This window comes from Anomaloglossus baeobatrachus, chromosome 7, assembly GCF_048569485.1.
Source record: "Anomaloglossus baeobatrachus isolate aAnoBae1 chromosome 7, aAnoBae1.hap1, whole genome shotgun sequence".
NCBI classification, from domain to species: domain Eukaryota; kingdom Metazoa; phylum Chordata; class Amphibia; order Anura; family Aromobatidae; genus Anomaloglossus; species Anomaloglossus baeobatrachus.
Genome location: NC_134359.1, coordinates 74,535,285 through 74,748,107, shown reverse-complemented (window position 1 = coordinate 74,748,107; position 212,823 = coordinate 74,535,285). Strand labels below are relative to the sequence as shown.

General features: G+C 48.0%; 1 protein-coding gene across 1 annotated transcript; it reads right to left on the bottom strand.

Annotated features, from left to right (window-relative positions):
- Nucleotides 1-70,590: 70,590 nt before the first annotated feature.
- Nucleotides 70,591-206,657, bottom strand: DNAJC10 (DnaJ heat shock protein family (Hsp40) member C10). Its single transcript, XM_075317416.1, has 23 exons — nt 206,571-206,657; nt 194,132-194,424; nt 181,583-181,745; nt 173,700-173,750; nt 173,502-173,584; nt 173,276-173,407; nt 171,821-171,914; nt 162,664-162,741; nt 141,200-141,243; nt 138,468-138,605; nt 138,297-138,386; nt 135,840-135,953; nt 134,697-134,811; nt 106,780-106,907; nt 105,943-106,059; nt 105,702-105,803; nt 86,125-86,280; nt 79,666-79,799; nt 79,519-79,572; nt 76,547-76,691; nt 75,470-75,592; nt 75,169-75,276; nt 70,591-73,059 (listed from the first exon to the last, which is right to left on the bottom strand). The coding sequence occupies exons 2-23, from the start codon at nt 194,324-194,326 to the stop codon at nt 73,048-73,050; spliced, it is 2,376 nt and encodes a 791-aa protein (XP_075173531.1). The 5' UTR covers nt 194,327-194,424; nt 206,571-206,657; the 3' UTR covers nt 70,591-73,047.
- Nucleotides 206,658-212,823: the final 6,166 nt, after the last annotated feature.

Genomic DNA, 212,823 nt, shown 5'->3' with positions numbered 1-212,823 from the left:
CTTGGTCCCAGCAGGAAATGTGTAAATCATCACTAAAACCGTACAAATCTGGCAGGTAAAACATTAAAGACAGACACAAGACAGTCATAGGTAGTCAGATATGTGCATGTTTATCCAGGATCGGACTGTCCCACTGGGGGGCAGGAGAATCTCCCAGTGGGCCCCTGTTCATGATAATCCATTTAACCCACTATGTGAGCAGTGCCAGGCACAATACATTTGATTCACTATGTACAAAGGCAGGATCCAATCATTAATTTAACAAACTACCCAGTGTATTATTATATAGAAATACAGGTACATTTGTGGAAGAGGGTAATGTAAAATGTAGACGTAGCTCAACAACGGGTCCCCAGAAGTCAATGTTACTGATGGGTAACTTGAGCTTCTTATAAGGATATAAAAGTTGAGGCTTTTTCACCTTTTTTCAGGCCACAATTGAAGACTTGTGTGACATGGATTGCACAGTGCTTGCACGGATGTCTGTGATACCACTATTATGAAAAATACTACTTGCCTCCTGTGCTTGTGTTTGTCGCACCAGAACTGTAAGACCTTGTGATGAGCCGACTTGTTGACTCTGATATTTTGCCTGGACGTCCACCTCTTGGCTTTTAAATGGACGAATGGATTTAATTTTGTATTCTTCCAACTGTCATGGCCTCACATGATGAAATTTGGCAATTTTCTTGGCCAAGAGACCCCCATCGATGAGCTAGATTATGCCGTTTCTTCTTCTTCATGGCTGCTCCTCTATCTGAACCAGTGACCTTTCACTTGGGAATCAACCTAATAAGACACTGAGCTATTAGGGAATTTGAGAACAGATTGTAATTTGTAATATAGAGGAAGAAAAAGATCTTTCCACCACTGGAAGCAAAACAGTAACAATGCAGTAACATGACAAGAAACTGCATAACTAATCATATGCAAAATAGCTGCAAGTCAAATTTATGTATGAGATATCCAAGATGATTGTCTATAAAATGCAGGTAGTCTCACATTTGAAACTTGTTGTGGATGGTGAGATACGGAGCCTGAAATTTAAAAGTTCAAAACATTGTTACCCTTTTGCTCTCCAGGGTGTATTGTTTTGCCATCAATGAACATTTGTTATTTTTTAAAGCTCTTATATTATCTATTATTTAAGTTAAGGTTTTTTTTTATTTTAGCTTTTGCCAAAATTAAATTCTTAAACTATTTGGCAAAAACTATAACCCAACAAAAAAACAAACCCATATTTCCAGTCTTTGCCATTTAAGTGAGTGTACAAACATGGATTAACGTGTAGCCTAAATAATTTATTGCACTAACATCCTGTATTTTATATTAATTTTAAAAGCACCCAGCTTCAGCTATAATAGCTGCTTTTTAGAAAAGTGCAAATAATTGTGCTTAAACTACTCGCAGACACACAGTGGAACTTTTAATAAGTTAAGGTCAGTAAGTCATTTATCAATGGGGAGACTTTCGGAAAATCTAAATCCTTGCACTCAGATGGTAAATCAAATGTAACCCAACTGCCCCCTGTGTCATGTCTCTGTCTCTGTTTTCTGTCAAAGAAAAAGAAAAAAAAAACAGCCTTGTATTAACAGCCCTCTAAGAAGCTCTCCAACTATGTCTCCCCATGAAAAATGCTATGTATTTACATGTGTTTCCAGTTCTGCAGCGAGAGGCATATAAATTACTCTATGGCTACAGTGATTACTATCTGTGTCAGAACTGTATCATACTAGGTGCTTGAGAAAGTTTGTGGAGTAATACTATAATTTGTTTCACATGTTGTTATTTCACATGTTTACCATAATATTGAGCAAATCTAAAACATGTTTAACAACAGCTCCAGTTTTATGCAATTGCAAGAAAAAGTAACTACTTGAATTTCTGCATTATTGAAGCACTCCCATGAAATATTCAATTAAATCTATGTATATATGCATGTAGTGCAGTGGCGTACCGTCAATAGAGGCAGGCCACGCCACTGCTATGGGGCCCGTGACCTGAGGGGGTCCCCGTGATGGATGCCTGCTGTGTCTGCGACTTCACTTTCCTCATTCCCAGCATGGGCTGCCCCGGGACGGTCACCAAGCAGCTGATTAAGGCCGCAGGGGACCCGCACTGTTTGTACAGCTGCAGTTGGCCGCAACACAAAAGAGCAGACACGCCCACACTGCACACAAGACAGCCTCTGCTGACGAGGAGGGAGTGGCCAGGCAGCATCTTCTTCCAATCAAAGAGGTGTGAGAGATGCCAGGAGGAGAACAGCCAATCAGGAGAGGGCGGCAGAGTTTGTTCATTACAGCGCTGGAGAAAAGAAAATATGGAAAGCTAAACAGGGCAGAAGGAGCAGAGACCTGAGCATTGCAAGCAGAGAAAAGAGGGAGAAGGAGAAGAGGCCTGAGCATTGCAAGCAGAGAAAAGAGGGAGAAGGAGCAGAGGCCTGAGCATTGCAAGCAGAGAAAAGAGGGAGGAGCAGAGAAAACGAGGAGAAGCGAGAACAGAAGGAATAGAAAGAAAAAGCAAAGGACAGGATCTGAGCACAGCCAGGTCGACTGACAGTAAGTGCATGCAACAGGAAGGCCGGAGGCTGCCAATAACATGATTTCTCACAGCACAGGAGCAGGTGAGTATTATAATGTACAAATATCTGCCTGTAACACTACAGAAGGAAAGTGTCCTTTCCTGTCACATCCCTGTGTGCAAAATCCCTATACTGTAACACACATTACTGTGTGTTATCTCTGTACTGTGAGCTCACTGTGTGTATTATCCCTGTACTGTGACATCGCCGTGTGTATTATCCCTGTGCTGTGACATCACTGTGTGTGTTATCCCTGTATTGTGACATCACTGTGTATTATACCTGTACTGTGACATAACTGTGTGTATTATCCCTGTACTGTGACATCACTTTGTGTATTATCCCTGTACTGTGACATCACTGTGTTATCCCTGTACTGTGACATCACTGTGTGTTATCCCTGTACTGTGACATCACTGTGTTATCCCTGTACTGTGACATCACTGTGTTATCCCTGTACTGTGACATCACTGTGTGTATTATCCCTGTACTGTGACATCTCTGTGTGTATTATCCCTGTACTGTGACATCACTGTGTGTGTTATCCCTGTACTGTGACATCACTGTGTGTATTATCCCTGTACTGTGACATCACTGTGTGTATTATCCCTGTACTGTGACATCACTGTGTGTGTTATCCCTGTACTGTGACATCACTGTGTGTGTTATCCCTGTACTGTGACATCACTGTGTGTATTATCCCTGTACTGTGACATCACTGTGTGTGTTATCCCTGTACTGTGACATCACTGAGTGTATTATCCCTGTACTGTGACATCACTGTGTTATCCCTGTACTGTGACATCACTGTGTGTTATCCCTGTACTGTGACATCACTGTGTTATCCCTGTACTGTGACATCACTGTGTTATCCCTGTACTGTGACATCACTGTGTGTATTATCCCTGTACTGTGACATCTCTGTGTGTATTATCCCTGTACTGTGACATCACTGTGTGTGTTATCCCTGTACTGTGACATCACTGTGTGTGTTATCCCTGTACTGTGACATCACTGTGTGTATTATCCCTGTACTGTGACATCACTGTGTGTATTATCCCTGTACTGTGACATCACTGTGTGTATTATCCCTGTACTGTGACATCACTGTGTGTGTTATCCCTGTACTGTGACATCACTGTGTGTATTATCCCTGTACTGTGACATCACTGTGTGTGTTATCCCTGTACTGTGACATCACTGAGTGTATTATCCCTGTACTGTGACATCACTGTGTGTATTATCCCTGTACTGTGACATCACTGTGTGTATTATCCCTGTACTGTGACATCACTGTGTTATCCCTGTACTGTGACATCACTGTGTGTGTTATCCCTGTACTGTGACATCACTGTGTGTATTATCCCTGTACTGTGACATCGCTGTGTGTATTATCCCTGTACTGTGACATCGCTGTGTGTATTATCCCTGTACTGTGACATCACTGTGTGTATTATCCCTGTACTGTGACATCTCTGTGTGTATTATCCCTGTACTGTGACATCACTGTGTGTGTTATCCCTGTACTGTGACATCACTGTGTGTATTATCCCTGTACTGTGACATCACTGTGTGTATTATCCCTGTACTGTGACATCTGTGTGTATTATCCCTGTACTGTGACATCTCTGTGTGTATTATCCCTGTACTGTGACATCACTGTGTGTATTATCCCTGTACTGTGACATCACTGTGTGTATTATCCCTGTACTGTGACATCATTATCTCTGTGCAGTGACATCTCTGTGTGTATTATCCCTGTACTGTGACATCTCTGTGTGTATTATCCCTGTACTGTGACATCACTGTGTGTATTATCCCTGTACTGTGACATCACTGTGTTATCCCTGTACTGTGACATCACTGTGTGTGTTATCCCTGTACTGTGACATCACTGTGTGTATTATCCCTGTACTATGACATCTCTGTGTGTATTATCCCTGTACTGTGACATCACTGTGTTATCCCTGTACTGTGACATCACTGTGTGTTATCCCTGTACTGTGACATCACTGTGTGTTATCCCTGTACTGAGACATCACTGTGTGTATTATCCCTGTACTGTGACATCACTGTGTGTGTTATCCCTGTACTGTGACATCACTGTGTGTATTATCCCTGTACTGTGACATCGCTGTGTGTATTATCCCTGTACTGTGACATCACTGTGTGTATTATCCCTGTACTGTGACATCACTGTGTGTATTACCCCTGTACTGTGACATCTCTGTGTGTATTATCCCTGTACTGTGACATCACTGTGTGTGTTATCCCTGTACTGTGACATCACTGTGTGTATTATCCCTGTACTGTGACATCACTGTGTGTATTACCCCTGTACTGTGACATCACTGTGTGTATTATCCCTGTACTGTGACATCACTGTGTGTATTATCCCTGTACTGTGACATCACTGTGTGTATTATCCCTGTACTGTGACATCACTGTGTGTGTTATCTCTGTACTGTGACATCACTGTGTGTGTTATCCCTGTACTGTGACATCACTGTGTGTATTATCCCTGTACTGTGACATCACTGTGTGTATTATCCCTGTACTGTGACATCGCTGTGTGTATTATCCCTGTACTGTGACATCGCTGTGTGTATTATCCCTGTACTGTGACATCACTGTGTGTATTATCCCTGTACTGTGACATCACTGTGTGTATTATCCCTGTACTGTGACATCACTGTGTGTATTATCCCTGTACTGTGACATCTCTGTGTGTATTATCCCTGTACTGTGACATCACTGTGTATTATCCCTGTACTGTGACATCACTGTGTATTATCCCTGTACTGTGACATCACTGTGTGTATTATCCCTGTACTGTGACATCTCTGTGTGTATTATCCCTGTACTGTGACCTCACTGTGTGTATTATCCCTGTACTGTGACATCACTGTGTGTATTATCCCTGTACTGTGACATCACTGTGTGTATTATCCCTGTACTGTGACATCTCTGTGTGTATTATCCCTGTACTGTGACATCACTGTGTATTATCCCTGTACTGTGACATCACTGTGTGTATTATCCCTGTACTGTGACATCACTGTAGAAAAAACAAAAAAGCAGCACCAAATGTGCACTACAGCACTAAACATTCCAAACTGTACTTATTTTAAAAATTTTGAGATTTTTGGCAAAAAATTGCAATTTCTTGAGCTGCTTCGCCACGTCACGGCAAATCTCATTTGAAGCAGTCCTACACTAAAATATTTTTATAAAATGTGCCATACGGCCTCACATATGAATAGTAGAACTGCTCTTAGCAGCACTCACCTGGTCTATTTCAATCCCGTACCCATGACTGAGTCATGGCTGTGGGCGGGACAGGTCCAAGCAAATGCTGCATGAAGTAAATAGCCTGTGGACAAAGCCTGATGACTTAATGTGAACAGTCACCAACCGCCAAAATCTAGACAGATGGAATACATCCCAAATTGGGGTGCAAAGCAAGGTGGAGGTCAACCACCGACCAATTCAATGAAGAAAAAACAAAAAAGCAGCACCAAATGTGCACTACAGCACTAAACATTCCAAACTGTACTTATTTTAAAAATTTTGAGATTTTTGGCAAAAAATTGCAATTTCTTGAGCTGCTTCGCCACGTCACGGCAAATCTCATTTGAAGCAGTCCTACACTAAAATATTTTTATAAAATGTGCCATACGGCCTCACATATGAATAGTAGAACTGCTCTTAGCAGCACTCACCTGGTCTATTTCAATCCCGTACCCATGACTGAGTCATGGCTGTGGGCGGGACAGGTCCAAGCAAATGCTGCATGAAGTAAATAGCCTGTGGACAAAGCCTGATGACTTAATGTGAACAGTCACCAACCGCCAAAATCTAGACAGATGGAATACATCCCAAATTGGGGTGCAAAGCAAGGTGGAGGTCAACCACCGACCAATTCAATGAAGAAAAAACAAAAAAGCAGCACCAAATGTGCACTACAGCACTAAACATTCCAAACTGTACTTATTTTAAAAATTTTGAGATTTTTGGCAAAAAATTGCAATTTCTTGAGCTGCTTCGCCACGTCACGGCAAATCTCATTTGAAGCAGTCCTACACTAAAATATTTTTATAAAATGTGCCATACGGCCTCACATATGAATAGTAGAACTGCTCTTAGCAGCACTCACCTGGTCTATTTCAATCCCGTACCCATGACTGAGTCATGGCTGTGGGCGGGACAGGTCCAAGCAAATGCTGCATGAAGTAAATAGCCTGTGGACAAAGCCTGATGACTTAATGTGAACAGTCACCAACCGCCAAAATCTAGACAGATGGAATACATCCCAAATTGGGGTGCAAAGCAAGGTGGAGGTCAACCACCGACCAATTCAATGAAGAAAAAACAAAAAAGCAGCACCAAATGTGCACTACAGCACTAAACATTCCAAACTGTACTTATTTTAAAAATTTTGAGATTTTTGGCAAAAAATTGCAATTTCTTGAGCTGCTTCGCCACGTCACGGCAAATCTCATTTGAAGCAGTCCTACACTAAAATATTTTTATAAAATGTGCCATACGGCCTCACATATGAATAGTAGAACTGCTCTTAGCAGCACTCACCTGGTCTATTTCAATCCCGTACCCATGACTGAGTCATGGCTGTGGGCGGGACAGGTCCAAGCAAATGCTGCATGAAGTAAATAGCCTGTGGACAAAGCCTGATGACTTAATGTGAACAGTCACCAACCGCCAAAATCTAGACAGATGGAATACATCCCAAATTGGGGTGCAAAGCAAGGTGGAGGTCAACCACCGACCAATTCAATGAAGAAAAAACAAAAAAGCAGCACCAAATGTGCACTACAGCACTAAACATTCCAAACTGTACTTATTTTAAAAATTTTGAGATTTTTGGCAAAAAATTGCAATTTCTTGAGCTGCTTCGCCACGTCACGGCAAATCTCATTTGAAGCAGTCCTACACTAAAATATTTTTATAAAATGTGCCATACGGCCTCACATATGAATAGTAGAACTGCTCTTAGCAGCACTCACCTGGTCTATTTCAATCCCGTACCCATGACTGAGTCATGGCTGTGGGCGGGACAGGTCCAAGCAAATGCTGCATGAAGTAAATAGCCTGTGGACAAAGCCTGATGACTTAATGTGAACAGTCACCAACCGCCAAAATCTAGACAGATGGAATACATCCCAAATTGGGGTGCAAAGCAAGGTGGAGGTCAACCACCGACCAATTCAATGAAGAAAAAACAAAAAAGCAGCACCAAATGTGCACTACAGCACTAAACATTCCAAACTGTACTTATTTTAAAAATTTTGAGATTTTTGGCAAAAAATTGCAATTTCTTGAGCTGCTTCGCCACGTCACGGCAAATCTCATTTGAAGCAGTCCTACACTAAAATATTTTTATAAAATGTGCCATACGGCCTCACATATGAATAGTAGAACTGCTCTTAGCAGCACTCACCTGGTCTATTTCAATCCCGTACCCATGACTGAGTCATGGCTGTGGGCGGGACAGGTCCAAGCAAATGCTGCATGAAGTAAATAGCCTGTGGACAAAGCCTGATGACTTAATGTGAACAGTCACCAACCGCCAAAATCTAGACAGATGGAATACATCCCAAATTGGGGTGCAAAGCAAGGTGGAGGTCAACCACCGACCAATTCAATGAAGAAAAAACAAAAAAGCAGCACCAAATGTGCACTACAGCACTAAACATTCCAAACTGTACTTATTTTAAAAATTTTGAGATTTTTGGCAAAAAATTGCAATTTCTTGAGCTGCTTCGCCACGTCACGGCAAATCTCATTTGAAGCAGTCCTACACTAAAATATTTTTATAAAATGTGCCATACGGCCTCACATATGAATAGTAGAACTGCTCTTAGCAGCACTCACCTGGTCTATTTCAATCCCGTACCCATGACTGAGTCATGGCTGTGGGCGGGACAGGTCCAAGCAAATGCTGCATGAAGTAAATAGCCTGTGGACAAAGCCTGATGACTTAATGTGAACAGTCACCAACCGCCAAAATCTAGACAGATGGAATACATCCCAAATTGGGGTGCAAAGCAAGTCATGGGTACGGGATTGAAATAGACCAGGTGAGTGCTGCTAAGAGCAGTTCTACTATTCATATGTGAGGCCGTATGGCACATTTTATAAAAATATTTTAGTGTAGGACTGCTTCAAATGAGATTTGCCGTGACGTGGCGAAGCAGCTCAAGAAATTGCAATTTTTTGCCAAAAATCTCAAAATTTTTAAAATAAGTACAGTTTGGAATGTTTAGTGCTGTAGTGCACATTTGGTGCTGGCTTTTTGTTTTTTCTTCATTGAATTGGTCGGTGGTTGACCTCCACCTTGCTTTGCACCCCAATTTGGGATGTATTCCATCTGTCTAGATTTTGGCGGTTGGTGACTGTTCACATTAAGTCATCAGGCTTTGTCCACAGGCTATTTACTTCATGCAGCATTTGCTTGGACCTGTCCCGCCCACAGCCATGACTCAGTCATGGGTACGGGATTGAAATAGACCAGGTGAGTGCTGCTAAGAGCAGTTCTACTATTCATATGTGAGGCCGTATGGCACATTTTATAAAAATATTTTAGTGTAGGACTGCTTCAAATGAGATTTGCCGTGACGTGGCGAAGCAGCTCAAGAAATTGCAATTTTTTGCCAAAAATCTCAAAATTTTTAAAATAAGTACAGTTTGGAATGTTTAGTGCTGTAGTGCACATTTGGTGCTGGCTTTTTGTTTTTTCTTCATTGAATTGGTCGGTGGTTGACCTCCACCTTGCTTTGCACCCCAATTTGGGATGTATTCCATCTGTCTAGATTTTGGCGGTTGGTGACTGTTCACATTAAGTCATCAGGCTTTGTCCACAGGCTATTTACTTCATGCAGCATTTGCTTGGACCTGTCCCGCCCACAGCCATGACTCAGTCATGGGTACGGGATTGAAATAGACCAGGTGAGTGCTGCTAAGAGCAGTTCTACTATTCATATGTGAGGCCGTATGGCACATTTTATAAAAATATTTTAGTGTAGGACTGCTTCAAATGAGATTTGCCGTGACGTGGCGAAGCAGCTCAAGAAATTGCAATTTTTTGCCAAAAATCTCAAAATTTTTAAAATAAGTACAGTTTGGAATGTTTAGTGCTGTAGTGCACATTTGGTGCTGGCTTTTTGTTTTTTCTTCTGTGACATCACTGTCTGTATTATCCATGTACTGTGACATCACTGTGTGTATTATCCCTGTACTGTGACATCATTATCTCTGTGCAGTGATTTATTATGGTCCTTAAGGCTATAAAGGTCATAATCGTTACTATTATATGGGAGAGACATGTGAAAATTTATATTGTGTGTGTGGTGAGAGGCACGAAAGAGGACATCGCTACTTTAGGCCAAGTTCACGTACTGCAGATTTTTTGGGGATTTCCGGTGTGAACCCACTGGTCTTTGTGCAGTGGATTTTGCTCAGTAACAAGACGGTGGTTATATTCAGACTCCATGTGGTGATAATATTTGGTCATGGTGTAGCGTTATTATTTTGCAATGTGTAGTAGTATTATAGGTCTTGGTATGGTGGGTGCTGTTTAGTAACACTATATAGTATGTGTTATTTGGTAATTGTATGACTATTTTGTAGCAGCATTACTCAGCAACCGTCAGGCATTTCACTGCTCAGCGTATCGCACACAGTCACAAGACAGGAGCACAGGCGCACAGCACTGCCTAGACTGGTGCTCTGCAGACGAAGCTGCGCCCGGTAATAGTCTACTTACTGGACTGGTAGATGTATAGCCTGGCTAGGATAAAGATTAATTCATAATGATTATATGCATCCCCAGTCAGTAACTTTTATGCCCCCCCCCTCGTGCTGGTTTTATGTTAATATTTTATTGTATTTTTTTTTTTATTCGGGAGGGGGGGTGGGGCATTCAGACTTTTGCTATGGGGCCCCATGATTTCTATGTACGTCCTTGATGTAGTGTAGGTGTAGATTATTAACCTCACTTACCGTCTGCCTTCACTGGGATCCAACATTGTTCTGCTCCTCTTCTCAGTGACATCATAGCTCTTCAGATCTCCTGGTTATGCTGTGCTCTGTGTTACCCAGAAGTGACTTTTATAATGTTAAGCTGGGTTTACACACTGCAACATCGCAAACGACATCGCTGTAACGTCACCGGTTTTGTGACGCAATAGCGATGTTGTTTGCGATGTTGCAGTGTGTGAATCCTATCAGCGACCTGGCCCCTGCTGTGAAGTTGCTGGAAGTTGCTGATCACTACAAGTCGTTCAGGACCATTCCTAGGTCCTTTGTTTCCCGCTGTGCAGCATGAAGTTTCAGTGTGTGAATCCTTTTCAGCGACTTTGTTAGCAACTTCCCTTTCAAAAGGCTGCTTATCAACGTCCCCAACAACCAGCCAGGTCGCTCTGCAGGTCCGGATCGCTGGTAAGTTGTTGGCCAGGTTTGCCGGGTTGAACGCTCACCAGAGACTTAGCAGCGACTTATGGAGATCGCTATTGCGTCACCAAACCGGTGACGTTACAGCGATGTCCTTTGCGATGTTGCAGCGTGTAAACCCAGCTTTAGTCTATGGTTCAGAACGAGGCTCTATAGACTTTAATTGTAATAGGGACTTCTGGCTCACGCATACATAGAGCATACTGTGATCCTACTACTACCCTACTTTCCCATGAACTGAACGGATCTCCCCTTTTGTCTGCTATGTGTGCTAATACCTGGTAAATTAAATCATCTACCCTACTTTCCCAATATATCTGACATGTTCTCTCTTTGCTTCAATATCTCCCTGGCATGCTCCAGCATCTCACTGTGACCTCTACCCCCCTGTTCCCCACCTTCCTTTTATGACCTTTGTTTACTCTGCCTATGTGATGCTGCATCTGGCTTCTTTTATTGAATGATCAAGGGGGTCCTTGTTGCACCCCACCCCTTCACAGCTGATTGCACTTGTATATGTATATATTGGGGCAACTAAAAGTCTGCACAAAAAGACTTTTCGTCTGCACCATATAAGTATGATGCATTGAATTAGGCCAGAATTGTGCCAGAATTGGACCGGAAGGTAAATGGATACATAGTCACTGTAAACAATGTTTGTGTTTATCTTCGCTTTCACCCCTATAATACTTCACTTTCTACTGCCCCCTCTGATCCCTAAACCCAGTAATGAACTTTTCATCTCTCCCTCCATCCTCCCCACCCATCTCACCTTCCCCTCACATATTTTCTACCACATTTCACCTAGTGTCTCCAGACACACACGGCCACCTCATGGCCTCTCCTGCTCCCACCTACTAACACTCTCTCTGCTTCTCCTCACTGCTGGAGATATCTCTCCAAATCCTGGTCCTCCTCACCAAATCCCTATTGTCACTTCAAACCCCCATCCACAATCTATCACAAATTTCTGCAACCTCTCAAACCTCATACCCATCCACCCAGCCCCCGCTCCCCCAGTTCCACTAACAGGAGCTCTATGGAACGCTTGCTCCGTCTGCAACAAACTATCCTACATTCATAATCTTTTCATCACTAATAAACTCTCTTTCCTCGCCATCACTGAAACCTGGCTCACTCCCTCTGACACAGCCTCTCCTGCTGCACTTTCTTATGGCGGTCTCCAACTCTCTCACACCCCCCGCCTCAGTAACAAGCATGGTGGAGGAGTTGGTTAGCTCCTGTCCGACCAATGCTCCTTTACACCAATTCCACTACCACCCTCTGTTACTCTCCCATCTTTTGAGGTGCACTCTGTACGCATCTACGCCCCCTCCAACCTTCAACTGGCTGTCATTTACTGCCCTCCAGGGCCAGACACTGCCTTTTTTGATCATTTCACCACCTGGCTACTACACTTCCTTTCCACCGACATCCCCACCATCATCATGGGTGATTTCAACATCCACATTGACACTTCCCACTCATCTGTCTCCAAACTTCTAACACTCACTTCCTCCTTCGGCCTCACCCAATGGTCTTCTGTAGCTACTCACAAAGATGGCCACACGCTGGACCTCATCTTCACTCGTCTCTGTTCCCTATCTAACCTCTCTAACTCACCTCTCCCCCTGTCTGACCACAACCTACTCGCATTCTCTTCCCTCTCTTTTCCAAGTACGCAACACCACTCCCCAAACTTTCACACCCTCGCAGAAATATCAAACACCTTGATTTACACGCCCTTTCTCAGTCCCTTCTCCCTCTCACAGACATTGCATTTCTACATGATGCAGATGCTGCTGCAACTTTATACAACACTACAATCTCTGCAGCTCTCGAATCAATTGCCCCCCTCACACACACCAAAACCCGCACAATCAACAGGCAACCCTGGCACACGAGTTAGACTAAAGAACTGAGACGGGCTTCCAGAATTGCTGAGCGCAGATGGAAGAAGTCTCATTCCACTGAGCACTTCATTGCATATAAAGATTCCCTCACCACCTTCCAGTCCACACTCACTGCTGCAAAACAAACCTACTTCTCCTCCCTCATATCCTCTCTCTCTCACAACCCTAAACAGCTTTTCAACACTTTCAATTCTCTCCTCCGTCCTCCAGCACCACCTCCCTCTCATCTCATCTTAGCTGAAGACTTTGCCTCTTTCTTCAAGCAGAAGATTGATAAAATCAGAGCAAGCTTTGGCCCACAATCACCACGGCCCCTCATCATAGCTACTCAGCCCTCTTCCTCCAAATCCAGCTTCTCCACCATGACAGAAGACAATCTTTTCACTCTACTCTCAAGATCACATCTAACCACCTCTGCACTTGACCCGCTCCCATCGCACCCCATCCCCAACATCACCGCAGTCCTCATCCCAGCCCTAACCCATCTCTTCAACCTATCACTAACAAGTGGTGTATTCCCCTCATGCTTTAAACATGCCTCCATTACACACATCCTCAAAAAGCCCTCCCTTGACCCATCCTGTGTGTCAAACTATCGCCCCATATCCCTTCTCCCCTATGCCTCAAAACTACTGGAACAGCATGTCCATCTTGAATTGTCCTCATACCTCTCCTCCTGCTCCCTCTTTGACCGGCTACAATCTTGCTTCCGACCACATCACTCTACTGAAACTGCCCTAACCAAAGTCACTAATGATCTACTAACCGCCAAAGCCAAGCGACACTACTCTATCCTCCTCCTCCTGGACCTGTCCTCTGCCTTCGACACAGTAGACCATTCCCTCCTACTACAGATTCTCTCATCTCTGGGCAGCACAGACTTGGTCCTATCTTGGATCCCCTCATACCTAACTGACCGAACTTCCAGAGTCTCCCATTCTCACACCACTTCCTCATCTCGCCCCCTATCTGTCTGTGTCCCCCAAGGCTCAGTTCTTGGACCCCTGCTGTTCTCCATCTACACCTTCAGCCTGGGACAGCTCATAGAGTCCCACAGCTTTCAGTATCATCTCTATGCCGATGACACACAGATTTACCTCTCTGGACCTGACATTAACTCTCAACTAACCAAAATTCCACAATGTCTGTCTGCTATTTCATCCTTCTTCTCTGCACGATTCCTAAAGCGTAACATAGACAAAACAGAGTTCATTGTCTTTCCTCCTCCTCACTCATCTCCTCCAACAAGCCTTTCCATCAAACTTGATGGTTGCTCACTCTCCCCAGTCTCACAAGCTCGTCACCTTGGAGTAACCCTCGACTCTGCTCTATCCTTCAAGCCACACATCCAAGCCCTCTTCACCTCATGCAGACTACAACTCAAAAATATCTCCCGGATCCGTGCTTTCCTTAAACAAGAATCAGCAAAAACATTAGTGCATGCCCTCATCATCTCCCGCCTCGACTACTGCAACCTCCTGCTCTCTGGCCTCCCTTCCAACACTCTTGCACCCCTCCAATATATCCTAAACTCTGAGGCCCGCTTAATCCATCTCTCCCCTCGCTATTCCCCAGCCTCACCACTCTGCCAATTCCTTCACTGGCTTCCCATCGCCCAACGACTCCAGTTCAAAACATTAACCATGACATACAAAGCCATCCACAACCTGTCTCCTCCTTACATCTGTGACCTAATCTCCCGGTACCTACCTGCACGCAACCTCAGATCCTCACAAGATCTCCTTCTCTACTCCTCTCTTATCTCCTCTTCCCACAATCGCGTACAAGATTTCTCCCGTGCCTCCCCCATACTCTGGAACGCTATACCTCAGCATATCAGACTCTCCCCTACCGTGGAAAGCTTCAAGAGGAACCTCAAGACTCCTCTCTTCCAACAAGCCTACAACCTACAATAACCCTCAGTCCAGTACACCACTACGCAACCAGCTCTGTCCTCACCTATTGCACCCTCACCCATTCCCTGTAGACTGTGAGCCCTCGCGGGCAGGGTCCTCTCTCCTCCTATACCAGTCTGTTTTGTACTGTTAATGATTGTTGTACTTATACCCTCTTTCACTTGTAAAGCTCCATGGAATAAATGGTGCTATAATAATAATAATAATAATAATAATAATAATCCGGAGAGTCTGAATAAAAGTGATGTCCCTCACTCAGTGACATCATCACTCTTCAGAACATGGCTCTTAACGAGGCTCTATAGACTTTTATTGTAATAGAGACTTCTGGCTCAAGCATAGAGAGATCACAGTGTGATCCGGAGAGTTTGAATAGCAGTGATGTCACTAATAAAACGAGCTGAACGGTTCTGAACACCAGGAAAAGTGTCCGGTTGATGAGTATATTAATACATACACACTACACTACAAGCACAAGCACATATATAGAGATTTAGTGAAGAAAATAAAATCTTCATGGGAGGACTTCTTTAATTACTAAAGAAATGTGGTCAGATCATAATTTAATCTACAGTTGTGGACAAATACAATCTAAACTTAGAACACAGAAATAGATGTGCGATCCTTACTTTTTCTTTCTACACTGTGGTTTACTCAAAATACATATGAACTTCAGTGTACAGACATGAACTGTGGAATTAATAATCAGACAACATAGTATTACTAGAATTACATAGGTAGAAAAAAGACCTAGGTCCATCTAGTTCAACCTTCCTCCACCAATACATACATTGGAGATCAAAATGAGAGAACAACACAAAATTTCCTAAATGTTGTGGTCATTGCGTCGTTCTATGTGATTATATCCTAATATGAGTAAACTTGTAGTATTTTAAGCTTATTTCATAAATAGAATTTATTCAAAAGCACGATAAAAATGTAAATGAGATAAATGAAAAAGAGCACTGATCAAAATTAGAGAACGCTTTCTGATACCTGCAAGTTATTGGTGTTAATCTGACACCTGGTGATAATTTCCTTAATTATCTGACAAACCCTATTTAACTGGCAGCCTAACTTTCCAGTTTGCAGTGATTTTGCAAAAATGGTGTGCTGTTCCAAAGGGACTGAAACCCTCCGTCAGCAGGTTGTCCAGATGAAAGCCAAAGGGGTGACCCTATCAGCCACAGCAAGAAAAGTTGGTTGTTACAAGTCTGTGATTTCGAGAATATTGCACCTTTACAACATCACAAACACTTTCAAGTCCCCCAAGAAGGCTGGTTGCTCTAAAAAAAACAATGCAATAGAGGACAGGATAATGAAGAGAATCTCCATGGGTAATCATTTCAACACTGCAGCTGGAATTGCTCGCCAGTTCAGCACTGAACAGGGTAAGGATCTGTCTCATCATACAGTGTCATGACGTTTAAGAGCATTTGGACTGAAAGCCCACTCTGCAGTGACCAAAGCTCTCATTAGCAGAAAAAATGAAAAGGAGCATGTTGTGTAGACAGAAGAGAAGTGGTCTACAGTTCATTTTTGTGATGAAAGCAAGTTTTATTTATTTTGGACTGATGGGAAACATTATGTTCGTCGACAAACTGGGGAAAGACTGAACCTGAAGTTTGTTAAGAAGTCAGTGAAAGGGGGTGGAGGAAGAGTCATGGCTTGGGGAATGTTTTCAGCAGCAGGAGATGGACCTCTCATACAGCTACATGGCAGAGTGAATGCAAATGTGTATGTGTATCAGAAACTTCAACAACACGTGGTTCCTTACTTAAGTTCATCACTCAATCAGCCAGCAATTTTCATGCAGGACAATGCCCCTGGTATACAACAAAATGGGTAAAGCAGTTCCTTGAAACAGAAAACATTGAAACTATGAAATGGCCAGCCCAGAGTCCTGATCTAAACCCAATAGAAAACCTCTGGAAAATCCTTGCTGACAAAGTTATGGTCAAGAAAGCCACAACAGTCAAAGAACTGTGGAAGAGATGGAAAAAGAGTGGACCAAAATCACACCAGAGCAGTGTGAGAAACTAGTGATGTCCTGTGGCTACAAATGTGCTGAAGTCATTCAAAGCAAAGGCCTGTACACATCCTACTGATTGTGACTGTTGTTACCTTCAGAAAATTTACTTATAATATTTCTCTGTGCTACAGTCATTGCTGTTCTCCAATTATGATCATCATGTTTTGGACAAAATAAAGGTTTTATGTTGATACATTTTGGATCTATTGTAAAACCCTGTTCTAGTTGCATGGTGCACTCATTACAAAAAAACTTCAAATGTTGATCAATGTAGATTACATTATTTCTGAAAAAAGTGATCATACATTGTTCTCTAATTTTGATCTCCAGTGTATATATAATAGTTGAGCGAAAAGATTCACTATCCTACTATCCTTGTCAGCGCTATTTTTGTCCTGAAGAAGGGGGCTGTGACCCCAAAAACGCATTGACCTGTATAAAGCGTTCTTAATAAAGACTTGGATGTATTAATTTCCATCTCTGGAGTGGTGACAAGCGCGGCGAGAAAAAAAGGGTTTTCCCTTGATGTTCCTATCTGCCTGATTCTCCGGTGTTGCAGCTATCTCCACTATTAGATGTTCTTCCAGGTGTTGTGACCTTTCACAACCCCTCCAGGTGAACACATTTCTTCACCTCCTATCCTCTCATATACCGGGTAAGACCTTATTTCGTGTCTTCGTCCACAGGTTCTGTTTTATTTGGCCCAGTGCAGTAGTCTGCCACCAGTTCCTCGTTAAATATAAGCCTGGTCTGTAGCTGTACTATATTGGGCCAGAAACTAGTACTATTAAACCAAGCTCATGGACATGGGGTTTGGGCATCAAGATAAAAGAAACAGCCCAAGATTAAATTATTTATTTAATCGCCTTAATGGCACACTAGATAATACACTATATACAAGATGGGATTTACAGATATTATGTCAGAAATACAGTTAGAGATAAGTTATGGTTGCAAACAGATGCACAGATTGATCAGTTACCTGGTTCCTTATGGTTAGGCCTAATGCTGGCTGGTACAGGGGAGGCACTGTGGAGCCACAGGTTCCCTTGGGACTTTCCCACACTTGACATGACGTGATCTCCCAGAGAAAAGACACACAAAATGTCCGCTTTCATTTTTATGAACCTACGTACCTCCCATGTACTGCATCCTTTGTGACCTAAGACTGGGCCAAACATGGGTTGTGCTTTCAGTTTTTAGAAAGTTATGAATTGGCAGTTTTCAACATATCTCTGCCTCTGAGTGACCCACATGGAAGATATGACCATCATACTTCCCATCACGATTTTATCTATCCATAGATAGGAAACACAGACTCATTAAGTATGCACTATTTTGATCCTCAATATTGAAGCAGAATAGGAAATGCTCTGAGTCTCACAAATCTCATTAATGGATTTGTGATTTTTATGGATGTGTGAATGGATCTATAATTCTCTATGTTTGTGTGCCATCCGATTAAAAAAATCTGACGGCAAACGGACAGTTCACACAAATATGTGAATGTAGTCTAAAGGAGGTTGTTTTACAAACAGTAGTATTAGTGGCATTATCTCTCCGAAAGTCATACTGTATAGATACAGAATAATAATCAAGTGACCGCTGATGCCTTGTATGATAGAATCGTTTTGTTTTTTCTACTGCATCTGGTCGGATGTTCATGTCTACATCTTCTAGCCATGACTCATTTTGCCCCCTGTTTACCTTAGCCCTGAAAATAACAAGATCACATATATTGTGTATGTATATACATTTCCCTCCTGAATAAAATAAGAACCTAAATGCAAATATGTACCACACCATTAACAAATAATTAGTCCCACAACATTTAAGATACAAATTGATAAGCCAACACTGTACCTCCAGTTAAGTCCAAAGTGACACTGGTGTATGGCATCCCATTCGAGAGACATGGATGTGATATGCTAATGACACTCAGCTCAAACACTTGTGCGAGTGTGAGTGAGTCTTATTATACTGTGATACGATTCTCTTGCATGCAATCATATCTCAGGTGCAGAGAAGAGAATAATTTCTCCATCTTCTCCATTGCCTGTCACTATGTACATCGGACTGCACTTGGATGACATCTAAAGTGTCCCAAAAGCCATTTTTCAACAAAACGCCAGGTCAAATGTTACTTATGTTACTAAGACCTAAATGTGCTACCATAGCTTGCGGAATTTCTCGCTTATCTCTCATTGATATATCTATCATATCTGGTATGTCATTGGTCGACAATTGTAAAAGGAGCTGCCAGCAGCGGATCTTGATGATCTACCCAAGTACATTCAGCACTGCAGAACATTCCTCAGGCGACCTGTAATAACCTCATTGATAGCAGCCAAGGCATGTAACTATATGGATATCTGTGTGTGGCGCTCATATTCGAAACGAAATAAATAAACATATTCTGAAAATGTTGTTTTCATTTAGTCTTAACTTGTTTATCATTAACATATCTTATGATCCCATGATTTCCAGTATTTCACAAGTTTTCCTTCTTATTGCTGAAATTTCAATGTTGAGAAGTGTATATTAATCTCTAAGCAAAAAGTGAAACTTCGACCCTCTATTCCAATAAGTAGAGGTGATTCCAGATCACAGAACCGAATGTAATCAGGTATAAAATATTCAAATCCACCAACATTATTGGTTTTGTTTGAAAATTATGAAGATTCTTATTCTAGAAAAAGATATTTCACTTTCCAGAAGATAATAGTTGTCTTTGGGGGATCGTTTTATCTCAGGAAAGTACCTTTATCTTATTTTTAAGACAATAATCCTAGGATAAGATTAGCACTTAACATTAAGGAATTTTCCACAAACCTAACCACAGCACAGCTATATATCCCTACTGGCACGTCCCTAGGGCACTAAAGGAATATCCTATGTGGTCAAAGGCTCTTCTACCACATTTTCTCATCTGCATCCAATAACATCCCACCTATTTATTTGCACATTCTTATTGTATCTAAAGTTCATTTCAAAGGAGACCCCCTGTGGGTATCTTAGTGGTCCCTCCATGGGTTGTAACCACACATAATAAAGAGTTTACCAACGTCTCCTCACTGTCTTAAGGGGTGCTTCACACACAGCGAGCTCGCTGCCGAGATCGCTGCTGAGTCACGCTTTTTGTGACGCAGCAGTGACCTCATTAGCGATCTCGCTGTGTGTGACAATGAGCAGCGATCTGGCCCCTGCTGCGAGATCGCTGCTCGTTACACACAGCCCTGGTTCGTTTTCTTCAAAGCCGCTCTCCTGCTGTGACACACAGATCGCTGTGTGTGACAGCAAGAGAGCGACAAATGAAGCGAGCAGGGAGCAGGAGCCGGCGTCTGACAGCTGAGGTAAGCTGTATCCAAGATAAACATCGGGTAACCAAGGTGGTTACCCGATATTTACCTTAGTTACCAGCCTCTGCAGCTCTCACGCTCCCAGTGCCGGCTCCGGCTCTCTGCACATGTAGCTGCTGTACACATCGGGTTAATTAACCCGATGTGTACAGCAGCTAGGAGAGCAAGGAGCCAGCGCTAAGCAGTGTGCGCGGCTCCCTGCTCTCTGCACATGTAGCTGCATTACACATCGGGTTAATTAACCCGATGTGTACTGTAGCTAGGAGAGCAAGGAGCCAGCGCTCAGTGTGCGCGGCTCCCTGCTCCCTGCTCACACTGGTAACTAATGTAAACATCGGGTAACCATACCCGATGTTTACCTTAGTTACCAGTCTCCGCAGCTTCCAGACGGCGGCTCCGTGCAAGCGCAGCGTCGCTTGCACGTCGCTGCTGGCTGGGGGCTGTTCACTGGTCGCTGGTGAGATCTGCCTGTTTGACAGCTCACCAGCGACCATGTAGCGATGCAGCAGCGATCCTGACCAGGTCAGATCGCTGGTCGGATCGCTGCTGCATCGCTAAGTGTGAAGGTACCCTAAGACATAAATGAGGTTTTAACCAGATAGATGTCCATTCTTGTTTGTCTTGCTATTTATAGATGAATGCTCTTGGGGGATCTTCATGGTCTGATATCTTCAGCTTTGACCAAAAAGAAGTTACTTCATGACAGACATTGATAGCGTATCTCAAGGATATGTCAATAATGCTCAACTGAGGTGTAGCTGACAAACGTGATCACTGTCGGTTACCACGATATAGGAATCCTCTAGTGAAATAACGTCTTTGAGAGAAACTGGACAGATATCTGTACACAATTCCAAGAGCCTAGAAGCCTCATATATGAAAACTAGGGCACACAAGTACTACGTATGATGGCCACAACTACCAGTCTGATTGCTGTTTTTAGTTTCAGACCAACTAAAAGGGTTTTTTTTTTTTACATTTCATAGCTGAGATGTGAATAACTCCATCCAGGATCCAATAAAGGGTGAGCTACAGAAACAGCTGAGAGAAGCTGAGCTGTTCCATATCTCCTTTAGAAATGAATTGGGGCTACAGAAACAGTCTAGCACGACATGACACCGCATTTGGTAACGGTTGTCCACTCCTAGTGGCCGGTGTTTGGACAGAGTACTTCTTGTCCCAGCCACAAAAGTTTCAATGTGGAATAACCCAATAATTTCATGTCTTTGGGTAGCATCTACAATTCTTCTCAGTTTTCATACACATGTTCCCGTTTTCATATTTTTTGGGCTTATTAGTTATATGATCAGCAATTTTTTTCATTCATTTGTAGCTGACTTGTTCTTATGTGATCTTCGGAGCAAAACTGTTTCTCAAAGGAGCTGTGTCTTATAGCATGTCCAAAGTTTGACAGCTTCAAGTGGAAGAAGAGTCTTGAATTAGACAAGGATCTTCTTGCCGAGTTTTCACCTAGTCCTTGCCATATATTTTATTTGAAATATCCTTTCCATGGAGCGCTAGACTGCATGAGGATTGTTGACTGCTGGACACTTTGTTGTGAATACTAAATCTAAAAAAGTAATATCTTCTAACTACAATCCTAAAGGAGTTTTCAGGGACTCAAAGACTGAAAGCCTATTCTATAAAGTGAGACTAAGCTGCAGTACCAAGCACAGCCATAAAGTTTAAGCAACTGGCTTTTTTTAATGAAGGTGCTAAAGGGGTATTCCCACCTCAGTTTCTGATGACGCATTAGTAGGATATGCCACATACACTGTGTTCAGAATTATTAGGCAAATGAGTATTTTGATCACATGATAATTTTCATACATGTTGTCCTACTCCAAGCTGTATAGGCTGAGAGCCAACTACCAATTAAGTAAATTAGGTGATGTGCATCTCTGTAATGAGGAGGGGTGTGGTGTAATGACATCATACCCTATATAAGGTGTGCTTAAATATTAGGCAACTTCCTTTCCTTTGGCAAAATGGGTCAGAAGAGAGATTTGACAGGCTCTGAAAAGTCCAAAATTGTGAGATGTCTTGCAGAGGGATGCAGCAGTCTTGAAATTGCCAAACATTTGAAGCGAAATCACCGAACAATCAAGCATTTCATGGCAAATAGCCAACAAGGTCGCAAGAAGCGTGTTGGGCAAAAAAGACGCAAAATAACTGCCCATGAATTGAGGAAAATCAAGCGTGAAGCTACCAAGATGCCATTTGCCACCAGTTTGGCCATATTTCAGAGCTGTGTTACTGGAGTTTCAAAAAGCACAAGGTGTGTCATACCCAGGGACATGGACAAGGTAAGGAAGGCTGAAAAACGGCCACCTTTGAACAAGAAACATAAGATAAAACATCAAGACTGGGCCAAGAAATATCTTAACCTTATGTAACCTTGAGATTGTTGATATTTTTGAACAATTTTGGTTTCAAGTCCTCAGAAATTTCTCTTCTCTTTCTATTCTCCATACTTAGTGTGGCACACACAGACACACAAGGAAAGATTAAGTCAACTTCTCCCATTTTTATCTGCTTTCAGGTGTGATTTTCATATTGCCCACTACTGTCACTTGCCTCACTTGAGTTTGAACCCCAAAGTTGTTTACTCACAATTTTGGAAAAGTGCCAACAATTTTATCCTCCCCTTTTTTTGGGGTTCTGTGTGAAAATATGTCCAATCTGCCTATTTTTCATTTTCTTTATGCCTTGTTCCAGTACATTCAAAGGAAATATACATGCTTATAACAAAACATGTGTTACAATAATTTTCTGGAACAATTTGAAAGGTACCAACTCTTTCGATCATGACTTGAAAAATGACATGAAAAATGTGCCTGGTCGGGAATATAAGTCATATATTGTTTGTTCCCTGTATTGCAGAGTAGGAAGCTGATCCTATAATGGACAGATATTTACACATCCTAGGCGCGGCCTTCTCTCAAAGACATATCTTCTTCTGCACAAAAATTTGTCTGTTGGCCTGGGTAGTCAAAAGCCATGTGTTATACTGGCATGTATCCCTAATCCAAAAGATGCATCCAATAGTTGTATCTAAGCATGTGTACTCGGGAGGTCTACACATGGGTTTTATTAAAGGTTTCAATATAAATCCCACAGTATTGGAGAAGGCGTATTAAGCTTCTGAGCTTGGTATATAATAACTCTCCCGAATGTATATGCGAATGGTACCGTTATGATGATCAGCGCTGTATGATTTACATACGAAAAGTTTCAAGAAAATATTTAGACAATTTGACATTTAAACTACGTCTTAAAATATATCTCCAAGGTGTAAGGAACCAAACAAAAGGAATGACCTTTGCTAAGTTCTTTTCATTGCCAGCAATTTCTCTTTGAAATAGTGGAGAGGTTGTTCTGGGAATAGCAGGGTATGTACTGATGTGATCACAGCGTGGGGTATAAAGAAAACTCCGGATTGTTCCGCGCTGTCCATTTAAAATTAAGTTTGTCTAAGATAAACATTTATCACACAGACACATTTTCCAGGAGATGGATAGAACAGTTTTATAAATTCATTATCTCGACACGAGAAGCGATGAATTAGGTGAGAATAGTTTACTTTTTTTTTTTAGTTTATTTTTTTGTTTTTATTTACATAAGTATTATTTTTTTATTTAATACACTGAGTCCCCTATAAGGTCATAAAACACCTTTAGAGGGACAGTGAAACATTTAAATACATACATTTTTTTATATTTGATTTCCCTTCTAAGGCCCTGTGCGCACACTGCGTTTTTACCTGCTGTTTTACCCGCAGTTTTGCTGCAGAAATTTCTTGAGAAATGTTTGTAATCTTTCTGCAGACATTTCCCAGGAAAACCTATAGGAAAAAAAAATAGCTGTGTGCACACTGTGTTTTTTTCTCAAGAGAATTCTTTCTGCAGAATTTCTTGAGAAAATTTCTTGAGAAAATGTGCATGTCACTTCTTTTCCGCAGGTACCTGCGGTATTTCACTCCATTCACTGTAATGTAATCGCGAAATACCGCGGGTATACAGAAGGTAGCAAATGATGTGCGGTTTACCCTCAGTATAGCCGCGGTTTACCTACGGTAATGTTCATCACTGCCTACGGTTTGCAGGGAAGGGATGTCATTATGACAGGAAGAGGAAGCGGAGCAGAGTAAACACACACACATCACACTCCCTGGACGCCGCACGGAAGCACTTCCGTATGAGCTCCGTCGGGTGCCAGTGCAGTCTGTGTCCCGCTCCAGCCCCGCGGCTGCCCACACTGCAGTGTCAGTGTCTGCCCGCACTGCAGTATCAGCAGCTTCTCACACTGCAGTGCAGGCAGCCGCGGGGATGACGAGCGCTGCTGTCAGGAGGTTAGATGAGATCATTACCTGCTGTGACGATCTCCTGCTCTCCTGATGTCAGCGATGTCACTGCCTTCTATGCCCGTCTCGCAGGCGGCCAGAGACTGTCAGTAGCGGTGACGTCACGGGCTCAAGCGATACTGCTGAGAACGCGGCGGGCACAGAAGTCAGTGACAGCGCTGACGTCAGGAGTGCAGGAGATCGTCACAGCAGATAATGATCTCATCTAACCTCCTGACAGCAGCGTTCGTCAACCCCTGCAGTGACCTGGGCTGACCTATTGATGTTAGCTCAGGTCACTGCATTACTCCCCCAGCCAAATGGGGAAGATTCTGTTTTTCATTGACTGGGACAGTGACTATGGTAAGGATCGTCGTGGGACCACCTTATGGGATTACCCCGGACCTGGAATTGATTGTTCTTTTCAATAAATTGGTGAAAGAGGGAATGTTTGGGGAGTGTTTTTTCAAATAAAACTTTTTTTGTTGTCTATTTTTTATTTCTTACTGACTGGGTTTGTGATGTCAGGTATCTGATAGACGCTTGACATCACTAACCCCAGGGCCTGATACCAGGTGACATTACACATCTGGCATCAACACCATATATTACCCCGTTTGCTACTGCACCAGGGCAATGGGATGAGTTGGGGCAAAGCGCCAGGATTGGCACGTCTAATGGATGCACCACTTCTGGGGCGGCTGTGGCCTGCTATTTTTAGGCTGGGGAGTGTCCAATAACGGTGGACCTCCCCAGTCTGAGAATACCAGACCCCAGCTGTCCGCTTTACCTTGGCTGGTGATCCAATTTGGGGGGGACCCCACATTTTTTGTTTTGAATTATTTATTTAATGTAAAATAACAGCGTGGGGTGACCTCTGTTTTGGATTACCAGCCAAGGTAAAGCTGCCAGCTGTGGTCTGCAGGCTAAAGCCATCTGCTTTACATTAGCTGGCTACAAAAGATATGGGGGACCTCACGTCGTTTTTTTTTAATTATTTTTTTTTTGGCTAAATACAAGGCTAAGCACCCTTCAGTGCCACATGAAAGTCACTAAAGTGTGCCAGCTTAGAATATGCAGGGAGGGGGGACATTATATAGGTCTTTCTCATCTATTATCTATCTATCTATTCATCTATCCATCTTTCCCTCTATCCATTATCTGTCTGTCTATCGATTATCAATTATCTATATTATTTATTGCAGTTACAGCATAAAAAACCGCAGGGACCAACCTGCGGAAAAACCGTGGCAAAACCATGGGAAAAACGCATGCGTTTTTCCTGCAGTTTTGGTGCGTTTTTTTTACCGCAGGTGCGGTAATCTTCAACTCCCAGATGTTTCTCAAGAAATGTTCTTGAGAAAAATCCCTTTTCTGGTGCGCACATAGCCTAAGGCCTCATTTTCATGTCCAATGTTTTAGTGTACGAGAAAAACGGATTGATCATTCTAATCAAACTCTGATCAAAGTTAGATCAGAATGTGGTACAAATGTTATCTGATCCTGCTCTGATCCTGCAGCCTCAGTCTTCTACATTATTAGTTCCACAAAGTTATTTAAAAATTTGTTTCTTTAATCATTTTGATATATAATGCAAAGGTTTAAAGAGGTAGTCCACTACAAAGCATAGTGGCCACATCGGTTTAAAGTTGCGACAGAAGGCTTTTTCTAAAAACCTTCTGTTGCCAATTTTGCCTGTGAGCGGCGCTATCATAATCCGCTCATCCCCATCACGTCACCCCCAGCTGCAGTGATCTCTGCTATCCAGTGATGACACGTCAACTTCCATAATTGGAAGGTGACCCGGCATCCCCGAGGTGGGACCCAGTCTCCCTGAGTGACAGGGCTGTGGGTGGAGCTTCATCAGTCATCACAGCCTGCATCGCTCCTGCTTGTGGTGCTCTGTGGTGAAGGAGAGATAGTGTGACATGGTGGGTTGTGACATGGGATGAAACTCCTCCCACAGCTCAGTCACTCAAGGTGACTGGGTCCCACCTCGATGATGCTGGGTCAACTTCCAATCCGGAAGTTGACATGATATCACCGGACATCAGAGGTCACTACATCCCGGGTCACGTGATGAGGATCAGCGGACAGTGATAGCGCCGCTCAGAGGCAGAATTGACAACAGAAGGTATTTAGAAAAAGCCTTCCGTCTCAGCTTTACACCGATGTGGCCACTTTGCTTTGTAGTGGATCACCTCTTTAATGTGCTTATCAGTATTATTCTACTGGAGGTCCTCTAGCAAGATGTAATAGGCTTCAATGCATGGCTTGGAGGCCATTGTTAAAGCACCACTCCAGCGTGGGTTTTTCATCACTGGACTGGTAGTTTAAATCTATGTCCCCTGCCCCCTGTATTATACTCACACTCCGGCATTTTCATGCTTTTTCAGCGTTGCTTTGGTTTCGAATCTCCATCTTTTGACAGTAACTTCTGACTGGCTCTCAATGGAAGTGTATGAGGACCAGAACAAGGCCAGAACAATGCTCTCATAGACTTTATATTGAGTTGTGACCTATGGCACACTCCACAAAACACCAGATAGGCCAGATAGAAGTGGCGGAGATAACACAAGAAGATGGTGGCAGGTGAGTATAAGACAGGGGCAGGGGACTTAGTTTTAAAGCACTACTCAAGTGGTGCAATAAAAAAAACAAACGCTGGAGTTGTGCTTTAAGCATCTGTGTGTTCTAGTAACCCATGGGCAGAACCCTCTCTCTTTATTGGCCTCCTGAGATGCTTACAGCTCGTTTACACTATGGATAGCACAGGTACAACACCCAGTGTCAGTGCAAAAAATTTGGAGCACTCGTATGTCACACAGGAGCTACCGGGAAAGATGTCTGCTCACTGTCATTCCTGCTGGAGAATGCCCTGAAATTGTAAACTGTGTGTGTGACTCCTAACGTCCCATGGTGGCCACTCCTCCCCCTACCCAGGTCCTAAGCTAGTGGATTGTGGTCCCTGTTGTGAGGCATCCTGTAAATGCCACACTGTTAGAAACCCCTTTTATATCCGACCCTAGCCCAGTCTTCAGTGGGGAAGGGGCAACCCATGTGTGTATGTGGTTGTGGATGATGAAACCGGTACTGACCTCTTTTTGGATCCATGATCAGCACCACACCCTGAGTGGGGTGGAGTACCCTGTGGCGACCCGAGCCTCAGTGGCGCCACAGTAGCTGACCATAAGAACTTACACTCTAGAAGTGAGAGAGAGGACCCCACTGACCATAATAGCTTACAGTCTACAGAAGAGAGAGAGAGGGACCTGCTGACCATAGCAGCTTACACTCTACAGAAGTGAGAAGGACAAGACATAGCTGATCATAAGAGCTTAAACTCTACAGAACAAGGAGACGTACCCAATGATTTTGGAGATGGAAAATTACTCTTCAATACAAACTGTGCTCCACTGGGAACTGCTGATCAGTGATGGCCCCGGTACTGACCATCACTGTACAAGGTATGATAAATCACTAGATGTCTTAGCTGCAGAGCATTATGGAAAAGCCTTCGCACCAAAGCAAAATTACATTCATTAGCTCTCTAATGCTTCAGCAATGTGGGGAATGGTGTCGGCTAAAATGTTCAAATTCACATGAAACTGAAAATTTCAGTTAATTCAACTCAAAATTGATCCTCCACTAATTGATTCGCAGATCATCAATATGTGCTATAAAAGTTATGAAAAAGCTGAAATACATCATACTTTCATCTGCACTAATTCCCAATATGTTTCATGATGACCTTGTACAAAAATGTGATTAAAGGAGTACGTGACAAATCTTAATGCATTTCACATGAGTAATTTATGGAAGAAATCAAAGCAGTTGTGAAATATCTGAAAAGTTTGTCCTGTTCTTGCCAATAACATGGAAATGTGCTTAAAAAAATCCCTACAAACAAATCTTATGCTAGTAATCTTGTGTTATCAGAGCATGGAAAACAATAACTTCAGCAGATGATTTGGAAAAACAATCATATTCCTTAAATGTGATGGAAGAGATGGACATTGAGGTCACCAGCTAAGTTTAGCGATATGTAAAGACCACTTGCATCTATTAAATTGAATGCTCTGAAGAAAATGAAGAACTGTCTGACAAGAAAATAGAGGGGTATTACATTCCTCGTGTCATCGGGATTTTTTACTCTGCCTCACACGAGAAGAATGGTACATAATAATAGGTTACAACTGGTGGGTTTACATAGAGCATGCGTACAGGCCAACGGGAATTATTTATAATGAATATATGAATATTTCATAATCTGTATTATATTATCTATACAAATTAAAAATGCATATAATCTCAAATGTATAAAATTATTACTTATGTAAACCATATACATGACTAGTGATGAGTGAACCCATGGATATTCGGGTCCGCCAAACCAGCACAGGAGGAAAAAAATATCTGGATTGGTCAAAGAACATGATGTTGAACTTAACCCTGAACAACGAACCCCATACAGGTCAATGGGGACGAGACGTTCGGAGCTGTAAAATTGCTGTAGTAAGCGCTAGGGGACTGTAGTGGAAGTTATATGGTAGTAAGAGCAGGATAGTTATACATACTATGTTTCCAGGAGGATTACACTGCAGTCAGACTCTTCTGGGCCTGCTAATTAAGGTTCATGAATATTCACTGCTTCCCCTGCCCACCCTCTGCACCAGTGTCGGTGATTGGTTGCAGACTGCTATACATGCCCCTTGTCCTATATCCTCGTCTGTGGTTGGTAGCAGTCAGTTTGCTGCATATTAGTATAAAAATAAATCATTTAAAAAAAAAATGTCGTAGGTTCCTGCTATATTTTGGTAGCCAGCGTGAGTAAAACTACAGCGGCAGGCTGTAGCCCTCACCTGTGAGGTTTACTGTGGCTGAATATCAAAACAGGGGTTAAAAGAAAGATGTGGGGTCTTCCCCATGTTTGATATCCAGCAACGGTAAAACAGACAGTTAAAGGCTAGTATTACCAGGATGGGGGCTCCATGGATATTGGCTCCCCAGCCAAAAAATATCAGCCCTCAACTGCCCATCCAGATTGCCCGGATGCAGTGGCAAATGAGTTAATATAAGGGGTTAATGACAGCTGTGATTTGTTAGGAAGGAAGAAAATCCAGCATCAGGTTCTTTCTTAAAAGTAATATCCAAATTTATTTAGAAAATCATACATGCAAAAAATTTAAAAACATACGTCCCATGATACGGGTCAACGCAGGGCCCACGCCTTACACGTTTTGGATTGCTCCTTAGTCATAGGCATGTGATTTGTTAGCTGCCATCAAGCCCTAGATTAGTAATGGGAAGTGTCTATGACACTCCCCCCAATTACTAATCCTGTACGTGAAAAGAAGTAAAACACAAACACCGAAAATCCTTTACTTCAAATGAAATACACATATCATATTTCACCCCTTTATTAACCCCCCAAATACCCTTGAAGATCTAATGTAATTCATATGAAGTCCCACCATGATCCTGGCAGTACTACATCCGGAGCCTGGAGAAAGGGGAAACATATCCACTCTCTTCAGGCTCTGGGAATTACTGACAGTAGCAGGGGGAGCTCGGCTGTGAGCAGTGACATAACTCAGTTCACCAGAGGTCATAGCCGGGTTCCTGCTTACCTGACTGCTGGACAGCCCGCCAGCACTTTCACTTTTACTTTGAAGCCCTGCTGGACTGTTGGATTGCGAGTCATCTCCTGGCAGAAAACTGCATTTTTTTGTGTGAGGAGATGCAGATTTGGTGCTGAAATTTACATACCACATTCCTGAACCAAATCGGCATATCATGGCGAAAAAATGCATTCAAACTGTATTGCGTTTAGATGCATTTTTTTGAAAGAAGATACAAATTTGGTGCAGGAATTTAGCGTAGAAATTTAAGCACCAAATCTGCATCTCTTGGGAAAAAAAAGCACAAAAACGTTTTTGACGCCGTTTCAGTGCGGTTTTCTGCCAGGAGATGCAAATTTCATGCAAAAATCTGGTGCAGACATTTCAGCACCAAACTTGCATCTCCTGGCAGAAAACTGCACCAAAACGGCGTTAAAACTTCTTTTGTGCATTTTTTTACCAAGAGATGCAGATTTGGTGCTGGAATTTATACACCAAATTCCTGCACCAAATCGGTTTCATCTGGCAAAACAAATTGCATCAATACTGCATCGCGTTTTGATGGGGTTTTTTTGCCAGAAGATGCAGATTTGGTGCAGGAATATGGTGTATAAATTTCAGCACTAAATTTAAATCTCTTAACCAAAAAAAACCCACAGTGTTCTGCCAGGAGATGCAGGTCTGAATGAACTCCGTTCACCTGAGGTGAGGTCCCTGAGTTCAATCAATTCACCTGAAATGAATTTACCTGGGGTCACAGGTGGGTGTACTGTGGGAACCTCCAGCTATGATTGTGCATAAACTCAGTGATGTCACTGCTCACTGCAGTGGCTCAGTCCGTCTCTGCCTCCAACTGTGGAGGGCGGACATGTTCTGTGATTGCGAGCTGCAACTTCAGGATGTAGCAGGGTTGGGATCATTGTGGGACCTTATGTGGGTGATGTTGGACCTGGGTGTTTGTGGGATTAATAAATTAGAGAAAGAGGGTGGTTTTTGTATTTTATTTAAAATAAAGGATTTTTTCAGTGTCTGTTTATTTCTTTTCACTTACAGGATTAGTAATGGGGGGGGTCTAATAGACTCTTATCCATTGCTAACCTAGGGCTTTGTGACAGCTGTGAGCTGTCATTAACCCCTTATATGACTCCGATTGTGACTGCACCACGGCAATTGGGATGAGCCGGATAAAGTGCCGGGATTGTCGCATCTAATGGATGCGACAATTCTGGGTGGCTTCAGGTTGCAGCCACTATCAGAAGGTGGGGAAGCTTCAAGTCGCGGCCACTATCAGAAGATGGGGCAGCTCCAGAACTAAGCATTTCTGTCCACCTGCTTCTGCCGACACCAAGGATAGCAGATCGGCGGGAGTGCCGTTTGTGCCGGACGATCAGACATTGATTACCTATCCTAATGATAGACCATCAATGTAAAAGTAGTCGACAACCCCTTGAATATTTCAAGTTTATTTTATTTTTTAGTCAGCAGTATATCATGCTTATAAACAGCCCACAGTTCTTCATATAATATAATGCACCCTCATAGTCCTCCATATAATATAATGCACCCTCCATAAACCTCCATTTATTATAATACACCTCCATAGTCCTCCATATAGTATAATACACCCTATAGTCCTCCATATAATATAATTCACAGCCCATAGTATTCCATATAATATAATGAATATAATGAGCAGTCCATAGTCCTCCATATAGTATAATGCACCCCCATAGTCCTCCATATAGTATAATGCACCCCATAGTCAGCCCTCCATATAGTATAGTGCACCCCATAATCCTCGATATAGTATAATGCACTCCATAGTCCTCCATTTAATATAATGCATAGCTCATAGTCCTCCATATATAATAATGATCAGTTCATAGTCCTCCATATAGTATAATGCACAGCCCATAGTCCTCCATATAATATAATGCATTCCCCCATAGACCTCCATATAGTATATTGCACAGTGCATAGTCCTTCATATACTGTAGTATAATGCACATACCATAGTTCTTCATATACGTAGTATAATGCACAGCCCATAGTCCTCCATATAATATAATGCATCCCCCATAGTCCTCCATATAATATAATGCACAGCCCATAGTCCTCCATATAATATAATGCATCCCCCATAGTCCTCCATATAGTATACTGCACATCCCATAATCCTTCATATACCGTAGTATAATGCACATCCCATAGTTATTCATATAATATAATGCACATCCCATAGTGATCTAGTTAGTATTATGGCCTCCTGATTTAATGGAAAAAATGATGCTTAAAAGAGCAAAAAATATGACACATGACAGCTAAGGCTGGGTTCACATATCCTATAATGATCCGTTTGTAACGAATCTGATGAAGGTCTAATGACGGATCAGTTAACGGATTGTACAAAGGAATGCAATCAAGCAGATTTGATTACAGTACATGTGAACATAGCCTTATGCTGTACAGTCAGGTGAAATGACAGGTAGGCTTTAAATTTAACCTGAATCTTCAGAAAATTATATCCTGCTGTGAATATTTCAAGTTTCTTTATTTTTTTGTCAGCAATGTGCCATGCCTATAAACAGCATGTCTTACGTTAGTGATGTGTAGCTTGGGAAGCTAGACAACCCAACATCTGGGAATACGCGATCACACATTTGTAAGTAATATTTTGTTGGCTAATAAATCATTAATGTTTGCCCTCACAAAGTCCTTCTTTATTAAACCCTCGTTGCGAACAGGCAAAGACGTTTCACTGGGCATCTGTAAAAATTTCTGCTCTAACTAGATTCAAGGTAAAAAAAAAAAAAAAAAAAAAATGAGAATGTTCCCATTCTATTTATAATGAGCTGTATTTTCAGCAGAAAGCAACAAGCTAGGAGCTAACAAGTGAGATCTATTTACTGGCCTTGTCCTTGCCATCTGGTTGGAAGCCGTCCAGCAAGGTCTAACACACTGACATATGTTGTACTAAACTGTACGTGAAAACATTGACTGTGGTCAACTGAATGAATGGACTGACCTAGAGTAATTAGTCAGTAATTTTAGCGCCTTATCTTAATGCACCTTACCGTACAATTTTCAGCCTTAAGTTAAACTGTGCATTGGCTCATTAGGCTGGTGGAAAAATAAGGTCCCATTCATCAAAAGTTTTTATACCAGAATAAAAAACTTTGAAAAGTTTGTGCACAACTTGAACCTGTGCTAAAATCTTGCAATGCTTGGTGTTCCAACATCGGTCACCATTTTTGCCCAACTTTGCTAAGGCTAGTTTCACACTTGCGTTGAACGGGATCTGTAGCATTGCGTTGTGTGACGCATGCAACGGATGCGTTGCATATAGTGGCACAACGCATGCTACAGATCGTACAAAATAACGCAGTCCGTTGTAGTTTTTTTTCCTTGACTTTACACATGAGCATGCGCAGTTGTGTAAAGTCAGCTGCGTTAACGGAATCCGTCAAATGACGCATTCTAACGGAATCCGCCACCATAGGCGTCCATTATAAAAACAACGGACGCCTAACGGATTCCTGCAGATTGCATTTTTTTGACGCTCCGCCAAGCACAGAAAAACGTTACATGCTGCGTTCAATCCGCTAGACGCAGCGTCAAAATAACGCCGCTGCGTCGTCTAGCGGATGCAACGCAGACACTTGCGTTACAGTGCGTCGTCCATACAACTCTATGGAGAATAGCGCGGTCCGTTAACGGACTGCGCTATTCTCCATAGTGACGGAATGCGCTGAACGCAAGTGTGAAACTAGCCTAAACCCCAATTCTTTTCCCATCTGGAGTAAGGAGTACTTTACATGCTGCAACATCGCTAGCGATGTCGAGCGTGATAGCACCCGCCCCCGTCGCTCGTGCGACATTTGGTGCTCGCTGCCGCAGCGAACATTATCGCTACGGCAGCATCACACCCACATACCTGGTCAGCGATGTCGCTGTGATCGCCGAACAATCCCTCCCTCAAGAGGGAGGTGCGTTCGGCGTCATAGCGATGTCACAGCGGCGTCACTAAGCGGCCGGCCAATAGAAGCAGAGGGGCAGAGATGAGTGGGACGTAACATGCCGCCCACCTCCTTCCTTCCGCATTGCCGGTGGACGCAGATAAGGAAATGTTCGTCACTCCCGCGGTGTCACACACAGCGATGTGTGATGCCGCAGAAACGACGAACAACATCATACTGGTGGCAGCAGTGATATTAAGGAATTGAACGATGTGTCAACAATCATCATTTTGGAACGATTTTGTGATCGTTGATCGTCGCGCATTAGTGTTACACGCTGCGATGTCGCTACCAGCACCGGATGTGCATCACTAACGACGTGACCCCTATGATATATCGGCAGCGATGTCGCAGCATATAAAGTACTCCTAAGATTAATGGTCAGGCACTCACGGAGCTGCACGCCTATTTCTTTATCGATCCCAATTCACGAAAAAGTGCCTCTTCATGAATCAGGAGCATCTGTCTGCAGCTCGTGTCCGGATAAGACCATAGTGAACACCACCAGTCTGATGAATCGGGGCCATAGTATCTAAGACTGCCCTTAAAACGTATTGAGTAGCATGGCTAGATACAGACATTGTCAAGTTTCTATTTTGTTGTTTGTAGATGCCAATTTTTGCAAACATCTTAGTTGCTAGTTTCTCAATAAGTGAAGGTAATGGATTTTGTCTGCAGGTTCTATCAATAACAAAGTGATAGTGCTACCATAATTTTCTTAGGTCCAATGAGAACTCCATTGGTTTAACCACTCTGACTTACTTTAAATATCAACTTGAATTGCTAAAAGTCTTTGGAAGGAAATTCCAAATGCTGTAGATGCTGCTATGTGGTTAGTGCTGAGTTTCGTAAAAAAAAAAAATCATTGTTATCCTACAAGTTAATGGCACCAATGATAAATATATGGCTTACAAAGAAAAGTAGCCCTCGTAAATAGAGATGAGTGAATCCAAGGTTTGGCATTCGGTATTCCTACCAAACACAGACTTTACATAATAAAGCCCAACAGATTTTGAATGCTTTACGTATGCAAATGACTGGCGCGTGCATCTCTGTGTTAGTTCCCTTGGCTAGATGGCCCCCTTAGCATGTAAGCACATGTGCTAACATGCTAATGAATGTGCAACATTCATGGTCGCTCGCCTCTTCCGACGCTGGATTTCGGCTCAGTGCGCATGATGCTCATGCTTCCGGTCATACGCGCTGTGAACCCGGGTTTACGTGTCAAGGCTTCAAACTGCTGTAGTGTGCATGACCGAAAGTCAAGGAATCATGCACACTGAGGTGAAATCCACACAGTGGTAGCAAAGAGGTGAGCGTGACCATCCTCTAATGCTGCGCATTTATTAGCGGGGTCGGCAGCGGACACACCGACCACTTGGATTACACAGACCTGCATACCGAGGTTTATTCCCTACTAAATTCACCTAGTGATTTGCCTGCCATTACCAGCAGACATTCCTCACTGTGATTTGCGGCTATTCTATTTTCTTTTAGTCATACATTTTTCTCGCAGTTTTGCTACTATGCATGATACTTTGGCTTAGTATACTATCCCTTTTACCTTGGCCAGCAACATATTTTTGTTATGCGATATTTGCACAGCACTTTCTTGCACTTTTATTATATGTTTATGTTTTATGGCAATATTTAAGGTTCTGTATATGCACTGTCACTTTGGATTTGTTCCGCTGCTAGCATCTGGAAATCTCCCTGCCTTTTAATCAATATTGTGTATTGTTGTTATATGTTTTTTAACAAATGAATTTAATAAGATAATTTTACATTTTATATTTCGTCTCTTTCGGTCACGTCTTCTCTCCACGGGTCATATGCCTACACTCGGTGGAGGGATTATAAGGTCTTGCATTTATTAGCATGTTAGCACGCCCAGAGGGGTGTGCTTATATGTTAAGGGGGCCGACTAGCAAAAGGAAATAATGCCCTTGCGACTAGTCCCTGCGCTCATTAGCATACCATCAAGGATCTTTAGAAATACTTTTTCTTAAAGATCCCTTTATCTATGCTACTAGATACAGGGACGGTTAGACAGAGTGGGTTAGACTGCTCGTGGATCTGGATGCATATTACACCTGACAGGTTCCCTTTAAAAATTAAATTAAAATTGCAGGTGCTTTAGTCACCACACATCCCTTAAAAAAATACAATAAATATCAATTAGAAAACAATATGGATATCAAATGTTACAAATAAATCTATTTATATTTATAATCTATTTATTTATTTATCTATATATTTTCTATTTCAAAAATTGAATGTTAATTTAACTTTAGATTGTAATTTGACTAATTGTTGTTAAGTTTTACTGTGTGAACAATTTGTTTTGTTTGAACCAAAATTTTAAAATAAAAAATATGTAAGCAAATAAATCTATAAGATGGTATGCAAAAAACAAACCCCAAAACACTAAAAAACACAAAGTTCCATCCACAGAATAACATTAGATGATCCAGAAAATGGTAACACAAACCAAATATTTTTTTCTTTTTCAGATAATAAATAACCAAAACAAATTGGTTATCTACGTAATCGGCAAATCCTTTTACCAGGTCATTTTTACTGTACAATGAAAGCCGAAAAACAAAACCATAAAAACCATTGGTGGATTTACATTTTCTTTTACCATCTCACATCAGTTGTATTTTTTTGTACGCTTTTCAGTAAATTATATGATAAAATGAATGGTGTCATTCAAAAGTACGATTCGTCCTGTAAAAAAAAAAAAAAAAAAAAGGTAGAGGTCTTAGAAGAAGGTAAGGAAAAAAAAATAAAGGCAGAAGAAATTAAAACACAGTCACCTGGGAAAGTGGAGACTCAAAATTAAGTGGAGACTTAAAATCAAGCAAAAAGTTCCCCTTAACTACTTAACTTGCACAAGGGTAGGGTCTCAGCCGATGTCCTATTCCAAGGGAGCATTTTACAGTTTACTTTAGGCTGTTTTTTTTGCTTCCTATCCCGAGGATGTATAAAAAGTGCTAGAAGGAAGATGGCTGTAAAATAAATCATACGCAGTCATAACCAGAATTATTACTCCCACTTCTAGGATTACTGCTTAAAAAAATGTTTGCGGTAACAGATGGCCAGCCATAAAATGTAAGATACATACCCATGTCTATGGCAATCAACATCGCTCTGTTGGGGCAGCATTCACAGAAATGCAGTCATTTCAACATACATATTTGTAAATGAATGTGCACATTCAAATTAAGGAAAATACATGGAAATGAATACTTGCACTCTGTCATAACTGGCAATATTCCATGCTCGAATGTTTTCAGTGTACCACTTCATTATATAAAATGCACCTTGGCACCGCGAGGTGTGCAGTCAACATAACAACTTTTGACTTGATGATTTGCTACAGCTTGCTCCATTATTCCTGCTATACATGGAGTCATCATTTAAACATTGTTGCTAATCAGATCCATGAAGAGTGTTCTTTCATAAGAATGATGAATGGAGCATATTAACTATTGTCATGGAAATATTAGTGCCAAAATATACATAAAAACAAGCAGATAAGACTAGATTACTAAATTGTCTTTATTATACAGTTAGGTCCAGAAATATTTGGACAGTGACACAAGTTTTGTTATTTTAGCTGTTTACAAAAACATGTTCAGAAATACAATTATATATATAATATGGGCTGAAAGTGCACACTCCCAGCTGCAATATGAGAGTTTTCACATCCAAATCGGAGAAAGGGTTTAGGAATCATAGCTCTGTAATGCATAGCCTCCTCTTTTTCAAGGGACCAAAAGTAATTGGACAAGGGACTCTAAGGGCTGCAATTAACTCTGAAGGCGTCTCCCTCGTTAACCTGTAATCAATGAAGTAGTTAAAAGGTCTGGGGTTGATTACAGGTGTGTGGTTTTGCATTTGGAAGCTGCTGCTGTGACCAGACAACATGCGGTCTAAGGAACTCTCAATTGAGGTGAAGCAGAACGTCCTGAGGCTGAAAAAAAAGAAAAAATCCATCAGAGAGATAGCAGACATGCTTGAAGTAGCAAAATCAACAGTCGGGTACATTCTGAGAAAAAAGGAATTGACTGGTGAGCTTGGGAACTCAAAAAGGCCTGGGCGTCCACGGATGACAACAGTGGTGGATGATCGCCGCATACTTTCTTTGGTGAAGAAGAACCCGTTCACAACATCAACTGAAGTCCAGAACACTCTCAGTGAAGTAGGTGTATCTGTCTCTAAGTCAACTGTAAAGAGAAGACTCCATGAAAGTAAATACAAAGGGTTCACATCTAGGTGCAAACCATTCATCAATTCCAAAAAAAGACAGGCCAGAGTTACATTTGCTGAAAAACACCTCATGAAGCCAGCTCAGTTCTGGAAAAGTATTCTATGGACAGATGAGACAAAGATCAACCTGTACCAGAATGATGGGAAGAAAAAAGTTTGGAGAAGAAAGGGAACGGCACATGATCCAAGGCACACCACATCCACTGTAAAACATGGTGGAGGCAACGTGATGGCATGGGCATGCATGGCTTTCAATGGCACTGGGTCACTTGTGTTTATTGATGACATAACAGCAGACAAGAGTAGCCGGATGCATTCTGAAGTGTACCGGGATATACTTTCAGCCCAGATTCAGCCAAATGCCGCAAAGTTGATCAGACGGCGCTTCATAGTACAGATGGACAATGACCCCAAGCATACAGCCAAAGCTACCCAGGAGTTCATGAGTGCAAAAAAGTGGAACATTCTGCAATGGCCAAGTCAATCACCAGATCTTAACCCAATTGAGCATGCATTTCACTTGCTCAAATCCAGACTTAAGACGGAAAGACCCACAAACAAGCAAGACCTGAAGGCTGCGGCTGTAAAGGCCTGGCAAAGCATTAAGAAGGAGGAAACCCAGCGTTTGGTGATGTCCATGGGTTCCAGACTTAAGGCAGTGATTGCCTCCAAAGGATTCGCAACAAAATATTGAAAATAAAAATATTTTGTTTGGGTTTGGTTTATTTGTCCAATTACTTTTGACCTCCTAAAATGTGGAGTGTTTGTAAAGAAATGTGTACAATTCCTACAATTTCTATCAGATATTTTTGTTCAAACCTTCAAATTAAACGTTACAATCTGCACTTGAATTCTGTTGTAGAGGTTTCATTTCAAATCCAATGTGGTGGCATGCAGAGCCCAACTCGCGAAAATTGTGTCACTGTCCAAATATTTCTGGACCTAACTGTAGATGAGAAAATACTTAAAGGGGATCTCCGGAAAAAAATATATTATCACCCGTCCATAGGAGAGGTGATAAGATAACTTATTGATTGTTGTCAGACCAATGGGATACACACTGATTGGAAGAATGGGACAATTTTATTCACTGGTGGACACAGACAGAAAAGGGCCCTTGTGCAAAAAGAATATATGGGCCCTTTGCAGCCCAAGAACTCAAAAATGCAAAATTGCACATGCTTTGGAGGTATAAATGGGCCCCATTACCTCTTGGGTCCCTGTGCAGCTGCACAAGTTGCACCAATGATTTGTCCGCCTCTGATTTTATCCCCGTCTGAATGGAGCTGCAGGGCACTCATTTGACTGATGCTCCATTCATGAAAAGGGTGGTCCACTACTCAGCATAGTGGCCACACATTGATGTAAACCTCATAAAGAAGAGTTTTGTCAAACATCTTGTTTACGTCAATTGTTCCTCTGAGCGGCGCTATTGTGCTCCGCTCATCCCCATCATGTGACCCCTAGGTTCCTTGACGTCTGAGATCCGGCGATGTCACGTCAACTTCCAGTTGACCCAACATCACTGCGGCCGGCCCCAGTCTCCCTGAGTGACTGGGCTGTGGGCAGAGTTTCACCGCTCATCACAGCCCAGCATCACTCTTGCTTGTGGCACTCTGCAGTGAAGGAAAGAGAGCGCGAGATGCTGGCCTGTGATGAATAGTAAAACTGCCCACAGTCCAGTCACTCAGGGAGACTGGGGTCGGCCTTGGGGATGTCATGTCAACTTCCAGTTGACTCATCACCAGATCTCAGAGGTCATGGAGCCCGGGTGTGACATGATGGGGATGAGCGGACTGCGATAGTGCCAATCAGAGGCACTATTGACTAAACAACTTATTTTAAAAAAGCCTTTTTGATGAGGCTTACATCAATGCATGGCCACTATGCTGAGTAGTGAACCACCTCTAACTATGGGGCTACCAAGTACTGCGCAAGGCTTTTTCCATCAACGACATAGAAATAAGCGGAGAGGCGGTCGGACATGAGAACTGCAGCTCTATTGTAAGGCTATGTGTCCACGGTAGAATGTACCTGCGGATTTTTCTGCATGAAAATCCGCGACTTTCGCGGCAAATCCGCACCTTATTTTTGCCGCGGATTTGCCGCGGATTTACCGCGAATTTGCCGCGGATTTTGATGCGTTTTTTCTTCCCCCATTCTATACCCAAAATCCGCACCAAAATCCGCAACAATAATTGACATGCTGCAGATTTTTCCGGATCAAATTCCGCAAAATCCGCAGCATGGACACAGCATTTCCAAAATGCCATTGAAATGGCTTGGAAGTGCCGCTGCTGCAGATTTTCGGTAAATCCGCGGCAAATCCAGGCAAAATCTGCGGTAAATCCGCAGCGTGGGCACATAGCCTAACAGGGCTAAAAGTGACCCATTATGGATAACCTCTGCGGGGTGCTTAGAAACCCTGCAATGATAGTAATGAGGTGTTCTTTTATTCACAATGTGTTTCAATACCATACCGGCACCTTTATCAAGTAAAAAAACACAAATGTGCAAAAGCATGAAAACAGGTTTTTAAAGGATGCCAATTAATTATGGGAACACCCACATGGATGGACCATCTTAGATGGACCAATAGGAAAATAAGGAAGGGGAGGGAAGTTCAAACTGGCAATTGAGGAATGAATAAAGTTTAAAACAAGGGAGGAAACTATGTAAATAGATGATTAAATGTGACTATATAAATGTGTGATGAGTGGAAAGGAGTAGAGGAGAAATGGGATTAGGATCAGAAAGGACCCATGAATAGAAGTGAGAAATAGAACATTTAACAGAGGAAAGAAAGGCAACAAAGAAAAGAACGAAAATATAGATAAAAATGATAACCTATAAATAGAGGAAGGAGGGACAAAGCTGAAGAGAAAGGACTTAAATGATAGGAGTGCAAGAGAAATGGGATAAGAACTCAGGATGGGCCTGTGAATAGGAGCCAGAAAGAGAACATTAAACGGAAGAGACACCCAAGGAGATGAGCTAAAGGTAATAAAGAAAAAAAAGGGAAAACCATAATATAAATAGGAAAATATAAATAGATGAATGAAGGACACAATGTTGAAGAGAAAGGAGTGGAATGAATGGAGTACAGGAGAAATGGGATAAGAACCCAGAATGGGCCCATGAATAGGAGCCTGAAAGAGAACATTAAATAGAGGAGACCCCTAGGGAGAGGAGCGAAAAACAACACAGAGGAGGGAAAAAACTATACAAATAAAGAATAAAATATGAACAGCTGAATAAAGGACAAAAAGTTGAAAAGAAAGGAGTGGAATGATTGAAGTGCAAGAGAAATGAGATTAGCACTTAGGATGGAGCTGTAAATAGGTGCCAGAAAGAGAACAATTACCATTGGGGGGGATGAAAATTGGGAAATACGTAATAGATGGAAAGTTAGAAGTAAAACAGGTGTGAGAAAGACTCAAGAGAAGATATTTGGGACTTGGATAGATGTGCAGGGAGGCGAGCTTGAACTTGAAATGAGTGCCATAAATATTAGCAAGAGATACAATGAATGGTGCTGTAAAAAGAGGTAAAAAAAAGGTTTAAATATTTTGATAGAAAGTCATTACAATAAATGAAGATTATTTCTGGTGAAAAAAAATGTGTGGTATATAAACTATAAGAGTGGAAAGTTAAAAGAGTGAAAAAATATACTGAGTGGTTAAGTTGGTGTATTCTTTTGACAAGAGATAGGAGTGCTATATGAGGAAAAAAATGAGCTTCTACACTTTGAATGCATGGTAAGGTAAAGCAAAACTGAGAATGGGAAAAAACTAAAAAAAAAAAAAAAAAAAAAAAGAGTAAAGAAATTCTCCGAGAAAATATTTGCCAGTGGGTAAGAAATAATAGGAAGGAATGGTCTATTTTGCACAGGTATATACTGTACATTTTAAATTGTTAGGACTCGGGAGGGGGGACAAAACAAATGGGGCTAAAAACTTTATAAATACTAAATCATGGACATGAATAATAAAACAATAATAATCAATAAACGGGAAAAAAACAAAAATAAAAGGTAAAAGAGGTACTATCAAGAATAGATAAGTAGGATGCCAGATCATGTACGGTATATTTCGATTACATAGGGTAAAACATATAGAGATATATAAAGTTAAAAAACAGGGCTATTAATACAAACGTGTATTAAAATACCAATCAAAAGGGTAAAAAAAGGGAACATTTGCCCTATGTTGTTCATACAACATAGGGCAAATATATGTGTATATATAAATAAAATTAAATTAAAATCTCATTAATTTCACTGAGCCCATAGGTTTAAGGGTACTGATCCTGTATTTCCAACATATTTTTTTTTCCTCTTCAAGATTTCCATAGGGTTTGGGAATTCAAGGGAAATTAATTTAATTGGTATGATGGAAAAACCTGCGGTATTCTTACCATGCACGAACGAGCAATACCGGGATAAACCATGCTTCACAAAACCTTGTACAATATTGAATATATGTGAATTTGACCTTCGATGTACTGTCTGGAAGATCCTGCCCACGTATTGTAGGCCACATTGGCATTTTTTAAGGTAGATAATGAAGCGAGACTAACAACTGACAGTTTAGGATGGGATGTTTAGGATGTTTCTCAATGTAGGGGCTTGCCTGAAGGTAACTTTAGGCCGAACAGAGGATTGGATCTTTTTGAAGAATATACAGCGAGTTACAAATTAACCCCTTTATGACCAAGGACACCCCGGTACGTCCCTTGGTCATGTCGGGGTAATCACCACTGGCTGCTGCGGAGAGCCGGCAGTGATCCCTGCACATGTCTGCTGATTTGAGCAGCAGACATGTGTGGCTTACAGGCGCAGGTAGAAAATATCCCCAAAACAATCGTGCAATTGCACTTTTTTTTTCAATGTCACCGCTCTAGTAATTTTTTTTTTCCCATTTTCCAGTACACTATATGGTAAAACTAATGATTTCTTTCAAAAGAAAGTTATGGCTCTCGGATGAAGGGGAGGAAAAAATGAAAAATGGAAAATCACCCGGGAGTGGAGGGGTTAACAGTAGTAATGAAATTACAAGTATAATATTCACCTGCATTAACCTGTGGGGCAGTTTTGGGCTGGATGCATTGCTTTTGTGATAAATTCTTTGATTTCTCATAAGCGCACGTTATAAACCCTTTGGGGTAACTATATATGAAAACACTAGGTCTTTAGTAATATTAATAACTTTTTATTAATTTAGCACCAACTTATTCGACAGCACTTTAAAATTCAGGGGGGCATGTACAGACTTTAAAAAAAAGTTTTGGTAGTTACACATTGCCCCTGATGGTAATATCGAAAACATTAATAAAATCTTTTCCTTTTGTGGTAGTACTTTTCAATAAAAGAAATCCCCCAATAATTGGAATTTAGTTCAGATGATAACCATGAAATGGATCCAGACAGGTCCCTCATACCCTCCCGTCCACCGGCATTTATCTGGCACAAAAAAAGTATCAAAACACGATGCGATTTTTTTTCCAGGAGGTGTAGATTGGGTGCAGGAATATGTATAAATTTCAGCACCAAATCTGCATCTCTTGGCAATAAAAACTAACAAAAACAGTTTTGATGCTATTTCGGTGCAGTTTTCTGCTAAGAGATGCAAATTTGGTGCTGAAATGTCTGCATCAATTTTCTGCACCAAATTTGCATATCCTGGCAGAAAACCATACCGAAGCGGCGTCAAAGCTGTTTTTGTGCATTTTTTTGCAAAGAGATGCAGATTTGGTGCTAAAATTTATGCACCATATTTCAGCCCCATATCTGCATCTCCTGGTAAAAAAAAATTGCATCCATACTGCATCAAAACCACATTGTGTTTTGATTGCCAGAAGATGCAGATTTGGTGCAGGAGTATAATATATAAATTTCAGCACAAAATCGGTATCTCTTGGCCAAAAATAGAGCGGTTTTATGCCAGAAGATGCAGATACCGTGGGAACTTCCAGTTCTGTAGTTCCATTCCAGACCGTAAATAAAATGAGTGATGTCACTGCTCACAGATACAACTCAGTCAGTCTCTGCCTGAAGCCACAACAGAGACACGTGTTCTGTGCCCTCACACAGTGACTTCAGTGTGTAGCAGAGCCGGAATTGTCATGGGACCTTGTGTGGATTACATTGGACCTGGGTGTTTGGGGTTAATAAATTGGTGAAAGAGGGTGCTTTTTTGTATTTTATTTCAAATAATGGATTTTATTGGGTGTTTATGTTTATTTCTTTTCACTTAAAGATTAGTAATGGAGGGGTCTCATAGATGCCTTCCATGACTAATCTAAGACTTAGTGACAACTGTAAACTATCATTAATCCCTGATATTACCCCTATTGGCACAGCACCAGGGCAATCAAGAAGAGTTGGGTAAAGTGTTGTGATTGTCGCATCTAATTTATGCGACAATTCTGGGCGGCTGAAGGTTGCTATTTTTAGGTTTAGGGTCTCCCCAGCCTGAGAATACCAGCCCCCAGCTGTCAGTTTTACTATGGCTAGGTATAAATATTGGGGGGGGACCGCATGTCATTTTTTAAAAATATTTATTTAAATTATTATTAAACAAAAGCCACCTGTGGTCCCTCTTATTTTGATACACAGCCAAGGTAAGCACACGGCTGGGGGCTGCAGCCTGTAGGCATATTCTTTATCTGTGCTGGGTATCATAATATGGGGGGTCCCTATGCTCATTTTTATATTTATTATTTTTACATAACTATAGAGATGCAAACAGCATATGTGATTACAAGCAATCAGACACACTGTCACACAGGGTGAGGGCACGGTCTGACTGCAACCAGAGACACCGGGACTGCCAGTGGGCGGGGGATGTGAATATGCATGAAAGTAATGAGCCGGCCTGGCAGACTCGATAAGTTTTAATACTCCTGCTTTATTCCCTATTTTCTTATTTTATTTTTCGTTTTTAATTATCCGGGTACCCAAAGTCGGATAGTTACATGGAGATCCCTGAGAAACTGAGGAACCCCTAAGTATCCGTTATGGAACCCGAACGTTATAATCCGGGTTCGCCCATCACTACTAATGAGTCACATGACACTAGGGAGAGAAAATGACTAACTGGGCACAATTTGGCCATTTTCCCTTGGGGTGTACTCACGTTTGTTGCCAGCGGTTTAGACATTAATGACTGTGTGTTGAGTTATTTAGAGGGCACCAAATTTACACTGTTATACAAGCTGCACACTGACTACTGTACACTGTATCACAGGGTCAGATCTTCAGAGTTGTCCCATAAAAGATATAATAAAATATTTACAAAAATGTGAGGGGTGTACTAACTTTTGTGACTTACTGTATATGTACATATAGTATTTGAAGAGTTTTTTTGCAGCGAGTCAACCCAAAAACAAACAAAACAACCAACTCTTGAAAGCTATAGTAATAATCATTTTGCATTGTAAAACCACTTCGATGTCCATATGGTCACTGTTTTCAGCATTTTTTTTTCCTGCTTCAGGTTTGGAAAAACGCCTGGTGGAAGAAAAGAATCTACATGTGACTAATTAGAAGTAGCCCTTGATCAAATCCACATCAACCTAGGTACTATCCATATAAATTATATTACTTGAGTTTCAATTTTTACTTTACCCCAGAGCTGTATTTAGAATTCTGTCCTCTTTGAAGATAACATGTTCTAATAATCCTTGCCAGTTTAAGGAAAGTACAGAGCTGGTGATCTGCTTTCTAGGAAGAGCCCCCTTTAAATCACACAGTGTAGTGTAATCTGAGGTGGAAATAACTAATTATGTAGTGTTAAATGACCACTAATTAGTAAACATTTAACGATCGGCAGTTAAACATTTTAGACAGGTAGATGCACTTCAGATGTGCACAGAACGATTAGTGGTAGATCCAGGGCTGCCACTAGGAATTTCAGGGCCCCATACTGACAAAAGTTCGGGGCCCCCTTGAGGCTCCACCCAGCTCCGCCTCCACCCCAGCTCCGCCTCCACTGTCCCACCGCCACTCTTGGAAAAACTTCACTTCTGCACTGCAACCTCACCAATCACACATTAACCCTTTACATTGAACACCGTATCACACACACAGCCATCAGATTTTGTTTTGGCCAAAAGATTTTTTTAAGCCCGTCACCATGACAAGGTAGACTCTTTTGGCAGGGCCCTACTCTACGCTAACTTTTTTTTTTAAATCCAACTTCTTTGGTATATATTTATTTTTGGTATATCTATTTTTTTTCTTTAAGGGAATGTGCCACATACAGGTTTTAAAGTAATTGAAACCAAATTGTGATAATGCTGAATTGTTGGTTTGGACCTGACAACCCCTTCAAAGGGAATCTATCACCAGGTTTTTAACACCTAATCTGAGCGCAGCATAACATAGGGGAAGAGATCCTGATTCCAGCGATTGTCACTTACTGGGCTGCTTAGTGTAGTTTTGATAACATCACTGGTTAATCAGCAGGAGATTATCATTACAGGACTACTTGGTGTGCTGCAGGTAGTCCAGCATATTCATGAGCTCTGTATAATTGCTAGATCTGCAGCAGAGAAAACATTGATTTTATCACAATGAAAGCAAACAGCCCAGTAAGTGACACATCGCTGGAATCAGGGTATCTGTCTCTACATTATGCTGCTCTCAGATGGGGGAGCAAAAACCTGGTGACAGATTCCCTTTAAGGCTCTTTCAGCAGATAGATAGATAGATGATAGATAGAATCATAGATAGATGGCTAGATAGATAGATGGATAGAATCATAGATAGATAGATTGATATGTGGTGCCCCTGAGGCTTTAGTCACCATAGGGTACTGCACCTCACTTAAGGTACAGTACTCATCCTGGATCCAGAGGAGGTTGGTACCAGTTCCACAACACAAACTCATACACACAACCAGGTTGCCCTCCTCATTGGGAACCGGGCTAGGGTCGGGTCTTAAGGTAGTCACCAAACATGGGGGGCAGCCACCCACTAGTGACAGGGAACCGGGGGAGGAGCAGCCACCAGGGGGAGTTAGGAGCTTACACAACTGTTAGTGTGTTCTCCAGCAGGAGAGAACAGGAGCGGGACCGGTGCGGTTCAGGGTGCAGAGCCTTAGGGTGGAACAGACTTCACGTTGTATCCCCAGAATCTGCAGGAAAGGGGGGTTGCATGTCCCTCTGACCACCACGAAATCCCAGAGCACAGTGCCACATAGGGTCCGGAGTCATGATTACAGTCAAGCCCCACAGCAGCCCCGCGTCACCTACACAGGGGACAGGAGCTAACACTACACAAACCAGGGTCCCTAAGCAGCTTAAGGCCATGGGGATCCATCTTTAAAGGTGCAAGAAGGAAGGGCCCATCGACCACCATTCCGGTTCTAACCTCCAACGGATCCGGGATCAGCTGGGGCCCACCATGGCTGGAACCACAGCAGCTGATTCAGCCTTTTGATTGCCGTCGCCCGGCGCTTTGGCGCCAACGGCCACTACTCTCCTCGTCATCCTCCCCGGGGCCTCGCTCCACCTGCAGGAAGCAGAACCATCCTTGCTGCAACACTATCCGCCCCGGAGGACAGCGACAGCAGCGGTGGCTAATCCCTGGCCACGTACCACAGGAGACGTCACAAGACTATCATCCTCATCATTCCCCCACCATCATCCAAATCCCCATTTATTGTACACTTCGGGGCCACGAAGCCGGGCAGGGCCACCTGTGACATCCCCCTGACCCGACATCACTGGCCCGAAGAGTACCATTTAACCCCTGCCCTGTGGGTGCAACAGATAGGAGATAAATAGACAGATAGAATCATAGATAGATAGAGGAATAGAGAGATAGAGAGTGGAATGGTTAGATAGATAGATAGATAGAAGAAAAATAGACAGAATAATAGATAGAGGAATAGAGAGAGATAGATAGACAGGTAGATAGATAGATAGAGAGAGAGAGATAGATAGATAATCGATAGATAAATAGACAGATAAATGGATAATGGATAGATAGATGAATAGATTGATGGATAGATAATCGATAAATAGACAGATAGATAATAGATAGATAGCGGGATAGATATATAGAAAGATAATCGATAGATAATCAATAGATGGATAGATAGATATAGAGAGATAGATAGATAGTGGGGGCTCACAGCAGGTGGGGAGGCTCACAGAAGGTGGGGGACTCACAGCAGGTGGGGAGATCACAGCAGGTGGGGGAGATCACAGCAGGTGGGGGAGATCACAGCAGGTGGGGGAGATCACAGCAGGTGGGGGAGATCACAGCAGGTGGGGGAAATCACAGCAGGTGGGGGAGATCACAGCAGGTGGGGGAGGTCACAGCAGGTGGGGGAGGTCACAGCAGGTGGGGGGATCACAGCAGGTGGGGAGAACACAGCAGGTGGGGAGATCACAGCAGGGTGGGGGGAACACAGCAGGTGGGGAGATCACAGCAGGTGGGGAGATCACAGCAGGTGGGGAGATCACAGCAGGTGGGGCGATCACAGCAGGTGGGGAGATCACAGCAGGTGGGGAGATCACAGCAGGTGGGGAGATCACAGCAGGTGGGGAGATCACAGCAGGTGGGGGAAGGTGAGAAGTGGGGAAGGAGCCAGCAGAGGGAGGGGGCATCGGCTGATGGGGGAGAGCAGTGGCAGATGGAGGGGAGGCAGCAGATAGGTTCAGTGGCGGTGGATCAGGGGCAGTGACTGCTGCAACCGGTGGCTGAAGGGTGGGGGCTGGGGCAATGGCGGCGGCTGCAAGGAGATTTACCGGTCGCTCTCCTCCGCTTTCACAGACAGAATGAAGCTGAGGGGAGTGGTCACCAGCCCCAGATCCACACTGATTGGAGAGATCGGTCACGTCACAAGGCCGGTCTCTCCAATCACAGCTGGGGGCGGGTGAAACTGAGGTCACCCAGCTGCAGCCAATGATCGGTGCTATAGCTGCACTGATCAGGGCTGGATATCAATGTTTCAGCCATTTTCAATGGTTGAAACATTACAGTGGCTGTGATTGGCTGACGAACGCCGCTCAGCCAATCACAGCCTCCTTAGGTCCGGGGAGGAGACACCACTCCTCCTGAGGTTAGGCAGAGGGCCCCTCCTCCCCGAATCTAAGGTATTTGCAATTTTGCAAAGCGATCGCAGCCACTGAGGCTCCGGGGCCGTGATCTCGCCATGACGTACTGGGTACGTCATGGGTCCTTAAGTACCAGGGAGCTATGACGTACCCAGTACATCATAGGTCGCTAAGGGGTTAACACGTTTTCAGGCTCTAGGGGCCCGCTCCCGCTTAGGGCCCCTGTGCGACTGCAGGTGCTGCACCGCGATATGTCTGCCAGTGCAACGTCCCCGCCCCCTGCCCCTGGGGCCCGATGAGCAGAGGAATGAAAGGGGAAGGGCCCGGGCTGTCAGAGTGTCCGGGCCCCCCCTCCTGCCTGCTGCTTGCCGGGCTTAGTACAGGAGTCACACTAGTAATGCCCTGATGGCGTCCCTGGGTAGATCGATCAGTGTGCACAGGCTGCTTTTGTTCTGGGCTGTGCAGGCTCTGATGACACAGGATGATTTGATGCTGAGAACAACAATTTTTATGTTACGCAAAAGTTTATATTCACCTGATGAACAAGCATTTGGCTCATTCGTTGGGTGATTGTCAGCTTGTTTAGCCTACACAAACATTAACAAATAAGCATTCCTACGAACACTCCTTCATGACCATTTTGGAATGTAAATAAACCTTAACAACCGAAAATTATGCTGGGGGGGCAGTGGCTCTGCCAATGGAGAAATGTCATTTACGCTAAGATTATTGTGAAGATTATCGTGAAGGATTGTTTCTAGGAACACTTTTTGTAGTGCCAGCTTTCTCACTGCCCCGGCTGGGTCCTGTTCTCGTCCGCACTCCCACATGCTCTCCGGCCTTCCTCCCCTCCAGGGTCCTGTACATGCCAAAGTGTTCCCAGGAGTGCACATTAGATGTGTGAACGCACACTGGCCCTCCTCTTAATGTGCTGGTGCGCTATTTCCAGGAAATGCCTCTCAGCCTAAGGTTGAGAGGCACTATGTATTTAAAGCACCCTCCCATTTGGGGAGGTGCCTGTGCAAAACTTTGAGTCAGTATCCTGTCTGTTTATCTAGTTGTCAGGTCTCTTTATCACTGTGTCTTTGTCCCTGTACTTGCCTTCCCATACTTGTCTGCCCCTGCCATGCCCACCATACCTATCCATACCCACCTGTCTGCCCCTGTCTGAGTCTGTGTCCATGCCTAAATCTGTCATGTATCCTGGGGTCAGCCGCCACAGTCCCGGTCACTGCCCTGGGAGTGGTACCGGGCATCATCCTCAAGGTGGGCACTTAGTTAAGCCCCTCCTACTAAGGGGTCAGCCCGGGTTCCAGCTGTAGTCCAGTGAGTTCACTAATCCCGCTTGCTGCCTCTATACCGGCTGTGACATTACAATAATTGTGTTGTCTACCAGACTGCCGATCACCCAAAGAAAAAGCAAAGCATTGGTTTGTTGGGTGAAATGGTTTGCACAAAAGATCAATTTTTTCTCCAGCACATCATTCTGTATAAACAAGACCTGCGCTGCCGAGCACAATGGTTACCTATACACCAAGGACTCTCTACTACAGAGTATTCAATGTGCATCTAAGGCTAAGTTCACATTTCCGTTGATTTGTATCAGTCACATGCGTCGCTTGACGCATGTGACTGATGCGCTGTTCAACGCTGTACAACGGATGACAAAGAACAGAATTCTTTGTCGGATTCCGTTGTGTGCGGGGGGCGGAGTTCGTGGGCAGAGCCGAGCGGGGGGCGGGGCCAGGCGCTGAGGATGTCAGTGGAAGTGCTGCGGTCTGCATGGCTGGGGACAGGTGAGTGTATCTGTGAGTGAGTGAGTGTGTGTATGTGCATGTATGTATGTATTTATGTATGTATGTATGTATGTGTGTGCACATGCAAAGTGCGGGAGGGGGCGGAGCCGAGCGGGGGGCGGGGCCAGGCGCTGAGGATGTCAGTAGAAGTGCTGCGGTCTGCATGGCTGGGGACAGGTGAGTGTATGTGTGAGTGAGTGTGTGTATGTTCATGTATGTATGTATGTATGTGTGTGTGTGCACATGCAAAGTGCGGGAGGGGGCGGAGCCGAGCAGGGGGCGGGGCCAGACGAGGGTGTCAGTGGCAGTGCTTGTCTGCATGGCTGGGGACAGGTGTGTGTGTGTGTGTGTGTGTGTGTGTACATACATGTGCGGAGTGCGGGAGGGGGCGGGGCCGAGCGGGGAAGTGTCGGCCTCCCTGCACACGTAACCAGCCTAAATATCGGGTAACAGCAAAGCACCCGATGTTTACCTTGGTTACCCGATATTTACCTTGGTTACGGGCCTACACCGCTTAGCGCTGGCTCCTTGAACTGTAATCAGGGTAAATATCGGGTAACCAACCAAAGCTGGTGACGTGTGAAGGGAGCCAGAGAGCATGCGCAGCGAAATCCGACGGATCTCGCTGCTCAAAAAACGTTACATGCTGCGTTCCCCCCGCCCGGCGGTCAGTCGTTCCACGACTGATCAGTCGGGCGGAGGGTGCAACGCAGCATCATCAGTCACAATCCGCTGCTCATACAAGTCTATGGGAGCAGCGGAATCCGCTAAACGGATTCCGCTGTTTACAAGAGCAGCGGATTGTGACTGATAGATTTTAGCGGAAATGTGAACTTAGCCTAAAGCATGGTCATCCTCTGTAAATGGGATACTAAATTACTGCCGCCAGCAAAAAAGTAGCTGATCAGCAATTGCTTAGTGCTGCCGGTCAGGTAATGTAATTGAACGTTAATTGGACGATTCATCAAAGCAATTTCGACAGAATTTTGGCACCAAATGGTTTAAAAAGTTGCATTTGGAGTTGTTCAAAAAATGTTGCAACTTTTCGGCATTTTCACGCTCTGCCAAAATGAACAGAGCTGGGGCAGGACAGGGGTGTGACAGGGGTGTGACACCACTAGTCATTTAACCCTAGAACGCGCAACCATAGAAATCTACAATAGAAAACAAGTAACCTAGCAGGCCTGCGAGGCCCAAGGTATGCGTTCTAGGGTTAATGCATGATGAGCAGCGGCATCCTTTACGCCAAATATCTAAATCCAGTTAGGGATCAGAGTAATGTTTCTGGAAAGACTCATGGGGGTGCACATCACTTATGATTCATTAAAAGACATCCTCCTCTTAATGGATTGGGAGCGTCTGATGCCTACAACACCCTCATCAAGAACGGGGATAAAAATCACCAGTCTTGATGAGTCGGGGCCTATGTCTTGCTAACTGATGTGGGTTCAAATACATAAGACTTTGTGGGTGACTCAAAGGATTTTTTTTTCAGAATACTGGCATAAAACACTTTGAAAAGTCAAATTTTTTTGCAGAATTTGGCGTTGCACAAAAAAAAATTATGAATTTTAGCATTTTCATGCCGAATTGAAGCAGCTTCACCAAAATGTTCAAAGCTGGGAAGAGCCTGGGGCTCGGCATGTTCTGCAAAAGTGCTAGTGTTTCTTGGGCCAGAAATGCTACTCTAATCCCTGCCTGAAGTAGCTGTTGAAGTTTGGGTTATGCATGTTTAGCAACTCCAGTTGGAAGACACTGATTGGGCAGTCCGACTCTTTACCCACATACAAGCAGCCATAAACAGAGCACTTCTGAGGAAGAGATGGCGGGGTCTTTTGACTTTTTTTTGTTTGGTGCACACTACATCTGATAATGCTAATTTTACCCCCAGTGTGAGCCGTTCAAAGACTAAAAGTGGCTCGCACTGGGCCAAGCACCGAGCACAGTGATGCTGGCTCAAGTGGTCAGCATACGTAATGCACCTGACCTCCGAACTCGAACATTGAGTTTTTGGAAAAGTCTATGTTCAGTACGATCACCGAACTTTACTGTTAAGGTCCTCTCATCTCTACTAGTGAGACACACGGAGGTGCACACCACTGAGATGAGCCGAATTCAATAAATGGTGCACGTCTCAATCAATTCAGTGCAATGTACTGCAGCGAGCCCTTTACTAAGGGCAGCGTCACACGCTACGATATATCGGGCGATATGTCATCGGGGTCACGGTATTTGTGACGCACATCCGGCATCGTTAGAGATATCGTAGCGTGTGACACCTACGAACGACTGTGAACGAGCAAAAATACTCACCTTATCGTTGCTCGTTGACACGTCATTCATTAACATAAAGTCGTTCCTCCTTCTGCTTGCCAATTGTTGGTCGTTCTCGAGGCAGCACACATTGCTCCATGTGACACCATGGGAACGACGAACACAGCTTACCTGCGTCCCGCCGGCAATGCGGAAGAAGGAGGTGGGCGGGATGTTACGTCCGCTCATCTCCGCCCCTCCGCTTCTATTGGGCAGCCGCTGTGTGACGTCGGTGTGACGTCGAATGTCCCTCCCCCTTCAGTAAGAGGATGTTCGCCGCCCACAGCGACGTCGTTAGGGAGGCAAGTACGTTTGACGGGGGTTTAACAACTTTGTGCGACACGGGCAATGAATTGCCCGTGACGCACAAACGATGCGGGCGGGTGTGATCACTCATGCGATCGCACGATAAATTGGTGAGTGTAAAACCACCCTAAGACTGATGTGCTCAACGCCAGTCTTAAAGGGAATCTGTCACCAGATTTTTGCTACTTCACCTGAGATCAGCATGTTGTAGGCAAAGAGATTCTGAAACTAACTATGTTCATCTTAGATTACTGGGGGCAGCCATTGTGACTTTATCTCAGAATTGAGTGTAGCAGAGCTGAGTGAGCTTTCCCACACACACAAGGCTTTCAATAGAGATTGTGCATGGACTGAGGTGTGTCAATCACAGCAGAGGGTGTGGCAGACTGGTCTGCTTGAGATACAGAGTCACACCAATGTTAATCACAGAGCAATAAACCCTTTAATACAGGTAAACAATAGCTCAGATGCAAGTAAGAGAAGCACAGATGTCTTTACTATTTTAACCCTCGCAGCATGATGTCCTCAGCTTACATAGCAAAATCCTGGTGAAGAGATTTCCTTTAATGAATCAACCGCTTTAATTTTTGAGTAAATTATATACACATTACCATTGTATTTAAACAAAAAAAATGTTGGAACTTTAGTAAGTTTCCTAGAAAAGGCGGTGATGGCGCAGTTTATGGCACTGGAGTTTATCTAAAGTTCAGCATCAGCTCCCAACATCACAAGAAGAAATAAAACACATGAAAAGCTCATTAGAGTCACAAGAACACAAGAATAGTACAGAAAAAGCCGGTTATCAAGCAAAGACACAATACACAAGAGCGCTTTACTGTTGTGTTCAATGATGAATTATCTCCGAAGCGTTACAGCTGCAGGACGGCGCACAATAAAATGCCAGTGGCAGCTGCAGTCAATTACTAGGTGTCCCAGTGGTGGCTTAAAGTAATAATCACAGTAATTTGGTAAAACACATTCAGTCTGACATGATTAGATTTTACTGACTGCAATAACATTTAGGGATCGAGTTTACATTACGCAGACACCAGTGATTAACTCGTTTCGGCCTTTCTCGGCGTTCTATTTGGAGAGCATATTTTCACACATCTAATTTGTGACCACTTGAAATTTGTAAGTCTAATTATATCCTGCAGTGTGAATTATAGGCATTTTTACAACATTCCCAGAAGGTTAGAAAGGAAAGAAACGACTGGTCAGGTCTCACAGGAAACTGAGACTAAGCATTGTATACATTCCGGCTAGCGGCTAATTAGGTTTTTCTTAATGGGTTATGCAAATGACAAAAACACTCAAAAAGGGTACAGTATCCTAACAAGAGCTTACTGTACTTACTGCCATATCCTTGGCATCTCCATATTAAAAGTAAACACGCACAGACGCTACATTGCTTGCTGGATATTACTTTACAGCATTATGCAGATTAGGTAAATACCTATATTATATACATATATAGGATATATAGTATATCATGTGAATGGCATGCACACATACAGATGCAGCACAGATGAATTTGGCAATGGAACAATTTAGCTTCCACTAGGACATGTTTGTTAAAGAGGTTGACCAGTTATTTAATATTGATAGCCTATCCTTATCAGATCAGTAGGTGAGCAACATGAGGAATCCTCGATGACCAGCCAGATGTGATCCGTTGTGGGGAACAGCACATGAGGAATCCTTGATGACCAGCCAGATGTGATCTGTTGTGGAGAACAGCACATGAGGAATCCTTGATGACCAGCCAGATGTGATCCGTTGTGGGGAACAGCACATGAGGAATCCTCGATGACCAGCCAGATGTGATCCGTTGTGGAGAACAGCACATGAGGAATCCTCGATGACCAGCCAGATGTGATCCGTTGTGGAGAACAGCACATGAGGAATCCTCGATGACCAGCCAGATGTGATCCGTTGTGGAAAACAGCACATGAGGAATCCTCGATGACCAGCCAGATGTGATCCATTGTGGGGAACAGCACATGAGGAATCCTCAATGACCAGCCACATGTGATCCGTTGTGGGGAACAGCACATGAGGAATCCTTGATGACCAGCCAGATGTGATCTGTTGTGGAGAACAGCACATGAGGAATCCTCGATGACCAGCCAGATGTGATCCCTTGTGGGGAACAGCACATGAGGAATCCTCAATGACCAGCCAGATGTGATCCGTTGTGGAGAACAGCACATGAGGAATCCTCGATGACCAGCCAGATGTGATCCGTTGTGGAGAACAGCACATGAGGAATCCTCGATGACCAGCCAGATGTGATCCCTTGTGGGGAACAGCACATGAGGAATCCTCAATGACCAGCCAGATGTGATCCGTTGTGGAGAACAGCACATGAGGAATCCTCGATGACCAGCCAGATGTGATCCGTTGTGGGGAACAGCACATGAGGAATCCTCGATGACCAGCCAGATGTGATCCGTTGTGGGGAACAGCACATGAGGAATCCTCGATGACCAGCCAGATGTGATCTGTTGTGGGGAACAGCACATGAGGAATCCTCGATGACCAGCCAGATGTGATCCGTTGTGGAGAACAGCACATGAGGAATCCTCGATGACCAGCCAGATGTGATCCGTTGTGGAGAACAGCACATTTCCATCATCAACTGTATAGTGGCCTCAGCGAGGTAATGCAGATCCACCCCTATACAGTTGACAAAATTGTGGCATGTAAAAGGTTGGGTCATAATTACTTTTTTTGTGAACAGTTGAGCATGTTAAAGATGAAATTATCTCTAAAAGGCATAAAGTTAAAGATGACACATTTCCTTTCTAGTTTAGGCAAAAAAAGTAATAATATATATATATATATATATATATTATTCATCTTTTACACTTGTAAAATTACAAAAAGAAAACTGGGCCGAAGCAAAAGTTGGGCACCCTTGGAGATTTGTGTGCTCAAATAACTTTGACTAAGGTTTCAGAACTAAATTAGCCTATTAAGGTTATGACGTGTTCACAATCATTGTTAGGAAAGGCCAGGTGATGCAAAATTTCATAAAAGCCCAGCCTCCTCTAACCTTGTAGCAAAAAACCCAGCAGCCATGGGTTCTTCTAAGTAGCTGCCCAGCACTCTGAAAATGAAAATGGAGGAGGCCCACAAAGCAGGAGAAAGCTATAAGAGAATAGCAAAGTGTTTTCAAGTTGCCTTAATTCTCAGTTCGAAATGTAATTAAGAAATGGCAGTTAACAAGAACAGTGGAGGTCCAGGTAAGGTCTGGAAGACCAAGCAAAATTTCTGACAGAGATGCTCATAGGATTGCTATAGAGGCAAATCACAATGGGTGACAGATAGCCCTGTGGTATCTGGCTATAGAAGGTCACAGGGTTTGGCTGCGCAAATGGCTCCCTGACTTTCTATTATTCCTGCTTGTTGTATTTGGTATCCTATGTATCGCGACTGCTTGGTTTTCATCCATTCCCTTTAGGACCCTGCGAAGTTCCTTACCCTTCCAGCTGTTTTTCATCATCACTTCCCTTGATGTCTTTATATACCCTTATTTCCTCTTACTCTGTGCTAGTGATAGGTCTAATACCCTTAACAAGTCTTCAGTGCATGCAGTCGGCTTGTATTCATCTGGACAAATGTTTCTGCAGTTCCTCTCCCTGAGTCATCTGGAGGTAAGTTATTCATTTACAAGTGCATCTCAATGAATTAGAATATCAACAAAAAGTTAATTTAATTCAGTAATTCAATGCAAAAAGGGAAACATATCTAACATACAGTCATTACACACAGAGTGATCTATTTCAAGTGTTTATTTCTATTAATGTTGCAAAGGCTTCCTAATTGTTTAAAATGATCCTTTAGTCTGGTTCTGTAGGCTACACAATCATTGGTAAGACTACTGACTTGACAGATGTCCAGAAAGCAGTCATTGACACACTCCAAAAGGAGGTTAAGCCACAAAAGGTCATTGCTGAAGATGCTGGCTGTTCACAGAGTGCTGTATCCAAGCATATTAACGGACAGTTGAGTGGAAGGAAAAAGTGTGGTAGAAAAAGGTGCACAAGCAACCGGAATAACCGTAGACTTGATAAGATTGTTAAGAAAAGGCCATTCAAAAATTTGGGGGAGATTCACAAGGAGTGGACTGCTGCTGGAGTCAATGCTTCAAGAGCCACCACACACAGACGCATCCAGGACATGGGCTACAAGTGTCACATTCCTTGTATCAAGCCACTCATAACCAATAGACACTGCCAGAAGCGTCTTACCTGAGCCAAGGAGAAAAAGAACTGAACTTTGCTCAGTGGTCCAAGGTGTTGTTTTCAGAGGAAAGTAAATTTTGCATTTCATTTGGATATCGAGGTCCCAGAGTCTGGAGGAAGAGTGGAGAGGCCACAATCCAAGCTGCTTGAGGTCTAGCGTGAAGTTTCCACAATCAGTGATGGTTTGCAGAGCCATGTCATCTGCTGGTATAGCTCCACTGTGTTTTATCAAGACCAAAGTCAGCGCAGCCATCTACCAGGAAATGTTAGAGGACTTCATGCTTCACTCTGCAGACAAGCATTTAGGAGATGGAAATGTCATTTTCCAGCAGGACTTGTCACCTGTCCATACTGCCAAAAGGAGCCCCGACCAAGTATTGAATACATTTACTGTACAGACATTTCAGTAGGCGCCAACATTTCTGAGTTTAAAATCATTTTTTCAGTTGGTCTTACATAATATTCTAATTTTCTGAGATAATGACTTTTGGGTTTTCATTGGCTGTAAGCCATAATCATTAACAGTAACAGAAATAAACATGTAAGATTGATCCCTTTGTGTAATGACTCTATATAATATAAAGAAAAGTGTTTGTCCAGCACCAATATGGATAAAACTCTCAAATTCATGAAATTATTTTTAAAACATCATAGAACAAAATTTAAAAAAAAAAAAAATCAATACATTTGAGAGTTTTATCCATATTGGTGCTGGACAAACACTTTTCTTTTTCTACTTCCCGTGGAAGCCAGCCACGCATCTCTGTGCACCTGCTATTCGTCTGGATCAACACAGCGGCTGTTTGGACATTCAATAGACTCTTGGTGAGCTGATCATTTTGGTTATTTTTTCTCCATATAATATATGTGTGTGGCGCCCTGGACTAGCCAGGTCGTCACAGATAACACACAAACACCCCGCCCCATTAGACAGTGACACCAGCCAAACACAAAACCCTTGTTGCCTCCCTCCAGTGTCTGATGTCCACACCAGGTGGGGCGGAGCCAAGCGGTTGGCCCCACCCACCGAGGAGTTCACAGGCCTGGAGGTTGGAAAAGTGACAGACCAGTTGAGGAGTTTGAAGTGAGAGGAGTAAACACTTGGGTGTCTGGGTTTGTGGCCCAGGCACTGACAGCAAGGTTGGCAGACGGTGGTGGCCATCTGCAGGAGTGGTGGAGCAATGCAGAACCGTAGGACCGGGGTCGGGCGTTGGCCCGCTGGTACCGACCGAGGAGCGAAGTGAAACCAGCACACACAGGCAGGGCCATCGGACCCCGACCAGGCTTGGAGCCGCCGACAATAGTCAAATCAGAGTGTGACCGGAACCCCAGGGGTTTCCTAACAACCAAAGATCCGATAGAAGGCAACCGCCCACACCATCAGGGTATACAGCTACCGCCTAAGGCTAGAGACCCAAGGGCCAGCGCCTGCGGGCAAACAGGCTCCTCCGGCATCCATCTACCAGGGAGCGGACTACCGTTGGGGATCCATAGTAGTCAAACGAGAACATCAAGGTGCAGGGAAAGACAGCCGCCATCACCTGTCCAGGGAGAGACACTGCAGCCGGCTGCGGGACCCGTCCATCCAGCCGTTTGGTATACCGAGGACTTTGTGCATCTCTTACTGAGGGAGTACACCCGTGCCATCCGGCACCACGCCGCGCTGTCCCTGCAACCCTGCACTTCACCAACCCAGCCTCCCCGTCACATCACTGGGCCCCGGGACCACCGACACCTACCCACGAAGGGGGAAAACAACATCTCAGCTGCTCCCTACCATCGCTCCTGGGATCCCCGTCACCAGCAGCGGTGGTGCCCATCTTCACCACGACCCGTGGGTGGCGTCACGGACTAAATCCCCCAAACCAACCACCCCTTTCACTCACGGGCGAGGAGCGCCGCTCGAGTCCCCGGATCCGGCCCACCGCTCGAGCAACCGAGCAGCAGCCGCAGCAGCGCTGGACCCGAGCATTAGCGAGCGCGCAGCAGCAGCGGCGGCGGCGTCCTCCCCGCCCGCGACATGTGTTTCCCTTTTTGTATTGAATTACTGAAATAAATTAACTTTTTAATGGTATTATAATTTGAGATGCACCTGTACTTTCGCCCTGTTTGTTTTCCCTGTGTCTTCTTTACAGCTTAGTTGGGTTGACTAAGTGCTCATCCCATCGGTTCCCTACCTAGGGCAACACCGGGTACTACAGTTAGTTACAGTATATTTCTTCAGATGACTTTAATGTATGACCCGCTTCCCATGTATTTCACTGGGCCTCATGTTTTCTAAACTGCCCTGGATAAATCTGACATGGCATCTCATTGCTCCATTGCAATATTATTGAGTAAAAAATGTGAGAATGTCCAAAAATTGCAGAGGTCAAAATAACTTTACAGTAAACCATAAAGCTGACATGAGACACTTTACAGCTGGATGAGCGGAAGTGATCGGATAAACAATGGACATTCTGTACGTGACATACAGAGAAATATGAATGGCATAAAGGAGTTTGGATTAGTAGAACCGATTGTTTAAATCAGATATGAAATATATATTTTTTTAAATGTTTGACAATCTTTTTTTCTCCATATCAGCATCTGTATTAAAAAATAAAAATGAGAAATCTTGCAATGTTCACACTGGCCAGTGGCGGCTATTATAGACTAAAGCGGGCTTTAAACGCAATGACATCGCTAAGGAGATGTCGTTGGGGTCACGGAATTCGTGACGCACATCCGGCCTCGTTAGCGACGTTGCATGTGAAACGCACGAATGACCGTTAACAGTCAGAATTACTCACCTAATCGTTGACACGTCGTTCTCATCCCATTTATCGTTGCTGCAGGTACGATGTTGTTTGTCGTTCCTGCGGCAGCACACATCGCTGTGTGTGACACCGCAGGAACGAGGAACATCACCTTACCTGCGGCCGCCGGCAATGAGGAAGGAAGGAGGTGGGCGGGATGTTCGGCCCAGTCATCTCCGCCCCTCCGCTTCTATTGGGCGGCCGCTTAGTGACGCCGCTGTGACGCCGAACGAACCACCCCCTTAGACAGGAGGTGGTTCGCTGGCCACAGCGACATCGCTAGGCAGGTAAGTATGTGTGACGGGTGTAAGCGATGTTGTGCGCCATGGGCAGCGATTTGCCTGTGACACACAACCGACGGGGACGGTTGCTTTCACCAGCGACATCGCTAGCGATGTCGCTGTGTGTAAAGCCCGCTTAATACTTTAAAAAGAACCCGTCAGGTCCAATATGTGCCCAGCCCCACAGGCAGTTCTGGGTGCATATGTCTAATCCCTGCCTAACTGTCCCTGTATACACTAGCATAGATAAAGAGATTTTTAGAAAAAGTATTTCTAAAGATCCTTTATGATATGCTAATGAGCGCAGGGACTAGTCGTAATTCATTACGCCCTTTTAGCATGTTAGCACACCCACAGGGGCATGCTAACATGCCATTCAATGCCCACTGCCCAGCGTCATCATTGGTAGTGACGCGTGTACCCGTTTCTGTTGCACCGCCTCAGAACGCTGGACATTGTGCATGATCAGACGTCCCTGGCATTTTCGGTCATGTGCATAACACCAGTTTGAAGCCGGAACGCGTACACCCGGCTTCATAGTGCGCATGACCGGAAGTCTGGGGATCATGTGCACTCAGACGAAATCCAGAATTGGGCGCAATGGCAGCGGAGGTGAGAGCGACCATGCCTCCTACACTGCTCATTCATTAGCATGTTAGTACGCCCACAGGGGCATGTTTACATGCTATCGGGGCCGGCTATCCAAGTGAACTAACACCCTTATGCCTAGTCACTGGCCTCATTAGCATATCATATGGGATCCTTAGAAATACTTTTTCTAAAGATCTCTTTATCTATACTAGTGTATACAGGGACAGTTAGGCAGGGAATAGCAATATGTACCCAGAACTGCTTGTGGTCCTGGGTGCATATGACAGGTTCCCATTACGTTTTTCAGGAATGTTACATATACATTAGCAGCAGTATGCCTCAGACCCTAATGCCTCAGACCCTACATTTTGCATTGAAGCATCTAATAAGCGTGTGCAAAGGTCTTTGTTAAGGAGAGTCTATTAGTATCCAATTAGCCTCTCCTTAAAACTCTTAAGATACACAGAACACATGAATTTGGCCTTAAAATGGTCATCCAGATAGATTAAAAAAAAAAAAAAAATATATACCTTAAGATACAATTTAAATGCATCTATGTACAGTTTATAGTGAACTTGTATTAAGAAAAGTGGACATCATGTCAGCGAGAGCGAGGGACCCCCATACACACTGCATGAGTCGGAGGTTTAGATGACTTTATTGTGTGGATATTGCTGCAAATTTCAGTAGTAAAAAAAAAAATTAATAAAAAATGTTCTCCCTTTTCTACCACTTCCTGCAATGTCTCCGGGACAATCCTGGCCTCCAGTGCTGACACTTGGTCCATAGTCACATAGGATGAAACCGCACCACATTGGGCCTGCAAGAAGCAGACATTAGCAGTAAAGGTAAAGTGTGGTTTTATTTTTTTTTTCAGTTTTTTTTTTTATTTTGGACTTTTGGCTTTTCCATTGAACTGTGCAACATATTATGACTAGGGATGATCGAATACCTCAATTATTCGGCTTTGCGAATATTTTCTGAATAGGTTGCCGCTATTCAACTATTCGCGAATATTCGATGCGCAATGTAAGTCTATGGGAAACCCGAATAACAACTATTCGGGCTTCCCATAGACTTACATTGCGCATCGAATAGTCGCATAGCGGCAACCTAGTCGTCGGATATTCTCAAAGCCGAATAATTAATAATTAATCATCCCTAATTATGACATGTTGTAGACATGTCCATTTTTTTTTTTTTTTTGTAGAATTTTATATATTTTTTTTAAAAAGGCAATAGGAAGCTGGCAATTTTACATTTGCCAAATATCATGGCAAAAAGTTGCATCCAGAACACTGTGATGACTGCCTTAAAGTTATGAAAATGAGCCCACAGTGTAAAAAATATATTACCTAATTGTAGCATCTGAAAGTACCTTGTTATTTAGTAATAATTAAAGAAGAAAAAAACAAAAACAAAACAGAACAGAACAGAAAACAGGAAAAAGGCAAATACGGTAGTAAAAATGTCTATGCTGCAACAGTGCCACCTAGTGGATGCAATACAGGCTACACTATTGTTTATATGCAGATGTATATTAGGACATAACAATATATAAGCATAATTGGAAATCTTTACAAATGCTATGGACATTCCATAAGCTTCTTACAAAAACTATACAAAACTCTGATAAATATTGCAGTGAGAACTACAAAGTTTATTTAGCATTAACTCCATATCACTTCAGAACATGACACTTAGGGCGGCTTTGCACGTTGCGACATCGCAAGCCGATGCTGCGATGTCGCACGCGATAGTCCCCGCCCCCGTCGCAGGTGCGATATCGTGTGATAGCTGGCGTAGCGAACATTATCGCTACGCCAGCTTCACATGCACTCACCTGCCCTGTGACCGTCGCTCTGGCCGGCGACCCGCCTCCTTCCTAAGGGGGCGGGTCGTGCGGTGTCATAGCGACGTCACACGGCAGGCGGCCAATAGCGGCGGAGGGGCGGAGATAGGCAGGATGTAAACATCCTGCCCACCTCCTTCCTTCCGCATATCCTACGGAAGCCGCGGTGACGCCGGTAGGAGATGTCCCTCGCTCCTGCGACTTCACACACAGCGATGTGTGCTGCCGCAGGAGCGAGGAACAACATCGGACCGTCGCGTCAGCGTAATTATGGATTACGCCGACGCTGCACCGATGGTACGATTACGACGATTTTACGCTCGTTAATCGTATCATCTTGGCTTTACACAGTACGATGTCGCATGCGATGCCGGATGTGCGTCACTTTCAATTTGACCCCACTGACATCGCACCTGCGATGTCGTAGTGTACAAAGCCCGCCTTACACACCACAAATAAAACAGCATCAGGCCATGGGGGACTGTGGTCAGCGTCTGATCCCATCTCCTATGCTGTGACAACATTAGCTGTGAACTAGACCCACTCCTTGGCATTCCCAATTTACATCTGTAGGTGAAGTTCAAGGTCATTTCAATGTAGTATTGTAGTGCATAGCCATGGGTTACCATTTCCGTTACTTGTAATGACAAATCTGAGCAGAGTCGTCAGGTCATTGTGGCACTCATAGCACCGTAGTTAGTGGTGATTGGTCACCAAGTCTGTGCACCACAACTTCGGCGGTATCTTAATTCAATAATGGGTACCTACCGCAGTTGTCACCACCGGAGTCTTGGTGCCTTCACCTGATGAATGCTGAGCAGGTATTACTGTGATCTGAGCAGCGAAATGATATGACAGCTGCACTCAGATCACTGTAGTTAATGGTGAGTGCTCATCAAATGTAAGCACCAGCGCTGCGGCGGTGACTTCATCCAGCTGTGAGTACATCACTGACTGAAGAGATAGATGTAGCGTTCGTACCCAGACATGTGCTCACTAGTAATTACTGTGATCCTGTTAGTGTAAACTCTTAATAAGGGTTCACAAGTTGCCTACTGCCTGACCTAATTGGTGTGGATCAAGTGCATGCTTAATGCTTAAGGGAAATCAACACCGGACAAAGGGTCAGATGTGAACTCTCTTCTTGATCAGAGCAAAATGGCACCGAAAGAAAAGAAGAGAGGGTTTATTAGTCATGCGGCATCTTATATAGGCTAGGGGCTGGGGTATGTTGGGATATGCCCATTGGCCAGTGGGACAGTCCATGAGTTAACCAATGGGAGGATCTACGGTAATGCTGATGGGTGGGTCTATGACATCTGGGCGGATCTGTGGTGATGCTGATGGGCAGGTCTATGACATCATCTGGGTGGATCTGCGGTGATGCTGATGGGCAGGTCTATGCTATCATCTGGGCGGATCTGCGGTGATGCTGATGGGCAGGTCTATGACATCATCTGGGCGGATCTCCGGTGATGCTGATGGGCAGGTCTATGACATCATCTGGGTGGATCTGCGGTGATGCTGATGGGCAGGTCTATGCTATCATCTGGGCGGATCTGTGGTGATGCTGATGGGCAGGTCTATGACATCATCTGGGCGGATCTGCGGTGATGCTGATGGGCAGGTCTATGACATCATCTGGGCGGATCTGCGGTGATGTTGATGGGCAGGTCTATGACATCATCTGGGTGGATCTGCGGTGATGCTGATGGGCAGGTCTATGCTATCATCTGGGCGGATCTGCGGTGATGCTGATGGGCAGGTCTATGACATCATCTGGGCGGATCTGCGGTGATGCGGATGGGCAGGTCTATGACATCATCTGGGCGGATCTGCGGTGATGCTGATGGGCAGGTCTATGACATCATCTGGGCGGATCTGCGGTGATGCGGATGGGCAGGTCTATGACATCATCTGGGCGGATCTGCGGTGATGCTGATGGGCAGGTCTATGACATCATCTGGGCGGATCGGGTGGTGATGCTGATAGGCGGGTCTATGACATCATCTGGGTGGATCGGGTGGTGATGCTGATGGGCGGGTCTATGACATCATCTGGGCGGATCTGCGGTGATGCTGATGGGCTATGATGTCATCAGGGCATGGATATATCTGAACACTTACTTTTGTAAGGCAAATCGATTTCATTGGACATACTTCCTACAAACCCCTATGTCAAGAGGTTAATCAAGTATATGACGGAAAGGCCCCCCTCCACAATCCGAGAGCCACAGTGATATGAGGTCTCTGCTCAGATCAGAGTATTACAGTAGCTGTGAGCGGTTTATCTTATCATAAAAGCGTATATATGTGCCACCATAGCCCAAGCTTCCAGCTTACATAAATTCATCGGGGATACTAAAATTATCTTTCTCTCTTTTGATTATATTGTAGCGTTTAATAGTATCTGCAAATATTGAAATTCTACTCCACTCTTCCTGTGATCAGAATATTTTCCATTGTCTTTTGTACCTGTTTTCAGCAGCCAGTTTGCCTTTGCTGGTTATGAAGGTAGAGGTAACTTTATAGTTTTTTTTTAATTTCACAAATTTGAACATATATTTGCAAAAAAACCCCCAAAAACTAGTGAGGGACCTTTCCCCATCAAAAAAAAAATAAATAAAATTGCACATATTTTTACATTGTTTTTTTCTTACCTTTACTATGGGCCGTCATCTTACCAGTGCTCTTAGATTGTCTTACAATACCCCTGTACTGCAATGTATTAGGTATGTTAGTGTTAGGACCTCTGCACACGCTGTGGTTTTTGACATAAGTTTTTTTGAAATCTGAATCAACACCTCTCCTGAAGCCAGCAAAGTTAATGGGATTTTGGATTTGCGGTGCACGCCTACGTCTTTTTTCCCCATAGGGTTTTGGTTCATATTTTGATGCAGAAAACAATTTGCAGCATATCAATTATTGGTCAGGTTTGGCAGCGTTTTTTTACCCATTGACTTCAATTCATTGACTTCTTGATGTCCTAAAAACCCCATCAAAAAACGCATCCGATTATGATGCGTTTTTCTTTTTTTTATTTTGCCACAGTGTGCAGATCTGGTGCAGAAAATGTCTGCAGCGTGTGCACAAAGACCCAGCCTCTGAGGTTAAATGTCCGAAACCGGAGTCATCCCCAATTCCATTGATTATGGCAGAAGTAACAATCAGGCTCTGGAAGCGACTATAGATGCGCCGTTCTTGTGTCTTCCTGATCACCATAACAAACATGTTATAGGTTCCTCCTGATCGCCATGACAAACACGTCATAGGTTGTGAAGGGGTTAACAATTAAGAAACACTGGCGGATATACGCAACTGTACAATGTGCCGTTGCAACATCAACAACATTCACTTCCTGGTGCAGAAGCGGAAGCAAATAAACCCCTTTAAAGAGAATCTGTCACCAGGTTTTTGCCATGTAATCTGAGAACAGCATAATGTACAGACAGAGATCCTGACTCCAGCGATGTGTCACTTACTGGGCTGCTTAGTGTAGTTTTGATAAAGTCACTTATTAACCAGGAGATTATCATTACAGGACTACTTGGCATGCTGCAGGTAGTCCAGCATATTCATGATCTCTGTATAACTGCTAGATCTGCGGCAGAAAAAAACACTGATTTTATCAAATGATGAACCCCAGCACATAATTGAGGGGAAACTCGTTGAGCTTGGGAGATTTCCCATTGTTATGATGATGACTCTGGGATATTGGGTGCTTATTAGTCACCTATGAAAGAAAAGTACACCAAGAGGACGCTGCCCTTAAAGCCTCTATAAAGAGAAGTGATTGCGAAAGGTGTGAAACTGCTCGCCGTCGTCAGGCGTTGTGACACTGTCCTCACCCTCCACCACGACCTGTACCCCTTGGTATGAATTTTCTTATTAAATCTATCATCTGGATGTCGTTGAGTGACGCCTTTTCAGTCTTTTTCTGGATCTCCCACATGGTCTATGCTCTAGGACGTGCACCCTGCTCCTATGCTCTCTAGGAATGAACGAACAGCAGCCTTTCTCTTTGGATTAAGCGGTGCCCGGTTTCTCTTACTATTGAGAAGTGATTGATATATTTAGGTATCTGGATTTATATATAAATATGTGTCCAGCAAGGTTACACAATATCTTTATAGGGAGACTAGGAATAGGTTGGAGGGACAGCCGTCGTGGAATGGGGGCACCACTGGAACCCTAGGGTGCGTGTAACCTAGTTATATCTCCATTGACAGTTAGGAGACAGCATTTGGAGGGATAATTAGGATGACTCCTATTACTGTCCTGGATAATAGCCCCCACTGGTAACTATTATTGAGGGTTCTTTACCTGCGATATCCCTAAAAGATGCTTTACACACAACGATATCGCTAGCGATCTCGTTGGCGATGTGACACGCCAGATCGTAGTTACGATTTGCCGAGATCGCACATAGGTCGCTTTTGTAGCGCCAGTGACATGTCTCGTATCGTATCTTGTATCTACGATCTGGCGTGTCACATCGCTAACGAGATCGCTAGAGATATCGTTGTGTGTAAAACGGCCTTTAGTCCGGTTTGTGTTTGTTAGTATTATTATTATTTATTTATAGAGCACCATTGATTCCATGGTGCTGTACATGAGAAGGGGTTACATACAGAATACATATACTAGTTACAATAGATAGACTAGTACAGAGGGAAGAGGACCCTGCTCTTGTTGGCTTACATTCTATAGGATTTTGGGGAGGAGACAGTAGCAGTAGTTGGGTGTTGGTTGTGTGGCGGCTCCGCACGGTGGTGAGGCGGCGGCAGCTCTGCACGGTGGTGACGCAGTGGGGGGTCATTGGAGATTATAGGCATTGCTGAAAAGATGGGTTTTCAGGTTCCGTTTGAAGCTTGCAAGTGTAGTAGATAATCTGACGTGGTGAGGCAGCGAGTTCCAGGAGACTGGGGATGCTCGGGAGAAGTCTTGGAGTCGGTTGCGTGAGGAGTGAATGAGAGAGGAGGAGAGAAGGAGATCTTGGGAGGACCGGAGATTACGTTTTGGAGTGTAGCGGGAGATTAGTTCAGAAATATACGGAGGAGACAGATTATGGATGGCTTTGTAGGTCAGTGTTAGTAATTTGAATTGGATACGGTAGAACTTTAGGAGCCAATGGAGGGATTTGCAGAGGGCAGAAGCGGGGAGGTAGTGAGGAGAGAGGTGGATCAGTCGGGCAGCAGAATTAAGGATGGACTGTTAGTCCAGTTAGTATATTGGTCTGTGGTGTGTGGGACAGTATTTGAATTTGAATATTTAAGAATAAAAAATAGTTTTAATTAAATAGAAAGGTAGATTCTGTCACAAACATAACAAGATAGTCGTAATCTTTCTAAATCTGTTGGATTTGCAGATACAAATTACAAGGGATTTTGCCAACATGGACGGTCAGACGTTCAGCCGTAGCCTAGAAAAGGGTGCAATGAGACATTAGACCTGATAAAGGCTTCCTTTTCTCCGTCTGCTAATTCAGTGGAGCGGTGACCATTTCTGCATTAGTAATGCCACGTATGGGAAGCCAAACTGGATTACTCATAGAAATACTTTCAGAAGAAGATCACACAACACAAGTTTTGGATTTAAGTTTTATTAAAAAAAAACATTTGAAAACAAAGATTTCCATAAAATAGAACAAACTATGATAATTTTTTTCTTGGCAGGACACGTTAATACATTCAACGGAAATTTTCAAGATGCGAACATGAGATATGAAAAAAAAATGTGGTAATCAAACTTGACGTTGGATAAAAAAAAAATATTCCAATCTTATATTGCTGAGGACTGAGGAGCGAACAGAAAGTATCACCCAATAAAAACAAGAAACGGTTAACGGAGAAGCTACATGGACCGAAGTCAGCTGCAGAGAATTGTGACAAGTGGAGGTGTGACAACAACGAGGCAATAGCTGGAGAGCGTGGACTCCGCGTGTATGCGGGCACGGCACAGGAATACTGCATCTTGTTATATAACTTAGCTGCTTCCACAGTTTATAGACCAAAGATTAAATATCATGTCAAACGGAAATAATCTCAGCTGATGACAACTAATGAAACGGTGAAGGTTCACGTGTGGTGACCTCCAAGTCAAGAAAGTCATGGAAATCAATTATAGTTACAACAGCCAAATGCAGTGCAAAGTCACCAACAAGGGGGATATTGCACTTTAATTCACGATCCACAGCTCTGGTAGACTTTCCCGCAATCAGCATACCAATTGCACGCTCCTACAAATCTTGCATCATCTGTGGCATTGAGCTGTGTGATAAAACTGCACATTTTAGATGGCCTCTTATTGTGGCCAGCCTAAGGCACACCTGTGCAATAATCATGCTGTCTAATCAGTATCTTGATATGCCACACCTGCGAAGTGGATGGATTAGCTCTGCAAAGGAGAATTGCTCACTAAGGCTATGCTGCGGATTTACCACGGATTTGCTGCAAAAAATGTCTTAGGCTGTGTCCGCACTTTGCTTTTTACCTGCTTTTTTGCTGCTTTTCCAACTGCAGCGTTTAATGCCAAAATGGATGTGTTCTGCTATTCAAGCATAGTCTATGGGAATTTGGGTTTCTTGTCTACACTATGCTGTTCAAAATGCTGCCTTTTTGTGGCAGAAATTTGGGCAAAAACTCTGCTTTTCAAAGAAGCAACATGTCAATTGTTTTTGCCATTTGCGTTTTGAACTGCAAAGCTGAGTTTTTGCCCAAATTTCTGCCACAAGGCAGGATTTTGAACAACATAGTGCGGACAAGAAACCCAAATTCCCATAGACTATGCTTGAAAAGCAGAACACATCCATTTTGGCATTAAACGCTGCAGTTGAAAAAGCAGCAAAAAAGCAAAGTGCGGACATAGCCTTACATTTCTGCAGTCCTTCCCCAGCAAATCCTATGGGTATAAAAAAAATGCTGTGTGCACACTACGCTTTTTCATACCCCCGGATTTACCCGTGGATTTTCCGCTGCGGAATTAATGTGCATGTCACTTCTTTTCTGCAGGTACCTGCGGTTTTTGCCATAGATAAATGGTAAAAAACCGCAGGGACCAACCTGCGGCAAAAACGCGGGTGCGGTTTTACCGTGGTTTTTACCGCGGGTGTGGTATTCTGCCAGAGGATGCAGATTTTTCTTAAGAAAAGTCTATATTCTAGTGCACACATAGGCTTACACAGATTTAAACAAATATGTGAATGTTTCAGAGAAAAATGCCTTTTGTGGATATAGAAAAAGTCTTATATCTTTCAATTCCGCTCACGAAAAATGGGAGCAAAAACACAAATGTTGTGTTTATACTTCTGTTCAGTGTGTATTTCTTCTTTTACCTTGAATTTCTTAGGCTTGGGTCACACAGGGCATCTTTTGGTGCGTTTTTGAGTTCACAAAGATGCACCAAAATACACACATTTCCTTCTCCCAGCAAAGTCTATGAGATTTTGATTTTGCTGTCCACACAGCGCGTCTTTTGTTGACTGCATTTTTGAAGACGCACCAAGTCAATTCTTTTTACGTTTTTCCAGAATTTTTGAGCCCTTCCAGTCAATAGATTTGACTTAAAAAACGCATTGGGCAAAACACCGGTAAAAACGCATTGTGTTTTTGATGCTTTTTTGGGACAAAAATGGTGCATCTCTGTGGTTAAAAAAAAAAGATGCCGCGTGTGAACATACCCTTAAACTACCTTTTCAATAGTCCTGCACTTGGTTGGTAAGGTGGTTTATTGAAGGGAACCTGTCAACAGTTTTGCGGCCACCACCACCAGGCTCTTATATACAGCATTCTAACATGCTGTATATAAGAGCCCAAGCCGGGGGTATAACATAAACACTTTATAATACTCACCTAGAAGGTCACTCCGGTGCACCAGTCAGATGGGTGGCGCCGTTCTCCTGGGCTGGCGCCTCCTCTTTCAGCCATCTTGGTCTTCCTCCTTCTGAAGCTTGGGTGTTTGTCCTACGTCTTCCACACTCGCCGGCATTGAGGTCCTGCACAGGCGTACTTTGATCTGCCCTGAGCAGGGCAAATCAAAGTATTGTAGTGCGCCTACGCGGGACCGGCGAGTGTGTATGACGTAGGATGCATCATGTACACAGGCTTCAGAAGGAGGATGAAGATGGCCAAAAGAGGAGGCGCCGGCACTGGAGACGCCCACATGGCCCAAATCCACCGTAGCTTTAGGTACGTATTATAAAGTGATTTTTACGTTCTACACAGCGGCCTGGGTTCTTATATGCAGCATGTTAGAATGCTGTATATAAGAGCCCAGTGGTGGTGGCCGCAGCTTATAGGCCCCAAATCTGGTGACAGGTTCTCTTTAAAGGAGTGTTACAAATTAAAGATGCGATCGGAGACAAATATAAAAAATTGCCTTTGAAATAAACTGCAGTCACAATTGATGTAACATTTGCAAACATGGAGAAATTATTGGGAAGTAAAGTCATCAACTAGTGAAAATATTTTTTGTGAATGAAACCATTAAGGAGGTATTCCCATCATCATGACATACGCCATAAAGGTGTAATAGCGGTGTGAGAACCGGCGTGAAGTCGTGTGACCCTTGTGTGCCGAAACACAAACAGACTGCAGTGGAGAAGTGGGCGCCCTCAGCTTTTTCCATAACCCCCATAGACTTCAATGGAAGGAGCTGAATTTCTCCAATGCAATCTATGGAGAGAACTTTCCTAAATTTGGACACCTGGTCTTCCCGATAAGTGATGTGAAACCCGACCTATCATGTGAATATACCATAAATGCATAAGATAGGCAAACACCCGTAACTGGTTGCGCTTGTGTCTATAGAAAATGAGTTTTTGTGTAGTAACATAAATAGTAATGAGCTTCTCATGTTCCATTAAGGCAAAATTAGGGTAATCCTTATTAAATCGGCTTCATTGTTCCCAACGTTGGTTGGATTTCAGTCACTTACAGTGAATGGACAGAGCACAGCCGGACAGGCATGGATGAAGAGAAGGCCATCTTGTAGGATACCTCTGGAGAGTGCAGATATCAGTGTTCAGATCACAAGTGTCATGGGTGTTTTCTTTCTTATTTCTGGCACTTTAATACAACTAAATTTATATTAATCCTGAAATAAACATCGGTAACAGCAAAAAAAAAAAATCCACCTTCCAGGTATTGCTGAATGAAAAGGCATCAGTTCCATCAGAGCAGACGTCACCTTCTTGTACGCCATCATGTTGATGACAGGTTTTACATTTTCTAAGCAGTGCACACCGAAGATAAAACTAGGGAACCCCAATCATCACAATTCATCCTGAAACACACATATACGTATATATGAAATGTCAGCAGTACCAGGCTTAACTAAACTAATGATCATTGTGTTTAGGCTAACATACACACGTCTGGTCTTTTCCAGACTGCAACCAGTTTTTTGGGTTCTTTATAGTATTGCCTGCCTGGCATCCAGCTGAAATGGACTTTTGGAAGTAGCATTGAGTAGCAAGACCCTCGTTTGTTAGCTGCCGTCAGCATTGCAGAGAACATCCCTTTTGTCATCAAATGGCTAAAACTGCATTTATTTTGAAAGATTATCGTGAAGATTGTTCTTCACGCTCATTTCATGATTATCTTGCAGTGGAAACAGGCTGACGATCACCCAATGAACGAGTAAAAAGCTTGTTTGTCGGGTGAAATGATCTTTTGTGCAACCAAAATATCGTTATCGACAACACATCGCTCTGTGTAAACAGGACTTGCGCTGGTGGGAACAATAGCAGCCATGTGAACTGGTTGATCTACTGCGGATCGCTCAGTGCACGTAGTTTACTGGGTTCTGCCTGTGTAAACAGGACTCAGGCTGCCATTGTTCTCGGCAGCCTGTATGCACTGAGTGGTCTACTATGGATCGCTCAGTGCACATAGTTACTACGTTTTGCCTGTGTAAACAGACTATTAAACAGCTGTCAATCAGGGTTTGTGGATCAGAGGTCTTTAGTGCCTATGGTTAGTCTGTGTAAACAGACCCCAAGAGCAGATGAGGGCCATAATGTAGCTCATAATCTGCTCCTTGTACGTGGATGTCATATACAGTATGCATGAACCTATCCCTATCTGCCATAGACATGGATCTTTTAAGGGTTAATTGTTAATATAATCATTATCTATTACATGTTCTTGTTTAAAAGACCATTCACGCTGGTCCATAAGCTGCCAAAAAATTGTTCATAAGAAAACTTGCTGTGGATCATTGACCCTTGTAAACAATCCGCTGATCATTCGCCAAATACTTGTTGGTCACCTGGTTCAATAATTTATGCAGCCCTATAAATTACAATAATGGGCAGCATAACACAGGATGTGCTATGAACAACATGTATGCTGTATGGGGACAGAATAACAGTACTAAAGGGGGGTCTCCAGGCTTAGGACAAAGGTCTGTAGTCCCTCTATGTGACTACAGAATGATGACAGCACGTGGTATTGCCAGAGTAAGCGAGCAGTCCCGTGACCATAAGAATGTGACTTAGGGTTACAGGTCAACTAGACGTGACTGTCTTCTCTCAATTCACTTCTATGGAAAGAAGATGAGCATGTCTAGTTGGCATGTGAACGCCAGTAAGAAAATCGCATACAAGTGGACAAGTGACCACCCGCTCGCACCGTAAGTATAGTCAGCATTCAGCAGTCATAGAGATCGGTTGCGGAATCTTGTCCCAATCCTGGACAACCCATTTTAATGCTCTTTCTGTCCCCATGCAGTCTGTAGGAGACTGTGTAGAAGTGTCAGACTAGTTGTCTGCCGCTTGTTATGGGCAGAAACAAACCTCAGTACAACCCACACAGACATATTTTGGTTTCTATTACCCTTTAAATTGGCGTTTATACATTGACATAAATATATGACAAATTGAGGGACAAATATCAATATGTGCTTTTTATCAAAATACCCTTTAAGAGCTTATAAGGCCTAAGACACACGGCGAGAAAAACGGTGCAAGAGGAGTGCGATAAAACATTGCATTCCACACGGACCAATATTAGATTATTGTCTCAGCCATAATCGGACCTAGAAAACAGTTGCAGCATGCTGCGATTTTAAGCCGAGACTCTTTCTCTCGCACCCATTCAAGTCTATGGGGCGAGAGAAAAATTGCACTGCACACGCGGTACACTGGTGTAATGCGAGTGCAGAGCGAGAATGGCAATAGCTGGCAACGGAGGAGAGAGGGAGATAAATCCCTCCTTCCCCTCCTCAGTGCCGGCCCGCACAGTCGGACCTCAGTCGCAGGGACACTCGCATGGCACTCTGCTCTGCTGTGCTGCCAGCGTGAGCCAAGTGTCATGCGAGGGGATTGAAGTAATCCCCGTGTGGCCCCAGCCTAAGAGGGAGGGTTAATGCTGCTATAATAACCGGTAATACCTTCTGAGACGGCCTAGTTTGCTTCTGTATGAATCCAATTCTTGAGGTTACCACCTTCACTATTTCTTTGGCATCTCTTGTATCCACATGTTCACCTTCCACATTTTTCTGAACAAAAGACAAATCTCCAGATGAACAAGTTTCTTTATCCAACTGCACATTCAGTAAAGCTCAGACATGCAGGTTAGAAAAAGGCAAAGGACTATGGAAGGGACAATGGGAGCAGATACCAGTCACATTACGGCAGATCTGCTCCTGTATATACAGCATGCAGGTGTATACGGAGATACATGTTAAATACCTGTTTAGATCCCATGTAAGGAAACAATTTCACAGTAGGGTAAGCTCGGATGCCCGCTGACTGGCAGATTTGGCCATAAGCTTGGCAGTCCACCTTTCCAGCTTTTACTTTTCCTTTCAAAAGCTATAAGGAAATTGCATAAAAAGTAAATCTACAGTATCAGAAAAGGCCAAATACAGTGAGCAAAAGCTTACACACATACAGAAAATAGCAATAAAGTAATAGTAGAAGCACAAGATTCAGCAATGGTGAGCAATTAGCACGAGCAGATATAAGAGGAAAGGAGGAATAGGGATAAGGGGTCAGGGTACTCAAAAATTAGTAACTAATGACTCTGGGATGAGAACCCCTTTAACTGGTACTCCAAACTAATATACAATGATGGGTTATTGTCATGATGTGAGTGCAGGATAGCGTGCGACAGGGGGTTCCATACTATCTCTCACGCTTAGGGACCCTAGGCTATCCTTGACCTCCGGATTACCCCTGAATTTGGAGATGGCAGAGTCCCGTGCCTTGCTAGTTTACTGACCAGATCTAATCCCTGTTGCCACCCCCAGGGAAGGAAGGGGTAGGAGTGTGATGGAAACACAGATTAAGACAGACAGGGGAAAACCAAAACTCTGACACACAGGCAAACTCACAGGAATAAAGAGTAAGAGACTAAGGAGAAAAGCAAGAGCAGGGAGGCAGCAACAAAACAAAAAAGACAGAAAGAGTTAACAGCACAACCACTCACAGCAATAATGCACAACAATCACCAGTAAGTCTGGATCACAACACCTCACCAGACCAGTATAGGTAAGCTATAGCTGGCATTAATGGAATAGTCCAGCTGCATTATATAGGCGAGGAATGAACATGACTGGCTCCCCCACAACATGTAATTGAAGAGAATAACAAACAGCCCAGCAGAGATTAACTCTTGCTTGTCTGCCTAAGTCTGTGAGTCGACGCTCGGGTCTCCCTGCGCTGATCACACACATCAGGGAAGTTATGAGACAGAGCACCAAAATCTGTAGTTTCCACAGATCCTGAAGTCACCATAAGAGTTAGTGAAAATTGCTGACTACTTACCCTGGCCACAAACTCAAATTCAGGAGCAAAACTCCTACACGGACCACACCATGGAGCATAAAAATCCAACAGCCAGTGATCCTTGCTCGTTAAAACTTCTTTAAAACTTTCAGGTGTGAGTTCAGTAGCCATTTGTGGCAAATATCTGTTGGAATACAGAGAATAAAAATGTAAATCCAACATATACACTGGGCCTTACTGGTGGTAACAGACAATTGGGGTTCAGCTTTTGGTTTTCCAGACCATTTTAAAAAAACGTGTTACCTCTTTTGGAAAATGAGAATTTTGAGTTTAAGAGTTTGCACCATGTGTTGAAGTCATCCCCTATCTTTAGGGTCTTGCTATCTATTCCCACCCCTGAGTGCCAGCCTGGCCTTCCTCCCCCTGTCATAGACGTTAATTCCTGGAATATGGAGAGAAGTCGGGTTTATGCCACGCTATCACCAGGATACAAAGTTGATTAATTCATCTCTTTTTTTCTTGTACAGGTCTAAGTGTTTCAGAGATCGCAGTCTCCTTCATCAGGAAAATTAAGAGAAAAATGAACAATCATTGTTCACTTTCTCTTAACCCCTTCAGCGCCCGGGCACTTTCCGTTTTTGCGTTTTTGTTTTTTGCTCCCCTTCTTCCGAGAGCCGTACCTTTTTTATTTTTCCGTCAATCTTGCCATGTAAGGGCTTGTTTTTTGCGGGACGAGTTGTACTTTTAAATAAAACCATAAGTTTTACCATATAGTGTACTGGAAAACGGCAAAAAAATTCCAAGTGCGGAAAAATTGCAAAAAAAGTGTGATCGTACAATAGTTTTTGGGATATTTTATTCACTGTGTTCACTATATGGTAAAACTGAGGTATCTATGTGATGCGGTGCGAGTTTGTAGATACCAAACATGTATAGGTTTACTTGTATCTAAGGGATTAAAAAAAATTCACAAGCTTGTCCAAAAAACGTGGCGCACGTTTTGCGCCATTTTCCAAAACCCGTAGCGTTCTCATTTTTCAGGATCTGAGGCTCAGTGATGGCTTATTTTTTGCGTCTCGACCTGACGTTTTTAACGGTACCATTTTTGCGCAGATGCTACGTTTTGATCGCCTGTTATTGCATTTTGCGCAAAATTTGCGGCGACCAAAATAGTAATTTTGGCGTTTGGAATTTTTTTGCCGCTACGCCGTTTACTGATCAGATTCATTGATTTTATATTTTGATAGATCGGGCATTTCTGAACGTGGCGATACCAAATATGTGTGTATTTTTTATTTTTTTAACCCTTTAATTTTCAAAGGGGTGAAAGGGGGGGTGATTTGAACTTTTAGGTTTTTTTATTTTTTTTAATTTTTTAAAACTTTTTTTTTACTTTTTTTTTTATTTTACTAGTCCCCCTAGGGGGCTATAGCGATCAGCAATCTGATCAGAGCTGAGAACTGCAGATTTGCTGCTTTACTTGAAGTGAGTCATGTTAGCTACAGGCGTCATCATATGACCCTGTGCTACCATGGCAACCGCCGAAAGTCACGTGATCATGTCACGTGACTTCCGGCGGGGGCGGGGTAAGTGACTGTCATGGCGGCGCCCATATACATATCGCTGCCAAGATTTTGGCAGCGAAATGTAAGGGGTTAATGGCCGCGGGTGGAAGCGATTCCACCCGCGGCTAGCAGGCACACATGTCAGCTGTTGATAACAGCTGATATGTGCGCGTATCGCAGCCGTCTTCCGGCGGCAGGTGGCGGGGCTTACCAGCACACGATCCATGACGTACCCAGTACGTCATGGGTCGTTAAGGGGTTAATTGTCCTGATGGAGACCGATCTCTGAAACCCGTAGGCCTGTACAAGAATAAACAAGATGAATTAATCAATTTTGTGTCCTGGTGATAGCGTGGCATAAACCCAACTTCTCTCAATATTCCACACATTGTCTCTTTCGGGGCTGCGGCTGTGCACCAAATTTGCTACGTGATTATAGGTGTTGTGACTACCACAACCGATTGGGTGAGTTTGTTACCTTTTAATAACCTGGTGTATACCCATGTAATACCCTATTTGCACTTGCTTTCCACAGTGTTTTGTATAAATGTTAATTCCGTCGCAGGCAGACAGACAGGGGCGGGAATAGATAGCAAGAGCTGATCCACATATTCCCTTCCTGTTGCACCTGTCAGTCAAATAGCAGTGCATTGCTGGAACTTTACTTGAACATATTTCTGAAATAAAACATCCAATTTCAGAACAAAAGCTATGCTTACATTCAGCATCCTAGCACCAGTATAGCACAGGCTTTACTTTATATATGGAAATCCTGATGGTTGGTTCCTTTACGGTATACCCCAGAGTGGATCACAGTTGTGTCAGACGTCTTTAAGAAATTAAAGCTGATGTCTAATGGAGAGAGGCCCTTTGATGGAGCTGCATGGTTGCAGTTATACAGACAACCGTAGTCCATCTCCATCAGCCACAGATACTAAATGAAGAGTCAGCATGATGCTGTCCCATTCAATTCTGCCCACAGCTTAGAACCCCCATTCTAGTGTTCAGTGTGGGACCTCTGAAGTTCAGACATTTATTAACCATTCTGTGGTTAGACACCAAATGTCATTTATGGGAAAATCCCTTTAAAGTGCTGCTCTCTTGTTAACAAACTGTTTAAAGGGAACCAGTCACCGGATGTTCATAATACTTACCTAACAGTCGGTGCGGAGCAGACTGGTCAGATGGGCGTCTCCGTTCTCCAGGTCCCGCACCTCCTCTTTCGGCCATCTTTGTCTTCCTTCTGAAGCTAGTGTGAAGGACGCACGCGTTCTACGTCATCTACACTAGCCGACAGTGAGGTCCTGCGCAGGCGCACTTTGATCTGCCCTGAGCAGATCCGACCTGTCTGCTCCACACCGACCATTAGGTAAGTATTATGAGCATCTGGCAACAGGTTCCCTTTAAACATCCATTTCTTAGAATTCCATATAAATTGCTACTCACGAAAGTCCCCAGTTCTTCAGAGAATAGGAGTCTCTGTGCCAACCGTTATATGTACTAAAAGAAAATAGAAGAAGAGCAGGTGACTATACGGGACGGTTCTAGTCTGAAGAACGAGCATTGTATATACAGGACATGACCGGTACTCACTGGTAATAATCAAGATTGTCCCGGTTTGATGGGTAAAGTCTGATTTCCGGATATGCCTGGACATACTGCTGACTGCAAAGTGCGCTGTATTTCTGACAGTCCACACTTCCAACATTGATCAATCCGCTTAGATGCTAAAATATAGAAAATCCTATTGCAGTACAATAATATAAAGACACTACAACTTGTAATGCGGACTGGAGACTGAAATCACAATTATGATGAATAAATTTCCAGATGGGACAGATGCCTTCTAGGAATACATCAAGTTTCTAGAAACAACTATTAGGACTTGTTCACATGTAGCATATGTCCTGCTTTTTCAGGGGAGAAAAAAAGAGAATTTTGTTTACTTACCGTAAATTTATTTTTCTTATAGTTCCGTATTGGGAGACCCAGACAATGGGTGTATAGCTTCTGCCTCCGGAGGACACACAAAGTACTACACTCAAAAGTGTAGCTCCTCCTTCTGAGCTTATACACTCCCTGGAGAACCAGATCTAGCCAGTTTAGTGCAAAAGCTGAAGGAGAATAGCCACCCACAAGTAAAAACAGAGCAAGAACCGGAACAACCGGAGACTCTGTCCACGACAACAGCCGGTGATAACACGCGGAACAAGAAATTGCCAACAGGCAACAGGGAGGGTGCTGGGTCTCCCAATACGGAACTATAAGAAAAAGAATTTACGGTAAGTAAACAAAATTCTCTTTTTCTTTATCGTTCCTATGGGAGACCCAGACAATGGGACGTCTCAAAGCAGTCCATGGGTGGGAATAAACAGAAAAACTAAGAAGTAGGCGGAGCCTAACTTCACAAATGGGCGACAGCCGCCTGAAGGATGCGTCTGCCCAAGCTCGCATCTGCCGAAGCATGAGCATGCACTTGGTAGTGCTTTGAAAAGGTATGCAGGCTAGTCCAAGTGGCAGCCTGACAGACTTGCTGAGCCGTAGCCTGGTGCCTGAAAGCCCAAGAGGCACTGACAGCTCTGGTCGAGTGTGCCTTGATCCCCGGCGGGGGAGGCACCTGAGAACACTGGTAGGCATCCGAAATGGTCGACCTAATCCAACGGGCTAAGGTCGGCTTAGAAGCAGAGAGACCCTTGCGCCGACCTGTGGTTAGCACAAAAAGAGAAGTGCACCGCCTAAGATCAGCGGTGCGAGACACATAGATCCGAAGAGCACGCACCAGATCCAGAGTATGCAACGCTTTTTCAAAGCGATGAACAGGAGCCGGACAAAAGGAAGGTAGGGTAATGTCCTGGTTAAGGTGGAAAGGAGAGACCACCTTAGGAAGAAAGTCCGGAGTCGGACGGAGAACCACCTTGTCTTGATGAAAAACCAAAAAAGGTGACTCCGAAGAGAGCGCAGCCAAATCAGAGACTCTCCTGAGGGAAGTTATGGCCACTAGAAAGACCACTTTCTGTGAAAGACGAAACAAAGAAACCTCCCTAAGAGGCTCAAAGGGGGGGTTTCTGCAAAACCGTGAGAACCAAATTGAGGTCCCAGGGATTCAAGGGCCGCCGGTAAGGCGGAATGATGTGAGACGCGCCCTGCAAGAAGGTGCGGACCTGAGCCAGCCGGGCGATACGCCGCTGGAACAGCACTGACAGAGCTGAGACTTGTCCCTTGAGATAGTTGAGGGACAGTCCCAGCTGCAGACCGGACTGTAGAAAGGACAGAAGGGTCGGCAAGGAAAAAGGCCAAGGAGGATGGCCGGAAGAGCGACACCAGGAAAGGAACATTTTCCAAGTCCTGTGATAGAACTTGGCAGAGGAAGACTTACGGGCCCGAGTCATAGTGGAGATGACCTCAGGGGGGATACCAGAAGCCGTCAAGATCCAGGACTCAAGAGCCACGCCGTCAATCTGAGAGCCGCAGAATTCTGGCGGAAAAACTGACCTTGTTAGAGAAGGTCTGGACGGTCCGGAAGATGCCACGGCACCTCTACGGACAGATGGAGCAGGTCTGGGTACCAAGCTCGCCTGGGCCAGTCCGGAGCAATGAGGATGACTCGACGGCCCTCCATTCTGATCTTGCGCAGAACTCTGGGCAAGAGAGCTAGAGGGGGAAACACGTAGGACAGACGAAACTGGGACCAGTCTTGAACCAGAGCGTATGCGGCGAATGCCTGAGGATCGTGGGAGCGAGCCACGTAAACCGGAACCTTGTTGTTGTGACGGGATGCCATTAGGTCCACGTCCGGAGTGCCCCACTTGCGGCAGATTGACTGAAACACTGCCGGATGCAGGGACCACTCGCCACTGTCCACGGTTTGACGGCTGAGATAATCTGCCTCCCAGTTTTCCACGCCTGGGATGTGGACTGCGGATATGGTGGACTTGGAGTCCTCCGCCCATTGAAGGATGCGTTGTACCTCCAACATTGCCAGGCGGCTGCGTGTCCCGCCTTGGTGATTGATGTAGGCAACCGCTGTCGCGTTGTCTGACTGGACTCGGATGTGCTTGCCCGCCAATAGGTGGTGAAAAGCTAGGAGAGCCAGAAGCACGGCTCTGGTTTCCAGCACATCGATCGAGAGGGCTGACTCGGACGGAGTCCAAGTGCCCTGCGCTCGGTGGTGGAGACATACCGCTCCCCAGCCGGATAGACTGGCATCCGTGGTGAGGATCACCCAGGACGGGGCCAGGAAGGAGCGACCCTGAGACAGAGAGAGGGGCCGAAGCCACCACTGAAGAGAGCTCCTGGTCTGTGGCGACAGAGCCACTAACCTGTGCAAGGAGGAAGGCCGCTTGTCCCAACAGCGGAGAATGTCCAGCTGCAGTGGACGCAGATGGAACTGGGCAAAGGGAACAGCCTCCATTGACGCCACCATCTGACCCAGCACCTGCATCAGGTGCCTGATGGAATAACGGCGGGGCCTCAGCAGAGAGCGCACCGCCAGTTGGAGGGACTGCTGTTTGATTAAGGGCAACTTCACAAGTGCCGGCAGAGTCTCGAACTGCATCCCTAGGTACGTGAGCCTCTGGGTCGGAGTCAGAGTGGATTTGGGCAGATTGACAAGCCACCCGAATTGGGCTAGAGTGGCGAGAGTGAGCGAGACACTCCGCTGACAGTCTGCGCTGGATGAAGCCTTGACTAGAAGGTCGTCCAGGTAAGGAATCACTGCCAACCCCTGGAGGTGCAGAACCGCAACCACTGCTGCCATGACCTTGGTGAATACCCGAGGGGCCGTGGCTAACCCGAAGGGGAGAGCCACGAATTGGAAATGTTCCTCTCCGATTGCAAAACGTAGCCAACGCTGGTGTGAAACTGCAATTGGCACATGCAGATAGGCATCTCTGATGTCGATGGATGCCAGGAAATCCCCTTGGGTCATTGAGGCAATGACTGACCGCAGAGACTCCATGCGAAAATGCCGCACCTGAACATGCTTGTTGAGAAGCTTGAGATCCAGGATGGGCCGGAAGGAACCGTCCTTTTTGGGGACTAGGAAGAGATTTGAGTAGAAACCTCTGAACCGTTCCCGGGCGGGAACCGGTACAATTACTCCGTTGGCCTGCAAGGATGCCACGGCCTGAGAGAAGGCGGCGGCCTTGGAGCAGGGGGGAGTTGACAGAAAAAATCTGTTTGGCGGGCTGGAAGAGAATTCTATCCTGTAGCCGTGGGAGATGATATCCCGCACCCACTGATCGGAGACGTGTTGAAACCACACGTCGCCAAAGTGGGAGAGCCTGCCACCGACTAAGGACGTTGCTGGCGCGGACAGATAGTCAAGAGGAGGCTGCCTTAGTGGCAGCAGCTCCTGCGGTCTTCTGTGGACGCGCTTTTGTGCGCCAGTTGGATTTTTGGTCCTTGGCTGAGTTAGTGGACGAGGCCGAGGGCTTAGAGGACGACCAGTTGGAGGAATGAAAGGAACGAAACCTCGACTGATTCCTACCCTGGACAGGTTTCCTGGTTTTGGTTTGTGGCATGGAAGTACTCTTCCCGCCAGTAGCTTCCTTAATAATTTCATCCAGCTGTTCACCGAACAGCCGGGACCCATCAAAAGGGAGTCCAGCAAGGTACTTCTTTGAAGAAGCATCTGCCTTCCACTCTCGAAGCCACAAGATCCTGCGGATAGCGAGGGAATTAGCCGAAGCCACCGCAGTGCGGTGAGAAGCCTCCAGCATGGCAGACATGGCATAGGATGAAAAAGCTGAAGCTTGGGAAGTTAAGGTAACCATTTCGGGCATAGATTCCCTGGCGAGGGAATGTATCCCATCCAGAGAAGCAGAGATGGCTTTGAGAGCCCACATTGCTGCAAAAGTCGGGGAGAACGAGGCCCCTGCCGCCTCATATACAGATTTGGCCAGAAGGTCAACCTGGCGGTCAGTGGAATCCTTAAGAGAGGTGCCATCAGCCACTGATACAACGGTCCGGGCTGAGAGTCTAGACACCGGGGGGTCTACCTTTGGTGAATGAGCCCACTCCTTGACCACCTCAGGTGGAAAGGGAAAACGGTCATCAGAACCACGCTTTAGGAAGCGTTTGTCAGGACAGGCCCTAGGCTTGGTCACAGCGGCCTGAAAACTGGAGTGGTTAAAGAACACACTCTTTGTCCTCTTAGGCAAGGTAAACTGGTGCTTTTCTGCCAGAGAGGGTTGTTCCTCTGATACTGGCGGATTGAGATCCAGTACAGAATTAATGGACGCAATCAAATCACTAACATCTGAGTCACTTTCAGACAGATCAATGGGGCACATGGAGGTAGCCTCCGAGCCCCCTGTAAAGGCATCCTCCTCGTCCTGCGAGTCAGACTCTGAAACAGAGCCGTGGGACGAGGAAGGAGAGGGAGCCCTGCGTCTCCTCTTAGAAGGACGGGTTCTGGGACCAGATGATGAATCCTCTGTGAGCTCCGGTCCTGAGAGAGCCCTAGCAGCAGAGGCACCGTGTGAAGGGGGCTGATGCATGTTCAGCAAAGTCCTGGACAGAAGTCCCATGGAGTCGGCAAAAGACTGGGAGATAGACCTAGAAAAGGATTCTACCCAAGCCGGGGGTTCAGCCACAGGAGCCGGAGCAGCCTGAGAGACCACTGGGGGTGCGATTCCAGGCTGAGGCATCGTCAGTTTAGAGCAGGTATCACAATGTGGATAGGTGCTCGGTTCAGGCAGTAGGAGCTTACATGCAGCGCATACTGAATACAGCTTTGGAGCCTTGCTCCTTGTGTGAGACATGCTGCTGGAGTGGGGGCTCTGCCAGAATGACCCCCAGAGAGTATATACAGAGGTCCACAACCAGGGGTTGTGGCTTACCAGACCGCTGGAGCGGTGTTGTGTGCCCTCCAGATCCCGAGCCCGGACCCCAAGCACCTCAGCAGGGATGCTGCAGACCAGTGCTGATCGAAAAGAAAACGCTGAGAAAATGGCCGCCGGAGCGAAGAGAGGGGGCGGGACTTACTCTGGGAGCGAGATCTGGAGGGCCATAGAGACTTACAGGGGAGGAGACATGTAATCAGTGAGGAGTGTCCCTCCCCTGTGCAGAACGGCCGCTGGGCGGAGCCGCGCTTGTCCCTCTGCATGAATGACATGCGAGGGCAGTGAAACCGAAACTAGGCCTCCGGCGAAGCCGGGGCCTAAATTTGAGCGGTGCGGCCGGCGCGCAGGCACCATTGGCGCGGTTCTCAGGCGACAGCCAGAGAACCCGCCGGAAATGTCACAAAACTCATACAGCACACTCTCCCACCACAATAAAGTACAGCGACCCCCAATATAGAAACGTCTCAGGTACTTAGCTTGCTGAGACGCAGGGTTCCAAGTCCCTGGGGATGAGTGCTCCGGTCCAGCAGGATCCTGAAGGGCTGCAGATGGAGACCGGTCTCCTGCCAAGCATGGAGAACCGTGCTGGCTCCCACTTCAAGCCAGAGCTCCGGAGGGATGGTGAAGGAGCACGGCATGTAAGGCTCCAGCCTTGGAATCAACCTTAACAGCACCGCCGACACAGTGGGGTGAGAAGGGACATGCCGGGGGTCCAGACTTGGACCCGCTTTTCTTCAAACTCTTTCCAAAAATCAAAAATCAGATGAGAATGCATGTGTGGATGTATGCCTCCTGAACACAAAGCGATAAACTGGCAAGATCTGGTTCTCCAGGGGGTGTATGAGCTCAGAGGCAGGAGCTACACTTTTGAGTGTAGTACTTTGTGTGTCCTCCGGAGGCAGAAGCTATACACCCAATGTCTGGGTTTCCCATAGGAACGATAAAGAAAAAAACGCAGTGCATTACTGTAGATTTCTAAAATCTCATTCACACGTTGCATTTTTTTGACCAGTGGCACGTTATAATAAAACACAGCATGTCAATTGTTATGTCAAAAATGCATTAAAACTGCCCAGAGGATGAATATAAACTACAGTTAATAGAATTGTAGCATTATTTTGCCTGTGGGAAAAAAAAATGCAGTAAAAATGCTGCATGAGAACATCCCCTCATTATCAGAGCCACAATAAAAGACTGTCTTATGTACCCGTGCCATGCGCTTCCACTCCGGCAACAAGGCCTGGCATGGTCCACACCAAGGAGCGTAATAATCCACCATCCAGATTTCCTCTCGACTCCGTCCCTTCACCAGTTCTTTAAAAGTTATGGGTGTGAGCGTCACAACGGAAGGATTGCGAAGATCCTAAATTTACCAAAACAGAAGAAGAGAATTAAACATTTTGCAGAATAAACAGAAAATAAAATTTAATTGTATTTATGATAAAAAAGAGAATTTTGTTTACTTACCGTAAATTCTTTTTCTTATAGTTCAATTGGGAGACCCAGACATTGGGTGTATAGCTTCTGCCTCCGGAAGACACACAAAGTACTACACTAAAAAGTGTAGCTCCTCCCTCTGAGCCTATACACCCCCTGGAGAACCAGATCTAGCCAGTTTAGTGCAAAAGCTGAAGGAGAATAGCCACCCACAAGTAAAAACAGAGCAAGAACCGGAACAACCGGAGACTCTGTCCACGACAACAGCCGGTGATAACACGCGGAACAAGAAATTGCCAACAGGCAACAGGGAGGGTGCTGGGTCTCCCAATACGGAACTATAAGAAAAAGAATTTACGGTAAGTAAACCAAATTCTCTTTTTCTTTATCGTTCCTATGGGAGACCCAGACATTGGGACGTCTCAAAGCAGTCCATGGGTGGGAATAAACAGAAAAACTGAGAAGTAGGCAGAGCCTAACTTCACAAGTGGGCGACAGCCGCCTGAAGGATGCGTCTGCCCAAGCTTGCATCTGCCGAAGCATGAGCATGCACTTGGTAGTGCTTTGAAAAGGTATGCAGGCTAGTCCAAGTGGCAGCCTGACAGACTTGCTGAGCCGTAGCCTGGTGCCTGAAAGCCCAAGAGGCGACAGCTCTGGTCGAGTGTGCCTTGATCCCCGGCGGGGGAGGCACCTGAGAACATTGGTAGGCATCCGAAATGGTCGACCTAATGCAACAGGCTAAGGTCGGCTTAGAAGCAGAGAGGCCCTTACGCCGACCTGTGGTTAGCACAAAAAGAGAGGTGCACCGCCTAAGTGCAGCGGTGCGAGACACATAGATCCGGAGCGCCCGCACCAGATCCAGAGTATGCAACGCTTTTTCAAAGCGATGAACAGGAGCCGGACAAAAGGAAGGCAGGGTAATGTCCTGGTTAAGGTGGAAAGGAGAAACCACCTTAGGGAAAAAGTCCGGAGTCGGACGGAGAACCACCTTGTCTTGATGAAAAACCAAAAAAGGTGATTCCGAAGAGAGCGCAGCCAAATCAGAGACTCTCCTGAGGGAAGTTATGGCCACTAGAAAGACCACTTTCTGTGAAAGACGAAACAAAGAAACCTCCCTAAGAGGCTCAAAGGGGGGTTTCTGCAAGGCCGTGAGAACCAAATTGAGGTCCCAGGGATCCAAGGGCCGCCGGTAAGGCGGAATGATGTGAGACGCGCCCTGCATGAAGGTGCGGACCTGAGCCAGCCGGGCGATACGCCGCTGGAACAGCACTGACATAGCCGAGACTTGTCCCTTGAGAGAATTGAGGGACAGTCCTAGCTGCAGACCGGACTGTAGAAAGGACAGAAGGGTCGGCAAGGAAAAAGGCCAAGGAGCATGGCCGGAAGAGCGACACCAGGAAAGGAAAATTTTCCAAGTCCTGTGATAGATTTTGGCCGAGGAAGACTTCTGGGCCCGAGTCATAGTGGAAATGACTTCAGGAGGAATACCAGAAGCCGTCAAGATCCAGGACTCAAGAGCCACGCCGTCAATCTGAGAGCCGCAGAATTCTGGCGGAAAAACGGACCTTGTGAGAGAAGGTCTGGACGGTCCGGAAGATGCCACGGCACCTCTACGGACAGATGGAGCAGGTCTGGGTACCAAGCTCGCCTGGGCCAGTCCGGAGCAATGAGGATGACCCGACGGCCCTCCATTCTGATCTTGCGCAGGACTCTGGGCAAGAGAGCTAGAGGGGGAAGCACGTAGGACAGACGAAACTGGGACAAGTCTTGAACCAGAGCATCCGCTGCGAAGGCGCCTGAGGATCGTGGGAGCGAGCCACGTAAATCGGAACCTTGTTGTTGTGACGGGATGCCATTAGGTCCACGTCCGGAGTGCCCCACTTGCGGCAGATTGACTGAAACACTGCCGGATGCAGGGACCACTCGCCACAGTCCACGGTTTGACGGCTGAGATAATCTGCCTCCCAGTTTTCCACGCCTGGGATGTGGACTGCGGATATGGTGGACTTGGAGTCCTCCGTCCACTGAAGGATACGTTGTACCTCCAACATTGTCAGGCGGCTGCGTGTCCCGCCTTGGTGATTGATGTATGCAACTGCTGTCGTGTTGTCTGACTGGACTCGGATGTGCTTGCCCGCCAATAGGTGGTGAAAAGCTAGGAGAGCCAGGAGCACGGCTCTGGTTTCCAGCACATTGATCGAGAGGGCTGACTCGGACGGAGTCCAAGTGCCCTGTGCTCGGTGGTGGAGACATACCGCTCCCCAGCCAGATAGACTGGCATCCGTGGTGAGGACCACCCAGGACGGAGCCAGGAAGGAGCGTCCCTGAGACAGACAGAGGGGCCGAAGCCACCACTGAAGAGAGCTCCTGGTCTGTGGCGACAGAGCCACTAACCTGTGCAAGGAGGAAGGTCGCTTGTCCCAACAGCGGAGAATGTCCAGCTGCAGAGAACGCAGATGGAACTGGGCAAAGGGAACAGCCTCCATTGACGCCACCATCTGACCCAGCACCTGCATCAGGTGCCTGATGGAATAACGGCGGGGCCTCAGCAGAGAGCGCACCGCCAGTTGGAGGGACTGCTGTTTGATCAAGGGCAACTTCACAAGTGCCGGCAGAGTCTCGAACTGCATCCCTAGGTACGTGAGCCTCTGGGTCGGAGTCAGAGTGGATTTGGGCAGATTGACCAGCCACCCGAATTGGGCTAGAGTGGCGAGAGTGAGCGAGACACTCCGCTGACAGTCTGCGCTGGATGAAGCCTTGACTAGAAGGTCGTCCAGGTAAGGAATCACTGCCAACCCCTGGAGGTGCAGAACTGCAATCACTGCTGCCATGACCTTGGTGAATACCCGAGGGGCCGTGGCTAACCCGAAGGGGAGAGCCACGAATTGGAAATGTTCCTCTCCGATTGCAAAACGTAGCCAACGCTGGTGAGAAACTGCAATTGGCACATGCAGATAGGCATCCCTGATGTTGATGGATGCCAGGAAATCCCCTTGGGACATAGAGGCAATGACTGACCGCAGAGATTCCATGCGAAAATGCCGCACCTGAACATGCTTGTTGAGAAGCTTGAGATCCAGGATGGGCCGGAAGGAACCGTCCTTTTTGGGGACTAGGAAGAGATTTGAGTAGAAACCTCTGAACCGTTCCCGGGCGGGAACCGGTACAATTACTCCGTTGGCCTGCAAGGATGCCACGGCCTGAGAGAAGGCGGCGGCCTTGGAGCAGGGGGGAGTTGACAGAAAAAATCTGTTTGGCGGGCTGGAAGAGAATTCTATCCTGTAGCCGTGGGAGATGACATCCCGCACCCACTGATCGGAGACGTGTTGAAACCACGCGTCGCCAAAGTGGGAGAGCCTGCCACCGACTAAGGACGTTGCTGGCGCGGACAGATAGTCAAGAGGAGGCTGCCATAGTGGCAGCAGCTCCTGCGGTCTTCTGTGGACGCGCCTTTGTGCGCCAGTTGGATTTTTGGTCCTTGGCTGAGTTAGTGGACGAGGCCGAGGGCTTAGAGGACGACCAGTTGGAGGAACGAAAGGAACGAAACCTCGACTGGTTCCTACCCTGGACAGGTTTCCTGGTTTTGGTTTGTGGCATGGAAGTACTCTTCCCGCCAGTAGCTTCCTTAATAATTTCATCCAGTTGTTCACCGAATAGCCTGGACCCAGCAAAAGGGAGCCCAGCAAGGTTCTTCTTTGAAGAAGCATCTGCCTTCCACTCTCGAAGCCACAAGATCCTGCGGATAGCGAGGGAATTAGCCGAAGCCACCGCAGTGCGGTGAGAAGCCTCCAGCATGGCAGACATGGCATAGGATGAAAAAGCGGAAGCTTGGGAAGTTAAGGCAACCATTTCGGGCATGGATTCCCTGGCGAGGGAATGCATCTCCTCTAGAGAAGCAGAGATGGCTTTGAGAGCCCACACTGCTGCAAAAGTCGGGAAGAACGAGGCCCCTGCCGCCTCCTATACAGATTTGGCCAGAAGGTCAACCTGGCGGTCAGTGGAATCCTTAAGAGAGGTGCCATCAGCCACTGATACAACGGTCCGGGCTGAGAGTCTAGACACCGGGGGGGTCTACCTTTGGTGAATGAGCCCACTCCTTGACCACCTCAGGTGGAAAGGGAAAACGGTCATCAGAACCACGCTTTGGGAAGCGTTTGTCAGGACAGGCCCTAGGCTTGGTCATAGCGGCCTGAAAACTGGAGTAGTTAAAGAACACACTCTTTGTCCTCTTAGGCAAGGTAAACTGGTGCTTTTCTGCCAGAGAGGGTTGCTCCTCTGATACTGGCGGATTGAGGTCCAGTACAGAATTAATGGACGCAATCAAATCACTAACATCTGAGTCACTTTCGGACAGATCAATGGGGCGCATGGAGGTAGCCTCCGAGCCTCCAGTAAAGGCATCCTCCTCGTCTCGCGAGTCAGCTTCTGAAACAGAGCCGCGGGACGAGGAAGGGGAGGGAGCCCTATGTCTCCTCTTAGGAGGACGGGGTCTGGGACCAGATGAAGAATCCTCTGTGAGCTCCGCTGAAAGAGCCCTAGCAGCAGAAGCACCCAGTGAAGGGGGCTGATGCATGTTCAGCAAAGTACGGGACAGCTGTCCCATGGAGTCGGCAAAAGACTGGGAGATTGACCTAGAGAAGGATTCTACCCAAGCCGGGGGTTCAGCCACAGGAGCCGGAGCAGCCGGAGAGACCACTGTGGGTGCGATTCCAGGCTGAGGCATTGTCAGGTTAGAGCAGGCATCACAATGTGGATATGTGCTCGGTTCACGCAGCACGAGCTTACATTCAGTGCATACTGAATATAGCTTTGGAGCCTTGCTCCTCGTGTGAGACATGCTGCTGAAGTGGGGGCTCTGCCAGAGTGACCCCCACAGAGTATATACAGAGGCCCAACAACCAGAGGTTGTGGCTTACCAGACCGCTGGAGCGGTGTTGTGTGCCCTCCAGATCCCGAAGCCCGGACCCCCAAGGACCTCAGCAGGGATGCTGCAGCCAGTGCTGATCGCAGAGAAAACGCTGATAAAATGGCGCCGGAGCGAGGAGAGGGGGCGGGACCAACCCTGAGAGCGGGATCTGGAGGGCCAAAGAGACTTACAGGGGAGGAGACATGTACCCAGTGAGGAGTGTCCCTCCCCTGTGCAGAACGGCCGCAGGGCGGAGCCGCACTGTCCCTCTGCATGAATGATATGCGAGGGCAGTGAAACCGAAAGTAGGCCTCCGGCGAAGCCGGGGCCTAAATTTGAGCGGTGCGGCCGGCGCGTAGGCACCATCGGCGCGGTTCTCAGGCGACAGCCTGAGAACCGGCCGGAAATGTCAGAAAACTCACTCAGCACACTCTCCCAACATAATAAAGTACAGGGACCCCCAAAATATAAACATCTCAGGTACTTAGCTTGCTGAGACGCAGGGTTCCAAGTCCCTGGGGATGAGTGCTCCGTCCAGCAGGATCCTGAAGGGCTGCGGATGGAGACCGGTCTCCTACAAAGCATGGAGAACCGTGCTGGCTCCCACTTCAAGCCAGAGCCCGAGGGATGGTGAAGGAGCGCGGCATGTAAGGCTCCAGCCTTGGAATCAACCTTAACAGCACCGCCGACACAGTGGGGTGAGAAGGGACATGCCGGGGGTCCAGACTTGGACCCGCTTTTCTTCAAACTCTTTCCAAAAATGAAAAATCAGATGAGAATGCATGTGTGGATGTATGCCTCCTGAACACAAAGCAATGAACTGGCTAGATCTGGTTCTCCAGGGGGTGTATAGGCTCAGAGGGAGGAGCTACACTTTTTAGTGTAGTACTTTGTGTGTCCTCCGGAGGCAGAAGCTATACACCCAATGTCTGGGTCTCCCATAGGAACGATAAAGAAAACATTTGTATTCAGCATAAAGCCTGCTTTACAACTTTCAATTAAGCATACGATATCATATGCGATCGTACCCGCCCCCATCGTATGTGAGGCATGTTCAATTTGTTGACCGTGTTGCACAATCGATTAAAAGCTGTCACACGTACTTAACCGTCCATACGACCTCGCTGTGGGCGGCGAACATCCACTTCCTGGAGTGGGAAGGACGTTCGGCGTCACAGCGACGTCACGCAGCAGCCGGCCAATAGAAGCGGAGGGCCGGAGATGAGCGGGATGTAAACATCCCGCCCACCTCCTTCCTTCCGCATTGCCGGCCGGACGCAGGTAAGATCTGTTCATCGTTCCCGGGGTGTCACACACTGTGATGTGTGCTGCCTCGGGAACATTGAACAACCCGACATGCAATTTTTAGGAAATGAACGACGTGCATGTAATGGACGGTTTTACGTTCAATCGCAGTCGCACGTTGCTGTCACACGCTACAACACCACTAACGATGCCGGATGTGCGTCACTTACGACGTGACCCCGCCGACACATCGTTAGATATGTTGTAGCGTGTAAAGCGGCCTTAAGATCTCTTTCTCATAGTCTTCATTGGGGGACACAGGAACCATGGAGGGATGCTGAACGGCACCTACTATGGTTCCTGTGTCCCCCAATGAAGCGACATAGAAATATTTCAGAAAAGTCCATTTTTGTTATTTTAATCCCACTTACTGCATGGATCTTCACAGACAGTTCAGTGTTAAAGGGAACCTGTCATGTCCCCAGTGCACCCAGAACCACTAGTAGTGCCTAACTGTCCCTTCATGTAATAGCATACATAAAGAGATCTTTAGAAAGAGTATGAATTAAACTTGTGACTATTGATTTTTGTTTTTCGTACAATGCGATTAACAGGCGCTTGGGCTCCATTGGCCAAAAATCCCTCCCCTAATGAGTCCACTAACGAAACGCGTAGGGAGGTCCAGGAGCACCATACACCACTGAGGTCAGAATGTTGTTGTCAAGGGGTAATGTTTGGCTATATATTTTGATTAATTTGCACTTTATGTATGTACGTCTGTGTTTAGTCCCATAGCCTTTTAAATAGTTTAGTAAAAACGTTCAGTTTTATTACCTAGCTGCTTGATTAAAATTTGGGTAATTTTACTTCCATTGCCACTATGATATTAATATACAAAATTGCCCTATGTGCGCTTGTCTCTCGCCTTCTTTTCAGAAAACCCTTCCACGCAGACTGCACAGCACTATTGTCCACAAAGAGGCCAACGAGGAAGGAGCATGTGACCAGATCTGTCTATCAGCACCATCCAATGGAAAACAAGGTACGGGAAAAGTTTCTTTTCTATTGGAGGAAGGTGATTGACAGGTCTGGTCACATGATCCTGCACCAGTTGCCACTTTGAGGATAGGAAAGTTTCCCGCCTTTGGATCAAACGAGTTAATGAACAGGAAGGGACTCTGCGGCTGGCGCTCACTTCTTGTTGATTGCTCATTTGGTCCGAAGGCAGAGAGAGAGAAGTCAGCGGTGATTAGACCCGGGGCTCGCCTGACTTCATAACCCCATGTGAGCCCCGAAACCAGATTACAGATAGCTATGGAAGGGCACCAAAACGGGAGGAGAGTGCAGGGTCTTTTATTTTAACTGGGGAAAATGAGTGGAACCAGAAGAAGAGGTTGTACTAGCAGTGAACAACCCCTTTAACTCACTTTACGGTGTTAAAAAAGAGAATTTTGTTACTTACCGTAAATTCTTTTTCTTATAGTTCCGTCATGGGAGACCCAAACCATGGGTGTATAGCTTCTGCCTCCGGAGGACACACAAAGTACTACACTCAAACGTGTAGCTCCTCCCTCCTAGCATATACACCCCCTGCTAGCCAGTCCTAGCCAGTTTAGTGCAAAAGCTGAAGGAGGACATCCACCCACAAGTAGAGACAGAGTAAAACCCGGAACAACCGGAACCTCTGTCTGCAACAACAACAGCCGGTGAAGACACACGGAACAAGAAACCTGCCAACAGGCAATAGGGAGGGTGCTGGGTCTCCCATGACGGAACTATAAGAAAAAGAATTTACGGTAAGTAACAAAATTCTCTTTTTCTTTATCGTTCCTATGGGAGACCCAAACCATGGGACGTTCTAAAGCAGTCCATGGGTGGGAATAAACAGACAAACTGAGAAGTAGGCTAAACCTAACTTCACAAATGGGCGACAGCCGCCTGAAAAAAGCGTCTGCCCAAGCCCGCGTCTGCTGAAGCATGAGCCTGCATTGGGTAGTGCTTCGAAAAGGTATGCAGACTAATCCAAGTGGCAGTCTGACAGACCTGGTGAGCCGTAGCCTGGTGCTTGAAAGCCCAAGAGGCACCGACAGCTCTGGTCAAGTGTGCCCTGATCCCAGGCGGGGAAGGCACTTGAGTACACTGGTAGGCATCGGAAATGGCCGACCTAAGACGAACCAGGGTCGGCGTAGATGCCGAGAGACCGCTACGCTGACTAGTGGTCAGCACCAGAGAGAGGTGCACCGCCTAATAACAGCGGTGCGAGACACAAAGATCCGGAGCGCCCGCACCAGATCCAGGATATGCAACGCTCTTTCAAAGCGATGAACAGGAGCCGGACAAAAGGAAGGCAGGGAAAATGCCCCGGTTAAGGTGGAAGCAGCAACCACCTTAGGGAGAAAGTCCGGAGTCGGACGGAGACCACCTTGTCTTGATGAAAAACCAAAAAAGGGGGTGACTCAGAAGAGAGTGCAGCCAAAACAGAGACTCTCTTGAGGGAAATTATTTTTTAGATATTGAGGTTTCCATCAAGGAGGGCGATATTTGTACAAGGTTGTTCAGAAAGCCGACGGCATCAAACTCCCTTCTTCATTATCAAAGTGCCCACCCCCTCCACATTAAGACGGGTTTGCCCTACAGTCAACTCCTGAGAGTACGTAGAGCAAACAGTTCAGAGGAATCTTTTTTTCAACAATCTCAAGAGTTGAAGATTAGATTGCATCAAAGAGGTTACCCAAAAAAACTGATTGATTCAGCCTGTGAGAGAGCTAGATCAGACGGCGCCACGTCTGTCCGTAAAAACCGCACCAGAAAATGTGTTGACCATCTGGGTAGGTTTGTCTTTAATTTTAAATTTGGACCTCTGGAGCATGCCATTAGAACTGCTCTTTGCAGAAATTGGCACATTTTGAAGAGTGATCCGGCTTTATCTGACAGGACAATGTCCAATCCTTTGGTATCGTTCAGACGATGCGGCAACTTGCGGGACAGACTTGTGAGGAACAGACTTACCAATTCGACAACCTGGCTAGACAAATGCTGCCCACCAGGGAATTACCGGTGCGGTCAGTGTCGTTTTTGCAGCCAGCATTTAAAAGGTCGCTCCGTACAAGTCGGCCCGCACTTGCACACTGTACATCAATTCATCTCATGCAAAACCAAGTTTGTGGTCTATATGGTGCTCTGCCCTTGTGGCAGGTTCTACATAGGCAGGACTATAAGATGCTTATATGTGCGATTCAGGGAACATTACAGTTCAATAACATCAGGGAAAGGTTCTCCCAGATTAATTTCCCATATCCAGGATTGTCATGATGGTGACCCCGACGTTTTGCGTTTTGCGGGCCTTAAAAAGGTCTCCCTCCCTTTGAAGGGGGGCGACCTGCACAAATTGCTGCTACAAGAGGAGGCTAGGTTAATTATTAATTATGGGGCACAGGGCCCCCAAGGGTTAAACGATCATGTGGATCTATCTGTGTTCCTATGATAGTTCTGCCTGTCTATCACCCATTGCTTCATTTTATTCAAGTGTGTTCTTTTACATGTTTAAAATTTGTTGTAAATTCATGCATGGAAATGGATACATGTATTTTATATGCATACACAAATCTCCTATTTGTTTTTATGTGGTCTGGGGCAATCTGTGAGCACTCCTTTAAAAGGGGTGTAGCCGTAGCTCCACATGTGGACCTGTGGAAGCCCAATTTGGGCGAAACAGCTGTCGTCCATTCTTGAGGAGCCAGCTCACAGTGTGTCTCCAGCCCTCCACTCTGCACGTGTTTGAATAAAGAAATCCTTCACAGCGGATTGAGTGCGGTTTCTTTCTACTCTCACGCTTCATCAATGGACTTTGCCTTATGAGCAGCACCCCGCTCTTGGATTGTCGGACCCTCCAGGCTCTCCACCCGAGCACAGGCACAGGCGGTACCGCAAGCGATATTGCAGGTAATCTGCGGTGGTGCAGGACTTTGCTTCTCTCCTGCTTTATTATACTATTTGTGGTTTCCAGTCCCTGTTGCACACCGCTGGGAATTTCCTGGGCTTTCCGCGTTTGTTGCGGTTTTTTCAATTACCGCACTGTGATTTAACCTGTGATATGGAGGATATGGAGAGCAGCGGTGGTGTACCGTCCACTACCACGGGCTTATTGGCTGGACGTGCTGATGCTGGCTCCTTCTTTGGAGATTGCAATTTTAAGAAAGACACTGAAGTTTTGGGTGTTAAAACTCTGGAATTCCAGATACAGACTCTGGCGGAAAAAGAAGTTAGATTGTTTTGGACTATTCAATCCCTGCAGTCATATGTCGATTGTGATCGTGTGCCACGTGGACTCCGGGTCATAAAGACTCTTTCTCATTTCCAGGAGGATCCCACGTTTACTGTGCAGTGGGAAAACATTCAGTTAGAGTGTTCTAGAAAATTACTGCATTTAGTATTAGATAAAAACAAGGATAATTATGCTGCATTGGTTGCTGAATTAGATACGTTGAAGCATGACACCCAAGCACGGATGTCAGCGGATGATTGGAACACCTTTAGTCAGAGGCTGGATAAACGCTTTGTGACCGTACAGACGGAAATAAAACATAGAAAAAGGGAAAAGTTCCTGAGGGACAAGAAGGATTATGAAAAGAAACAGATTTTTTGTTGGACAAAAGATGGGCCACATAATTATAGGCAGAGAGCGCACATAAAAAAACGAGGTAGTGCTGGCTCTAACAGGGGGTACTGGACCACGGACTCGGAATCCAGTGGATCTGAGGACGTGATCTCGGGCCCCTGTAGTATTAATCCCCATGGTGCTGCACCCACCACCCCTTTAGGAAACGGATCCGACGGGGGGGCAGGAAAAGGCACACGGGGCAGAGGTCGCAAGAGGAAGTCTGTAACTTGGAGGAATTAAGTTTCCAATCTACTTCTTGTCCCTCTACCGATGCGATCATCAATCTAACATCCCATACTCTTACTCCAGATATGGTCTCTGTATTAATTAAAGGTTTTAAATATTGCATTCCGGAAAAGTTCGATTTTGCTGAGTTCAAGATTGATCTTTTTAAGGCTATTAGAAAGATCCATCTGCACAAACATTTCCAAATGACGCCTAATACAGCTCATCCAGCGCCTGCTGGACATGTTCCGTGCAGTATAGCTGATTCTCGGACCGGTCTGATAGGGGCTTTTGATTCTGGGATCCTTCAAGACGCTGAGTTGTTGCTCAGCTTGAATGAGCCAAATGTTTCAACTGATATTGTGGGTTCCAGCAATAGTCCAGATTTGGAAAGGTTTACTAAGGGGATAAAATCGGATTTTTGTCCCCCTACTGTACCTGGAAATTTGATTGATTTATATCAGGAAGCTGTCTTGAAGGATGTCGAGTCATTGGTGTACGCCAGGCCGATCCAGAATCTAAGTCAAAAAGAACAGGCTGCGATATGTATCATGCAGGGTTGGGAGGACACGGTGTTCCGCGAGGCTGACAAGGGGGGCAACGTTGTCCTCCTTCCTAAACATGATTACATCCAGGAATGCAATAGACAATTAATGGACAGATCTACCTATTGTCCTCTTTCTGCAAATCCTATTCAAGATTTTAAGAAATCTTTGGTGCGGTTGCTGGACAAATACGTGGGGCTGGGTTTTCTGTCTCGCTCACAGGCTGATAAACTAATTCCTCCTTTTCCTACAAAGCCCCACTGGTATTATTATTATTATTATTATTTATTTATAGAGCACCATTAATTCCATGGTGCTGTACATGAGAAGGGGGTTACATACAAAATACGTATACAAGTTACAGTAGACAGACTAGTACAGAGGGAAGAGGGCCCTACCCTTGCATACCAAAGATACATAAGAGCAGGGATAATCCACCTGGTCGCCCAATAGTGGCCGGCATCGGCTCTTTAACAGAGCCTTTGTCGCACTATTTGGACTGGCTGTTAAGACCAATTATGAGTCATATCCCCTCTTATGTCAAGGATAGCAGTGATTTTTTAACACTGCTAAAGGGTATGACATGGCAGGAAGGCTTTGCTTTAACCTCGATTGATGTGGAGAGTCTGTATACCCGCATTCCTCAGAATTTGGGTATACAGACTGTTAGGGATTTGGTGGCGCAGACTGGAAAAGATGCGTTGTTTTGCAGTTTCATTGAGGAAGCCCTTGATTTCGTTTTATCTAAAAACGCTTTCATGTTTTTGGACAGTTGGTACTTGCAGTGCAGGGGTACCGCTATGGGTACCCCTGTCTCTTGTGCCATGGCCAATATTTTTTTGGGCTCTTTTGAAAGCAAATATGTTTTTTCTGACACCAACCCTTTTTTGAAATATATTCGCCATTTTTTGAGGTATGTGGACGACATATTCATAGTGTGGGCTGGCACTGAGGTCCTTTTTGCAGATTTCGTGTCCTATCTCAACACCTGTAACACCATGAATATGTCCTTTACTTCCTCATATGGTGGCGATACTCTCAATTTTTTAGATATTGAGGTTTCCATCAAGGAGGGCGATATTTGTACAAGGTTGTTCAGAAAGCCGACGGCATCAAACTCCCTTCTTCATTATCAAAGTGCCCACCCCCTCCACATTAAGACGGGTTTGCCCTACAGTCAATTCCTGAGAGTGCGTAGAGCAAACAGTTCAGAGGAATCTTTTTTTCAACAATCTCAAGAGTTGAAGATTAGATTGCATCAAAGAGGTTACCCAAAAAAACTGATTGATTCAGCCTGTGAGAGAGCTAGATCAGACCGCGCCACGTCTGTCCGTAAAAACCGCACCAGAAAATGTGTTGACAATCTGGGTAGGTTTGTCTTTAATTTTAAATTTGGACCTCTGGAGCATGCCATTAGAACTGCTCTTTGCAGAAATTGGCACATTTTGAAGAGTGATCCGGCTTTATCTGACAGGACAATGTCCAATCCTTTGGTATCGTTCAGACGATGCGGCAACTTGCGGGACAGACTTGTGAGGAACAGACTTACCAATTCGACAACCTTGCTAGACAAATGCTGCCCACCAGGGAATTACCGGTGCGGTCAGTGTCGTTTTTGCAGCCAGCATTTAAAAGGTCGCTCCGTACAAGTCGGCCCGCACTTGCACACTGTACATCAATTCATCTCATGCAAAACCAAGTTTGTGGTCTATGTGGTGCTCTGCCCTTGTGGCAGGTTCTACATAGGCAAGACTATAAGATGCTTATATGTGCGATTCAGGGAACATTACAGTTCAATAACATCAGGGAAAGGTTCTCCCAGATTAATTTCCCATATCCAGGATTGTCATGATGGTGACCCCGACGTTTTGCGTTTTGCCGGCCTTAAAAAGGTCTCCCTCCCTTTGAAGGGGGGCGACCTGCACAAATTGCTGCTACAAGAGGAGGCTAGGTTAATTATTAATTATGGGGCACAGGGCCCCCAAGGGTTAAACGATCGTGTGGATCTATCTGTGTTCCTATGATAGTTCTGCCTGTCTATCACCCATTGCTTCATTTTATTCAAGTGTGTTCTTTTACATGTTTAAAATTTGTTGTAAATTCATGCATGGAAATGGATACATGTATTTTATATGCATACACAAATCTCCTATTTGTTTTTATGTGGTCTGGGGCAATCTGTGAGCACTCCTTTAAAAGGGGTGTAGCCGTAGCTCCACATGTGGACCTGTGGAAGCCCAATTTGGGCGAAACAGCTGTCGTCCATTCTTGAGGAGCCAGCTCACAGTGTGTCTCCAGCCCTCCACTCTGCACGTGTTTGAATAAAGAAATCCTTCACAGCGGATTGAGTGCGGTCTCTTTCTACTCTCACGCTTCAACAAAGATCCGGAGCGCCCGCACCAGATCCAGGATATGCAACGCTCTTTCAAAGCGATGAACAGGAGCCGGACAAAAGGAAGGCAGGGAAAATGCCCCGGTTAAGGTGGAAGCAGCAACCACCTTAGGGAGAAAGTCCGGAGTCGGACGGAGACCACCTTGTCTTGATGAAAAACCAAAAAAGGGGGTGACTCAGAAGAGAGTGCAGCCAAAACAGAGACTCTCTTGAGGGAAATTATGGCCACTAGAAAGACCACTTTCTGTGAAAAACGAAACAAAGAAACCTCCCTGAGAGGCTCAAAGGGGGGTTTCCGGAAACCGTGAGGACCGGATTAAGGTCCCAGGGCTCCATAGGCCGCCGGTAAGGCGGAATAATGTGAGATGCGCCCTTGAAGGAGCGCACCTGAGCCAGCCGGATGATACGCCGCTGGCACACACTGACAGAGCCAAGAGCTGTCCCTTAAAGAGGGATAGTCCTAAGCTGTAGACCGGACTGTAGAAGGGACAGGAGGGTCGGCAAGGCCAAAAGGCCAAGGACACTTCGGAGCTCGAGTCATAGTGGAGATGACTTCAGGAGGGATACCAGAAGTCGTCAAGATCCAGGACTCAAGAGCCACGCCGTCAATCTGAGAATCCAGAATTCTGGCGGAAAAAAACGGACCCTTTGAGAGAAGGTCTGGACAGTCCGGAAGATGCCATGGCAACACTACGGACAGATGGAGCAGGTCAGGGTACTAAGCTTGCCTGGGCCAGTCTGGAGTATGAGAATGACCCGACGGCCCTCCTTACTGATCTTGCGCAGGATTCTGGGCAAGAGCTAGAGGGTGAAACACGTAAGACAGACGAAGCTGGGACCAAACATGCACCAGTGCGTCTGCCGCAAAAACCTGAGGATCGTGGACCGCGGATGGACAGCTGAGATAATCTGCCTCGCAGTTTTCACGTCTGGGATGTGGGCTGCGGATATGGTGGACTAGGAGTCCTTCGTCCACTGAAGAATGCGTTGAGCCTCCAACATTACCAGGCGGCTGAGTGTGCCGCCCTGGAGGTTGATGTAGGTAAACGCTGTCACGTCGTCTGACTGGACTCGAATGTGCCCAGCCGCCAACAGATGGTGAAAGGCTTAGAGAGCTAGAAACACAGCTCTGATTTCCAGCACATTGATCCAGAGGGCTGATTCGGACAGAGTCCAAGCGCCCTGCGCTCCGTGGTGGAGAAACACTGCTCCCCAGTCGGATGGACTAGTATCCTGGTGAGGATCACCCGGGACGGGGCCAGGAAGGAGCGTCCCTGAGACAGAGTGGCCGAAGCCACCACTGAAACGAGCCCCTGGTCTGTGGCGAAGCCACCACCCCGTGGAAGGAGGAAGTTCGCTTGTTCCAACAGCGGAAAATATCCAGCCTCCGAGGAGGAGAAACTGGGCAAGGGAATCGCTTCCATTGACGCCACCATATGATCCAGTACCTGTATTCGGTGCCTGATGGAACGACGTCGACCGCCAGCAGAGGGACTACTGTTTGACTAAGGGCAGCTTTACAAGTGCCGACAGAGTCTCGAATTGCGTCCCTGGGTACGTGAACTTCTGGTTCGAAGTCAGAGTGGTCTTGGACAGAATGACAAGCCACCCGAATTGGTTAGCGTGGCGAGAGTGAGCGAGGCACTCTGCTAAGAGTCTGCACCGACAAGAAGGCCGTTCAGGGCAAAAGATCACTGCCAACCTCTAGGGGTGCAGGACCCTAATCACAGCTGCCCCAACCTTGAGAGTACTCGAGGGGCCGTGGCTAACTCCAAGGGAAGAGCCACGAATTGGACCACTCCGATTGCAAAACGTAGCCAACGCTGGTGAGAAGCTGCGATTGGCACATGCAGATAGACATCTCTGATGTCGATGGATGCTAGGGAATGTCCTTGGGTTATCAATTGATCCGGTGAAAACACCCGGAACAAGACCGAGACTCCATGTGAAAACGCCGCACCTGAACATGCTTGAAAGCTTGAGATCCAGGTCGGAAGTACCTGCCCTCTACGGGGACTAGGAATAGATTTAAGCAGAAACTCAGAACCGTTCCCAATTGGGAACCGGTACAATTACTCCATTGGCCTGCAAGAATGCCACGGCCTGTGAGAAGGCGGCGGCCTTGGAACAGGGGGGAGTTGACAGAAAAAAATCTGTTTGGCGGGTGGATAGAAATCTATCCTGTAGCCATGGAGAAGTAATCCCGCCCCCACTGATCGGAGACGTGTTAAAATCATACGTCGCCAAAGTGGAAGAGCCTGCCACCGACCAAGGACGTTGCTGGCGTGGCCAGATAGCCCGGAGGAAGCTGACTTAGTGGCAGCATCTCCTGCGGTTTCTGACGACGCGGCTTCGAGCGCCATTTGGACTTTACGATCCTTGGCCGAACTAGTGGACGAGGCCGAGGGCTTAGAAAACGCTCAGATGGAGGAACGCAAGAACGAAAACCTCCGCTGATTCCTGCCCTGGACAGGTTTCCTGATTTGGGATTGTGGCATGGAAGAACTTTTCCCGCCAAAAGCTTCCTTAACAATTTCATCCAGTTGTTTTCGAAAGACTGGTCCCAACAAAAGGGAGCCCAGCAAGGAACTTCTATAGAAGCATCTGCCTTCCACTTCCGAAGCCACAGGAGCCTGCGGATAGCGAGGAAAGTAGCCGAGGCCACCGCGGTGCGGTGAGAGTCTCCAGCATGGCAGACATGGCATAGGATGAAAAGGCTGAATCTGGAAGTTCAGGCAACCATTTCGGGCATAGAGTCCCTGTGAGGGAACGCATCTCCTCTAGAGAAGCAGAGGAGGCTACGAAAGTCCGCACTGCTATAAAGCTGAGGAGAACGAAGCTCCTGCCGCCCCTAAACAGATTTGGCCAGAAGGACAACCTGGTGGACAGCAAAACTATAAATGAGGAGCCATCAGCCACTGATATAACGGCCCGGGCTGAGCCACCCTTGGTGAATGAGCCCACTCCTTAACCACCACTGGTGGAAAGGGAAACAGTCATCAGAACCACGCTTCATGGGAAGCGTCTGTCAGAGCAGACTCTGGGCTTGGTCACAGAGGCCTGAAAAACTGGAGTGGTTAAGGAACACACTCCTTGTTCTCTTAGGCAAGGTAACTCCGGCGGATTAAGGTCCAGTACAAAAGTAATGTACAGTGGGATCCCTATAGAGGTGCCGTCAGCCACTGATACAACTATCCGAGCTGAAAGTCTAGACACCGGAGGGACCACCCTTGGCGAATTAGCTCACTCCTTGACCACCACTGGTGGGAGGGAGAAACAGTCATCAGAACTCCGCTTTGGGGTCTGACAGGACAGGCTGTGGGCCTGGACACAGTGGGCTGAAAATTAGAGTGGTAAGGAACACACTCCTTGTTCTGTTTAAGGTATACTGATGCCTTTCTGCCAGCGGGGAGTGCTCCCCTGATACAGGCGGATGGAGGTCCAGTACAAGTATAATGGACGCAATCCCATCATTAGCATCTGCGTCACCTTCGGACAGATCAATGGTACATAAAGTAGCGTCCGAGCCCCTGTAGGGACATCCTCCTCGTCCAGTGAGTCAGCTCGTGAATCAGAGCTGCGGGACGGGGAAGGACAGGGGACCCTGCGTCTCCATTTTAGGAGGACGGGGTCTGAGACCAGAAGGAGAGTCCTCCGTGAGCTTTGCTGAGCGAGTAGCAGCAGAAACACCCTGAGAAGGGGGCTAATGCATGCTCCGCAGAGTCCGGGACGGTCATCCCCTGGAAAGAGCGGATTCTGCCCAAACCGGGGGTTCAGCCACCGAAGCCGGAGCAGCTGGAGGGACCACTGATGAGCCTCCAGGCTGACTCTGCTCTCCTGTGTTTATGTGCTCGGTACAGGCCGTACGAGTCCTCATACAGTGCAAATTAAAAACAGCCCTGCAGCCTTGCTCTGATGTGAGACATGCTGTAGAGGTGGGGGCTCTGACCAGAGTGGCCCCCAGCAGAGTATCTAACAGATAAAATAAGCAGCTGCACAAACCGGAGGTTGTGGCTGCTAGGCCGTTTAATAGACATTTTTGTGCCCCCAGTCCCTCAGCCCAGGCCCCCACTTGTCACAATGTGGAATCTCTGTGCCTATGCAGGCACAGAGAACGCTGAGAAAATGGCGACCGGAGCGAGGAGAGGGGACGGGGCCTACTCTGAGAGCGGCAAATGAGGTAGACAGGGGAGGGAATCCTTCCTCAGTGAGGAGTGTCCCTTCCCTGTGCTGCACAGCCGCTGGGCGGAGCCATCCTGTCTCTCTGCGTGACTGACAAGCAGAGGCAGTGGAAACTGAAACTAGGCCTCAGGCGAAGCCGGGGCCTAGATTTAAACATGCGGCCGGCGTGCAGGCACCATCGGCGCGGTTCTCCAGTGAAAACTGGAGAACCGGCCGGAAATGTTAACACAAACATAAAACACACTCTCCCCACAAAATAAAGTATAAAGGACCCCTGGAAAGACCACTTTCTGTGGTAATAACGTCTCATGTACTTAGCTTGTGAGACGCAGGTGCCAGGTCCCTGGGGGATGAGCGCTCCGTCCGACAGGATCCTGAACAGGGCTGTGGATGGAGACCGGTCTCCTGCAAAGCAGTGAGAACCGTGTTGGCTCCCACTTCAAACCAGAGCCTCTCAGAGGGTGTTGAAGGAGCGCGGCATGTGAAGGCTCCAGCCTTGGAAAATCAACCTTAACAGCACCGCCGACACAGTGGGGTGAGAAGGGACATGCCGGGAGTCCAGACTGGACCCGCTTTTCTTCCAAATCTTTGATCCAAAGAAAAAAATCAAAAATCAGAGAATGCATGTGTGTGTGACCTCCTGAAACACAAAGCATTGAACTGGCTAGGACTGGCTAGCAGGGGGTGTATATGCTAGGAGGGAGGAGCTACACGTTTGAGTGTAGTACTTTGTGTGTCCTCCGGAGGCAGAAGCTATACACCCATGGTTTGGGTCTCCCATAGGAACGATAAAGAAAAAGGGTTGTAGAGCGCTGAACACATTCTTATGAAGAGGATAGAAGCACAATACTGGCCAATCAAGCTCGCATCCTGGCGGGTGCCGGCCAATCAAGCTCGCATCCTGGCGGGTGCCGGCCAATCAAGCTCGCATCCTGGCGGGTGCCGGCCAATCAAGCTCGCATCCTGGCGGGTGCCGGCCAATCAAGCTCGCATCCTGGCGGGTGCCGGCCAATCAAGCTCGCATCCTGGCGGGTGCCGGCCAATCTTGCTCACGTCCTGGCACGTATGTGCAGACACTCGCGATCAGTGCCGCTCACCTTTTGATATGAAAGTGAGCAGCACAGGAAAACCCCTTTAAATCCGGCTACCAGTGATGATGACTCGACAGCTGCAACTAAAATACATTCAGTACCTCAATAAACTCCAAGATTTGCTCCGCACTGTGATGTCCCTCGTATTCATGGATATTGGACTGATTGAATACTACGGTGGTCGGGTATGCTCTTATGTTATGCTGTAACAGAACAATAACAATGTATTAACATTTCTTTAATGTGCACATGAATAGATAATGATAATATTAACCTTTCAAACAAATGGGAGAGTAAGACACGTCTATATTGTATGATATACTGTAGAGTCCAGTCACTTACCATATTGCAGAGACTTTCATGAATCGTGCAGTCCAGAGTGCCAAATCGCACATGTCCGAATACTCGCTTGGAAGCTTTCCTCAATTCTGGCAGCAAGGCTCTACATGGAGGGCACCACTACACATCAAAGAAAGAAAAAGCTATAGACTCACAAGTATACTGACATTACACTTTCACCCTTACAGCAGATTTCACCCTTTAAGAGTGGTTTATCATTTCAACTTAACAGCCCAATTATGGCAACACATTGACTTCTATGGAGAAATAGTGTAATGAAGCAGGGGAGAAGCAAAGTCCTGCACCACCGCAGATTACCTGCAATATCGCTTGTGGTACCGCCTGTGCCTGTGCTTGAGTGGAGAGCTTGGAGGGTCCGACAATCCAAGAGCGGGGTGCTGGTCATGAAGCAAGGTCCATGGAAGAAGCGTGAAGGTAGAGAGAGACCGCACTCAATCCGCTGTGAAGGATATCTTTATTCAAAACGGTGCAGGGTGGAAGGCTGGAGACACACTGTGAGCTGGCTCCACAAGAATGGACGACAGCTGTTTCGCCCCAAATTGGGCTTCCACAGGTCCACGGACCTGTGGAAGCCCAATTTGGGGCGAAACAGCTGTCGTCCATTCTTGTGGAGCCAGCTCACAGTGTGTCTCCAGCCTTCCACCCTGCACCGTTTTGAATAAAGATATCCTTCACAGCGGATTGAGTGCGGTCTCTCTCTACCTTCACGCTTCTTCTATGGAGAAATAACCCGTGTGAATAAGTCCAGAAAAAGAGCAAGTCCTTAAAACGGCCCAGACTTTTCCACACTGTAAGAAATAAACCCCCCCTTCTACTCACAGGAGCAAAAAAGTCCACCAGCCACGGTTCCTGCTCGTTCCCAGGGAAATTCTTCGGTCCCAGTGTAACAACGTGAGCGTTCACACTGTCTTTTGCAAAAGTCACCAATTCATAAACATTTGTTTTTCCTTTATAACATAAGAAAAAAAAATATTTATTACTTTAGTGGAAATTACAAGATTAAGAACTTCAAACTTTCTATAAAGAATTTTAACCCCTTAACAACCCATGACGTGCTATAGATGTCATAGGTCATCTCTCTGCCTTTGATGGGGTGGATTGCACGCGGAGCCCATATCTTTCCCTGCACATGAGGGCTGATTTAATCAGCCATCGAGTGCCTCTAAAGGCCCAGTCACACACAACGACTTACCAGCGATCCCGAAAACGATGCGACCTGATAGGGATCGCAGGTAAGTCGCTGGGAGGTTGCTGGTGAGATGTCACACAGTCAGATCTTACCAGCGATGCAGGAACGATACAGGTCACAGTGGCAACCTGTATAACGATCTCAGTGTCAAATACGGCGATGTGTACTGCCCAGCAGGACATCGCCTTTGAAGAAAATGGCCTGGACCATTCTGCAACGACTAGAGATCTCACAGCAGGGGCCTGATTGCTGGTAGGTGTCACACATAACAAGATCGCTAACGGGACCGCTACTGCGTCACAGAAACCGTGACTCAGCAGCGATCTCGCTAGCGATCTCATTATGTGTGACGGTACCTTAACAGCCGATGGATCGGAGATAACCCAGAGGCTGTTAACCAGTTAAAGGGAACCTTTCAGGTCAAAAAAGCATTCTGACCTACAAGCAGGAGCCTGTGTGAGCTATTAACCCCTTCCTACTCATCCCTGTGTTGTTATATTGTGTAATATGAAAGTAATAAAATAACGTTTTATTACTTTCATATGTCCTATGTAAATTACAGGGCCTCTAGTCCCATGGGCGTCTCATCGCCCTGTGGGCATCTACATTCTTTCTGTGGTATCACGCAACCGTGGACGGGATACCATGGATTTACATCAGCCACGTGACCGTCGCTACTTCAGAATCTCGCGCGCCTCATCCGGGTGCTTGCTTCTCGGCTTTTGACGTGCACTGAGCATGCTCAGAAGACTCCTGCGGTTCCGGACATGCACAGTGCGCGTCAGAAGTCGAGAAGCAAGCGCCAGGATGAGGCGGCGGTGAGAATAATAAGTGCGCACAAGCGAGATTCTGAAGCTGCAGAAGTGACGTCGCTGATGTAAATCCATGGGATCACACCCACAGGGGCATGATACCATGGAAGGCATGTAGACGCCCACAGGGCGATGAGACGCCCATGGGGCTAGACCCTCTGCTATTTACATAGGGAATATGAAAGTAATAAAACATATTTTATTACTTTCATATTACACAATATAACAACACAGGGATGGGTAGGAAGGGGTTAGCAGCTCACACAGGCTCCTGCTTGTAGGTCAGAACGCTTTTTTGACCTAACAGATTCCCTTTAAATCCTGCTGTCAACCTCGGGGGGAGCGTGTCATCCATCGATGGCCCAATCAAGTGCGAGCAAACTATATTATATACACATTTATATATATATATATATATATATATATATATATATATATATATATATATATATATAATAGAAGGATTTTTGTGTACTCACCGTAAAATCTCTTTCTCTGAGTCTTCATTGGGGGACACAGGACCATGGGTGTATGCTGCTGTGACTAGGAGGCTGACACTAAGTGAGCATAAAAAGAGTTAGCTCCTCCCTGGCAGTGTACACCCCGAGTCGGAGGCGGTACTATGCCAGTTTTGTGCAAAAGCAGTTGTAGGAGAGACCTGAACAACCATAACTAAACAAAGTAATACACGAGAAAAATGTGTGGTGAAAAACACACCGTGCCTTATGGCACGTATATATATAATAGCCGGATGGAAACAAAGGTGACCCGCAAACAACATCGGGAAACATCCGGTAAATGAAGACCTCACAATCCAAACAGGGTGGGTGCTGTGTCCCCCAATGAAGACTCAGAGAAAGAGATTTTACGGTGAGTACACAAAAATCCTTCTTTCTCTATCGCTTTCAGTGGGGGACACAGGACCATGGGACGTCCAAAAGCAGTCCCTTGGTGGGTACATAAGCCGTCCTACAGATCCAAAACAAAGCACAAATTCCGTAGCAACGCTCTGTACACATGTTTACTACCTTTTTAGAGGTGTGCGACGGCCGTCTGCAACACCTTTCTCCCAAGGCAGGCATCTGCTGATGCCTGGGTGTGGACCTTGTAAAACCTGGTGAAGGTATGAAGACTGGACCACGTTGCGGCTTTGCAGACTTGCTCGGCTGAAGCCTGGTGTCTGATTGCCCAAGACGCCCCAAGTGCACGGGTGGAATGGGCTCTTACTCCTCTCGGAGGGGACTTGTCCCTGATTCGGTAGTGCTCCGAAATGGCTGACCTGATCCATCTGGCAATGGTAGCCTTGGATGCCGGCATGCCCTTCTTGGGACCAGAAGACAGGACGAACAGGTTGTCTGATTTGCGGAAAGGCGCAGTTCTTGAACCGTAAATCCTGAGCGCTCGTACTAAGTCCAGAGTGTGTAGTGACCTTTCCAAGGAGCGAGTGGGTGCCGGACAAAAAGATGGAAGCACGATATCCTCATTCAGGTGAAAAGGAGACACCTTCGGCAAGAACTCCGGAGACGGACGCAGGACAACCTTGTCCTGGTGAAAAACAAGAAAAAAGAGAATTTTGTTTACTTACCGTAAATTCTTTTTCTTATAGTTCCGACATGGGAGACCCAAACCATGGGTGTATAGCTTCTGCCTCCGGAGGACACACAAAGTACTACACTAAAAGTGTAGCTCCTCCCTCCGAGCATATACACTCCCCGGATGACAAATCCAACCAGTTTAGTGCAAAAGCTGAAGGAGGACATCCACCCATAAGTAGAGATAGAGTAAAACCCGGAATAACCGGAACCTCTGTCTACAACAACAGCCGATGAAAACACACGGAACAAGAAAGCTGCCAACAGGCAACAGGGAGGGTGCTGGGTCTCCCATGTCGGAACTATAAGAAAAAGAATTTACGGTAAGTAAACAAAATTCTCTTTTTCTTCATCGTTCCTTATGGGAGACCCAAACCATGGGACGTCTCAAAGCAGTCCATGGGTGGGAAATAAACAGAAAACTGAGAAGTAGGCAAAACCTAACTTCACAAATGGGCGACAGCCGCCTGAAGGATGCGTCTGCCCAAGCTCGCATCTGCCGAAGCATGAGCATGCACTTGGTAGTGCTTCGAAAAGGTGTGCAGACTAGACCAAGTGGCAGCCTGACAGACCTGCTGAGCCGTAGCCTGGTGCCTGAAAGCCCAAGAGGCACCGACAGCTCTGGTCGAGTGCGCCTTGATCCCCGGCGGGGGAGGCACCTGAGAACATTGGTAGGCATCGGATATGGCCGACCTAATCCAATGAGCTAGGGTCGGCTTAGCAGCCGAGAGACCCTTGCGCTGACCAGTGGTCAGGACAAAAAGAGAGGTGCACCGCCTAAAAAAAGCGGTGCGTGACACATAGATCCGGAGCGCCCGCACCAGATCTAAAGTATGCAACGCTTTTTCAAAGCGATGCACAGGAGCCGGACAAAAGGAAGGCAATGAAATGTCCTGGTTAAGGTGGAAAGGAGACACCACCTTAGGGAGAAAGTCCGGAGTCGGACGGAGAACCACCTTGTCTTGGTGAAAAAACCAAAAAGGGTGACTCCGAAGAGAGCACAGTCAAATCAGAGACTCTCCTGAGAGAAATTATGGCCACCAGAAAAACACTTTTCTGTGAAAGACGAAACAACGAAAAACCTCCCTAAGAGGCTCAAAGGGGGGTTTCTGTAAGGCCGTGAGAACCAGATTAAGGTCTCAGGGATGCAGAGGCCGCCGGTAAGGCGGAATGATGTGAGATGCGCCCTGCATGAAGGTGCGCATCTGGGCCAGCCGGGCGATACGCCGCTGGAGCAACGCTGACAGAGCCGAGACCTGTCCCTTGAGGGAATTGAGGGATAGTCCTAGCTGCAGACCGGACTGTAGAAAGGACAGGATGGTCGGCAAGTAAAAAACGGCCAAGGGGCATGGCCGGAAGAACGACACCAGGACAGGAAAAATCTCCAAGTCCTGTGGTAAATCCTGGCCGAGGAAGACTTCCGAGCCGGAGTCATGTTGAAGATGACCTCGGAAGGAATGCCTGAAGCCGTAAGGATTCAGGGTTCAAGAGCCACGCCGTCAATCTGAGAGCCGCAGAATTCTGGCGGAAAAACGGACCCTGTGAGAGAAGGTCTGGCCGGTCCGGGAGATGCCAAGGCACCTCTACGGACAGACGGAGCAGGTCTGGGAACCAAGCTCGCCTGGGCCAGTCTGGGGCGAAGAGTACGACCCGACGGCCCTCCACTCTGATCTTGCGCAGGACTCTGGGCAAGAGAGCTAGGGGGAAACACGTAGGCCAGACGGACCTGAGATCAATCTTGAACCAGCGCGTACGCCGCCAAGGCCTGAGGATCGTGGGAGCGAGCCACGTAAACCGGGACCTTGTTATTGTGCCGGGATGCCATTAGATCCACTTCCGGAGTGCCCCATTTGCGGCAGATTGACCGGAACACTGCCGGATGCAGGGCCCACTCGCCGCTGTCCACGGTTTGACGGCTGAGAGAATCTGCCTCCCAGTTTTCAACGCCTGGGATGTGGACTGCGGATATGGTGGACTTGGAGTCCTCCGTCCACTGAAGGATACGTTGAACTTCCCATATTGCTAGGCGGCTGCGAATCCCGCCTTGGAGATTGATGTAGGCAACTGCTGTCGCGTTGTCTGACTGGACTCGAATGTGCTTGCCCACCGACAGGTGGTGAAAAACACTACGAGAGCTAGGAGTACAGCCCTGATTTCCAGCACATTGATCGAGAGGGCTGATTCGGACAGAGTCCAAGTGCCCTGTGCTCGGTGGAGAAAACACTGCTCCCCGGCCGGATAGACTGGCATCCGTGGTGAGAATCACCCAGGACGGGGCCAGAAAAGAGCGTCCCTGGGACAGAGAGAGGGGCCGAAGCCACCACTGAAGAGAGCTCCTGGTCTGTGACGACAGAGCCACCAGCCTGTGCAAGGAAGAGGTCCGCTTGTCCCAACAGCGGAGAATGTCCAGCTGCAGGGGACGCAGATGGAACTGGCAAAGGGAACCGCTTCCAATGACGCCACCATCTGACCCAGCACCTGATGGAATGACGGCGGAGCCTCAGCAGAGAGCGAACCGCCAGATGAAGGGACTGCTGTTTGACTAAGGGCAGCTTCACAAGTGCCAGCAGAGTCTCGAATTGCATCCCTAGGGACGCAAGGTCCTGGGTCGGAGTCAGAGTGGACTTGTAAGCGTGACGAGAGTGAGCGAGACACTCCGCAGCGAGTGAGCGAGACACTCCGCTGACAGTCTGCACTGGATGAAGCCTTGCTAGAAGGTCGTCCAGGAAAAAAGAGAATTTTGTTTACTTACCGTAAATTCTTTTTCTTGTAGTTCCGACATGGGAGACCCAAACCATGGGTGTATAGCTAGCGCCTCCGGAGGACACACAAAGTACTACACTCAAACGTGTAGCTCCTCCCTCCGGGCTATATACACTCCCTGGATGACAATCTACCCAGTTCAGTGCAAAAGCTGAAGGAGGACATCCACCCATAAGTAGAGATAGAGTAAAACTCGGCAAAACCAGAACTCTGTCTACTAACAACAGCCGGTGAAACACACGGAACAAAAAACTGCCAACAGGCAACAGGGAGGGTGCTGGGTCTCCCATGTCGGAACTACAAGAAAAAGAATTTACGGTAAGTAAACAAAATTCTCTTTTTCTTTATCGTTCCTTCCATGGGAGACCCAAACCATGGGACGTTCCAAAGCAGTCCATGGGTGGGAAATAAACCAAACTGAGAAGTAGGCAAAACCTAACTTCACAAATGGGCGACAGCCGCCTGAAGGATGCGTCTGCCCAAGCTCGCATCTGCCGAAGCATGAGCATGCACTTGGTAGTGCTTAGAAAAAGTGTGCAGACTGGACCAAGTGGCAGCCTGACACACCTGCTGAGCCGTAGCCTGGTGCCTGAAAGCCCAGGAGGCACCGACAGCTCTGGTCGAGTGCGCCTTAATCCCCGGCGGGGGAGGCACCTGAGAACACTGGTACGCATCGGCGATAGCCGGCCTAACCCAACGAGCCAGGGTCGGTTTAGAAGCCGAGAGGCCCTTGCGCTGACCCGTGGTTAGCACAAAAAGTGAGGTGCACCGCCGAAAAACGGCGGTGCGAGACACATAGATTCGGAGCGCCCGCACCAAATCCAAGGTGTGCAATGCCTTCTCAAAGCGATGCACAGGGGCCGGACAAAGAGAGGGCAATGAAATGTCCTGGTTAAGGTGGAAGGAAGACACCACCTTAGGGAGAAAATCCGGAGTCGGACGAAGAACCACCTTGTCTTGGTGAAACACGAAAAAGGGGGATTCCGAAGAAAGCGCAGCCAAATCAGAAACTCTCCTGAGAGAAGTTATGGCTACTAGAAAGACAACTTTCTGTGAAAGTCTAGACAAAGGAACCTCCCTGAGAGGCTCAAAAGGGGGTTTCTGTAAGGCCGTGAGGACCAGATTAAGGTCCCAGGGATCCAAGGGCCGCCGGTAAGGAGGGATGATGTGAGATGCGCCCTGCATGAAGGTGCGCACCTGAGCCAGTCGGGCGATACGCCGCTGGAACAATACCGACAAAGCCGACACCTGTCCCTTGAGGGAATTGAGGGACAGACCTAACTGTAGACCTGACTGTAGAAAAGACAGGATGGTCGGCAAGGAGAACGGCCAAGGAGCATGGCCGGAAGAGCGACACCAGGACAGGAAAATTCTCCAAGTCCTGTGGTAAATCTTGGCCGAAGAAGACTTCCGAGCCTGAGTCATGGTGGAGATGACCTCAGAGGGAATGCCTGAAGCCGTCAGGATCCAGGACTCAAGAGCCACGCCGTCAATCTGAGAGCCGCAGAATTCTGGCGGAAGAACGGACCTTGAGAGAGAAGGTCTGGGCGGTCCGGGAGATGCCACGGCACCTCTACGGACAGGCGGAGCAGGTCTGGGTACCAAGCTCGCCTGGGCCAGTCCGGAGCAATGAGTATGACTCGACGGCCCTCCATTCGGATCTTGCGCAGAACCCTGGGCAAGAGCGCTAGAGGGGGAAACACATTGGTCTCAGTTCCGTCTGGCCTATCTTGAACCAGTGCGTCTGCTGCGAAGGCTTGAGGATCGTGGGAGCGAGCCACGTAAACCGGAACCTTGTTGTTGTGCCGGGAAGCCATTAGATCCACTTCCGGAGTGCCCCACTTGCGGCAGATTGATCTGAACACTGACGGATGCAGGGCCCACTCGCCGCCGTCCACGGTTTGACGGCTGAGATAATCGGCCTCCCAGTTTTCCACGCCTGGGATGTGGACTGCGGATATGGTGGACTTGGAGTCCTCCGTCCACTAGAGGATTCGTTGAACCTCCAACATCGCCAGACGGCTGTGAGTTCCGCCCTGGTGATTGATGTAGGCAACCGCTGTCGCGTTGTCCGACTGAACCCGAATGTGCTTGCCCGCCAATAGGTGGTGAAAGTCTAGGAGAGCTAGAAACACAGCTCTGATTTCCAGCACATTGATCGGGAGGGCTGATTCGGACGGAGTCCAAGTGCCCTGTGCTCGGTGATGGAGAAATACCGCTCCCCAACCGGAGAGACTGGCATCCGTGGTGAGGATCACCCAGGACGGAGTCAGGAAGGAGCATCCCTGTGAAAGGGAGAGGGGCTGAAGCCACCACTGAAGGGAGTTCCTGGCCTGTGATGACAGAGCCACCAGCCTGTCCAAGGAAGAGATCCGCTTGTCCCAACAGCGGAGAATGTCCAGCTGCAAGGGACGCAGATGGAACTGGGCAAAGGGAACCGCTTCCATGGATGCCACCATCTGACCCAGCACCTGCATGAGGTGTCTGATGGAATGACGGCGGTGCCTCAGCAGAGAGCGCACCGCCAGACGAAGGGACTGCTGTTTGACTAAGGGCAACTTGACAAGTGCCGGCAGAGTCTCGAATTGCATCCCTAGGTACATAAGTACCTGGGTCGGGGTCAGAGTCGACTTGGGCAGGTTGACAAGTCACCCGAACTGAACTAGCGTGGCAACAGTGAGAGAGACACTCCGCTGGCAGTCTACACTGGATGAGGCCTTGACTAGAAGGTCGTCCAGGTAAGGAATCACTGCCAATCCCTGGAGGTGCAGGACCGCAACCACTGCTGCCATGATCTTGGTGAACACTCGAGGGGCCGTGGCTAAGCCAAAGGGAAGAGCCACGAACTGGAAATGTTCCTCTCCGATTGCAAAACGTAGCCAACGCTGGTGTGAGACCGCAATAGGCACATGCAGATAGGCATCTCTGATGTCGATGGATGCCAGAAAATCTCCCTGGGTCATTGAGGCAATGACCGATCTCAGAGATTCCATGCGAAAGTGCCGCACCTGAACATGCTTGTTGAGAAGCTTGAGATCCAGGATGGGTCGGGAGGAACCGTCCTTTTTGGGGACTAGAAAGAGGTTTGAGTAGAAACCGCTGAACCGTTCCCGGGCGGGGACCGGAACAATTACACCGTTGGCCTGCAGGGATGCCACGGCCTGAGAGAAGGCGGCGGCTTTGGAGCAGGGGGGGGTGGACAGAAAAAATCTGTTTGGCGGGCTGGAAGAAAATGGTATCCTGTAGCCGTGGGTGATTATATCCCGCACCCACTGATCGGAGACGTGTTGCAACCACACGTCGCCAAAGTGGGAGAGCCTGCCACCGACCAAGGACTTTGCTGGCGCGGCCAGATAGTCACTAGGAGGCTGCCTTGGTGGCAGCGGCTCCTCCGGTCTTTTGAGGACGCGGCTTTGCGCGCCAGTTGGATTTACGATCCTTGGCGGTAGTGGACGAGGCCGAGGGCTTAGAGGATGACCAGTTAGAGGAACGAAAGGAAAGAAACCTCGATTGGTTCCTGCCCTGGACAGGTTTCTTGGCTTTAGCTTGTGGCAAGGAAGTACTCTTCCCGCCAGTAGCTTCCTTAATTATGTCATCCAGCTGTTCCCCAAACAGCCGGGACCCAGTAAAAGGGAGACTCGCAAGGTACTTCTTAGAGGAAGCGTCCGCTTTCCACTCTCGAAGCCACAAGATCCTGCGGATCGCGAGGGAGTTAGCGGAGGCTACCGCCGTGCGGTGAGAAGCCTCCAGGATGGCAGACATGGCGTAGGATGCAAAAGCCGAAGCTTGAGAAGTTAAGGCATCCATCTCAGGAATAGAGTCCCTGGAGAGGGAATGAATCTCCGCCAGGGAGGCAGAGACAGCCTTAAGAGCCCACACTGCCGCAAAAGACGGGGAGAACGAGGCTCCTGCCGCCTCAAATACAGACTTGGCCAGAAGGTCAACCTGGCGGTCAGTGGGGTCCTTAAGAGAAGTGCCATCAGCCACAGCTACGACTGTGCGGGCTGAGATTCTGGACACTGGAGGGTCTACCTTTGGGGACTGGGCCCAGTCCTTAACCACCTCCGGTGGAAAAGGGAAACTGTCATCTGAACTACGCTTCGGAAAACGTTTGTCAGGACAGGCCCTGGGCTTGTTAACAGTGGTCTGAAAGCTGGAGTGGTTAAAAAACATACTCCTAGGTTTCTTAGGAGAGGTAAACTGGTGTACCTCTACCAGGGAGGGTTGTTCCTCTGACTCATGTGGGTTGAGGTTCAGTACGGAGTTAATGGACGCAATCAAGTCACTAACATCCGCATCACCCTCAGACAAGTCAATGGGGTACATAGAGGCAGTGTCTGAGCCCACAGTAAGTGAATCCTCCTCGCCCTGCACCTCGGCTTGTGAATCAGAGCCGTGGGACGAGGAAGGAGAAGGGTCCGTGCGTCTCCGTTTAGGGGGACGGGGTCCTAGGACATGCTCTGAGGGCTCTGCAGAGCTCGGAGCCGCAGAGACACCCTGAGAGGGAGGCTGATGCATAGACAGCAGCGTCCGGGACAGCTGCCCCATGGAGTCGGCAAAAGACTTGGAAATAGCTTGTGAAAAGGATGCTACCCAAGCCGGGGGTTCAGCCACCGGGGCCGGAGCAGCCGGAGGGACCCCTGCGGAGGCTCCAGGCTGAGACACAACCATGTTAGCACAGGCATCACAGTGTGGGTATGTGCTTGGCTCTGGCAGAATGAGCTTACACGCAGTGCATATAGCATACATGTTTGCAGCCTTGCTCCTAGTGACAGACATGCTGCTGTGGAGGAAGTTCTGCAGCCAGAATACACTCCTGTAGAAAGCCTGAGAGTGTAATAAAAGTCCACAACCAGAGGTTGTGGCTTACCAGCCCTGCTCTCTGTGTGTCCTCCGGATTTCACCGCTCCCCTGTGAAGTGTCAGCCTTCCTGACAGTATGCAGCTGCAGCACCCAGCGCCTTCCAGTGTAAGAAACGCTGAGAAAATGGCGCTGGGAGAAGGAGGGGGGGCGTGTATAAGCCCAGGAGCGGGAAAAACGGAGGGCAGAGATACAGGGAGGTATACAGGGGAGGGAACATCTCCCTAGAGAGGAGTGCCCTCCCCTCTGCTGGTCGGGCGGTGGGCGGCGCTGTATGCAAAACATGCAGAAGAAGCCAAAAACGAAACTAGGCCCAAACTAAAGCCGGGGCCTAGATTTTAAAGTGCGGCCGACGAGCAGGCACCTTCGGCGCGGTTCTCATGGGAAATTCCCAGAACCGGCCGAAATTTACAGTAACGCTAAAGCACATACTGTCCCCCTAATAAAAGTACCCGGGACCCCTGAAAAAACGTCTCAATACTTAGCTTTGAGACGCAGGGCCATGTCCCTGGAGAGGGGGGTAAATGCTCCTTCCAGCAGGGACCAGACAGGGCTGCGGATGGAGACCGGTCTTCTGCAATGCAGAGAGGACCGTGTAGGCTCCCACTTCAACCCAGAGCCTCTTAGAGGATGTGAAGGAGCGCGGCATGTGAAGGCTCCAGCCTTATAAGTCAACCTTAACAGCACCGCCGACAAAGTGGGGTGTGAAGGGACATGCCGGGAGTCCAGACTGGACCCGCTTTTCTTCCAAATCTTTAAAAATAAAATAAAAATATCAGGAAATGAAAGTGTGTGTGATCCTCCTGGAACACAAAGCGTTGAACTGGGTAGATTGTCATCCAGGGAGTGTATATAGCCCGGAGGGAGGAGCTACACGTTTGAGTGTAGTACTTTGTGTGTCCTCCGGAGGCGCTAGCTATACACCCATGGTTTGGGTCTCCCATGGAAGGAACGATAAAGAAAGGAATCACTACCAACCCCTGGAGGTGCAGAACTGCAACCACTGCTGCCATGACCTTGTGAATACACGAGGGGCCGTGGCTAACCCGAAGGGGAGAGCCGCGAATTGGAAATGTTCCTCTTTGATTACAAAACGTAGCCAACGCTGGTGTGAAACTGCGGTTGGCACAAGCAGAAAAACATCTCTGATGTCGATGGATGCTAAGAAATCTCCTTGGGTCATTGACCGATCGCAGAGATTCCATGCAAAAATGCCGCACCTGACATGCTTGTTGAGAAGCTTGAGATCCAGGTCGGAAAGCACCGTCCCTTTTCGGGGACTAGGAAGAGATTTGAGTAGAAATCTCAGAACCGTTCCCAGTCGGGAACTGGTACAATTACTCCATTGGCCTGCGAGAGTGCCACGGCCTGTGAGAAGGCGGCGGCCTTGGAGCAGGGGGGAGATAACAGAAAAAAATCTGTTTGGCGGGCTGGATAGAATTCCATTCTGTAGCCGTGGGAGATGGAAACCCACACCCACTGATCGAAGACGTGTTGAACCACACGTCACCCAAGTGGGAGAGCCTGCCACCGACCAAAGGACGTTGCTGGCGCGGCCGGAGAATCAAGAGGAGGCTGCCTTGGTGGCAGCAGCTCCTGCGGACTTCTGAGGACGCGGCCTCATGCGCCAGTCGGTTTACGGACCTTGGCTGAGTTAGTGGACGAGGCCGAGGGCTTAGAGGACGACCAGGTAGAGGAACGAAAGGAACGAAGCCTCGACTGGTTCCTGCCCTGGACAGGTTTCCTGGGTTTGTGGCATGGAAGTACTCTTCCTGCCAAAAAACGTCCGTAATAATTTCATCCAGTTGTTCACCGAATAGACTGGTCCCAGCAAAGGGAACCCAGCAAGGAACTTCTTAAGAAGCATCTGCCTTCCACTCTCGAAGCCACAGGAGCCTGCGGACAGCGAGGGAAGTAGCCGAGGCCACCGCAGTGCGGTGACAGTCTCCAGCATGGCAGACATGGCATAGGATGAAAAAGACTGAAGCCTGGAAGTTAAGGCAACCATTTCGGGCATAAAGTCCCTAGGTGAGGGGATGCACCTGCCGCCTCATATATAGGTTCGGCCAGAAGGACAACCTGGCGGACAGTGGAATCCTTAGAGAGGAGCCGTCAGCCACTGATACAATTGTCCGGGCTGAAAGCCTAGACACCGGAGGGTCCACCCTTGGTGAATGAGCCCACTCCTCGACCACCACTGGTGGAAGGGGGAAAACAGTCATCAGAACCACGCTTTGGGAAGCGTCTGACAGGACAGGCTCTGGGCTTGGTCACAGTGGGCTGACAAACTGGAGTGGTTAAGGAACACACTCCTTGTTCTCTTAAGGTATACTGATGCCTTTCTGCCAGAGGGGAATGCACCCCTGATACAGGCTGATTGAGGTCCAGTACAAATATAATGGTCGCAATCAAATCATTAGCATCTGCGTCACCTTCGGACAGATCAATGTACATGAAGTAGCGTCCGAGCCCCTAGTAAAAGCATCCTCCTCGTCCTGCGAGTCGGCTCGTGAATCAGAGCTGCGGGACGAGGAAGGAAAGGGGACCCTGCGACTCCATTTTAGGAGGACGGGGACTGAGACCAGATGAAGAATCTCTGTGAGCTCTTCTGAGCGAGCCGTAGCAGCAGAGGCGCCCTGAGAAGGGGGCTGATGCATACTCAGCAGTGTCCGGGACAGCTGTCCCCTGGAGAGAGGGATTCTGCCCAAACCGGGGGATCAGCCACCGGAGCCGGAGCAGCCGGAGGGACCGGATGAGCCTCCAGGCTGAGGCACCACTATGTTAGAGCAGGCATCACAATGTGGTTAAGTGCTCGGTACAGGCAGTACGAGCCTACATGCAGTGCATAATAAGAACAGCCTTGCAGCCTTGCTCTGATGTGAGACATGCTGCAGAAGTGGGGGCTCTGTCCAGAATGACCCCCAGCAGAGTATATAAACAGAGTATATAAGCAGCTGCACAACCTGAGGTTGTGGCTGCCCCGTTTAACATAAAGATATCACTGTGCCCTCCAGATCCCCCAGCCCAGGCCCACATTTGTCACAATGTGATTTGCAGACATTGAGAACGCTGAGAAAATGGCGCCGGAGCGAGGAGAGGGGGCGGGGCCTACTCTGAGAGCAGGATCTGGAGGGCAAATGAGGTATACAGGGGAGGGAATCTTTCCTCAGTGAGGAGTGTCCGTTCCCTGTGCTGAATAGCCGCTGGGCGGAGCCACACTGTCCCACTGCACTGACTGACATGCAGGGGTAGAGAATCGAAACTAGGCCTCAGGCGAAGCCGGGGCCTAGATTTAAACATGCGGCCAGCGTGCAGGCACCATCGGCGCGGTTCTCCAGTGAAAACTGGAGAACCGGCCGGAAATGTTAACACAGTTATATAACACACTCTCCACAATATATAAAGTACAAGGGGCCCCTGGAAAGACCACTGTCTGTGGTAATAACGTCTCAGTACTTAGCTTGTGAGACGCAGGTGCCAGGTCCCTGGGAGGTGAGCGCTCCGTCCGGCAGGATCCTGAAAAGGGCTGCGGATGGAGACCGGTCTCCTGCAAAGCAGTGAGAACCGTGTTGGCTCCCACTTCAGCCAAAGCCCCAGGGGATGGTGAAGGAGCGCGGCATGTGAAGGCTCCAGCCTTGTAAAATCAACCTTAACAGCACCGCCGACACAGTGGGGTGAGAAGGGACATGCCGGGAGTCCAGATTGGACCCGCTTTTCTTCCAAATCTTTGAAAACAAAAATCAAAAATCAGAGGATGCATTGTGTGTGTGACCTCCTGAACACAAAGCATTTAACTGGTTGGATTTGTCATCCGGGGAGTGTATATGCTCGGAGGGAGGAGCTACACTTTTAGTGTAGTACTTTGTGTGTCCTCCGGAGGCAGAAGCTATACACCCATGGTTTGGGTCTCCCATAAGGAACGATGAAGAAAGGTGAACGGCACGAAAGAGCTGCCAGTTCAGACGTTCTCCTGATTGAAGTGACCGCCACCAAAAAAATCACTTTCCAGGATAAGTGTGAGACTGAAGATTCTTTGAGTGGTTCAAATGGAGCCAGTTGGAGGGATCCTAAAACCAGATTGAGATCCCATGGTTCTAGCGGAGCCCGATAGGGCGGATTCAGATGAGCGACTCCTTGGATGAACGTCTTGACCTGCGGACGTGATGCTAGATTTCGTTGGAAAAGAACAGACAAAGCCGAAACCTGCCCCTTGATGGTTGCCAGCGAGAGACCCGCTTGCAACCCTGCCTGAGGGAACGCTAGAAGCGTCGGTAGTGACAGAACTAGCGGGGAGAGATTTCCGTTGACCTCGCACCACTGAAAAAAGGCCTTCCAGGTGCGGTAGTAGATCTTCGAAGATGAAGGCTTTCGAGCCCTAATCATAGTCTGAATCACTCCTGGAGCAAATCCTGACTGGGCTAACAGCCAGGATTCAAGAGCCATGCCGTCAAATTGAGAACCCCTGAATTCTGATGGAAGAGCGGACCTTGAGACAGCAGGTCCGGCCGATCTGGAAGCCGCCATGGGGTGTCCGCGACGAGCTGTGCGAGTTCTGCGAACCATGCTCGCCTGGACCATTCTGGGGCGATGAGAATCACCGGAATGCCCTCTGCCTTGATTTTCTTGAGGACTCTTGGGATCAGTGGCAGCGGCGGAAAGATGAATGGTAGTCTGAAGTGATTCCACGGAAGAATGAGGGCGTCGACTCCTAGCGCCTGCTTGTCGTGGGAGCGAGATATGAACTGTGGGACTTGATTGTTGAACCGCGAGGCCATCAGGTCCACATCCGGAGTCCCCCATCTGTGGCAGATCTGTCCGAAAACGTCTCTGTTGAGAGACCATTCGCCCGACGCCAGACCCTGTCTGCTGAGATAGTCGGCCGCCCAATTTTCCACGCCGGGGATATGTACCGCGGATATCCTGGAGTTGTGCGACTCTGTCCACTGTATGATCTTCTTCATCTCTCTCATTGCCATGACGCTCCTCGTGCCGCCCTGGTGATTGATGTATGCCACCGCCGTGGCGTTGTCCGACTGTATTCTGATTGGAGACCCCTGTATAAGGCGCTGAAAAGCTTGCAGGGCTCGAAGGACCGCTCTGATCTCTAAAACGTTGATCGGGAGTCGGCTTTCCCGGGAGGACCACTGTCCGTGAGCCGTGTGATGATGGAACACCGCTCCCCAGCCCAGAAGGCTGGCATCGGTGGTGACTGTCTGCCAGTATACCGGTACGAATGACATTCCTTTGGAGAGATTTAGGCTGTTGGTCCACCAGAGCAGAGAGCAGCGGACTTCCGGGGACAACTTTATCTTGCGATCCAGGGTGAATAGCGACTTGTCCCAATTGTGCAGCAGAGATAGCTGAAGGGGACGAAGATGAAAGCGGGCGAACGGGACCGCCTCTATTTCCGCCACCATCCGACCTAGGGCCCTCATACCGAATCGTATGGACACCGCTCTGGAGCGGTGGAGGGTCTGGACATCTCTCTGGAGGGAGGCAATCTTTTCCTGTGGAAGGGACACACGTCCTTGGATGGTATCGAACTCCATGCCGAGGAATGTGATCCGACGGGCCGGGGTCAGAGAGGACTTCTTCCGATTGATGATCCAACCGAGCCGGGACAGAGTATCGATGGTAACCTGGACACTTAGACGGCACTCGTTGAAAGAGGACCCCTTGATCAGCAAGTCGTCCAGGTATGGAATCACCAGAACTCCTCTGGAGTGCAGGATCGACATGGCAGCAGCCATGACTTTCGTGAATACTCGGGGCGCAGACGCAAGGCCGAAAGGTAGGGCAGTAAACTGATAATGATCGTCTGCCACGGCAAAGCGCAGGAATTTCTGGTGTTGATGTGCAATCGGGATGTGCAGATATGCATCCTGTATGTCCAGAGAGGCGAGGAATTCGCCAACCTCCATGGAGGCAATGACCGATCGGAGGGACTCCATGCGAAATTTTCTGGGTCTGACGTACCTGTTGAGGACCTTGAGGTCGAGAACGGGACGCACAGTGCCGTCCTTTTTGGGGACAACGAAGAGGTTTGAGTAGACTCCCCTGAACCGTTCCGAGTCTGGGACTGGCACCACGACCCCTGAGCGGCGAAGAGTTTCGATGGCGTGAAGAAAAGGGCGAGCTCGCGCGTCTGACTCGGGAGGATGGGAAAGGCAAAACCGACTTGGGGGCATTGACGAGAACTCTATCTTGTATGCCGAGACTAAAATTTCTCTGACCCAAGCGTCTGTGATCAAGGGCAGCCAGACGTGTTGGAAAAGAGACAGGCACCCCCCCACCTGGTCCGCGCTGACGCACGAAGACGACGAGTCATTTGGAGGAGTATCGCTGAGATCTAGATGCTGGTTTGGCTGGCTGGCGTGATCTAGGACGCCAGGACGGATTTCTTTTGAAGGACGGGTTCTTCCTGTTTCTCTGTGGGGATCTGTTCCTCCTAGGCTGTGTAGTGGAACTGAAGCTGCGAAAAGGACGAAAACCTGAGGTCGGCTGGCGGCGCGGGATACGTCTTGGCCTCAGCTGGGGAAGGGAAGTGCTCTTTCCTCCCGTAGCCTCGGCGATGATCTGATCGAGCCTGTCCCCGAACAGTCGGCCTCCTGCAAATGGGAGGGCGGTAAGAGATTTCTTTGAAACTGCGTCTGCATTCCAGGCTCTGAGCCAGACCGCCCGGCGGATTGCCACCGTGTTGCTGGCCGCCTGTGCTGCGCAGTTGGCAGACGCCAGAGATGCATTAATGATATACTCACCCGCTAGGACAATCTGTGCCGCCATGTTGACGAGCTCGGGATCGCCATCCTGTGAGCGAAGGCCTCTGCGGTGGGTGTCGGCCCATGTTACCATGGCCTTCGCTACCCAGACGGCGGCGAAAGCCGGCGACAGGGCAGCGCCTGCTGCCTCGAAAGCCGAACGGGCGAATCTCTCAATGTTTCGGTCCGTGGCGTCACGGAGCGATGTCCCCTGTGGCAGAGATAGAACCGTATGCGAGGACAGGCGGGAGACCGGGGGGTCGACCACCGGTGAGCCTGCCCATTCCTTCCTAAGATCCTTGGGGAAGGGATAGTGTAAGTCAATCGTAAGTCGTCTTGTCCGGTTGCTGTCTGTGCTTGCGTAGGATCTCAGCGAATTCCGGATGATCGCAGAAAGACCTGTGGACACGCTTAACACGTTTGAAAGATACCTGTGAGCTCTGGGCGGTGGCAGAGTCCGGCTGCGTCTTATTCACTGCGTCGACCAGGCTGTCCACCATACGCCTGACATCAGCTGCCTGGTCCGAGTCCAGCAGTGAGGCTGCATCCGACTCTTCTCCGGAGAGATCGGATGGTCCCGGAGACGAGTTGCGCTCGGGTCTTGGAGGGGAGAGAGACCTCTGGGAGGAATTGGAAGACGAGACCGTGCGGGTTCGCTTCCGCGCTCCAGCAGCCAAGTCAGGGTCAGCACAACTGTCGTCCTGCGGCGGCTGGACCTGTGTGGCATGGCTGAGCGTAGGGAGCGACTGCAAAGCTTGCGCGATGGTCAGGGACGCCCTTGACAGAGAATCCACCGACTGGGAGAAAGAAGTCAGCCACTCCGGGGGAGGGAGCGCATTGGGGCTCGATGCGTCCTGTACTGCTGCAGTAGCGGCGTGGACGGGGGGGGCTGGCGGCATCTGGGGCAATCTGCGTGGGCTGCGGATCGGGAGTGCAAGCTGCGCAGAGGGAGGTAGCCTGGCCTTGGGAGAATTTTTCGTTGCAGGACGAGCACGCAAAATGCATTATGAAGGGGGCCTGTTTTGATCGGGACGACTTAGAGTTAGGCATGGCTGCTCAGGGCTCCTACTAGGGACACTAGGGAGGAGACAGGAGAAAATTGGAAGAAAAAAAACAAAAAAGTACAAAGTGTCGCTGGTCCTAATGAGGAGCAGCACTCACCCTGGCCTGTGTCCTTCCCGGGTCAGCAGGGGCCTCAGAGTAGCTGGAGGTAGCCGCAGAGAAAAGATGCTGTTGCTCACCGGCCTGCCTGTGCTGAGGTGAGCCGTTGGTAAGAGAAAAACGCGCGCTTTTGCCTCTTTTTTTTTTTTTTTACTGCTGGAGGGGGCGTGTAGCCGATGAGGTGGCTGTCTCTGGGCAGAATATGCAAAGGGCGAGCCAGAGGGGGCGCGCGCAAACGGGGGGCGGAGCGCTCCGGCCCGAGTTAGGCCCGAAGCCGGGGACTAAATTAACGAGCGGCGGCCGCCGGGAGCGCAGCGCTGGGCGCGGAACAGCTCTCACCTGCGTCCACGCACGTTGCTCGGATCCATAAGTCCCCTCCACGATTGCTGCGGCCCCTGGTAAGTGTTGAGGCATCCGAGGGGCCGTGATGGAGACTGCGCAGTGCTCCTGCGCTGCAGTGCCAGAACCTCAGCCTGGGCCCAGGGTATCAGGTGAACGCTGGGGGAGGCCTGGTGACAGAGGACCCCTTGATGTGAGCGCTCCTGCGCTGTGACAGTCTGACATCCTCAGGGAATCCTCTTCACCTCCACCAGAAACACCCCCTGGGACGGTACCATGGGGGTCGACGGGGAGTGTGTGCCCTTAAATCAAATAATAATCTCGGTCCCCAATCAACCCCTGGGGTGGTACCATGGGGCCGGAGGGGGATAGGGCCTGGCGTCTCGAGCCCTCAGGCAACCCTGGGGCGAGAGTTCTCTCTGAAGCAGGGTCTTTAACCCTGCAGAAGAGACAAAAAACAACGAACGATGAGAATGCTGAGCGGCGCCGTATAGCCCGAAAAAAACGCAACAGAGATATGGGCCCACTTCAGCCTCCTACGACACTAAGCAAAAAACTGGCATAGTACCGCCTCCGGCTCGGGGTGTACACTGCCAGGGAGGAGCTAACTCTTTTTATGTTCACTTAGTGTCAGCCTCCTAGTCACAGCAGCATACACCCATGGTCCTGTGTCCCCCAATGAAAGCGATAGAGAAATATATATTTTTTTAATTCAATTCTTTTTTTTCTTTTTACACCACTTAAATAAAATAAAAGCTATACATGGTTGCTATCTATGTAATCTGAATAATACTGCCAGGTCAGCTTTATGGTAAAATGAATGCTATAAATAAAGATCTCCTAAACAATTGCAGAAATAAGCTTTGTTTTCAATTTTGGCACACTTGCAGTTTTGCTTACCATTATATGATAAAATGAATGGTGTCATTCAAAAGTACAAGTCATCCTGCAACAAAAAAGCCCTCACATGGCTATAGTGACAGAAAAATAAAAAAATGTTATGGCTCTTGGAATAATGGGAGGGAAAAAAAAAAGAAAAAATGAAAGCGCAAAAATGAAAAAACAAAAACAAAAAAAACCCAAACAAACAACATCTGGTCTGTAAGGGGTGACCCGGTTTTTATTTAATTTACTTTCTTTAAAAATCAGTAATAAATATAGGACACGACTCTACTGATCCAGACTCAGATCTGTAGGATACTTGGGTGATCTGTGATACCGCCACTCATACTGTAATACACGGCCGATATAACAGTCATAATAAAAGCAACTTCCCGAGCTCCCAGTCCTTTAAACTTAACATATACAGTATGTGGCCATAGAGCTGTGTATACTGTACACACACTACACATGGGATATTTTACCCTGAAAACAATGGACCAATTAGTGGAATCAAATTGATCACAAAATAGGTCAAAACAAATCTATCACCCGTTTTATGCTACCCCTTCTGAGATCAGGATTATGTAGGGCCAGAGACCATGACTCCAGAGATGGTCACTTACCGATTCGCTTGCTGCAGTTTTCAAAATATCTCCATTTTATCTTCTGCAGAGATACCATTTCTCTGAATACTGAGCTCTTGCTAACCACGCCCACATAACTGATTAACATCTTTCTGCCTATGCACAGTGTACACAGAAAGCTGCCAGTAGTGTGGGCAGGGTAATACAGATGTCATGAATATGGAGGACTGCATGGCAGCACTAGTCCTATCCTTCTGATAAAACAGGGATTTTATCAAAACTACAAAAAGCAGCTCAGTAAGTGACACATTGCCGGACTCATGTCCTCTGTATTATGCTGTTCTTAGATTAGTTGGCAAACAATTGGTGACAAATTCCCTTTAATGGGGACTTTAACCCCTTCAGCCCCCGGGCATTTTCCGTTTTTGTTTTTTGCTCCCCTTCTTCCAAGAGCCGTAACTTTTTTATTTCTTCAGCGCTCTATTGGGAGACCCAGACGATTGGGGTATAGCTACTGCCCTCCGGAGGCCACACAAAGCACTACACTAAAAAGTGCAAGGCCCCTCCCCTTCTGGCTATACCCCCCCGTGGTATCACGGGTTCTCCAGTTTTCAAGCTTTGTGCGAAGGAGGTCAGACATCCACGCATGGCTCCACAGATTTTAGTCAGCAGTAGCTGCTGACTATTTCGGATGGAAGAAAAGAGGGCCCATATAGGGCCCCCAGCATGCTCCCTTCTCACCCGTGGATGGTGTTGTAAGGTTGAGGTACCTATTGCTGGTACAGGGGCTGGAGCCCCACATGCTGTTTTCCTTCCACATCCCCTTGTAGGGCTCTGTGGAAGTGGGATCCTGCCGGCCTCTAAGCTCTGACGCCGGGCTCCATCCACAGACCCATAGCACCTGATGGATACGGAGCAGGAGTACAATCAGGGACAAGGCCCTGCATCATACAGGTACTCTGTGTCCCCGGCAGGCACAGGCACACTCCGGGCTGGCTGGGTGTTGTAGTGCGCCGGGGACCGTAACGATTGAGTTGGTGTTCCTGCAGTTTACTGGGGGACTTTTGTGTTGTGGGAACGCAGCGCCGACCCCCACTGGACCGGCGGCGCTGCTGTGACTTGTAGTGCGCCGGGGACACGCCGACCGCGCTTTTACGGCGGCGGCGTTTATAAATCCAGTCCCCGGCTTTTGCGGCCTAGCTCCGCTTCGTTCCCGCCCCCACCCTGTCAATCAGGGTAGGGGAGAGACGCTGTTTCGCAGCAGCGACGAGGGCTGGAGCCTGATTTACATGCTCCAGCCCTCTCACTAGGCACAGAGGGAAGCAGGCTTCCCGCTCTTAGCCAGGAACGCCCAGGGCCCGCCCCCCCTCCTCTCCCAGGACGCCGGCAGCCATTACATGCAGTCTGGCTAGAGGAAGGACGCAAGGCTCTGGGAGACCTGGACTAGGGGGCTTTTGGAGACCACACACCCGCTCTTAAGCGGGCGGTAAGCGGCATTTCAGCTGGCCCCTCTAGTGCCTCAGTGTGCATTGGTGTACTGTGTCACCAGATATATATATTTATTTATTTCTTGCACTGTGAGGTCGCTTCCTGGCTGGATACCCCAGATCGCTCTGAGGAGGCAGCAACATGTCATCCACAAAACGCAAGGCTGCCAAGGCTAGGGCTGTGTACACTGCGTGTGCTGCATGTGGGGCTGCTCTACCAGCAGGTTCCAAAGACCCCCATTGTGTGCAATGCTCAGATCCGGTGCTGCTTCGCCAGCCGGAGTCCGGAGGGGTAGTGACCCAGGCTGAGACGCTTGTAAGTCCTGCCCCGGTGTCAGGGACAGACTTTGCAGTTTTTGCTGAGGGAATGTCTGTGACTATGGCAAAAATCCTTGAAACTTTGCAATCCATGACTGGGGCTCAGTCTATGGACACGGCGAGGTCTCTGTCCTCTAATCCCCCTCAGTTGGAATTAATCCAGACTGCAAGGGGGTCCCCGGCTTCCCAGGCTGAGTATTATGACTCAGATGATAGCCCCAGCCACCCTAAGCGAGCTCGCTGGGAAAGACCCTCAACGTCATCACACTGCTCAGGGTCTCAGCGCAATCAGTCGCCCTGTGATGCGTCTGAAGAGAGTGATCAGGAGTCTTATCCTGGAACCCCTCTCAATCTGGATACCCCGGATGGGGACGCCATGGTAAACGAGCTTATCTCAGCCATCAATAGACTGTTGGATATTTCTCCCCCAGCTCCTTCTGCAGAGGAGGCAGCTGCAGAGCAGGAGAAGTTTCGTTTCCTCTATCCCAAGCGTAAATTGAGTGCTTTCTTGGATCACTCTGACTTCAGAGAGTCAATCCAGAAACACGACGCTCATCCAGAAAGGCGTTTCTCTAAACGTTCTAAGGATACACGTTTTCCTTTCCCCCCTGATGTGGTCAAGCGCTGGACCCAGTGTCCAAAAGTAGACCCCCCGATTTCCAAACTTGCAGCTAGATCCATAGTTGCAGTGGAGGATGGCGCTTCACTTAAGGATGCCAATGACAGACAGATGGACCTTTGGTTAAAATCTGTCTATGAAGCTATCGGCGCGTCGTTTGCTCCAGCATTCGCAGCTGTATGGGCACTCCAAGCTATTTCAGCTGGTTTAGCAAAAGTGGATGCTATCATACATCCAGCGGTGCCGCAAGTGGCGTCCCTTACCTCGCAGATGTCTGCGTTTGCGTCTTACGCTATCAATGCGGTCCTAGAATCTACCAGCCGCACCTCAATGGCGTCCGCCAATTCGGTAGTTTTGCGCAGAGCCTTGTGGTTAAAGGACTGGAAAGCAGATGCTGGTTCCAAAAAATGTTTAACCAGCTTGCCTTTATCTAGAGATAGACTGTTTGGCGAGCCATTGGCTGACATCATTAAACAGTCCAAGGGTAAAGACTCTTCCTTACCCCAGCCCAGATCAAGCAAACCTCAGCAGAAAAAATGGCAGCAGAGGTTTCAGTCCTTTCGAGGTTCGGGCAAGACACAATTCTCCTCGTCCAAAGGGACTCAGAGGACGCAAAGAGTCTCAGATTCCTGGCGGGCTCACGCACGCCCCAAGAAAGCAAATGGAGGAACCGCTTCCAAAGCGGCTACCTCATGACTTCCAGCCCCCCCCCTCCGCATCTCCGGTCGGGGGCAGGCTCTCCCGCTTTTCCGACATTTGGATGTCACAGGTCAAAGACCGGTGGGTGACAAACATTTTGTCTCGCGGGTACAGAATCGAGTTCAGTTCTCGTCCTCCAGCTCGGTTCTTCAGAACCTCCCCACATCCAGACCGAGCAGATGCCCTGCTGCAGGCGGTGGACTCCCTAAGAGCGGAAGGAGTAGTGGTTCCTGTACCGCCTCAGGAACAAGGGCGAGGGTTTTACTCCAATCTCTTTGTGGTTCCAAAAAAGGACGGCTCGTTCCGTCCTGTTCTGGATCTAAAGCTGCTCAACAAACATGTGCACGCCAGACGGTTCCGGATGGAAACCCTCCGCTCTGTCATTGCCTCAATGTCTCAAGGAGACTTCCTTGCCTCAATAGACATCAAAGATGCTTATCTCCACGTGCCAATTGCTACAGAACATCAACGTTTTCTACGTTTTGTGATAGGAAACGACCATCTTCAGTTCGTAGCTCTGCCATTCGGTCTGGCGACAGCCCCCCGGGTCTTCACCAAGGTCATGGCGGCGGTGGTAGCAGTCTTGCACTCTCAGGGACACTCGGTGATCCCTTACCTAGACGATCTACTTGTCAAGGCACCCTCTCAAGAGGCATGCCAACTCAGTCTACATGCTACGCTGGAGACTCTACAGACGTTCGGATGGATCATCAACTTTACAAAGTCGAATCTGTCACCGTCACAGTCGCTAACGTATCTTGGCATGGAGTTTCATACTCGAGCAGCGAGAGTGAAGCTTCCGCTGAACAAGCAGCGGTCCCTACAGACAGGGGTGCAATCCCTCCTTCAAGGCCAGTCGCACCCCTTACGGCGCCTCATGCACTTCCTCGGGAAGATGGTGGCAGCCATGGAAGCAGTTCCCTTTGCGCAGTTTCATCTGCGCCCACTTCAATGGGACATTCTCCGCCAATGGGACGGGAAGTCAACGTCCCTGGACAGGAAAGTCTCTCTTTCCCAGACGGCCAAGGACTCTCTACAATGGTGGCTCCTTCCCACCTCATTGTCTCAGGGAAGATCCTTCCTGCCCCCATCCTGGGCAGTGGTCACGACAGATGCGAGTCTGTCAGGGTGGGGAGCAGTGTTTCTCCACCACAGGGCCCAGGGGACGTGGACTCCGCAGGAGTCCACCCTTCAGATCAATGTTCTGGAAATCAGGGCAGTGTATCTTGCCCTACTGGCCTTCCAACAGTGGCTGGAAGGAAAGCAGATCCGAATCCAGTCGGACAACTCCACAGCGGTGGCATACATCAACCACCAAGGAGGGACGCGCAGTCGGCAAGCATTCCAAGAAGTCCGGCGCATTCTAATGTGGGTGGAGGACACAGCATCCACCATATCCGCGGTTCACATCCCAGGCGTAGAAAATTGGGAAGCAGACTTCCTCAGTCGCCAGGGCATGGACGCAGGGGAGTGGTCCCTTCACCCGGACGTGTTTCAGGAAATCTGTCGCCGATGGGGAGTGCCGAACGTCGACCTAATGGCGTCCCGGCACAACAACAAGGTCCCGGCATTCATGGCGGGGTCGCGCGATCAAAGAGCTCTGGCGGCAGACGCATTAGTTCAAGATTGGTCGCAGTTCCGGCTCCCATACGTCTTCCCACCTCTGGCACTCTTGCCCAGAGTGTTACGCAAGATCAGATCCGATTGCAGCCGCGTCATACTCGTCGCCCCAGACTGGCCGAGGAGATCGTGGTATCCGGATCTGTGGCATCTCACGGTCGGTCGACCGTGGTCACTGCCAGACCGACCAGACTTACTGTCCCAAGGGCCGTTTTTCCATCAGAATTCTGCGGCCCTGAACCTGACTGTGTGGCCATTGAGTCCTGGATCCTAGCGTCTGCAGGATTATCCCAAGGAGTTGTAGCCACAATGAGACAGGCTAGAAAGTCGACTTCTGCTAAGATCTACCACAGAACGTGGAAGATTTTCTTATCCTGGTGTTCCGCTCAGGGAGTGTCTCCCTGGCCATTTGCATTGCCCACTTTTCTTTCTTTCCTGCAATCGGGGTTAGAAAAGGGCTTGTCGCTCAGCTCCCTTAAAGGGCAAGTATCGGCACTATCCGTGTTTTTTCAGAAGCGTCTAGCACGTCTTCCTAAGGTGCGCACGTTCCTGCAGGGGGTCTGTCATATTGTGCCCCCGTACAAGCGGCCGTTAGATCCATGGGATCTGAACAGGGTTCTAGTTGCTCTCCAGAAGCCGCCTTTCGAGCCTCTGAAAGAAGTTTCCTTTTCTCGCCTGTCACAGAAAGTGGCGTTTCTTGTTGCGATCACATCGCTTCGGCGAGTGTCGGAGCTGGCAGCTCTGTCATCCAAGGCTCCCTTCCTGGTGTTCCACCAGGACAAGGTAGTGCTGCGCCCCATTCCGGAGTTTCTCCCTAAGGTCGTCTCCTCGTTTCATCTTAATCAGGATATATCCTTGCCTTCCTTTTGTCCTCATCCGGTTCACCGGTATGAAAAGGACTTACGTTTGCTGGATCTGGTGAGAGCACTCAGAATCTACATTTCCCGCACGGCGCCCATGCGCCGTTCCGATGCACTTTTTGTCCTTGTCGCTGGTCCGCGCAAGGGGTTGCATGCTTCTAAAGCCACCCTGGCTCGATGGATCAAAGAACCAATTCTAGAGGCCTACCGTTCTGCGGGGCTTCCGGTTCCTTCAGGGCTAAAAGCCCACTCAACCAGAGCCGTGGGTGCGTCCTGGGCATTACGACACCAGGCTTCGGCTCAACAGGTGTGCCAGGCAGCTACCTGGTCGAGTCTGCACACTTTCACCAAACATTATCAGGTGCATACCTATGCTTCGGCGGATGCCAGCTTAGGTAGAAGAGTCCTGCAGGCGGCAGTGACATCCCCGTAGGGGAGGGCTGTTTTGCAGCTCTAACATGAGGTATCTCTTTACCCACCCAGGGACAGCTTTTGGACGTCCCAATCGTCTGGGTCTCCCAATAGAGCGCTGAAGAAGAAGGGAATTTTGTTACTTACCGTAAATTCCTTTTCTTCTAGCTCTTATTGGGAGACCCAGCACCCGCCCTGTTGTCCTTCGGGATTTTTTTGTTGTTTGCGGGTACACATGTTGTTCATGTTGAACGGTTTTTCAGTTCTCCGACGTTATTCGGAGTTAATTTGTTTAAACCAGTTATTGGCTTCCTCCTTCTTGCTTTGGCACTAAAACTGGAGAACCCGTGATACCACGGGGGGGTATAGCCAGAAGGGGAGGGGCCTTGCACTTTTTAGTGTAGTGCTTTGTGTGGCCTCCGGAGGGCAGTAGCTATACCCCAATCGTCTGGGTCTCCCAATAAGAGCTAGAAGAAAAGGAATTTACGGTAAGTAACAAAATTCCCTTCTTTTCCATCAATCTTGCCATGTAAGGGCTTGTTTTTTGCGGGACGAGTTGTACTTTTAAATGAAACTATAAGTTTTACCATATAGTATACTGGAAAACGGCAAAAAAATTCCAAGTGCGGAAAATTGGAAAAAAAAAAGTGTGATCGTACAATAGTTAATGGGATATTTTATTCACTGTGTTCACTATATGGTAAAACTGAGCTATGTAATGCCTGAGGTTGGTGCGAGTTTGTAAACACCAAACATGTATAGGTTTACTTGTGTCTAAGGGTTTAAAAAAAATTCACAAGCTTGTCCAAAAAAAGTGGCGCACATTTTGCGCCATTTTCCAAAACCCGTAGCATTCTCATTTTTCGGGCTCTGAGGCTCAGTGACGGCTTATTTTTTGCGTCTCGACCTGACATTTTTAACGGTTCCATATTTGCGCAGATGCTACATTTTGATCGCCTGTTATTGCATTTTGCTCAAAATTTGTGGCGACCAAAAAACGTAATTTTGTCGTTTGGAATTTTTTTGCCGCTACGCCGTTTACTGATCAGATTAATTGATTTTATATTTTGATAGATCGGGCATTTCTGAACTCGCCGATACCAAATATGTGTATATTTTTTAACCCTTTAATTTTCAATGGGGGGAGAGGGGGGTGATTTGAACTTTTAGGTTTTTTAAAACTTTTTTCTTACTTTTTTTTTAATTTTACTAGTCCCCCTAGGGGGCTATAGCGATCAGCAATCCGATCGCTCTGCCCTATCTGCTGATCACAGCTACAGAGCTGAGAACTGCAGATTTGGTGCTTTACTTTCAATGCCGGCTGTATTCCGGCATTGAGAGGAAGTGAGTCATGTTAGCTACAGGCGTCATCACATGACCCTGTGCTACCATGGCAACCACCGAAAGTCACGTGATCATGTCACGTGACTTCCGGTGGGGGCGGGGTAAGTGACTGTCATGGCGGCGCGCATATACATATCGCTGCCAGATTTTGGCAGCGATATGTAAGGGGTTAATGGCTGCGGGTGGAAGCGATTCCACCCGCGACTAGCAGGCACACATGTCAGCTGTTGAAAACAGCTGATATGTGCGCGGATCGCTGCCCCTGCAGGGGGCGGGGCTTAACGGCACACGATCCAGTACGTCATGGGCCGTTAAGGGGTTAAGTGTATATATATATATATATATATATATATATATAAAATATTAGTTATAAATCACTTCTAGTTCTTTAAACTTGACAGTAATCTTTAATTTGCTCCATTTTCCAATTATTCTTACCGTGATGGATTTCAAAGTCATTGGTGCCTTTCCCTTTAAATGCTGCCACACAAGGCTTGTGGATATATAGGGAACTGCAGGCTGATGGATGAGACTGGCAGTCAAAACGTCCAACCTTACAAGGGACAGAATGGAGTGGGTTAATGGAATTCACAACAGATGTCCAGCTGTCAATCGATGTGAGCCCGGTCATCACGACAAGGTGATCTCAATATACCGGGACCCTAACTTAAATGCCACTATCTGGGTTAAAAACCTACATGTCTGGGCAGAAAGGAGGCGTGGACAAAGCCTGGTTATAAGGCAGAGTGCTCAGTCAGAAAGAAATGCATTACAAATATATCAAAAAGACTGATCTGCACATCCAACAGGTGTGAACAAGCGCTAGCTGAAAACACAATATAACTACAAAATTCATAAAGCTGCACTCTAAAATGCTAGAATATATCCAGGCTGTGTCCATCCTGCTTTATAGCTGGATCCTTTTTGCCCAGACATGTAGGTTTTTAACCCAGATAGAGGCATTTAATTTAGGTTCCCGGTATATTGAGATCACCTTGCCGCTGGTTACTGGGCTCACATGCAATAAGCTAAGTATCTCTTTTTTTCAAATATATCTATAGCAGTAATGCTAAACCAGAGTTTCCTTATTCACTGTTCGCATTCTAGAGTGCAGCTGTATGCGTTTTGTAGTTATATTGTGTTTTCAGCTAGCACCTGTTCACACTTGTTGGATTTGTCGGTCAGGCGTTTTTATATATTTGCATGAAAACCACGCTGTTCTCACGAGGGGCTCAGCAAGTCTTTACTCCTCCACCATGCTTTACACTGCTCATATGATTATAAAAGCCCACATATATTGAGTCTAATGAGCTTAGATAAGTGGGTTGGTCAGAGTTTCTTCTTCTAGACCCCCTTTGTCTCACTGCAGTAAGTGGACATGTCAGGACTTCTGAATGCAGTTTTCGGGTACGCAGATGTAACGTTCAGCATATAGCACTTCTCTAATGTGAATGTGGCCCAAGGACAGCAGATTTACAGCACCCATCTGATAACAGTAGCAGATGCGCTGTGGAATAATAAAATCATCACATAAAAAGTGATTAGTATAAAGCCATGTCACTCACGTGTGAGATTACTGACCTGTACATGGTCACCGCGCAGTAAAACGTTCAGCTTCTTGAATTCTGGGATATAAAACGCTCGATCTTGTCCGTAAGTGAAGAATATAAGCCATCGATGATATGTTAATCTGTCCTTAAAGAAAAAAAAGTAACAACTCCCATCAGGTGTTTATCTCCTATTATACAATATATAAGGTGGTGATATATGTAGGGTCTGTCCGAGAAGTGACACTTAAAGGGAACCTGACATTGGACATTACACAAGTCAACCAATGTAAGGTACCGTCTTTATTATGCAAATAGGAGGGTATGACTGTGCACCAAGCCATGGTTAACACCAAAGGTGCACTGAAGCACCCTAATATTCATATCACATTCACCTGTATGGATTATGGACATAATGGTTTCTCAGATGCAGAATAAAGAGAGATGTCACAATGGCTCTCTTCATTTGCTATGGGAGTAATAAACCAATAAATGTTTGGGACTGTCTGGTTACACTTGTTGGGACTGCCTGGTTACACTTGTTGGGACTGTCTGGTTACACTTGTTGGGACTGTCTGGTTATACTTGTTGGGACTGCCTGGTTACACTTGTTGGGACTGTCTGGTTATACTTGTTGGGACTGTCTGGTTACACTTGTTGGGACTGTCTGGTTACACTTGTTGGGACTGTCTGGTTACACTTGTTGGGACTGCCTGGTTACACTTGTTGGGACTGCCTGGTTACACTTGTAGGGACTGCCTGGTTATACTTGTAGGGACTGCCTGGTTACACTTGTTGGGACTGTCTGGTTACACTTGTTGGGACTGCCTGGTTACACTTGTAGGGACTGTCTGGTTATACTTGTTAGGACTGTCTGGTTATACTTGTTGGGACTGTCTGGTTACACTTCTTGGGACTGCCTGGTTACACTTGTTGGGACTGCCTGGTTACACTTGTAGGGACTGCCTGGTTATACTTGTAGGGACTGCCTGGTTACACTTGTTGGGACTGTCTGGTTACACTTGTTGGGACTGCCTGGTTACACTTGTAGGGACTGTCTGGTTATACTTGTTAGGACTGCCTGGTTATACTTGTTGGGACTGTCTGGTTACACTTGTTGGGACTGTCTGGTTACACTTCTTGGGACTGCCTGGTTACACTTGTAGGGACTGCCTGGTTACACTTGTAGGGACTGTCTGGTTACACTTGTAGGGACTGTCTGGTTACACTTGTAGGGACTGCCTGGTTACACTTGTTGGGACTGCCTGGTTACACTTGTTGGGACTGTCTGGTTATACTTGTTGGGACTGCCTGGTTACACTTGTTGGGACTGTCTGGTTATACTTGTTGGGACTGCCTGGTTACACTTGTTGGGACTGCCTGGTTACACTTGTTGGGACTGCCTGGTTATACTTGTTAAGAATGTCTGGTTATACTTGTTAAGAATGTCTGGTTATACTTGTTGGGAATGTTTGGTTATACTTGTTGGGAATGTCTGGTTATACTTGTTGGGACTGTCTGGTTATACTTGTTGGGACTGTCTGGTTATACTTGTTGGGACTGTCTGGTTATACTTGTTGGGACTGTCTGGTTATACTTGTTGGGACTGTCTGGTTATACTTGTTGGGAATGTCTGGTCATACTTGTTGGGACTGTCTGGTTATACTTGTTGGGACTGTCTGGTTATACTTGTTGGGACTGTCTGGTTATACTTGTTGGGAATGTCTGGTTATACTTGTTGGGACTGTCTGGTTATACTTGTTGGGACTGTCTGGTTATACTTGTTGGGACTGTCTGGTTATACTTGTTGGGACTGTCTGGTTATACTTGTTGGGACTGTCTGGTTATACTTGTTGGGACTGTCTGGTTATACTTGTTGGGACTGTCTGGTTATACTTGTTGGGAATGTCTGGTCATACTTGTTGGGAATGTCTGGTTATACTTGTTGGGAATGTCTGGTCATACTTGTTGGGAATGTCTGGTTATACTTGTTGGGACTGTCTGGTTATACTTGTTGGGACTGTCTGGTTATACTTGTTGGGACTGTCTGGTTATACTTGTTGGGAATGTCTGGTCATACTTGTTGGGAATGTCTGGTTATACTTGTTGGGAATGTCTGGTTATACTTGTTGGGAATGTCTGGTCATACTTGTTGGGAATGTCTGGTCATACTTGTTGGGAATGTCTGGTTATACTTGTAGTCAACATGATAAAAATAACATCACTGACACCAAAATAAAGGGTTATTCCAAATGCTCAACTTCATCTTAATTCATTCCCTATAGGACTGCTGGAGAAAGCCGAATACAGTACTCAGACAGTCCGATAGAGAATGAATGGAGCGGAGCCCGAGCATGTGCACTGCGTCTCCATTACAAGGGGGTAACCGAGTCCTGTTCTGGTGATTGTTGGGATCCCAGCAGTAGCACCCCCCCCCCCACCGATCTAAAAGCTATCACCTATCCGATGGACCTCCACCTTCTTTTCTTACATTTAAGGAATCAGGAGAAAGCGCCTCCAAATCTGGAAGATGTTCCATCACTTCTTTATAGATTTCTTTGGAGTCTAATGAATTGAAGAACTAAACGAGGAAAGTAAAGAGGGTTAATACACAGACATTTCACATCTGACTGTTCTGCCGCCACAATTAAATCATTATTACCAGAACGCCACTGCTCTCTTTAGCAGACAGATCGGCTCCTGGTGGGAAGTAAGCGGTGGCGCTGGAGGAGACATCCAGGTTGTCACACAGGTCCGGCTGAGTGCTGCAGTCCATCCATCCCACACTCACAAGCCCATCCTAATAGACAAGAAAAGCAGATCCATACAAATGTGCTATGGAGCTCAAACTATTTATCTGTTTACATTTGTCTTGTCATTAATTTTAACTGGTTAACATTTTTCAGGACATAGGACACAATTCGCGGTTTTAGCCATCGGAAAGTAGGAAAAATATATTTTCTACTATTTTACACTTCCAGGTGGTGGAAATAAGCCGTGTGGTTAAAAATCAGTAAGCAGAGAGGTCAGTATCACTGGGTGTCAATAAAGTGCTGTATAGGGAGGCGACGGGCACATTAACACTCAGCTCCTGCTATGGCTTCACTACAGCACTCACATTGTGCATGAAACCAGCTACAGGCACAGCAACAATCACACAAATGGTACACATATATATAACTCTGCTGCATGCCAAGAAAATACTACTACACACCTCTGCTATATACATATGTATACACACGTTCTGCTGCATGGAAGAAAATACACTGCTGCACGCACACACCTCTGCTACAGTATATAGATATGAATACACACAGCTCTGCTGCATGCAAGACAATACACTGCTGCGCGCGCACACACCTCTGCTATATAGATATGTATACACACAGCTCTGCTGCATGCAAGAAAATACACTACTGCGCGCACACACCCGCACACACACTTCTGCTATATAGATATGTATACACACAGCTCTGCTGCATGCAAGAAAATACACTGCTGCACACACACACAGACACCTCTGCTATATAGATATGTATACACACAGCTCTGCTGCATGCAAGAAAATACACTACTGTGCGCACACACACCCACACTTCTGCTATATAGATATGTATACACACAGCTCTGCTGCATGCAAGAAAATACACTGCTGCACAGACACACCTCTGCTATATAGATATGTATACACACAGCTCTGCTGCATGCAAGAAAATACACTGCTGCACACACACACACACAGACACCTCTGCTATATAGATATGTATACACACACACACGTCTGCTGCATGCAAAAAAAAAATACACTGCTGTACACATACATACATACATACACACACACACACACACACACACACACACACACACACACACACCTCTTCTATATACATATGTATACACACATAGCTCTTGTGTGCCCTTCAGCTGCAGTGTTTTGTTGTTTCAGGACCTGCACAGTGTAAGGACTGTGCAGGTCCAGTTCAGCTGTAGTCGTGTGCAGGATCAGCTTCCTCTCCTTACCTGCACTAATCAGACAGATCAGTGTCAGGCAGGTTGAAGAGAGAGAACTGTGCTGCTGTATTTTTTGCTTTGTGCATGGGAAGGACACTGTGCTCTTTTTAATTACAGAGGAAGCTGCATCTAAGAGGCTTTCCCAGCTTTTAGTAAGATTTTTTCTAGCCAAGAAGAAGTATATCTTACAATAAAAAAATTGGTGTTGACTTTCATTTCTTGTTATTATAGTGCAGTGGAATACTTCTGTATCCTAATAGCTTACAGCTTTGTGCTTCAGTTCTGCTCTGAGAGATCACCCAACCCAAAATAGTCCTGGAGACCCTTGCTGTCCATTAAAATGGTCAGCTTTGGCAATCGCTATCACCAGTGGTGACGCTTCATTTCATAAGCCACTTGTGGATTTATATAAATAAACACCGAACTAAGATTTTTGTATTTTTATGGTAAAATCAGATGTGACTAGTGATTGTGATGAGATTGGTCCTCTAACCAGATGCATGTTTAGACTGCACTTTCTCCTCTGTGAAGAGCACATTATACAGACCCTCTTTACACTGAAGGTTCCAGGTTTGGGAAATCCTTGGCCATTAGTGGTTATGACCAATGGAAGTTGCCGTGAACTATACAAATAATTTTTGCACTCTCATCTCTGGCTAATAAAATGACAGTTCAGAGTGGGGCCTTCCCTAAAATTGTGGAATATTCATCAGCTAACAGCTTTCTGCTATTATTTTCCAATCAGCCCCTGAGAAATGAGAGCTGGAACCTGCTTGAAAATGTTACAATGCCAAAAGCAGACTTAAAAGGGGTCATCCATTAACGGACAACCCTAGATTAAATCAATTTAGGCCCCTAATCAAAATAAAAACAGTGTATACTCACCCTCAGTAGCGACTCCCTTCCAGTAAAGTTGTCACCACTGTTCCTGGAGCGTGATGGGACTTATGTCATGTGCCACCAGCAACCACTGAGCATCTCATGAGCTACAGCCTTTACGGTTTTGTCAGAACGGACGTCAAGCCTCATGGAATATTGATGAGTTGCCGCCAAAAAGCGGTCAGTCAGTGGCTGCAGCTGGCATCCGACTCACGTCCCATTACGCTGTGCAACCAGTGGCGATGACGTTAGTGGAACGGCGTCCCTGTGGGAGAGGAGTACACAACGTTTTCATATTAATTAGGGTCCTGAAATGTTTAGGCTGGGTCTGTGCAGAAGTGGACAACACATTTCAGCAGTTTAGAAGTGGTGGGTAGAAGAGTTCTGAATGGGTCGAAAAGTGATTGTGAAACTTCAGTGGAAATGTTTTTTTTTCCATCTAACATGTGTTGCTCCAAAAATGAGTAAAACATTTTCTTCTGCAAGTTTTTACAGATCACTTACAAGCATGGCAGCGAGTTTCAGCCGCGTCTGTGAGGACAGGCAATCTGCAATAAAAGGAGACATTCAGAACAGGGAAAACTTCACCTTGGTAAAAATGTCATGAACTGTCTGGAATGCACATGAAGGTTAAAAGGGAACCTGTCAGGTCCTGTATGCACCCAGGACCACGAGCAGTTCTGGGTGTATATTGCTAATCCCCGCCTAACCGTCCCTGTATACACTAGCATAGAAAAAAGAGATCTTTAGAAAAAGTATTTCTAAAGATGTTTTACCGTATGCTAATGATCACAGGGACTAGTCCCCTGGGCGTTGGTTCCTCGGCCAGTCGCCCCCATTAGCATGTTAGTAGGTCCCTGTGCGTATGCTACCATGCTAATGAATATGCAGCGTCACACGATGATCTCCCTCACCTCTCTGCTGCCATCGCGTCCGACGGGGGATTTCGGCTCAGTGCACATGACTCCGGAGTTTGGGTCATACGCACTATGAAGCCGGGGGTACGCGTCCTGGCTTCAAACTGAAGTAGTGCGTATGACCCAAACTCCAAGGTGATGTGCACTGAGCCGAAATCCAGCGTCGGACGCGATGGCAGCGTAGAGGTGAGCGAGATCATCCTGTGAAGCTGTGTAGTCATTAGCATGATAGCACGCCCACAGGGATGTACTAACATGCTAATGGGGGTGACTGGCCGGGGAACTAACGCCCAGGGGACTAGTCCCCGCGCTCATTAGCATACGGTAATAGATCTTTAGAAATACGTTTTCTAAAAATCTCTCTCTCTATGCTAGTGTATACAGGGATGGTTAGGCAGGGATTAGCAATATACGCACAGAACAACTCGCGGTTTTGGATACATATGGCAGCTGACAGGTTCCCTTTCATTTACTCGACTGATTTTACCATCCGGGGTTTGCTAAACGTATAGGTCTAAGTCAATTAATTTATTAGGAACCAACATGGGTTCCACATAAATCCTGTGCCTGTGTGCAATGTCTCAACCCGCTGAAAAGAATAAATAATCCCATTCTTTCAAAATGCCCTGATGCTCTATTATTAAACACCTCAATTTATAATACAGCAGAAAATCTGTTCTTGTGAAATGCAATAGTTGTAGTTTTATATCGAAGACACTTGTAAATTGCAGGTTCAACCAGCGCTCAGTTGCATTATTTCCCTGTGAGCACGGGTTGCTCTAGAGCAGGGGTGTCAAATTCAGGGCCCGAGGGCCAAATCTGGCCCATAACATAATTTTATGTGGCTGGGGAGGACAAGACAGAGCGCTTTAAATTTTGCGCAGGCGTTGCTTGAGCATATTGATCTCACTGTGGACTTCATTAAAATGGCGCCGACATCAATAAGCAATCTGCGCATGTGCAGCAGCCATTTTTTTGAAGACTGCCAAGAGATCAATTAAGCACTGCCCGTGGCTAGGATGGTGCCGGCATGAAATTTAAATAATAAAGAAAAGACACCCAGAGGCAATGGAGGGGCCAGAACAGTGCGGGAAACCCTTCCAGCCTCTGCCTGTGCTGGCATCCACCCCCTCTACTACATACTGTCTGCGTTTTACGTCGACACAGCCCGCACTTAGAGGGGTAAAGCCAGCAAAAGGGAGCAGGTGCCATCTTGGAATCTGAGCGGATGCAGCCAGTGCTTAGTAGTGGGTCAGCGCCAACACAACAAGCAGGTGTCATCTTTGAATTGAAGCACAGGGAGCAGGTTCCATATCTGAATCTTTAAAATCAGCACAGAGGCAGCCAGTACTTACCATAGGATCCGGTAGAAGCAAACTGAGCAGTATATCTAGGACACTGAGGTCCGGAACAGTGCTCTCAGCCCTACTACCAAGGAACATATCTCATGTAGCCCTACTACCCAGGGGGGCCAGCGCTGTCGCGTAGCCCTACTACCCAGGGGAGCCAGCGCTGTCGCGTAGCCCTACTACCCAGGGGGGCCAGCGCTGTCGCGTAGCCCTACTACCCAGGGGGGCCAGCACTGTCGCGTAGCCCTACTACCCAGGGGGGCCAGCGCTGTCGCGTAGCCCTACTACCCAGGGGGGCCAGCGCTGTCGCGTAGCCCTACTACCCAGGGGGGCCAGCGCTGTCGCGTAGCCCTACTACCCAGGGGGGCCAGCGCTGTCGCGTAGCCCTAATACCCAGGGGGGCCAGCGCTGTCGCGTAGCCCTACTACCCAGGGGGGCCAGCGCTGTCGCGTAGCCCTACTACCCAGGGGGCCAGCGCTGTCGCGTAGCCCTACTACCCAGGGGGGCCAGCGCTGTTGCGTAGCCCTACTACCCAGGGGGGCCAGCGTTGTCGCGTAGCCCTACTACCCAGGGGGGCCAGCGCTGTCGCGTAGAACTACTACCTAGGGGGCTAGCGCTGTCGCATAGCCCCTGACCAGTCAGTGCATTGCACTCAATCCTCATATCACGTTACATAGAGACCCACATGAGCCCTAAAAATTACAAGTGGCCCTTTGAAGGCAGCCATAATGCTGATGTGGCCCTCAGTGAAAATGAGTTTGACACCCCCTGCTCTTGAGAGAGGGTGAGTGCATTCTGTTTCTTTAAAACATCACACCAGCATTTTTTATTTTTCAGCTTGGTAGTGGTGCTTTTAATCTAGGGTTCCTGTGCCCCGGTCTTATACTCATCTGCCACCATCTTCACTTTTAATAAACGCTGCACTGGTCCTGCTGCATCGTCTTGTCACCGCAACTTCTGACTGGCTGCAATTCAGGAGTTACACCACAAGCTCTCAATGCAATTTGGCTCTCACAGACTTGTACTTGTGACCTCCGGCTTGTTTAATGAAACACAGGCGCAACTGGCCGGTCATGGATGACAGAAGACCGACCAGAGGGGCGCTGATAACTGATGAAGCCGTCATATGGAAAAGATAAGAATTGGGGTCTGGGAACTTAGATTTAAAGCAGCACTCCAGCATGAAATTAAAAAAAAAATGCTGGAGTGGTGCTTTAGAGAGGACCTTTCACCAAATTCTTCATGTTGAACTGAACACAGGCATTACACAGTACATAGCAAAGACACATTAAGATCTCAGCACAAGAACATTTTTTTTTGACACATCCAATTGTAGAACTTATTTTTATTCCACGATCCATTGATTAAAACGCATTTTGTTCGTAGGACAACCACTTTCTTAGTTTTTTTGGGGGACACATGAAACCACGGGTGTTTGCTGCTGCCACTAGGCAAGAAAAGAAGTTAGCTTCTTAGTAGGATACACCTACCAACCGGAATCAAGCTGACCAGTTCGTGTGAAAGCAGTAAAAGAAACAACTTGAAATAAAATACAGAATGGCAAAAAAGAGAATTTTGTTTACTTACCGTAAATTCTTTTTCTTATAGTTCCGACATGGGAGACCCAGACCATGGGTGTATAGCTACTGCCTCCGTAGGACACACAAAGTACTACACTAAAAGTGTAGCTCCTCCCTCCGAGCATATACACTCCCCGGATGACAAATCCAACCAGTTTAGTGCCAAAGCTGAAGGAGGACATCCACCCATAAGTAGAGATAGAGTAAAACCCGGAATAACCGGAACCTCTGTCTACAACAACAGCCGGTGAAAACACACGGAACAAGAAAGCTGCCAACAGGCAACAGGGAGGGTGCTGGGTCTCCCATGTCGGAACTATAAGAAAAAGAATTTACGGTAAGTAAACAAAATTCTCTTTTTCTTCATCGTTCCTTATGGGAGACCCAGACCATGGGACGTCTCAAAGCAGTCCATGGGTGGGAAATAAACAGAAACTGAGAAGTAGGCGAAACCTAACTTCACAAATGGGCGACAGCCGTCCGAAGGATGCATCTGCCCAAGCTCGCATCTGCCGAAGCATGAGCATGCACTTGGTAGTGCTTCGAAAGGGTGTGCAGACTAGACCAAGTGGCAGCCTGACAGACCTGCTGAGCCGTAGCCCAAGAGGCACCGACAGCTCTGGTCGAGTGCGCCTTAATCCCCGGCGGGGGAGGCACCTGAGAACATTGGTAGGCATTGGATATGGCCGACCTAATCCAACGAGCTAGGGTCGGTTTAGAAGCCGAGAGACCCTTGCGCTGACCTGTGGTAAGCACAAAAAGAGAGGTGCACCGCCTAAAAAAACAGCGGTGCGTGACACAGATCCGGAGCGTCCGCACCAAATCTAAAGCATGCAACGCTTTCTCAAAGCGATGCACAGGGGCCGAACAAAGGGAGGACAATGAAATGTCCTGGTTAAGGTGGAAAGGAGACACCACCTTAGGGAGAAGGCCAGGAGTCGGACGGAGAACCACCTTGTCTTGGTGAAAAAAAACAAAAAGGGTGACTCCGAAGAGAGCACAGTCAAATCAGAGACTCTCCTGAAAGAAATTATGGCCACCAGAAAGACCACTTTCTGTGAAAGACGAAACAACGAAACCTCCCTAAGAGGCTCAAAGGGGGGTTTCTGTAAGGCCATGAGGACCAGATTAAGGTCTCAGGGATCCAGAGACCGCCGGTAAGGCGGAATGATGTGAGATGCGCCCTGCATGAAGGTGCGCATCTGGGCCAGCCGGGCGATACGCCGCTGGAACAACGCTGACAGAGCCGAGACCTGTCCCTTGAGGGAATTGAGGGACAGTCCTAGCTACAGGCCGGACTGTAGAAAGGACAGGATGGTCGGCAAGGAAAAACGGCCAAGGAGCATGGCCGGAAGAACGACACCAGGACAGGAAAATTCTCCAAGTCCTGTGGTAAATCCTGGCCGAGGAAGACTTCCGAGCCTGAGTCATAGTGAAGATGACCTCGGAAGGAATGCCTGAAGCCGTAAGGATTCAGGGCTCAAGAGCCACGCCGTCAATCTGAGAGCCGCAGAATTCTGGCGGAAAACGGACCTTGTGAGAGAAGGTCTGGCCGGTCCGGGAGATGCCACAGCACCTCTACGGACAGACGGAGCAGGTCTGGGAACCAAGCTCGCCTGGGCCAGTCTGGGGCGATGAGTACGACCCGACGGCCCTCCATTCTGATCTTGCGCAGGACTCTGGGCAAGAGAGCTAGAGGGGGAAACACGTAGGCCAGACGGAACTGGGACCAATCTGGAACCAGCGCGTCCGCTGCCAAGGCCTGAGGATCGTGGGAGCGAGCCACGTAAACCGGGACCTCGTTGTTGTGCCGGGATGCCGTTAGATCCACTTCCGGAGTGCCCCGCCTGCTAAATTGACCGGAACACTGCCGGATGCAGGGCCCACTCGCCGCTGTCCGCGGTTTGACGGCTGAGATAATCTGCCTCCCAGTTTTCTACGCCTGGGATGTGGACTGCGGATATGGTGGACTTGGAGTCCTCCGTCCACTGAAGGATACGTTGAACTTCCAACATTGCTAGGCGGCTGCGAGTCCCGCCTTAGGTGATTGATGTAGGCAACTGCTGTCGCGTTGTCTGACTGGACTCGAATGTGCTTGCCCGCCGACAGGTGGTGAAAAACTACGAGAGCTAGGAGTACAGCCCTGATTTCCAGCACATTGATCGAGAGGGCTGATTCGGACGGAGTCCAAGTGCCCTGTGCTCGGTGGTGGAGAAACACTGCTCCCCAGCCGGATAGACTGGCATCCGTGGTGAGAATCACCCAGGACGGGGCCAGAAAGGAGCGTCCCTGGGACAGAGAGGGGCCGAAGCCACCACTTAAAGAGAGCTCCTGGTCTGTGGCGACAGAGCCACCAGCCTGTGCAAGGAAGAGGTTCCTTGTCCCAACAGCGGAGAATGTCCAGCTGCAGGGGACGCAGATGGAACTGGCAAAGGGAACCGCCTCCATTGACGCCACCATCTGACCCAGCACCTGCATGAGGTGCCTGATGGAATGACGGCGGAGCCTCAGCAGAGAGCGAACCGCCAGATGAAGGGACTGCTGTTTGACTAAGGGCAGCTCACAAGTGCCAGCAGAGTCTCGAATTGCATCCCTAGGTACGTAAGTTCCTGGGTCGGGGTCAGAGTGGACTTGCTTGCAAGCGTGGCGAGAGTGAGCGAGACACTCCGCTGAGAGTGAGCGAGACACTCCGCTGAGAGTGAGCGAGATACTCCGCTGAGAGTGAGCGAGACACTCCGCTGACAGTCTGCACTGGATGAAGCCCTGACTAGAAGGTCGTCCAGGTAAGGAATCACTACCAACCCCTGGAGGAACAGAACCGCAACCACTGCTGCCATGACCTTGGTGAATACACGAGGGGCCGTGGCTAACCCCAAGGGGAGAGCCACGAATTGGAAATGTTCCTCTCCGATTACAAAACGTAGCCAACGCTGGTGTGAAACTGTGATTGGCACATGCAGATAGACATCTCTGATGTCGATGGATGCGAAGAAATCTCCTTGGGTCATTGACTGATCGCAGAGATTCCATGCAAAAAAGAGAATTTTGTTTACTTACCGTAAATTCTTTTTCTTATAGTTCCGACATGGGAGACCCAAACCATGGGGTGTATAGCTACTGCCTCCGGAGGACACACAAAGTACTACACTAAAAGTGTAGCTCCTCCCTCCGAGCATATACACTCCCCGGATGACAAATCCAACCCAGTTTAGTGCCAAAGCTGAAGGAGGACATCCACCCATAAGTAGAGATAGAGTAAAACCCGGAACAACCGGAACTTCTGTCTACAACAACAGCCGGTGAAAACACACGGAACAAGACAGCTGCCAACAGGCAACAGGGAGGGTGCTGGGTCTCCCATGTCGGAACTATAAGAAAAAGAATTTACGGTAAGTAAACAAAATTCTCTTTTTCTTTATCGTTCCTTATGGGAGACCCAAACCATGGGACGTCTCAAAGCAGTCCATGGGTGGGAAATAAACAGAAACCGAGAAGTAGGCGAAACCTAACTTCACAAATGGGCGACAGCCGTCCGAAGGATGCGTCTGCCCAAGCTCGCATCTGCCGAAGCATGAGCATGCACTTGGTAGTGCTTCGAAAGAGAGTGCAGACTAGACCAAGTGGCAGCCTGACAGACCTGCTGAGCCGTAGCCCAAGAGGCACCGACGGCTCTGGTCGAGTGCGCCTTAATCCCCGGCGGGGGAGGCATCTGAGAACATTGGTAGGCATTGGATATGGCCGACCTATTCAATGAGCTAGGGTCGGTTTAGAAGCCGAGAGACCCTTGCGCTGACGTGTGGTCAGCACACAAGAGAGGTGCACCGCCTAAGAAACAGCGGTGCGTGACACATAGATCCGGAGCGTCCGCACCAATTCTAAAGCATGCAACGCTTTCTCAAAGCGATGCATAGGGGCCGAACAAAGGGAAGACAATGAAATGTCCTGGTTAAGGTGGAATGGAGACACCACCTTAGGGAGAAGGCCCGGAGTTGGACGGAGAACCACCTTGTCTTGGTGAAAAAAACCAAAAAGGGTGACTCCGAAGAGAGCACAGTCAAATAAGAGACTCTCCTGAGAGAAATTATGGCCACCAGAAAGACCACTTTCTGTGAAAGACTAAACAACGAAACCTCCCTAAGAGGCTCAAAGGGGGGTTTCTGTAAGGCCATGAGGACCAGAGTAAGGTCTCAGGGATCCAGAGACCGCCGGTAAGGCGGAATGATGTGAGATGCGCCCTGCATGAAGGTGCGCACCTGGGCCAGTCGGGCGATATGCCGCTGGAACAATGCTGACAGAGCCGAGACCTGTCCCTTGAGGGAATGAGGGACAGACCTAGCTGCAGGCCGGACTGTAGAAAGGACAGGATGGTCGGCAAGGAAAAAACGGCCAAGGATCATGGCCGGAAGAACGACACCAGGACAGGAAAATTCTCCAAGTCCTGAGGTAAATCCTGGCCGAGGAAGACTTCCGAGTCTGAGTCATAATGAAGATGACCTCGGAAGGAATGCCTGAAGCCGTAAGGATTCAGGGCTCAAGAGCCACGCCGTCAATCTGAGAGCCGCAGAATTGTTGTGGAAAACGGACCCTCTGAGAGAACGTCTGGCCGGTCCGGGAGATGCCACAGCACCTCTACGAACAGACGGAGCAGGTCTGGGAACCAAGCTCGCCTGGGCCTGGGGCGAGGAGTACGACCCGACGGCCCTCCATTTTGATCTTGCGCAGGACTCTGGGCAAGAGAGCTAGAGGGGGAAACACGTAGGCCAGACGGAACTGGGACCAATCTGGAACCAGCGCGTCCGCTGCCAAGGCCTGAGGATCGTGGGAGCGAGCCACGTAAACCGGGACCTTGTTGTTGTGCCGGGATGCCATTAGATCCACTTCCGGAGTGCCCTGCCTGCTAAATTGACCGGAACACTGCTGGATGCAGGGCTCACCCGCCGCTGTCCACGGTTTGACGGCTGAGATAATCTGCCTCCCAGTTTTCTGCGCCTGGGATGTGGACTGCGGATATGGTGGACTTGGAGTCCTCCGTCCACTGAAGGATATGTTGAACTTCCAACATTGCTAGGCGGCTGCGAGTCCAAGGACTACAGCCCTGATTTCTAGCACATTGATCTAGAGGGCTGATTCGGACGGAGTCCAAGTGCCCTGTGCTCGGTGGTGGAGAAACTGCTCCCCAGCCGGATAGACTGGCATCCGTGGTGAGAATCACCCAGGACGGGGCCAGAAAGGAGCGTCCCTGGTACAGAGAGAGGGGCCGAAGCCACCACTTAAAGAGAGCTCCTGGTCTGTGGCGACAGAGCCACCAGTCTGTGCAAGGAAGAAGTCCCTTGCCCCAACAGCGGAAAATGTCCAGCTGCAGGGGACGCAGATGGAACTGGCAAGGGGAACCGCTTCTATTGACGCCACCATCTGACCCAGCACCTGCATGAGGTGCCTGATGGAATGACGACGGAGCCTCAGCAGAGAGCGGACCGCCAGATGAAGAGACTGCTGTTTGACTAAGGGCAGCTTCACAAGTGCCAGCAGAGTCTCGAATTGCATCCCCAGGTACGTAAGTTCCTGGGTCGGGGTCAGAGTGGACTTGGAAGCGTGGCGAGAGTGAGCGAGACACTCCGCTGAGAGTGAGCGAGACACTCCGCTGAGAGTGAGCGCTGACAGTCTGCACTGGATGAAGCCCTGACTAGAAGGGCGTCCAGGTAAGGAATCACTACCAACCCCTGGAGGAGCAGAACCGCAACTGGTGAATACACGAGGGGCCGTGGCTAACCCAAGGGGAGAGCCACGATTGGAAATGTTCCTCTCCGATTACAAAACGTAGCCAACGCTGGTGGGAAACTGCGAATGGCACATGCAGAGAGACATCTCTGATGTCGATGGATGCTAAGAAATCTCCTTGGGTCATTGACTGATCGCAGAGATTTCTGCAAAATTGCCGCACCTGAACAAGCTTGTTGAGAAGCTTTGAGATCCAGGTCGGAAAGCACCGTCCTTTTCGGGGACTAGGAAGAGATTTGAGTAGAAATCTCAGAACCGTTCCCAGTCGGGAACTGGTACAATTACTCCATTGGCCTGCAAGAATGCCACGGCCTGTGAGAAGGCGGCGGCCTTGGAGCAGGGGGGAGTTGTCAGAAAAAAATCTGTTTTGTAGCCGTGGGAGAGGGTAACCCACACCCACTGATCGAAGACGTGTTGAAACCACACGTCGCCCAAGAGGGAGAGCCTGCCACCGACCAAGGAGGTTACTGGCGCGGCCAGATAATCAAGAGGAGGCTGCCTTGGTGGCAGTAGCTCCTGCCGACTTAGGACACGGCTTCATGCGCCAGTTAGTTTACGGACCTTGGCTGAGTTAGTGGACGAGGCCGAGGGCTTAGAGGACGACCAGTTAGAGGAACGAAAGGAACGAAACCTCGACTGGTTCCTGCCCTGGACAGGTTTCCTGGGTTGTGGCATGGAAGTACTCTTCCTGCCAAAAGCTTCCTGAATAATTTCATCCAGTTGTTCACCGAATAGACTGGTCCCAGCAAAAGGGAGTCCAGCAAGGAACTTCTTAAGAAGCATCTGCCTTCCACTCTCGAAGCCACAGGAACCTGCGGATAGCGAGGGAAGTAGCCGAGGCCACCGCAGTGCGGTGACAGTCTCCAGCATGGCAGACATGGCATAGGATGAAAAGACTGAAGCCTGGAAGTTAAGGCAACCATTTCGGGCATAAAGTCCCTGGTGAGGGAATGCATCTCCTCCCGAGAAGCAGAGATGGCTTTGAGAGCCCGCACTGCTGCAAAAGATGGGGAGAACGAGGCCCCTGCCGCCTCATATATAGATTTGGCCAGAAGGACAACCTGGCGGACAGTGGGATCCTTAGAGCGGTGCCGTCAGCCACTGATACAACGGTCCGGGCTGAAGTCTAGACACCGGAGGGTCCACCCTTGGTGAATGAGCCCACTCCTTGACCACCACTGGTGGAAGGGGGAAACAGTCATCAGAACCACGCTTTGGAAAGCGTCTGTCAGGACAGGCTCTGGGCTTGGTCACAGTGACCTGAAAGCTGGAGTGGATAAGGAACACACTCCTTGTTCTCTTAGGCAAGGTATACTGATGCTTTTCTGCCAGAGAGGGGTGCTCCCCTGATACAGGCGGATTGAGGTCCAGTACAAATATAATGGACGCAATCAAATCATTAGCATCTGCGTCACTTTCGGACAGATCAATGGGGTACATGGAGAAGCGTCCGAGCCCCCAGTAAAGGCATCCTCCTTGTCCTGCGAGTCAGCTCGTGAAACAGAGCCGCGGGGCGAGGAGGGAAAGGGGACCCTGCGTCTCCATTTTAGGAGGACGGGGTCTGAGACCAGATGAAGAATCCTCTGTGAGCTTTGCTGAGCGAGCCGTAGCAGCAGAAGCGCCCTGAGGAGGGGGCTGATGCATGCTCAGCAGTGTCCGGGACAGCTGTCCCCTGGAGAGAGGGATTCTACCCAAGCCGGGGGTTCAGCCACCGGAGCCGGAGCAGCCGGAGGGACCACTGGGGATGAGCCTCCAGGCTGAGGCACCACTATGTTAGAGCAGGCATCACAATGTGGTTATGTGCTCGGTACAGGCAGTACGAGCCTACAGCAGTGCATAATAAGAACAGCCTTGCAGCCCTGCTCTGATATGAGACATGCTGCAGAAGTGGGGGCTCTGTCCAGGATGACCCCCAGCAGAGTATATAAACAGAGTATATAAGCAGCTGCACAACCGGAGGTTGTGGCTTGCCAGACCGTTTAACATAGGGACATCTCTGTGCCCTCCAGATCCCCCAGCCCAGGCCCCCATTTGTCACAATGTGTTATGCAGACATTGAGAACGCTGAGAAAATGGCGTCCGCAGCGAGGAGAGGGGGCGGGGCCTACTGTGAGAGCAGGACGGAGGGCAAATGAGGCATACAGGGGAGGGAATCTTTCCTCAGTGAGGAGTGTCCCTTCCCTGTGCTGAACAGCCGCTGGGCGGAGCCACACTGTCCCACTGCACTGACTGACATGCAGAGGAAGAGAATCGAAACTAGGCCTCAGGCGAAGCCGGGGCCTAGATTTAAACATGCGGCCAGCGTGCAGGCACCATCGGCGCGGTTCTCCAGTGAAAACTGGAGAACCGGCCGGAAATGTTAACACAGTTATATAACACACTCTCCCCAATATATAAAGTACAAGGGACCCCTGGAAAGACCACCGTCTGTGGTAATAACGTCTCAGTACTTAGCTTGTGAGACGCAGGTGCCAGGTCCCTGGGGGGTGATCGCTCCGTCCGTCAGGATCCTGAACAGGGCTGCGGATGGAGACCGGTCTCCTGCAAAGCAGTGAGAACCGTGATGGCTCCCACTTCAAGCCAGAGCCTCAGGGGATGGTGAAGGAGCGCGGCATGAAAAGGGCTCCAGCCCTGAAATCAACCTTAACAGCACCGCCGACACAGTGGGGTGAGAAGGGACATGCCGGGAGTCCAGATTGGACCCGCTTTTCTTCCAAATCTTTGAAATCAAAAATCAGAGGATGCATGTGTGTGTGTGACCTCCTGAACACAAAGCATTGAACTGGTTGGATTTGTCATCCGGGGAGTGTATATGCTCGGAGGGAGGAGCTACACTTTTAGTGTAGTACTTTGTGTGTCCTCCGGAGGCAGTAGCTATACACCCATGGTCTGGGTCTCCCATAAGGAACGATGAAGAAACAAACATCTTAAAAATGGGCGGGTGCTGTGTCCCCCAATGAAGGCCCAGAGAAAGATTTTAAGGCGAGTACCCAAAATCTTCTTTTCTCTATAGCTTCTTTGGGGGACAAAGGAAAACATGGGAAACCCCAAAGCAGTCCTCAAGGGTGGGAAGAAGTACAAAAATATTTAAGGGAAGAGGAGAGATTCTCAGGTTGGAAACTGGCCTTTTGATTGGAGCATGCTCTTTTGATGCGCACAAACGACAAGGTACTGGGATGGAAAACGATAGTACTTTGACTTGTAGAAGGTCAAATCCAAAGAGAAATGTGTTCTGAGAGGCAAGGAAAAGCTCCAGAAGCGACTTAGAGAAGAGCCCGAACCATATGAGATATGGAAAAGAAAGATGAAGATACCCGTGATGCAAAAAGAAGGCTACAGCGCGGACATGAACCTCGTAAGAACACAAGGGAAGCATTTTAATGAAAGGGAACTCCGTGAGCGGACAGGGAGAATCTTGAACTCTTTGGCAGTTCAAAAAAAAAAAAAGAATGATGTGGGGCATCTTCAAGTCTCCTGAGGGAAAAAAGACCATAGGTTCAATGGAAGGGAGGAGGTATTCCATGCTGGAGGAAGTAGAGGGGCACCTTGGTCTGTGAGCTTGAGATCCAGTGTAGTACCATTCTACCACTGGACCGAGAAAAGTTCTAAAGAAAAATGTGAGGAACTAGAGCCAATATGGATATATAAAATACAACTCCCAGACGATTTGTCCATGGTGCGATCTGAATCCAAACCCAAGTGCTACTAGTCAACAGTGCAAACCAATGGGCCAATGTGGTGACATTGCTGATAAAGAAATAGGATGATAACACCAGAAAGGAGAAGATGAGAAAGAAACAACTGGCAGATCGCGAAGGTGGTAGGGATGGAACCAGCTGCTGGGGGTTTTCTACCAGAAAGGAAATTTCTCCTGGCATATACTGGCAAAGAGTCGCCACTGACGAGAACTATGTATGCGTGGTGAAGCTACCACGGGAGCTGTAAGGTGAAAACACAGAGCCACTTACATATATGGGCAATCTGCGCGGTGAGAAGAATGCCTGGCGCACGAATACTGGACAGGCCGAGAAAGTGTCGTCAACACGCCAAGCTGTGAAAACTGGGCATGCAAGCTGGCTCCGTGAACTCCAGGGACAGACTTAGCTCGGGATTCTGTAAACATATATAAGCTATCCGGGCAAAAGCAGTGCTAAACTTGAGAGTCGGGAACTAGTCACCTGGAGGGAAATACCATATTATGACTCTAAATACTGAAAAAAGGATACAGATCCTTACATGAGAAGAGAACTTGATTTCATGAAGGTCAGGAACCGGTTACTGCGCTCAAGAGACTCTCGTACCTTTCCTGCAGATGGTGAACGACATGCGGAGATCTGATCTCAATAATCACGAAGAGGTAAGTGCTGACTAAAAGACATGGAAGCTGAGGCAATGATATCACCCAAGGTCACTGGGACCATGCTGCGATCAGCCATGTGGACTATGGTAGATGGTGGGTCTGACTCACTTCTATAGTGGACAGATCACTTGAACGCTGTTGCGATCGGCCAAATGGATCATGGTAGATGGTCGTTCTGACTCGCTAAATAGTGGACAGAAACGTTCGATAACTGTTGCGAATAGTTATGTGATTTGTGTTGGATAATTGGTCAGACTCACTTGATAGTGGACGAAGCATTAAAGCGCTACTGCAGTGATGAGCTATGAGGAATGTGGTACGCGGTAGGTCTTACTCTCTGGATAGTGGACAGAACCCTTGGACCGCTGCTCCGATCAGTTATGAGGTACATGGTATATGAAGGTTCTGACGCACTAGATAGTGAGCACAGCGCAGAATCCGCTGCTGCAATCAGCCATGTAGTATGAGACAGACGATTGGGCTGACACACCGGATAGTGAACAGGGTACCAGGTGGTTGCCTGCTGCGGTAAATGCTCCAGCTGGGTTTGTGCACCATGGATAGCTGGACACAGATCTGAACAGATTAGTGGCCCGGCTGCAGGGACTCCAGAGGCAGAGGCAAGGGAGCAGCGGTGAATGAGTGCAAGGTATACAGAAAGACCCATGGGAAATCTAAGTGTGGAATAGAGTGACCAACCACTTATATTGCTGGCAGTGGGGAGCTGATGGATGAAATGCATGAAGAATTGAAGGAAAAATAAGTAGAGGGGCGATGGCCAGGGGAGAGCGAGAGAGAAGAGAGATGGGGATAAAGAGAATTTTGTTTACTTACCGTAAATTCTTTTTCTTATAGTTCCGTATTGGGAGACCCAGACATTGGGTGTATAGCTTCTGCCTCTGGAGGACACACAAAGTACTACACTAAAAAGTGTAGCTCCTCCCTCTGAGCCTATACACCCCCTGGAGAACCAGATCTAGCCAGTTTAGTGCAAAAGCTGAAGGAGAATAGCCACCCACAAGTAAAAACAGAGCAAGAACCGGAACAACCGGAGACTCTGTCCACGACAACAGCCGGTGATAACACGCGGAACAAGAAACTGCCAACAGGCAACAGGGAGGGTGCTGGGTCTCCCAATACGGAACTATAAGAAAAAGAATTTACGGTAAGTAAACAAAATTCTCTTTTTCTTTATCGTTCCTATGGGAGACCCAGACATTGGGACGTCTCAAAGCAGTCCATGGGTGGGAATAAACAGAAAAACTGAGAAGTAGGCAGAGCCTAACTTCACAAATGGGCGACAGCCGCCTGAAGTATGCGTCTGCCCAAGCTCGCATCTGCCGAAGCATGAGCATGAACTTGGTAGTGCTTTGAAAAGGTATGCAGGCTAGTCCAAGTGGCAGCCTGACAGACTTGCTGAGCCATAGCCTGGTGCCTGAAAGCCCAAGAGGCACAGACAGCTCTGGTCGAGTGTGCCTTGATCCCCGGTGGGGGAGGCACCTGAGAACACTGGTAGGCATCCGAAATGGTCGACCTAATCCAACGGGCTAACGACGGCTTAGAAGCAGAGAGGCCCTTACGCCGACCTGTGGTTAGCACAAAAAGAGAGGTGCACCGCCTAAGAGCAGCGGTGCGAGACACATAGATCCGGAGCGCCCGCACCAGATCCAGAGTATGCAACGCTTTTTCAAAGCGATGAACAGGAGCCGGACAAAAGGAAGGCAGGGTAATGTCCTGGTTAAGGTGGAAAGGAGAAACCACCTTAGGGAGAAAGTCCGGAGTCGGACGGAGAACCACCTTGTCTTGATGAAAAACCAAAAAAGGTGACTCCGAAGAGAGCGCAGCCAAATCAGAGACTCTCCTGAGGGAAGTTATGGCCACTAGAAAGACCACTTTCTGTGAAAGACGAAACAAAGAAACCTCCCTAAGAGGCTCAAAGGGGGGTTTCTGCAAGGCCGTGAGGACCAAATTGAGGTCCCAGGGATCCAAGGGCCGCCGGTAAGGCGGAATGATGTGAGACGCGCCCTGCATGAAGGTGCGGACCTGAGCCAGCCGGGCGATACGCCGCTGGAACAGCACTGACAGAGCCGAGACTTGTCCCTTGAGAGAATTGAGGGACAGTCCTAGCTGCAGACCGGACTGTAGAAAGGACAGAAGGGTCGGCAAGGAAAAAGGCCAAGGAGCATGGCCGGAAGAACGACACCAGGACAGGAAAATTTTCCAAGTCCTGTGATAGATTTTAGCCGAGGAAGACTTCCGGGCCCGAGTCATAGTAGAAATGACTTCAGGAGGAATACCAGAAGCCGTCAAGATCCAGGACTCAAGAGCCACGCCGTCAATCAGAGCCGCAGAATTCTGGCGGAAAAACGGACCTTGTGAGAGAAGGTCTGGACGGTCCGGAAGATGCCACGGCACCTCTATGGACAGATGGAGCAGGTCTGGGTACCAAGCTCGCCTGGGCCAGTCCGGAGCAATGAGGATGACCCGACGGCCCTCCATTCTGATCTTGCGCAGGACTCTGGGCAAGAGAGCTAGAGGGGGAAACACGTAGGACAGACGAAACTGGGACCAGTCTTGAACCAGAGTGTCCGCTGCGAAGGCCTGAGGATCGTGGGAGCGAGCCACGTAAATCGGAACCTTGTTGTTGTGACGGGAAGCAATTAGGTCCACGTCCGGAGTTCCCCGCTTGCGGCAGATTGACTGAAACATTGCCGGATGCAGGGACCACTCGCCACTGTCCACGGTTTGACGGCTGAGATAATCTGCCTCCCAGTTTTCCACGCCTGGGATGTGGACTGCGGATATGGCGGACTTGGAGTCCTCCACCCATTGAAGGATGCGTTGTACCTCCAACATTGCCAGGCGGCTGCATGTCACGCCTTGGTGATTGATGTAGGCAACCACTGTCGCGTTGTCTGACTGGACTCGGATGTGCTTGCCCGCCAATTGGTGGTGAAAAGCTAGGAGAGCCAGGAGCACGGCTCTGGTTTCCAGCACATTGATCGAGAGGGCTTACTCGGACGGAGTCCAAGTGCCCTGTGCTCGGTGGTGGAGACATACCGCTCCCCAGCCGGATAGACTGGCATCCGTGGTGAGGACCACCCAGGACGGAGCCAGGAAGAAGCGTCCCTGAGACAGAGAGAGGGGCCGAAGCCACCACTGAAGAGAGCTCCTGGTCTGTGGCGACAGAGCCACTAACCTGTGCAAGGAGGAAGGCCGCTTGTCCCAACAGCGGAGAATGTCCAGCTGCAGAGGACGCAGATGGAACTGGGCAAAGGGAACAGCATACATTGACGCCACCATCTGACCGAGCACGTGCATCAGGTGCCTGATGGAATAACGGCGGGGCCTCAGCAGAGAGCGCACCGCCAGTTGGAGGGACTGCTGTTTGATCAAGGGCAACTTCACAAGTGCCGGCAGAGTCTCGAACTGCATCCCTAGGTACGTGAGACTCTGGGTCGGAGTCAGAGTGGATTTGGGCAGATTGACCAGCCACCCGAATTGGGCTAGAGTGGCGAGAGTGAGCGAGACACTCCGCTGACAGTCTGTGCTGGATGAAGCCTTGACTAGAAGGTCGTCCAGGTAAGGAATCACCGTCAACCCCTGGAGGGGCAGAACCGCAATCACTGCCATCATGACCTTGGTGAATACCCGAAGGGCCGTGGCTAACCCGAAGGGGAGAGCCACGAATTGGAAATGTTCCTCTCCGATTGCAAAACGTAGCCAATGCTGGTGAGAAACTGCAATTGGCACATGCAGATAGGCATCCCTGATGTCGATGGATGCCAGGAAATCCCCTTGGGTCATTGAGGCAATGACTGACCGCAGAGATTCCATGCGAAAATGCTGCACCTGAACATGCTTGTTGAGAAGCTTGAGATCCAGGATGGGCCGGAAGGAACCGTCCTTTTTGGGGACTAGGAAGAGATTTGAGTAGAAACCTCTGAACCGTTCCCGGGCGGGAACCGGTAAAATTACTCCGTTGGCCTGCAAGGATGCCACGGCCTGAGAGAAGGCGGCGGCCTTGGAACAGGGGGGAGTTGACAGAAAAAATCTGTTTGGCGGGCTGGAAGAGAATTCTATCCTGTAGCCGTGGGAGATGACATCCCGCACCCACTGATCGGAGACGTGTTGAAACCACGCGTCGCCAAAGTGGGAGAGCCTGCCACCGACTAAGGACGTTGCTGGCGCGGACAGATAGTCAAGAGGAGGCTGCCTTAGTGGCAGCAGCTCCTGCGGTCTTCTGTGGACGCGCCTTTGTGCGCCAGTTGGATTTCTGGTTCTTAGCTGAGTTAGTGGACGAGGCCGAGGGCTTAGAGGACGACCAGTTGGAGGAACGAAAGGAACGAAACCTCGACTGGTTCCTACCCTGGACAGGTTTCCTGGTTTTGGTTTGTGGCATGGAAGTACTCTTCCCGCCAGTAGCTTACTTAATAATTTCATCCAGTTGTTCACCGAATAGCCTGGACCCAGCAAAAGGGAGCCCAGCAAGGTACTTCTTTGAAGAAGCATCTGCCTTCCACTCTCGAAGCCACAAGATCCTGCGGATAGCGAGGGAATTAGCCAAAGCCACCGCAGTGCGGTGAGAAGCCTCCAGCATGGCAGACATGGCATAGGATGAAAAAGCGGAAGCTTGGGAAGTTAAGGCAACCATTTCGGGCATAGATTCCCTGGCAAGGGAATGCATCTCCTCTAGAGAAGCAGAGACGGCTTTGAGAGCCCACACTGCTGCAAAAGATGGGGAGAACAAGGCCCCTGCCGCCTCATATACAGATTTGGCCAGAAGGTCAACCTGGCGGTCAGTGGAATCCTTAAGAGAGGTGCCATCAGCCACTGATACAACGGTCCGGGCTGAGAGTCTAGACACCGGGGGGTCTACCTTTGGTGAATGAGCCCACTCCTTGACCACCTCAGGTGGAAAGGGAAAACGGTCATCAGAACCACGCTTTGGGAAGCGTTTGTCAGGACAGGCCCTGGGCTTGGTCACAGCGGCCTGAAAACTGGAGTGGTTAAAAAACACACTCTTTGTCCTCTTAGGCAAGGTAAACTGGTGCTTTTCTGCCAGAGAGGGTTGCTCCTCTGATACTGGCGGATTGAGGTCCAGTACAGAATTAATGGACGCAATCAAATCACTAACATCTGAGTCACTTTCGGACAGATCAATAGGGCACATGGAGGTAGCCTCCGAGCCCCCTGTAAAGGCATCCTCCTCGTCCCGCGAGTCAGCTTCTGAAACAGAGCCGCGGGACGAGGAAGGGGAGGGAGCCCTACGTCTCCTCTTAGGAGGACGGGGTCTGGGACCAGATGAAGAATCCTCTGTGAGCTCCGCTGAGAGAGCCCTAGCAGCAGAGGCACCCTGTGAAGGGGGCTGATGCATGTTCAGCAAAGTCCGGGACAGCTGTCCCATGGAGTCAGCAAAAGACTGGGAGATAGACCTAGAAAAGGATTCTACCCAAGCCGGGGGTTCAGCCACAGGGACCGGAGCAGCCTGAGAGACCACTGTGGGTGCGATTCCAGGCTGAGGCATTGTCAGGTTAGAGCAGGCATCACAATGTGGATATGTGCTCGGTTCAGGCAGCACGAGCTTACATGCAGTGCATACTGAATACAGCTTTGGAGCCTTGCTCCTCGTGTGAGACATGCTGCTGAAGTGGGGGCTCTGCCAGAGTGACCCCCAGAGAGTATATACAGAGGCCCACAACCAGAGGTTGTGGCTTACCAGACCGCTGGAGCGGTGTTGTGTGCCCTCCAGATCCCAAAGCCCGGACCCCCAAGCACCTCAGCAGGGATGCTGCAGCCAGTGCTGATCGCTGAGAAAACGCTGATAAAATGGCGCCGGAGCGAGGAGAGGGGGCGGGACCAACTCTGAGAGCGGGATCTGGAGGGCCAAAGAGACTTACAGGGGAGGAGACATGTACCCAGTGAGGAGTGTCTCTCCCCTGTGTAGAACGGCCGCTGGGCGGAGCCGCACTGTCCCTCTGCATGACTGACATGCGAGGGCAGTGAAACCGAAAGTAGGCCTCCGGCGAAGCCGGGGCCTAAATTTGAGCGGTGCGGCCGGCGCGCAGGCACCATCTGCGCGGTTCTCAGGCGACAGCCAGAGAACCGGCCGGAAATGTCAGAAAACTCACTCAGCACACTCTCCCACTATAATAAAATACAGGGACGCCCAGAATATAAACGTCTCAGGTACTTAGCTCGCTGAGACGCAGGGTTCCAGGTCCCTGGGGATGAGTGCTCCGTCCAGCAGGATCCTGAAGGGCTGCGGATGGAGACCGGTCTCCTGCAAAGCATGGAGAACCGTGCTGGCTCCCACTTCAAGCCAGAGCCCGAGGGATGGTGAAGGAGCGCGGCATGTAAGGCTCCAGCCTTGTAATCAACCTTAACAGCACCGCCGACACAGTGGGGTGAGAAGGGACATGCCGGGGGTCCAGACTTGGACCCGCTTTTCTTCAAACTCTTTCCAAAAATGAAAAATCAGATGAGAATGCATGTGTGGATGTATGCCTCCTGAACACAAAGCAATGAACTGGCTAGATCTGGTTCTCCAGGGGGTGTATAGGCTCAGAGGGAGGAGCTACACTTTTTAGTGTAGTACTTTGTGTGTCCTCCGGAGGCAGAAGCTATACACCCAATGTCTGGGTCTCCCATAGGAACGATAAAGAAAGAAGGCTTGCCCCCCCATCCTCTATCCTGAGGATCCCAAATCCTTCTTCACAGCTTGAATATGAAAGATGGTCATCAGACGTTTCAAACGCTGTCCGCCGGGTGGCTGGAAGGCACTGGTTCAGTATTTTCTCCATGCATGCCAGGCTCTGGAAGGCGAGCGGGCAGGTGATGGTGGCAAGGACTGACGGCCAGAAATCCCCCAAACACGCTTCATGTGTCTGGGGAGGTTCAGCCAGACCAAAGAGACAACAGCAGTGATGGAAACCCATACTGCGCTCTCGGTCTCCACTCTGCTGCCCAATCACAAGCTGTATCTCGAAGAAAAAATCATTAATGAAAAAAAAACCAAAAAAAACTACAAACCCATGGTAGATACGGGGCTGAGTGCAACCTTGTGTCTGCCTCCTACGGACACTAAGCAGACACTGATCAGCTTGGCTCCGGTCGGTGAGTGTATACTACTGGGGAGGACTTTTTAATTTCAGCAGCATACACCATGGTTTTCACAGTATAATTTTTCAGTAAATGTGATTGATTGGTGTGTGTGTGTGTGTGTGTGTGTGTGTAAAGGCTGGTTTACACGCTATGATATCGCTAGCGAGCGTACCCGACCCCGTCGTTTCTGCGTCACGGGCAAATCGCTGCCCATGGCGCACAATATCGCTAACACCAGTCACACATACTTGCCTTCCTAGCGACGTCGCTGTGGGCGGCGAACAACCTTTGTTAAGGGGGAGGTTCGTGCGCCGTCACAGCAGCCGACCAATAGAAGCGGAGGGGCGGAGACCAGCCGCATTAACAACACGCCCACCTCATTACCGGAGGACGCAGTTACAGTGTTGTTCATCGTTCCCGGGGTGTCACACGTAGTGATGTGTGCTGCCTCAGGAACGACGAACAACCAGCGTCCACAACGAGCAACGATTTTTTGAAAATGAACGACGTGTCAACGATCAACGATTAGGTGAGTATTTTTGATCGTTGACACTCGCTCAGAGCTGTTACATGCAACGACGTCGCTAACGACGCTGGATGTGCGTCACGAATTCCGTGACCCCGACGACATATCGTTAGTGATATCGTTGCGTGTAAAGCGGCCTTAACTTTCTCGAGTATTTTCATCACAATGTGCTCATCCAGCCTGAATGCATGTACAAATCTCTCAGGTTTCTATCTACCTCGCAGGGGTTACACACAGGCTTCATAGAGCAGACATACACAAAGATGACGGAGCGCTGCCACTACGACCAATGCTACATAGGGTGAAACTGGAGACACGATTATGAATGAATACTGTGTGAAGCGATTAGGTTACCTCCAGTGTCGGCACAGAATGTAATCAGCCAGCCAACTCCTGATGCAAAGGACTTTTCTATAGAGCTTCTGAAATTACCTAATTAAAAGCATAAAATGGGGAAAAATGTAATAACCTTTTTAGTATTAATATCTACAAATAAGTAATCAGTACTAGATTGGTGGGAGTCAATATGAGACCCCCATCAATCAGAATGGGGCACTTCTGTGAATGAAGCAGAGGTTGAGACTGTGCACGCTTCATTTATTCTGGAGATTGCTGTGTACAGCTCGTGGCATGCTCAGGTAGTCCCAAACATTTCAGCAGTTGGACCCCTGTCGATCTATAATTATCTAGGTGGATAATTGATAACTTATCGTTACTGGAAAAAAAAAGTTGGCTTAAAGGGAATCTGTCTCTTGGTTTTTGCTATCTCATCTGAAAGGAGCATAATATAGAGACACAGACCCCGATTCCAGTGATGTGTCACTTACTGGGCTGCTTGCTGTAGTTTTATAAAAATCGCTATTTCATCAGCAGGAGATTATCACTGGAGGACTAGTAAGCCTGCTGCCATGTAGTCCAACCCCCGCCCCCACCAGTGATTGGCTGCTTTCTGCCTCAGTGGTGTGGGCGGGGTTATACAGAGCTCAGCACTCAGGGAACTTCTAGCTCTGCAACAGATAAAACAGTTTTTAATTAAAATTGGAGCAAGCAGCCTAGTAAACAATTCATCACTGGACTTCAGGATCTCTGCCTCTATATCATGCAGCTCTCAGATGGGGAAGCAAAAACCTGGTGACAAATTTCCTTTAAATTCGCTATATACTATTTATTATTCAAAACAAGAAGTTATACATTACGTGTTCAATCAGGTAACCTAAAGGGGTTATCTAGAGCTATTTCTTTTCTTACTATGAGAATAAAAATGGTAGTTGCTAACTACTTAACGGCTGTACCTGGCGTTGACTCATTGGTCACTGAGTGCTCCTGGCATCATTTCAGCTGTTCTACATCAACAGAACAGCTTTTTCTCTTCTGGTCTGCTCTTTCAATGGGTCGTGACTGCTGATGTCTTGCTGATTGACAGTCAGCTCCCCGCAGTTAAGTAGTAGGGAGCTGGCTGTCTATCAGCATGACACTGGCAGTCATAACCCATAAACAGAGCAGAAGAGAAGTCACTGCTCTGTAGACGCGACGTCAGCAGAAGCCGTAGAGGCGCCAGAAGGTGCGGTCTGTGACCAATCTGCACCGGCAAAGATCTGCACCAGGCAGGTAGTTGCCAACTACCTGCTTGTTATTTTTAAGGCCCATAGTAAAAAAAATAAAAATAAAAAATAAATAAACAACAGTCTCACATAACCTCTTTCACAATAAAGAATAATTTACAAAGCTGTATTTTCCAGATCGTGTTACAGCCACATGTCTCCTGACCGGATATAAAAGCCTCATAGGCATATATAAATTAGGTTAGGTAATGCAGCACTAATATAGACTGTAAAATATAGTCATCTAAATGTACACAGGAAGAATCATGCTATTCTAGCCATTCTGCATTTTCATCAGTTTTTCATATTGCAGGCCAGGTCTAATTTTCCGATTTCCCCAGAGTTGGTGTTTCTAGATTAACGACACTAACGTCCCATATACACAGTACACAGATATGAGAGATTCATGTTCTCCTGTCTCTATCCAGCACACAGACAGAAGCAGCATGAAGAAAGAAGGGAATTTTGTTTACTTACCGTAAATTCCTTTTCTTCTAGCTCCAATTGGGAGACCCAGACAATTGGGTGTATAGCTACTGCCTCCGGAGGCCACACAAAGTATTACACTTAAAAGTGTAAGGCCCCTCCCCTTCTGCATATACACCCTCCCGTGGGATCACGGGCTCCTCAGTTTTAGTGCAAAAGCAAGAAGGAGGAAAGCCAATAACAGGTTTAAAGACAAATTCAATCCGAAGAAACATCGGAGAACTGAAACCATTCAACATGAACAACATGTGTACTCGAAAAAAAACAAAAATCCCTAAGAAAACAGGGCGGGTGCTGGGTCTCCCAATTGGAGCTAGAAGAAAAGGAATTTACGGTAAGTAAACAAAATTCCCTTCTTCTTTGTCGCTCCTAATTGGGAGACCCAGACAATTGGGACGTCCAAAAGCAGTCCCTGGGTGGGTAAAAGAATACCTCGTGATAGGGCGTCAAACAGCCCTGTCCTACAGGTGGGCAACCGCCGCCTGAAGGACTTGTCTACCTAGGCTGGCGTCCGCCGAAGCGTAGGTATGCACCTGATAATGCTTGGTAAAGGTGTGCAGACTCGACCAGGTAGCCGCCTGGCACACCTGCTGAGCCGTAGCCTGGTGCCGTAATGCCCAGGACGCACCCACGGCTCTGGTAGAATGGGCCTTCAGCCCTGAAGGAACCGGAAGCCCCGCAGAACGGTAGGTTTCAAGAATTGGTTCCTTGATCCACCGAGCCAGGGTGGATTTGGAAGCTTGCGATCCTTTACGCTGACCAGCGACAAGGACAAAGAGTGCATCCGAGCGGCGTAAGGGCGCCGTGCGGGAAATGTAGATCCTGAGTGCTCTGACCAGATCCAACAAATGCAAACCTTTCTCAAATTGATGAACTGGATGAGGACACAAGGAAGGTAATGTGACATCCTGATTGAGATGAAAGGGGGATACCACCTTAGGGAGAAACTCAGGAACCGGACGTAGAACCACCTTGTCCTGGTGAAACACCAGGAAGGGAGATTTGCATGAGAGCGCCGCTAGCTCGGACACTCTCCGAAGAGACGTGACCGCTACTAGAAAAGCCACTTTCTGTGAAAGACGAGAAAGGGAAACATCCTTCATAGGCTCGAAAGGCGGCTTCTGGAGAGCAATTAGAACCTTGTTCAGATCCCAGGGCTCTAACGGCCGCTTGTAAGGAGGGACAATATGACCAACTCCTTGCAGGAACGTGCGCACCTGAGTAAGTCGTGCTAGGCGTTTCTGAAAAAATACAGATAGCGCTGAGACTTGTCCTTTAAGGGAGCTGAGCGACAAACCTTTTTCCAACCCGGATTGCAGGAAGGAAAGAAAAGTAGGCAATGCAAAAGGCCAGGGAGGAACTCCCTGAGCCGCGCACCAAGATAAGAATATCTTCCACGTCCTGTGGTAGATCTTGGCGGAGGATGGTTTTCTAGCCTGTCTCATGGTGGTAATAACCTTTCGAGATAATCCTGAAGACGCTAGGATCCAGGACTCAATGGCCACACAGTCAGGTTCAGGGCCGCAGAATTCAGGTGGAAAAACGGCCCTTGAGATAGCAAGTCTGGTCGTTCTGGTAGTGCCCATGGTTGGCCTACCGTGAGGTGCCACAGATCTGGGTACCACGATCTCCTCGGCCAGTCTGGAGCGACGAGAATGGCGCGACGGCAGTCGGCCCTGATCTTGCGCAGCACTCTGGGTAACAATGCCAGAGGTGGGAACACATAAGGTAGCCGGAATTGCGACCAATCTTGAACTAAGGCGTCTGCCGCCAGAGCTCGGTGATCGTGAGACCGTGCCATGAAAGCCGGGACCTTGTTGTTGTACCGTGACGCCATCAGGTCGACGTCCGGCATCCCCCAGCGGCGACAGATCTCCTGAAACACGTCCGGGTGAAGGCACCATTCCCCTGCGTCCATACCCTGGCGACTGAGGAAGTCTGCTTCCCAGTTTTCCACGCCTGGGATGTGAACTGCGGATATGGTGGAAGCCGTGTCTTCCACCCACGTTAGAATCCGTCGGACTTCCTGGAAGGCTTGCCGACTGCGTGTGCCACCCTGGTGGTTGATGTATGCTACCGCTGTGGAGTTGTCCGACTGAATTCGGATCTGCTTGCCTTCCAGCCACTGCTGGAAGGCTTGTAGGGCAAGATACACTGCTCTGATTTCTAGAACATTGATCTGAAGGGTGGACTCTTGCTGAGTCCACGTACCCTGAGCCCTGTGGTGGAGAAAAACCGCTCCCCACCCTGACAGGCTCGCGTCCGTCGTGACCACCGCCCAGGATGGGGGTAGGAAGGACTTTCCCTTTGACAATGAGGTGGGAAGAAGCCACCACTGAAGAGATTCCTTGGCCGCCTGAGAAAGGGAGACGTTCCTGTCGAGGGGCGTCGACTTCCCGTCCCATTGGCGGAGAATGTCCCATTGTAGTGGACGCAGATGAAACTGCGCGAAAGGGACTGCCTCCATTGCTGCTACCATCTTCCCTAGGAAGTGCATGAGGCGTCTCAAGGGGTGTGACTGGCCTTGAAGGAGAGATTGCACCCCTGTCTGTAGTGAACGCTGTTTGTCCAGCGGAAGCATCACTATCGCTTAGAGAGTATGAAACTCCATGCCAAGGTATGTTATCGATTGGGTCGGGGTGAGATTTGACTTTGAAAAGTTGATGATCCACCCGAAACTCTGGAGAGTCTCCAGCGCAACGTTCAGGCTGTTTTGGCATGCCTCTTGAGAGGGTGCCTTGACAAGTAGATCGTCCAAGTAAGGGATCACAGAGTGACCCTGAGAGTGCAGGACTGCTACTACTGCTGCCATGACCTTGGTGAAGACCCTTGGGGCTGTCGCCAAACCGAAAGGCAGGGCTACGAACTGAAGGTGTTCGTCTCCTATAACGAAGCGTAGAAAACGCTGGTGCTCTGGAGCAATCGGCACGTGGAGATAAGCATCTTTGATGTCTATTGATGCTAGGAAATCTCCTTGAGACATTGAGGCGATGACGGAACGGAGGGATTCCATCCGGAACCGCCTGGTTTTTCACATGCTTGTTGAGCAGTTTTAGGTCCAGAACAGGACGGAAAGAGCCGTCCTTTTTTGGCACCACAAACAAATTGGAGTAAAAACCGTGACCTTGTTCCAAAAGAGGAACGGGGGTCACCACTCCTTCCGCTTTTAGAGTGGACACCGCTAGCCGCAGAGCATCGGCTCGGTCGGGAGGTGGAGAAGTTCTGAAGAAGCGAGTTGGAGGACGAGAGCTGAACTCTATCCTGTACCCGTGAGACAGAATGTCTCTCACCCAACGGTCTGTGACCTGTGGCAGCCAAATGTCGCCAAAGCGGGAGAGCCTGCCACCGACCGAGGATGCGGAGAGAGGAGGCCGAAAGTCATGAGGAAGCCGCCTTGGTAGCGGGTCTTCCGGCTGTCTTTTTTGGGCGTGACTGAGTTCGCCAAGAATCTGAGCTCCTCTGATCCTTTTGAGTCCTTTTGGACGAGGAGAATTGGGACCTGCCTGAGCCTCGAAAGGACCGAAACCCCGACTGTCCTCTCCTCTGTTGGGGTTTATTTTGTCTGGGCTGAGGTAAAGATGAATCTTTACCCTTGGAGTGTTTAATGATTTCATCTAAGCGCTCCCCAAACAGTCGGTCACGAGAAAATGGCAAACTGGTTAAACACTTTTTGGAAGCAGAATCTGCCTTCCATTCTCTTAACCACAAGGCTCTGCGTAAAACTACGGAGTTGGCGGACGCCACCGCCGTACGGCTCGTAGAGTCTAGGACAGCATTAATCGCGTAAGACGCAAATGCAGACATTTGAGAGGTTAAGGGTGCCACCTGCGGAGCAGATGTACGTGTGACCGTGTCAATCTGTGTAAGACCAGCTGAAATATCTTGGAGTGCCCATACGGCTGCGAATGCTGGAGCAAACGACGCGCCGATAGCTTCATAGATGGATTTCAACCAGAGCTCCATCTGCCTGTCAGTGGCATCTTTAAGTGCCGCCCCATCTTCCACTGCAACTAAGGATCTAGCTGCAAGCCTGGAGATTGGAGGATCCACCTTGGGACACTGGGTCCAGCTCTTGACCACGTCTGGGGGAAAAGGATAACGTGTATCCTTAAGCCGCTTGGAAAAACGCTTATCCGGATAAGCGTGGTGTTTCTGGATTGCCTCTCTAAAGTCAGAGTGGTCCAGAAATACACTTAATTTACGCTTGGGATACCTGAAATGGAATTTCTCCTGCTGTGAAGCTGTCTCCTCCACAGGAGGAGCAGGGGGAGAAATGTCCAACATTTTATTGATGGACGCTATAAGATCATTCACTATGGCGTCACCATCTGGTGTATCCAAATTGAGAGCGGTCTCAGGATCAGAATCCTGATCAGCTATCTCCGCCTCATCATACAGAGAGTCCTGCTGGGATCCTGACCAGTGTGACGAAGTCGAGGGCCGCTCATAGCGAGCCCGTTTAGGCTGTCTGGGACTGTCGTCCGTGTCAGAGCCATCACCCTGGGATGCAAGAGACACCCCCGGATCCCGGAGCTGCTCCGACTGAGGGGGACCAGGGAGCAATGAGTTAACAGTGTCCATGGCCTGAGGTACTGGTCTAGACTGCAATGTTTCAAGAATTTTAGTCATAGTCACAGACAATCTGTCAGCAAAGACTGCAAACTCCGTCCCTGTCACCTGGACAGTATTTACAGGAGGTACTGCCTGGGTCACCTCCAGCAGAGGCCCCGGCCGAGCAAGTGCCACAGGGGCCGAGCACTGCACACAGTGGGGGTCAATGGAACCTGCCGGTAGAACAGCCCCACAAGCGGTACAAGCAGCATAGAAAGCCTGTGCCTTGGCACCTTTGCTTTTTGCGGTCGACATGCTGTTGTGTCCTCTGAGAAATCTAGGAGGGTATATAGCAAAGGATCCCCAGCGACCGTACAGTGCAATGTAAAGCTGCAAGCATAAAATACAATATACACTTCGGCACCAGTGGGGGTCAGCCCTTGAGGGCAGCTTACCGCCCGCTGAAAGCGGGTGTGTGGGCACCAGAATCCCGTGTCTGGGTCTCCCAGTCTCCTCTCTCCAGCTCAGACTGCACACAGGAATGGCTGCCAGCGTCCTGTGAAGAGAGGTGGATCGTGGGCGTGCCTCAAACAAAGTGCGGGAAACTGGCGTCCCACTGTGCCCAGTGTGAGGGCTGGAGTATGCAAAGCAGACTCCAGCCTTCTGCGCTGACGTTCTGTACAGCGTCCCGCCCTTCCCCTGACTGGCAGGCCTGGGGGCGGGAACGAAACGAAACTAGGCCGCAGAAAGCCGGGGACTCGAGTAATAAGCGCGGCCGTGATATATGCACGGCCAGCGCGGAAGTCCCCGGCGCACCACAAGTCCCAGCCGCGCCGCAGCGAAAAAACTGACAACAACGGCCGCGCGGCAGTTTCAAATACATGTCCCCTCTCAGCAAAGCTGTAGATAGGAATGGCACCAGCGCGCAGCGCTGTTGTCCCCGGCGCACTAACACACCCAGCAATGCTGCAGTGTGCGCGCGGACTGTACGGGGACACAGAGTACCTTGGCGTAGCAGGGCCCTGTCCCTGACGATACTCCGCTCCATATCCAGCAGATTCCCAGGGGCTGTGGACGGAGCACTGTCTCTGTGCCTGGAGACCGGTAAATCCCACTTCACCCAGAGCCCTAAGGGGGATGGGGAAGGATGCAGCATGTGGGCTCCAGCCTCTGTACCCGCAATGGGTACCTCAACCTTAACAAACAAAACAAAAGTGGGGTGAGAAGGGAGCATGCTGGGGGCCCCATATGGGCCCTCTTTTCTTCCATCCGACATAGTCAGCAGCTGCTGCTGACTAAACAGTGGAGCTATGCGTGTATGTGTGCCTCCTTCGCACAAAGCATGAAAACTGAGGAGCCCGTGATCCCACGGGAGGGTGTATAGCCAGAAGGGGAGGGGCCTTACACTTTTAAGTGTAATACTTTGTGTGGCCTCCGGAGGCAGTAGCTATACACCCAATTGTCTGGGTCTCCCAATTAGGAGCGACAAAGAAATAAGAGATTCACTAACATGGAGGGAAATCACTAACTAGAAGCCACAGCAGGGTCTGACTGTCTCTGCCTGCCTCTCTCACTGTGCCGAGCGTCCTCCCTTTATAGACTAAAAGGAGCTGCGATCTGATACTTCAGTGAGCGGGCAGTCCATCTTGCAGTGACCAAGATGGATTTGAGGTCCCCCCTTCCCCAACTGAATGATCAGTTCAAAAGGCAAGGGGGATGAAGAAGTGGCTTATATGTGGAGAAAGGATATTTCTCTAATAAGATATACTACTCAACACTGAAATTACGACACCAAGAAAGAAAAATTGAGGAATCATGGAAGTTACAGTATAGATAGATGTGTTACCGATCTGCAAAAATGGAAACAAAATAATGAAAATGTGTAAGTGTGTGTATTACTGTGCGTGGGGGTCATACTCTATATTGAATCATGACATGGTATTTGGCTCTAAACTTGCCGAGTGTCATGTCGGCATCAGACGCTGTTCCGACTATAGGCTTTGACACTCTACACTATGCTTTCTCTAGTGCTTCCAAGTTGCACAGGCAGGATCAAACGTCAACCAGCTGTGTGCTCATTAGTGATCGGCCTACCAGGAGGTAATTTCTGCTATCCTGCTGGTTACCTCTTAGATCACGTTGTGGAAGAGCTTTCACAGGTACTCCCTGCCTTTTTCAGATGGAGGAATCGGTCTTCCCATATAGACTATAGCTTTCACTAACCCGGTCTGTGTGCTTGTTGTTCCTGTTGATGGTGATTAACTGTGTGCTGTGGAAATCCTTGTGTCATCTGGTTATTTCCTCCCTGCTCTTTATTTCCTCCTAATCACGCATTGTCTCATATCTCAGTCTGTGCTAGCTGTGTGATCGAGTTTTGGTTTCCCTGTTTGTCCATATCTATGTGTTCACCACTCCTGTCCTGATGGGGAAGAGAAGGTATTAGATCAGGGCTGGCCTGAAGCAGGGCAAGGAAGGCGGCCCAGACATCATCACCATTAGACGTATCTCTGGGAATAGGGACAGCTAGGGCCCCCTAGCCTGAGAGCCAGTCTAGAAGCCCTGGTCTCCTGTCACAAGAATAAATGAAGAGCTTTTATAAATATTGTTTCCATTTTACCATCATTTGCATATCCATAATCCTGTGATTTCCATCATTTCATGACTTTCTCTTTTTGCGTTTGATACAAATATAAGCAAGACATTAAATATCTCACGTATGCAGCGAAAGCAGTAGCCTGGGATAAGAATGAGGAAGAGAACAGGCAAAATTAAAGTATGTATTAGGAAAAAATCCCTCTCTTCCTGCAGCATCCGCCTGAATGTAGAGATTTACTGGAGAAATACTTCGCTACAATGGCACGTTACACCCTTACCTGCCCATAACTCTGTTACAGCACTTGACACATACTTCATTGCAAAATTTACCAAATTTCCCTTTGATCGGTCCCCAAAGTACTTGACTGGATTCTGTGAATTACATAAAAATATATAAATAAGAGTTGTTTTTAAGAAAAGAGAAAGGAGAGAAATGAAAAGAAAAAGTGGGGGGGAAAGGGGGGGGAATAAGAGGGAGGGGAGAAAAAGGGGGGGGGGAAGGGGAAGGAGAAAAACGGGGGGGGGAAGGGGAAAATGGGGGGGAAGGGGAAGGAGAAAATGGGGGGGGGAGGAGAAAAGGGGGGGGGAGGGGAAGGAGAAAAGGGGGGGAGGGGAAGGAGAAAAGGGGGGGAGGGGAAGGAGAAAAGGGGGGGAGGGGAAGGAGAAAAGGGGGGGAGGGGAAGGAGAAAAGGGGGGGAGGGAAAGGAGAAAAGGGGGGGAGTGGAATGAGAAAAGGGGGGAAGGGGAAGGAGAAGAAGGAGAAAAGGGGGGGGGAGGGGAAGGAGAAAAGGGGGGGGAAGGGGAAGGAGAAAAGGGGGGGGAAGGGGGGGAAGGGGAAGGAGAAAAGGGGGGGAAGGAGAAAAGGGGGGGGAAGGAGAAAAGGGGGGGAAGGAGAAAAGGGGGGGAAGGAGAAGGAGAAAAGGGGGGAAGGGGGAAGGAGAAAAGGGGGGGGGAGGGGAAGGAGAAAAGGGGGGGAGGGGAAGGAGAAAAGTTGGGGGGAGAAAAAGGGGAGGGAAAAGAAAAAAAAAAGGAGGGAAAAGAAAAAAAAAAGGAGGGAAAAGAAAAAAAAAAAGGAGGGAAAAGAAAAAAAAAAAGGAGGGAAAAGAAAAAAAAAGGAGGGAAAAGAAAAAAAAAAAAGGAGGGAAAAGAAAAAAAAAAAAAGGAGGGAAAAGAAAAAAAAAAAGGAGGGAAAAGAAAAAAAAAAGGAGGGAAAATAAAAAAAAAGGAGGGAAAAGGAAAAAAAAGGAGGGAAAAGAAAAAAAAAGGAGGGAAAAGAGAAAAAAAGGAGGGAAAAGAGAAAAAAAGGAGGGAAAAGAAAAAAAAAGGAGGGAAAAGAAAAAAAAAAGGAGGGAAAAGAAAAAAAAAGGGAGGGAAAAGGAAAGGAAGAGGGGAAACCGGTGCTGACGCTATTAATTGGCATATGTCACAAATATGAGTTCTAAGCAACATATTTTAGACAAATTCAGAAAATTACAATTTGAAAATCTCAGAGGATTATTCTGGCTTTGATCACTTTTGTATTGGGTTTTTGAGGTCACGTCTTCTGATACCTGAAGGTGCGTGTGGGCGGCCGGCAGGTATTGTGCAGCTGTCATATACCAATGAGCAGGAGAGGTGCACGATACCTACCGATCCAGAGTGTGTGGAGCCAAAATAACCCCTGAAATGTAAATATTTGCAATAGTTTGGAACCCTCGGGATGGCCCGCCGCTGGCCGCACTTTGCAGACTCACCATTCCAGCTTTAAAGATATAGAGACTTGGATAACTATTGATTCCCCGGCTCCTACACAGGTTTCTTTCATCTCTGCAGTTCACCGCTCCTATTCTTATAAGTCCATCCATTTCCTTAGCAAACTCTCTCCACTAAAAAGAAAAGCAGAGAAAAGAAAAAGAGAATCCAAAAATCAACTGGTTTCCGCAAGCATAGTGAAGCATGCGGACACAATATTGGACTTACCGTTGGTGCGAGGTCATGGCAGTGAGAACACCCAGGAGAATAGAAATTAATGAACCAAACTTCTCCTGTGTTTACGGCTCCATCTCAAGAAAAAAATAAAAAGGAATAAAAAAAAAAAAAAAAAGTGCACATATGAATATTAACAGAGGGTGATCATATACGTAAACCACCATGTCGGTGGAAACACTAAATACTTACCAAATTCTCCTTTATCCAAAGTAAAAATTTCGGGGTCATCATCATAAATACCTTAAATTGAGAATAAAAAACTTGTCATTTTTGCTTATCATAGGAGCATAGAGAAAACATTTCTATGTAGGCTGTGATGGTGGAATATGGGGGGGGTTGTGTGTGGGTTCGTATTTTAGGCGTGGTGCTCTGTCCATTCTGTGTACATTGTCCTGTTAGGTTAATCACCCCCTGCCGGGCTTTTATTTTTAAGTCTGGGGGAGGGGGCCTGGGATCCACCCAAACTCTCTGTTTACCTGGGATATTCTTCAGTCAATTTGAAAACTTCAAGAGAGAAGGAGTAAGATTGATCCTCTGGGGCAGAAGCTGAGGCTTCTCAGAGAGACCTGGACATTTATCGCTTACTAGACTATATTCGTGTTTCTGGACTATTTTACCCTCTGTATGGTGGATTATTTTTATGAACCTTCTGGGTTGCATGGAATAAAGGATCTTTGGATTGCTCACTCATCTCTCGCTCTGTTGATTGTGTGATATCGGAGAAGGACCCCGCCACATAGGCAGAAAATTTAAAAAAAAAAACAAACAAAAACACAAGATTGTGCTTTACTCATCCTCCCTGGGCCCAATGCTGAGCCTCCGCCACTGCTCCTGGCGTTGGATATTGTCTGCAGTGCTGACGTCACGTCAACAGTGCTAATCAGTGAGCTTAGAGGTGCTCCCCGAGTAGAGAGCTCCCCAAATAAGGCTGCTTTCACACTACGTTTTTTTAACATGCGTCCTGAACATTTTTTTAACGCAAAAACGGATCCAGTGCAAATGCGTTTTCACTTCAATGCATTTGCAATGGACTCGCATCAACATGCGCTCACCTGCGTTTGCGTGCGTTATAGTAAGGATCCAGCGACTTGCAGGTTTTTTTTTAAACTTTTTTCAAAAACGCTACTTGTTGCGTTTTTGAGCTGCTTCCAAATACTGCAAATTGCTGGATCCTGACTATACTGCACGCAAACGTATGTGAATGCTGGCATGCTGATAGACAGGATCCTGCTTGCTCGACTGAGCATGCACAGAAACCAGACTCGCGTGATCGATTCCCCCCCCCCACCGCGAGCTGCAGACACTTGTAACCAAGGTAAATATCAGGTAACCAAGCAAAGCACTTCACTTACTTACTCGATGTTTACCTTGGTTACATGTGCAGACGCTTGCAACCAAGGTAAATATTGGGTATCCAAGCATGTTACCCGATGTTTACCTTGGTTACGAGCCTCCGCAGCTGTCAGATGCCGGCTCCCAGTCTGTCACATTCAGTTCCCCTCACTCCCGATCACATGACTCCAATGCCCGCCCATAAACGTCAAGTGACAGGATCCTGCAAAATAACACATGCGTTTGCATGCGTTTTTCTTTGTAAAAGCAGGATCCGCTTTTAGAGCAAAAAAAAAAAAAAAGAGAATTTTGTTACTTACCGTAAATTCTTTTTCTTATAGTTCCGTATTGGGAGACCCAGACCATGGGTGTTTAGCTTCTGCCTGCGGAGGACACACAAAGTACTACACTAAAAAGTGTAGCTCCTCCCTCTGAGCTTATACACCCCCTGGTAGCCAGTCCTAGCCAGTTTAGTGCAAAAGCTGAAGGAGAATAGCCACCCACAAGTAGAACCGAGTAAGAACCGGAACAACCGGAGACTCTGTCCACGACAACAGCCGGTGATAACACACGGAACAAGAAAATTGCCAACAGGCAACAGGGAGGGAGCTGGGTCTCCCAATACGGAACTATAAGAAAAAGAATTTACGTTAAGTAACAAAATTCTCTTTTTCTTTATCGTTCCTTTGGGAGACCCAGACCATGGGACGTTCCAAAGCTGTCCCTGGGTGGGAATAAACAGAAAAAACTAAGAAGTAGGCGGAGCCTAACTTCACAAGTGGGCGACAGACGCCTAAAGGATGCGTCTGCCCAAGCTCGCATCTGCCGAAGCATGAGCATGCACTTGGTAGTGCTTCGAAAAGGTATGCAGGCTAGTCCAAGTGGCAGCCTGACAGACTTGTTGAGCCGTAGCCTGGTGCCTAAAAGCCCAAGAGGCACCGACAGCTCTGGTCGAGTGTGCTTTGATCCCCGGCGGGGGAGGCACCTGAGTACTCTGGTAGGCGTCCGAAATGGTCGATCTAATCCAACGGGCCAAGGTCGGCTTAGAAGCAGAGAGACCCTTGCGCCGCCCTGTGGTTAGCACAAAAAGAGAGGTGCACCGCCTAAGCGCAGCGGTGCGAGACACATAAATCCGGAGAGCACGCACCAGATCTAGAGTATGCAGCGCTTTCTCAAAACGATGAACAGGGGCCGGACAGAAGGAAGGCAAGGAAATATCCTGGTTAAGGTGGAAGGGAGAGACCACCTTAGGAAGAAAGTCCGGGGTCGGACGGAGAACTACCTTGTCTTGGTGAAAAACCAAAAAAGGTGACTCCGAGGAGAGCGCAGCCAAATCAGAGACTCTCCTGAGAGAAGTTATGGCAACTAGAAAGGCCACCTTTTGAGAAAGACGATACAAAGAAACCTCCCTAAGGGGCTCGAAAGGGGGTTTCTGCAATACAGTGAGGACCAAGTTAAGGTCCCAGGGATCCAAGGGCCGCCGATAAGGCGGAATGATGTGAGACGCACCTTGCATGAAGGTGCGGACCTGAGCCAGCCAGGCGAGACGCCTCTGGAACAGCACTGATAGAGCTGAGACTTGTCCGTTGAGAGAGTTGAGGGACAGTCCTAGCTGCAGACCGGACTGTAAAAAAGACAGAAGGGTCGGCAACGAGAATGGCCAAGGAGAATGGCCGGAAGAGCGACACCAGGACAGGAAAATTTTCCAAGTCCTGTGATAGATCTTGACGGAGGAAGACTTACGGGCCCGAGTCATAGTGGAGATGACTTCAGGAGGAATACCAGAAGCCGTCAAAATCCAGGACTCAAGAGCCACGCCATCAATTTGAGTGCCGCAGAATTCGGGCGGAAAAACGGACCTTGCGAGAGCAGGTCTGGACGGTCCGGAAGATGCCACGGCATCTCCACGGACAGTTGGAGCAGGTCCGGATACCAAGCTCGCCTGGGCCAGTCCGGTGCAATGAGGATGACTCGACGGCCCTCCATTCTGATCTTGCGCAGGACTCTGGGCAAGAGAGCTAGAGGGGGAAACACGTAGGACAGACGAAACTGGGACCAGTCTTGAACCAGAGCATCCGCGGCGAAGGCCTGAGGACCGTGGGAGCAAGCCACGAAAACCGGAACCTTGTTGTTGTGACGGGATGCCATTAGGTCCACGTCCGGAGTGCCCCACTTGCGGCAGATTGACTGAAACACTGCCGGGTGCAGGGACCACTCGCCACCGTCCACGGATTGACGGCTGAGATAATCTGCCTCCCAGTTTTCTACGCCAGGGATGTGGACTGCGGATATGGTGGACTTGCAGTCCTCCGCCCATTGAAGAATGCGTTAGACCTCCAACATTGCCAGGCGGCTGCGTGTCCCGCCTTGGTGATTGATGTAGGCAACCGCTGTCGCGTTGTCTGACTGGACTCGAATGTGCCTGCCCGCCAATAGGTGGTGAAAGGCTAGGAGAGCTAGAAGCACAGCTCTGGTTTCCAGCACATTGATTGAAAGGGCTGACGTAGTCCAAGTGCCCTGTGCTCTGTGGTGGAGATGTACCGCTCCCCAGCCGGATAGGCTGGCATCCGTGGTGAGAATCACCCAGGACGGAGTCAGGAAGGAGCGCCCTTGGGACAGGGAGAGGGGTCGAAGCCACCACTGAAGAGAGCTCCTGGTCCGTGGCGACAGAGCCACTAACCTCTGTAAGGAGGAAGGCCGCTTGTCCCAACAGCGGAGAATGTCCAGCTGCAGAGGACGCAGATGGAACTGGGCAAAGGGAACCGCCTCCATGGAGGCCACCATTTGACCCAGCACCTGCATCAGACGCCTGAGGGTATAACGGCGGGGCCTCAGGAGAGAGCGCACCGCCAACCGGAGTGACAGCTGTTTGTCTAAGGGCAACTTCACAAGTGCCGGCAAAGTCTCGAACTGCATCCCTAGGTACGTGAGACTCTGGGTCGGAGTCAGAGTGGATTTGGGAAGATTGACAATCCACCCGAATTGGGCTAGGGTGGCGAGAGTGAGCGAAACACTCCGCTGACAGTCTGCGCTGGATGTACCCTTGACCAGAAGGTCGTCCAGATAAGGAAGCACTGCTAACCCCTGGAGGTGCGGGACCGCAATCACTGCCGCCATGACCTTGGTGAATACCCGAGGGGCCGTGGCTAACCCGAAGGGGAGAGCCACGAATTGGAAATGATCCTCTCCTATCGCAAAACGTAACCAACGCTGATGTGACACTGCGATTGGCACATGTAGATAGGCATCTCTGATGTCGATGGACGCCAGGAACTCCCCTTGGGTCATAGAGGCAATGACTGATCGCAGAGACTCCATGCGAAAATGCCGCACCCGGACATGCTTGTTGAGAAGCTTGAGATCCAGGATGGGCCGGAAGGTATCGTCCTTTTTTGGAACTAGGAAGAGATTTGAGTGAAAACCTCTGAACCATTCCTGAGCGGGGACTGGGACAATCACTCCGTTTGCCTGCAAGGACGCCACGGCCTGCGAGAAGGCGGCGGCCTTGGAGCAGGGGGGAGTTGAGAGAAAAAAATCTGTTTAGAGGGCTGGAAGAGAATTCTATCCTGTAGCTGTGAGATATGATGTCTCTCACCCACTGATCGGAGACTTGCTTTAACCAAGCGTCGCCAAAGTGGGAGAGCCTGCCACCGACTAAGGACGTGGCTGGAGCGGGCCGAGAGTCATGAGGAAGCTGCCTTAGTGGCAGAACCTCCTGCGGTCTTCTGCGGACGCGCTTTTGGGCGCCAGTTGGATTTCTGATCCTTGGCTGAGTTAGCGGACGAGGCGGAAGGCTTACAGGATGACCAGTTGGAGGAACGAAAGGAACGAAACCTCGATTGATTCCTACCCTGGGCGGGTTTCCTGATCTTGGTTTGTGGCATGGAAGTACTCTTCCCGCCAGTAGCTTCTTTAATGATTTCATCCAGCTGTTCACCAAACAGCCGTGAACCAGCAAAAGGGAGCCCAGCAAGAAACTTCTTGTAAGAAGCATCTGCCTTCCACTCTCGAAGCCACAAAATCCTATAAAAGAGCGGGAACTGGAGGGCTATAGAGACCTGCAGGGAAGGAGGGACGCCCCAGCAGTGGGGAGTGTCCCTCCCCTGTGTAGAAGGGCCGCCGGGAGGAGCCGAACCTGTCCCTCTGCATGAGTGACATGCGAGGGCAGGAAAATGAAACTAGGCCTCCGGCGAAGCCGGGGCCTAAATTTAAGCTGCGAGGCCGACAAGCAGGCACCATCGGCGCGGTTCTCAGGCAAAAGCTAGAGAACCCGCCGGAAAAGTTAAAACAATCACATACAGCATACTCTCCCCTTACAATAAAGAACCGGGACCCCCAACATAAACGTCTCAGGTACTTAGCTGCTGAGATGCAGGGCCATGTCCCTGGGGATGAGTGCTCCGGTCCAACAGAATCCTCAAGGGGCTGTGGATGGAGACCGGACTCCTGCCAGGCATGGAGACCGTGCTGGTTCCCACTTCAAGCCAGAGCCCAGAAGGGATGGTGAAGGAGCGCGGCATGTAAGGCTTCAGCCTTGTAAATCAACCTTAACAACACCGCCGACACAGTGGGGTGAGAAGGAACATGCCGGGAGTCCAGACATGGACCCGCTTTTCTTCAAACTCTTTCCAAAAGTCAAACAAATCAGATGAGAATGCATGTGTGGATGTATGCCTCCTGACACAAAGCAATAAACTGGCTAGGACTGGCTACCAGGGGGTGTATAAGCTCAGAGGGAGGAGCTACACTTTTAAGTGTATTACTTTGTGTGTCCTCCGGAGGCAGAAGCTAAACACCCATAGTCTGGGTCTCCCAAAGGAACGTTCTTGACGCATGTTAAAAAAACGTAGTGTGAAAGCCGTCTAACATCAAGTGGCTCAGCTCACTGATTAGAACTGATGTCAGTGCTGCAGACAATATTAGAGGATTCTCAGTGCTGGACCCAAAGAGAGTGAGTAAAATATAGGGTATTTTTTTTATAATACATGGAAAAACTGCATATGAGGACAGCGGTTTTCTGAAAACGCAGTTTCCCTTTAAATAGGCAAAACTGCCGCTACACCAAGGTAAAGAAACATGGATATCTGTGACCAAATCTATTGCTCCAGCTTCTGATTTACCAAAATATGGACCATGTTAGCGAATGTGGGTGAATTTAATAGGTGTTGTATCATCGAAGACAAATTTATTATGGTTGGTGCAATTACAATGAAAGGTGTTGTCCGGTGTAAAATGACAAGTCTGCAGTCCCGCTATGTGACCGAGACTTGTGAGTTCTCGCATCACACGCACTGTGCGCTGTGAGGATTCTCCGGTGTCAGAGCCAGGACTGGCGGTCATGTGGCCACAAGTATGCAATATGCAGTCTCCCGGCCAGAACCAGACTAGTGGACTCAGCTTCGCTCAATACATGTGTACTGAGTGAGTCCATGCCCACTAGATGGATTCTGGTGGGTGTCTGCATATAGCATACTCGTGGTCACATGACCGCTGTTCCCGTCTCAGACACCGGAGAATCCTCGCAGTGCACAGTGTGTGTGATGTGAGGATTCCCAAGTCTGCGGTCACATAGAGTGACACATAGAGGAACTACAGACCTGTCATTCTAGACCGGACAACACCTATAACTCATGGCCACAGCTCTGGATTCAGAGACTCCAGAAAAATAGTTGGTCTGGTCTTTGCCCGCTTGTTAGCACAGCGACAGTTAAGCTCTGTGGTTAATGTATGAATTATCTATAAACCCACAGATTTTAGTGAAAATAAATCTGACTGTAATTTCACTCTCTAATAAATAATACGGATGATGGGCAAAATACTGAACCATGACAATGATTGAAGGAAAGAGCGGCGGTGATTTACATAGCTGCATCCTGCTGTGTAGGGGAGCATGACCACTCTTCAAATAAGAACAACATTTGCTCTCTGGTAGCAGTTAAAGGGAATCTGTCACCAGGTTTTTGACACCAAATCTGAGAGCTGCATAACGTAGGGGCAGAGACCCTGATTCCAGGGATGTGTCACTTACGGGGCTGCTTGCTGTAGTGTTGATAAAATCACTGTTTTAATTGCAGGAGATCATCAGTGGAGGATTACTAAAAAAACCTGACACGTAGTCCTCCATATTTATGAAATTTCCCAAACCCCACCCCCACCACTGATTGGCAGCTTTCTCTGTTTACACTGTGCATAAGCAGAAAGTAGCCAATCAGTGCTGGGATTTGGGGTTACACAGAGAAATGATAAAGTTGTAGCAGAGAAAATAATAATAATAAATAATAATAATAATATTTATTAATTTATATAGCGCTGTTAATTCCACAGCACTGTACATACAATAGCAACACTGTCCCCATTGGGGCTCACAATCTAAGTTCCCTATCAGTATGTTTTGGAGTGTGGGAGGAAACCCACGCAAGCACGGGGAGAACATACAAACTCCTTGCAGATGTTGTCCTTGGTGGGAATGGAACCCAGGACCCCAGCGCTACAAGGCTGCAGTGCTAACCACTGAGCCACCGTGCCGCCCAATAGTGATTTTGTCAAAACTTCAGGCAGCCCACTAAGTGATACAATACTGGAATCAGGGTCTCCACCCCTACATCATGCAGCTGTTATGAAAACCCAGTGACAAAGTCTTTTTAAATGAGAAATAATTGGCAAAATGTGTATCCAATTTGCAAAAGGCAAAAAAATGAAGAAGAAAAAAAAAAACCAACAAAACAAAAAACAAAACATACCGAAATCATATCGATAGTAGCTCCAGCTTTCATAATGGCCTCCTTGGTTCTCCTCTAGGCCCTTCTCCCCATACTTATCATACTTTTTGCGAAGATCTTCATCTTTTAAAACCTCATAGGCCCGATTGATTTTCAAAAATTTGTCGTGTGCACTTGGATCATTCTGGAAAGATTAGAACTTGATTATTGATGATGAACAAAATTATAAATCAGATCATATCTATAGGATTATCGAAACACATGAGAACTCAGCAGAGCCGAACGCGCGTGGATATAGGGGAGTCGCGTGAGCTAGCAGACCGCATATCAGCACTCGGCCATCAGCTATGGTATGAGTATAGAGACATTCCTCATAAGAAAAAAATGTTACCACTATTTAAACATAGGCCCAATATTTGCAGAAGGGTGTAACGTGGATAAGAGAGCCAGCAAAGTGACCTCACCAGAAGCTCGCATGTAGGAGAAGACAAGCTGGAAAAAAACGAAAAGTGACATTTTCTGTATTTAAGAAGCTTTTTTTCCTGAGGGACAGGGAGGTGCCGGTCATCCTCGCCTCTGTACCGGGATGGGGGGTGGTGGGGTGATCACTATTGTGCCCAGTGTAACCACATCCACAGCAGCCATACAATGATTCCCGCACCGGCGAGCAGCACCGTCCTCTATTCAGATGGTAATACGCGCTGGATTCCAACATTCCTTCCCACATTACAAAAGGCATCAAAATAGGCTTAGTATGGGGTGCATCAGGCAAATATTTGGGAGGGTTGTACGCTCATGAGACGCCATCACCAACTTAAGGGAGTTGTCTCAAATTTTTAAATGGTTAATATTGCAAAGTGGATGTAAAGACACAAAATTTTGCAATTTACAACTTATTAAATATCCTCTCCGTTCTCATGAACAAAGGAATTTTTTGTTGTATAGGAAAAACTTGTTGCCTAGGTTACCGACCACCCTTCACTCACAGCATGGCCAATTACCTACCGTGTTTTTCCAAAAATAAGACACTGTCTCATTTTTTTTTTTTTTGTCCTGAAAAAAGCGTTAGGGCTTATTTTCGGATAGGTCTTATCCTTGGGGAAAGACAGTTGAGGGTAAGTTTAGCCCCCAAAAAGAGCAGCTCCCCCCTTCCCAGGAGAATCATATTCATCATCAGACTCCAGATTTCTGTGTCGCTCCCAGGTCCTACTGTGATCTTCAGCAGGCGCTCCCAGCAGATATGCTGCACGCGGTTCTGCCCTGCTTCAGGCCGACACTCACATACTTCAGACCACACTCACCACATCCGGCGATACTGATTGCTTCCGGGCCGGCAGGAGAAGATGGGACGCACTGCAGCGGAATGCGAGGACCTGCGGTGGAATGCATAGACGACTCAGTGGTGGAATGCATCGATACGTTCCACCGCAGGTCCGCCATGCCTTCCACCGCAGGTCCGCCATGCCTTCCACCGCAGGTCCGCCATGCATTCCACCGCAATGTGTCCAAGGTTCCTCGGCCAGAAACAATCAGTATTGCCGGGTGTGGTGAGTGTGTGCGATCTGATGTGTGTGTGTGCGCGCGCGCGTCCTATCTGATGTTTGTGTGTGCGCTCTGTGTGTGTGTGATCTGATTGTGTTCTATAATGAAGTGTCCTGCAGTATTTTTTTTAATTTTTATCTGCATGGAAACGTCATTATTTAATCACGACTAGCGCTTATTTTTGGGGTAGGGGTTATATTTAAGGCGGGAAACACATCTATGCGAGTAAAATCGGTCCGACTGGGCTGAAAATAACTCGGCTGATTTTAGTTCACGTTAGGTGCAAGTGCGATGCTTTTTGCTCGCGTGTGTGTCGCGTTTGCGATTCTAGTTTCATGCAACATCTTAATTATATAAAAGCAATTTCACATGTCATTTAATTTACCTTTGGGAATGTGATGTCACATTCATCTGTTGAATATATAATAAGCGAAGTTACTGCCACACTCGCAAATGTGAACGCTGGTGCGCGTGTGTGATCCTACTTTTAATCCCCTTCCATAGGAAATCATTGGGACAAATGGTGCGAGAAACTCGCAAAAAAGCAGCATGCTGCGATTTTTTTCTCAGTCCGATTTTGGACTGAGAAAAAAAAAAAAATCGCAGATGAGAGCTGAATCATTCACTAACATGTGTCCGATTCCAATGCGAGTTTTTCTCGCATTGCTCTACTGCGAGAAACTCGCAAGTGAGAAGCAGCCCTATGCCTTAGGCTATGTGCACACGTTGCGTTTTTTTCAGCGCGGAAAAAAACGCACCCTCTGGCAGAGGGGAGAATTGTAAACAATGCGTTTTGGGAAAAACCGCATCAAAAACGCATGCGTTTTCTTCAGGTGCGTTTTTGACCACATGATCCAGTGACAGTGCCACAGTACATCCAGTACACAGTGCCAGCCTTCCTGCAGAGATGTGAGTGTTGTCCACGGGAGAACGCAGCTGCCCATGCCCACGATTTGAGTTCAGGCCACTGTGGAGCTCTATGCTACCTGCAGAGAACACTCTCGTCTCCGCAGCATAAATTGACATGCTGAGGCTCGAGAATCTGTGCCACAGATCGGTTTATGCTGCGTAGAAAAGAATCACAGTGGAAGGATTTTTAGAAATCCTGTGCCCACTGTGCTTCTACTGCACAACGCAGCGTTATGGACGCAGTGAAAACACTCTGCGCCCATAACGCTGCAAACCCTGATTGTGGGCACACAGCCTAAAATGTGTCAATGGATGTCAAACATATATATAACGTCCCACCCCCCCTGCATATTCTAAGCTGGCGCCCTTTAGTGCCTTTCATGTGGCACTAAAGGGTTCCTAGCCTTGTATTTAGCCCAAAAAAAAATAATTAAAATAAATGACGTGGGGTCCCCCCTATTTTTGATAGCCAGTCAGGGTAAAGCAGACAGCTGTAGCCTGCAAACCACAGCTGACAGCTTCATCTTGTCTGGTGATCAATTTGGAGGGCTCCCCAAGCTGTTTTTTTTTTTATTTATAAATAATTTAAAAAAAAAAAAAACGTGGGGTCCCCCCCCCAAATTAGATCACCAGCCAAGGTGAAGCTGACAGCTGGGGTCTGGTATTCTCAGGATGGGAAGAGCCATAGTTATTGGACTCTTCCCAGCCTAAAAATAGCAGGCCACAGCCGCCCCAGAAGTGGCGCATCCATTAGATGCACCAATCCTGGCGCTTCGCCCCAACTCATCCCGCGCCCTGGTGCGGTGGCAAACGGGGTAATATATGGGGTTGATACCAGATATGTAATGTCACCTGGCATCAAGCCCAGCAATTAGTGATGTCACGGCGTCTATTTGATACCAGACATAACTAATTGACAGTAATAGCAAAAAAAAATTGACAACCAAAAAAAAAAAAAATTTATTTGAAAAAAAACACTCCCCAAAAACATATCCTCTTATACCAAGTTATTGAAAAGAAAAAAAATTGGGTCCGCAGTATCCATTTTTGACGTCCCATTTCGCCTCTGGACCTTCTAGAATATGGGGGGCACGCTCAGGGAACGTGTCCCCCATTTTCTAGTAGTGCAGACCCTCCATTTGAGGAGAGTGGGTGCAAAGAATCTGCACCCACCCTCCCCGGGTCACAGCTGCACAGTGCCGAGCAGCAGCCAGCGCAGCTCACAGTGAACACAGGAAGCTGTCAGCTGCTCGGCACATGTGACCGGCGCGCACTGTGAAGGAGGAGGGGGCCGCGGGGGATCAGCGCTGTGACAGGTATGGGGGTTACCGGGGGACACCGGGGGGAATAGGGGGTGACCTGGCAGGGCCTGGGGAGCAGTTTTCTGTCGCATGTGTTATTGCACATGCGACAGAAACAGAGGAGTAGGGTGGCCGGTGCGCTGCTGTGCGCGCGGCCATGTTGGATTTTCGGGAGGGGGGGGGGGAAATCGGGGCGGGCAGTTTTGCGACACCGGGGGCTTTCCTGAACTTTGCCAGGAAGTGAGGTCAACAGGAAACCTCTTGACCTCACTTCAAGGTAAATGCCTGCGTTCTGTATGCCGACAAAGCCCGCGGACCGCAACAAAAAAGCAGCTCACTGCGGTGTAGCTGCGTTCTGACCCGCATCATTGATTTCAATGGGGGAGAGAACGCAGCCACAACGCACAAAAGTAGTGACATGCTGCTTTTCTTTCCACACCGATTTTTGGCATCCAAAACGCTGCGTTTAGAAACGCAGCGTGTGCACTGATTTTTCCACAGTAAAAAACGCAATGTGTGCACACAGCCTTACACCGAAAATGCTGAAAATTCCTGCTTATTTTCGGGGGGAGGACTTATTTTTGAAAAAGAAGGGAATTTTGTTTACTTACCGTAAATTCCTTTTCTTCTAGCTCCAATTGGGAGACCCAGACAGTGGGTGTATAGCTACTGCCTCTGGAGGCCGCACAAAGAACTACACTTAAAAGTGTAAGGCCCCTCCCCTTCTGGCTATACACCCTCCCGTAGGAGTACGGATTCCTCAGTTTTAGTACCAAAGCAAGAAGGAGGAAAGCCAATAACAGTTTCAAAAACAAATTCAATCCGATAACTAGATCGGAGAACTTAAGAAACAACGTGAACAACATGTGCACCCGAAAAAACGAAACCCTAAAAACAGATAGGGCGGGTGCTGGGTCTCCCAATTGGAGCTAGAAGAAAAGGAATTTACGGTAAGTAAACAAAATTCCCTTCTTCTTTTTCGCTCCTAATTGGGAGACCCAGACAGTGGGACGTCCAAAAGCAGTCCCTGGGTGGGTAAAAAGATACCACATGAACGGGCTGTCATACAGCCTCTTCCTACAGGTGGGCCCCCGCCGCCTGAAGGACCCGTCTACCTAGGCTGGCGTCTGCCGAAGCGTAGGTATGCACTTGATAGTGTTTGGTAAACGTGTGCAGACTCGACCAGGTAGCCGCCTGGCACACTTGCTGAGCCGTAGCCTGATGCCTCAACGCCCAGGACGCACCAACGGCTCTGGTAGAATGGGCCTTCAGTCCAGATGGAATCTGAAGCCCAGCAGAACGGTATGTGTGAAGAATTGGTTCCTTGATCCACCGCGCCAGGGTGGATTTGGAAGCTTGCGATCCCTTATGCTGACCAGCGACTAGGACAAAGAGCGCATCCGAACGGCGTAGAGGCGCCGTGCGAGAAATGTAAATCCTGAGTGCTCTCACCAGGTCCAACAGATGTAAACCCTTTTCAAATTGGTGAACCGGATGCGGACACAAAGATGGCAAAGTGATATCCTGATTGAGATGAAAGGAAGAAACCACCTTGGGAGAAAACTCTGGAATTGGACGAAGTACTACCTTGTCTTGGTGAAACACCAGGAAGGGAGATTTGCAAGATAACGCCGCCAGCTCGGACACTCTTCGAAGAGATGTGACCGCTACAAGAAAAACTACCTTTTGTGAAAGCCGAGAAAGGGGAACCTCTTTCAAGGGCTCGAAAGGCGGCTTTTGAAGAGCAAGGAGAACCTTGTTCAGATCCCAGGGTTCCAATGGCCGTCTGTAAGGAGGAACGATATGACAAACTCCTTGGAGAAACGTGCGTACTTTAGAAAGCTGTGCCAAGCGCTTCTGAAAGAATACGGATAACGCGGAGACTTGACCCTTAAGCGAGCTAAGGGACAAACCTTTTTCCAACCCAGACTGCAGGAAGGAAAGAAAAATTGGCAATGCAAATGGCCAGGGAGAAAACCCTTGAGCCAAGCACCACGCTAAGAATATCTTCCACGTCCTGTTATAGATCTTAGCTGAGGATGGTTTTCTAGCCTGTCTCATTGTGGCAACAACTCCCTGAGATAAACCTGAGGCCGCTAGGATCCAGGACTCAATGGCCACACAGTCAGGTTCAGGGCCGCAGAATTCAGATGGAAAAACGGCCCTTGAGACAGCAGATCTGGACGGTCTGGTAGTGCCCACGGTTGGCCTACCGTGAGATGCCACAGATCCGGGTACCACGACCTTCTTGGCCAATTTGGAGCGACGAGTATGGCTCGCTGGCAGTCGGACTTGATTTTCCGGAGAACTCTGGGTAACAATGCTAGAGGTGGGAACACATAGGGGAGTCGGAATTGCGACCAATCCTGAACCAAGGCGTCTGCCGCCAGCGCTCGGTGATCGTGAGACCGTGCCATGAAAACTGGGACCTTGTTGTTGTGCCGTGACGCCATCAGATCGACGTCCGGCGACCCCCAGCGGCAACAGATCTGTTGAAACACGTCCGGGTGAAGGGACCATTCTCCTGCGTCCATGCCCTGGCGACTGAGAAAGTCCGCTTCCCAGTTTTCCACGCCTGGGATGTGAACTGCAGATATGGTGGACGCTCTGCTTTCCACCCACGTCAAAATCCGCTGGACTTCTTGAAAAGCTTGGCGACTGCGTGTTCCCCCTTGGTGGTTGATGTACGCCACCGCCGTGGAATTGTCCGACTGAATCCGAATCTGCTTGCCTTCCAGCCATTGTTGGAAGGCTCGCAGGGCAAGATAGATTGCTCTGATTTCCAGAACATTGATCTGCAAGGTGGACTCTTCCTGAGTCCACGTCCCCTGAGCCCTGTGGTGGAGAAACACCGCTCCCCACCCTGATAGGCTCGCATCTGTCGTGACCACTGCCCAGGACGGGGGAAGGAACGACTTTCCCTGTGACAATGAGTTGGGGAGAAGCCACCAACGTAGAGAGTCCTTGGCAGTCTGAGAGAGGGAGACAGTCCTGTCGAGGGACGTCGATTTCCCATCCCATTGGCGCAGAATGTCCCATTGGAGAGGGCGCAGATGAAACTGCGCGAACGGGACTGCCTCCATTGCTGCTACCATCTTTCCTAGGAAATGCATGAGGCGCCTCAGTGAGTGCGACTGGCTCTGAAGGAGAGATTGCACTCCAGTCCGTAGCGAGCACTGCTTGTCCAGTGGAAGCCTCACTATCGCTGATAGAGTATGAAACTCCATGCCAAGATAAGTCAGAGATTGGGTCGGGGTTAGATGAGACTTTGGAAAGTTGATAATCCACCCGAAAGTCTGGAGAGTGTCTAGCGCCACCTTCAGACTGTGTTGGCATGCTTCTTGAGAGGATGCCTTTATAAGCAGGTCGTCTAGATACGGGATGACCGAGTGACCCTGCGAGTGCAGAACAGCTACTACTGCTGCCATGACTTTGGTGAAGACCCGGGGGGCTGTTGCCAGACCGAAGGGTAACGCTACGAACTGTAGGTGCTCGTCGTGTATGACGAAACGTAGGAAACGCTGATGCTCTGGTGCAATCGGCACGTGGAGATACGCATCTTTGATGTCTATTGATGCTAGAAAATCTCCCTGAGACATTGAGGCTATGACGGAGCGTAGGGATTCCATCCGGAACCTCCTGACTTTTACGTGTCTGTTGAGCAACTTCAGATCCAGGACGGGACGATACGATCCGTCCTTTTTTGGGACCACAAACAGATTGGAGTAAAAACCGTGACCCTGTTCCTGAAGAGGGACGGAGGTCACCACCCCTTCCGCCTTTAGAGCGGCCACCGCCTGCAACAGAGCATCGGCTCGGTCTGGTGGTGGAGAAGTTCGGAAGAAACGAGTTGGCGGACGAGAACTGAACTCTATCCTGTACCCGTGAGATAGAATATCTCTCACCCAACGGTCCTTGACGCTTGCTAGCCAAATGTCGCCAAAGTGGGACAGCCTCCCACCGACCGCGGGTGTGGGCATCGGAGACCGCAAGTCAGGAGGACGTCGTTTTGGCAACGGTTCCTCCGGCTGGTCTTTTTGGGCGTGACTGAGACCTCCAAGAATTTGAACGTCTCTGGTCCTTTTGAGTCTTTTTTGACGAGGCGAATTGGGACCTGCCCTGTCCTCGAAAGGACCGATAACCAGACTGACCCCTCCTCTGTTGGGGCTTGTTTTGTCTGTGTTGCGGTAAGGAAGAGTCCTTACCCTTGGAGTGTTTGATGATTTCATCCAAACGTTCTCCAAACAATCGGTCACGAGAAAAAGGCAAATTGGTTAAGCACTTCTTGGAATGAGAATCTGCTTTCCAATGTCTCAACCACAGAGCCCTACGCAAAACAACTGAGTTGGCTGACGCCACTGCCGTGCGGCTTGTAGCGTCCAGAACAGCATTAATCGCGTACGACGCGAATGCCGCCATTTGCGAGGTCAATGGTGCTACCTGCGGGGCAAATGCACGTGTGACTGAGTCGACTCGCGCAAGCCCGGCCGTGATAGCTTGGAGTGCCCATACGGCCGCAAAAGAAGGCGCTAATGACGCTCCAATCGCTTCATAGATGGATTTCAGCCAGAGCTCCATCTGCCTGTCAGTGGCATCTTTAAGTGCCGCTCCATCTTCAACAGCAACCAAGGATCTAGCTGCAAGCCTGGAAATTGGAGGATCCACTTTTGGACACTGGGTCCAACCCTTGACCACTTCAGAGGGAAAAGGGTAGCGTGTATCTTTAAGTCGTTTAGGAAAACGCCTTTCAGGATAAGCGTGGGGTTTCTGGATTGCGTCTCTGAAGTCAGCGTGGTCCAGAAAAGTGCTTAATGTACGCTTAGGGTATCTGAAATGGATTCTCTCGTGCTGCGAAGCTGACTCCTCTACAGGAGGAGCTGGTGGGGAAATATTCAACATCTTATTGATGTTAAATATAAGATCATTAACTATGGCGTCACCATCTGGTGTATCTAGATTGAGAGCGGTCCCAGGATCAGAATCCTGATCAGTTACGTCCGCCTCATCACCCATAGATTCATCCCGCTGGGATCCAGACCATTGAGATGAATGTGAAGGCCCGTCATAACGAGCCCGCTTAGGCTGCCCGGGGCCATCGTCCGAGTCAGAGTCTTCACCCTGAGGTGTAGATGCCCGTCCCGGAGCTAGGAGCTGAGGGGGACCAGGGGGCAATACATGCACAGTGTCCGTGGTCTGAAGTACAGGCCTAGCTCGCAATGTGTCAAGAATTTGTGACATAGTGAGAGACATTCTGTCAGCAAAAGCTGCAAACTCAGTTCCTGTCACCTGGACAGCATTCACAGGTGGTACACCCTGGGACACGTCCAGCAGAGGTCCCGACTGTGCAAGCACCGCAGGGGCCGAGCACTGCACACAATGGGGGTCCGTGGAGCCTGCCGGTAGAAAAGTCCCACATGCGGTGCAGGAAGCATATAATGTCTGTGCCTTGGCACCCTTGCGTTTTACGGGCGACATGCTGCTGGCTCTCTGCATGTGAGAGAGTCTATAGCCAAAGGGCGACCAGCGCTATGTAATACCAAGTATTTGTAGCAACAAAATACTAAGAATACTACGAGCACAAGAGGGGGTGAGCCCTGAGGGCTGCTTACCGCCCGCTGAACAGCGGGTAAGAGGCTGCAGAATGCCTTGTCTGGGTCTCCCCGGCTCCCCTCTGCAGCTCAGCGTGTCAGCAAGAATGGCTGCCGGCTTATGTGGAGAGGGGCGGTCCGTGGGAGTTCCCCAACAAAAGTGCGGGAACAGTGTCCCCTCTGTGCTGACTGTGAGGGCTGGAGTATGTAAAAACGACTCCAGCCCTCAGCGCTGATGCACTGGCCAGCGTCCCGCCCCTCTCCTGACTGGCAGGTCTGGGGGTGGGAACGAACGAAAGCAGGCCGCAAAAGCCGGGGACTCGAGTTATCAGCGCGGCCGCCGTAAAAGCGCGGGCCGCGCTGAAGTCCCCGGCGCACTACAAGTGCCAGCCGCGCCGCTGTTCCAGCGGCCGGCGCGACCGAGTTTAGACGTGGGCAGCGTCCCGCCCCTCTCCTGACTGGCAGGTCTGGGGGCGGGAACGAACGGAAGCAGGCCGCAAAAGCCGGGGACTGTAGTTATCAGCGCGGCCGCCGTAAAAGCGCAGGCCGCGCTGAAGTCCCCGGCGCACTACAAGTGCCAGCCGTGCCGCAGTCCCAGCGGCCGGCGCGGCCGATTCCCATAAGTGTGCCTGCTTCAGCTAAGCTGAATGAGGCCATGGCACAGGCGCCGCAGCGCTGATGTCCCCCGGCGCACTACAACACCCAGCATGCTGCGGTGTGAGCGCCAAATGCACGGGGACACAGAGTACCTTAAGGAAGCAGGGCCATGTCCCTGATGTACTCCGCTCCATCCAGCATCTTCTCCAGGGGCTGTAGATGGAGCACGGTCTCAGTGCCTGGAGACCGGTAAATCCCACTTCACCCAGAGCCCTGTAAAAAGGGATGGGGAAGGAATCAGCATGTGGGCTCCTGCCGCCGTACCCGCAATGGGTACCTCAACCTTACAAACACCTCCGACATAAGTGGGGTGAGAAGGGAGCATGCTGGGAGTCTGTATAGACCCTCTTTTCTTCCATCCGACATAGTCAGCAGCTGCTGCTGACTAAAAACAATGGAGCTATGTGTGCGTGTCTGACCTCCTTGCGCACAAAGCTAAAACTGAGGAATCCGTACTCCTACGGGAGGGTGTATAGCCAGAAGGGGAGGGGCCTTACACTTTTAAGTGTAGTTCTTTGTGCGGCCTCCAGAGGCAGTAGCTATACACCCACTGTCTGGGTCTCCCAATTAGGAGCGAAAAAGAAAATATGGTATGTAGGAAGCACACGGAGCTTGCGGGCCTCAGAACCTGCGTGTGCCGCTCTGACGTTGGTGGGATCACTTGATCCAACAAGACTCCATATCCAAATGAGTCTCCCATGCTGCAGAGGAAAAGCGCTGAGATAAAGATGGCTCAGTTTGGGTCAGCATCAGCACCACACTGCCGTCCTGAATTGTCAGTCTTCAGGAAGGCAATGCAGGCACCCGGGGGCAGGAAACCGTGCACTCCTGAAGACAAGGAGAGGAGAACAGCCCTTTAACTAAATGGGAGAAGACACATTTTATTTTTAGAATCAAATGTAATAAAAATGTAGTTCTGCTAAAAATCTTGCTGATAACTTGTATCATTGTGTCGTCAGGAGGACTTAACATGCCTAAACTAAATTATCCCTGCTTGCAGATACAGGGAGATCACATAAACCCCTCTCTCAAATTAACCAAGGAAATGTCTACCTCTGTCAGGGCATTGGACTTTGTACTCATCAGAATCTGCCAGCACTACAGGTGCTGGAATTTTATTTCCCCAACTTTTCCCAGCATGCATTTCTCCTGTCACTGACCAATTGCTTCTCTACTCTACTCTGAAAGCCCAATCTGTGTGCAATGCCTATATGCAGATTTATAGCCATAGAAGCTGACATAAAGCCCTGCCCCCACATCTTGCAGTTAATCTCAATTTCTCACCTTTTTGCAATGCCTAACAGAATAGCCCAAATTAAAATTGAACTTCTGATTTGACTTAAAGGGAATTGGTCAGCAGGTTTTTGCTTCTCCTGAGAGAAGCATAATGTAGAGACAGAGACCCTGATTCCAGTGATTTATCACTTACATATTTTGATACAATTAATGTTTTCTCTGCTGCAGATCTAGCAGTTATACAGAGCTCATGAATATGCTGGACTACCTGCAGCTTGCCAAGTAGTCCTGTAATGATAATCTACTGCTGATTAATCAGTGATTTTATCAAAACTACACTAAGCAGCTCAGTAAGTGACACATCGCTGGAATCAGGATCTCTGCCCCTACATTATGCTGAGCTCAGATTAGGCGACAAAAACCTGTTGACAGAATCGTTTTAAAGGGGTTTTCCCAAAACGGCAAATTATCCCCTATACAAACCATGGTGGATAACTAGCTGAATACTAATGTCTGTCCTCTATGACTCCCAGCAATCCCAAAAGCGGGGGTCTCTTCCTTCATTTTCAATAGGACTGTTGGAAAAAGTCCAGAGATGAACTCTACTCTCGCAAGCGGTCTCACAGACAATGAATGGAGAGGAGGGCAAACACTCCATTCAAGACGGGGCTATGTTATTGGTGTTTTGAAGCCCTAGTCTTGTGATTGCTGGAAACGTCTTAGCAGTTGGAGCACCACTGTTGGACAGGGGATAACCCGCAGCTTTAGGGAATCCAATATACAGTAATGTTACACCTTGTCATCATTTTTATAAGGTAACATTTTTTAGTTAGTAGTGATGGACCAGCACTGAAATGCTCGAATGTTACTCAATTCATGCTGGTTAGAAGTTCGGGCGAACTTGACGTGAGTAATGAGCATTATGGAAAGTCAATGATTGGCCTGTTCGGATCTCCGACCACATACAGTCAGCCATAATCAGAGCATTTCCACAGGTTTTTTTTTTTGGGGGGGGTCACACCATGTCCAAAAACATTGTTTTATCCCCAGGAGGTCCACTCAGAGACTGCGACTGGCTCTCCCTGGGGTGCACACATTATGCAGTGGCTCTCCCTGGGGTGCACACATTATGCAGTGGCTCTCCCTGGGGTGCACACATTATGCAGTGGAGCATGTGTGTCCGTAGTCATTGTTTCACAGATGAAATATCCGAGCACCCGCAACACTTAGCCGAGCTCCGCAAGTGCTCGTTTGATCCACTACTGAGCACGCTCGCTCGATCCACTACTGAGCACACTCGCTCGTCACTATTCCTTAACACTGAAGACTGCACTTACCTGATTTTTATCAGGATGTAATTTCAGGGCTAATTTCTTGAAGGCTTGTCTAATTTCTCTAGTACTGGATGCCCGGGATATGCCTAGTAAGCCATAGTAATCCTCATCGGTGCACACCAGCACCGCCAAGGAGAAGATGAGAAGGCCTAGCACCGCTCTCCGCAGGTTACCAGTCCTTCCAGTGAAATCATCCATCGTTCATAGAAATGTTGGAAAACTAAATTGTGTCTAGTAAACCACTAGAGTGTGTCCTGATTCTTAGTAATTCTTCATGGTGTTGTCCTTTCTTTATCCTGAAATAAAAAGAGAAAAAAATGACTACTAAGTTGCATGTAGACTGTGTGCAGAATTATTAGGCAAATGAGTATTTTGATCACATGATGGGTTGTCTAAGTGCAATTCGGGCTCCGTTCTCCGTGGCCCGTGATTGCACTTAGTAATCAACTCACCTGCGCCCGCTCCCGCTGTCCATGGTGCTGATCGCTCCCGCGGTGCAGCATCCGGCCGGCGCTGACCCCCGCAGCAGCTGCTTCCGGGTCGGCTGTGTCGCGCATCATGAATATGCGTGACAATAATGAGCCAGCTCAGAAGCAGCAGAGAGAACGGGCTGCAGAGGACATCGCTGGACGCCGGGTGAGTTAAAATGTTTTTTATTTTAAAAGCACGATTTTTTCTGGCACGTGTTTCACGGACCACACCACTGCGTGGTCCGTGGGACATCAGTGATGCCAGAAAAAAATGGACATGTCTCCGTGCGGCAATCACGCACACGCGGGTACGCCGCACGGAGACACGTGCAGTGAAAAATCACTGACGTGTGAGCAGACCCATTCATTATAATGGGTCTGCGTATGTCAGTGATTCTGGCACGTTTAAAAAAAAGCACAAACGTCCCAGAATCACTGACGTGTGAAAGGGGCCTACTGAGGAGGAGTGTGGTGTAATGACATCAACACCCTATATAAGGTGTGCTTAATTATTAGGCAACTTCCTTTCCTTTGGCAAATACGGGTCAGAAGAGAGATTTGACGGGCTCTAAAAAGTCCAAAATTGTGAGCTGTCTTGCAGAGGGATGCAGCAGTCTTGAAATTGCCAAACTTTTGAAGCGAAATCACCGAACAATCAAGCGTTTCATGGCAAATAGCCAACAGGGTCGGAAGAAGCTTGTTGGGCAAAAAAGGCGCAAAATAACTGCCCATGAATTGAGGAAAATCAAGCGTGAAGCTGCCAATATGCCATTTGCCACCAGTTTGGCCATATTTCAGAGCTGCAACGTTACTGGAGTATCAAAAAGCACAAGGTGTGCCGTACTCAGGGACATGGCCAAGGTAAGGAAGGCTGAAAAACGACCACCTTTGAACAAGAAACATAAGATAAAACGTCAAGACTGGGCCAAGAAATATCTTAAGACTGATTTTTCAAAGGTTTTATGGACTGATGAAATGAGTGACTCTTGATCGGCCAGATGGATGGGCCAGAGGCTGGATCAGTAAAGGGCAGAGAGCTCCACTCCGACTCAGACGCCAGCAAGGTGGAGGTGGGGTACTGGTATGGGCTGGTATCATCAAAGATGAACTTGTGGAACCTTTTCGGGTTGAGGATGGAGTGAAGCTCAACTCCCAGACCTGCTGCTAGTTTCTGGAAGACAACTTCGTCAAGCAGTGGTACAGCAAGAAGTCGGTATGGTTAAAAAAAAACCCCAAAAAACATGATTTTCATGCAGGACAATGCTCCATCACATGCATCCAACTACTCCACAGCGTGGCTGGCCAGTAAGGGTCTAAAAGATGAAAAAATAATGACATGGCCCCCTTGTTCACCTGATCTGAACCCCATAGAGAACCTGTGGTCCCTTATAAAATGCGAGATCTACAGGGACGGAAAACAGTACACCTTTCGGAACAGTGTCTGGGAGGCTGTGGTGGGTGCTGCATGCAATATTGATCGTAAACAGATCAAGCAACTGACAGAATCTATGGATGGTAGGCTGTTGAGTGTCATCATGAAAGGTGGCTATATTGGTCACTAATTGTTTGGGGTTTTGTTTTTGCATGTCAGAAATGTTTAATTCTAAGTTTTGTGCAGTTATATTGGTTTACCTGGTGAAAAGAAACAAGTGAGATGGGAATAGATTTGGTTTTTATTAAGTTGCCTAATAATTCTGCACAGTAATAGTTACCTGCACAAACATATCCTCCTAAGATAGCCACATCTAAAAAAAAACCACTCCAACTTCCAAAAATATTTAGCTTTGATATTTATGAGTCTTTTGGGATGATTGAGAACATAGTTGTTGATCAATCAATCAAAAAACCCTCTAAAATACAAACTTGCCTAATAATTCTGCACAAGGTGTAAACTTTAAATATTGTCACACAATGTTACCTTGTTTGCATTTCTAAAGTGGGTGAAAGTAATAAAATCCATCAAAGAGAACAGACCCCTCAGCAAAGACTAATCTGAGGCTCATCAATACAATACCAGGAGATGCCTCCCAGGACTGAAGGAAGGGTTCATACGGCCAAGATTCTCCCACAGCCTAAAGGCTACTTTACACACTGCGATATCGGTCCCGATATCGCTAGCGTGGGTACCCGCCCCCATCTGTTGCGCCACACGGGCAAATCGCTGCCCGTGCCGCACAACATCGCCCAGACCCGTCACACATACTTACCTGCCCGGCGACGTCGCTGTGACCGGCGAACCGCCTCCTTTCTAAGGGGGCGGTCCGTGCGGCGTCACAGCGACGTCACTGAGCGGCCACCCAATAGCAGCGGAGGGGCGGAGATGAGCGGGACGTAACATCCCGCCCTCCTCCTTCCTTCCTCATAGCGGCCGGGAGGCAGGTAAGGAGAGGTTCGTCGTTCCTGCGGCGTCACACATAGCGATGTGTGCTGCCGCAGAAGCGACGAACTACATCGTTACTGCTGCAGTAACGATAATCGAGAATGGACCCCCATGTCACCGATGAGCGATTTTGCACGTTTTTGCAACGATGCAAAATCGCTCATCGGTGTCACACGCAGCAACATCGCTAATGCGGCCGGATGTGCGTCACAAATTCCGTGACCCCAACGACTCCGCATAAGTGATGTCGCAGCGTGTAAAGCCCCCTTTAGGGTATGTGCGCACTAGGCGTTTTTTTCACGCTGCGTTTTTATGTGCGTTGTCTTAAGAAACGCACCCGCGGCAAAAACGCATGCGTTTTTACCGCGTTTAGGTGCGTTTTTTGCTGCGTTTTTGCTCACTGCGTTTTTAATCAGTGAACAATGCCATTAAAGATTGTTGATGAAAAAAAAAGGTCTGATGTCATTTCCTTCTTCAATATGTTCTTCATTGTATGCAGGAGAGCAGACAGCTGCAGAACTAGTGTATGCAGGAGAGCAGACAGCAGCTGCAGAACTACAAGGTTCAGCATCCTCCATCCAGGACTGTATGCAGGAGTTTTTTGCCCCAAAAAAAAAAAAAAAAAAAAAAATGACATGGGTTTCGCCATATTTTTGTATGCTAGCCAGGTACAGCAGGCAGGTTGCCCCCAACCCCCAGCTGCCTATTTGTACCCGTCTGGCAATCAAAAATATAGGGAAGCCCCTTTTTTTTTTTATTTCATGAATTTCATGAAATAATTAAAAAAAAAAATGACATGGGCTTCGCCCAATTTTTGAGTCCAGCCAGGTACAACTAGGCAGCTGTGGATTGGAATCCACAGTGCAGGGAGCCCATGCTTTCTGGGCACCCCCGCTGCGAATTGCATTCCGCAGCCACCCCAGAAAAGAAGCGCCATCTTCTGACGCTGTATCCAACTCTTCCAGCTGCCCTGGTGACGGGTGGCTCGCTGGGTAATAATGGGGTTAGGGCTAGCTGTATATTGTCAGCTGGCCCTAAGCCCGAAATTCATGATGTCACGCCAATATTAGACATGGCCACCATAAATTTCTAGTAAAGATTTAAAAAAAACAACACACAGAAAACTATTTTTATTAGAAATAAAACACAACACAATTAGTGACTCCATCTTTATTGAAATAAAGAACCCCCCTCCGCAGTAATCCTGGGTCAAGGGTCCCGCGCCGTCCAATCCGGATCCAATATCATCTGATCGGTTTGCTGGAAGACAAAGTGATCAGATGATGTGTCAGGTCCAAGGGCCTGCATCACATCACACAACAGCTGATTGTATAAAAGCCGATTATACAATCAGCTGATGCATCAGTAGAAAAAAAAATACTGAGTCACGTCCGTGCTGATTACCGGCAGCTCCTGGAGCGATCGGATGAGAGTCTGATCCTGTCCCATCGCTGCAGGAGCTGCTGGTAATCAGCTGATTAAGTCTCCTGATGGCAGGATCAGCTGATAAGTTAAGCCGGCCGGGCGCTAAATGGCCGGCGACACCGCGAGAATTACGATCAGCTGATGCGTCAGGTGATCCATCGCCAGGTCCTGCAGGCATCGTACGTGCCCAGGGTGACTGCACACAGCCGGAGCGGCGGTACCGGGAGAGCAGCTGGGAGCGGACATAGCACCGGGAGTCTGCAGACAGGTGAGCATGACATTTTTTTTTCTACTGTTCACTTTTGTTTTCGCCGCTACCTCCACCTTCCGCCCGGCCATGGCGCCGCACGGGAGCTGACATGCACAGAACTGGAGGTGGAAGCGGCGGTGACGGTACCGGGAGGATTCAGGCTTCTGTGTTTACCAACAGAAGGAATCCTCTTCCTGTACACGTCACTTTAGTACCCACCCCTTGCGTTTATAGCTGCGTTTTTAGTCATAGAAACACAGCTATATGCGTTTTTCATTGCGTTTTTGAAGATCTCATTGAACTCAATGGGTGAAAAACGCAGAAATAATTGACATGCTGCGGTGGTCACCACAAAAACGCAGCTACAAAAAAACGCTGTGTGCGGACAGCAAAAATGAAAACTCATAGACATTGCTGGGGAAGCAATGTCACTGCGTTTTCAGCGCAAAAACGCGGTAAAAAACGGCGCTAAAAACTCAGCAAAAATGCCTAGTGTGCACAAGGCCTTAGGCTACATGAGCACGTTGCGTTTTTTTGCTGCAGTTTTGTTGTCAGAACTTTCTGACATTTGACTTCCCAGCAAAGTCTATGAGAAGTCAGATTTGCTATGTGCACATTGCAGTTTGTCAGCGTTTTATTTGTCACAAGCTGGGGACAAAATAAATGCAGCATGTTCATTCTTCCTGCGTTTTTGTCAACATTTGTCACAAAACGCAGCAAAAACGCACCTACAATTACAAGCATTTTTTGTGACATTTCCAGGTGCGCTCTGACAACGTGCAGTTTTGGCTGCAGTTTGTGAGCACAACAAGATGCAGCATGCGCATGTAGCCTTACTGCAACTTTCTCCATAGACTGTCATTCAATGGGGATAATCATCAGATTTCCAGCACAAAATAAGTCGGATGGAGGATTTTGTTTTCTAAAATGGTGGTGGGATACCCAACTCACATGCATTATTTGGGGATGATCATAGGAAAAGAATCCACACCAAAATCCACAGGACACGGGTACACATCTTACAATTATGCCGGGGTCCTTAGTGGGTCATGGATTATAAAGAACTGAACATCAAAAGATGTGTCCACACTGCAGTTTTGTTTCTCCAGTGAAAATCGCACCCTCTGGCAATAAAAACGCATTAAAAAAGCACACATTTTTGCCACGTGTTTGCCCCTGCGTTTTTTTTTCCAAGATTGACAATGGCAAAATGCAGGAAAAAACGCTGAATAGGGGTAAGTTCACACAGTGCGTTTTTCACGTCGTTTTTGCGCGTTTTTCGGGTGCGCTTTTGGGCTCAAAACTGCATGACTTTGCTTCCCCAGCAAAGTCTATGAGTTTTAATTTTTGCTGAGCTCAAAAAAAAAAAAAAAAAAAAAAAAAAAAATGGACATGTCAATTCTTTCCTGCGTTTTCCGCCCATGCAATGCATTGGAAAAACGCAGAAAAACGCAGAGATCAAAAACGCAGCAAAACGCAGCCAAAAATGCACCAAATCGTGGCAAAAACGCATGCGTTTTTTGCTGCGTTTTTTTTCCCGCATGTGCGTTTTTGTGCGTTTTTAGCAGCCAAAAACGCACAAAAAACGCAGTGTCAACAAAACGCAGCGTGTGCACATAGCCTAGAAGTGACACGCTACTTCTTTTTTCTGCAACCAAAACTGCAGGCAAAAAAAAAAAAAAAAAAAAAAGTACCGTGCGCACAGCCTTTCAGATTTCTCAGACTTTTCTGGGAAAGGTCATACATGCAGTTTAGGAGCACAAACTGCACCAAAAAAGCAGCGTGTGCACAAGGCTGTAGGCTGCATTTACATTCCTGTTTGTATGCACAGGAGTCCATTGACTGACTGTCTTGCCTTTATGACTGTGTGTGTAGATAGCTGTCAATCATTATTAGCTCCGCCCACTGGACTCTAATGAGTACAAACACTACAGGATCAAAGAATAAAACAAACTATACTGAATACCCCCCTCCCAAAAAAAACAAACAAAACAAGAACAGAAAAAAAATATAAGTACAGTGGAACCTCGCTTTACGAGGAACTTGGTGTGCGAGTATTTTGCTATATGAGTAAAGCTTGCTGTAAATTTGTAACTCAGTTTACGAGCAAACTTTGCTGTACGAGCAAATACTCACCGCACACACTTCCGGTTCCGTACTTTAACCGCGCTCTGACCCTCTCTTGCAGTCCGCACATGCACGCACACATATTATGCTCACTTTACCTTCCGTTCCCTCGCCGGCCTCCTGGTTCTTGTAGTCCGCCGGTACAGGATGTGTATCTGGTAACTATTGCGATGATGAAGGAACTTCTGCTGTCAGCCGCTTCTCAGAGCAAAGCGTCTCCTGCTTATGACGTCTTCTGCTGACAGCGGAAGCTCCGGCATCGGTCGCGATGGTTACTGGAAACGCATACCTGCGGACTACAAGAACCAGGAGGCCGGCAAGGGAACAGAGGGTAAGGTGAGCATAATATGTGTGTGCGTGTTTGTACGTGTGTGGAATGGCATAATAGGGGACCAGGATGGGACATTGAACAAGTTGTGGAACGAATTGTCTGAGCTTGCATTATTTCCTATGGGAAATCTTGCTTTGCTAGATGAGTAATTTGGTTTAGGGTACTTTCACACTTGCGTTTATTTCCTTCCGTTACAATCCGCCCTTTTTGAAAACAGCGGAATCCGTTAACGGATTCCGCTGTTTCCCATAGACTTGTATGGGTGACGGATTGTACCAAAAGGAGCTGCGTTGCTTCCGCTGGGCGATGCTCCGTTGCTTCCGCCCAGCGGGAGTAATGCAGCATGTAACGTTGTTTTGAGCAGCGGAATCCTCTGGATTTCACTGCGCATGCTCCTTTTTTTTTTTTAAATCAAACTTTATTTTGGCTCGCGGTGGCCGAACGTTCAGCTGAGCGCCCGGCCGTCGGCAAGCGACAGCGCTCAGCTGAACGACCGGCCGCCAGCATGCCTGGCCGCCGGCAAGTCACAGCGCTCAGCTGATCACCCGGCGGCCGGCTGCAGGGAGCGATCAGCTGATCACCCGGCGGCCGGCTGCAGGGAGCGATCAGCTGATCGTTCACAATAGTCTGCCGCTGGTAAAACTGTAAAAAAAAAATAAAAAAAATAAAAAAAAAATAAAAACGAATTGCGTTGTTTTGCAGCATCCGTTGCATCCGTTGTGCCACTATATGCAACACATCCGTTGCATCCGTTACACAACGCAATGCAACGGATACCGTTCAACGCAAGTGTGAAAGTACCCTTACAAGCACAGTCCCAGAACGGATTGTTCTCATAAACCAAGGTTCCACTGTATACAATTTTGCTCAGCTTCTCCATCTTTACGCCTTGCTGTCCACAGATTGGACTTGTCCAATAGGACAGGTTCATGCCTAGTCATATACGCTTAGTTGTACAGAAAGATGAGATGTAAGCAGCTGTTGGAAAATGCAAAACCTAATATGATCCTGCACCCAGCAAAGAAGAGAAAATTGGGAATGACTGTAACAGCGGCATGTATAATATCTATACGTGGGAGCTGCGGGTAGATGTGTAGCATGTTCCGGTTTATTTGTGTACAGAGGACTATGTATTAGCAGAGATTATTCCCATGTTATCCCTAAAGTAAACAGATCAGAATCCTACTGCCACCAAACACTATCTATTTCCTTACTAGTGAATGGGCAGGAAATTGCTATTCACACCTCCACCTTCCATGGCTCAGACAGGAATAATCCTTCTGTTTCATCTCTGGAGATGGAAACAGTTACAGAAGTGGTGCAGCTTGGGGAGCTACTGTTTCCATAACTCCACTTCATCCATGTCCCCAAATGCTATGGTATTAACCTGCAGATATGGGGTTAGTCTAAAGCTGTGTGGCCACCGCACAGAAGGCCTGACTACCCAGAGGAAATTAACTTTAGTCTTCCGGGCAGCCTCTGGCTTTCAGTAATAAAGCAGTGGCCGGCGCAACTTCAGTCACCGCTCAGTATACAGCGAGCAGCATAACCTGGCACTGCAGTGCATCAGTACAGAGCCGGCTGTCAGTCAGTGCCAGAGCACGGTCACAGCCGCTGCTCACTGTATACTGAGCAGCGACCGAACCTGCACTGGCTGCACTTCTATGACTGAAAGTCTGAGGCTGCTAGGAGGAATAAAGTTAATTTCCCCTGGGTAGCCAGGCTTTCACTGTGGCAGGCAGGCCGCTTTAGATTAACCTCATATCTGCAGGTTAATAGCATTTTTTTTTACATGATAGGTTCCCTTTAAAGGGAACCGGTCACGACTTTTTTGGCTACAAGCTGCGACCACCACCACCAGGCTCTTATATAAATCATTCTAACATGCTGTATATAAGAGCCCAGGCCGGGGGTATAACATTAAAAACACTTTATAATGTTTACTAACGGTCGCGCTGTGGGCCTAATGGGCGTCTCCGTTGTCCGGTGCCGGCGCCTCCTCTTTCGGCCATCTTTGTGCTCCTTCTTCTCTAGCCGCGGTGCATGACAGGTCCGACGTCATCCACACTCGCCAACATTCAGGTCCTGAGCAGGGCAGATCAAAGTATTGTAGTGCGCCTGCACAGGACCGGCGAGTGTGTGTGACGTAGATGTGGCATGCACACAGGCTTCAGAAAGAGGACGAAGATGGCCGAAAGAGGAGGCGCCGGCACCAGACAATGGAGACGCCCACAAGGCCTGCAGCCCAACCGTTAGGTAAGTATTATAAAGTGTTTTTTATGTTATACCCCCGGCCTGGGCTCTTATATACAGCATGTTAGAATGCTGTATATAAGAGCCCCGTGGTGGTGGTGGCCGCAGCTTATAGGCCAAAAAAGTGGTGACAGGTTCCCTTTAAAGGGAATCTGTCACCAGGTCTTTGCTCCCCTATAGAGAGCAGCATGATGTAGAGACAGACCCAGATTCCAGCGATGTGTCACTTACTGAGCGGTTTGCTGTCATTTTGATATAATCATTGTTTTCTCTGCTGCAGATCTAGCAGTTATACAGAGTTCAGGAATATGCTGGACTACCTGCAGCACGACAAGTAGTCCTGGAATGATAAAATCACTGTTTAATCAGCAGTAGATTATCAAGACTGCACTAAGCAGCCCAGTAAAGCTGGGTTCACACATAGCGACAGCGATAATGACGTCGCTGTTACGTCACCATTTTCTGTGACGTAACAGCGACCTAGTAAGTCGCTGTTATGATCGCTGCTTAGCTGTCAAACACAGCAGAAGCAGCAGCGACCATAACGTCGCAACATGTGCAGAGAGCCGCGCACACTGAGCGCTGGCTCCCTGCACTCCTAGCTACAGTACACATCGGGTTAATTACCCGATGTGTACTGCAGCTACATGTGCAGAGAGTGTGACGCCCTGGGCAAGCCAGGGGTCACAGGTCATAACACCACCACACCCTACACCTCAGTTAGGAACACCAAGGCTAACCTAAAATCCTTGTTGCCTTCCTCCAGGGGCTGATGTCCACACCAGGGGGTGGGCCAGGCGGTTGGCTCCGCCCACCGAGGAGTACACAGCCCTGGAGGCGGGAGGAACCAGGCAGATAAGAAAAGTTAGTGGAACTAGGAGGAAGTGGTAGAGGAGCTTGAGAGAAGAGTTAAAGTGGAAGACTAAGTGAGAGTAGTGACAGAAAAAGGAACAGTTAAGAAAGCCTGAAGTCGGTCCGGGTGTGTGCCCCGGACTGAGACAGCAAGGTTAGCAGACGGCGGTGACTGTCTGCAGGGGAGACTGCTTGGAGGTTGCTGGAAGGACCGTGGACGGGTGGTGGCCCGGCGGTATCGGAGCGGTATACGAAGAGCAGTCAGCACCATTGGCAGGGGCCTTTCGGATCCCGGCAAGGCTAGGAGTCGCCGTGAATTTGCCAAATCCGTTAGTGAAGGGGACCTCTGGGTCTCCCAACAACCAAGTCCCGATTGAAGGCAACAGTCCAACCGTTGGAGAGAGACACCGCCACCGCCAGGGCACCAGTTTCTCAGGGCCAGCGCCTGCGGGCAAAGTAGGGCTCCTCCGGCCCACATCCAAGCCGGGGAGCGGGTTACCGGTGGGAACCCATCGCAACCATCATCATCTTAGGTGCAGGAAAAGGGACCGTCACCGTTAACTACTGGGGAAAGCAAGTGCAGCCGTCCGTGGGAACCGTCTTTCCAGCCGTGTGTTTTACCAAGAACTGTGTCATCGTCTCAGGCTGAGTGAGTACCACGGTGCCGCAAGGCACAGCGCTGCCCCCGCGTCCCTGCACCCCACCAAGCCCTGCATCACGCACCTCATCACTGGGCCCCGGGACAACAGCCCCCTACCCACGGAGGGGAGAACCAACAACTTTGCTGCTCCCTGTCATCAGTCCCCGGGATCCCCATACAGAGCAGCGGTGGTGTCAACAAATCACCATAACCGTGGGTGGCGTCACGGACAATAAACTATCCCAAATCCCAATCCCCTTTCACTCACGGGCGAGGAGCGCCGCTCGAGTCCCCGGGATCCGGCCCATCGCTCGAGCCACCGAGCAGCAGCAGCAGGCCGCAGCAGCCGCAGCCGGACCCGAGCAGTGGGAGAGCGCGGCGTCCCCTCCTCCGCCCGCGACAAGAGCAGGGAGCCGGCACTGGCAGCATGAGAGCGGCGGAGGCTGGTAACGAAGGTAAATATCGGGTAACCACCTTGGTTACCCGATGTTTACCCTGGTTACAGCTTACCGCAGCTGCCAGATGCCGGCTCCTGCTCCCTGCTCGCTTCATTTCGTCGCTCTCTCGCTGTCACACACAGCGATGTGTGCGTCACAGCGGGAGAGCAACAATAAAAAAACGAACCAGGGCTGTGTGTAACGAGCAGCGATCTCACAGCAGGGGCCAGATCGCTGCTCAGTGTCACACACAGCGAGATCGCTAATGAGGTCACTGCTGCGTCACAAAACCCGTGACTCTGCAGCGATCTCGCTGTGTGTGAAGCAAACCGTGACTCTGCAGCGATCTCGCTGTGTGTGAAGCACCCCTTAGTGACTCTTCGCTGGAATCAAGATCTCTCAGATTAGGTGGCAAAAAATTGGTGACAAATTCCCTTTCCAAAGGTTTAAAAAATAAAGTATGTGTGAAGTTGTGCCAATTCAAACACTGAGCACTCATTATGGTAAATTATGTGCAAAATCTCACAGTAGTATACAACAGACAAAACAAAGAAAAATTATAAAAAATAAAAGTGCAAATAATGAATTGGGGTCATGGCTGTCTGCCGCTCACATGCAGGGGTGTGCTGGCCCCGCAGCTCAAAACCTTTCGGGGATAATTCCTCCTGAAAAGGATTTATTTTTTGGCTACCAGTACAAAGCTGCAACAATGGGGGAAAATGAAGGGAAATATCCCATTCACTTCTATGGATTTGGTGTGGAGTCTGGAATTTGCATCTAGATCAAAACCTAAATGTGAGATTGTAAATTTCCAAGAGTAAATAGAGACACACACACACACACACACACACACACACACATACACACATACACACACACACACACACACATACACACATACACACACACACACACACACACACACACACACATACACGGGGGGGGGGGAGTCTGCACACCCTAATGACAGGGATTTGCACTAATACTTACACATTTGATTCAAAAGTGTCAACAATAAAGAAAAAAAACCCACAAAGCGATATCTTTACTGTTTCCTATTCATTAGATAAGAAAAACAATGAGTACAATCTAAAAAAGCGCAGCGCGTCTGATCCACAGCGGAGCACAGGAGACCGGCAGGGTCCATCACCAAGTGTGTGAGGTCGCTGCACACGGCAGAGTTATTACCGCTGCTGCCTGTCAGTAAGGGCCTCCCTGTGTGCAGGGTACTGCGCGGCTATGGCTGCACACCGTGCACACTGTGCGATATCTCTTACCTCCAGCCCGGAGCCGGCACAGCACGGGAGCCGGAAGCTTGCAGCACACACAGGGGCTGTGACGCCGCACACACTGGCCCCTCCCACCTCCGTGTGTTGGAAGACTCCGCCGCACAGGATTATGGGATGTGGGCGGGGTTTGTGTCCTGGCGCGCAGGGATTGGTCCGGATTTTGGATGGAAGCCCTGTGTCTCAGCGGCGGCGTCGGATTCGTCACTCGTCCGTGTGTCTCCGCGGGATGTGCCTCGTTGTCCCACAGTCCAAGGATTACACCTGAGATTCGGGACGGGGTCGCATACACTTTGTAGTCCTCCTTGTAGAATAAATACATGTAGTCACCTGGATTGTGCGCTGTGCCAGATATATAGTGAGGCTCATATACCATTGTTATGCCCCGTGAGCGCTGCAGCCAATCACTGACCGATACTGGGCCTCTGCGTTCTCATTTATCCTATAGTGTTCATATGGAAGTGAGTGCAAAAACCCAATGTTGGACACTGACTGGCTGCAGCGCTCACTGGGCATAATGTCTCTCCATCCTTTACGAGGCGGTATAGCAGGGGAGTGTGACAGGTTTTATTTTACAAGATGGAGAATGTCATTTTAAAAGCGGTTGATCAGGTAGCTGACAATCCCATCTCTATCCCCATGTTTCCTGCTTGTAAAAAAAACCAGTCCATGCCGATGTGTCATTCATGCACCCATAGACTTGTATGGGTGCATTCTGGCAAAGATACACTGCCAATCACAGCATGCAGCGATTTTCTACTCATGCCGTATGGGCACTGCTCCATAGTAAAACACGGTCTCCCGTCGAAGTACACGCAAAACACGTGTCGGGACCGGTCCCACATGTAAGGTTGACAGACTTCCCCCAGGGGTGGTACACTCACACTACAGGTGCCACTCTACCACCACTGTATTACTATGGATGATGTTAGTTACTATTAGTGATGAGCGAGTACTAAAAAGCTCGGGTGCTCGAGGCTCAGACCGAGCATCCCAAGATACTCGTGTACTCGGCCCAAGCACCGAGCCCAATGTTATCCTATGGGAGACCCGAGTATTTTTCTGAAATGACCCCCGGCAGCATGTAGAAACCCTAAAAATGTCACAAAAGTCTCAGAAGAGTGCTCAAATGACATGGCATCAGCATGGGGAAGATCCCTTGAAGCATTTATCACTCAAAAATCACAGCTGTGAACAATTTTGTCCGCGTTTTACGCCATTTTTACGGACTCACCAGAAAACCTTCCAAAATGACACCAAAATGAATTTTCATGGCAGAAATGTTAAGGGCACATACCCAATAGTGAGATAGAGCTGGTGTATGTTACTTTTGGAGATTACATGAAAGATTTTACGTGAAAACATTGTGTGGCACTCCGATGTCCCTGAGAAGAGACGTACATGAAGGCCTCTTGAGTCTAATGTGCCCATTTTGAGGAAGTGAGTCTTTGTAGTATTTTCCTTTGCCAGGGCAGTCCAAAATTGTGAGGTTCACCAATGCCCCTGCATACAGACGTGCATGATGGCCTGTAAACCTGAAGTGCCCATTGTAAGGAAGTGGGTCAATTGTAGTATAGCCCTTAGGCAGGGCAGCCAAAAATTGGGAGGCTCCACATTGTCCCTGGATAGAGACGTGCATGAGGGCCTGTAAACCTGAAGTGCCCATTGTAAGGAAGTGGGTCTATTGTAGTATAGCTCTTTGGCAGGGCAGCCAAAAATTGGGAGGCTCCACGTTGTCCCTGGATAGAGACGTGCATGAGGGCCTGTAAACCAGAAGTGCCCATTGTAAGGAAGTGGGTCTTTTGTAGTATAGCCCTTTGGCAGGGCAGCCAAAAATTGGGAGGCTCCACATTGTCCCTGGATAGAGACGTGCATGAGGGCCTGTGAACCTGAAGTGCCCATTGTAAGGTAGTGGGTCTATTTTAGTATAGCCCTTTGGCAGGGCAGCCAAAAATTGGGAGGCTCCACATTGTCCCTGGATAGAGATGTGCATGAGGGCCTCAAAACATTGTTCCCATTGCAAAGGAGCGGGTCTCCTGTCGTTGTAGTGTCCATTCTGAAAGAATGGGCGAAAAAATTTACCACTGGGGGTATACCTGAAACAACGGCCTAACTATTGTAACGGTCATCATGGTGGCGCATGAGGAGAAGGAGGACCAGTCCAGCGATTAGCCAAAGTCCAGAAGTGTGTTACCATGGGTGAGTGGAGGTACATGGCAAATTCCCGTTACAAACTTTAAATTCCGCTCTCATTTGCTGGTGATGTGGTGAAGTCTGGCCCAATCCAACCCTTGTTCATCTTGATCAGAGTCAGCCTGTCAGCATTTTCAGTTGACAGGCGGGTGCGTTTATCTGTAATGATTCCACCTGCGGCACTAAAAACACGCTCTCACAAAACGCTAGCGGCAGGGCAGGCCAGGACTTCCAAGGCGTAGAGAGCCAATTCATGCCACGTGTCCACCTTGGATACCCAATAATTGTAAGGCACAGAGGAATGTCAGAGTACAGTTGTTCGATCTGCAAGGTACTCCTTGAGCATCTGGGCAAACTTAGGATTTCTTGTGGCACTACCCCGCACTTCAGGGGCTGTGGTACGTGAGGGGCTGAGAAAACTGTCCCACATCTTAAAGACTGTTCCCCTACCTCTGGCGGATTGGACTTGTGCCCCTCTCGGCTGTACGCCTTGGTTGTCCACTGATTCCTGACCTATGCCGCTAGCGTTTTGTGAGGGGAATGCTTTGCCTACTTCCGTGACTATGGCCTTCCAGAACTGCTGCATTTTGGCTGACCTCTCCGCCTCAGGAATAAGAGACATAAAGTTCTCCTTGTAGCATGGGTCTAACAGTGTTACCAACCAGTAATGATTGTCGGCCAAGATGTTCTTAACGCGAGGGTCACGAGACAGGCAGCTTACCATAAAGTCAGCCATGTGCGCCAGACTCTTAACAGCCAGTACTTCAGTATCCTGACCAACACGATGACTGAACATGCTGTCCTCCTCCTCCTCCTCCTCCTCATCTACCCTGTCCTCTGGCCAGCCACGCTGAACCGAGGATATGACTGGTGTGCATGTCATATCCTCAATTTGGCCGGAGAGTTGCTCCATGTCTTCATCCTCCTCCTCGTCATAGTCCTCCACTGCACGTTGTGATGAGACGAGGCTCGGCTGTGTGTTATCACCCACACCCACTACTGTTTCTTGCTCAAACTCATCGCGCTCCGCCTGCAATGCATCATGTTTGTTTTTGAGCAGAGACCGTTTTAGAAGGCAGAGAAGCGGTATGGTGACGCTAATAATGTCGTCATCGCCGCTCACCATCTTGGTGGAGTCCTCAAAGTTTTGGAGGATGGTAGATAGGTCGGACATCCATCTCCACTCCTCAGGTGTTATGTGTGGAGTTTGACCCATTTCCCGACGGCTTAGGTGATGCAGGTACTCAACAACTGCCCTCTTCTGCTCACATCCTGACCAACATGTGCAGAGTTGAATTCCAACGCGTGGGGACATCACACACCAGTCTGTGAGCCGGAAGATGCAAACGGCGCTGAAAGCCGGCAAGGCCGGCTGAAGCAGTAGGTGACTTTCGAAAATGTGCAGACAGGCGGCGAACTTTTACCAGCAGATCAGACAGCTCTGGGTATGACTTTAGAAACCGCTGAACCACGAGGTTGAGCACATTGGCCACGCATGGAACATGTGTCAGCTGGCCTCGCCTCAAAGCCGCCACCAGGTTCCGGCCATGGTCACACACGACCTTTCCTGGCTTTAGGTTCAGAGGTGTGAGCCAGTGATCTGCCTGCTGTTTCAGAGCTGTCCACACCTCTTCTGCATTGTGGGGTTTGTCACCTATGCAGATTAGCTTCAGCACAGCCTGTTGCCGCTTCGCCGAGGCAGTGCTGCAGTGCTTCCAGCTTGGGACTGGTGTGGAGGGTAAAGTGGATGAGGATGCGCAGGAGGAGGATGAGGCTGAGGAGCATGACATTCCGGAGCTGTAGAGTGTGGGTGAAACCCTGACTGAGGTAGGGCCTGCAAACCTTGGTGTGGGAAGGACGTGTTCCGTCCCTCGCTCAGACTGGGTCCCAGCTTCCACAATATTAACCCAGTGTGCCGTCAACAAGATGTAGCGGCCTTGCCCACAAGCACTTGTCCACGTGTCTGTGGTTAGGTGGACTTTGGCTGAAACAGAGTTGTTCAGGGCACGTGTGATGTTTTGTGACACGTGGTTATACAATGCGGGGACGGCACACCGGGAGAAATAGTGGCGGCTGGGGACCGAGTAACGTGGGACAGCTGCCGCCATCAGGTCGTGGAATGCTTCTGTCTCCACCAGCCTAAAAGGCAACATTTCCAGCGCAAGCAGTCGCGAAATGTTAGCATTTAGAACTGTGGCATGTGGGGCGTTGGCAGTGTATTTGCGCCTGCGTTCAAAGGTTTGCTGAATGGATAACTGAACGCTGCGCTGGGACAAGGACGTGCTTGATGATGGTGTTATTTCTGCGTAGGCAACTGCAGGTGCAGGGCCGGAGGAGGCTTGTTCACGGGCATCATGGACAGGGGATTGGCTCGCATGCACAACAAGCGAAGACGTAGCAGTGACATCAGCAAGCACTGCTCCTCGACTCTGTTGTACCTCCCACAAAGTCGGGTGCTTGGCTGACATGTGTCTGATCATGCTGGTGGTGGTCAGGCTGCTAGATTTGGTACCCCTGCTGATGCTGGCACGGCAGGTGTTGCAAATGGCCTTTTTAGAATCATCTGGAGCCAACTTAAAAAACTGCCAGACTCGGGAAGACCTAACATTTGTACAGGCACCTTGTGTCGTGTTGTTGTTCCGGGGAACGGTTGCCTGACGTCTGCCTGGGGCCACCACCCTGCTTCTTACTGCCTGATGGGATGCTACGCCTCCCTCCCCCTGTGCACTGCTGTCCTCGCTCTGCATATCCTCCTGCCAGGTTGGGTCAGTTACTGGCTCATCCGCCACGTCGTCTTCCTCTTCCGCACCCTGCTCCTCCTCCTGACTTCCTGACAATTGTGTCTCATCATCGTCCACCCCTTGTTGAGACACGTTGCCAACTTCGTGAGAACGTGGCTGCTCAAATATTTGGGCATCTGTACATACGATCTCCTCATGACCCACTTCAACAGGAGCTGGCGAGAGGCCAGAATGTGCAAATGGAAACGTGAACAGCTCTTCCGAGTGTCCAAGTGTGGGATCAGTAATGTCCGAGGACGTGTACTCTGCCTGGTGGTAGGAAGGAGGATCAGGTTCTGAAATGTGCGGTGCAGTATCACGGCTACTGACACTTGACCGTGTGGAAGACAGAGTGTTTGTGGTGGTGCCAATCTGACTGAAAGCATTATCCGCTATCCAACTAACAACCTGTTGACACTGATCTTGGTTCAAGAGCGGTGTACTTCTGCGGTCCCCAAGAATTTGGGACAGGACGTGCGAGCGAGTAGATGTGGCCCTTTGTTCTGGCGAAATTAGAGCTTGCCCACGACCTCGGCCTCTGCCTGCACCACCATCACGTCCACTTCCTTGTTTGTTGCCAACGCCCTTGCGCATTTTGCAATGCTGTGCTGACGTGTATTCACTAGACTTGTGCGTTATATCCAAGTTTGTGCAAAACGCATACAAGTGCACCTGTACGCTGCCACCGACAGGCACACACGTGCGGTTTTTAAATGCAATCACGGACGCAATAAGAACCTAACAGGTTTTTAGGAGCGACAATTACTGAGAAGTCTGACACTATCAGACACTGCTGACTGACGTGTATTATTCACTAGACTTGTGCGTTATATACTAGTTTGTGCAAAACGTGCACCTGTACGCTGCCACCGACAGGCACACACGTGCGGTTTTTAAATGCAAGCACGGACGCACTAAGAACCTAACAGGTTTTTAGGAGCGACAATTACTGAGAAGTCTGACACTATCAGGACTGTTTTAGACTGTGTACACCAGCCCCAGATATGATGAAGGCTGGTATACGGTCACCACTAGGAATGGCTATATACCCTGCCTGCCTGTATACTGCTACAATAGTCCTGAGAAGGACTTCTGGTCACACTGTTTGCAGCCCTGCTACGGAAATAACTATAAAGGGCTGCAAACCTTTCCCTGAAGCAGCAACCCTCTCCCTGCACTGACTGTCTGGATGGCTGTGTGCAGAGCACAGCGCACCCGCCGGTATAAAGGCTCGGTCATGCTGTGCAGGCCGGCCAATCACTGCAATTCCA

What these genes read in the sequence shown, in the direction of transcription:
- DNAJC10 (XM_075317416.1), bottom strand. Translation starts at nt 194,326, where the DNA reads ATGGATGATTTCACTGGAAGGACTGGTAACCTGCGGAGAGCGGTGCTA. An exon ending in ATTCTGTGCCGACACTGGAG is followed by an intron (nt 141,244 to 162,663) that starts GTAACCTAATCG and finishes CTTTTATTGCAG; the next exon opens with ATTGCCTGTCCTCACAGACG. An exon ending in TGGTGGACTTTTTTGCTCCT is followed by an intron (nt 106,060 to 106,779) that starts GTGAGTAGAAGG and finishes TTTGATGTGTAG; the next exon opens with TGGTGCCCTCCATGTAGAGC.